We start from the raw sequence: 205280 nt of genomic DNA, 5'->3' as shown, positions 1-205280 counted from the left end.
CTTCTCAAACACGTTCATGACCCCACATCTCTTAGTTTTGGGACAAATGGTCTGAACACGGCTGTTGTGAAGAGAGAGAAGAAAAGAGCGGAGCAGAGCAGCGACTGTCAGCAGCACAGAGCAGGATTTCAGAATCTACATTCTGTGCAAATTCAGTTGTCAGTGCCCCCGCCAGGGTCGCAGCAGTGTTTGCGGTGCAGCCCATGAGAAGGCCTGTCTTTGCCCCCGTCAGATCTGAGGGGTTTGGCACAGCCCCAAGAGCAAGTCTTTTCCCATAATGCTCCAGTGACCATCCTGAGGTCAGAGGAGTTATGTGACCAATTCACCGACCAATTACTAAGAGATTTAATAGCAAAGGAAACAATAGAAGGATTAGGAATCTTTTGTTATCTGGCTTCCTTATTCAGCTCTGGTCCTGTGGCTGTTTCTGGGCTTATGTGAACTCATTTCAAGGTGGAACAACTCCGGGAAAAGCAAGCCAGAGGTTAGTAGGCTTGTGCTAGCTGGGAATTGTTTTTTCTCCTTGTCAGAGGATGATTTCTTTTGCCTGGAGGGATAGGCTAATTTAAGAAAGGATTTGAGAATCCCTTTGGTTTCCTTTCTAACCTAATATCTCCAGCTAGAACATCACAGTTCCCCCAGCATTGGACCTTTGGGGAGAAAACATCCCTAACTCCAATTTACAATGTCCCGGTGCACCATGACTTTGACAGCACAACTCCATGAAGCTATCAGGCTTGATATCTGGAAGATACTCCTGTCGGCATTCAGGAAATGAGGATATGTCAGAGGGGTTTTCTTTGAAACTTGTCTGAAGGCAATGGACCTTCAAAGGCTCCTTTAGTTCTGCCCGAGGTCCCAGAAATGCTGTCACGGACTTCGCAGCAGCATGTCACTGGGGACCTGTCTGGTGCTCCATCCATGCTGTACCATAGGAGCCTGGTGAAAAGTCCTTTCAGTGAAAAATCTCAAATAGCAAAGGCTGCAGTGAGACATGTGAGCTCAGGTTTCTGCATTTTTTTGCCAGGAAAAAAAAAAAAATCATCAGAGATGTTGGTTTGTTCATGTAGGGTTGTTTCAACATGAAGAATAATGAAATAATTCCATTGTTGAGATTCTCATACTGTCCAAACACCACTGAAAATTATACTAAATGTTCCCAAGAGCATATTTGCATTTACAAAGATGATGCACTGGAAAGAATGGAGGTTTAAGACAGAAAGTTTATTATTTTTGGAGGCTTAAGGCAGAAAGTTTATTACTTTTCTCTTTAAGAAGCTTATTTTTACAGATAAAGAACAGTAAGACAATAGTAAGACAGTGCTCTTATAGTAGGAAGACAGTTGTCATGTGTGGATACATTACCAGGTCTCCAATATGTCAAATATATTTTCTTTAAGATCTATGTAGCCTTTATTTCAGATTTAATTATGTTACAACAATAATGATTTTAATAATCTAGTACTCTACAAGATGCTCATGGCAACCTTGAAATTTCCTTTAGCAACACTGACATCAAATAGTGATTTGAAAAAAAATCTGCTTCTAGATATTTCCGTGAAACTTTTAAATAATGTCTGATCAAATTCATCTGATTTTGAATATTTATTTAATCTTACCCCGCAGTATCTATGCAAATGTGACAAACACCAAACTTTCAAAAGTTTGTTACTAGGTTCTTACAAGGAATTACAGATGGGAGTATTGTTAGAGATTCAAAGGCTTTAGAAATAAACTGTTCCTTGATTAAAACACTTAAATGCTCCTGCCTGCTTGCTCTCCCTCTCTTTTTTTTTTTCTTTTTTAGTAAGCCATAAGCATTTGTTCATACGTGGATCATAAAACCTTGAAGCCTTTCGCGCAGCACTGTGTGCAGTGCTGTTACTTTCTGACAGGTAAATAGCAGATTGCCAAAGAGTGGGATTTCATGGATGAGTTTTTCATACACTCATTTTTTAATTATTTTAAACTCCTCTGTCAGAAGCCATGGTGAAACTCTGTGCAAAGCTATGTTAGCTATCAGCACTGTGGGGATTGTTTGCAAGTAACATCTATTTAGAAATAAAATTCACGACTTGTAAAAAATGCATGTGGCAAATACTTTACAAAAATGATTATTCAGGAAAGTTTTGCTCAAAAAGAAATAATTTGGTTGCAAGTTGCCAGTCTGAGCAGTTAATGAATTAAAGGAAATTATTGAGAGAAATCCCTTTCTTACCTGCTCTCTGAAAGCCGATTCGCACTAGCTGCACCAGCAGCCATAAGTGGCTCCTGAGATCTTGTTTCCTCCTCGCAATTCACGGGGCAGCAATGATATTGCTGCCAAACTGGGGAATCACAAAAGTCCCTGGGAGGCTTGGTTCGACGGGACCTACCATTGTAATATGAAAGGCTATCAAATTTGCATTTGTAGGGCAAAGCTAATCTCATAGAGTTCATCCCACTGCAGCTTAGAAGGGTGAAGCTCTTCTGTCATGGGTTTAGCTGTTCCTCAAGAGACATTTGGTAAATGGGCGACACGAATATCTAGGATGTAGAATAAAAGCTTTATTCTCAATTGATCCTTGAAATAGCAGAATCAAGGAGTTATCTCCTCTTCTCAGGGTGTCTGCAGTGGAGCGGGAGCTGCTCTGAAGGTGCTCCGACTTGGTGTTTCCCCATGAGATGGTGCTGGGCACCCGGCAGCGTGGGACAGAGTTGGCTGGGGCTCTGGGGGCCTCGCTGGGCGATGCACCCCCTGTCTGCCTGGGCACCATGCGGAGGGTGAGGGACAGGGCCACAGGGATGTGCCCAGTGCTGCTGGCGTGGCCCTGGCTGCTGTCACTTAGGTCACCGCTTGGTCGAGGACTTGCTGGGCTCGAAGGTGAGAAGCAGAGGAGGAATGTGTTGCTATCACTCATGCCCAGCTTTTCCTTACAAGAAATTGTGTGTAAACTTTGCAGAAACCCTGAGAACCAGTTCATAAAGGGCATTAATTTCCTTAGTTCAGTTTGAGCCACTGGGCATCAAAGCCAGGTATGTCTAGGTGACAAGGCTCTGCAACAGGAGATTTCTGAAAGGTTAACGCTGCCTTGGTGCAGTCAATGTGAGGAGGAGCTCTGCACAGTCTGCCAGGGCCCTGTGGGGTGGTTCTTTTTCCTCCTATCAGGCTGTAAATAACACCACTAAACCCTGTAACTGATTAAGAGTCCAAAGCACTTTCTGAAGGAAAAATCCTTTCTAAAAGGACTATTCTGTACAAGTGTCTGCAATTCTGTCAAATAACAATCCCAGGGATGAAGTTAACTCTTCTCCAGGTGAATTTCAAAATCGCCTCTGCAGGGAAGATGAGCCTCATCTGGGGGCAGAGCTCCTGCAGCTGGAGCTGGAGCATCTGCTGAAAGCCGTGGTGCATAATCGCTGCTGGGGCTCCCAGTTTTGCAAGCATCCCCTCTTTATCTGCTCAATCCCTACTGAAACTCAGACCTAGATACCTCTGAATTTTATGTATATTCAAGTCCAAAGACTGGTCTAGATTTAAGAGTGGTGTTTTGCACTCCTCAGCAATCAAATGGTTAAGTGGGCAAGGAGGATGGTTAGGAAGGCAAATGCCGATGCAGTGAAGAGGCATTCTGGCTCGGTGCACATGGGAAAGCGTAGCACCTGCGGCATGAAGTAATACTGGATGCCCATGGATCCGGGGTGTGGTGAAAAGAGTTAATGTGAAGGTCAAGTGTTCAGGGACGTGCGTGGATCCTGTATACCTGCATTTCTTGCATTGCATTCTTTAGAAGGGCTTTTCCTTTCTGTGGCAAATGTACCCTGGCTGGGTTTTTCTGCGGCCAGGCAGGTGCTCAGTCTTATTGTGAGAGGAGCCCAAGGGAGTCCCTTGCCAGGGCCCCTCTGCAGAAGCACGGGGACCCATCAGCACATCTCCACCCACAGGCAGGTGCCCTGCAGGGTGTGCAGGTGCCTTGCTTATTCACCCTTCATGCATGCAGGCAGGCCATGCGGGTAAAAAATGCAGGTAGAGCCATTCTGGCTCAGCTCAAAGAGTCGGAGCAGATTCCCTTTCACATGCCTGGCTCCTTCCTTCCACAGCAGGAGATATTCCCTGCAGGGAGAGGAAAATCTGTGTCATCCCTTATGGTCTCCATCAGGAAAAATGGCTCCAGATTTCACCCAAGGTGCTCTGAGCAGTGGGGAAACAGCTGGTTCGTAATGTCACTGCATCAGTGTCACAGCCCTAGCAGTTCGTGGTCTGTGCAGTTCATGGCCTGGCTTTTAAGCTGTTGCATCTCGTTGCAGACTTCCCCCTGATGGCTGTGGTCTGACCAAAGCTAGCAACCCCAACACAACACTGAGTCTTTGCCCAAGGCAGGTCACGGTTGGTGTGGAGCAGAAGTTGAAGAGAGACAGGTAATGCTAAATATCCATGAAGAAGCAATAACAAGAGGGATCATCAGCATGTGAGTCCCCCTTGCGTCTTCGCAGAAGCAATGCTGAAGCTAAGGCAAAGGACTGCGACAGGGATCAAGTGGGACTAGGCTAGGAATGACTCAGTGTGGAGTGCTGCAGCTGGGCATCATTCTCATTGGGTGTTTTCCTCTTAGATTTCAATAAAACATAATTTGCTAAACTTTCACCAGGAATGTGTTGGGTTTTGTCCATTCTACTCTGAATGCAAAGTTAAACATGCAAATAAGGCTGAAATGTTCCATTTTTAAATGACAAGAATATAGCATTTCCATTTTTCCTTTCAAAATAATTTTTGCTATGAAAATTATCACTTGATGTAATAAATTACAATAAGAATATAAAAGAAGCCTGTCAAGATGACAACAGAGTATTTCAAGTAACTTTTAAAAACTTTTTAAACATTTCATTTTGTTCTGAATTTCTAAATATGACATTTCACTCTACATTGGACTGAAAACTGAGTTTCAAATCACAGAATTTCCTAGGAAACAGACATTTCAGTTTCCACGTAGGTGTAGTCTTAATGCACTAAACATTTCAAACCTTTAACTTTGATTGGGTAGCATTCAAAAACAATTTCTGAAATCTATAAAACCTAATGCATAGAGCATAAGATAGACATAGAGATGTTTTGTCAGTGTTGCTTTTAAAACTTTGAAAAATTTATGCCTGAAAAGAGGCGTGCAATTTGGTGGCAGAAGCACTTCAGGTCCCCAGCACAAGTCCCCGCTGACACTCCTCATCTGGGACTGCCGTCCCTGTCTCTTGCTCCTTGCACACCTGGCAGTGAAATTCAGTTTCACAACTTTGGTTCAAAGTAATTAACCTCCGGTAAGGTTTAAATTCATCGCTTCATCTATTAAAGGTAGGTGCATTATTAAAGTGCATTGGTAAAAGGCAAAGGGACTGGCTCTTCACTCCCTCTTTTCCAACAGCACTAGGAAATGGCGCAATGGCAAGCTCAGCTGCCGGCTCGGTGGGGGGCTGCTGCAGATCACCATGGACTAACTTGCCCTACATCAGGCCCTGAGCTCACTCCCAAGAATCAGCATCTAGACTTGGGGGTGAATTTCATTCTGAGACTGGCCTTGAGGCCACTTGCAGTGACGCAGGGATTTCTCCTGCAGGTCCCGGTGACCACCAGGCTGCCTACAAAGTGCTTTTGAGTGCTCCCAAGCACATGGTTCACTCCACCCTCAGCTACAGGGTTGCACTGGGAGTTGGAGTGTGATAGATTTTTTTGAGGTTTTGAAACCAGTAGTTGGAGGTTAGGGAATTACCTGAAATTGCTTGAAATAAGGATGTGCATGTGGAATTAATTTTATATGCCTTAATTGTTACGTCAGTAGCTAAACTGACATGTGGATAGCAGCAGCCTAGATTTACTGGGTTTGATATTACAGAAGCATTTCTGGATGTTTCCAAGAGAAAATGTGCTGGCAACTGAGAATGTCCAAAGTCCCAGTTTTGGCAGTGTATTAGAAGTACGAGCTCTGTCCCAAGAAATAATCTTGGAGTCTCCCATAGGACTGAGAATTTAGCAAAAACTTTTTAATATCCAAATGTGATGACTGGCATTCTCTATCTGCAAGTATATTTGGGAAGAGGAGGTAACTCATTTTTGAATCTCACTAAATACTTGGACACAGATTACTATATTGAATTAATGAGTTTCCAGATCAGAAATACTTCATCTGAGTTTTAATGGTGGTTGACATAAAAGGATTATTTGAATTTATATGAGTGCCTTATTCTGTTAGCAGTACAACACTAAGTACTTTGGAAAATCATTTTTTATTTTCCAATGCCATTCATTAGTGAATGAAATTCAGCTTTTTCCATTACTAATTTCTTATCTAAAGTTGGAATAGTCCAAGCCGTCTCTTCTTGTATGGAAATCTTCCAAGTCTCCAGCATTTCTTCTTGCACACTTTGAACTTGATTTATATATTCCAAATGAGGGAAACAGAACTGGAATGAACACACTGTTTAAGATGAGGAGGTATCATCACTTGTGTAATATATGGCACTATAATATTTTCATCATTGCATAAAATGTATATTTAAATATCATAATGTCTTAATGCTTTTCTGGTCAGAACACTTTGCTGAGCAGATGCTTCTTAATGAACTCTTTATAGTGACACCAAGGCCTTTTAGTTGATTTACAATGCATGAAGACCAGGAATAGTTCAGACTGTTTCTTCTCATATACATTGCATTGCACTGACTTTAATCTCTCATCCTATTGCCCAGCTGATCATTTTTTCTGTCCTTTCAAAGTTCCTCAAAATTCTTCCATATCTAGGCTTACTCAGAATTCTCTCATATCTAAATAATTTTCTCTAAGCCATAATTTTCTGACATCTACTGTGCACTCTTTTATAGATCTTCACTAAATATATGCAGTAATCCTGGCTATAGCACAAATTGTTAGGATATAAAGCTGTTAATCTCTTTCCATGCTGAAAGTTTGCATCTTATTCCTACAGTTTGCTTTTTCTCTCTTGGCAGACTTCTAATCAACGACATAACTTTTTGCTGCTGAGTTTTTTATCCACACAACTTGGATAGCACCACTTCACTCTTATCGGAGCAGCTTTGAGCTTCCACCTCCCGATCTGTGGTCCCTGGAATAAACCAGGGAGTTGGGATGGGCCCATGCAGATAGAGCCTGTTTGTATCCCCATGCAAAGGACTCAGCTTGTCGCTGTTATGCTGTGTTCTGCAGGATTCCTCCAGCACTTAGCAGTTTGTTTTGCAGGAGTGGAACGCAAAACCCAGTGAGCAGACAGGAGCAGAGGCCATGCTGCGTCCAGCTGGCTCTCGGGCTGGGGTCTGGCCCTTGCTGCTTCCAGCTGGGACTTGCCCAAGAACAAGAGCCGAGAGCCGCACAAGCACTGTGCCCACAGCTCTGTTTGATCAAGGCTAAGCTTTCTGTACCTTTGGTGTGGCTTCAGGGGAGAGGCTGGAGGCTGAAAGGCTCGTCTGTATACCCTTCATCCACTTGTTCCAGTGGTTTTGTTCTCAGGGACAGCTGCACAGCAGCTTCAGAAGAACCAGTGGTGACACAAGGCTCAGCATAGGAGCATTTTGTCTCTAGAAACCAAACATCTGATAAGAGTCGGGTTGTTAGCACAGTGCCTGAACCGCAAAGCAACAGGAGACTGACAGGAGACCGGACACGTGTGTGTAGGCTGAGGGTCAGGAATGAGACCCAGCAGGGCTCCGCAGTCCTGGGTCTGCTCCCAGAATGGGGCGGGAGGTACAAGAGGCCGTGCACGTACAGCGCATTTCCCAGTGACCCCAGTGAAAGCCATGCAGAGCAGCAGCGGATGGGAGACTGCCATCGTGCACAGACAGAAGCAGGATCCAGCGAGGACAGAAAAGCTTCAAGTGAGCAAGAACGGCAGGAAGAGGGAGTACAGGGGCTTCATCATTTGAATAACATAATCTTGCGATGACAAGATGAAGTGGACAAAGGGGCCTCTGACAAAATGCACATGGCAGCTGGGCGGAGTGTCCAGGGCTGTGAGCAGCCCTGATGGTGACTCTCCCACCCGCAGGACCCCCAGTCCACACCACGTCTGTTCCCACTCTGCACAACACCCTCTGGTGTCCAGGGTACTCTTTTTTTTTTTCCCTCATTAATATCAAACAGAGAGGATTTTCTTATCCAAAAAAGACCTACTGTTATATTGAAAAGTGAGAGCACAGCCTGAGTGAATTACCTCCTTGGACATGAGGATTGCCACCAGAGGACTGGCACAGCAGAAGGCTTCCAGTTTAGGTGGCATGAAAGATTTCAGCTTGCCCTAGTCTGAATAATTGAGCTGACGTGATTAGATCATCTTTTTGATGGTCTAATTGAATTATGTGTATTTCTAAGAGCTTTTCTCTGTGCTGCTGATGAATTTTGTCTTTGTACTGAGCCAAGCAGATGAGGGTGCTGATACAGGCAGCGCTGCAGGCTTTCTGTGTGCTTCCTGTAATGCCTCTAATCACAGCATGAGGTCAGTGAGGAATCTTTACACCTGTTAGCACAGGTTCTTCTCAGTTTCTCCCTTACTGGGAACTTGCTCAGTACCTTGCCCTGGTAGGTTTCTGTGTATTTGTCAGCTGCTGTGGGATGTTATTCATCAGGTCATTTCCTGAAGATACTGGACAACCAACAGGGAAGCCCTTTGGCCTTTCTGGACCTGAGCAAGTTTCTATCATCCCAAGGGGTTTGCGCCTAAGCCCTTGTAAATTGTCAGCTGTACATCGACCGTACGAGGATGGATGCCTTTTCACGCTTGCCTGACCTTCTCCTCATCTCGAGTACGGATTGCAGAAGAGGTGAGAGCAGGGCCAGCTGGCAGAAGGTGTGTGCAAAACAAGCTTGTTGCGTCACTGAGAGCACTGCCGTCTGCAAAAGGAACCAGGGTGCCAGCTTCAGCTTCGTCCTGGGCAGAACCAACAGTGTTGCAATGATTGCAGCAGACAGGAAGTTTGTTTATCCGGGGCTGTCATAGCACAGAGAGGAAGGCTTGGGAAATCCTGCGGTAACCCATGTTTGTGCTTGGATGAACTTGGTGTCTTCAGTCACTTTCGAATGCAGACTTACAGCTGCGGGAAGCTGGCACATGAGAGAGCAGCTCCAAGGCTTCTCCTCCACCTCACCCACTGCCCATCCATCCCCGCAGGCAGCAGTGCCTCTTGGCCACCCAGACCTCTGCTGAGAGCTGCTGCAAGCTGCCTGCAGTGGGACGGGTGGGAAAGGCGCAGCTGCCGCTGCTTCCCCACCTGCTCCTGCTTGGTCCTGCGCACACACCAGCTTTCATCTGCCCTGCTCTCGCTGTAGCTGCGCATTTGTCTGCCACACACCAAGCCAAACTGCTGCCTGGCCAGAATGCAAAAACTGCTCTTATCGAAGCAAGTGTTAGGGAAACTTCACTGCTACCAATCCTTTCTCCTCTTGTGCTTCCTGCAGTCTGGCAGCTGGAGCCAGCTGAGGCAAGGACCTGGCCAGCACCTGGACATCCCACTAGAGCAGGGTGCATTTGGGGCAGCAGTCCTGCACCCAGAGCTCTGCTACCTTTGAAGCATGAAATTCAGCTGGTGTTTTTAAAATATCCCTACCTCTCTCTTCTACTGGCAGGGTAATCAAGGCAGGATGCATTTCCTAACATGTCCCTACAATGCAGAGCCAAGAAGTTTTCTTTCTAGGAACAAAGTTGGTATGTGGAACACTTAATTTAAGTGCAAAAAGTCCAGATGGATTTTGACAACGCCCTTGATAGCTCTTGCAGTTTGTCATGGTTGTAATCTCAAGACAAGAATTTGATACTAGATCTGTGTGGAGTTTAACACCATAACAAATGACAAAACACATCTTCAGAAAATGGCACCCGAGGGTACATGTAATCATTTTCTTTCAGAAAAAAATAAAATAAAAAAGCCTGGGCAGAAAAGATGAACCCTATCAGCTTCTCCAACAGAAATCACAAAATTCTGATTAAATTTTCTTTTAAAACTGTACTGTGGTTTCACTCTAGCAAAGACATGACATGTCATTCCCAGGCACTCCATAATGATTAGCAACTTGATGTTAAGAAGCCAGCATGATTCTAGAGACCTAAGGATCAACACCCTGAATAAATAAAAGCAGACAAATTTATGCTCTCTGGAAATAGTATGTTCCTTGTTTTACAGTCACTTACTTTCATGTGTGCAGAGGACACATTGTCTTTACAAGGCAGTTCAGGTTTTTGCAGATTAACTGGTACAGGTTAATCAAAAGGGCATCCCTGTGTACCCAGCAGGCTGCTTGCGGCATGACCTCCTGCTGTGGGCTCGGCCAGGAAAACACGCCAAACCCCTGCTCATGTCCAGGGATGGGTGTAATGCAGTGGGGCTGGTCTGTTCGTTTTGTCCTCTGGAAGTCCTTTGGCTGAACTCATGTCCCAGTGTGCCCAGGGTTTCACAAACGTGGTCCCAGTATGCCGCTAAGCAGATGCTCGCCTGACTCCTTTTTACCTAAAAATGATGGTCACTCACTGCATGAGTTCCTGTCTTTTCACCTCCCTCAGGATCCCTCCAGCCTGGCTTTTATTCACTATTTCACTTATATTAAGGTTCCTAGCACCTTTTTCATGTGAAGCCTGTCCTGTGTTCCTCCTCCTAACACCAGTGCTCAGGCTTTCTTTAATGCCTGGTGTCCCTGCTCATATAACTCCCTCCTCTCTCATTCTTCTGCACATCTCTGCTTGCTGCCCCTGGGACTCCGCAGCTCTATGGGGCTCCTGTGCTCTGCCTCTCACCACCTGCTTTTCCCTCTGGAGCCGTTCTCCTACCCACGTCCTCAGAACATCACAGCAAGCAGCCAGTTGCCTCCAGGCCACATCAGTGATTTGGGAGTTACCACCATGTGGGACAACTTTCATCTCTCAAAGACTTTTGTCCTTGGAAAAAAGGCTGAGTGGAGCTGTTGGCACCAAGGCAGCGGAGTAGCCCTGTTTCATTTGCTGACTTGCCTCTCGCCCGGCCTTCCCCCAGGCTCTGAGCTTTCTGTTAGGGATGCAGCATGACAAAGGTGACAATGCAGGCAGCTTGCAGGCACACTCCTCCTCCATCAGCACTTTTATCAGCGGAGGTCACCTCTGCTCAGGGCTCTTGAAATCAGACGTGGTCGGCTCCATGTCCTTGGAGAGCCCTGCAGTAAGGCTGGCAGCTACGCGTACCTGGCCTCTGAGGCCACTGCTGGGCTGGGAGGAAAGTCTGCTGCACAGCCTTGCGCTGCACCACATCTCGCCAGGACACAAACATTGAAACCTCTTTGTGCTGCCCCCACAGCACATAGGGCTGGAGCAGTTGCCCCGGTTGTTCCCATGCCAGGTCCCACAGCTTTGGACACCTCTGCACAGGGGGCAAGCTCATTTCACCCTGCCATGGATGCACAGGTATCGCGTGGTGACCCAGCGCGATAGCCCCTCTGCAGATCCAGGCAGGTCCCTCCTGCACCGCCTCACCTTTTGGTCACCGTTCAGCTGCTGTGGGGCTGCCTGTCCTGCTGTCCTTCCTGGCTGTGCAGCACCCAGGCAGCCCTGGAGCCCCGCTTGTCACTGCCCTGCAATTTGTGCGGCCACGGCTGTCACTGGGACGCTGGGTGCCATGGCCAGGGCTTTGGTCTGCATCACCGTCAGCAGGTGGCACAAGGCTGCTGATGCTCAGCTCGCTGATGAGTGCAAGCCCCCTGCTTAGTAGGGCAGGTATCATCCAGCCTAAAGGACTGTCCTCTGCGGCAGCTGGAGCAGGCTGTCCTTACCCTGTCGTGCAGTAGGCAGCCCTGGGTCCCAACGAAGTCTTGCTGTTCCCTTAAATATTAATGATGATGCTCAGCTGAGCTGCCTCACTCCCGAGATTGCATACAGGGCAACATTCAGGCTTTTTTCCATCTTCATGTGCCATCTGCTCTTCCATCATGTAATATGGAAAGGAGAGGTCCTTGAATTCAGGAAAACCATTTGATAAATAAACACACCGATTTCCTGTGATACCTTTTACTGGGGTGTTAACTGCTCTAACTGTGAAAGATAAATAGGTTTAATTAGTGTTAAGACATTTCTTTTTTAACATTTACAAGAGTCTAATTATAATTCTCCTTGCACAGGGAGACTCAAATGGAAAGCATGGCATAGACTAATCTCCTGTGAGGCGTGCACTGTCAGGAGTGTCCTATGAATAATGTAAGGCGGCCTGGCCATACTGCGCTCACATGGAACACCGAACTTTGCTCACACCGTCTGAACTCCTGTACACGAAGGATCGGTTGTTTTCCCACGGGAGCTGACTGTTGGGAGCTGTGTGGCTCAGAGTGGAAGGAAGATGTCTTTTTTTCATCACTGTAGACAGCTTTTACAGCTCCTTGGAGGAGCAGATTCAGCTGAAATAGGGCAGAGCAGCACTCATTGATACAGTGACGTGCGCTCATCATACAGGGTCTGCGTCTCCAATAGCCCAAAGCCCAGTGTCCCTGACCTGTTATTTTGAGGAAGTGACTGAATATTAATTCACAAAGTACTGAGGACCAACAGACTCTCCTGGTCACTTTGCTGCTGCAGTGCTTGTTTTCTGGCCCCACCATGCAAACCTGAAGTGTGTGATGGGTGTATTAGAAGGACTGTCTGTTCTGGCTCCCTGCATTCCCACAGGGAACCAGGCAAGGAGCATCCAAAGCTACAAACAAATTTAGAGGCATGTTAGGAGAAAGCAAACTGGAAATAAACAATGTTCTATTAAAACCAGTTCTTGCCTCTTGTAATGGGCAGCACCAAGGGGCTACAGGAGATGGAGCCATCATGTTACCTGTAGAAGAACCTGTTCTTTGGGGTGGTTCTTCCTAAACCAGACTAATTAGAAATCAATTTTGTCCAGATGGTGGAACGTCCCACCCCAGGGAAGCGTGGGGTTTCTCATGGTCATCTCCCCAGTACCAGAAACGGTGATGGAGCTGAATGCAAACCCACATTCATCTCATGTTGGGAAGTCAGGGAGAGCAGTGATGCTTCTGAGGACACCACCAGCACTGGTCAGGACCAGGCCTGGTGGCAAGCGCTGGGCAGGATGGGTCTCCTTCACTCGGGAGCAGCTCACGATCCTCGGTGCTTCTCTGCAACTGTGATGATATCTGCTAGGGAGTAACTGACAGGGAGACTGGGGACGTGTTGCTGCTCCTAGGCAGCACCCGTAGGAGAGGTGTTATGAGGCTGTTTCTTAAAAAAGCCCTGATCTTAACCTAAGCTAAATGAGGATGGGTTTTAACCAAGACACAGAGGGGAAGAGCTGGCACCATCCCTGCGCTCCTGGAGCCCAAAGCAGCTCAGTGCTTGGTTGGGGCTTGGTTGGTGCTTGGTCAAGGGGACGCATCGCCTGCACAGGGGCTCAGTGCCCAGCCACTCCTCTGTGGGTAGGTGCCTGCCGTTATAAGGGCACCCTGACTCTAGGTTTGTGCTCAGAGTACACAGGCACGAGGCAGTTTTGCACGGGCAAACAGGCTCCTGGCTGGGTGCAAGGATGAGGGCAGGACCCTGACAGCACCGATCCCTGGAAGCAGGGCTGCCAGTCCCCAGAGTGGCTGAGCTGGGTGGGTAAGCAGTTTGTATTTCTAGGGCCACCAATCCATCCCGAAAAGTTGCTGGCAGCATATCTGATGGGCAGCTCAGAAATCAGTGGTTCCGCCTGGCTTCCCAGCACACTGAGGCGTCAGCATCCCTGGGCTCCTGGGGACCATTACCTCTGGATTTATTCCCTAAATATTAATCATACTGCTCCCTGTTGGGCATGTTGCCTAAAATAATAGCGATAAAACTCCCAACATAATTTCAAAACTATCACTATTAAAAGGACTGGATTCCTGCACTGACTGTAGCTAGATGTGATATTTAAGGGCCAGATTCTGCAAGATGCTGCATTCTCCGGCTGTGATCCAGCAGATAAATAAGCTGGTGTTTCAGCTCAAGCCAGTGAATCACCCCCATTAAAATCAATAGGACTAATGTCATTAATTGGGTAGATATAGTGCCTACCTCTGCATTCTCGTCACTGTCCTTCTGTGATTTAAAGCCTGGTTGAACCTTTTTAAAGTAATATCCCAGCCCCAAAAGGATAAGCAAAATTGACTAAAATCATATTTTCTCCCACATATCTGACTTATTGGCAGGAGGCTGTGAGGCAGCCTCCGAGTTCCCACTGAAGAGGCGAGCAGGAGGAGCTCTCCTGGCAGCATGCAACCCTTGCAGCCCGTGACAAGTGCTGCCTCCAGCATGCCCTCACCTGCTGCCGGGTTTGTAGACCCCACTGGGACTGCAGGAAATGGCCTCGCTGGAAAGGTTATAGCCAGGGAACAGAGCCGTAAGGTGACGGAGCAAGGGAAGGATGGCAGAGAGAGGAGGAGAAGAAAGGAAATCTCCCTGACAGTTCTGTCCTTAAAAGAATTTGAAGATGTGGTGGTCAGAACAGAGCTAAGCTTTGGAGGGAGCAAAAAAATCATTTTTTTGCAAGGAATGGAAAAGCAGGGAAAGGCATCCCTTCCCATGGCCATGCCCTCAAAAGCCCCACAGGCAGCTGGAAACAAAAGCACAATGCAGGTTTTCTTTCCAAAACAAACCAACACTTTATCAGCCTGCGGAGTCCTCCCATCAGCAGCCAGATCTCACCCAGCACACCCCAAGCCAGCTGCTGGGGACATCGGGAAAGATGAACTCGAGGAGCTTGCTGTGCCCACAGTGCTGTGCTTCTGCCACCACGAGATCTGTGCCTGGTCCTGCCATCGGCTGATGACAGCAGCCATGATTGACACCTTTCGTGTTGGTCACATAAATCAGGCAATATACTATCTCCTGCCTGGGCTCCTCCTTCTCAAGCCTTCAGACCCTCAGCGTTGCTGGCAGGAGTGCCTGTTACCTACGTTCCCACAGGCTCTGGCCAGGGGCTCCCACTCAGCTATTTCGTGTCCTTGCTGTTTCACGGGGAGGGCTGCGGGTCAGGTGCTGGGGTTTCACTGCCCAGCCCCGATCCTGCACACTTGAGAGCTTTCCAAAAGGGTTATTTTGCTAAGCCACAGAGAGCACACAACACTTCTATCTTCTGCTTTATTCCCTAATGAAAATCATCTCCTAGCTAAATTAAATTGGCCCTCACAATACACTCAGCCCTGAGGGCAATTAAAGAAACATAATGAATCCTGCTTTGATTTTATTTTTTTTAAGCAATTATCTTGAAGCAAATACAAAGGTGAACTGTGCAGCTTTTAGGAATAACATGACTCAGGGCTTTTGATGGGGAAAGCAATATCGCTTTGTAAGCCTCTTAGAAGTACTCGCACATGCAATTGCCCACGTGAAGAAGGGGTTGTGGCAAGAGATGAGAACTTGGGATCTGGGGGAACATTATTCAGCTCTTCTGATGAAGACATTTACAGTGGTCATATTTGCTGATTATTTGTATTTGCTGTACACATGCTAAGGGCATTAAAGTGCTGTTGAGAGCTAGGGCCAAAGGGCAGTTGTTTGGCACACAGGTTTGTGCAGAGAGGAGGAGGAGGAGACTGCAGCTGTGGTGAGCGTCAGCTGGGGGTCGTTGAAGCAGGAGGCAGCTGGAGGTTGGTTATAGCTCACGGAGAGGCTCCAGGTCTGTAAACAAGGTGTCTGTGATTTTCCACCCTTTTTGTGGTGGGTGGTATGGAGATGGTGCTTTGTTCCTCATGATCCAGTGGTTACTGGAGGTCAGATGGTCTCTTATCTCAGGATGGACACGTGGGATGCTGATCCCAGTGAAGCTCAGGCTGTCTCTGCATTGGTACAGCAGCAGACACACAGAGGCTGTAGTCTCCACATAGCAATCGCATCTCTGCTGCTTGCATCCACGCTGAAGTCCCTGGACAATGAGCCTGGGAGGGTTTCCATGCTGTGCACAGAAGGGAAAACCCCTTACATGCAACCCAAGCTTGGGAAAACCACTTCTTGCAAATGCCGCTTTTCCCTGGGGTGGGCACAGCAATAGGTTTTGGCTTGTGAATCTGCTGTGCCTACACAAAGTCATGGGAAGAGGTGCCAGGCAGAAATTAACCCCCCAAGTGAACGAAGCAGCTCTGCTCTTCAGTGGGGTCAGATCCTGGGAGGTGCGAAGGCAGCGTACAGAAAACTGTTTGGGTTTCCAGCTTTAACAGCTTGTTTTATCTACATGGCTAATTAGTGGAAACAAGACAAAAACACAGCTCCCCGTTTTTGCCCTGTGCAGAAATTGGATCTATCCCTGCAGATGCCTTCCACGTGTTTCCTCTAATTGAGCTGGCAGCCTCATTTGGGCTGGCTCCAGCCCGCGGCAGAGGGAGCAGCTCCGGTGCAGCTCGGAGGATGCTGCCAGGGGGCTCTGTGCTGGCAGCTGCAGATGCACGGGCACCGTCTGCCTTTGCCCCGGGCGGCACTGCCGCTCTCCCTGCAGCCCTCCGGCTCTGTCGCCAGCCCCGCTGCGCACTCCCCTGCCCCAGCACCTCCTCTTGCCCAGTGCCTTGTCCCAGCTGCTGCCCACAGCTGGGCTTGGCCAGGAGCTATCCTTGCTCTCACAGAACCCGAGCTGCTTCACCTTTGTGCTTTTCCATCAAGCCTGGCCACAGCAGCAGAGCGGAGATGTCCGGAGATAACAGCACATCCCCGAGGCACCAGCTGCTCCCACGACACCCTCCCAGCTGTGAACCCCATGTCCTGAGACAGGTGACTCCCAAACAGACGTGACTCCTAACTCTCCATGAAGAGCAGCAGGTGGTCACACTGGCTTTGAAAGACAACCCCTTGCAGGTGAACAGAGCTAGCACTTCTCATCCTCAAGAGCAGATCGATCCCACTGCATTTGGCTTTCTGAATGGAAAAGCGTGGACAGGGGTGCCGCACACGTGGCAGAAAACAGACCCATTCATGGAATAAACAGGAGCAGCAGGTACACCCACGGCAGCCACTACCCGGTCACAAGCACCTGCCAGCTGCGGGGTGAGCCTGAGCCATGAGAAGCCGTTCTCCTGGCACCCAGGTGCACTGGAGCCCATGGGAAGCAGGGCTGTTTCAGGGTGCAGGGCAGCGGGGCCAGGCCCCTGGCAGGGAGGTACCCAGGTCCCCCTCACTCAGGAAACCAGGGGGAAACTGCATGCCCCACGCTGCAGAGGCTACAGAAGAGCCTCCCAGCCTCCAGCCTCCTGCTTCCAGGCAGGGGCTCTGGCTGCAGCGTACTGTCTCATAGCAAGAGTGTGACCTTTCCAGCAGCAATTAGATGGGAAAGGAGGATGCAGCTAATGAGCGCACGAAGGGGCTTATCTCACCCAGCATGCATGGATGCTGACTATAAAATTCTTGGCAAAGACTTGAGGCTCAGTATTGATCTCGGGAAGGCCAGGTGTTCACTTGCATAAAAATCACAGGGAGAAACGCTCGTTGCTCCCGCCGCTGACTGGGGCCAGGTCTACGAGGCTGACGTCTCCCCTTGCCCAGCGTGGCAAAGGGCTGCTTTCTCACTGGGTGACATTTGTTGCACCCGAGAGGGGTGGCACTGAGCAATTGGCATCCCCTTGGTGGCCTTGCAGAGCCGGTGGGACCGGTGCTTGTAGGAGATGGCAGTGGGGGAAGCTGGGCACCTCTGGAAAAGGAAAGGCTGCGGGCAATTGCCAGGCGCTGCAGTGCAAGGCTGGGGAATGGGAGCAGTGCCCGGCTCTGGGCTGGTGCTAGAAGGGTCCGGGGGGGTCCCAGGCAGCAGCTGCTGCAGGGGCTGGGGGAGTTCCCTGCGGGCTCAGCCGGTTGCTTTTCTAATTCCACCCACTGGCAGCCAGGCATGGTTGGTGCTGCTGGAGCTGCTGAATGTGGGATTGAGAGCGGATAATGAGCCCCGAGCATTTCTGCTGCCTGTACCTGCAGGAGGCTAGGACAAAATTCTGAGTCAGACAAAAACAACATTTAGAAAATGTATCAAGCCCAAGCAGAATAATCAGCCACTGCTAACAATTATTTATCTCACCGCCTCGGCGATGTCTCCCACTGTAATGTCCTTGCTGCCCAGGGCAGGCTGTGCAGGAAGGAGCATCCTGCACACCCGAGGCACGGTGGGCAACGTTCTCCTTGCTGGAGAGATGCCTTGAAGAGATGTTGCTGAAACGTGGCAGAGGTGCAGCTCCACCGCTGAGCACCTTGGCTGGGCTGTGATGCCAGAATTGGTGTTTCCCTCCCTGCTTGGCCCCAGCAGCATGCCTGCCACCTTGCAATCCCCACCATAATCATTTTAAACAAAATTTTAATTTGTGATTCTGTCCAGGCTGATAATCCCCATGCTGGCACACCCAGAGGAAATGAGTCTTGTACCATGGCAGGCTGTAATAACGTATTGTAATATTTCTTCCCTCGGGAAATCCTGCCAAGGGCACCGGAGATGTCTTGTGAAGAAGGATGGATGAGGCCCTGTGATCCACCTGTGAAGCACAGCAGATTTCTTCTGATTTTGTAGACAAGGTAAGAGGCACACAAATGTTCCTGGGAGCTCAGGAAGGTCACAGACCAGGGAATAAAACCAAGGAGTCCTGGTCCCAATCTCCAGTGTTTAATTACTAAATACAGTGGATACGCAGTTTCAGTGAGCTGGCACTGAGGATTTGCCCCCATGCTTTCCCTGGAAGATGACAGAGGCAGTTGGGTAGAGCAACTACTGTGCAGTAGCTTAAGCACCAAAAGAAGAAGGAGAGAGGTTTACAGTGGCATGGCTTAGTTCACGTTTGCTTGTCAGCTTGGAGCGTGCACACATTCAGATATCAGAGCTCAGCTAACTGATAACTGCTCGTTTATTAATCTCCAGTAACTCTATCTGCCCTCTCAGCCCTGAGTACAGAGCAGAGGCAATGTCCTCAGGAGCTGGAGATCAATTTAAATTTTAAAGTCTTGGTCCCTGACTCACCCCATAGTGTCAGAGCTCCTTATAATAAATGTTTAGTGGATTTTCTATCATGTAACTGATCCCAGTTCGCTCTCTAGCAGCCCTGGCTGTCACGTATTCCTGTGCTGGAGAAAAAGCTTTTAATATCCATGCAGTGAGCATTGCAGAGGGCATGTACACGCCTGGAGAAGACCGAGATTTGGACTCTGGAAAGCTCTGCACCCACTTCATGCCAATGCTGACATCCTCTGGGTACCAGCACACTCACAGAGCATTGCCTGGAAAAGAACACAACTATGGGGCCCCTGAATCTTGCTTTTGCTCATATCTATTTGCACACTGTGCAGAGCTGCCTGGGAATCAGCACGTCCTGCGAAGGGCGTATCGTCTACTGGGGCTAAAGTGTTGGAGGAACAAAGTTGGAAGGTGGGAATCAAACCAAGATGATTAACTCCCTGCTTAATGGCCCCAACACAAAACCTGACTACTGCCAGCTTGGTGAGGTCTCATTGCAGGGACTCTGATGATGCCTGGCCAGGACCAGACCACCCAGTGCCACCCTGGGGGTCCCTGCTGGGAATTAAAAGCCTTGGAGGGATGGTGGCCACAGCCCAGCACTGCTGACCCAAGAGGCTGCTCTGCATTAACCCCAGAGCATTGCTGACCAGAGATGCTTTTATTCTTGCCTTACGAGTTCTGCTTCTCAATAAAAGCAAAACGCAATTTATGAGAGCACAGCCAGCAATGTGAAACTGTCTCAGCTGTGGCTGGTTACAAGCGGTTCGCGACTGAACCCTTGGGAATGGTGGGGAGTCACTGCTCCGGGGGAGCTGCTGCCTGCTGAAAGCAGAGGGAGGGTCCCCACCTGGGGAGGGTCCCCATCGCACATGAATGTCCCACCCCACAGCCACGGAGCAGGACAGCAGATGTGAAGCAGCTGCCACCATCACCACTCTCCCTTGCCCTGCAGCAGCTCATACCACGGGGCACAGGCAGCCTCCTGCTTCAGCCCATCGAGAGCCTGCTGCGGCTGGGAGATAAACGTCAGGAGCTGCAGAGACGGGGGAGGGGGGGGAACTGAGAGTGCTGGGGGGATGTGATGCATGTGGCTGGCACCAAAATGTCTTCTTGATACCAAGCTGCTGGGACAGCCAAGGAAAAAACAGAGGCATACTCATTGCTTGAGATGTTTTCACCTTTATTAGGCCACCATGCAGTTACGGACCTGCCGCCCGCTCTGCTTCCCAGCCTGCCCCAACCACCCCTGCCTCGTGGGGAGTGCTTCTGGTGCCTGGCCAAGGGCAATGCTACCCAGATGCTTTTCCTCCAGGTACAGTGACCCATCCACCGCCCTTGGGTCTGGGTCTGGCTGCCTGGCAGTCAATGTATTTGCAAAAAGTGCCTCTTTCCCAAGTCTTTAGGGATCCTCTGCTTCCTGAACAGCTTTGTAAGGTCAGTAGCGAGTAAAATGCAGAGGCTTGAGCTGCCGGGGGGCACGGGGCCTCTTGAGGAACCTCTGGAGCAAGTTCTTCCTGGGCTTCCCAGCAGGGAGCTCCAGGCTGGATCCCACCTCCAGGAAGCAAATCATCAGCCTCCTCTCTGTCTTCTTCGCCTCTTTGCCCTCCAGCACACCCCGCATGGCACATCTCTGGGGTGGAGGGAGCGCCTGGCTGCCTCCAGCATCCATGGGACCGGTGGCACTGGCACTCATCCGCTTGTGGTCTCTCTGACCTCCACCCGTGTGGGAGCACCCATCTCCAGCAGCCCCGGGCACCCCGAGGTGTCTGCAGTGCTCTGGCTCCTGCCAGGACCTGGGGTGTATCTCAGCAGCAGGAGCTCGAGGGTGACCTGCGTGGAAAAACAAAGCCTCTTCCCAGGTGACCTGAGGGCTCTGCCCCAGGGTGACAAAGCCGTACGGTGTGGTGACCTTGGGGAGATGGGGCAGGGACAGAGCTGCCCAAGCAAGACGGTCCGGGATAGCCTGCACGCCGGCAGCAAGCTCAGTGTTGGAGCAGAATGGGATGGAGCCAGGCACACCGTGCGTGTCCACCAGCACCAGCCCCGAGCTGCTGCCCAGCGCTGTCCCCGCCAGCGGCCCCACACACCGGCGCTTCTCCAGGATGTCCAGAGAGGGGATGGTAAACCGTGGGATGCGGTCGGGGGTCACCACGTGCTGGAAGATGCCCCTGTAGCTCTTGTCCTGGAGTGAGCGAGGACAGAGCATCACCTCCTGACACGGCACGGCGGGGCTGGCACCTGCTGGAGCAGCACCTCGTATTTATGCTCTGTGGGCAGCCCTGATTGCTCTGCGCACCGTGACGCCAGGTGACGCTGGCTGTCACATCCCTGCACCTGCTCTCATCAGAGCAGAGGCTGTTTGTCACCCGCTCGGGCACGGGGAGGCAGCTGGAGGGGACATGCAAGGAAAGGCTGGCCTCGCTCCCTTCCTTTCAGCTTTATTGACTCAAACAAACCCCAGACTCAGCTTCGCCGCAGTGCAGGAGTGATGGGAGGGTGCACACAGGGAGGAAACTCAGGGTACCCCTCCCTTAGGGCCATCAGGGGGCAGAGAGGGTCTGAATTTTGGCATCTCAGCACCCTCTGCCTTAGCTATTTGCACCAGCACAGACAGAAGGCAGACATCCCACCCCAGAGCCTTGGCTCTGCAAGCTACAACCCACACTGGGAGATGAGCACCCCAAATTGCAGAGGAAATTGAGAGCTATCACCCCCCCTTGAACAAGGCACCAGGCTGAGTGCTGACACCAAGGAGCCCCCAGAGGAGGGCACACAGGGCTGCCCCGCTGGTGAGTGGGGCCAGCAGCTCGTCAGCGCAATGGGGAGCAGCTGGTCCAGAAACTACAAGTAGCTGGGGGCTGGAGGCTGGGCTAAGCCAGGTTTGGGCAGCCTCATGCAGCAGCAATTTCAGCCACACAGCAGTCCAGTGTGGGCAGAGCTCCTCCAGGTACCTGGGGTGGGTTCTGCTGGGGCAGGGGTGAACCTGGAGTGCAGGATGGCTGACCTTTCTCTCTCGGTTTAGGGGAGGATGGTTGTCTGCAACAAGCCCTACTCCCTGCCTAGCAGGATCCTGTGCCAGGTGCTTCAGCTGGGCTTTGTCAAGAACCTGGTAGGTGATGCTCCTCTGCTGGAGGGGCTTGAGGGCAAGGGGATGGGGTGGTAAAATCTTGGGATTGGCAGTCGCTTGGCTTCTCTGCTCTATCATTCTCTCTGCTCTTTAAGTCTGTTCCCCCTGCTCTGCGCTCAGTGTGTGCTCATCCTCTGCTTTTCTCCCATTCCCATTTTATCCTATGTCTGATTTGGTCTTGTCTTACTCCCCTTCTGCTAATGGTTACTGCAGCATTTGTGTTTCTCTTCTCTGTACCAGAGGAGATGGGAGGTTTCTGGGGACAACGTACAACCTCAGTGGTCCCTGTTTACCTGACTGAAGTTGGTCCTAGTCATGCTGGGAGAGAGGTTGAGGGTTTCACTGAGGACTTGAAGTAGCTGGAAGGTCTCATGCTACCAAATGTAATTCTCTCTCGCTTGCAGCTGAAGATCCTTCAGAAAGTATCAGCCTGGGTTGGGCTTGTGGTCCCTGTAGAGACCATTATCAGCAAAGTCTGCCCCATGCAGTCTCCCACCAGACCTGGACGACTTGCCAAGAAGCGCCGTGGGAGGCTGATGCGTCTCCTCCTCTCCATCGTCCCCACCAGGATCCAGAACATCCTGGGCCAACTGCCAGCGGATTGGGGCCAGAGCAACATGCCCAAGGGTAAGAGCTGGGGCCTTCTGGAGCACCCAAAGGGCTTGCAGACCAGAAGCACAGAGCATGACATCCAAACACATTGGGTCTGAAGCTCCTGTGCTGGGTAGAAAGCTGGGAAATGCGTAGCTGTGTGTTTATTCTGTATGCACTCTGCCACCTGCGGATCCCTGCAGAGATCCGTGAGGCTCTGATCAACCCATCTAGTAAAGCAAACAAGAGGAAACGGGACGACGTCGCTCTGGAGGAGCAGGTGTCCTGGGTGGTGGTGCTGGAGAGGGACCTGCCAGAGGATGACCCTGAAGATGTCACATATGAGGTATGGTGTTCTGGTGGCCGAGCAGATCCTCTCCTCAGGGGAAAGCGAGTCAGGATTGCTTGGCCTCTGTCCTCCCGGTGGACTGGGAGCTTCACTGTGTAGGGCTGTGGAGGAGCCTGCGCAGAGAGCTGCAAAGAGGCTTCCTTTGTCATATGCCCTTTTGGGGCTGCAGGCTGTCCAAGGAGAACCTGAGCATCGTGTCTTCAGTGTCTGAAAGTGTGGGTGCCCTGCTTGCCCCATAACACCAAAATTCCCCTTCAGTTAGTGTCCCTGCAAGGCAGCACTATGGCCACCCATGGCTGCTTGGCTGCAGGGCTGGTGCCTCCCTCAGGGACTACCTCTTCCCTTCCCAGCCCTCGGATGTGGAAACAGACAGCGAGGAGTACAAGTCCCAGAATGACACTGAGACAGACCTGGAGTTTGAAGAGTGGGATGGGACTGTTGTGTTGAAGGAGTCATCAGCTCTCCAGGTGAGTGAGTGGGCCTGCTGCATACAGCTGCCAACTTGGTCCTGGGTAGGTTTTCATATACTGAGCTGGAAGGACGTGCTTCGGTCCTTCTTCCCTTGGCTACAGAAGGAGAGGTTTCTGGGGTGAATTCACAAGATCATTCATGGGTTTTCTGTGCCGCCTGTCCATGGAGCTGCAGCCTGACCCTGTCCATGTCTCTGCAGGTGGAAGATGTGCAGCCCACTGGGGATGGGGATACCCCAGAGCTGCCGGCTGTGAGCATGGAGCAGGGACTGAGGGACTCCACTGTGTCCAGCAGTGGGGAAGATGCTCCTGACACTGACAGTGGTGATGGTGTTGCCCAGAAGCCACCAGCTGGTGAGAGCAGTGGGGATGGCAGTGGCCAGGAGCAGGAGGTGGATCATGAGAACAGCAGTTTGTTGCAGTGTGAGGTGAGGACTCTTCTTGCATGAGTAATAGTCCCACCTGCCCTCCTTTATTAGGTGAGGTGTCATAAACTGTCTGTACTCAGAGGGGTTTCAGCTTGGGAAGATGCCCTCAGGCTCTGAGTTTTTGGGACAGCTCTCCCTTCCTTCTCTGCCATGTGAACCAGGCAAGGATTGTAGGGCTGTGGCTGTCCTTCCCGGCAAGGACACATCAGCCCCAGACATGCTGCTGAGGTGATGCTGGTTGTGCACAGAGCCCTGGGCACCTCCCTCCCCTGGGTGTGAGGGCTGCCAAAAGCTAGCTGAGCACCTTGTGCTGGTACCTAGGGCAGCTCCCTCTGACCCAGAATCTTCATGACACCATGACCCAGAGATCTTGCCCTGAAAACTGGGGAGGGTTTGTGGGAGAGTCTTCATCACTAGTAACTTTGCATGGGGTCCTTCACTGCTCTAGACCCATCTGTCCCCAAGGCACTGACCAATACCCTCCCACCTCCTATGAAGCTGATGCCCAGCTTGCAGAGGAATGGAGGGTGAGGAGGTGTGGGGTATGTTTTGTGCTCAGTGGCTCAACCCCCGTGCTGACTGGCTGCTGTGCTCAAGAACAAATCTCTCATCTTTTCTAGGGTAAGCAGGAACCCTGACCTGTGGGCCCAGACCTCTGCTGTGGCTGTGAAGTGCCTGTTTTTCTCTGGCTGCTGTGTCCTAGTGTAAGCTGACCAGTTAATGACATATTGATATTTTTGAACTTTATAATAAAATTACTGTATTTTTTCATGTGAATTGGGATTCATTTGGCTGTCAGTAGCTGGACCTGGCAGGCTCTCGGCCGGGTGGCATTGGCACACTGCTGCTGGGAGCACAGGGTTGCAAGTGGGACCTGTGCCCCAATCCCACCTGTGGAAAGGCTCTCCATGCCCCCCAGGGGGTTATGGCTTTGGGGATGCTGTGATGGGAAGGGGTACAGGTAGTGGAGCAGTGTTCCCATACAGCAGTGCCTGAGTGTGGCCATGCTGACTGGTACACAAATGTCCCTGTGCTGGCTGTCCCCTGATGTGCAGGATGGGCACCCCCACATACACATCACCAGAAATACAAGAGGCAGCAGGCCTCTCTTTGGGATAAACCAAACAGCTTCACATGGAATCCACATTGCTTACTGAGCCCTTGAGGGTCTTCAGTCTGCTGGGATATTTCTGCCTGGGGCCCTCTCTGAATGAATCCTACAGAAGGCCTCTGTTCAGTGCAAGGGGTGAGTCAGGGTCTGGAATGGGAGGCTGGGAACAGGATTTTCATGAACACAACCTGGAGTGACTTTAGGTTGGCTGACGCATCTGTTATATGGAACAAGTGACAGTAGCTGAAACTGAAAAGAGCAGTAAATCTTCCAAATATCAGTAAAATAAAAAGGACACAGCCCAGGGTGCTGAGCTTTTGCTCAGGGCCTGTCTGGAGGCTGTCTGATGGCACAACTGCCTCTAGCTGTTTTTGCATGTGCATCAGCTCAGACTAACAATGTTCCAGCTGATAAAAATAACTGGCAGCCTACAGTGGGGCTGTGCTGCTGAAGGAGCTGAGCCATCTAGCAGGTCCAGCCTGGATGAACCCTTCCAGCTGTGCTTGATCCCTGCCATGGGCAAAGCTTTTGAGAAGTGTCAATCCTTACCAGGGAGGGAGGTCCTGAGATACCCCCAGGTTTTGACTCTTTGTGTCCCAAAAAAAGTGGGAGTTCAAAATCCCACAGTTAAAGTCAGGATGGTGACAGGGATGGAGATATCACTGCTCCCAGCCCTGCTGTGATCAGGGGTGCTCATGTCTTCCTAATCACAGATCGTTTCAGCTGTCAGAAGCAGCTCTGGGTTGTGCTGTGCTCTCTGCAGCTTTTCCCCTTGGGCTAAAGTTGTCATGCTCTGGCCAGCAGCAAATGCTATAAAGGATGAAATGCTTCAGCTTGGAATTGGTCGGTACACCTGAGCTCGAGCTGCAGCCCGTGGAGCCCTCCCTGGGGCTCTGAAACTGGCCTTCCACGTGTGGCTCTGGCCAGAGACCTGCTGCAGCTCCACGTGGCCCTGCTTCAGTAGGGCATGGCTTGGGCTGGGCAGGGCGGATTTCCTCCCAGGTTGGATCAGTTATTTGTGCACCCCCAGTGTGCAGGACCGTCCTGAGTGTCAAAGCTCAGGTAGTCATGAGCTGCCCCTCATCCTTCCCTATGGCAGTGTCTCTTTAAGTGCAGGTATTCCTCTCACCTTGCATTATCTGCAGCCACAGCAGCAGGGGTTTCATTACTGCTGAATAATAGCAAGGTTTTACTTAAGGTTGATAAAGGAGCTGATATTGCAACTCACGGATATTATGTTGGGCTCTGCATTAAGTTAATTGCTCCTTGTTTGTTTTTTAATAGCCCTATTCTCTTCAGCCAGCATTTTCAAAGCAGAGAATGATAAAACATCATTTAGCGGCACACAGCTAGGTAAGGACATTTTCTGAAATCTGTGCAGGATTTTCCTGCTGGCTCCTGAGCTTCAGTAATGCTGGATGTGAAGATAGAGAGGGGGCTTTGTTCATTGTCTGAGTGCCAGACTGCAGAACCATTATGCCTCAAAATGTAGTGAGGAAGGGACTAGCACTAAACCTGGCTTTGAGCTCACCTGCAGATCAGTTTTGGGCCCACCTGTCTGCAATGAGGTGCATGCCCAAATCCTCCCTGAGTCTTGAGCCCTGATTTAGGGAGAAGAGACTTCCTCAGATGAATGTGAAGGCAGCAAATGGATCAGAGGAGGGAGAATGAGCTGCAGAGATGCTTTATCCTGAGTGTTCACCTTGGATCCGATCCAGGTATGTGCTGTGATTCTGTGGTCACCTGGGGGGGAGGGCAGGACAGGGGCCACCGCTGCTGGAGGGGACGGAGGAGTAACCCCCTGTTGGTTCCCAGGGCTGTGGATGGACTTCCCTGAATGCCTGCTTGTGCCTGGGGCTGGCAGCAGGGCAAGGCTCATACCTCGCACAAAGGTGGGTTTGTGGCTAGAAGGATGCTGAGGGCGGCTCGGTGGTGCTGTGGTGTCTCACCCGTGGGGCATTACAGGACCTGATGCTTCCTGGGGACTCAGCCCCTCCTTGTGCTACAGCTGGGTGGAGATGTGGGGACTAAGAGCGGGACATGGGGACGGGGGCATCTCCCTCCATTGAAAGGCGTAGCTCTTTGCTAAGCACCTCCAAGCATCTTTCCCTTTCCTCTCCTTTGTCCCTGTTCTTGATCTGTGATCTGGGAGCATCCTTCTGAGCAGGCAATGGGGGGACCCCTCGGGCTGTGCCCCTCCTGTCCTGCTCAGCCTCCAGCTGCTCAGAGGAGATCCAACCCCCCTGCCCCCCAGGTAGGTGCTCTCTCAGTGCTGTCATCTGCACGAGGCTCCTGCCCACGCCTCCCAGACAATAAATCCCACTTTATTGTGTGATATTGAGCTCCAGACGGTGCTGAGGGGCTGCACCAAAGGCCTGGCTGGTTCTGCTCCACAGCGCAGGCAGCTGCTCTCCGAGCGCTGCGGCTGCCCTGAACGCAGTGGTTTTACAACCGGTGCTGCAGCTGCACCTCGGTGTGGTCAGAGACCCTTCCAGGGAGCTGCCAGCACCAGCTTTCCACATGGGCTGGCTTCACCTCCCTCTACCGCAGGAGTTTATCTGAATGCAAGAGCCTAGGTTGCTTTGAGCAACTAAAAGAGTGTTTCAGCCCTGAGCTGGACACACAGAGATGGGGACAGCCAAAGGTGTGAGTAGTCCAGCCTCTTGCTGCAGCCAAAACTGAGCTCCCTTCAAGGGTGCTCCGTGCTGCCCATCTGCCCCCGGGGCACAGGTTGGTACGGGAGTGCTCCAGGCTGTGAGCAGCGCCACTGGAAGCAGACCCCTTACCTGAGGGGAGCACCGTTTCCAGGCCAAATACTTTTGGCTCATGTGTGCTCTGAAGACTTCTAGGGGCCAGGAGCCAATATCTGTGCTGCCAGCCTGGTTGTCGTCTCTTGTACCAGGGTCACAGCTGGGTGGCACTGGGAAAGCAGTGCTCTGCTGGAGGCTGAGGCTGCTCTCCAGCAGGAGGCCGGTGTCCAGAAGAGCTGAGGTCTGCAGACTTATTACATGTCACACTGTGAGCAAAGCAACTGAACAGTCATGAGATGCCATGGGCTAGGCCACTCCCTCGTTAATGGTGATGTCCAGCTGAGGTGGGGAATAAGTGGTGCCTCCCACGTGTGCGCCTTCCCAGCCAAACCCCCAGTGAAAGCTCTGGAAGACAAAGATGGAAGGAGAGCATGCTGCGAGCTTTCACATGCACATACATTAGGGAGGTGACTCATAAGAGAGTAATTTTCAGGTCCTATTAACTTCATCCATGCACTCTCCAAAACGTGCTCTATTTATTCGTATTCCATTTAAGATGCTGCAAATATTAGCTTAGAGAAGTGGGAGGTGGTGGGGAATGCTGAGAGCCAAGGTGTGCACCCACTCCAGCTCTGGTCTGGCTGTGCCCCTCGCTGTGGGTCACCCAAGGAGGTGAGCAGCCTTCTGGGACCTCTATGGCTCTTCCAGCCTTCTTAGTAGCTCCCGGGTTTGTTTCCAAAAATTATTTTTTTAGGAAGAGTCTGGAGCAAAGGGAACTTTATGCCCAGAACAGCTCAGAGCAGCTGAGGAACTGTCCTGGATCGCATCTTCTACTGTGTGCTCCAGCCAGCTCCCACCTCGGCTCCAGGGATGGTAACATGGAGGGGAGAGTTGAAAGACCACCTAGGTCATCACCATCGGAGGGTTCTGCCCCTTGGGTCACGCCTGGCTCTGCTCAAGGTTTTAATGCAGCTTTGCTAAAACAAACCCAGCCCTCCTGCAGCTCCGGGGCCAGAGGTGGCTCCTCTTGCTGCTCCTTGGCTGTAGCTCACCTGTGGATCAGAGGCCGGGGGCTCTCATCCTGGGGCTGAACGCCATGAGGGAGCTGCTGGCACTGGAGGCAGCCTCCCTGCATTCTCTTGCACGCAAGCAGCCCAAAGGCAGATGTCCTCCCAACAGCCATGCATCATTCATGCAAGAGTGCTCCCCATCTGATAAATCATATTAGAGAGACAAGACACAATGGGGCTTTTAATTATAGAAACAATTACCCGGGATTAATGATGGCAGAAGTGTGATGAATTATTGTTACTCCTAAAGTTTAATGCAGCTTTGGTAGCTTTAGTCAGAGGTAGAGAGTAATGAGACAACACTTCCTTGGGACTTTGCTTTAACTAGTTTCATCCTTCTCTTCCTCTTGTTTGTGCAGATGAGACACGCTTGGGGGCTTTCAGCAAATGCAGGGGCTCAGCTGGGTGAAGTTTTCTGAGGTTTGTTATGGAAGGGGCAGGGCATGAGGAGGAACAAGGGGAGCCGCTGTGCTGGAGCAGAGCCTGCAGGTGGGATGAGCCCTGCGAGGTGGAGCAGGGACCCCTGCATCAGCATTGCAGCCAGTGGCCCTCAGTGCATCCTGGTGAGCCTGGGGGGGGCTGCCCTGCCTGACTCTATCCTGCTTACAAGGCATTAACAGTGAAACCAGCTTGGGAAAACGCAGTAGCCAGCAACAGCTTCCCTGTGCCCAGAACCCTAATTCTGTCCTGTGAAGGACCTATGGTCCTTTGGGAACAACTGCCCCACTCCTGCCAATGCCTGAAGTGTGCAGGGCCAGTGGGCAGGCTGCCTTTGCAGCTGTGCCCAGTTGTGGGCATTCAGCTCATCTATTCGTTGGCATCCTCCTGGTATGGCACCTTTGGCCGGGAGGCGCGGGGCACCGGATGTCCCCAGCTCCCTGTGCCAGGCAGAGCCCTTGTTTCCAAACAGTTTTTCCTTCCGTGGAGGACGTGGGTGGATTTGTTGCCTGTGAGATGCTAATAACGCTGGCCCGGTGCCCAGTGCAGTCTCACCTCCGGTGCTGATGCTCTCCAAAACGTCTCTGCAGCCCCAGCGGGTGCAGGAGCACAGCCCCTCTCCCCTCCAGCCTGCTGGGTGCCGTGCCTGGCCTGGGCTGATGGCCACACGCACTCACCCGTGCACCTGTGTGCCCTCAGCAGCCCAACTGTGCCCAACTGGAAAAAGGGCTTCACGCATGGAGCCTCGGAGCATCGGGCAGCCTCAAAGCTTTGGGGCAGCCGGATGGCTCTGGGTCCCGGTCCCCATGCAGGCAGAATGGGTGAGGTCGGGGCTGCGTGGACACCTGTGCCTTATAAACCCAATGCACGTGCATGGGCTGCGATGGACTCTCAACAGCTGAATTCCCTGGGGAAGAAACTGCCCTCTTCAAGCTGGTGCTGGCTGATGCTCCTGGAGACCAACATGACGTCAAGGGATGATCCTCCTGGTAAATTTTAAGCCATTTCCTATTTAAAACCAATTTCCTAACCGTGACAGCCTCTCTGTCCTGCAGAATCCAAGCTCTTAGACAGTCATGGGAACAGCACTAAGCTGGAAAGTAATTACGTGTTCCTCAAAGAAAAGTTGAAGTTTCCCAAGTCTTCCTGGTTACTAAAGAAGTCATCATCTGTCTTTCATTCCAAATTAGACCTTGAAAACCCTCCTGGCTTATGAATCAGATCTACCGTCATTGCACACCAGCGTAATTTGCCTTGTCTTTCAACATAATGGCTCTCATCCCACTCAGAGGACGTGGAGTGAAGGCAGGGAGCTGAAAAAAAGCAGGACCCCAGGTTCCCAGTCGCGTGTGGTGGCAATGTGCCATCCTCAGTGCAGCTGGGGCAGCCTTTCCTTGGGGATTTTGGTGCTCAGAGTTAGCGTCTGCCCACAAAGTGGGAAATCTGGTGATGGCTGGGGATGCATTCCTGTGTGAGCTACATCAAAGTGCAGCTTTTCTCCTGAGATATCTTGTGAAGTGACAGATGGGTCAGAAATGCTGCAGAGTTGAGAGAGAGTGATTAGAAATAGATGAGGAGGGCTTCTCCTGGCTGGTAGCCCTGGCAGCTGCCTCGGTCCCGAGGCAGAGAGGTGAGCACCCAAGGAGCTCAGCAAGTGCACTGAACGGGCGCAGCGTTGGGTTCCTCTTGCCACTGGGTGGTGTGACCCAACAACCCCCCAGGGCCATTGGAGGCCATGACCACAGCTGGAGCTGATCAATTAAGGACAGAGGACCTGGTTTGCCTGCATGAAGCATGGGGGCAGCCGTAGGGCCACAGGGACAAGGGGCTGGGGATGCACCGGGGACAGTTTCTGTCTCACGGGTGCACGTGGCACATTTGCCATCCAGGCACTGCAGTGCCTGGAATCCTAATCGCCTGCAAAGCGGCTCTAATGATATTTGAAAACGAGCCTGGAGCTGCCGGGAGGGATTCGATGTCATGCTCAGATAAACACAGGCAGGGTTCTTGCGGGGGCGGGAGTGCCTTCTGCACACTGCAGCTGCGGGAAGGGGAACGTGGGCTGCATCGCATCGGGACGCATCCCGACGGGGATGGGGTGGGAGGCAGCGGGGCGGCCGCCCCCGGCTCTCCAGTGGCAGGGAGCAATGGGATGCGTGGGCACAGACCCTGCATGGGCTTGGTCAGGGCTGGAGCAGGGACATTGGACCCATCGAGCAGCCATCGGTGCCTCTGCTGAACCAGGGAGAGAGGGGGTGAAGCAGGCAGTGTCCTGCAGAAAGCTGCTGCACCAGCGCGGCTCATCACATCACCCTGCACCAGGAGGGCCAGGCTGCGCACGATGATGCCCAAGCGCACCCAGCCCAAGCCTCGGCTGGTTTTGTGTTGTCAGGTTCCCATGAGGACAGTGCCAGCCCCTTTGCCCCATCCCACGGGGTTTGCACCAGGCAGGGCAGTGACACTGGTGGGGGAATAGGAAGAGAAATTGTGTGTGGGAAGCACCAGTTTGCTCCCTGAGCACACTTGTTCTTGGTCCTGCCTGCACACTGCCTGAATCCACGGGCACATGTGGCACTGCCCAGCCCCAGGGCAGAGATTTGGAGCCATCTCACTCACCCCTTGGCATTCCCGGAGGAGCTGCTGCTCCTCCTGAGCCCCAGTTCCCCTGGGGCAGGTGTAGGGCTTATGAGTGTTATTGCTGCTGTTACCAAGCCGTGGCTGGTGCTTCGGGAAGGGACGTTCGCTCTGGTGCAGAATAACTACAGCGCCGAGCACCCAGTGGGGAGCTGCTGAGGGCACAGCTGCTGGAGCAAGGTGCAATTTGGGTTTGTTGGCAGGGCAAGACGGGTTTGGGGAAGAGGCTGCGGTGGCTGTCTGTGCTCAGAGCTGGATTTCAGAGGCTGATGTTCCTTGCATGGGGCAGCTCCTGGGGATTCTCCACCCCAGGCAGCCCGAGCCCCACAGTGTCACTGCCCTGACCCCACCACTCCAGGCTGCTCCGAGCCCCATCGTCAGTCAGAGCTGAGGTTACAGCAGGAAGGAGGAACCAGGGCACATCTGCTGGCAGCAATTTCTCCTATTAATTTGTCCTGGTGCCTGAAGCACCTCCCTGCATTTGCACGGCAAACAGACACCCCTTGGCTGCAGGGATGAGCAACGAGCTAGGCAGCACCAGTCTCCCTGCAGCAGTGTAAATCAGTGGCCTCAAGCTTAGGTGCTGGCAGCAATGGGGCCAAGGTCCTGTGCAGGCTCCTGCACTCACAAAGTGAGCGGCTACAGAAGCGATGTCCCTGCAATGGGGCCATGGCACCGGGTGGTAGCAGGGGCACGGCCCCGACGTGCGTCATCCCTCCTGGGCTAGGGCGACGGGCGCGCTGGCTCTGAGGGACATTGAGCACACAGAGCTCCTGCCAGAGGCAGCTGGCACCAGTGCTCAGCGGTTCTGCAAGAACTGGGACAAGGCCCTAAATAAAGGGAATGGGGGGAATCCTCCTTTTGTCACCTTAGGCTGGCTGGCTGCCCGGAGGGACATCTGAGTGCTTGATGTCCAGGGGCCCTAACACGGCCGGCAGAGAGCCAGGCACCAGATCGCTCCGTCCCTCTTCGCTGTCACACAAAGCCACAACAGCTGGAGGGGGAAAGGTCCCTTCTCCTTTCTGTGGGGATTAAGACCATTTGCCTGACCGTGCTGCTGCTGGGGACAGCTCAGAACAGCAGGTGTTTGGTGAAAGAAACTTTTATTTTAGTTACCAAATATTTATTAAAAGTAACGAGGATTAGTCATCAGCTCTTGCTGTGTTTGCGGAGCAGGTATGTCTGCCCGGTGCTTTGTAGGTAAATACAAGGTGAGATGTCTTCCCCCAGGGGTTCATGCTCTGAAGCAGATCAAAGCCACAGAAACAATGGGGTCAGGGCAGAGCTGCATGGAGCCGGGCTCTGTACAGGGAATGCCAGCAGCTCCATGCAGCAGAGGTCATGGACACTGCTTGCAGTCTGCGATGGGGTGGCGCTGGTGGTGGCATTGTCCCTGTCCTGTGCTCCCCAAATCCAGGAGCATGGGCACCATGCAGTGGGGGGAGGCTCCATTTTGGGGTGCAACCCCCAGCCCTGCACCGATGGGTACAGGTGCCTCTGTGCTTGGGGTGCTGGCTGGAGCGAGCCCATGGCATCTCGCAGCTGGGTGCTGCAGGGTCCCATCCTGCTCATCTGTGCCCGGCCCACACGGAGGGGATGCTCCATGATGCTCCTCCCGTCCTCCCAGCCCGAGAAGGGGACAACCACGGGCTGGTGTCCCCAGGGCACCCAGGGCCTTGCTGCCTCCGGCCATGCGGTGTCACTCTCCACTCACGATTGCGTCCCTGCAAAGCAGGCGACCAGCAATCCGGGGGCTGGGGATTAACCCCCTTCTGTGCCCCCCAACAGCAACTGGGCTCCCAGGGAAGGGCACTGGGGCACGGATGGGGCAGGGTTCAGCCAGGCATTGCCCGCCCTGGTGGGACAAGTCCTGGGGCCGCTGCTGTCCCCGGTCCCCATGGCCAGGGCTTTGGCTGCCGCTGCCCTGTCCTGGTGCAGGGGCCATGCCCTGGGGATGCTCCCCCCGGGTGCTCCCTCGCATGGCTCCAGCCTTCCCTCCCCCAGCGCCAAAGGGGATCCCAATGAACTCTCCCCCCCCTACACCCCGAGTTCTGCGGGGTCCAACAGAATCTGCTGTACCAGCCGTGGGGATCGCAGCTCCTTCTGTGAGTTCCTCGAGGTTTCATTAGGCACAATTAATGACCACCAAGAGCCCATAGACAGTACGTGGCTCCCACTGCATCCCTAAGGGGGGGGAAAAAAATCCCTGGCTGTCACCAGAGCTGGCAGTGCCGCTTGCTGCATCTGGGCTGGCAGGGGACCAGCTCACCCGATGGGGCTGGGGCTGCCAAGGGGCAGCAGCGGGCAGGGAGAGGCCCTGGCTCCATTGGGAAAGCTGCTCCGCTCCTCAGCAGGAGAGCAAAGTGCAGCAAAAGGCAGATTACTTCTGCTTATTGCTTTTTTTTTTTCTTTAGCACTTTTCAGCCAAAAGCTCTTCGGGATTTTGAGTGTGTGCTAGAGCAGCTGTGACTTTTTTCTGCCTCTCTCTCTTTTTATTATTTGTTTTTAATTTTAATCATTTTGCTGAGTCTGTGTGAAAATGACCCAGAAAGCACTATAACTTGTCAAGCTGCTCCCAGCGCTGGCTCAGAACAGAACCTCTGAAAAGAGACCCTCCCTGAGCCCTGCTCACCCCCTGCATTGCCCCGGGGACTCCCCCCTGGCCTGGCTGGTGCTGACATCTGTGGGCCCCTCTGCTCTCGGGGTCACACGTGCCAAGCGTCCCCCCCACCCGGCAGCAGTAGGGCAGCCGCCTCCATCAGCCAAAACCAGCTCAGTGCTTGTTCCCCACCACGCGGATGCTGCAATTCCTCCCATCCCTTGAATAAGAGTAAGGCAGGCCCAGAGAGCAAGTGCGGGGGGAAGGTGGTTTAATTGACTCTGTGTTTTTGAAACAGTGGCTTAATGAGTAGGTTCAAATTAGCCAGAATCACCTTTTCAGCCTGGGGAAGTGAAATGAAATGTGGGTTGCTCCAGAGCCGCCCACACCCTCCACACCAGCCTCTTACAAATGCATCTCCAACTAAAACAGGTGCATTTCTCATGCTTGGATTTTTCACCTTTTATTAGGCACATCAATTGTTATCATTTAAAACAGCAACGAGATGCCTTTGCACCTGTGTAAATCTGCTGGTTTTAACTGCAGATCCAGTGATGAGGCTGGGGATGAAACTCAAATGGGAAAGTCTGAGATGCCTGTGTCTGCAATGAAATTATAAATCCCCATCCCAGAGCAAATGAGCAGTAGGAGGCAGCTAGTAATCTCCATCAGCAGAAGCGCTGGGCTGCAGCACAGCAAGAAGGGTGGAAGTTGCAAGTGGCACTGATAAAACACCCAAGCTAGGAGAGCTGTTGGCATTTCTCCTGGCAGCACCCTGCACAAAAGGAGCAAATTCAGGCAAGAACATCTGACAAGGGAGCCCACAACACTAAATCAGCCTGGGTTTGAGATCTGTGCCTTGCTCCTTAACCCTGGTGTCTGTCCCTCAGTTTCCCCACCCGTAAAATGGAGGATGTGCTGCCAAACCCTGCCTGAAAACCACTGTCAGATGCAGAAAAATGTAACTGAAGAGCTCAGGTGATGCTTGTCCACTGTCACGCAACACATCAAGGGCACAGGGCTCTGCATTTCAGCAGTCATGCTCCCTAAGCACCGGGGCCAGAAAGGAGCAGCCTGGACCAAGCATCGATGGATATAGAGCAACCGCGATTCTGCGCTGGAAGGAAACCAGCCCCGAGGAGGCAACTGGCCTCTGTCATCCCCAAAGCCTAATTAACCAAACCATCCCCACTTGTGGGAGGCTTTAGTGGGATTGGAGAGGAGCAACCGAGGAGCTTGGGGGAGGAATGGCTGATGGTGAGTGCTGTCCCCACACGGGATGCGGGTGCTGGTGGGGTGCAGAGCTGAGCATCTTCCCGGCTCTACCAGGGCTGTCCATGAGCTCGGCACTGCTGCAAGGGATGGCAGAGCCCAACGCAGGGCTGTGAATGTGGGGGTCCTGTGCTCCTTCCTGGAGCCATCTACCCCCTGTTCACCCCAGTTTTCTTGTTGGATAGGGGGGGAAATGGCCTCGTTGGTTCGCAATCACCCGTGTGGATGAAGCCTCCAGTGCGGAGAGGGAGACAACGAGGTGGGCACCCAGGCGGGGTGACGAAGGGCGGGGGGAGGGTGTAAAGTTGGGGTTGGGGGGCGGGCACTGGGGGGCTCCTGGGGAAGGGGGGGGAACCCAGGCAGATGTGGGGCTGGGGGGGGACCCGCACCCCTCCTTGCCCTGCCAAAGGGGCGTGCACCCCGCTCTCGCCCCTGCGTTTTCGCAGCACAACCGGGGGCCGCGCATCCCCCCCTCCCCGCTGCCATCCCGTTATCCCCCCTTATCCCCCCCCTACCCCGCGCTCCCGGGGCGGCCCGGCCCGGCGGGGGGCTCGGGGGGCGGCTCCGCGCCGCGGGCAGGGGTGGGGGGAGAGGAGCCGAGCGCCGCCCCCTGGGGACGCGCCGGGGCCGGGCCGGGGTCCGGCCGGAGCCTCCGCTGCCTCCAGCGCCGCGCCGCCCCCGGGGCTGCGGCTCTGCCCGCGCCGCCGCTCCCGCGCCATGGGCAGCCGGGGAAGCGGAGCCGAGCGGTGAGTGCGGGTACCGGGGGGCTCGGGGGGGGGCGAGCCGAGCCGTGCCGGGGCAGGCAGAGCCCCGCGGGGAGCCGCACGTGGGTACCGGGGGCGGCCGCGCATCCCCCGGGGTCCTCCCGGCCGGTGCCCGCCTCTGCCCCCAACCCCACCCCGGGTCCCTTCGGGGCTGCGAGGCCCCCCCCGTAGGTGGCGGGGGGAGAGGGCTCGGCACGGAGCGGGTCGGCGGGTTGGGGGGGGGGGGGTCGCTTGGGTGCGGTGGTTTGAATGCCCTCGGATGCGCGGAGAGCTGCAGGTGCCGCTGGCAGCCTCCAGCCGGAACGTGCCTCCCTCCAGCCTCTGCCCTCGGCCCCTGCGCTCCTGAGGCTCCGGTCCCTGCAGCCTCCCCGCTGCCAGGGCTGGCGGGAGCCGCTCGCAGCCCCCCTCAGCCTTTCCCTGGCAGACCTCAGCAGACCTCCCGGCCTAAGGAAGGGTCGTCCCCACCTCCCGCTGCTCCTGTCTTCCCCCCACGTCCTCCTTGCCACCCCAGGGCCCTGCCTGTCTCCGCTCTCAGCATCCTCGATTTTAGGGCTAGGTGGATTCTCCTGTCAAAAATCCCAGGGTTGATTTAAACGCGAGTGTTACCGGGGTTGTGTTTCTCAGGGAAATGGAGCAGGCAGCAGTCACAGCATACGCGGCTCCTATCGTGTTCCAGAATAGCAGCCTGCCTCTTCCTGCTCTAGACCCAGAGTACTCTTGTGCCAGTTTCCTAATCCACTCACAAAGTGGATTGAGCTAAAACCTGACAAAAGGTGCTCTAATTCCCACAGCGTTCGCACAAGGGAGTGATTGCAGAAGAACAGCTGCTCCTTAAATTCATGCCCAGCCTGAACCGGAGATGGGTTTTGGGGAAGGAAAAGAGCAAACAGGAGGAGAGAGGATAACATGAGGAGAGAGGATAACAGAAGCAGGCAGAGCCACTGCAAAATATAGCCAGAGCGTATCGGCGTGTGGATCCACACCTGAATCTTTGGAGCAAAGAGGGGCTGGGGATGGGCTGGGGATGCTCGGGGGCCTGGCGAGGACCAGCCCAGGCCCTCCCAGGAGCTCCCATGTGCTGCTCGGCTTTGTGCCCAGTTCCCAGCTGGGGACGTGCTGCCTGCAGGTGTGAGGAGCAAACCGCCCCGGCGGGCGCTGCCTTCCCCAGCTCCAGGGGCCACGCCATGAGGAAGGCTGTATCCAGAGAGGGAAAGTTCCTCCAAATGTCTCTTGCGATCAAATCACCAGGAATTTTTTAAAAAGTCAACTGTAAAAGCAGAATGGCCCAGCAGCTCCCAGCAAGCCAAAGGGCCGCTCACTGCAATGTATCTGTGTGTGTCTGCCAGGGGCATGTGTCTGTGTGTGTCTGCCAGGGGCAGATCCTGCTGCTGGCCTTGAAAATGCAGAAGTGCAGGCGGTGAACCCTGCGACAACCCACGCACAAAGTGCTGCACCACCCAGCTCTGCCCCCGCTGAGCCCATTTGACCACCGTGACCAGCGGGGGGTGATACCAGCAGGGGGGGGTTTTGCCTTACAGCCCCATTGGCCATGGGGGGGCTCAGGGCTCTGCACCCCAAAGCTCTGCTTCAGCATCCCTTGCACTGCCAGATGGAGAAAGGGATGTTCAGGGGCATGGCAAGAGACGTGGAACATGTGCTTTAAACAGGAGAAAAATCAAAGATCTGATAGGGAGCTGCTAGTTTGACAGCCTGTGATTGATCTTGTTTAATTTGAGCTAATTTATTTATCATCGACGTTTCTTTGGTGCTTATTAAAGCAGGAGAGGAGGGAGCAGAGGCACAGCTGCTTGCTGGAGGGATGGCAGAGGTGGGAGAGGTGGCTCCCGATCCCCCAGGTTTCATGTGGGTTTCAGAGGTTGTAAAACTGTGGTTTGCATGGGATATCCTCGGCACAGCTGAGCTGAGGGGCGATGCTCTCCAGCACAAGAGGAGCAACTTGAGCGTAGGGAGCAGTCGTCTTCCCACCAGCTCAGGGAAACGGGAGGCGAAGCAGCTTCAAGCGAGAGTTATTTTTCGGCTTCAACATCAGCAGATTTTGCTTTTATTCTGGGAATAGTGAGCTGGAGGAAGAGAGAAAAGCCCTGAGTTATCTTTCCCCCCCTGGGGCTGTTCCCTGCTGATGGCCCAGGGTAGAAGGTAGGTTCACGTGCCAGGGTGGGCGAGGGACCTGTGGCAGTAGGGTCCAGCCACGTCCCCGGCATGGCCATGGGCACGGGGGTCCCGCACCACTGCTGCTATCTTGTCCCTTCTTGCAGGGCGTGCGTCTGCTGATGCCCTGCTGGAGCTAGCGGGGCTGTGGGCTTCCTTCTGCTTTATGTATGGAGCTCAGCAATGTCTACTTCTGTTAGCAGTGTCAAGGTTTGCACCACTTGCTAATGCATCTATTGCTCCAGGGTCCTAGCCTCATCACCGCGCTCTCCCCTCCAAACAGCATTTCAGGCCTGAATTAAGCATTTAATTTGGAGCCTGATTGTACGGAAGGACTAGAGCGCCTGGGTGTCTTTGCACTTGGCATTTAGAGGCTTGAAAGCGCTGCCGTTGGAGGCGATGGAGCCTTTTCAACTTCTGGTTGTTGGCTGGCTGCATTTTGCCCCTGCGCCTCCACTCAGCGGGGCAGGACATGGGGCTGCAGCCTGGTACCGGAGGAGCTGGGCTCCTCCGGCAAACATGAGCTGTGTCGCTGCTGCATTTGCATCCCTGGGACGGGAGCAAACCGTTGCCATAGCCCTGGAAATAACGCCAGGAACGTGAAGCACATGGATGGATGTGTTTTGTGTGGGCAGCGGTAATTCCCGCGCCGTCAGCTCACCGTGGCGTGGGCAGCCCAGGCGGGCACCATCACCAGCAGCATCTCCCCGAGCTCCAAATCCTGCCTCGCTGAGTGAAGGGGCAGTGGGGCTGAGCAAGGCCATCCTTGAGCTTGTTCCACACTGTGTTTACTCCCACTGTATGGGTGGTATGCAAGAAAAATACATATAATGTGCTCTGTGCCTCAGTTTCCCTGTCCATACGTGGATGTACTCTGGAGGTCTTGCTTTGTGATTTCATACGCTCTCACAGCCCACGTCCTGCTGCATGTCTGTGTCTGTCTTCAGCTGCAAAGCGATGATTTAATTCTCTGAGAAGGGCGTAGGGGGCAAGCAGCGTCTTTGCCATCCCTGAGCAGGGGCTGCAGAGTGGAGGTGAAAGGCACTGCCAAAAGACCTGCACCAGCCCCGATGCACAGGTGCTGCTTGAGCCCGAGGGGCCGCTTTGTGAGTCCTGGAAAAACACCAAAACGAACAGGCGAGGGCAGAAATGTTCCGAGCAGAGATTTGAGTAGAGATGAAGTAAAGCAATAAAACCCACGAGAGCATTTGGAAAAGATGACGAGAGCTGCTGTCTCACCAGCTGTGGTAGGAACATCGACTGGGCTCTGGGCGTTATCGGGAGGCTATTTTCAAAGTATTTATGTAGGGTTTACCTGCAGTGAGGGCTGGCTCCTGGGGCTGCCAGCACAGCCCCAGGAAAGCTGCAGCACCTCGGGCACGCCAGCTGGTGAGAGACGCGGCGGCCCCGTGGCACCTTTGGAAGGACGGAGCCGGCACTTGGCTCGTACGTGCGGCCAGTTTGGGCACGGGCTGCAGTGCATGGGAGGCTGCAGGGCTGGGGATGTGATACAGGGACGTGGTGAGGGGATGCAGGAACACAGCTTGGCTGTTGGTAGTGGGCACTGGGTAGCCATCAGCAATGGCATGGGCTGGTTCCTCCTGCTTCGGGTTCTTTTGCTTTAAGTCATGTTGCTTTGGGCCCTCTGGGCTGGCCCTGGGAAACCCAGGCTTGCAGCACGCTGCAGGATTTTAGAGGTGGATTTTGGGCAGACCAGGACATGGGGCCAGGGATGGTGTGGGCATTGGAGCAGGTTTCTGCAACCTGTTGGGGAAATGGACCCTCCGTCAGAGCTCAGAGTCCTCCCTGGCTGCTCCCAGCCCTGGCCAGGGACTGATTTTTCCCTCTTGTTAACTGAAAACAGGAAAATGACAAAAAGGAGCATGCTCACACCAGTGCAGTGGAGCAGTCAGGATGCGAGTGATGGGAAGGGCTCAGCCAGCAAAACCCTGCAGGTAGGAACCCCTGGTTTGGTGCCAGGAGCGGGCTCTCCCCATGATGCTGGGTTTTCATCCCTCCTCTTTCCTGAACTGGCTCTACCCAGGGCTCTCGTGTCCTGCCAGCCTTCATCCCCTGGAGTTTTTCATGCCCCCATGAGCTTGGCTGTGATGTGCAGGCCCCTGTGCCTGTCAGCCCTGTCCTTCTGTGCCATGCCCTCAGCATCCACAAATGCAGGCGCACTGGGACTCATCTGCTGCATCCAAACTGTGGTGAGAGTCTTTGCACCTGGGGTTCTTTCCATCCTATGTTGTATTTATTTTTTCTTTTTCTTTTTTTTAAGCCACATCTATTCTCTTTTGCTTAGGTCTTAACAGTTCAGGCATGTAGTGCCGGAGCTCCTTGTTCAGCTCCCAGTGTGTCAGCCAAAATAGCAGCGGCCGCATACCGTTGGGGAGAGGGACAAGTGTTGCTGAGAATTAAAATGACAGATCCCAGTATCAAGGTCTCGGAGGGTTTGTGCTTTATTAAGCAACAGTGAGTTCATGGGAAAGGACTTTCACCCGGAGCACTGGTTGTGTCTACAAGAAAAGAAAAGGGGGGCTATATTTAGGTTCAGCCGTGTGACAGGGAGGCGCTGCGGGGAGGTGAGCTGGGCATCCTTGTACCCCGCAGCATCCTCGTACACCCTGCAGCCTCCTTGTCCCTTTGGCACAAGGGGATCACAGCCCTGAGTGGGAGCTGATGCTTGCACCCAGCCGTGCACAGCTTAGAAACATCCTCTGAGAGAAGGAAATCCTGGTGCTCCCGTGGCAGGATGCTGGGCACATTGGGCAGGTAGCGGTGGGCTGTGGGCAGCGCATCCCTGCTCCACGGCTCCATTTCCTTGCTGGCTGTGGCTCTGCATGGTCGTGGTGCTTTGATTCCTGCCCATGGTCCCTCACGCGTTTCCCTCCCAGGTTTGATTTTTCCCTAAGATGAGGTTTCACGATGATGGGGTTTATTTTAATAGATTGCTGGTTTTTATCTCTGCCTTAGGATCTCCCTCTGCGTGCCACCCCCTTCTATTAAAAATTCGTAACTTCTCTCAGATACCATTGCTAGAGGGGGATAGGGAAGAATAAAGATGGTTCATGAGAAGGAGGGAAAAAAATTAATAGGAAGGGAATGTAAGAACACTTGAAACAAATATTGTCCCCATCCCTCTGCGCGGGGCCCGTGTGAGCCTGAGCACTGAGCCTATCACCGAAATGTGGACACCCCTTACCAGCCCCCAGGCAGGACAAGGGGGACATCATGCTGAGGTGCTGGACGTGGTGCTTGGTAAAGGGACAGACCCACGAATGCCTGTGGTGCGTGGGGACGTAGCTGCTCAGCTTCTTGTTCCCTGTGGCCATGTGTGTCTCCACACCTTGCTGTCCCGTTTGCATCCCTGCGCCTGCGGGGCCAGATCCAGAAGCGTGGACAGCCGGCTCTGACGCCCTCTTTCGCCCACCAGTCACCTGCTCTGCCTTTCCCCCTGCTCTGGCCACCTGGATGCCAACCCTTCGACAGAGCCAGAATGAACAATATTTTGTATTTTTCCACTTAAATGGCATTGGAAGGAAAGTCCATCTGGTTCCCTCCGTGCTGCCGGAGGGAAGAGGCCGGCCTCGGGTCAGCTTTTCACGGGGCATCTCCTCACAGGCAGCCCTGTCAGGGCTGCACAGCCAGGACCTCCACCTCTTCTCCCTTCCATCACAGCAGCGTGGAGAGGTAGATCAGGACCCCAGTAACTGAACTCTAATTAGGGCGGCAAAACGAGCAGGACCCCGCAATTGTAAACCACAGATGAAGTGACATAAATGAGATCTAAATTGTGACCTTTTTCCAGAAGCAGGAGTATTAACCAAGTGTGACAAAAGGAGGAAGAGAAAAAAAAAAAAAAAGACAGAACCATCCTGTCTTCATTAATCCCAGCTCCTGTACACGCAGCACTGTGGGGATGTCGCCTCGGGTCTGCTCGTGGGGTTGTGCAGCGGAGGGATGCTCGGGGCCAGGGGAGTGCACGCTGCTGGGGCTGGGTCCCCCTGGCTCTGTCTTGGCCTCACACAAACATCTGGCAACCTCTGGAAACCCAGGCCCAGGTTGTTTGTTGCGGTGATCATGATGGAGTCGTGATCCGACAGGAGTTTGTATTCGTCTTCTTGCTGGCTTGTGGCTTCTTGCGGCCCATGAGGTAAGGACGTGGCAGAGCCGTCCCCGGGATGCTGCGCTTTGCTCCTGCAGCACCGCCACCGTCCCCGGGGCTGGCTCCAGCATGACGATATGCCCCCGTCCCAAAACTCAGAACCGCGCTGCTCTCCCTCCACTTCCCACCTCTTCGGTTCTCTCCCTCCCATCACCCCAAGCCCATGAGCAAATGCTGGGCGCCGGCCAGGCTACTTCTTTGGATGGATGGAGCAGAGGTTTTTTTTTTCCTCCTCCCCGCGGTGGTTTTCCAAATTATCCCATTTTACTTTTGCAGCAGGCTCCTCTTTTGGGGGCACGTCACTAAGACAATTTCACTGATGCTTTCAAATGAGCAGCCCGCAACGTCGCCCCCGTGTTGAGTCGTTTTTGTTGTTCGCATCTCTTGAAGTAAAGGTCAGCCAGAAGCTTGGCCAGCTGGGAACTCTGACATTAATTACACTAATGAGGAAAGTCTTTGGCTTGCTGCAATGTGCTTTGTGGTCCTGGCTGCAGTGCTGTGGGGCAGCGGGGCCTGGTGAGCGGGGTCGTGCCTGGAGGAGGAGGACGGGGCTCCTGCAGCACCCCGAGGGCTCCGGGCCTGCTGCCTGGTGGTGTTTGCTGCAGGTTTGTGCGCTGCAGGCTCTGTCTGTGTGCTCCCGCACACTTCTGAACGTTCCTATGTGCTTCTGTGTGCCCCTGTGCGCTCCTGCCTCGGGCTGGGCAGCAGGACGAGACCCAGGGTGGATGGCAATGAGAGGCCAGGAGCTGCGGGTGCGTGGGAGACAGAGGACACTTTTAGGCCACCTCAGCAGCGTGCTCGTGGGTCCCATTTCACAGGGATTAAAATGGATTGGCAGACAAAAAACTGAAGTAACCTGAACCGGAGGTTGCTAAGTGACGTAAGAGTTACCAAAAATAAATGCCAAGAACATCAGTTGAGACCCTAATCTCTCAGATGTGTGGGAACGAGAGGCTCGCCTAACGAAGGTGGGGGTTTATTAAGCCAAGCCCGGTTGCTTTTTCTAATGCGAGTGTAGGGGCCACATCCGCGCCGGTGCAGGGCTGGAGGCAAAGCCGTGCAAGGAGAGCAGAGGCGGCTGGGGAGAGCCGGCTGCTGAGCAGGGTTTGGTCGCTGCCGGGTTCGCGGCAATTTGGTTTCAGCAGGATTGCAATAAATACAGGGGCACGTCCAACTTGCTGGAACTCTTTTCAGGATTTGCCTTATCAACCCCAGTTGCCAGAGGGCTGGCTCTCAGGAGCAGCGAGCCGAGCTGCTCTGTCGCCGTGCTTCACTTCTGCGCGGAAATGCCTCGCGCGTTGCGACAATGCAGAATGAAGGCAGCTTCCCTCCCAATTATCACATTACTTCGGCATTACAGGAGCCCCACCTGCTCCGCAGCTGCCAGCAACGTGTAGCAGAAACAGCTCTCTGTGCATCCACACTTCGGGAGGTTATAATCCCTCGAATCACATAAGATGGATTAATTCGCTCAACAAAATCCTCGCTGAGTTGCATCATCACGGCGTTGGTGCTGCAAACGTCCACCTGCTGGCGCTGAGGGCAGGGCAGGGTCTCCCTAGGTCATTTGGAGAGCTCTTGCCTTTATTTTAGGCACTGGCTGCTGCCCACCTGATGCCCCTGGGCATTCGCTAGCTGGGGGTTGAATGATTGAGCCCCTCCTCTGGGCTGCAGCGAAGGTGTGGGAGTGCTGCCAGCCCCTGCACCCCCCTGCTCATGCTGGGGCACATCTCGGAGCAGGGGGTGCTCCTTGCTGTTATTGCTAATGGGGGATTTTTTTAGTGCTGCTCCTTTCTTGCTAGCTGCTCTCGAGGCATGCATCCCCACCGGAGCCTTGTGCAAAGCACAGGTTTAATTTTATGCAGGTGCGTCCGTGCCGCTGAGTGCCAAAAGGAAAAGTGGGGGAGGATGAGGGGAGCTGCAAGCGTGTAACTGGGATAGCGTTGTCTTATGGCAGCTGGAAACATGGGCGCTCGTCCTCCCGGGGGACAGCTAGGCAAAGGTGGAACAGGGGTGAGCCGGGACCATCCCTGAGCAGCATCTCACACCACGGCACTCACCAGCTCACAGCTGGCTCCAGGAGGTGGCCGTGTCTTCTGCTCAATGGTAGCAATGCTTTCCTGGAGTGATTTTCGGTTTTCTGGCATGCTGTGTGCTCGGTCTTTCGGGGATCCCAAAAGAGGTGTTTTGTCTGTCCATGAGCAGTGTCCAGGTGGAGTTGGGGCTCGCAGGAGGCACCAGGGAGATGCAGAGGACAGCCCTGCCTCGCAGGCACCAGCCGCTGTCCTGGGCTCATCTCCCAGTGCCATCGGGGATGTCCCCAGGAGCACTTGTGGGTTCGAGCTGTGTGTGACTGGGTCTGGCCACCCCCTCGTTTCTCTGCTCTTTTCCTCTACATCCTGGGTTCTCGTGGGAGGGCGAAGTGGCAGCTGGGCTGTAAAGGCAGCGTCCCTGCGGGTGCAGTCAAATCAGACCTGAAGTCTGGGGCCGTTTGTGATCTGTTAACCAGAAGAAGCTATGTTTCCCCCAAAAGGGAGCCCTTAAATCCCCTCTTAATTTGATAGAGGCAAATTAAACTTTATGCAGGCAAAGCTGTAGCAAGGCATTTGTTCGGAGGTCAGTGTCCCATGTCAGCCGTTGGAGCTGGAAACACTTCTCTGCACCCCGAGAGGCAGGGACCCAGGACGGGGGTTTTTGCTTGTAAGTTTGGCTCAAATCTCCCTCAAAAGGGGACTCCTGGGCAGCTGCTGGCAGCAGCACTGCAGAGGTGCCATAGGCTGAGGTCCCCACATGCAGGGAGCATTGTGCATCCTCCCTGCTGCACCCCAGAGCTGGCCGCTCGGAAACTGTCCTGTTTGTAAAAGGGTGATTTATATGTGATTATATAAATACATTTAATTAGGGGAGGTGCAATGACCAGATCATACATCGGGGTGGAGCAAGGCTAAGGCTGCTTCCCCTGTCTGGGATGTGCCTGTGCTCTGTATCCATGGCCTTCGGGGCATTTATGTGGGGTTCTGGCCACTGTGGGGAGGGGATTTATGCTCTCCTCCTTGTGCTGTTTTACCCAGAGGAGCGGAGGGTGGCCGTGCCCGACACTTTGCCATGTAAACCTCCCCGGCCTCGCACACCGCAGCACAGACAGATGTCGGCACAGCCCCGGACCTGCAGAACGGTGAGTGAGGGGCACCGGGGGGTCCGGCTGGGGGGGCCGTGCCCAGGGTTCTCGTGGCCGTCCTGCTACAGGGCATTAATTCCCTGCTCCTCTCCTCAGCTCTAAGTGCTCGGTGCCACCACATTGAGGCCTCGATGTTTGCTCCATGTAATGGCAGAGAAAGCTCTGCCCATTGCTGCCGCCCCAAAATGAGCAAGAAGCGACTGGAGGGAAGGCGTAGCACTGGGCTTGGGGCTCGCAGGGATGCTGAGTGCTGGCAAGGGCTCTGGATTGCTGCACAGGCAGCTGCAGGGTCCCCAGTGCCACTCATGGCTTGAAGAAAGGCATTTTTGGAGTTGTGGCTGGAGCTTGGATGTCTGGATGGGCTTCATGGAGAGAGGGACAAGGGCTCAGGAGCTCACCAGCTCAGCCCCCATAGTCCTGGGTTGGGAGGTGCAGGCAGAGCTCTGGGGACTGGATTCCCCCAGCCTCCCCACCACAGAGAGCTCTGGCTTTCAGGAGCCTCTTTGGGGCTGCAGATGGGAACAGAGATGCTTTCACAGTCCCACAGCTGCAGCTGATGCCCTGAAGCTGCAGATCTGGGGACCAACGCCAGCATCTCGTGTTCCAAATGTCCCCGCTTACTGCAGCTTCCAGGCCGGAGGAGCCGTCGGGGTGGCGCAGCTGGAGCCCCCAGGCTGGGCAGCTCCTGGGTGCAGGGACATATCCTGTGCTTTCCCCCAGAAATGCAAATTTATACCGCTTCCTTCCCTAGTATGCTGCATCCATCCAGAGGCGGATGGTGGCAGGTGCCTGCCAGAGGCTTTGCTGCCCAGATTAGGGTGGATTTGGGAGCTGCTCTCCACAAGGCTCTGGCAGGGCTGGGACAAGGTCCCCTGTCCCCCTCCCCAGCCAAGAACTTAATAAAGTGCAGCTGGTTTGATCTTCCCCCTGCCTGGCAAGATGAGGGTATAGATTGCAATGTCAAGCGTTATTTCACCCTGTAACGGCATTTTGCTTTCTTTGCTCGCTGCTCCCATGATCGTAATTGGGATGGCAATAACATTTCAAATGCAGCAGCTGTAGACAGGTCTTAAAAAAGGCATTCAGCCCTGGACTGACGCTGAGCAGAGCTGAAAGGCGGAGGGAAAGCAGTCTGTGGCTGCTGCTCCCTGCGCCCCTTGCCGGGGATTTCTGCCCCGAGCGGGGTTTTCCAGGAGGTCGGAAGCTTTGCATCGGCAGCTGCCACCCCTCCGTGCCTGCCTGCTTGTTTTTCCATGGAGAGCAGAGCGATCCTTCTGGGCTCAGGCTGTTTTCCACCCATGGCTGCCTCTCCACCCTGTCCTCGGAGCGGACATCTGTCTGTCAGGCTGCCCTGTCAGTCTGTTCATCCTGCGCACGAATCCAGCCATCCAGTCCGATTAGAGCCTCAGCAATGATGCGGCTCCCTCCCAACACACGGTGCCCATGGGGGGCTATGGGGTGGGGGGGCAGCCAGCCCCATCCACCCTGCCCGGGGCTCGCAGCATCCCAGGGACCCTGTGCCAGGACCTTTCCCTCGGGTGCCAATTCCCTCGGGGAGGCTGGGGCAGAGCCTGTGGGCAGCAGCACACGCTCGGGCTGCCACAATATCCTCAGGAGTGGGGCCAGGCTGGACCCCACACCCGGCTAGGGTGAATGTGGGGGAGTCCAAACACCCCCGAGCAGTGCCATTAATCAGCACTCTGAAAGGTGGATAATTACAGCGTATGCTGTTCCTATGTGGTTATTAATCATCCTGCCCCTGTATTTCATTTATCATGGAGCTGCCTGCCTTAGAGGGAAGGTCCCCTCCCTGGGAGGGCGTGTGGCAAGGTAGCATGTTGGTTTGGGTGCTTGGGTGCTGTTTGGGTGCTGTGTCTGCAGGAGGTGGGTGCTCCCTACCTGGTGGCAGTGGGGTGTCCCTGTCACTGGCCTCAGCGCAGCCTCAGGATGCCCTGCTTGGCCGGGGTCTGGCGAGCTCCCTCCGTCCCTTCCATGGGGCTCCAGCTGAGCATGCCACGCTGGCTGCGGTGGGCACATGGTGTAGTTTTGGGGGAATAACCATGGAAAGCCCCAGGTACACGAGCTGTCAGGATGCGTTTGCTATCACCTGAGATGGTAAAAGGCTTCTGCAAATGCCAAGTTCTCATTACACAGCAAAAATGTGCTGGGCATCCTCCAAAAATAACCCTGGGGTCGCTGCCGGGGCCACCACTGTCACTGCCTGCAGCCAGAGTCACTCTCCTCGGGAAAGAAATGAAGATGCTGGGGGCATACCAACCACCTCCGCTGGGCCCCGCAGTGCTGCGTGGCTGCTGTGCTCCGTTCCCCGGTACCCGCAGCAGTGACCTTTCGGAAATGTTGTACTCTGTGGTCGTCTCTGAATGTCTTCTCTCTGGGGAGCATCTTGTGGAGATAGAGATTCAGACATGATGTCTATCAAGAAGAAGAGCAGATTGTGGCCAATCTGTGGCTGCCTGCAGAGTATTGCTTAAGCCACGTGCTTGACGATCATAAGGTTGTCTCTAAAAATAAGCGGTGGCTTCTTTCGGGTTGTCTCCTTGGCATTGCGGCTCATTCGGGAATCCTCAGTTCTGGGTCCTCACAGCAGTTACGAGGGCTGGGAGTTTCCATGTGGGAGGGAAGCGGCAAGTCCTGTGGCTGTGGAGGACTTGGGTGGGAGCACAGGGGGAAGGCAGCTCCAGGAAGACATCAGCCGTGGGTTTTGCTGGGCAGAAAGGGTAAATCCTGGCCCTGCCGGAGGTTTGGGCAGCCTAGCTGCTCCAGCATTGCCTTGGCCAGCCCTGAGACTTGAGGCCATTGAGCAGGGGGGGAGCCATAAGATGCAGCAGCTGCTAGTCACCAAAATCACTCCCATCTAAATAAGGGTCTTGTGGTTTTCCAGCGGCCCCTGTAAGCTGTGCTTTGGGGTATTTTCTGCAGTGACCCACAAGGAGCATGTCTTCTTGCAGACATCTCTCCTCCCATGTTTTCTCGCCCTATTTCTGCACGTTGTCAAAAAGATCTGATGTCTGAGCAGCCTCTGGTGGATCCCAATCCCATGAGCTGGGCATCACCAGGCTCTTCCCGCTGTCCCCAGCCCAGCTCTGGGGTGTTTACTGGCTCCTTCAGCTGCGGCTGCTCAGGACGGGGCTGGCACAGGCAGGATGGGGCCCTGGTGCCCACCACAAGTGATGCAGCAGCCAGCTCTGTGCTGGGCAGGCGAGCAGCGCCTGGAAATGAAGTGACCTAGAAAAACTGTCCGCGTGCGCCGGAGCGCAGAGCCGGGAGAGTTGGTTTCCCAGCCAGACTCTGATGGGATTAGGAATAACTCCGTTAGGTAATTCTCCACTGGGTCTGGTGATTGATTTTCTTGCTTTCTACACCCAGCTCTCTCCTCCTGTCTGTTTCAGCTGGATTATTCTCATTCTTGCTTTGCTAATTGCCTGATCACTAGAGCCTCGTCAGAACAACGTGCAGGGAGACCGCTGGCCTCCCATGACCCCCAAGTTCTCTGCCTCCTCATATCTCAGCTCTGATTTCCCCTCCTGCACTCCCCAGCATCAGCTGCACTGTTTCTGCAGCCCAAATTGGACAGAGGGCCCCTCTGGGAGCAGGGGACTGGTGGAAGGATGGGGGGTGGTTGGAGTATAAGGCTTGAGGTCCATGTGGAGGGACTGAAGCTGGCAGCAGGGAGGGTCTGCAGGCACCGTGCCGAAGCTGCGGGAGGGCAGGAGGCTCGCTCTGGGGCTCCAGGCTCCCATCACATCACAGCTTTTCCCCTGCACGTGCACAGATTCTCCAGCCTCCAGCACCAGGAAATCACACGGGGCCTCCTGGGCGTGTGATTAAGGACACAGCGCAGTCCCAACACTGTCGTTCTTCTCTGCAGCATCAGTGTTTTGGGGGACGAGCCTGCCCAAAGTGCCCACTGGCCCCAGCACTGCATCCTGCCCCATGTGCATCCATCCTGCAGGGGGGTCCTGCAGTGACTGCGCTGTGGGTGCTGCTAGACATAGGGCTGGTGACTCCCCTGGGTGCTGCCGGGTGCTGCTGCCCTCCCAGAGCCCAGCGGGGAATATCGTGTGCCTGGCCTCAAGCAGCAGTTTCTGAGGACAGCCCCAGCAGGACCATTTTGAATTCTGCGAGTAGATGCGAGAGTAAAACAAGACGTTGCTTTGGCTGAAGTGTTTGTACTTGCATGTCAAAGCAGGGGAACCTAGAAATGTCAAGCCCAGCTTCTTTTCTGGTCTTTATTCAGAGAAGGAGAGACCTGGGGGCTGAGGAGCAAGTGCTCTTGAAGGCTGGCAGCAGCCTTTCCACCTCCCCACCCTCTGCCCACCTTTGCTCCTCTGCCCGGCCTTTCCGGCCCTGCCCTGCAGCAGTGCCTGCGCCGTGCTGAGCCTGGGCTTCCCTGGCTCCACTCCCCAGCCTGGTGAGCAGCAGGCGTGTTATTTTTAAAAACAAATTAAATGCAAAGGGGAGCCTCTATCTAGGCCTTTGAGTTGAGTCTTAATTGGCCTTACTCCCTAGTGGCAAGGCAAGCCCCGGAGAACGTGGCAGTATCGCAGTAACGAGCTATTAATAAATGATAGTGACTTTTCCTGCAGGTTGTGTCTGGGTGCATCCTTCCCATGCAGCCCAGCAAGGGCAGGGAGTGAGCGCCTGTGCAGGTGCAAGGGTCAGGGAGGAGTGGAGCCACTTGGACCGAAAGGATAAAGTCAAGGCACGAGCGCGTGGTCATGGCACCAGCTCCGCATGCCTCCCGAAAGCTGCAGGGATGCATGGCTGGGATGTGGGGACGGCAGCAGAGACAGATTGCTCTGCAATCCCACCCCACAAGGGAACCCCGCTCGGCATCACCCAGCCCCACATTAATCCCCTCCCAGCCGCCTGCGGCTGTGAGGATGATGGTGATACTTTCCCTACTGGCTTGGAGAGACAGGGAAGTGTGACAAAATTAAGACACGCAAAAATAAGTCTTTAAAAGATAATCTCCTGCGGCTCCTAAATTGCATTGAGCAATGGGTTTATTGCCGGCGAATTGCTCAGATTGTATAATAGGATCAGAGCTGGAAATTATCCACGGAGATGGCATCCTTCCCCATGCTGTGGGCATAAGGAGGGTTGGGAAGCCCCCTGTGCACCCCGAGGCTGGCTCATGTAGCAGCCCAGAACCAGCCTACAGCACTCCAACCGAGCAGCCCTGCCGTTTAATTAGGTTAATGACAGCGCTTGGTTCAGGAGAGATGGCTGATGAGCTTTGCACCAATGCTGGGATGTGTCTGTGGCAGATTTGGGGCAAAGGAGGGAAAAGAGAGCAGGGAAGGGGAAAGCAGTGAAAAGGGAAATGGGTGATGAGGTCCTAATCCATCTGAAAGGAGGGCAGCAGCGGCTGAGCTGCGGCCGGTGCATCGCAAGCAGCAGATCAGCGGTAATCCGTCATCTGCCAAGATTCAGCCTGCAGCCTCCCCCAGCCCACTCTGGAGAACAGAGCAGGGGGACAGAGACAGGAGGACCAGCTCCTGCATGAGGCTCCAAGCATCCTCCATCCCGTGGGACTGAGGCCAAACGGCCACAGCAGGGCGGGACCCCAGGCAAGAACCCTCCGCTGCCACCACAGGGAGCAAGGAGGACGTGGTGTCCCACCTTGGCTGCATGCTGGTGTTTGCATAAGGCATGGTCCCCAGGCCACAAGCAGAGGTCTGTGGGATTCCCTATGGGGCTGGGACCTTGTCAAGGCCATGGACCATGGTTTGGGGCGCTCCAATGGAGGTATTTTCTGGTTGTAGCCCACAGACTGGTGATCTTGATAGGATTTGCTGCTGACATCACGTCTCTATTTCCCTTCCAGGCGCATGGGAGAATGGTAGAAAGCCCGTAAGACCATGCTCTACACCATGACATGTTGGCTCCCGGTCCTGATCCTCCACCTGGTCCTCCTGAGCCCCCCACGGGTGGCAGCTTGCCCTGCTCGCTGTGAGTGTGCCCCGCAGATCAAGTCAGTGGTGTGTCACCGCAAGCGGCTCACCACCATCCCTGAAGGCATCCCCACTGAGACCAAGATCCTGGAGCTCAACAAGAACCGCATCCGCTGTCTGAACCCAGGGGACCTCTCCCCGTACCCCTTGCTGGAGGAGCTGGACTTCAGCGAGAACATCATCACCAATGTGGAGCCGGGCGCCTTCAGCAACCTGTTCAACCTGCAGACCTTGCGGCTGCGGGGGAACCAGCTCAAGCTCATCCCCCCGGGGGTCTTCACCAAGCTGACCAACCTCACCCTGCTGGACATCAGCGAGAACAAGCTTGTCATCCTGCTGGACTACATGTTCCAGGACCTGCGAAACCTGAAGAGCCTGGAGGTGGGTGATAATGACTTGGTGTACATCTCCCAGCGAGCCTTCTCAGGGTTGCTCGGCCTGGAGCAGCTGACCATCGAGAAGTGCAACCTGACCTCCATCTCGGCCGAGTCGCTCTCCTACCTCCAGAACCTGGAGGTGCTGCGGCTCCGGCACCTCAGCATCTCCGCGCTGGAGGACCAAAACTTCAAGAAGCTCTACAACCTCCTGCAGCTGGAGATTGACAACTGGCCGCTGCTGGAAGACATCTCCCCCACCAGCTTCCAGGGCCTGAACCTCACCTCACTCTCCATCACCTACACCAACATCACAGCCGTGCCCACCGCTGCCTTGAGGAACCTGGTATACCTCCGGTACCTGAACCTGTCCTACAACCCCATTAGCACTGTGCTGAAGGGCTCCTTTAAAGACCTCATCCGGCTCCAGGAGCTCCACATTGTGGGCGCTCTCTTGGTGTCTGTGGAGCCGCAGGCCTTCTCCGGCCTGCGACAAATCCGGCTGCTCAACCTTTCCAGCAACTTTCTCTCCACGCTGGAGGAGAGCACCTTCCACTCCGTCAACACGCTGGAGACACTGCGGGTGGACAGGAACCCCCTGGCCTGCGACTGCCGCCTCCTCTGGATCCTGCAGCGACGGAAGACGCTCAACTTCGACGGGCAGCAGCCCATGTGCTCCACACCACCCGAAATCCAGGGCAACGCCCTGCGTGACTTCCCCGACTCTGTGCTCTTCGAGTACTTCACCTGCCAGAAGCCCAAGATCAGGGATCGAAAGCTGCAGCACGTCACGGCCCGCGAAGGCCAGTCTGTATCCTTCCTGTGCCGGGCAGATGGGGAGCCGGACCCCTCCATCGTCTGGGTGTCCCCCCAGCACCGCATGATCACCACGCGCAGCACAGGGCGGGCAACCGTGCTGCCGGGGGGCACCCTGGAGATCCGCTTTGCCCAGGTGCAGGACAGCGGCACCTACATCTGCATCGCCAGCAACGCAGGGGGCAACGACACCTACTTCGCCACCCTGACGGTCAAGGGGCACCTGGCCGATGGCTCCCCCTACGCCAACCGGACTTTGTACCTCAGCGAGTTCAACGACACCTACCACAATGACACCCAGGTCTTCCTGAAGTTTACGCTGGATCTCAAGACCATCCTGGTCTCCACAGCCATGGGCTGCATCACCTTCCTTGGCGTGGTCCTCTTCTGCTTCCTGCTCCTCTTCGTGTGGAGCCGGGGCCGGGGGCAGCACAAGAACAACTTCTCGGTGGAGTACTCCTTCCGGAAGGTGGATGGTCCCACAACCACCACGGGCCAAGGAGGAGCCAGGAAGTTCAACATGAAGATGATCTGAGCCTCTCCGGAGGAGAAATGTTGTCTGCCGCCTGGCCCCAGGCACGGGTACAGCAGGATGGAGCCAGGGGTGCGGGGGCACCGGAGACATCCTTGCTGCTCGGGGGCATCAGCAGGGCCAGCACCGCACGTACCCAGAGTCTGGGATCAAGGACCCAGATGGTCCCAGCCCCACGGTGACCCCACAGGGCACAAGTTGCCCAGTGGCCATCCCAGCTCCCGATGTAGCTGATGTTTTTGCTACCAACTATGCATTTCTTGATGAAATCAGCAGCATTTTGGCCTGGGAAAAAAAGAAAAAAAAACTGCTTCCTTTTTTTTTCCCTTTTCCCTTTTTTTTTTTTTTTTTAAAGAGACTTTCTGGAAAACTTTCTTGGTGTTGTTTATGGTTGTTCTCTTTTTTTTTTCTCCAACAATTTTTTAAAATGAATTTCCAAAAGAAAAGTCTTCCGGTGCGACGCAGGACTGGGGTGCCGTACCAGGGTGTTCCCAGCCCCCCCCCACCCCCACCGGCACAGCCAGACCCCAGGACAAGGCCATGCCATGGGACCTTCACCTGGGCAGCTCCAGCAAGGGGCAGCTGCAAAAATGGGTGCTGGGGATGCTCCTGCACAAGCAATAATGACCACCCGTCCCTCCTACCCCATGCAAGGCGGTGGGGAGTGTGAGCAGGAAACAAATGGGGAAAAAAAATAATGAGGCCACAGGCATTCAAATTACAATGAGCAGTCACACAGCAAGGCTAGGCCCCATTTTGTATGCATCCAAGCCGTTCTCCAGCCATGGCCTTGACAGGGATGTGAGGCTGAGACCGAGCTCTGGCAACCTGGCGGGGAGCAGAGACAGTGACACCAGGCAGCAGGATGGGGGTGAGGGCTGGGGTCCTGCTCCAGGGCTCCCAGGGTTGAGGTACAACGTGGTGTCTACGTTTCTGCTCCTGATCCAGGGTTGTCCCGTTGGCAGCTGCAGGGCTGACGGTGGGATGTCCTCAGACAGGTGCAAAAGGCGGCTTTGGGTGCAGGCAGGGCATTTTCTTTAGCTTGCAAAGTTGAATTCTACAGGACAGGAGCTCTGCGCCCTGCTCGCTGCCACAGGGACAGTCCCAGCTTTGTGTCCCTTGCCCCACTGGCTCTTCCACCCCTGTTTTACCTCGGGATGTATTTTTTTTGGGTGCAAGAAGGAGCAGCTGGAGAGAGAGCCTGGATGGGACCCAGCAGAGCCCACCACCACCACCCCTAGCTCATCTCCATGCTTGGGGCGCAGGTTGCAGCTTTCAGGTGGTTTTATCTTTTTCACCCCTTTTAAGTATCTTTTAAGTAGAGTAGCAGAAGCCCCAGCTCCTTGGGGGGGCTGCAGGAAGGGCTGTGCCCCCTTCCTCCTCCCTGTATTCACACAGGGGCTGTTCCTGTCCCCATTCCTGCAAGTCCCCTCTCTCTGGGCAGCCAGCGGTGTGCCCTAGCAGGGCTTATGGCACCCCCAGGCCTTTTAGGGATGAATTTTGGGCACAAGCTCCCAAAGGGCCAGGGGCTGGAGGGGACAGGGCTGTGGCCCCACAGCTTCGCTCTGTGGGACACAACTGTGTCATCCCCCGCACCCCATCTCGCTGCACCCCATTCTGCCATCGTGCCATGGGCACAGCGCACATTTGGCCTCCCCGGCCCCCAGCTTGGCCTCAGAGGGAGGGGGATGGCGGAGCTGATGACTACAGCATCCAAACAGTGCCCAGCCTCGTTCAATCCAGGCCCAGGCTGCTCCCCAGGCTGCTCCTGTGCCTTCCCCTGCCCACACTGGGGGGATCACAGGGTTGGGGAGACACCCATCACTCCCCATTATCCTCACCACAGGTCGCATGGCAGGTGCCCCTGCGCTCCCCGCGCTGTGCATGCCGTGTCGTGTCAGGGGTCCCACCCGCGTCACCCCACTCTGTCTGATTTATTTATTTATTCGTTTATTTATTTAATTTACCTTGGGGGTGTGTGGGAGGGGTCAGGCACAAAGCCTTGCAAAACCTCCAAGAACCTCCCACCATTTGCAAAGGAAGGTTCTGGCAGTGCAGGCAGTGCAGACCTGCACAGTTTTCTATGTCATGAGCGTGTGAAATTTATTTGCGGGGGAAAAAGGAAAAGAAAAACACTAAACTAGGATTTTGTGATTTTTTTTGTTGTTCGTTTGCTTTTTGTTTTTTTGCCTTTTCTTCCCCATGTGCCTCCAGTAAGACAGCAACCTGCACAGTTGGTCCCTTCTACACCGTATGCAGGATCCGTGCCGCAGCCTCCAGCAAGGCAGAAGGGTTCAGGCAGACCCCAAGCACCTGGAGCTCAATTCGGGACAGCTGTCTGCTCAGACTGGGCACTCACAAAGGGATGGAGGTCAGGGCAAAGCTGCAAACACGGTGCCAAAGGGATTAGGGCAGTGGGTGAGGACCCTGGCGGGGTCAGGAGTGGGGGGCTTTGGGCTTTCCCATCGATCACCTGTGAGCACCACTGCCAGCCCTGTAAAACCCTTAATAAATGATGCTAAAACAACTTTCAGAGGGTACTAAAGTTCATATTAATAACTAATAAATGATTAATGTGCATGTGTTAACAAGCTGCCACTGCTATTAATCTGTTATTAATTATTAATTGAGTGTTTATAAGTATGCTCTGAAGCTGATGGGTGCAAAGCCTTGCACCCACTCTCCTGCTTGCATGGAACTGGGGACTGGGGGGGGGGGGGGGGGGGAGGTTAAAGGGCTCCATAGACACAAGTGCACGCACGTGCACACACACACGCACACACACACACACACACACACACACACACACACACATATCCCACAGCTCCGCTCCCTCTGCTGCACAGTCCCCGGCTCAGCTTGCATCCCCAAGCACCGCTGGCATCCCCAGGGGCAGCGTGGAAGTACCAGAACACCCTAACGGCGTAGTTTTAGTTTTCACCAAATGCCTCCGATGAGGCTGGAATCCAGGCACCGGGGTCTGCACCACAGTTTGCTGGCTGGGGAAACTGAGGCACAGGTGGGTGCTGTGGCAGGGCTAAGGAGCTGGAGCCAGCAGCACTGGGGGGAACTGGGGACATTTCTGCTTCTGAGGAATACGTGGGGTCCCCTTCCCCATCCCATTGGCCCCAGGGGACACGCTGGCTCCGCACAAGGCCATCTCTGCCCTTGCGCAAGCTGCCACTGCTGTCCCCATGAGTCACTTGTCTGTCCCCAGTGTGCCTTGCCCAGGTGCAGACCTGTCCTTGTGTTCCCAGTAGTGCAATGTGAAGAGACTACTAAATATCCAGAAACACCCCATTTCCCTGCTCCCAGGCTTGGTGGCTGTCTTTCCTTTGGTCACCCCACAGCCCTGGCTCCCCTCAGTGTGGGACTGGGATGGTCACTGGGACAGGCACTGGGTGCTTGTGGGGTGGTGAAGCAAAGCAATGCCTCCATCTGCTGGAAGAGCGAGCCCTGGATGGCTACCTCCCCCTGCACCCCAAAACGCTGCACCCTGTGGAGATTCGGGGATGCTCCCAGGGTGCAACCAGCAACAAAGCAGCAGTAGTGCCAGTTGGAAAATGCCCCTTGGCCTCTGCAGCTGGGCAGGGCAGGAGCACACTGGGGCGTAAAAGAGGAAACTGGGGTTTTTCTTTTACTTCCTGCATGGGGAGAAAAAAAAAAAACACGCATGTTTCCAGAGAGCACGTCAGGCTCACTGTCAGGGTTGCCGTGCTGAAGAGTCTGGGTGCTCAGGGGACCCAGAGCTGAGCCCCGTGGTTCCTGCAGCAGCTCTAGGGGTGATGGAGTCGCCACGACCAAGGCTGCTGAGAAACCGGCTCTGACCCCAGACAAGAGAAACCAGACCAGAGACGGGCCTGAAAAGTCCCTGCAGCAACCAGGTATTAAGAATAAAAACCAAAAAAATGCCAAAAAAATAAAGGCAATTAGGAAGAAAGAAGCAATTTTCCAGCAGGTGCATTTAAAGATCTTATCCCCCGCTGGGATGAGAAACCAATTTCCTTACAAATTAGAAAGACTTCAGCTAAGTAGAAGTTCCCTGCCTCAGCTCCCAGGCCCCCCGGCTGCAGAGCGCAGGGGCACAAAGGGCTTTGTGGCGGTGACCTCTGCCAGCCCTGCCGGCACCAAAAGCTGCTGAGTGCTCGGCAACTTTGGCAGAAGGTGGTCAGCAAATTTTGTCAGCCAACAGTGCCTAAACCCCTCCTGCTGCCCCAAAAATCAGCTTCCTGAGACGCTCCACGGGGAAATCTCTTCCTCTCTCAGGCAGTGCCCTGCAATTGCTCTTTTCTAGCAATTGCTAGAATTGAGCGATTTGGGGAGAAAATAGCTTTGCGTGACTTTTTTTCTGTTTAGGGGGGAGATACACCCGCAATGTTTAGCAGCTGCTGGTGTGTTTTACCACCTTTAATTTGCCATTTGTGGTTGGAATTGACATGTTTGGCACAGAGCTGACGATTGGAGACTTAATTTTGCAATGTGGTTTAATGCTAGCCCCATTTACAGCCCGATTTCCCTTTTACCCAAAATACCAGTAACCATCCCCCTTCTTTCCCAGTAACAGTTTGGACGTGTTTACCTGAAGTCACAGGTCCGAACATCCAAAGTCCCTTCTCGCCCACCGTAGGGCTCCTCTGACTGATGCCTTCTCCCTGGCTTTGTAGGGGAACATTCATGTCACTAATGCTGTGCTTTTTATTCCTAATGGTCCCTGGTTTATCTTGAATGTAACATTATTTATTAAGGAGAAAAATTGATGTTCCTAGTAGATTTACGGTTGTTTAAAATGGTTTGTTGTACAGTCATTAGCATAAATGACTTACCAAGATGAGGGAAACGTACTGACCCCATTGCCAAACACCATCAATAAGCCCAGAATCCCGATGAATCTGAAATTCTCACCATTTCTATTCTTATTTTTACAACACTATAGTCCCGGGGGGAGCGGGGGGGGGGGGGTATTACAAAGCCAAGCTTCCTGCTCTGCAGTGCAAGCGGGAGCTGAGCCCACTGCATCCAGCAGGGAGAGCATCACGACCAGCACGGGAAGGAGGAAGCACATCCCAGATTCTTGCACATCCTCCTGAATCAGGGTTAAAATACAGCTCAGCCCCAGCACATGCTTTATTAGTTCTAATATATGGCCTGTGCTTGGTGAGCACTGCAGGCGAACAGACACAAACCTGGCGGGTTTCTTGGTGCTGTCTAGGAAATGCGAATTGCAAAATGCACCACAAGCCCCATCGGTGGGCTATCTGTGCCTCAGGCACCAGCTAAGCACCAGTTAAGCCCCAAAACCAGCCTGTCCCACCATCATTCCTGTGGACATCTGTCTTGTCCCAGCTCAAGCTTCAAAAATACAGATGATGTTGCCTTTTCTGTGTATAAAGCCACATCTCCTGAAGCCTGCTCATCCTCCAGCCTCGGGGCTCTCAGGCAAAATTCCCATGGTTTGCCTAAAGCTGGGACATGATTCAAGACAGCCCAAATTTCATTTTTTAGAGTGTTAAAAGAGCAACCTCGTCCTAGGGCTGACAGACACCAGAAGGGGAATTTCCTGATTTGTAACGGAAAAGCCCAGACAAAAAGAATAAATAAATAAATAAATAAATAAATAAATAAATAAATAAATAAATAAATAAATATTTCCACCGCTCTGGTACATGTGGTGTAAAGCCATTGGAGAGCAGGGAATTCAAAAGGGTTTTGGAAGGTTTTACAGCAGAAATCCCTCCTTGCAGCACCGCTGCCATCCAGAAAGCACCCAGGAGGAGGAGTGTGACGTGTGTGCAAGCAGCAGGGGTGAAGCAAACACATTGCAACAACCTGCAGCAGGTCACAGCACTCCCAACTGACAGTGGTGCAATTGGTGCTACCAGAGCACCCCAGGGTGACACGGGGACGGCTCGGGAGTGACACTGAGCCTTGGACTTGTTTTAAGCTTGCTAGACACTGAGGAATGTGTTTTGAAAGTACATCTTCCTGCAAGTAGAGGCTGTGGCCAGCACGGGGGATCCCAGAATGGGGCGCCGGAGCATCTGCTGAACACAGGGAGGCCCCAGCAACGCCGGGAGAAGGAGATGGAGCCCACCAGACCCCCACCGCTGCCGAGAAAATATCAGAGGTAACAACAAACTACTCTGCAAACATGTCCCAGAATGGCGCTTCCCAGCTGCACCCAGCAAGAATGCTCCAGCCCGAGGTTTTGCACCACTGCAAGACCCATGGGTGCAGCAGGGCAATAATGCATGGGGGGGAGATCTGTGCCAAAGCTTGTAGCTGTACAGGGATGCTGCCAGCAGAAAATGGTGGGTTTCAAGAAAGCCAACATGGCTTCAGTACCGCTCATAACAGCAGGGTCAGAGGCCAGGATGGAGAAGTGAAACCCCACGGCTGGTTCCTTCCCACTGCTCTGTGTCCCTGCTCAGTGCTCGTGGGCTCGCTGCACATCCCTCCTCATGCACAGACCTCTGGATCCCCTGAGCCCTGTCCCTGCTTTTCCTGCCCCAAAAGCTTTTCCTGCCCTCACCCCACACCTTTCCCTCATCGTTGCATCCACCTCATGGCCACCGACCGGGGACACCAGGGCAGATATGAAATGATGGCTGTAGCCATGCACCAGCACACGCAAAACCCCAGGCAGCCTCCACCCCACAGGAGCACCCCCAGTGCAGGGACTGGAGTCACTGGGAGACCAAACTCCCCGCCTTTCACCCCTAAACCTCACAGCCATGTCCGCCCCAGCTGCTGCTTCCCCTTTTTCTTTCTTCTTCCCCAGAGCTAGCAGTGAGAGGAGCGGAAGCCCCTGGGGGGTGGAGGGGGGGCAAGCACTGACTCCCAGCTCTGTGCAGGGCCGTGGCACAAGCGGGGGGCCAAGTGCGCGCCCGCTGTGCCAGCCTGGACCTGGGGGGCCGAGTACGCACCCGCTGTGCCAGCCTGGACCTGGGGGGTCCCGTACCGCCCGCCACCATGCCGGACACCCCAGGGGAACACCTGCCTCAGACCCCCGCCTCAGCCCTCATCTACAGCAACGTGGGTGAGTGACAACCACGCACCCCCACCCCCCCAACAACCATTCCCCCTCTGTGCATGGCTGTGGGGCTGGAGAGGTGCGGTGGTGTGAATAACAGCCCCCTGTTCCTCCCTCCCCAGGAGAGCTGCGCGCCCACCTCGTCCCCACCAAGGCCAGCCGAGGGGATGGAGCCAGGAGAGTCCCCCCCCAGCCCGGCCATGACCCCCTGCCTCCCCCCTTGCCGAAAAAGCAGCTGCAGCGAGCGGAGTCCCTCCCGGAGCAGGGCCCATCGCGGCCCCGCCACGGCGACGCCACGCCATGGCTTGGCAGCACCCTGCTGCCACACACGGAGGGGGGTCCCAGCTTCGGCCCCCCCCGGGCACCCAAGAAGCCCCTGGCCAAGTCCCAGAGCCTGGGGGAGGCCTGGAGCATTCCGGGGGAGGCCCTGACACCCAGCCCAGAGGAGCTGACCTTTGGGACAGGGGACGCAGAGCTGGGCCGGCTGCTGCGGGGCCTGGAGGGATGGGACGGGCTGTGTGCAGCCCTGGTGGGTTGCCAGGTGGCCAGCTTGGCCCGGCTGGTGGCCCAAGCCCAGGAGGGGCTGGTGGGACCCCCGGAGCGGCTGGGGGCAGAGCTGGCAGGGAAGGGCTGGGCAGCGCTCAGCATCCTGGAGCGGGAGCCGTGCTGCCAGAGCGGCGACGCCTGGTATTTCCGCGTGGGATTTGCTTTTAGGCAAGCCCAGCTGGTGCTTGCAGCCAAGGTGAGCGGGAAGTTCGGGCAGCAGGAGGGGGCTGCAGGCGAGTGTGACCCTGGGGTGGCCCACGTTAGCTGGGAGGTTCCCCTTTGGTGGCAACTTATTCATTTGCTAAATGAGCTGGCGCTGCTGACACTGCTGCTGAGGGCTCTCGTGGGTTCAAGGGACCAAACGTCCAAGGTACAAGGAGGATGGCATCGCTGCGGCAAGTGCCCTGGCACGAGGCTTTGAGGGGCCAGCGGGCAGGGAGTGGGGCTGGCTCCCTGGTAGTGCAGGATGAGACACAACAAAGCAGCTTTGCAGCTCAGCCAGGACTGACACCCCCCCCCTCTGTATGCCCCATTTCTTGCTTCAAGCTGTTTTGGTAGACACCAGAGGGTGCAGGGGAGCCCAGCACCACGCATGGGTAGGACTGGGGCTTGTGGCCCCAACCCAAGTGGTGGCCTGGCCCAGGACCCAGGCTCTCTCCTGGCACAGCTCTTCCTGCTCTTTCTCTCCTCACAGGTCCTCAAGCCGGGCTGCTGCAGTCTGGGTGTGGAGAGCTTCCTCGGGGCACACTGCAGCATCCAGCGCCTGATCGGACGTTTCACCGACCACGTCCCTGGGGAGCTGTTGCTCCCGGGCCACCCCAGTAAGCAGGGGCTGTCCCCTTCTGGAGAGGAGCCAGCCCCTCCTGCCACCCCCCGAGTCTTGCAGGTCCTCCTATCCCCAGACGTGCCCTACCAGACCCTGGCGGGGTTTGTGGAGGGCTCCCGGGCACTGCACAGGAGCAGCCCCGGGCACTATGAGCGCCTGGCGTGCTTCCTCCTCTTGCAGGTGTGCATGGGGCTGGAGCACCTCAGGGCACAGAATCTGGGGCAGGGTGATGTCTGCCCCGAGAACCTGCTGTTGGTGCAGTGCCCGTGTCCCCCTGGGAGCCAGCAGGACAAGGAGGCATCCATGGGGCTGTCCCTTCCAAGGTTGCTCATCAGCAACTTGTTCAAGCTTAAAGACAAGAGAAGACCTTGTTCCACCAGCCAAGAGCAGGACTGGACGGAGGGGTCTGCTGCTCCCCTCACCCCAATGGCAGATGAGCTGAATATAGGCATGCTGATCTATAAGATCTTGCACGTGGACATCTCTTTGGAAAATGCCTTGGACCTGAGAAGCAATCAGCTTCCTGAAATCCCCTCCCTGTCCATCTACTCCACGGGACTCAAGCGTTTGGCCTTGCTGCTTCTCCACCGAGACCCCTTCAAAAGGGTCTCCATCGAGCAGGCCAGGGGCGTCCTGCAGGTGCTGCTCTGGGGGCCTCGCCAGGAGCTCTTCGCCAAGAGCAAGAAGACACTGGACCTGCTCCGGAGCTGGGTGGAGATGAAGAGGGCACTGCTGCTGCTGAAGTTTGCTGAGAAGGGGGCTGGGGCCGGGGGGAGCCCGGGCCTGGAGGAGTGGCTGTGCTGCCAGTACTTTGCAGAGGTCACGGAGCACATGCTCTACCAGGTCACCCAGGTTCTCTACATGCCCTAAAGACAAGCCTGCCCAAAAGGCTCCCCAAAGACGGGAACCCATAGAGGTCTGGACAAATCCACCAGCTCTCAGCTCCCAACCAAGGCTGATCCTGGCTGCGGAAACTGTTTCCAAATCTGAAACTGATCCTGCACACTGCATGAACAATGGTCCTAAGTAAGCAGGGACCAAACTCCCACCATGGTACCTTGGCTCCCAGGATGCAGGATGTGCTTTTACACCTTTCACTGATTTTTGTTCAATGGTTTGAGTCCAGATTATTGGAGCATCTCGGAAAGACAGCTGGATGGAAGCCACAGGACGAAGCACCAGCTCAGCGGCTGATTATCCTGAGTAAGGTTAATGGACCTTAGACTTTTCACACACACACACACCAAAAAAAATAAAAAATAAAAATGAACCTCCTCCTGTACTGCTACTGCCACTGTTTTAAATAATGATACAAAGCCATACTTTACTGCTCACCTTAAGACACCATTATGGGAGAAGAAACACAATGCATCACACAGCCTTGCCCTTTTTAGGAACAGATTGTAGCATAGTCACAAATACCAATGACGTCTCAAAGGTGGAAATAAAGCAACCACACAGCTTCAATAAAACCCAGAGCTGAGCCTGTTAAATACTGGCCTTTTATGTGCTTTCTTACACCCTGACAATCCATCCAGGGAGGATCACAAAGCTGAATTTCACCACTCCACAGATGACTTGGAGCAGCAGACAGCTCGGGTGGGTTTGTGGCTGCTGCACACAGGGGCCAGACCGGATCGTCAGTCTGGCTGCGCCAAGGCAGGGCCATTGCATCTACGGGGAGGTGTGAGCTGCCCACGGGTCTGTCTCAGTCTCTGTTTAGGGTCTGTTAGGAGCCAGGAACCAGCACCTGGATGCCCCGTGTGGTGATCACTGTGCTGCGATCTGTGCCACGAAACCTCAAGGTGTCCTGCAAGGATGGGGCAAAGCCCGTGTGGGTAAGGCAGAAACTTGAGCCCAGGGTCATACGCAATCTCCAAAGGTCTGGCTGCAACACCTGGGGTCTGGCAAATTGGGGTTAGGATGTTGGGGACATGAGCCCATCACACACAGCCCCAGACCCTTTGGCACCTATTCTCGGCTGAGCCCCCGAGCCAAGTGTGCCCCCCGTGGTCCCACTCCTGGAACGGGACTTGCAGGGAAACGCCACCTGCTTGTGAGCAAGATCTGACTCACGTGGTGACTAAACTGAGAGCAGCTTGCAATAAATACATTTCCCCTGTAAAGAGACCCATAACCAGATGCACATGCCTGTCCCATGGCACTTGAGGGGACACGTCTCAAGGACACTTCGTGCAGGCGGTGGCTGCTCAGCACTGTGCAGGATCAGCACCTAGAGCCCCAAACCACGTGAGCATGGCAGCGGCACGGCTGTCTGCACAGGGGGTAGAGTGTCACACGAGACCCCGCTTGGGTAGTTGATATAATTATTAACTAAGTAATTATTAATCCACTCACAGCTATCACCTGACAGCAGACAGAGCAGCTGCTGTGGGCTGTGCACACAGTGAGATGGGCCCTGGGGGCTTCCCCGCAGAGGCGGGTCTGGTGTCCCATCGATGGAGACGGTGACACACTGGGCAGTCACTAGAGCCAGTGGCACAGCTGAGTCTGGGAAGGATCCTTCATGGCAGTCCCCAGACTTGAAAAAACCTTGGTAAACAGGAGCTGTGACCGTGGAGACAGAATCACAGAGAAAAATGCTCCCAGACAGTGGGTTTCTGCCTCCTGCCCTGCCCCAAAAACGTGCTGCTTTCCCAGGGCACTGCTTTCTTCCTGTCTGGCATGGCAGAAATGTGCTCCATCCCCAGCCTCACAGCCCAGGGCTGAGTCCCGCAGTGCAGGGGGGGCGTCAGCCTCGTTGCTTGGACTGCAGCGGGGCTCGCACCCAGCTGAGATCACAGCCCCTTTGTGTGAGGCTCTGCACGCAGTGGGGACCGTCCCTGCCTCGAGCATCTCCCAAACAGAGCTACGAGGGAGGTGGGACCAAGGGCGACCAGGTCCCACAGACAAGAAACAGGAAGGAGTGGGGTGGAAAAATCTCCCTGGCCACACAAATCTGCTCGGTACCCAAGCACGGCTGGTTCACAAAACCAGAGTCCCCCAGTAGGAGCTTTGGGGCCAGAACCGTGCAGGAGGCATTGCCCTGCATCCCCAGTGCTGCTCCTGTAGTATCATGCATGGCTACAAGATGGCAGTAAAAGCCCTGGCAGTAGCAGCAGCTCAGCAGCAGGGCCTGCTCGGGCACCTCACCCTAGGGGAATAAAAAAATACATATATATATATATTCCTGCAGGCCTACCTCAGCCCCTGGTGTCCCAGGGGCCAGGATGGCCAGATCCTCTGTCACTGCCACGACAGCAGCTCCAAGCACCACCTGCACCCCCAGCTCTGGTTTCCAACTGATCGTCACCATCGGTGACCCTCGCCCCTTCTGCTGGGGCAGCTTGGAGCACCGCGGCCAGCAAAGCCTGCAGGGGGCCACAGCTTTGGAGGCAGAACCATGTGGGCTCCACACTTGCTCATCCCCACAGAAGGCAGGCAGCAGCATCACTGCCACGACAGGTGAGAGGAAAACAAGTTTCTCAAGAGAATCCTCTTAGGAACTTGATGCTTTTGCCGACTTATTGGGAAAAGGCAGGAATACCCTCTCCCACCTCATGCCCCCCTCCTCCTCGACAGCTGTTGGCAAGTTCACAGCTTTCCAAAAAAAAAAAAAAAGCATGCACATGACTATAAGACCACAAGCAAGTGACAGTAGGAAGGAGCCTGCTTGCATTCACCTGGCTAAAGAGCAGCCAGGAGCCCGGGTCTATCGGGAACCGCTGTTGTGCCAGGTATACCAGGACCCAAGGAGCTGGGAGTGTGAAGGGTCCAGCCAGATGTTAGTAAAAGGCTTGGTAAGTGCCTGAAGCCAATTAATCAGACCATCAGTATTGCTCACTCACCAGGCTCTCTGGGATCACAGCACCACACCCGCAGGCCCCTTTGTGCTGCAGCAGGGGCAGTTACCACCACGGGACCTGCCCACCGCTGCTCGCTGCTCGGAGAGCAGAATTGTAGGGGTAGCAGCAGATTGACGTACTCACGCAATGCCTGCATTCCGCAGCCCAGAACAGCTGCCTAAGGATCACCCCACAGAGCAGCCCCCCAGGACTCATTTACACATTTAAGCATGTAGGTGAGTTGGATCCTAAAGCCAAGCTCTGGGGACATTAGGCTGGTAGCAGAGCACACGCTGGAATGAACGAGGATCATGTGCTTGAGCTTACACTGACTCAACAGCATGAACAATAGGGTGCTTGAAACCTGGTAGAATAACCTCGGAGCCAGCACTCAATCAACCCCAGGGATTCACTGCTATAAGCTTTATAGACGAAGTTCAATGGGATCCAATAGCACTAAACAAGCATATACAGCTGCAAATGTAAGCTAAAAAAACTGAAACATGTTTTAAAGCACAGCCCTCTGGAGACTTACCACTGTAGGTGACAGCTACACTTGCAAGCTCTGGAAAATCTAGTACTGGGTACATCCACATTTTTCCCTTCTGTTCGGTATCACAGATGTTGTCTGGGTGGCTGTGGCCCCCCCACACACACTGCTCAACTCCCTTCTCCTTGTACTTCAACCCCAATGTTTTGCCTGATTTGCAGCCCCCTTCTGGAGGCTGCCTTAGCTTCAGTGACAGTATTTAGCTATGCAAGTGCCACAAGCCTTTCTAGATCACAGCCAATAAGGCAGTGAGTCATCTTGCATGCCAGCACAGGACTCCACCGCTACCACTAACACTGATTTCAGATGCTAAAGTGCATTATTTGGTTCTCAAAGCTGCTTGAACCTCATAGCATGCGTGCACTGTGCTTCTCAGCATTTCACTCTAACCAACTCATACCCTGAATTATCTATCCTATGAAACATTGATATAGCAGGGATTTACATATATTTATATATATATAAAGCGCCTATCACCATATTGATAAACACTCTTTAGAACCACTCTGATGGCAGGGGTAAGAACAGGAGTTGGCCTGTTAGTACCTCAGCACTTCTGTTTCCAACCAATTTAAAAATAAAAAAGCCACAAGACTTTGCTGCCAGCCTGACTGGTGTTTAATACTGCTGCTCCATCATTGATCACAATGACCAGTAGGAACAGATAACCTACTATAGTTCTTTCACTAAAAGCAGGCTCTTCCAGGACTGCAAGTCCTGACAGATCGTATCACTTGATTGGAGCTCAAGGCTAAGTAACCCAAGCCTTTCCATACTTGCAACTTTAATGGTTGGGAGAGTTCCAGAGCCAGCTCTTCAGAGTGCAAGTCTTAAACATCTTAAACCAGCGATAAAAAGTAAAATATAAACTTTTATTTAGAATTAAAGCAAATACTTCAGTATCACAAACACAATATTAAACTTCAAGAAATATACTGCTAATTTGGAGGGAGCATTTATTTGCACAACCACAACATGCGCACAAATCCAGAAAAAGATGTGGAGTCTGAAATTTTCAACATCTCACCACCAGAGCAGTTGGTCACAACATCTCATACAAAGTTATATATACTGTAATAGATGTTGACAAAATTTCTACAGAATCATCTTTATAGACAACAAGAAAGCTCTAAAAGGCAAACATTGCAATCTATTCTTCTTCTGATGTCTCTCTCTCAAACGTGTAGGCCATGAAGCAAGCATCTGGTCTCTTGGGGACAAGGGGATGCCCTGGTCTCACAATCTCAAAGCCCAAAAAGCTGAAAGTACGGAGCAATGCAGCTAGAAGAAAAAAAAGAAAACATTTCATTCTCTTGGTATCAAATAACAGTTAAAAGTTTCCACCAAAACCAACTTCAAATATTGCATTAACATCTTTAGTGACAGTGCTAACACCTACCTCTATCATCTCTGTTCTTGTGGAAACAAATGAACACATGATCAACTCGAAGCTGTTCTTCAGCAAACTCCAGAAGAACTGCAAAACTACAAAACAAATGCAAGGCATTCAATGCACATGAGCAAGCGCTTCCTTCAGAGGTGGGTAGCAAGGCCCCACGAACCCACCTGCACACATTACAAGCACAAGTAGCAGGCATGGGTTGGAGACCCACACCAACGAGAAATCCCCAAGCCATAGCTATAACTTGAGACACAAATTTAAATCTTAATTACACAAAAAAATGTTTTTTTTGTTGCAGCTGAAGGGAGAACTGCAGTGACGGACTCAGAACCAGAATGGTATTTTCAGTGGATAAAAGCAACCACCGCTACCACGAATGCGATTTGAAATCAGATCTTTGCCCTTGATTTTGCCTGACAGAACAAGCAGATGAAGCTCTCAGATCAGGATCACTTAGTTGTAGTCTCTTACAAGAGAGCATCAAGCACCATGAGCAGACTGAAGAGAACATCAACAGTACAATGCTAGATCTTCAAGACAAATCAAACTCAAGTTGCATTTTATTCTACCCACCTGTCCTTGCTCCCTTCAGGCAGAGCACCACTGGGAATTTCTATATAGAGGTTGTTGTTGTTCAGCACTGCTCTCCAACTAATGTGTTTGGCATCTGTAAGCCTTGACTGGACATTCAGAATTCTTGTCCTGTTATTAGATGTTAGTTCTTCTGTTACATTCAGCCGATTATCCTGTAGCAGTAATACGTGCAACATTACTTCCAGTTCATTTTGGAGAAGATTTAACTCCCATTAAAAGGGCTGGGACAAGAAAAGTTTCCCACCTACCAGAGCAAGTTGCTTAACATTACTCATACTCACCGAGTAAAATAAATTAGCTGAAAGATTGTGATCCCTCTGACTATTCCCTCGCCCACCTGGGATCTTCAGGGGTGGGTGAGGGACATCAGGAGCACCACCGAGGCCCCGGACCCAGGTTACTACAGCAATTGAAGGGAACCCTGGAACTAGAAAAGAATCACAGTTAAAGGTAAACAAGCAGCAGTGTTAGAGCCCTGGGAATTCTAGGTTTTACAGGGATTAGAGGGCACAGTTTTGTAGACTGAGGGAACTCCTCCCACTGCAACCTAGTCAAGTAGCAAGACAAAAGAACATACAGGCCAAGCACGAGAACATCACCTAAAGCCCAGATCTGCAGGCATCAGAAAGCTACTACTGTACTATACTGAATGAAATACTAGCTTGGAGATGAAAATACTCTCAACTTGGTATGAAGTACACTTCTGTATCATGGCAGCTGTATGTTTGACCTGATCTCAAGAAAGGAACCATTTCACTACCACGTATGCAAAATCCCATTTTCTTCCCCACCCTGGAAATCGTTTTTCCCTGTGATATACAGCCTTAATTACATTAGATCTTTGCATCAGCTCTTTTGGCTTGAGGTCAGAAAATTACATTAAATAGCCTCGCAGAGGACACTATCTCAAATGTTATCAGGCAAAGCTCAGAAGCAAGCTCTCGAGTTTCAACTTAAAGACCACATCTGATGATTTGGAAATCTCCAAGTCTTTCTACTGACTGACTTTTGGAGCAATTATACCTTGCTTAGCCACATTCAGTGTTTAAGGTGAAGAATGTTATCTTCAGATATGAAACATTTCTTCTGTGTGTGCTGTTTCATCCCATCTCTAAGCCTGCTTGGCTGTGAATAAGCCTTCTACTGTAGGAACAGCAATCGCTGTGCCGCCTGGCCCCTCCCTCTGCACCATCCTTCACCCTGCAGGCTCACTCTTGAGTTGCGTCATCTCAGCAGATGCAGCAATCGAGGCCCTTAGGGAAATTTTCACAATCGTCCTGTCTGTGAGTGCCAGCAGCCATTTGCAAATCAGAATAAACATGTACAAAATAATCCACCATTTTGCACAGTTCATACGAGTTTAATTTTTAATGAGCTTGGAATCTGTGATGAATAATCCGTATTAGAAAGGCAATGAATAGCCATATAGGTCAAATATTAAATGCCAGAAGGCATCAGTAAGCACAGCGGCTATGAAGCTATTAAACTAAAAATTATAATATGCTCAATCTCAATTAAATGTGTTCAATCCATTATTTTAGACTCTCTGAAATGATTTTAATACTAGCATTACTTATTTTATTTCAGAATGATCGCAGATCTACGTATTCCTAATTAGCCTTACAAATAAGCCTTTGAACACCTTGTTCAGAACTGTGCAGTAGTAATCCTTTATGATTTCACCTTTCACCCAATGAAAAGCACTATATAATGAAGGCTGTCTACAGTTTATAACTGAGAATATATTTTCGTGATGTTTGGGTAATCTTACTCCTCTTGAAAAAAAAAATCACCTCTCTTTAACCTGCAGTTAAGTATAAAAACAGCTTTCTGTAGCATTCTAGGGCTGGTCTCACAATGCACACACCAGGTCTGCTCTTCACTCTCTTTATTCGGGGCAGACCCACGTCCTAAGCTTCCATCACTGCAGCCCCGTCACCCCGATCCAGATCTCTTTTCCCCAGCATCTGTTAGGATTGTTTAATCCTTCCGTTGGCTTTTAAATTGAGAGCTCCCGTAACAGCCTTACGTTCTGCTTTAGGCTCAGCACCTCGATTACTTCTCCAGAATATCTGCGCTTACGTAAGGGGCTAACAGCTTCCAGCCCTTTCCCCTCTCTGCCTAATCCTGCCTTTTCTCCCTCCCCCTGGGGGCCGTGCCTTTTGTCTTCAGGAGCCTTTTCCCCCCGTTACCCCGCCGGGGAGGGGGGGGTACGGCGGATCAGCCCCCCGAGGGGCCGGGGGTGCCCTGCCCCAGCCTTCCCCCCTCGGCTGAGCCCAGCGCGGGGCCGGGGCCTGCCGCTAACGTGGCACCGCGAGGGGGCTCGGGGGGCGCCTGCCCGGGCCCGGCTGTGTGTGAGGGGGGGGCTCGGACGTGTCCCCTGGCACGGCTATGGGCGTAACCGACCTTACGGCGCTGCCTTAGACGTTTGAAAATTAAGAAACAATAGTAATTTTTTTGTATTTTTTCCCCTCCCCCCCTCCCCCCCCTTCTTTTACGGGGGAGGAGGCCAGGCCGCAGGGTCCGCCCCCACCACGGAGCAGCCCTGCCCCCGGTCCAGGGGGGAGGAGGAGGAGGAGGAGGAAGAAAACCAGAGCCGGCGGGGGAGGAGGGGGGGGGGGGGGGGAGTGGAGGCAGCGGCGAACGCCCTGCGGTGCGAAGGCTGAGCGAGGCCCCAGCCCCTCACCTGCTCTGTCCGGTACTGAGGCTCAGCACGGCGGGCATGATGGTGCTTTTATTCCCCTCTTTCTCTCTAGCGAAGCAGTGACTGTTGAGTATCCGCTGCAGGGAGGATTTCACCATCCGGCCGCTCTGGTCCGAACCCCGAAACCCTCCGCTGCCTCCCGCCGGCCGCTCTCCAGGCGCTGCTACACAAAATGGCACCCCGGCCGCAGTGGGTCCTTATATACCCTCTGTGCGGCCACACCCCCCATGTGGTACCGCCCCCCCGAAGCAGACCACGCCCCCGAACAAGAGAGAGCTCCCGTGCGGGAACGGCCCAACTGTCACTTAGAAAGCCTCGCTTCCCATTGGCTGAAGGGAGCGCGGGGGCGGAACATCGAGCTCTTTCCCTATTGGCCGACAGCGCGAGGAGTTCGGCGCTGGTTGGAAAGGCGACGAGACTGGGAGTCACGGAGAGCTCCGATTGGCTACGCCTCCGCGGGTGGGCGGGATCTGACGGGGCGGGGCGGGGCTGGGCTGGGAGGCTTCGGTACGGTGTCGCAACCCTCGCTGATCGCAGGGACGCCGGTTCGAGCCCCACGTCCGGCGCCTCCGCCTGGCTGAGGTAAACTGCGGGAAAAGGGAGGGGCCGGGCCGCGCCTGGCGCATGCGCGGCGGGGGGGGAGGGGAGAGGCGGTGCCCCTGAGGGTTCCCTCAGCGGCCCGTAGGCTTGGGGCCCCAATAGGTCCTCCAAGGGGATGGCTCCTGCGGCTTCAGTCTTGCCCTGCATGGGCATCATAGAATTAATAGAATGATCAGGGTTGGAAAAGACCTCCAAGATGAAAATTCCCCTCCCACCACTATCGCCAACTGAACCGCGTCCCCAAGCACCACATCCAACTTCTCCTTAAACACCCCCAGGGACGGTGACTCCACCACCTCCCTGGGCAACCCGTCCCAACACCTGACTGCTCTTTCTGAGAAGTAATGCCTCCTAATTTCCAACCTCAACCTCCCCTGGTGCAACTTGAGGCCATTCTCTGTAGTCCTATAGGCTGGATGCTGAGAGAAACGTCAAAAAAAAATAATTAACCAGTCACCCAAGTACAGGGCGGGGAGTCCCAGGAGGAATAGGCCGGGAGTGTGACCTCTTTTTGGTGCGCCCATCCTTGGTTGATGCTAGAATCGCAACGTCGCGTTTACCTTCAGTTTGTGCTTTATTCTGGCCACTGTGCGGTGTATAATTTTCAAGTTGTCTGGGTAGTGACTCTTAGTAACCTGAACAGAAAAAAGCCTCGTGCTGTACCTTCAATGAGGAAGCAAATAAAGGCTGGTTATTTACATAGCAGACGCTAACCTGCTCCCCGAGCCCCGTGACAAACCGTAAAGCTCCCCTGATAACTTGCACGGCGCTTCTGATCTCCTGCAAGCGCTTTGGGAACCCGAGGCTTCGAGGCACAGCTGGGTCTTTGCACCCCACTGCGAGAGCAAGGTCTGGAGGAAAGGCTGAGTGTTTCAGACAGCCCAGATCTCTTCTGGACAATACAGGTGTAAACGCCTCCTTAAATTGAAAAGAAAGCAGCAGTCAAATGTGTACGAAAAGTAAATACATGAGAATTCCCTGGTCCAGTCTTTGACTCAGTCCGTTCTGAACATTTCAGCCTATTGCTTACTAGGTGATACCAGCCCCTTTCTAAAAACCAAGCCAGAAGCACATCGTGCAAGTCAGGACACATCCTAAGTGGTGGATGTTACTGTCCTACATTGAAAGAAAGCTAAAATAAAGGTTTACATGATGCTGAATTGAGTTTGTGGGCAGGTATGCCTTGTAAATGAAGTGGAAAAAAAGATTTTTATAGAGCCAAAGAAAACTACTAAAGATGCATTGTAATGATTTTTTAAAAAAAAATCATGGTTTTGTATAAAAATGTAAATGTCTGTATTCTTTTTTTTTTGTTCAACCCGGGCTACAACAAGCCTGTTTATTGCCTTCAGGTACTGTAGCTGCATCTGAGTATACATATATAATATTTTTATTGTGTTGTTTATATTTATTTGCTTTAAAATGTTCCCATCCAGGAGCTCTGAGCACATGGATAAACCATTGATTGGTTCCACTTTGAACGAGAATAAGTGTCTAAATCCCCACCCTCCTTCTGTGTCCTGAAACTGCTCTGATTGACTGTGATGGAACAAAGTGTATTGCCAAACGAAAACATTGTCTGTTCTCCTGCAGCTTAGATGACAAGCCTAGCCTGGCCAGCAGCCAGTGACTAGTCTGGGAGTCACGGTAAGTAAGAGGTACAAGAGAAAAAGCCTTTTCCTGCTGCAGGTGTCTGCACTTAGCTCCCAGAACACAAAATAAATGCGATGTTGGTGCTTTCATCGTACTCTCTACGTGTGGCTGTTGATTTATGGATGGGAAGCTGATTGCCATTTAATGCATTACCCAGAGACCAACTTGAAACAATAGGATAGCTGCAACTCAGGAATATTTGGACCAAATGAAGCACATCAGAGAAGATTTGGCAATTCATGTTTTGTGTGTTGTTTTAGAAAGGTTTTCCGGGGGGGAAGGGGGAAGATATATTTGTTGATGGAAGGACTGCCTTAGCATTTTGGTTTAGGTTTCATTATTTCTAATAATGACATTTATTATTTATGTGGTAATCTGGCTGTAATTCCTGATAATGGCACTGTGTCAAAGGACATCATCTTTGCAGCTGCTTTCCTCTTTACTGTGGCACTGGAAACAGCTTTGCTCATTGGATACCTGTCATCTCAGTGGGCCATCACTCCATTTTACACTTGAGTGACCTGGATAACACTGTGGTGTTCTGTAGTCTGCAAAAAGCCCAATCAACCTGTTTTCTTTTTGTGCATTAAATATTGTGTGGGATTAGTTCCAGCTGCAGTTTTGCTGAGATAGCCAGCCTCTTCCAGTTTAGCAGTGACAATGATTCATAAATCCTCACAGAGAAGACTCTGACTCAGACTGTCAGGATTAACAGCTGAGGCACTTTGAGATGTTGCCATCTCCAGCTGTTTTTTACCACTGTTTTGCCATGATTATCCTACCATAGCAGAGTATGCAGAAGTAACTGTGTGTCTGTGTCCCAATTGCTCCAGCTGCATTTTGTTTGGCATCTTTGGCCAACACTCAATCCCTGGTGTTATCTAATAACTGGGCAGTGAACCCTAACAGCTGACATGTGGGCTTCCATTCATATACACCCACATCTGCTATGGCACAGTAGCTTTCAACACAGAGGCAAGAGGGACAATTGCAAGTAGACATTCTCGTCCATCAAAGTCCTGAGGCTCTAGTTCATCCCAAGTCCTGTGCTGGTGTCCACAAACACGCTATCAAAGACCTGCTCATTCCACTTGCCCCCAACTACCATGTCTCCAGGACACATTTCAAAGGACCAGCATAGTCCCCAGAGCTGACGAGCAGCAGAGAGCCTGTGCCAGTAAGCTTCCAGCAGCTCTCTCCTGAACTGCTTACTGAACTCCTCAGAGGAGAGCGTGCAGCGAGTCCCAGAAGTTCTCTGTCTTACACAAACAGGTCATAGTAATTAGGCTGTATAATATCAGCTGGGAAAATATCTTGTGCAATTTGAGTTACTAAATAACCAGACCTGTTAACGGAGAAAGTACAGAAGAAGCAACACAGCCGAACTCCAGACTAGGAACCTAAGTTTTAATAGTTTCAGGTTGAGGAAAACAAGAGAGTTTTATTTTCCAGAACTTCATTTGCTTTTCTTTTTACCTTGTTTCAGCATGTCTTTCTGTCTCTTTTAACAAGAGACATCCCAAACATTAATCAGAATCACCAGTTAATGATTTTTGTCAAGTTTTTATAGTTTTTACTTTCTGAAGGGTGTTAGACTAGAAGCAGAGTTTATGACAGCACAGGAGTAAGTAAAATCAAGGTCAAGGTTGGTAGCTGATGTAAACAGATGCTCAAGGAAGAAATGGACAAGACCAGTAATGGAATGTCTTTCCTCTTCATTGTCTGCTTTCAGGTTTGCAGGAGTTTGTGATGACACAGAACTAGTGCTTAGGAAGATGTGCAGGATCCAAAACACTCTTAAGACTTGACCATCCTGAAATCCTGCAAGTTGATACTGTAGCTGTATCACTTCTTTTATTTCGAAAATGAAAGATAAGCTGTTCTGCTGTTTAGGTGATTAAAACAAGACTAAATAACACAACTGCAACCATTTAGTGTTTCTGTGTTTTTTTCTGCCACTGAGGATGCTACTGGGGAGTGGGCTGCCCAGGCTGCACTGCAGCAGTGCCCACTCGCATGTGCTAGAGCAGCAACAAAGCTTCAGTGAAGATGAGTGGAAAAGATTGGTAATGAACACGTAGCAGAAAGCCCAGTATATTTCCTGCTTAGCTGCATCGTGCTGTCATAGCTCTTCTTGGATGTGGAAAGAGGAGATGTTTATGACATTTAGCAGCATCATGGGAATTAATCTGCCTCTGATTTGCTGACTAGGCAAGTACAACAGAAAGAAAAACACAAGCTCTCTTTTAAAGTATGGACAGTCCTTACATAGCATTGCACACTTAGTATCTCCATAAAAGTAGTACAAACTATTTCAATAAATCAAGTAACCCAGACTATAAAATCAAGTTGTTCTGCTTGCCTATTCTCTTTCTTTCCATTCCAGGAAGACACTCATTGTTCTAACAGTTTTAAGAGTTATCTAGAGATGCAGCCAAGCACCAAAACAGAACAAAATATGACACAGAGATGTCTGTCATGACGTGTTTTCACATAAGTGATTGTGATGACTTCTCCACCCTGTAATTTAGCTGCTTCTTGTCCCAGGATAATTTAAATGTTCAGTTTGGTCAGTTCTGTGTGGAGACAAAGCTCAGCACAAGTTTATGAGGTCTTTATCAAAACACTGGACAGTGTTATTTCTAAACTTTGTAAGACCTAAATCTTCTAAAGTGGGGCTCCTAGATCTATCTGTCTCCTTTCTTCAAACTCCGGATTCATTGTCTTACAGGTAATAGTTAACTGTCAGTTACCTAATTTTAAATGCTCCCCCACTAACAACGCTCTTTGGTGAGTTAGAATCTATTCTGATCTTTGTGGGTCATGTAATTAGAACACTTTTTGTAGCTGGCAAACTCTCCTCATTTTCACTGACTTCCCTGCAAGAACGGTGTGATTTGAAGGTCAGGTTTTCTGCAGACCCCCTTGTGCTGGAAGGAAATTCTGCGTGCCACTGCAAAGTAAGGCTGGAATTCTTCAGTGTTTACCAGCACAGGGAAGAATTTATTTTCCAAGATCCTTGTGAGATATTAAACAAGAAGAAAGCAGTCGCTAGTACGTTGGGCCAACAAATGTCTGTGCTTCTTACCAAAGAAACTTTGGAACTCTGCTTTCTCACTTAAAAACAGCTGGTATGAAGAGGACTATATATTGAATGCAGATGAGGTAACAGATGCTTAAAATGCTTTAAAATTTCAGTATTGCTTTTAGGGGTGTAAACCAACGTAGTGCTGGTCACTAATAAGTGCCAAGTTGTCTTCTCTAAGTTTGCAGGAGCAGGCTTTTGAGGCGCTGCAGTTTGGTTTCCTTATAAAAATGATGCGGGGGTGAGAGGAGCAGCTTGAAGTGAGAACAGGAAACGTGGGCAGCGCCAGCCAGCAGCCGGAGACACAGGAGACCGTCAGGGGACGGCACCCTAACATTGTCGGGGAAAGAAGTGTGCGCCTGAGCAATTTGTCGTTACGGTTCTGTAATTTCAGAAAAAGTGCTTGATTTTTCTATTGATTTTTCTCCAGGTGCTGCTGCCAATTATGAGCAAACAGTCATGAGGAATTCAGAGGTAGTTGCAAAACAATGAAGCGTAAGCCATTGCAACATCCTCCCTTCCACGATCCATTTTCTGTTTCACTTACTTCGGGCCAGATGTAGCTCCCAGGGGTTGCCCTCTCCGTTCCTGTGTTAAATGAGTGGTGACAAGGTTCAGATTCCTGCAAAGTGTGCAGACCTACAGAGGGGAGTTTAATTTGGGGACCGGATCGAGCGCTTTCAATCCTGCTAGCAGGGGCAGAATAGAGGGGCACAGCACCTCGCAGAGCTGGTCCTGAGAAAACAAGCCCCTGTCCGATCATACGCAATCTGCGTTTTGGTGTGCAGAGGCTTTGTGGAATTCTTCCACAAGCGTTTTCTTTCTCTGCTGACCCCCTTGCCAAGCTGTTTGCTGGAGCCTTTGTGTACTGAATTTATTTACTTGTTTTTATTTTTATTTTATTTTATTTTATTTAGTTAGTTAGTTGGTTAGTTTTGGTGTAGCTTCCCTTTTCTCTTTCAGAGCAGTTCTGACGTTTCTTTTCAGGAGGGGCCATTTCTACACCCTCCGTGTCACGAGGGCGGGCGGGTGAGCTGGACAGGGTTGCTTATTTTCCTTCAGTTCTTGTTGTGCTTGGATCAGTCAACCTCAGGGACGAGGAAGTGCACAGTACAGCTTGGCTTTTGTAATTCGTAATTTCGTTTGGAAATGTTATCAAAACAAACAGATGCCAGCAGGATGAACGTTAAGACCTGTGCAGAATCTGCTCTGTTAGAAGCGCGTTCAGAGTCGGTTTTGCCTGCCTAAACATTTTGCCAACAGCTCATTAAAATGGATATATTCAAAGGAGACTACCCCCCCCCGATTAGATCGTTCCTGTGATAAGAGTATTAACGAGCATATTTTCCCATAAATAAAATGAACAAGCCCCGAGGGCAGGGAAGGTTATTTAGCCTGCAATGAGTTATGTGCCCTGCTCGTCCTTTTGAGAGTTGCTGGTGAGGGAATCACTTCGCCCCTTTGCTGCAGCTGGGAACAAGCCTGAGAATAGCCTCCGACCAGCAGAATTGGCAACGCAAGCTTTCGTCCAGCTGTATATGTGTGCTGCGTGCTGCTTTATTTCGGGTATAATCCCAGGGGACTTTGTGCTAAGCACAAGGCTGGCCAGAGCTCGCTGGAGCAGTGCTAGCAGCTGGAGCAGTGCTAGCAGCCAGCACAGCCCCTGGGTGACACAGGAGGGGACAGCGAGGGCCAGTCCTGGCCACCAGCCTGGTTATTTGAGCTTCATGCAGCCTTGTGCTTTAGCCCACGAGCTCTCTGTGTTTGAACCAATATTTACTCACGGTGCGTACAGAGATAGCCAGCGATCCCTCCGAGCCAGGGCGGAGCTGCAGCCGACCGCCAGCCAGCTTAGCAGGCTGCTAGCAGCTCGGGTTGTTTGTTTATGGTTTTTATAAAAAAAATCATGAGTTTAAGCCTGTGGAAGGTGGCAGCTTGGCAAGACATTGCCCATGCAGGTAGAGCCCTGACAGTGCACCCGCTGTACCGAGTCCCCAGGCTGTCATTGCACTTGGGAGTCAGAGCAGAGGCTTTCAAATGAAGGCACCTCTATTTCATTACCACAATTTTCCAGTTTTCCTTAAAGGTTTTTATTTATGAAGCCACCCTAGGTACAAATTAACTTACACTGCCTCCTGCTTGACATTAACTTCTGGAGGAAGCTGAGTTCTGCAGGGTCGATGCATCCCTGGCTGGAAGGCGGGATGCGGTGCAGGGAGCGTCGCGATGCCCGGCACCCAGCCTCCCAGATAACCCCCCCTTCGGGAGCTCTGTACTCGTGCAACCGTACTTGGATTTGCCACCTCAGCCCAGGGGGCTTCCTGCTACAGAAGCAGGGCAGCCGAACAGCTGAGAATGGGCCAGGCACCTGCGGGAAAGCTCCAGAACATGGCTGCCCTTTCCTCTGCCAAAGCACTCTTCCACCCATTGCTGAGCGCGTACTCGTAACTCCCAATAAATCCAAGGTGCTAGAAGATAAAGCAGTGGCATAAGGAAGGCAAGAAAACTGAAAATTACCGTTCTGGTTGGACTAATGACCCAATTTAGGCTGGTTTCCTGCTTACCGTGACTTTTACCAAGTACTTCAGAAGACAATCTGAAAACCTCCTGCTTCAGAAGTGCATGCAAGGAAAGGGAGCAGCTGTGCTTACAGAAAACAAGCTGTCTGTGTGGAGTTGAGAACTATTTCTGAAATTTGGTTTTGGGGTGTTTTAGCTCCTGAGGCTGTGGCTTTTGGTCCTATGGATGCCTAGCCTCCATGGGAATGTTTCTCTCCATCCTCCCTTGCGTCAGTGGGGTAATTTTGGTCTGGCTCCTGTGTACGTCCTTTTAAATGGCATGCAGACTGTGGTGGTCCCCTGCCCTTCTGGTACATCCCCGGATTTCAGTCATGCAGCAGGCAGCTTTCTTAGCGCCCGGTTCCTTGCTGCCGTGGCGTTTCCATGCAATGTATGTGCTTTGCGCAGACGTCTCCTCAAGCTCGGGCTGTGGCCTGAACGCAGTCCTCTGGGGCAGTCTCAGCCCATCCTCAGACTCACTGAGCTCATTAGGGAGGAAAATGTAATCAGCGCTGTTCTTCAAGGACCGGGACGTGACAGGAAGCAGCGAGAGCCAGCAGGGCAGTGCCACGGCTGCCAGAGCAGCGCACGCAGCGCAACGGCCCCGCAGTTCTGCTGCGCCACATCAGGGCTCCACGGGTGCAGCATGCACACAAAAACTGGCCTGGCACCGACCAGAGCGTGCCTCCAGCAGATCCTGCACCACCCCTGTGACCACCTGTACTGAGACAGCGAAAACAGAATTTGTGTTGTACGTATTTAAGTTGTCAGCGTTACCTCTAAGCAGCCCTCGGGCTCCCTTCGGAGGCTGTAACTTGCATTGTTGTGTCACTGTGGATGGGGAAGCTGAGGCACGGAGAAAGGACCAACTTTGGGCCATACAGAGGCAAAGCCCCTCCAACCGCAAATCGTTCAGAAAATGGACTGGGCTTTTGTTGTTCTGTTTTTTGTTTTTTTTTTAGGTCATTTTCAAAAGACGGTTGACCTCGCAGTACCTTCAGAATACGCAAAATGTTCTCTGGAGCCTAAATTATCTGTCCTTATCTTGTCTCAAACCTCATCAATAATCCTCTTTGCTACCTTTAAAAATATTTAGAGGAGATTATTCTTTGGCAGCGATAGTCATGTTTAGTTCTCTTTTATATTACACTGGGCTTTTCTTTCAATGGTTTCCTGATGTCTTGCTGCTCGGTATTGTTAGGTTTATGTATTGCGGTTTTAAGATTTTAAATGGGTTTAGAAATACGCTTGCTTGTGGTAACTGGATGGTTTTTCCCATGAAATATTGTGGAGACAGCTGCGAAATATCAATTTATGCAAAACTATATTTTTTAATTTTAATGTTGACATCGCCACTGCCCTGCACCTCTGAGCGGCTCTGCCTGCCGGTGGCGCAGCTTCTGCCTTTGTCCAGCAGCACCAGGGGGATGGCAACGAGACTCTGGTTACTTGCATCACCACCGCCTGTGTCCCTGGGACTTTTTAAACTCTTTGAATTTTAACTAGAAGGGAATTTACATCTGACATCTGACCCAAGTACTAAATTGAGTTTGATCAGTCAGTGAGGCAAAAAAACTGAATATTTGGGGCAGCAGCTACTTTCCTGAGCCTTGCATGCAAACCAATGCAAATTTCATGCTACACAAGGCCTGATTAAGCCCTCAGCATCCCAGTTCAGCCTGCTGGCACCCCAGCATGCCGACCTGCTGGAGGACACATTCACACTCTTTGCCTCAACCGCTTCTCACAGCCGTTCTGCTGAGACACTTTTTCCATGACCTCCAGGTATAACAGCTGTGACACATTTGTTTGGAGGAAGCTGCAAGATTAGGAAAAACAAGCTGGTCTTAATTTTCCTTCAAAATAAGCTATTGTTGTAGCTCTCCAAGATCCCTGCTCATTGTAGTACTTTAACAATCTCAAGGCGCACACAATCCAAGGGAAGTCAGCTTATGTAGCTGCTTTGATTTTTCATCTGGGAAGATTTCAGTAGCTCTTGGCATGGCTTTAAGGGGATGCTGAGCACTGGGACTTCCCCAAGGTGCAAGTTTCAGCCTCCCAGTTTTCCAGACTGAGGCATGGGATGTCTTTGTGGGGCCAGGAGAGACAAGAGACAAATCCCGACCCGCTGTCCACATGTAGACCTGGGATTCCCTTCAAAACGGTGCAGTGCTCCACCCTCTCAGCCTCCAGTGCATCCCCTGCAAGGCTCTTCCACAAGCTGAGCACTCTAAGAGTTGGGAAACACCTTCTTAATCCCACTTGCATTTATTTGCAGCCAGTTTTTACCCAGTTGGTTTCATGCCAACATTGTCCTTATGCTTAAATAAGCATCCCAGCCCTCTCACGGGTGCTTTTATGTGTAGCAATCATACCCCTCAGGCCTTTGTGGGCTGTTTTTTTGTTGTTGTTGTTGTCTTTGGCTAAGCAAACCAAGATCATCTTCTGTAATAGCTTCCTTTTGCCTTGTTTTGCTTATTGTCAAGGAAGAGTCTCAGCCACCCCAAATCTTTGCTGCACAAGCTATGGATGTAAAGCATCAATCCACGGCCATGCTAAGTGCCATCAGCTCCTAGGCAAAACCCAGCTGTTCATAAATGCATTTGCTGGCTGTTGCAATAGGAAGTGAAAAAGCACGTAGAGCAAGGAGCAAAAAGCTTGGCATGCACACCTGGGGGTCCTAAGGGAACCAAGGTGTTGGGGCTTTTGTGCAGGGCTGCTGGAGCTGCAGCACTGGCTCCTGTGATTCTCTGAGTCTTGTCTTTGATGTTCTGCTGAAAGCCCTCTTCAGTGGTCTGGCGAAGGGCCGTAAACCAGCTCTGGGCTGAGCCACTGGCTCAGTAGTACCTGGCTGGCTGGGAGGAGGCTGGCAAAATCTTACTCTGCGCCACAAAAATGTTGCTTAGAGATCTCCCACCAGTCTGGGCCTGAGTCTGCCTAGCTGCCACAATGCCAATCTTTGATGAGGAACTAAGAAAATATTTTTTGGTGAAAACCGGTTGCTTTTCATCTTTCTTCTCACCCGGAGCTAAAGGCAACCTTGACGTGGTTTGCACGCAGCGGGCGCTGCTGCCCTTCAGCCCCGTGTGCTCCCCATGAGCAGCACATTCCCAGGACGGTGGGTGTAGTCAGCATCACTTGGGGAAAAGCAGGAATAAGGCACCAAACGGGGCTCAGAAACAATGCCGGGGCTTGATGTGTAAGAGCAGAGACCTGCCAGCCCCAGCCTTGCTCCCTCCTGTCCCTCAGCTCCTGGAGATGGACATTTCAGAGCTCTTTTGGTTGCAGCCCGTGCAGCGCTGAGGATGCCAAAGCCTCGCTCCATGTTCCTGCAGCCACTCAGCACCAACGCAACACCGGCACCGTCCTCACGTCCCTCCCCAGCACCACAAGAGCTCTTCCCCCAGACCAAACCATCGTGTCGGTGTGCCCAAGCCTCCCCGGCTGACTCAGGCATCCCCGACATACCAAGGGAGCACGGCTGGAGCGAGCCCACGTCACCACGTCCGCGTCCCCCCCGTGCCTCCTCCCCGGCACCCCACACCTCGGCACCGCAGGGTGGAGCAAAGCTGAACCGGTCTCTGCATGCACATCTCCTTTGTCTGGCGTGGAGGAGCAGAAACTGCTGGAGGGAAGCGTTTTAACGACGAAAACCACGCGGGGCTCAATTGTTCCCTGCATCCATGGAAAATTACTCCTGCTCACTCTTCCCTTTGCTTGAGCAGCTCCAAAACACGCTTGGAGGAGGAGGGGAGTGTGTGTACGTGTGGGGTCAGAGCTGTTCCTTTTTTTTTCTCCTGCCTCGAAATGATTTATTCTGAAAGATTCTTGCCTTTGAGTCACTGGGAAAACACACAGCAGTCAGAAAGTGTTTGGGGGCCAGCCATTGAAACGTCACGGTGAGAACAGTACGAAAGGAGCCCCCGGCATCCAACGATGCCGCCCCAGCCCCCAGCACTCTGTCCCTGTCCCATCTGGCACAAGTGGGAACAGATGGGAGAGGTGGCGACGGTGGGCACGGGTCCTGCTGCCCCCTGGGCATTGCCCACTGCTGCCAGCCCCCAGCTCCCCGCCAGCAGCACGGGGCAGGGCAGGGGCACCAGGGGCACTGGGGACAGCGGGGACAGCAGGGACAGCAGGGACATGGAGCAGCTCCGTGACCAGGGCACCTCTCTGCACCTGCACTCACAGGAGAAGGAAACCTGGGTACAGGGGGACATGCTTACCGGTATCGTTCTCTCGGAGTGCTTTATGGCATCATAGCTAACTAAGGCCAATTCTCTAAAATTAGTGTCTGATACACACATTTGATTTCAGTTTGCAAATCCTTCTATGCCTGCCTGTAGTAGGGTTTTGAGGAGTGGCCACGCTGGGGTCCTTTACTCAGGTGCATCAGCATGAGCTGTGTGCTGGCGGGGGGAGCTCTCTGCCCCCCTGTGACCATTTGCCACCCCCACCCACGAGCCCACCCTGCAAGCCCAGGGGCCGCCTGCTCCCTGCCTGCTCTCAGGGCTGCCCAAGGGTCCTCCTGCCTGTTCCCCTTGCAGCTGCTTTTCTGCGGTGCTCCAGCTTCCCTTTTTCACCTCCCTATGCTTTTTCATACCTTTCTCCACCTCTTTCATACCTTTCTTCACCTCTCTATGCTTTTTCATAGCCTGCCTTTTTCTCTGAGTTTCTCGCTTGTCTGTCCACCCACATTCTTGCTTATTTTCCTACTCCCTTGCCTATTTACACCCTCCCTCTGGTCCCAGCTCTGCCCAGCTTTCCTCTCTACCTCTCACTCCCACTCTCATTTTCTTTATGTCCCAACTGCAAAGTCCTCAGGTGTAAGAAAAAAACAAATCGCAGTGCTGGGAGGCTTTGGCTACAGCCAAGGGCCAAGCAGGCTGCCTTCCCTGCTCTCCGCACAGCCCAGCCCATGCCTCTCCTTGCTCCCTGCGGGCCCTCTCCACCGCCTTCCCCGGGGGCCCCTGGTGCTGTGGGGCGCACCCCGGCCCTGCCAGCTGCACTCAGTTGTCTCTTTGCTTTTCTGTCTCCAAGCAGAAAGCATTTCTGCCCCGCACCACGTCGCCGATTGGCTGCTGTTGTCTTCGGAGGAAGCTGCAGGCGTGCACAGAGCAGCATCGCTGCGAGCATGCACAGAAAGCATCATTGCAAGCATGCACAGAGCAGCGTTACTGCAAGTACGCACAGAGCAGTGCTGCTGCAAGCTCTGCTCTGCTCTACCAGGACAGAGGTGGGAGGTTTCTGAGCAGAAACCTGCTGGGAGCTGCCTCTCTGCTGGGTTTGCCCCAGCACCAGGGGACGAGGCCGCAGGTTGTCTGAGCCGTCGCTGCCACTGCCGGCCACAAGCACTCAGCACCCACAGGAGGAAAGGAAGGAGAAGCAGCACTGGCAGTGTGTTGTGAAAGGGACCAAGCTAAACACATGGAAATTAGAGGCTGGGTGTCAGGGGTGATTTCTGACTGGGGGATGTGGCAAGCAGCGGGTCATGTCTGGAGAGGAGGAACAGAAAAAAATCTGTTGTTTGGACACAGAAAGCGGAACTGAAAAAAAGCTCTAGCAGATATCATAGAGGAGTTGGGGTTGGTGGATTTAGTGATAAACCTTGCAACAGAAATGACAAGCACTAAACTCCTTTAAGATTCTCTACAAGCTGAGTGAATTTATCTACCTTTCTGCAGTGTTAGAGCATGGCAAATATTATTCCCCCCGTTCACAGGAAGGGAAACTGAAGCCCAGCGGGGCCATGGGGCTGTTCCTGAGCACGTGCTCAGTCCCGGCAGTGAGCAGCTGCGCCTCCGTGTGCGACTTCGTGTGCTTCAGCCCCGTCCTGCTGCAGGACTGCTCCCATCCTGGCAGGCAGCTCCCCTCTCGCTGGCAGTGTGAGCTGGTGCTTACCTGCAAGCATTCCCCTTCCAGAGGTGTTCCTGGCATCTGCAGCCCTTTTTGCACCCAAAAGTCCTGGGTTGGGCTTTTTTTTTGCATATATTTTTGCTTTTCGATTTGCTTTCTTCTGCTCTGGAAGCTCGCTTGTGCACCTGGGAACCTGGTGGGAGCCGTTGTGCTGCGGAGGCGGGCTGGTGTTCACCCCGGCTCTTTGGGGCGGGAGGGTCTGTGGGAAACCTTGGGGTGTGACATGAGCCACCAGAACGTTGTGACAGCTCCTTCTGGTCTCTAGGACCCAAACTCAGGCCTGTTGCAAAATCCTCATCCGTGGAGGGAAGGAGGGGAGCTGGGGGCATCTCCCTGTATGACCAGGGAGCATCTGCTGTTGTTGTCCCCTATTTTTCACCACTTTTTCCCCAAGATCTTGGGCTGTTTCAGCTTCCTCTGCACTGCCCAGCCCCGGACGGGACAGCAGGGAGCGATATTTAAAGCGTTTGTGAAACTGCAGCCGAACCTGAGTAGCTCTGCAGTGCCCTCTTCTCCTTTCGTGGTTTTGAATTCCTCGCATCCCTCTTTTCCGTGTAAAAGGAGAGCAGCTCTATTTAGGGACTGGCGATTGCGCTGCTGAGGGTGCCTCCAGCAGCAGGTCTCGGTGGCTCTGAGCTCCCCATTCCCGGCTGGGCTCGTGGCTGCTCAAAAGGCTCCGGGTGGCATCGGGAGACAGGGCTAGAGCTGAGGTGTGGCACCCAGGCCGGTCCCTTTTGCAAGCAACTGCTCAGTTAGTGCCTTCCCCACAAGCCTGCCAGCCTCTCCCTTCTTGGTATTGGAAATTATTTCCCTCAGAAATCAAGAATCATGAAACTGAGGTCATGGGACCGGTTAGTTACACGAAGGGAAGCAATCCCACAGCATTTTTTCCATATGAATAATGCTGAGAATCCCTTTTTGGGCACACGCTGCGTCTCGTCGTGGGCACGGCCACACCAAGCGGCACGCACAGAGCCCCGGGGGTGAGCGGGAGCCGTCCCCTGGCAGGGGGCTGCAGGGGGCACAGGGCAGTGCAGGTAACGCTATCGCTTTCACTGGAGGTCGACCAGAATTTATGTCTGTGTCACTGGTACGGCAGCCTTGGCCGTTTGACATCTAGGGTTGGGACACGTGTAATTCAAGCCAACAAGGGATTTCATGGGTGTGTAAGACGGGTGACCTTCATGCCTGGAGGCAGAAAGCAGGGAGAAGCAAGAAGAGCAGCTGTAGCAGAGCATAGGCGGTCTTCCCATCCTGCGCTGCCCGTTAGGATGTTCGCTGTTTTCTTGCCTTCGCCTCATTTCGTTTGTCAGTCGCCCTCCCTTTGCACAGCTGTGGAATCCCAAATTGGCAAAAGTTACGTGACTTTACCGCTTATGCCATTTTCTGGCCTGTTTACGTCCCGTAAATTAAGTCAATGATGAGCTTGGCATGGGATCTGGAAGTGTTTCACAGCAGGATCGGTTTCTCCCCTTTAATTAAACATTACAGGTTCCTCGTGAATCATACCTCATGCTGTTAGCCTTTTATGAAAAGCCTTAACATGGTAATTTCTGGGAAATCTGTTTTGATGTGAAGGTTTGGGCCCTGCTTCTCACCTCGCGCATGACCCGCAGTGGCTGCTGAGTGCCCGGCAGTGCTGGACACGCACCCAGGCTCAGCCACCAGCGGGACCTGCCCCGGTTCTCGTCTCGCGGCCCCCCCGGACCAGCCCTCCAGGAACCTCCTTTAACCCCTTTCCAAAGCGTTTTTTTCCTGAGCCCCTACCAGGTCCCCTGACGATGAGGTCCGAGCTTCCACCACGTGTCCGTGCAGAAGCTCTCCCTTTGCTGGTTTTCGACCTATTGCTCCTTGCATCCGGGCTCCAGCTTTTGTGCTTTGTGAATTAGAGCAGCCGCTCCCTTTTGCTCTTTTCTGCACCATTCATGCTTTCGTAGATCTCTCAAGTTGTTTTTCTCTGCCATTTCACTCTGTTCAGCCTTTCCTCGTGTGGAAGCTCTGTCGTACGCCCGGTCCATTCCCGCACCCAGCCCGGCCCTTTTTTGCACATATCTGCATCTTTTCTGACACGAGGTGGCCAGCACTGCTGGCAGCATTCAAAGTGTGGGTGCACGGGGGGATTTCTGCAAACACATCATGGGTTTTTCTAGCGTCATCTCTGCACCATTTGCAGCAATTCCCTAGGATGCCTTTTGGCTGTTATAATCCCTGAGCTGACATTTGCAGTTACATCCACAGCGGCTCTAAGACATCTTTGTGGTGCTGGCTCATTTATAGCCTATTGCATATGGGTTCCTGGGGGTAGTAGTGCTTTATTTTAAAGAAACCAAGCGTAGGTGATCACCCTGTCACCCCACCCCTCTTTCTAATACCTGTAGAAAGCACTGACCAAGAGCTGCTGAAACGGGAAGGTGGCACAGATGTCACCGGGATGCTCAGGTGCCAGAGGGAGGTGTGGGTGAGAAGGTACATGTCCGGGCAGGCAGCAGAGCCCCGTACCCAGGACCTGCACCAGCAGACACAGTGGGATTTTGCCATCCCACCAGCTCATGCACAGAAACCGGGACCGGAGGGCCAGGGAGGGACACACAGAAGTGATAGGGATGGGGACAAGAAACTTCCCGTCTGCTATTCCCACTTGTTAGTCCTATTTATAGGGTGCCTTTCCATGGAGTATCTGGGCTTTTAGTTTTTATTCTTGGAAAATTATTCACTTCTTGGACCTGCCATGGAGCAGTTACTCACCAGCGCTCCTCCCCAGCATGACATTAAAAGAAATTCCCACGGGGCAGCGCAGGACTGCTCACTTCCCTGCGGCCAAACCAGGCTCTGCCCCGCGCTGCGATCTGCCTCATCTTGTCCTGTAATTCCCAGCCTGGCTGTGTTGCTCATTCACCTGCAAAAGTGGTTTGCTGCCTTTGATTTTTCTCCGATGAGATCATTCACCTTTGAGTACAAAACACACCGAGCAGTGTTTTGGCATGGGCTGACTGCTTCTGAAGGCGGACTCTTTCATTCTCTTGCTTATTACGTGCTGGGCCACCACGTCTGTTTCTTGTCCTGCTGACTGTAAAACAGTCCAGTGGTGGTAATGGAGCGGTCTGGGAGCAGTTGGTGCCCCAGCAGGGGACAGCTGCTGCATGTATTAAAGGTGGGAGCTGCAGCTCCCTGCTCAGCGTTCCTATAGCACCCGGCACCGCTTTATGTGGGTGCAGAGGCAGAAAGGATCGGCAGCCCAGTGGAGGCGTGCATTGTCACTTGGCTTTCAGGTGGCATCTTGCACTGCAAGAGACCAAGGGTGGGCCTGGGGAGGTGCTCACCCCACTCTCTGGAGGGACAGAGGTGATCAAAGGGAAGGTGCTGCGTGCTCATCTCACTCTTGCTGTTAAAATCCCTGAATTTCTAGACTAAGACATCAGTCGCGTGGTGGCAGAGACCTGAAGCTGCCCTGGAGGCTGAGCTCCGCCGAGTGCATCCTTCCCGGGATGCAGAGGCCCAAGGATGGCAAACGTAGTGCTCGGAGACGGGGACCACTGGTGCCCATGCTGCTGCGGCACTTCCTACGGAAAGAAAACCCTCACCATTTCAACTGGCTGATTTGGGAACTAACTTGGGGTTTGAGGAAGAAATTCTTTCAGGCTGTTGTTTGTATTTCACTGGAACAACAAGAACAACAACAACCAAAAACATCAAAAAGACTCAGCTGGGTGTGCTTTCAAGCCTCCCAGCAGGCTGGGCATGCGGGAGTGAGGAGGAGGGGCAGAAGTGATGGAGCAGGGGACAGCGGTTTTTGCACTTCTGACCTGCAGCTGTGTTGCAAGCGCACATCCTTTAACGGGCTTCATTTGTGGCCCTGAGACACCACTCGAGGGCAGCCACGCTTCAAAGGAAAGTGACTGCCCTGGAAAGGAGGAGGCAAATTCCACCTGCCCTGGTTGCACAGGGCCTCCGGCCCTTGAGCCCTGCTCTCCATCCAGAGCTGGGCCGAACGGGGCAGCTGCTGGGACCGGGGACTGTTTGGAAGTGCTGCTGGGGACCATCCAGCTGGGAAGGGTTCGATGCAGCCGTTCTCCTTGGCTTGGGACCTCGAGGTCCTGCCCCTGCCCAAACCCCCCTCCTGGGTGCTGTGCCTTGGGTTTTCTTCCTGGGATGGAGCCTGCAGCAGGATCCAGGTCCCCGCTCCTTTGGTTGGGAAGTGCAACAACGGGCACGGTGTCTCCAGTGGGCTCCTGCTGATTTGAGGAGTCCCTGGCCAAGGGGATGCCGAGCACCTCACTGCTGCGATGGGGCTGTGCGGGAGCTCGTCTCCTGCTGTTCTGCCCACTCACGCGGCTGTGTTGCCGTTTTTTAATCACTCCATCACCACTTTAAATAGCTGTTACTACTGCAGCCCGTGGGCTCCTGACTCACGTCCTCACTGGCTGCGCACCCAGGCAGATTCCGGTGTGCTGCCGTGCCCCGCGTGCCTCTGCTCCTGCCTGCCCCTCCCCGGGGCGCCACGCGGCGCTTGGTGCCTTTCTGCCCAGAAGCACCAGGCCGGCAGGGCAGGAGATCACGGGAACCAGCTCGGTCCGGGCTGAGCTCTGCTCCTGCTATCCAGAAAGCCCCAAAATAAAGCACGGGCTGCTGAAACGGGAGTGACGATGAGGTCGTTTGGCCTCTCCAGGGGAGAAAGGAGAAGGGTCAGTCAGAGTAAACCTTTCTAATCACGCCTCCGTGCTGTGTGGGTGAGAATCAGCACAGAAGCCAGTGCAGTGCTTCGAACCGACCGATCACCTCGCTCCGCAGCACTCGGCTGGAGGTGCTTGTCCAGGTCCCTTCAGAGACAGGCAGCCATATGGGCCAGAGCCTGCCTTCACTGAAGTCTCATTCTTGCATCTTCTGCTCCATCAATTCACAAAAATAATTCTTCTCAAGCTTGCATTAACCATGGCAAGTTTGCAATTGCAGCCTGGCTTTGCCAGGACTTTTGCCTTCCTCTGGTGATGGCAAGGAGTTGTGAATGAGCATCAGCCAGAAGGATGTGCCTTTTTGATCCTGAATTACAGCTCCATGATTTCCTTGTAAACTTAGCACGGCCCCACTGACTCAGAGAAGCTGCCTTGGACTTACACCAGCAGGACTCCTCCTGGCCTGCAAACCAAGGTCTCGACCCCAAAGCTGCTGCAGGCAGTGGGTGCCAGCGGTGAGCTGTGAGCAGGGCATCCCCGCGTGGGTGCCGAAGCAGAGCGATGCTGCGGGGAGGCTTCGGAGCTGGTGCTGTGGGGAAACTGCCATTCCTTGCTCAGCTGGTGGGCTCAGATCTCATTTTAAATACAAATCTCACTCTGAGCTGTTTAAACAGGACATGGTTTAGAAACAAAGGACCAGCAGGGGTATTATGGAAAAAGATTAGAAAACATTCAGTTCTGAGATCTGATGTTTTTTAATTCAGCCTAGGAGGGTGTGATCCGTACAGTGCTCCAAGCAAGGCATGATGCACACAGGTTTTTGTTTGCCTTGCTGCAGTGGCATTGCCTGCACCGGACAAATGATTCTAATGATGCTGGGCAAAAAGGAGAGAAAGCTGAATAATTAAGAATGCAGCTTTGGGAAAGGGAGTTTAATGCTATTTTAAGGCCCAGCTGGTTTGGTTCTTGCTTGTTTCTGTTACAGAATATATTTCACTGGCATTGCTTTGTACAAGTGAGGGGAGTGAAAGCCGAGAGCAGAAGGGAACTGCTCTCAGAAACCTTGTCCTGATGTCCCAGCCTTCTCTGCTTTGCTCGTAATTAACAGAGTAATTCAGAATCCAGCTGAACTTTGGAGAAGGAAAGCCATCATCAAAGTTTCCCAACCTCAGCGAGCTAACAAATGCACCCATGAGGGTCCCAGAAAGCTCCTTACAGAGCCAGAAAACACCCAAGTGGACAGCCCTGGTGATGTCAAGGGGGAATTTCTTTTTTAAGAAAGCAGATATTGAAGCTTTGAGCCTTCGTGTACTATCACTGAGAAACAAAGAAATATATGGTGAGACAGGAGAGCACAGGCAAGCCTTGTGTGTATGTTTTACATGTGATTCCTGCAGTCTGCTGAATTTTAACTTGGGAATTTGTTGCCTGATAATAGAGACATGGGGAGGTGTAGGGCAGGAGGTGCTGGGAAACATTCAGCCGAGGTCTGCTGGTGGTTAGGAAATTCCTACGATTTCTGGTGTCACTGCAGCACACTCTGCTGCCCTTTGGGGTGTAGTTGTCCCTGTACGACCCTCCTGCTGGAAGGCAGGACCGCTGGTGGGACGAGGCCTCCCGTGGGACCTTTCCCTATCCCCCAGCAGTACGGTTCTAAGGACGGTTTGTTTGCGATACCATGTTCGAACACAGCCACTTGCTTATGTTCTCCTCAGAGGTACTAATGGCTTTAAGCCTTAAAAGAGAATAATGATTAGCCCTAAGCAGCACTGGGCTGTGAGAAAATGTATAATGGAACAATTACTGAAAGCAGCTGAGACTAAAAGTAGCATTTAATGGGATCCAGCATCTTCTGTTCCAGCTGACCTGAATGCTGCTTGTTCTGCCAGGCAAAGAGAGTGAAAACCTCTGGGATTCGTAAATCAGGGTATTTAGGTCACACGTGGATTAGAGTGTGATCAGACTGGCTTTAATGCAGAGCTGCTCTGGGTGTGTATAGATCACACAGTATGCTGAGGAATCGATGCTTTCCAGGGCTTTGGGCGCGATCACAGGCTCGCTGTGAGCTGCTGCGGTGCATCAGGGCCCCCGTGCCCCTCAGTCGCTGTGGGCACTGCCTGTCCTTCGGCTCGGAGCAGAGACTGAGCGAACTCGGTTCGTTTGAGAGCACACCACCAGCAGCAGGGTGAGCGCTGGCCCCAGCGACCGTCCCCGTTCTGCCGGGCCAGCCAGCGGCCGGGCTCTTCCCTCCTATCCCGGTGGACAAAGCAGGGGAAGGCAACCCGTGACACCTTGCTGCCAGCAGGGTCTGTCCCCAGCACGATCCAGCCGTCACCACCAGGACTGGGACCGGAAGGCACCCAGGCTGCTGCTGCCGGCCACCGCACAGCACCACTTTGTCTCTGGGTGAGGGGCTGGCTGTAACTCGGTGCTGGAAGGACAGACATGCCGTGGAGAGGGTTTCTCTGGCTGACGTAGTCACCTTTGCTGTCCTCGGCTGGACCCGCATGCCCACAGGTGGTTCAGCCGGTGCACAGCCTGCAGCATCGTGCTGCAAGACCCCGCATGATGTGTCCTGGCCACCTCCACACGAAGCCCCCTCAGTTTCTGGCTCGCTGCCCCACCAGGCTCGCCCACAGCCAGAAGATGTGGGTAAGAGGAGGCCTCAGAGATGCTGCAAGCTGTGACTTTGCAAAGCAGGGGCTGGCCCGGGGCAGCGCTCATCCCACAGCACTCTGTCCTCTCCCCGTCCCGTTCCCCGACATCAGCAAAGCCTCGCCCCAAGAGAACAGACAGGGCCTTGGCTGGCCAAATCACTGCAACACCAAAACTAGGGGGCAGCTCCAGGTCCTTTCAGGACGTTCTGTCAGCTGTCAGCCAAGCAGACACAGCCTGTGACCCACAAGCAACCAGGGAGGGCATCACCAGGATGGAGGAGCCCATTCAGGTACCAGCCATGGGTAAAGGATGCTCCATTTCTCGCTGGATCCCTCCATGTCAGGAAGCGTTACCCAACCCCACGGTAATGCCTGATGGCACAAAGCCACAGGAACATCCAGCTTCCCAAATGCTCTAGGCTTTCAATTAACTGCACCAGCACAAGGAGGTTGCTCAGCGCAATGGATCTCAAATCTTCTATGATGAGAGAGCGGTGATTTGACAGGAGAAGCACAGCTGGCAGAGAGAAAATGTCTCTTCGCTTCCTGTAACTTCCAGAGTGCTCCTTAATAACGACAGTGCTCGGAAAGGTCTGTGGTTCCCGCAATCACCCGGAGGAATAATTTCCATGGCTGACGCTGCTGCGCTGCTACCTCAGGGCTGGGCGGCAGTGGCTGGGTTTCAGCTCACAGACGTTGCACAAGCCTTCAGGATGGCAAGAGCTGATGCGTGCTGCATCCAACCGAAAGAGGAATTTTAGGTCAACAGCATGTTTTTGTCAGCACTGGGATGTAGCCAGGTTGCCATGGGGACACCTGTGCCTGTAGGCTTTTGATGGTGTGAGGGATCAGGATGCTCTTTCACCTGATTTCCCCAAGAAACTGTGCTTCTGTGATCCTTCCCTCCATCTGCCAGCACCGCTCCGACCACTTCTGAGCCCAGCCACATCTAACGGAAGGGTGGAGAGCTCCAAGATGCCAAGCACCTGTGGCGAGCCCATGCAACACCTGGCCTGAGCACCACGTGCGTCTCCTGCGGTTTGTTTGGTGCCGGTGGCTGCGCAACACCCCCTGGCATCACCCCGCACCGCGGCTGCACACGGGGATGGTGCTGGGGCGATGCTGGCGTAGAGCTGGCTGGACTCACGGACCAGGCTGAGCACCGGCTTAGCAGACACGGTTGAAATTCCTGTCCTTAAACCCAGGTCAAGAGCCCAACCCTGCCTGTGTGAGGGGCTGGAGGCTGCGTGCTCCGAGGGCTGGAGGAACATTACAGATTGCCAGGCTGTGGGAATCCAGTCGGATGGGTCTGGTGCAGCCAGGGATGAAATCCAGCATGCAGCCAGTGGGGGAAGGACCTGCAGCGTGCCCAGGCTACAGTGTGGGGCAGCGGGGAACCCAGCTTGTGCCCGGCTGGAGCATCTCCTCCCCTGTGTGGGTGCAGGAGACAGGGCCAGGCTGGGGATGCTGCAGCAGCCAGGGCTTGGGAGAGCAGCTGAGCTGCGTGGAGGGCAGGAAAATCCACCAGCAGAACGAACCTGCACTGAAAATAAGCAGTGACTAACTCCACATCTTTACAACTGCCTTTTAACTGCAAGTTATTAAAGATGGGGAGAAAGAAGATTATGTCCCAGTGGGAGGATAAGGGAGTGTTGCCATAGAAGTACAGGGATGCTGCAGCACAGTTGGGTCCTGATGGACCACGAACCCTGGCGCTTGGGTGCCAGCCCTGAAGCCACATGGGAGAGACACTTTCTTCAGTCTCAGGACAAGAGAGAGGCCGAGATTTGGGAGAGGCCAAGGGATTAGGAAAGATTTTGCCTCTGGGAGTCTCCTTCCTCCATCTGCATGGGTTAGCTCCTGCAGTGGAGATGGAGGCTTTGCAGCTCAGCAGAGAACTGCTCAGAGCCAAACACGCAGGGGCAAAATCGCTCCTGGTCCCTTCCCACCTCAGGAAATGCTGAGAGGTCCCCAGAAGCACAGGGGAGTTCGCATCCCATGGCCCCACATGAGAACAAGTGGGAAGAAGCTTTGCTTGGGCTCTGTGTGTAATCCCTGCACACTCAGCCCCTTGCCTTCCCAGGGGGCATGAGCTCTCCGGCAGGAGATGCGAGCAAGCTGCCGGACCTGAAAGCACGACATGAAACGGGGTTAACTGGGAGCACAAGGGATTTTTATTTGGCCTGTTGATGATGTTCTGCTTTCATTATGTCCCTATAAAGCAAGCGTGCCTTGCCAGCTAACTGCCCTGACCTTATTGGAGTGGGAATAAAACTGAGAAAAATACCCTTGGCACGCGAGCCTGCAGCCCTGGCGCAGCGAGGAGGGCTTTGTTTACAGCTCCAGCTCTTCCTCCATCTGGGCTCAGCTTCTGCAGCATGTTATTTATACCGCAGCAGGGTTCACTGCATGCTCAGTCCTGCCTCTGCCAAAGAGGGGAAATCCCTGCCCTGGAAAGCAGACGGCTGCTCTCGAGCTCCTTTGCTGCGTGGTCCTAAAGCGGGACTGCGGTCTGGTGTCCTGCTGGCCAAGGGCGCAAGGGGCTCGGGCAGCCCGCGGGGTGCGGTTGAGCAGGAGGATGCCTGGGGTCCTGCTCAGGGCTTAGGAGGTTCCCTGCTGGAGGATGAGGAAGGTGAGCCTTTGTGCTGGGCTGTGAGGCCCTGGTGCTGTGCAGGTTCCCTCCGCATCCCAATGCCCTGGGATCTGTTTGTGAAACCCTGGGAGCCCTCCAAGCTTGGACACAGGCCAGCCGGTGCCATCCATCATCGAGGTGTCAGGAAAATAGGGCTGCGTCAAGCTGAAGTGATGTTAGGGGGAAAAAATGCTCTGTAACTTGTTTTTAATGCTGATAATAGGAAACAGACAGCACTGCTTGAAACTGGCTGCAGAGCCCAGGGGCAGTGAGTGGCCATTTTTGGTGATCAGCTGCCTTTAGCTCCCACTGCCCGCGGCCCTGTAGGAAAGCAAAGTCCCCTCTAGGACGCCAGTGCCTGCTTTATCCCTCCCTTGGATCCTGCAATGGATGAAATATCAAACCTGCGCTGAAGGCAAATGTCAGAGCTGCAAAAGCAATGTGTCACTGCTTCAGGTTGTCAGACCTAACGCCTCTCCGTAAGAGATGTCCCCGAAGCAGGACATGGCCGGGACGTGCTAGGCTGTGCCACCTGGCCGGGGACAGGACAGGCTCCTCCCCGAGGCTGCACCTGCCTGCAGAAACACAACCCCAGAGGCTGCCTTTCCTCTCCAACTCCCCAAAACCAGAAATACTTCATCCCCTCACCGCCCCACTGCCAGGATGCTCGCAGGGAGCGGAGCCACATCCTGGCCACCCCGTGGGGCTGCACCCCCGCAGCAGCCCCAATTTCGGGGGCAGCCTGGTGCCGCGCTGCCTTTTGTGGGGTGGGAGCTCGGGTGCTGCAGCTCCCGGTGATTGGGTGCTATTTTGCTCGGCGTGGCCGGCAGCTGTTGCTGTATATTACCCTGGCCAGTCCGCGCCAGCCCGCAGGCTGGAGGCGAGGCGGCCGCGCTTGAGCCTAAGGTACGGCTTTGTGTCGATTTTCACCCTTTTAATCGAACTGGGGGGCAGTTCGTGGCACAGACCGGGGAACGTGGTGCTGCAGCAGCAATTGGCACGCCAGGGGCCATGGGGCCTGTCCCGATGCGGCCATGCGAGCGTGCACAGAGAAGGGAGGGCAGGCAAGGGGCTATTTCTGGCAGTTTCTTTGATGTGAGTCAGCAGCGGAGGCAGCCTCAGGCTCCTGCAACCTGGGCTGGTTCAGGAAAAGTCCCAGAGACAGCAAAATGGAGCTGGTTTTCATTAGCATCCAAGGCTGCGTGCTTTTGTGGCCGGCCCTGCCGTGGGTGGCCGGCCCTTGCCTCGGTGCCCGTCCCTGCCATGCGGCCGTGCTTGGCAGCCGTGTGTGCTTGGTGCATCGGCCGTGGAGCTGGCCCGACAGGGAAACACCCACGAAAGCTGCTCCCGTGGGTGAGCAGCCCGTCCCGCCACCCCGAGGACCTGGCTGTCACCTCGCCATGGAGAAGCCAGGACAGCCAGGAGGGTGGGGAGGGACCCCCAAAATCCGAGACCTTGTGGTAGCTGCTCCACATCCCAGGGGAGATAGGACCAGGTTGTCATTGCTGGGGTAGCTAAAATGAAAACCAAAGACTTGGTTTGTTTCGTGTTGAATGCGAAGCTCTTTCAGGCCATTGTTCCCCAGCCAAAAGGTTTCCTTGTAGTTGTTTTTTTTTGCTTCCAATGTCGTGTTTTGGATTGCAGCCTGGGAATTGGTATTTTTTTCTCAGCATTCATTGTTCCACTGGGGAAAAATAAACTAAATCTGGCTCAGATGGGGCAGAAATTCCTCCTCCTGGTGAGGGCTTGTGCAGATGGGATGTGCAGATCCCAGTCGAGCAGGTGCTGAGCTCACAGATGCTGGGAGAGCTGAGCCCATGGCCTTGGGAGGGTGTTTTCAGGGTGTTCTTGTGCACCCTGGGCTGTTCGTCCCCATGTGTGCTGTGGCAGGGAGGTCACCGTCCCCCCTCAGCTTCAGCTTGCCCGGGACATGCGGAAAGGTGACACCTGGGGCCTCAGCAGCCCCAGACCCCATCCCCTGGGCACCGTTTTCACCCCGCTCTTACACTGCAGCCTCTCGAGCTGCTGCCGTGGTGCCGGTGGCTTCTGCCCGTCTTCTGAAACTGCAGGACAGGCAGTGGCCGTGCCGTGACCATGGGAAACACCACACGGTTCTGGGGTGCCAAACCTGGGCTTGCTCCGCTCCGCAGCACCCCACACGTCCCCCCCCTCACCCCTAACAGGCTGCGCTCTGCTTGTCTCTGCCAGGTGCTGGTGAGCAGCGGCGGGAAGAGCAGGAGATTCCCATGTGAGTGTGCTGGCGCCGATGGGTCTGTCATCGGGGCAGGGGATGCGGTGTCTCACGTCCTTCTTGCATGAGCTGGTGATAGAGGCTGTGGGGATTTCAGTGCTTAACCTCGCTGCAGGGCTGGGTTGGGCCCCAAGCACGCGTGGCTTCTACCTTGCAACCCAATGGGTTTGGGCAAGTGTTTGGACCCTTCCTTTCCAGGAAAGAGCTGGGACAGGGGCTCATGAGGGGTCCTGGGGGGTGGGTCCTGGGGAGTGGAGGGGAAAGGAGGACAGCACAGGCATGACTTTGTTCTCCCCTGCACCAGTGGAGGTGTGAAAACAGCCCCCAACCCGGGGATGAGGAGCCTGGACCCTGTGCCCAGTTAGGGCCGGGGTCTATGACCCGCGGTACGGTACAAACCAACCTGCCTGACACAGGAGCGTGTCTCCCTGCAGGGGATCCGGTTTTGTGTTGGCGGAGCAGGGGACTGGTGGCGGTGGTGGGCAGGGGGCCGCATCCTGCCCCGGTGCCTTTGGTTTCAGCCATGCTCAGGTGCAGCCCCGGGTGAGGTTTCCAGGTCAGGGGCAGAGGGCTCCCTCCCACCGCAGCATTCAGCCAGGAACAGGGTCTGGGGGGGGCTCTGTGGGGTTCACCCCACATCTGTCCCGGGGGGCCACAGCCCGGCTCGTTCAGCTGTTGCTGTCACTGAGCTGTGCCAGCGGGTAGCTCTCGCTCGTGGCATGAATCCAGCGCCGCTGACGCAGGCCAGGAGGCAGCCGGGCCACCAAACCCTGCCCCAGGACCGAGCCCAGAGCCCCCTGCAATGTGCCCGCAGCAGGGCCCCGTCCTAGCTGCTCCCACGAGCGGGGAGACCCAGGGCTGGGCTTGCTCAAAGGCAACCCAACACAGGAGCCGCACCCCAGCGCCCGCCTGCAGCACGGAGCCAGCTAGTGGCTGCATCAATCTTAGCAGATAAAAAAAAAAAAAAAAAAAATCCAGCGTGCTTTCTGATACAAACACAGGCACTGGGGAGTAGTTCCTGGAGGAGCCGGTGACGAGCCTGGTCAGTGCCTGAAGCAGCAGCTGCCCAGCCCTGTTAAACAGCAGGGCTCTGCCTGCCAGCTGCGAAGCCGCAGGGGACCAGGCTCCGTCTGCCCACCCTGGCATCCCCCCTGCATCCAGTGCCCCTTATCTGGGAGGGGGCGTGCAGCCGAGCCCCCGTCCCACCCGGCCATGCTGCGCCGTGATGCTCGCACACCCACGGTCTCTCCCCTCTGCGCAGGGCCTAGAGGAGGTGGGGACCCGGCCGGGTGTCCCTGAGCAGGATCCGGACGCGCCCGAGCCGAGCATGCCCGAGCCGGCGCCGCTCAGCGCGGACAAGAGAGCAGCGGAGAAGAAGCGTGCGGAGAAGGTGGGAGCGAAAGGCAGCGCCGCGGTGCCTGCAGGTAGGTGTGCATGGAAAAGCCTCATCTGCCCCAAAACGGCCACCCTGTCCTGCATCCCCTGCACTGTCTGGCCACAGGGCGGTGATGGGACCAGATCTGCTCGCCAAAACCCCTGGGAATTGTTTGGGATGGGATGCGGTGGGGTGGGGTGGGGTGGGGTGGCACAGCATGGCATGGCACAGCATGGCATGGGGCTTCCCCTCCACCTGCCACATCCCACCCCTGCTCCCTGTCCTTCTGGGATCTGTGGCCAGGGGGAGAGCAGCAGAACCAGGAGCACACAGAGGGCTCATCCCTGCTGGAGCCCTGGGGTGCTGCAAAGCTGTTGCAGTCCAAACATCTCTGGCTGACACCCCAAGACCCTCTTCCCCCACTTCCCTTCTACAGTGTGACCTCCGCCAGTGTTGTCTGGGGCAGGGCAGGGCTGGGGGGGGACTATGGGCCCTTTTGCCCCAGCATGGAGCCCTTTGGTGCCTCCCTACACCCCCAGTAACCCCGGTTCCCTTTGGGCTCCCCAGTTCCCAAGAGCCTCCCTGTGAAGACGAAGGTGGAGCCCCACAGCCTGGACCCCGTGGAGGAGCCGCTCATCTGGGAAGGGCTCACCCTCAACAAGTGCATCCTGGTGGCCTCCATCGTCGCCCTGCTCAGCGTCAGCTTCCAGGTGCTCCAAGGTGAGCTGGGGACCGGGCCCAGGTGCAGGGTCCCCCAGCGCCAGGGTGGCCAAACCCCAGCTTCATTACCTCCATCCTCCTGCCCTCTTCCCTCCTCTCCTCCAGCGCCGCCGTGCTCCAGGGACGGTGTCAGCAGCAGCAGGCAGGAGCCTCCAGCACCTCCCGTCCCCGGTGGGTTCAGAGCTGGGCGGGCACGGCGGGGCGGGTGCCGGGGGCCTCGCACGCCGGCTCATCCCTCTCCATCCCCAGAGGTCACCGTCACCAAGGAGGAGGCCCCAGAAGTGGAGGCTCCCCAGCCCATCCAGCCTGAAAGCAGCATGCTGGAGGACGATGACAGCGATGACGACGGTGATGATGACGACAACGATGCTGACAGCAACCTGGTATGGGGCTGAGGCGGGGGCAACAGCATCCCTGGGGTGGGATTCTCCTCCGGTGTGGAGGAGCACTTGTGGGAGGGCTGAGGAGGGGTCCCAGGCACGAGGGCTGGGCTGTGTGACACCTCCGTCCCCCAGGCCGAGCCCTGGATCTTCAAGAAGTGGTTTGGCCGCTCAGAGCCGAAGGATGAGGAGGAAGAGCCCGCAGAGGAACCTGAGGAGCCGCCAGCCAAGGTGGAGGTGAGGAAGGGACGGGAAAAGCCCCGAGTCCCGGAGAAGGAGGAGAAGGCCAAGGACAGCCGCGCAGCCCCAGCAGAGAGGAGCGGCCGGCAGGATCCGCGCCCCAAGGACAGGACCGCTGAGGACAAGCCCATCAGAGCCCCCAGGGCACCCAAGGAGCCGGAGCAGCAGCCGCACAAGAAGCGGGGCCGGGAGGGGAAGGAGAGCCGGCGGGAGCGGGACGAGCCCCGGAGGGACGGAGGCAAGAGCCGCCCCAGCAGGGCCGAGCGCCAGGAGGGCTCCCGACGAGACTGGCGGCAGCCACGGGGCGAGCAGAGGGGCAAGAAGCCCTGGGAGCAGGCGGGGAAGGATGGCACGGCCAGGCCCCGGGAGGGCAGGCGGCGCGACTGAGGCTGGGACAAGAGGGGCTCGGTGGCGCTGCCCCAGGGGGACCCGATCCTGCCACCACCCCCTGGCAAGGGCTGCGGATGCACGGACTCTGTCTGTCTGCCGAGCCCCTGCGGTCACAGCCCTGCTGTGGCTGGAGAGGAGCCGGGGGGCTGGTGCGGTCAGAGCATGGTTTGGGGACATCGGGGTCCTGCTGTGCCACCCGCCCATGCCATCTGGCCAAGCACAAGCCTTTGTGAGAACTTTGGACCCCCTTGGATGAGCTGCACAAAGGCAACCCGAAAAGGAGAAGGGAAACGAGCTCCCCTCCACCTGGGCTTCATGCCCTCGCTCCATCCCCAGCAGACAGCGCTCCTGCAGCTCGCCCGTGCTCCGCGCTGCAACTGCGGCACCTGCGGCGTGGGCACAGGGCAGCCGGCACAGCGATCCCAGCGAACAGAGGGTGTCTCCAGACCACTTAGCTCTTGAATTCAGTTACTGGTTTTATTGAAAGCAAATCAGAGAGAAGTGCGTTCTGGGTTAAAGAAGCCAGGCTGCTGCCAGCCTTGGAGGGACAACAGGGAACGGACACCCGGCCCCGCTGCACGGAGGCGCGAAGCTTGCCCGGAGCGAAACCCCACTGGCAGCGCCATCGCCGGGGCTCCCCTTGAACCTGCCTTCCCAGAGTCGCTTTTAGGAACAAAGTACAAGTGCAATATTATGCAGCGCTGTAGCAACTACAGGAGACGTTCACAGCCCCCAAACCACAGTGGGTTTGAGTATTTGCTAAACCAATAGAGGTTAAAATAAACTATTTTCATTTTTAATAAGGTATTAAATTGAATGTTAAAAAAGAAAAAAATCACAGTCCTGGATATGCTTGTGTTTTTTCAAAAGGAGAGGGAGAAAAAACAGCCCTGGGGCTGGGCCCCCTGTCCCAGCTGTCAGGGGCTCACCCAGGTCCCCACTGGTGCCAGGAGGCACCCACCAGCCCCTGGTTGGTGCGGGGACACTGCAGACCAGAGCCATCCCCTACGGTGGGAGTGAGCCCCAGCACTGCTTTTTGCGGGGCTCGGGCCCCACAGCAGCCCCCCAGTGCATCCCACAGGGCACCGGGCTCAGCTGCAAGATGACCCGGGGGGGGCCGGACTCCATGCACCACCACCAGCAAGGGCACGTGGCAGGTGCCTGGGCAGCCGCAGGGGAGGGGACGCGCTGCCAAGGGGCAGCTGTGGTTTGCACCCACTAAGGGCAGGACGTGTAATGGGATCGTCCCCACCCCAGAGCTTTCCCCTCCCTCTGCCATGCCCCAGGCAGCTGTGACAGCAGGGGCATGATGCTGGGGTCACCCGGCAGGGACCCCCACGCTGTGGCTGTTGCCACATCTGGAGATGGGTCCCCGGGGAAAGGCAGAGCTGAAGCTGGTGGGTATTGCTGCTTGTTTTGCCCCTGAGAGCACAGGGAGGGATGCGGGTCAGTGGTGGGCATGGGGTGGCTCAGAACAGCCAGGGGAGGCTGCAGGGAGGCTGCAGGGAGGCTGAGGGGCAGCAGCCACGGCAGCAGTGGATAAATAGATGCGGCCCCAACTGGACCAGGCTTGTCCTGCCTGTGATGCCCTGCATGTCCCGTACCCAGCCCAAACCCTGCTGAGGGTCAGAACCAGACCGCAGTCCGAGCCTCCGGGCACCTCGGACAACCCCAGCCTCCACAGATGGAGCAGGGAAGCACCAGGAGGCCAGCAGCCCTCCAAGGAGCAGCACGGCTGCAAACCCAGAACCAGAACAACACTAGCAAGGCAAACCAAGGGGAAAAGACGTGCGGAGGAGTGCTCACGTCTCGACGAGAAGCAAAGCCGCGAGGGTGCTCCAGGGCCGTGGGCAGGAGCCTCTACCGACAGCCGCACTCCTCTGCCACCATGTTGGGGAACTTGCGCACCTCCAGCCCCTGGCTGGACACGCTGATGATGAGCTGGTCTGAATAGCGGACGGGCACGCAGCAGGGAGCACGCTGCAGGGGTGAGCCCCGCTCCTGCATGCCCAGCAGCAGCACCGTGTGCGAGTAGTAGCTGGGGACGCGGGTGGAGAGGGGCAGCTTGCAGGGACCCTCGCAGTTGTTGGCCGCGTACACGGTGGGCATGACGATGAACTTGCGGTCGTGCAGGTCGATGGTCAGCTCCTGCAGCCGGCAGTGGGCCTGGTGCCGGGCGCTGCGGTTTTGCCGCAGGACTTTCCTCCGCTCCTGCCAGTGCGCCCGCACCGTCTGCAGCGCCTTCAGCAGCAGCAGCGCGTGCAGCTTCCCGGAGCCGGGCAGCTGCTCGCCCGCGCTGCCCGTGCCTGGCCCTGGCGGGTAGTAGCAGAAGCTCAGGAGGTGCTGGAAAAGCCCCGTGTTGGCTTGGAACGCCGGGATGTCCCTCAGCTCCTGGATCACCGCCTGCAGCTTGCCCATCAGCAGCTGCAGCACGGTCCCCTCCGGCTGCCAGTCCCCGAAATGCTGCTCCAGCCCGGCGCTGCCCTCCTGGGGGAAAAGCAGCACCGAGGGCTCCTCCGACTGCACCAGCCGCTCCAGCGCCGCCGTCTCGGACAGGTTGAGCAGCTGGTGAGGGAGCATCTCCATCATCTGGAAGTCCAGCCAGTGGTGGGAGCTGGGCTGGGTGGGCGGCTCGCTGGAGGGGCTCAGCACCCGGCGGATGAAGCGGGTCAGCATGCCCAGGAACTGCCCGCTGTCCCCGGGGGCCAGGGACGAGGCGTTGGCCTGGCTGGGGGCGGTGGAGGGCAGCAGTTCCACGGTCTCAGGCTGGGGTGGGCTGCTAAGAGAGCACAGGGAGGGTCACGGGGGCCCCTTGCACCCTTGGGGGTGATGGGCTGGGCCACAGCACCTCCACCCCACCCAGGTGTGCCCCGCATTTTCCCAGCCATGATCCCCACGGGTGGGACAGAGGGGCTTTTCCCCTTCCCCCCCCCCCCGTGTTTTTCCGTGGCAATGATGAAAGGCACAGACCTGAGCTGTGGGTAGGGAGCCACGTCCACCACCCCGTCGGCAGAGAGGTAGGAGGAAGGGGCCGAAGCATCGTGCCCCCGCCGTGACTTCGCCAGCAGGAGCAGCACGGGGGTCATCCTGGTGAAGCATTTGTCATCCGAGCCAAAGAGGAGCTGCTGGGTCTCCGTGGGGGGCAGGAGGGCACCTGTAGGGGGGAGGCGTGATGGGGACAGTGCTGCAGCCAGGTCCCCAGTGCCCGGCCAAGGCACAGGGGCCATCAGCACCGCTGTCCCCTGCTGCCACAGTCCCCACCTCCATCGCCGTGATGCCTGATGGCCAGGGACGCCTGGAAGCTGAGCTCCTCGCTGGTGCGGGTCACGGATGCTACCGAGGCTCCAAGGACCAGGTACTGGGTGTCCCTGGCGAGGCAGAGGCTCTGCAGGGAGGCAGAAGGCACAGGAGCCCCTGAGAACCTGGGGGAGGCATCCCGGGGGGGCGGCACTAACACGAGCCCCCGTTATGATCCCTGCTTTCTGGACGCCCGGTCCAAGGTATGGACTAAGGCGGCCCAGAGAGCATCCAGGGGAGCAGCGCGGGGTGGGCCCGCCTGACACCAGAGGATTTGCTGGCCCTAAAACCAGCCAGGCTGGAGAGTGCTGGGAGGGGAGGGAGCCGTGCATGGGGGGCCGCTGTGCACCCCAAGGTGCTGTCCCTTTGTCCCTGCCAGCAGCTTGGGGACAGGGTAACAGCACCATCTTCAGGCACGGCTCGGCCCCGCCAGCCCCAGCAGGAGGGTGGGGAAGGGAAGGGAAGGGAAGGGAAGGGAAGGGAAGGGAAGGGAAGGGAAGGGAAGGGAAGGGAAGGGAAGGGAAGGGAAGGGAAGGGAAGGGAAGGGAAGGGAAGGGAAGGGAAGGGAAGGGAAGGGAAGGGAAGGGAAGGGAAGGGAAGGGAAGGGAAGGGAAGGGAAGGGAAGGGAAGGGAAGGGAAGGGAAGGGAAGGGAAGGGAAGGGAAGGGAAGGGAAGGGAAGGGAAGGGAAGGGAAGGGAAGGGAAGGGAAGGGAAGGGAAGGGAAGGGAAGGGAAGGGAAGGGAAGGGAAGGGAAGGGAAGGGAAGGGAAGGGGGTGGCAGATGGTGAGGTGAGATGGGATGGAAAATGTGCTGGGAAGGAATGGGGAAAGCGCTGGGAGGGGATGGGGAAAGTGCGGGGAAGGTATGGGGAAGGCGCTGGGCCAGCAGAGCCAAGACACCCCCTCTCCCACCTTCCCTGCTGGCACCAGCCCCCGTGGGGCTCGGCGCGGCCACCCACCTGCTCCTGCACCAGCCCTGTGCCCGCAGCCAGCAGCTCCTCGTGGCTCCCGGCGCCTCTCCCCGCTCGGCTGCCTGGGTAGAAGAGCAGCAGGGCAAACCGCAGCTCACCCAGCGACCGCCCCACCTCCGCCTGGAAAGCCAGCTTAAACCACAGCCTCGCCTGGGCATCCCACTTCACTGCAAAGGAAAACAAAAAGGGGGTGAAACGCCCGGCACGCACGCAGTGCACTCGGGAGCAGGGCGAGGAAGGGGCTTCGGGGCCGGGCACTGCTCCTGCAGGGCACTCGGAGCACCAGGAGCAGGAGCAGAGTGGGTGGAAGGATGCTGCGAATCGCTTGTGCTTTAGATGACTGAGAGCAGCAAGGCCCCCTTGCTGTGGACCCTCCGAGGACCACTCAGGTCTACTTGTCTGTCTCTTCTCTTTTCCCCGGCAGACAGAATTGGTACTGGGTCTGAATCCCAACGATCAAGACAGAAAGAGAGAAACACTCCTATAGCCAAAACGACCACGAGCATTACAGCAACCGCCAATGCTGTGGCACTGGGGCATTAGTCACAGGTGAGGACTCACCGTCGCATACAAGCTGTCATCTCTATGAAAGACACAGCTTCTTAAATAGAATACAGAAAGACATCCTATTTTACTGCTTAACTAATTTTAAGGTGTATTCAACCCTGCAAATCTAATTCTCCATCGGCATCTCCGACTTAGGCCCAGAAGTAGCATTTGCCTGAGCACTGTCCCAGCCCGGGTTTGGCACCTACCTTCCTCCAGGTGCAAGACGAGGAACCGGTCCTGCCCCGGCTCCGCCAGGTGCTGCTGGATGCGCTGCAGGGGCCGGAGCGCAGCGCCCACATCCCCCGCCGGGCACAGCCCGAAGGTTGCGAGACCGCTCCGGTCCCAGCCGGCGTGCTGCCTCAGCAGCTTGATGAAGCCGCTTTCGTAGTGGGTGAGAACACCCACGACTTCCAGGTGACTTGGCGGGACCCCGTCCTGGTCCTGGTCCATCTTCATCCTGCACACCGGGCCCTCCAGCCCCCCCAGAGGCCAGGGGTGGAGGCTGGAGCCAGCCCAGCCGATGCCCCCATCCGCAGGCATCGCCTGCAGGCACCCTGCTCCTGGCTCTGTCTTGGAGAGGAGGCGAGTAGCAGCGGTCCTCTTCGATCTCGCCAATGAGCTGGGTCCCGCTCTGGCCTGCACGCTTGCATTTTCTCTTCTTCTCTCTTCTGCTTCAAGTCCCAGCTCCTCCGAGAGGCTCAGCTCCAGCGTGCCAGCAGGGGAGACCCTTTCCCCTGGGCTCCCTTTTCTCGGCAGCGCTGTGGAGGGGAGCAACAGGGCCAGGCACGGCAAAAGGACCCCAAGAGCAGGCTTCATGTTCCTGCTTCAGCTACGCCAAATGCCGTTGTTTGAGCTGCTCAAACGCATCTCCCAAAACATTTGCGCGGAAGGGGAGGACGGCATCTCCCTTTTAAAAACCGGTGGCCTTGAGTTGACAATGCACAACACACCTCCCTTGAGAAACTCAAACACTGTCATGCTGGAAAGGAGGGAGGGATGTTTCAAAGAAACTCTTCTGTTCTATTTTTGGGTTTGCATCCAGTATTGAAATTAAAAAAAAAAAAAATTAAAGCTGTTTCTCCTACTTGTAGGGATGCATGTCCTTGACTTCAGATGTTTTTTAAAGGAGGGTGGAAGTCTAGACTTGAATCTGCATGGGGACTGGCACATACTATTCCCGTTGGCAGCGAAACACCAGGAGGCAAGAATTGGCTAGACTTGGAGGAGGGGGATAAAGACAGATAATGGGCAGAAACTAAGTAAATGTATAGAAAGCTCCCTCTTTGCTGGAAAGCCTCCCTCTCGGCTGGCACCCCGTGCACCGTGGTGTAGAGGCCGCCTTACAGAGGCTCTTAACACATCCGAGCTCTGGGCTGCATCTCAAAGCTCTCAGGATGTGTGAGGGAGAATCTCACAGGGTGCAGCAGCAGCCCGATGAATTTTAATACTTCAGGCTTTAATAGATGAGGTCTTGGAAAGTCTCACAATGCCTGTGTTGTAAAGACTTCTGTTAGATACCAGTGCTCACTTGTAATTACTAATACCACCTACCTAACACACTCCAAATAAACCCCCGCCCTGCCAGAGGTTATCTCCTTGGTCTCAATGTACCTGCAAAACGTTCCCAACGCACAGTCAGACCTTTCTCTGGGCTCCCAGGACTTCTGCAGTTTGGAGCTTGGGATATGGCTCCAGCACATCATGAGTGGGCTGACCCTGACCCGACTGCACGCCCGAGCCAGACAGGGACAAGGGGCAACAGACCAAAGGCCTCGTGAGCACAGACCTCTCTTCTACGGGAGCAGAGGAACCTGGCAGAGAGAAGGCTCACACAAGTCGTCCCAGGCACTGGGCCAGCTCAGATTGAGAAAAAGTGCTCCCGGCGCTGCAATAAAGCAGGTGGGAGCTGGACGCGCTCTGCCTGGCTCTCACATCTGCAGGGCACACAGCAAGATCTGCGTCCAGCCAGCAGAAGAGGCGAAGACTCGGCCTCCTTCCACCCATCGGGCACGCAGCCGGAGCGGGACACAAGCTCAGCCTCCCCAGGCAGCCCGTGGAAAGAGACAGGCGCCAACACAGAGCCAACCCGAGCCTGGCGCTCCTTCCCTGCACCCACCGAGGCCCTGCGATCACCCACTCGCTGGAACGCCCGTCAGGGGAAGGGAATCCTGCAAAGGACAGGGAGGAGAAAGCTTAGAGCATTTTCTGTTTTTTAATCTGAACCAAATGATTGTTTGAAGGAAACATGTAATATAAACAAAACCACAGAGAAACTAAAAGCTTGCCAAAACTAATCTGCTAGTGGGAGGACATGCACAATAAAAAACTATTTAATGACAGCAGGTGCTTCACAATGATACAGACAGCATTTAGTGAATTACAGTAACGAACCTGGACTTAATATAACTGCAGTTTTGGTAATTTCTTCTGACTAAACATTCCCAGAGATCCTTTACCACTGTCAAAGACAAGAGCACCAATGCTTTGTTTGTGAACCCCCATTTGGCACAGACAGCCTAACAAGCAGGAGCTAGGCAGCTGCGCTTCGGGGAAGGATGATTGTCTTTTTTTAAATCATCAATGGAACCTTGTCTAGGGCTTCTCAAGGACTCCTGACAAGCAGTCCGAACTGATTTCCTTAGGAGAAATATTTCCGTGCTTCTAGCTGGCAACACCTGAGCTACTGTACAGTGCTCCAGTGCCGGGAGGAGAAATGAGGTTTCTGGACTCAGCATCAGCAACGCTCTTCCTCTTGTAACTGCAATTCGGCAGGAAGACAGAAAACTGCGTGTAGAAAATTCTGCTGGCCCTCCATTCTGCCCACCAACGGGATTACTGGCAACGCAGTAATAAAATCCTTTAAGTGTGTCTATGACAAGTCTCCCAATCACCAAATGAACTGCTTCATAAAGGACTTCAGTTGAATAGCAACTGATTAACTGGCGGTAATTTATGAGATACACATCAAGCAGTCTATGGTGGGGAAATGTGTTAAACTAGCACAGCTGAGCTGAGGTCGATGCAACTACTTCAGTCAGAAGTAGCTGACTGAAGGCGAGGTGCCTAGAGATTTCCAGCCCTTTGTCTCCTCTTTGGATAACTTCCAAAATATAACCAGACTGGGAACATTTTATACATTTAAGGGCTAAAGAAACTGAATACACAGCAACATTTTTAACCAATACACGGGAAGAAATAGAGAAAGGAAAATTGAAAATACTTTAATGAACCTACAGGATTTACTCAAAATCACAGGCATACAAAACAAAAGTTTATCTGAATCAGTTGTAACCTGCATATAAAAAGGGATGAGGCAGAGGAGTCCAGTGGGACCAAGTCCCAAAGGGGCTTCAGTTGGAGGGAGGTGGAGGCGGGATAGTGCCTGGCCCCTCCGTGGGAAGAGGAGGTCTCATCATGGGGGGCAGAGGAGCAGGGGGAGGTACACCGGGTGCTGGTGGCAACTGAGGTGGCACTGGAGGTGGTGGCACCGGTCCAGAGGGAGGCATAGGAGGCAGAGTCATGCCTCCCGGAGGAGGAGGTGGCATGGAGTCCGGCAGAGGTGGCCGTGGGGGCAAGCCGTTCATCAGCGGAGGCGGAGGTGGCCGCTTCACGGTCGGAGGGCCTGGAGGGAGGTTCGGAGGAGCTGGGGGCTTCTCCATTTTGAAGTGGAATTGAAGGAAGAACTGGGGAGGGGAAGGGAGAGGGAGAAAAGCAAAGAGAAGGGAACAATTAATCCTCAAGACAACGCTGCGCCATCACACAACGGCTGCTCTGTCCACGCTCACCGCCTCCAGGAGCAAAGCGCAGTTCTCTCCTGAACTGTAACCGTCCCGATCACGGCTGGCTTTCTACTCAACGTTCATGGACTTGCAGCAAACCTGCCCGGTATTTGAACTCCTACGAAACTTGTTGCGAGTGCTCAGCTTTATGTGACAGGGTCAGGATCCCCCAGCGTGCACTCGTCCCCTGTCCTGCCCCACAGCAGCTAGTGAGCACATCCATACCACCAGCTCATCGCAGACAACTGCGTGGGAAGCCTGCGCTGAGCAGCCCACATGGAGGACGCAGTGTTGTGTATTTAGGCACTGTTCTGCTGCTGCGGACAGCAAGTTTCATTCAGAACATTCTGCCTCTCTGATTAAACTTTCACAAAGAACACAGGAAGATCCTTCTGTCAGGAGGAGTCACCGCACAGTTGCACTGAAGGAGTGAAGATTTTAGCATCAAAGCCAAAGTGGACATAACTGATGCGTGCTCTCCCTGCACTGCCTGTCCCCACAGGCTGCTCAGCCCTCCTGCTCCCTCTTCAACCCTCAAGAAAGATGCTGCAATGCTCCAGCTACCTGTTTGGTTTCCCTGTTCCAGTGCGTCCAAAACTTTCCTTCTGCTTTGTCGATTTCTCTGCTTGGCACCTGCAACAAAAAAGAATAAGGAGCTATTATTAGCACCACCAGATTAGCTCAGTGGCCCTTTTTAGCTTTAGAGCGTGCAAGATAAGCACAGTTATTCCAGGCCTTGTGAGATGCGCTCGTCTCGGATGTTATTAGATAGAGATGGGGGCAGGAAAGAATTAAGTTACTTCCCTATCGGTCAAGGACAAGTATGCTGGCAAAAAACCCTCCCTTAACATCTGCACAAAGGATGAGAAGCGAAGCCCAGAAGGCTCCTTTCTGTGCCAGACACCAAGAATTCAACGGCTCCCCAGAGCTCAACACAGAACCGAGTTTTCATGCCAGAGTCCTCCACTAATTCTCAGCAGAGTTTAACAACTTCCAGCCATGTCTTCTTGACCCTCATTTCCACTCCATTAACCCCCCCAAAGGCCAGAACAGTACAAGTCTATAACGACAATCACCGGGAATTAATGTCTTGGAAAATGTGGGAAGGGAACTATAATCAGTCAATCCCAAATCTTACCTTGAAAGCTATGGTTTCGTAGGGCTCCGCTGCCATCAGAAGGTACTGCCAGCGTCTATCAGGAGGCTCAATCCTTTGTTCATATGCGGACATGAACCGATGGCGAGGCATGATGCTTTCTGCAATCTCCGGATAATCAATCTGTTGGGATGTTATTGCAGCATTTAGGAGAATATTCCCTTTTCACTACCCCATCACACAGAACAAAATCCTCAACTATAAAAGAAGTCTAGAGAGAAGCTCCAAAACAAACAAACAAAAAACATAAAAACAAACAAACAAACACCCACCCAACTTAGCGCTACCAAAAGAAACAGCTTGACAACTATGATCATGGATTCTTCCATTTACTTGACACAATCATCAGCAGAAGACTAGCAAGATAAAGATTTTTTATTTTATTTTTTTTTTATTGTCCTGCGAAGAACTGCTCATTTACCAGTGTTTTATTTGGGCAACCAAGAGACGAAGAATTTAGCAGTGACCTTACCTGGAAGAGCAGGCTTTGCTGGCCTGTTTCCGGATCTCTCTGTTTGGTGACTGTAAAGAAAATAAGAAAGCTCAGCACGTAACAGAAAAGGGTCAGAACAATATTACTTCTGCCCTAGGAAAGACACAAAGCTCCAAACAACAAATATTATGAGATTTTGTTTCCCATTTATCAAATAAAATGCCACAATGTCTTTAACCAAAGTTACTGTGTGTCTCTACTGAAATTCAGTTGCTGTGGGGCAAAGACACTGACACATTGTGCACTGCAGACAAAGCTGGGAGATAAAGCAGCCGAGTTTCACACTGAAGGCCAAAACAAAACAATGGGGAGTTCAGAGAAAAGACCTGAGCTATACATCCAATGAGTGACTTGTGAGCATTAGTGAAAGATGGCGCAGCACAACGAATGGAGAACAGAGACTGAAGCAGTGCCTTCATTTCCTGCACAAGTATTATAATAGCTGAAGACTGAGACATACCAATCTATTATTAAAATGGCTCTCACTCGACTGTCAGCAATAAAGAGATGTTCCATGGGTAATTTAAACAATAAAGGACATCATGAGATAAGCCCATATCTTATTTATGGACAGATCTACTAAAAAGACTAGTTAATAATTCATATCCATAGCACGGCACTTCAAGTAAGCTCCAGCAGGCATTAGGTATCTGCTGTGACAGGCATCACTGATGTACCTTTATAACCCGGTCGTCCAATTTTCACAAATTTCTTCACTTCCACTTTGACTTTTTCTGGTGCAGGCTGGGCAGGAGCTTCCTTAGCTTCCTTGGCAGCTCGACGGGCCCTGGATTCATTTGAAATTTGGAAAATTAAAAGGTTAGTAGCACTTGTTTCTGAAGGATAGGCTAGAAAAGCAGTGTGAATCCCATGCCACAGAATATTTTAGTACTTTACAGAAAGCATACTGGTGAAACTGCTGTTCCTCTTCCATGTGCACCACTGCAGGTCAGTTTTATCTATGCCTTCCCCTGACCAAAAGCTGTCATCTCAATTATCTTAACCACCCCTAGGATGACCTTTGTGCCCATCTCCAGATGGAGTTGAGACAACTTCTTGAAGTAAAAAAGGGAAAGAACTCCACAAACTAGTCATCTAAACCAGAGCTCTTCACTAGGAAACAAACAGTCAAAGAATATTCAAGCCCAACATGCTACTGAGTTCAAGATTTACAGGTGTTCACAATCATGATTTCAATGTGCCTAGGTAATGGAGAACAAAGCTACAACGGGGATTAACTTACAAATTGGTCTGATGCTTCTTCCCCTGGGTATGTGCTAAGTAGCTTCCCTAAAAAAAAAGACAGAAGAAAGTTAAATGAAGACAGGACTGCTCCTGAACCAAAAGATACTTGACGTGGATGAGAAGCTACATTTCACGTTGACAAGGATATTTTAATCCTTAGCATTGAGGAATCTTACTCAAAAATTGCAGATTGCTCACAACTACTGAACTGTCAGAAACTGTCATGCTGAACACACACAAGCCACTACCCACCCATCAACTCTTCAGCAATCAGTCATCAAGCACATCCCAAGTTCTAGCACTTGAAGCCAGTATTATTCTAAAATATCTGTTGCTGTGGAGATCAAGACAGGCAGCTGTTCAACTCACCTCATTGTTGTGTAGAGTCAGACAAAGCTTGCATTCATAAGAACCCAAGTGATTTTTCATAAAATAGGGGTCCTAGGAAGAGAATTATTAAAAAGTTACAAGCAAGATACATGCCAGAACAACAGAATAATAAAATATGTAAAACAGAACTTCTGCTGCACTGGAAGAACTGAGTTCACAGGTTTAAATTATTAGCACACCACTACTTTAGGACTATGAAAACAGAGAGAGACAACAGCAGTTTTGTTCATTGGTAACAGCACACCCAACCGCAGTCAAGAAACAACAAAATACGAACCAGTCCGGAGCAGACTGAAATAGCGTGACAACAGCTACCTGAATATGTGAGTGCTGGCTTCTCTCTGGTTAGCCCTTCCACAAATGTTTCTTGTTTAAATCCCACGTTAACAGAAACAGAAGTATTTGCTCCAATCCACAGCTCCCCACCGAACCTCTTGCCCTCCAAGCCTTCACTGAAGCAAAGCCCTGAACTGATCCACAGGCAGCTTTCAGGGCTGGCACAGCACGTCCTGCTTTTCCCGAGCACACAGAGGCCAAGGCTCACCTTGTTGATGTCAATAGTTTCCAAAGCCAGCTGCCGAAGCCTCTCCCTGCGGTCTCGGTTGCTTTCTGAGGCAGAGGCGACGCCTCCGCTTCCAGTTTTACCTCCAGGACGGTGCTGGAAATCCATGATGGGGACTTCTGTGCTTCAGCTACTTCAGGAGAAAGAAAGGGTCTGGAAAAATGAAAGAAAGCCAAGTGAGTGACAACTCACGCTTCCCCTAAGCTGGGCTCCGTCCCAAGACCCATCAGCGAGGCCCCAGGACACATACTAGCGGCGCTCCCCGCAGCCACCAGGCCGGGTGACACAGCCTCAGGCTGCGCAGGCCCTGCGCCGCCAACCCACCGGGCTGAGCAGCTGCAAAACCACCCAAAACCTGGACAAGCCCCCAGAGACTCCCCCCCAAAGTCTCCTCAGCTCTGGAAGGATCGATGAATTCCTCCCCAAAATGCTCCGCTGAGCCCACCGAGGCTCAGTGCCCCCCCTCAGAAGTTCACCCCCAGCACCCCCCATTTCCTCACCCAGGGTCACCCCCCCCACGCGAGGCTCAGAGCCCCCCCAGTGCCAAAGCTCCCCCAGCCCCTCAGCAATGCTCACAGCCCCCCCCGGCCATCCCCCATCCCCTCAGTAACGTTCAGCGCCCCCCAAACACCCCCAATTTCCCCAGCCATGCCCACAGCCCCCAAAGACACCCCCTGGTAAGTCTCTGAGCCCCCCAAACACCCCCTCTCTCCTCATCCGTGCTCACAAACCCAAAGACACCCCCCAGCGAAGCCCACAAACCCCCCCTCCCCAATCCCCTCAGCAAGGCTCAGGGCCCCCCAACCCCCCCACCCCCTCAGAGCCCCCCCCAAACTCCCCCAATCCCCTCACCCACCCCCAGCGAGGCTCAGAGCCCCCCCAGAAGCCCCCTGTCCCCTCACCCGTGCTCACAACCCCCACAGACACCCCCCAGCGAAGCCCACAAGCTGCCCCCATCCCCTCAGCGAGGCTCAGAGCCCCCCAAACCCCCCCAATCCCCTCAGAGTCCCCCAAACTCCCCCAATCCCCTCACCCACCCCCCCAGACACCCCCAGCGAGGCTCAGAGCCCCCCCCCAGAAGCCCCCCGTCCCCTCACCCACGCCCGCAGCCCCCCCAGACACCCCCAGCGAGGCTCAGAGCCCCCCCGCCCCCCCCATCCCCTCACACAGCCCCCCCACACACACACCCAGCCCCCCCCTCACCCCCCCCGCCCCCCCCCGTACCGGCGCGCGCAGCCCCGCTCCCCGCTCCCGCGCCGCGCACGCGCGCTGCCCCCTCCCCCTCCCTCCCTCCCTCCCTCCTCCCCACGACTTCCGGCTTCCGGCGCGGCGCTTCCGGGTCCGGGTCCGGGTGCGGGTCCGGGCGCGGCCGGGGCCCGCGGGCCCTCGCCATGCGCTACAACGAGCGGGAGCTGCTGAGCCTGGCCCGGCAGCCCGCCGAGAAGGCGGCCGAGGTCCTGATGCGGGTGCCCAAGAAGGGCAGCGGTGAGGGGCCGCGGCGCGCCCTGGGGGGGGAGCTGAGGCGGGGCTGGGGGGGCTGGGAGGGGGCGTGGGGGGGCTGGGGGTACTGGGATGGGGCTGGGGGGTACTGGGATGGGACTGGGAGGGGGTACTGGGGGTGCTGGGGGGCATTAGGTGAGGCTGGGATGGGGTTGGGGTTGCTGGGGGTACTGGGATGGGGGTGGGGGTTCTGGGGGGGCCACTGGTGGTGGGACTGGGGGCGCTGGGATGGGGCTGAGGAGCACTGGGGTAGTGCTGGGGGGCGTTAGGTGGGGCTGGGGGTACTTGGATGGGACAGGGAGGGGGCACTGGGGGTGCTGGGGGCATTAGGTGGGGCTGGGGGTACTGGGATGGGGCTGGGGGGTACTGGGATGGGACTGGGAGGGGGCACTGGGGGTGCTGGGGGGCATTAGGTGGGGCTGGGATGGGGCTGGGGAGTTCTGGGGATGCTGGGGGTACTGGTGGTGGGACTGGGGCCACTGGGATGGGGCTGAGGGATTCAGGGGGGGCACTGGGATGGGGCAGGGGGCGCTGGGGTGGGACTGGGAGGTGGTGCTGGGGGGCATTTGGTGAGGCTGGGGATGCTGGGGGTACTGGGATGGGACTGGGGGTGCTGGGATGGGGCTGGAGGGTTTTGAGGGGGCCACTGGTGGTGGGACTGGGGCTATTGGGATGGGGCTGGGGGTTCTGGGGGACCACTGGTGATGGGGCTGGGGTCGCTGGGGTGGGACTGGGAGGTGACACTGAGGGTGCTGGGGGCATTGGGTGGGGCTGGGGATGCTGGGAGGGGGCTGGGGATACTAGGATTGTACTGGGAGGTGGGGTTGGGGGGCTGGAGTGAGACTGGGGGTGGCACTGGAGGTGCTGGGATGGGGCTGAGGTTGGTACTGGGGTGCTGGGATGGGGCTGGGGGGGCATTGGTAGGGCTGGGATGGGATTGGGGGTGCTGGGATGGGGCTAGGGGTGGTACTGGAGGTGCTGGGGTGAGAGTGGGGGGTGGCACTGGGGGTGTTGGGATAGGGTTGGGGGTGCTGGATGGGGGGGCCTGGGGTAGGAGTCGGGGGGGGAGCAGAGTGGGGAAGCTGGGACTGCACGGGTAGGGCTGGGGAGGCTGAAGCAGGGTCCTGAGGTAGGTCTCGGGCAGGACTGGGTGGTACTGGGGATGAGAAGCGGGGCACTGGGAGACCTGGACCGGCAGAACTGGGGGTGCTGGCAGCAAGACTGGTGGTACGGCAGGAGCAGGATTTGGGAGCTGGGTAGGATTAGGGCAGGACTGGGAGCATGGGGTGGGCAGGACTGGGGGGACTGGGAGGCAGGACTGGGAGCAGACTGGGAGGAGTGGGAAGCGGGAGGGGAGGTGCTGGGGCTGGGGTGAAGCTGGGGACAGGGACAAGAGGAGGGGACAGAAGGACGCTGGCTGCAGGCAGGAGCAGAGGGAGGGTTTGGGGGGGGGGTTAGGTGTGAGGGCAGCAGGGAGGTGCATGCCCCCCTTCTTCTGCCCCCCCAGGCGTGCCTGGTAAAACGCAGCAGGAGTCCAAACCCCAAGGGAGCTTCCCCTTCAGTGTGGGGAACCGGCACGTTGCAGAGGTCACAGGTGCTTCCCTCTGCCCCGTGCCGCGGGCTCGCCGCCTCAACGCTCTTTTTTTCCCTTTGCAGTGTTAAAGAAACGCCTCGTGAAGCTCGTTGTCAACTTTCTCTTCTACTTCCGGACAGATGAAGCGGAGGTACGGAGCCCCTTTTCTTCACACACACACGCACACACACACACACACACCCCCTCTCTCTTTCTTTTTCTGTGAGCTGATGGCATGCGCTTTGTGAAACGGTACGGCAGCAGGCTGCCAAAACCGGGACGTGGCACCCTCGCTTCCTATCCCAGCGACACAGTGAAAGCTCTTAGGGGTGAGAAGGAGCGCTGCCAGCTACACCACACCCAGATGGCTCACGTGGGAGCTTGGAACGAGTCTTTCAAACATAACCATTGCCCCTCGACTGCCAAAGATGGACTCTGTAATGTTTATTTGTAGGCCTGCGCTTTATCATGTGGAACTGTGAGGCTTATATTGCTCTCCTGGGAAAAGAACTAGCATTATTTATTTGCTACACCAGGAATTTTTCTTGCAAGCGATGCTCGCTCTTAATGGGAAACCGTCGTGGCTATATTCTGTTGGTGTTGTTATTTCTGACATGCAGAGGCCTTGGTTAGGTCAAGAAAAAGAGAACGAGAGGGATGGGCTTAGGTTCTGTTTCTGGCTTTGCCACTGCTGAGATCCAGTCGTTTTTAATGAATCCCTCGGTAAGTGTTGCTAAAGATTCTCTCATTGGAAAATCAATCTGAAAGTAATCACTAGAATGGGTGCGAAGAAAGAAAGGTGCCGAGTGCCTGCTGACACAAGGTAGTGGAAAGCTTTTAGTGACGTTTTTAGACCTAGGCCACAATGAATATTTCACCCTGAAAAGCTCCTCTTTTAAGAAACACTCTTCTCTACTGAATTGCAGTCGCTCTTCGTTACTTCGCTGGAGTTGCAATCGCAGTTCTCTGGGTAGGGTCAAAAGCTGAGCAGTTGCTGTCCCGCAGAGATTCAGCTGCGACTCCCTGTTCGCGTGGTGAGACCCCGAGGGTGCTGCCCCGCAGCGCTCGGCTGCTCGCTGTCCTGAGGGTTGTTGCTCGTAAGCACTCGTGTGTTTCAGTGCGAGGGAGATGTTACCAAACACAGCAAAAATAGTTCCGCAGGTCTGTGGTGGGTGCAAGTATAAAGCTGTTGTGCCAGAAATACATACTAAAACAGACTTTTGAGTGTCTTGGTTGCTGCCTTATTTGCCTCTCGTATTTCCTTTAGTTTGGACAAAAGAATTCACTTGTGGGTTGCTTTTGTTTATGGCTTGTATCACCCGTTGGTTCTCGTGTCCTTGCTCAGTGTGCACTAGCTAGCAAACCGTACTTCCCATTTGTCTGTTTACCCTGAGCTGTTCTAGTTCATCGACACACTGTTCTTAACCTCCTGCAAAGCTGCGAGCCTGCCCTTACAAAGCGAAACGTTAGCCTTTCCCTGTGTCATCGTAAATATTTCGTCTTTGCTTGATTTATTGTGCAAGGAAGTAAACTTAATCGGTGTCTTTGGATGCTAAATGAAAAACAGAAATGAATACCAAAGCCCAGAGTGAACCTTAGCAAGTAGAAATCTTTAACCTCTGTCTAACGTGCACAGAGTGCTATGGGGAAGACTGGTCCAGCGAAGCGTGTCAGCAGACACAGAAAGAGCACTGAACGTTCATTCAGTTAGCCTGAATTACCTTAAAAGTACCATCAGCTTAAAAAGCTCACTTAAAAAACACTGGGAGAACTCTGGATTCAGAACGCCGCGGCGCTGCCAGGCAGCATGTGTTGAACCCCCTCTCTGGGTCTTTTCCAGCCCATTGGAGCTCTGCTGCTGGAGCACTGCAGGATCACCAAAGAAGAGGAGAACGTCTTCTCGATCAGTGAGTTCTACGCACGCGCTCCCTTCGTGGCCCCCTTATGGCAAGCCGTGCTTTGAAAAAGGAGATGCTTGGCTGCTTTGTTCCTGCTTTTGCCTCTTTCTCTGGTGACACCAGGCTTAGTGTTCCTCAGCCCCTCTCCTCCTCAGCTGCCAGTTGTTTCTGCGGAGCTGCCGTGCTCCAGGACCGCGGCGTTCCACTGCTGGCTGAAATCGCCTATGTGATTTGCACAGCTGCATGTGAGGAGAGAAGCAGTAAAAACAGACTGACCGTGGCTTAGTGCTTGTAGAAATCCCTCTCTAGGAAGGCTTGGTACTGACAGATTGCTGCTTCTGTGCTATTGCATTTTATCAAAAAAGTGAGCCTCAGATAAACCATCTGTCGGGCTAATCTAGCGCCAGTCCTCCCGCCACGCTGTTTGTCCTTGTGGCGATAGCTGCGGCTCCAGCTGGCTTGCGGTGTGTCGTCCTTTATAAGCAGCCTTTCATCCAACAACTAATCATTGTGAAAGAGGTATGTGGCAAAAATAACAGGATGTTTCTCCAAGGCCATCCCCATATCTTTTGGCCTGGCTGTCAGGCACAGCTGCTTTTCTGTGCGGAGTCTCGCCTCCTCATTCAGCTGGGAGAGACGGTGTGCTGGCGCCCAAGCAGCCTGAGCGTACCAGTGAGCGTCCCACTCTGAATTTCTGGGGCTTTAAGTTTGTCAGGAGCCCCGGTGACTGATGATTCCTGAGAAAGGTGTTGAAACTGATGGCACTTGGTATCAGGTTGTGTCCCCGTACAGCAGCCCTGAGGGGTTTGATGCAGCCTGACCCAGTTATTTCTCAGCAGCAGCCTAGATCTCTGTGAACTGTGTACTAAAGAGCAGAGCTCTGGGGACAATGTAATTAATTAGATGTCCTGATTCTGTCTTGGTGAAGAATTGGAGTTGCACAGGGGATTGCTTTCCACTGTGCACAGTACCAAATTCCCAAAAGCCTCGAGCAAAGACAGGTCAGTACCTTCTCTGAGTGCGATTTGATTCCTCAGATGGCTGCCCTCTACATATATCAAAATCACTTCCTCCAGGCCATTTTCCACTTTGATTACTAAATCTCCGGTGACTGCTTGCAAGGACTCAGGGTGTTTTAGTCCTGAGTCTGGTCATATTTGTCCAGTCTGAGCTGTCACTCTGAGAAGTTGCTTTCTCCTCTCTGAAGTCTTTGGCTGCTCTAAGCTGACGTTTGCTGTAGGCAGCTGTTCTTGGCCACCTGAGAAGTGCAGCAGAGAAGTGCCTCCAGAGCTCGTGTTGCTTTTGGAAGCACCTCTTTCAGTCAAGAGCAATGCGAAGGGCTTCTGAGCTGTATGAGGCACCTCTGGGTCACCATCACTCCCATGCTGCCTTAGCATAATTGTATGGGGAAAGGTGTTTAGGTATAAGGAGCCCAGCAGTGGAGGGACTGGGGCAGTTGAGGAGTAGCCTTAGCACCTTGTGTGCTTTTCCCAGTGCCTTTCTAACAGCAGCCTGCTTCCCGAGCTGGATTTCAAGTGTGTAGAGGCAAGCTTGGCTGGGCCATTGCTCTTAGCAAACAGGGAAAGAATGTGATCCCAAACCATCCAGGGTAAGATAAGAGGGGACAGAGGCCTGGCTTACCAGCCTGTTCACAGATCATCTTTGTTGAACAAAGGTACTAACTGCAGCCTGGCAGAGTCTGGTGGTTGCTGGGGAGGGAGACAGTGGAGCGCAGGCAGCTCTGCCAGGACCATACTTACGTCTTTTCTTACCCATGGCAGGTTTCATTGAGGAACCAGAGAGGAAATACTGCTTTGAATGTGACAGCGAAGAGCAGTGTCAGGAGTGGATTGAGGCACTCAAGCGAGCCAGGTAGGCTGAGGCACTAGAGCAAGGTCTGCACTGTGCTGTATGTACGCTGCAGCCCTGTGCTGTTTGTTTTCTGGGACTAGTTTGTGGTGAACCCAGGGCGGAAAGCAGTTCTCTCCTCCCAGGCAAGCTTCCTTTCAGCTCTAAATAGCACCCGAAACTTCCCCAGATCCTTTTCTGCTCAACCCGTTGCATGGTCTGTTCCTTTCTTACAGCTATGAGTTCATGAGGAGAAGCTTGATTTTCTACCGGAATGAGATCCAGAAAATGACAGGGAAGGTGAGTCCCTTGGGGTTGGCTTTTCAGGTGGTGACCCTCCGCATTTGGACTGGAGCAGGGTTTGGTGATCCCTGGCCTTGGTGCCAGCTGTCCTACGCAAGGCTGGTGGCTGCAGCGTGTATGACAGAGCCATATTAAGTCAGCTCCTGAAGCTGCGGGCTCAGCAGGCAGTCAGACCCAGTCACCCGAGAGTCTTCCTCTGCCAAGCAGCCTGCGTGCAGCTGGGGTGTGTGTGTGAGGCTGTTCCTGAGCGCAGTGCGTTACGAGCAGCACAGAGCAGCCTGGGGTCTGCAGCCAGACAGGCCGGGCCTGGGCTAACTCTGACTCCCCTGGTTCTGGAGGAGCAGCCCTGTCAAAATCAAGAGTGTCCGTGGGTTGAGACACTGCTCGCACCTCTACCAGGATACCTGGAGCATCCCTTCTGGAGGTAACAGAGGTAGCTGTGACTCACCCATGTGCTCCTGTGCCAGAGCAGACTGAATACAGCCCACGAACCTTGGTTATCCGCTGCATCCTCCCCATGGACTGTGACTTTCTGCCTACAGCCAGCAGCCATGGGCGGGACTGGGGTAAATCCAGCACGTACCTGGAATTGCCACCCAGCCCTGCTGCCTGCCAGACTGCGGGCTGGCAAAAGGAGGGTCCTGCTCGCCTCCCACCTTGTGTGTGTCTGACTGCTGCCTTCCTGTGCTCTTGCTGCAGGACCCCCTGGAGCAGTACGGGATCTCTGAGGAAGCCCGTTTCCAGCTGGCAACGCGCAAGCAATAAACCCCACGCTTGGGCTGAACTGGCTCTGGCCACAGGCTCTCGCTGGAGAGTCAAACCCGAGCTCCCCCAGGAGGAACAGCAACCCTTCCCTATAGTGGTGACCAACTGACTTTTTAATTTATTAGCCAAATATTTTTTTTATGATTTTTTTAAAGATAATTCATTGCACAATCCCACCTCTCCTGCTCTGCCCCAGCCATGCAGGCAGGCAGAGTCTAACTGCTCAGTGCGGACTGTGACCTTGGGCTGGCTGCTGCTGCAGTGCTGGAAGTAAAACCACCCTGGCTCCAAGCAGGAGCAGAGGGGGCAGGGACTGAACGGAGAGCTCGAGCACTTGCCTTCCTCCAGCAAGGGCTCACGTCTCTCTCACCAAGAGCTTCTGGAGCAGGCTCTGAGCCCTCTCTAGCCTCCTCCCTGTCCCTCTCCTGCGGGGAGCTACTCAGCTTTTCTGGCTCAGGATCTTCCCAGTGTCTCCAAAGCAGCCATCAGGAGTTGTTCATCCCTTTACCGTAACAGGATGCTCCAGCTGATTGCATTTCTGTGCTTGCAGGGTTAACCCTGCTATCCTTCTTCTGCTTGCTGCAAAGCCATTTCAGTTCAGCAAGGAGGGGGAAGCCTTCCATGTACACAGGGAGCAGCCCAGGCACAGCAACAGCTGATGGGGAAGGGGCATCCACCCCTCTGTGTCAAGGCAGCAGTGTCTGCAGGCACTAGCACCTGCCTCTTGGGGTTGGTTTCTTTTTGTCCTTTCTCCAGCCAGGTGGTGCTAATTCCTAGAGGATTGATGAAGCCCATGGTACAGACAATTAGCGTGCTCTCACAAATGAAGTGGAGAATGAAGCTGTAAAGCACAAGGGAGCAAAAACAGGGCTGAGAAATATCTGTTATGATCCTGCCTCCCTCTGCAGTACTGGGGGCTGGGCTAAGCTGTGCCATTTCTCAGCTTCCCAAAGAGGAAGGGCAGCTGGAGAGATCTGTAAAGACAGAAACTGCTATGTGCACTTTGGCTGCATGTTTGAGCTTCAGGGTATGTAGAAGGTAAGCCCAGGGAGCGTAGGACAGCTGTGCATCAGCACACCATTCCCTGACCCTCTGCTGCAGCTTTTCACCCCTTTGTGAGCTGCCAAAGGGAAAGATGTGAACAACTGCACCTGCCAAGGCCACAGCAAGCTGCCAGGGAGCAAGGGCTGCTGCTGCAGGGACTCCTGTAATGAAGGGATAAGCAGTAAAGAACATCTCTCCTCATGGCTCTGCACCTGCAGCCAGCACACTGCAAAAAGGAAAACCACAGCCAGAGGTGGAGGACAGAAGGCACTCACCACACATGCCCAGAGCTCCGAGACCTCTCTTTCTTCACACTCCACACTAAGATGTGGCTGCTGCAGCAGCTCCACTGGACAGTGCGGCAAGGAAAGGCCCCGTGGAAAGTCCCAGCAAGCGTTTTCAGATGGCTGATGACAGAAGGAACTTCACTCACCCCTGGGGCAGGTGAATGCAGGAAGAGGTTTCTGTTAGCACAGCAGAAGCACAAGGGATGTGCAGGTTTTGGCTTTTTTTCCACCTGGCTAGCAGGAAAGTTCTCTGCAATTAAACAGTATGTGGTAAATGAGGTGGAGATAGAGCAGCCTGTGCTCTGAGTGGGGTTTGGTAAGAAGGTTTGGGTCTCTTTGGGAATTAATGCAGAAACAAGAGCCAATACTAAAAGCTTTAGTGGCCTGGCCTTCCCTCTTTACCTCAAGCTGCTGGGTACCAGGAGAGCGACAGATGTCACTGATGCTTTATTTTTAACCTCAAGCCCAAGGTTTTTCCCTTCCCAGATATCCCCTTTCCCTGCACTGGTTCCAGGTGCTAGCTCCAGCAATTACCAAAAATATGCAGGGGGCAGCTGTCCTGCTCAGTAAGCTGAGGGCATGACAGGGTGGAAGCGAAAAATAGGGCAGGTTTGAAGACAGATGGTAACTCTCATGGAAGCAGCAGCGAGGGATTAAGAGCAGGAACAAGCTTCTGCTTTAGGGAATTAGTGTTCTCAGATGACTTTGACGTGCATTTTCATCCTCATGAGCCTACTCTGCTTTACCTCAGCACAGGGGCACACTGGTGGGGTACGCAGCAGCCTTACTTACTGTGATAGCAAAGACTCGTCCAGCTGGTTGCTCGCTACAGGCCACTGTACGCGCTGCAGTGGGTGCGCTGGAGCTGCACTGCAGCCTGGCGTCCCCTCTGCAGCTCTGGCTGAGCAGAGCAGAGGAGGTACCACAGCTCTCCGGCTTCAGCCTCAGGTCACCAGCAGTGACCCAGGCTGCAGGCAGGAGAGGTTTCCGAGCTTATTTCCCGCCCCCCCCCCCCCCCAGGTTCAGCATTAGTGAACGCTTCGATATGCAAAGTCAGCGCTCCTATAAACAAAAGCTGGGAATTCTGCCAACAGTCAGTCATTTACAGCAAACAATTCCAGTGCTACGGTGAGGTTCACTGTTCCTGCCTGCCACCCTCAGTAGCTAACATTTCTCTACCGTGTGCCTTCCAAGACTATCACTAGTTTCTTCTCCATGCCCCTTGCAGAAGGTAGATCTGACACCCACCATCTTCACTGTACATAAAAATGGGCATTTTATTTAGATGTTCTGGGGAACAGTTGGGTGCGCAAGTGATTATCCCAACCCTTATTTAAGAGGCAACAATGACATTTCCTAAGTGAATGTAAGACAAATGCTGTGAAGAGCTGCGAGGGCTTGCACAGGCCCCGTAACTTAATTAGCTAGATCAATGGTTAGAGTAGTGCTAGGACACTGGGTTAGATGTCAGGAGTAAGGGAAGATGGTACTTCTAGACACTTTAGAGATCTGCATCCGCTGCTCTTGATTTATAGACAACTGTTCATTTTTCATAATCTGTTCACTATGCTTTTTGTATTCCAGGGGCCTGGTCCACTGTTCATTGGGTACAGGCTCTTTGACAGTGTACTGAAGCTGTTTATCTGTTGTACAATGAACATTTCCAATAAAAACTTGTTTTAATCATTGTGGTAGTAAGAGCTGTGGCAAGGAACCCGAGCCCATGCTAGGGCAGGTGGCTACGGCGAGCTCCCGGGCTTTCTGCGCAGCCTGCCTGCGGGCGCAGGGCTCTCCCCCAGGAACAGGGGCTCAGAGCCCCGGCACCATCACTGCTGAGCTGGAGGAGGCGGCGGCAGCAGCAGCAGCGATCCTGGATGAAAGATCAGCAGGATGACGGTGCCTGCAGGCCCATCCCCAGGAACGGTGCGGTATTGCTGGTTGGCAGTGAGGGTGCCTGGTCCCAGGCCAGCTGCTAATGTCTCCACAACATGCTTTTTACATGCCTTCTGCTAACAGAGCCAGCCCCTCTGCAGTAGCTTCAGAGACAAACATACAAAAAAGATGAGCTTGCTCAGACCACTGCTGCAACCCCTTTTCAACATCTAGAAACTCATCTAGACCATTCCATTTAAACAGTGTCCATATTGCACAGACTGTGTTAGGGGAATCAGGGTCTTCATCTTATGTTAAAAATCCTACAGAAAATTAGCTCAGCCAGTTTTATGGCCGTCACTTCCAAAGTTTAAAAGCTGTTGCCAACCTAATTTCAGTTCCGTTACGTTAGTGAAATAACCGGATGAAAGGATGAAATGGGAATTTCACTACGATGGTTTTGCTACTAGGAATGTTACCAGTATGTTAAATCCTGAGAGCTTAACTGTCCTCGGCTTCAACAGAGCTGAGTGTGTTGCTCAGTTCGGGAGGAGCAGGGGTCTGACTGCCCTGCCCAGAGCCGCAGCCCAGGACACGGTGCTTCCCTTCCACTGACAAGCACCGACTGCCATCCCCTGCTCACATCTGCCCTGCTGAAGCAGTGAAACTCCACAACAGTACGGTGTATTAAAATACATACACTTTAATATAAAGACAAAACTTCAAAGCATTGTTTCAATTACAAATCAAGGTAAAGACACAAGAAATTAATTAAGTGAAGGGAGGGGAGAAAAAACTAACTCTTACATTGTGGAGAATTAGAAAGGCAGGATGGAAATATATATATTATACATACATATATACACACCAGAAGAATTCACACTAGTTCTATGGAAGAATGAAAGGAATGACAGGACAACTTACTGGTATAAAAAAAAAAAAAGATAAATTAGGGGAAGTTTGAATTTTAAATAATTCAGTTTAATAGGCTAAATTATATAAACTAGTTCCTATTCACTAGGAAACATCCCATATCACTGTTCTAAGAAAATGGGTTTTTTAAAAAAATCCATTGAAAAATGGATTTTTATTAGTAGTTAAAAGTTTACTAATCAATTCCTGAGCAACAGCAACCTCATAATCTACTGCTTTCCCCATCAAAGTCCCACTCAGCGAGGGCAGGCTCCCACTCCTAAAAAGTTTAAGTAGAACAGAGACCTAAGAAATCGTTTTTTAATTTGAGATTGATCGCTTAAAAGATTAATAGGTTAAAAAAGCCTAGCAGGATGGATCGACCCATTCCACCTTTTTCCCTCATTAACTCCAGAAACAAGACCTTTCTAAAGAATGATTTGACCGCACCAGAAAAAGCAACCAGATGTACCTTAAAAAATAATAAATCACAAACTTGAGAACTTCAGGGTTAGTACTGTAAAACCTTGAATTTTAGGAAGTTATTTCATTTTTGAACTGTAAGAACTTAAGAAACATCTGCAGAAAGATTACCACAAACAGCAAATACACTGGAGGAGTATTTCCAATTTTTTACCTTGGGTTTAAACCCTGAAGTTCACAATAATAGCATCTTTTACTGTGATATTCAGTCTAAATAGGTATTTATATATTTATAATGCATAAGGATAAATAAAATATGGCACAATAAAATTTTAAAAACTGGTAATCCATCTTTCAGTGAAAACCTGATATGCAAGCTATGGAAATGTTGGAGCAAATAAAGGAGGAAAAACCTTAACAGCCATAAAACTTCAAATCCTCGTACACTTACAAGACATCTGTGCTTCAAAAAAATCCAATTCTTGTGATTTTTCCTCAGTGCTGCAAAGATAGTTCACAAAAACACTGTCTAGTTTCTTCTCCCCAAACACTGTGATTTTGAAACACATTATTGTTGGTTTGCAGTCCACTGTACAACGTCCATTTCTTAACTGAAGAAATCACCATTGGGAGCTCCCAAAGCTCAGTCCTCCTAATGCATTTGGCTCAGGCAAAACAATAAAAGCAGAACTTCTCAACAAAACCACCTGGTGGATTGGGACAACTCCTTCTGAGAAAAAATATTTGTCAAGAATCTTTAGGTTTCCATACCCTGTATTAAAAGGACTGATACCAACACAAAAAGCAAACGGGTCACAATCAACCTTGCATCAGCACTGGGACAAACTACCAAGCCCTAAGGATCAGCACCGGCGGCCCTGGCGCGTCCCCGCTGGTGCTCGGAGGGGATCGGGACCAACGCAGGCCATGGGGGAGCCCAAAGCAGGCGGGCAGCTCGGGGCCGAGCTGCAGGGCTGGCAGCCTCCTCCTCCAGCAACGTGGCAAAACCTCGACTGTGGCAACTCTAGGGTGCAAGGCCTCTGAGCCATGAGGAGCCAATTCCACAGCTGCCCACAGCTACGGCGCGTTTGGGAAGGACTCGCGGCAGCAAGCCCCTGCTGCGGGAGCTGCTCGAGGGTCCCAGCACTGCCGGGCCAGGCCTGTGGACGTAGCCACGGGAGTCACAAAGAGGTGGGCCCCCTGCGCCAACTCGACAAGATGGAAGCTTGTGCTGGCCCTCAAACTGATCACAGCGACTCCACATCCCACAAAACAAACAAACACAAAAAAAGCAAACACATGGATGAAGCTACGCCTGTCCAGGGGTGGATGCCAGTCCCACATCCACTGACACTCTCCCTGCCCTGCTGTCACACAAGGGCACCGTTCCCAGTGGAAAAATAACAGGTTGGGGAGCAGATGCTGCCTTCTAAATACACAATCCCAGCAAGAATCAAACCACTCAGGCCCCCAGAGGCAGCCCCACGGCCCTGCCATGGCCTCGTTACTCTGGAGTACGAGACCTCCCACAGGGGGAAGCCCAGATCCCAGGTTCCTCTGCAGGAAGGGTGCTAGGACAGGTTGGGACGAGAGACGGGCCCTGAGCTCTGCCAGGAGCAAAGCCACCGTTGGGCACAGCAGCATCTCACAAACGCTGGTGCAGCCCCGCTGCTTCTGGCGTTTATCAGCACTGCAGTAACAGCCAGCGAGGCAGATCTGGATCGCACCCAGCTCGCTCCCCTCCTATTTGCTTTCTGCGGCAAAGCGACCGCCCCAGAGGCCTCTGGTCAGATGTCTGCAGTTACGGCAGCAAACGCCACCCCCAGAAGGAGAAGCTTGCCCCCCAGCAGGACAAACGCAGGCAGGGGCCGAGCACAGGCCCAGCCACGTAGCCACCCCGTGCAGCCCCAAAGCAACGCTCCTGTTTGAAGCATTTGAGCCAGAGATGCAAGGGAAGAGCCTAAAAGTCATCTGCGCAGCAGATTTCAAATGAAAATCACTCGCTCAAGTTTGATTAGAAAATAGTAAGAAAGAAAAAGAAAAGCTACTCAACACTTTGAGTTGGGTGAAGTTTGGGCTGAGCAGCAACAAGTCCTGGGGGTCTGCAAGCTCCCGATTCACCGCAGTGCCTCACCGAGACCCTCACAACCAGGCGCCGCGAGCTGCCCGCGGCACCTGAGCACCCGGAGCTGCGCTGGCAGACCCCACACACTCGCCTTCCTCCGCACCACGCCTGCCCGCCTCCAGCCACAGGCAGGACCCAGGGCCGAGCCCACGCTCAGAGTTCAGCCAAGCCCAGCCAACAGCAGTGAGCACAAACCGCGTGCTACGAGACAAGGCAGCTCTGGCCACTAGGAAGAAGGATACGAGACGGAAGCACAAGAAAAGATTTGAGTTTGTCTGGCCAAGGAGCCCCGAGTTCCTGCTATCGAAGAAACCAGCTGGAGACACTGCTCTAACATCTGCCTCTGAGTGTAATGAGCATCCAGGACACGATGTGCTCCCTGGTGTTGGCAGCTTCCCCTAAAGGCACGTTTCCCTTCACCTCTCCCCCACTGCATTTGCGACCTGAACTAAGAGGAGCTAAATCCCATCATTACGGTTGGCCAGACCGATCCACACCTTGCTAACGGAACGGCCCTGTCTGCACCCAAACAAGAGGCGATGCAGGGACAGCTCGACTCCCCCGTGATCCTGCCCACAAGCTTGGTTCCAGCAACCCAAGGCTCCACATCCTCCAGCAATGTTTTCCCACCTTTTCCGTCAGCTACAGGAAAAGCTGAGAAATCTGACAGCGGGTGCCCCACACACCCCTGGCTAATGGAAGAATTGTTGCTTGGTGACTAAATGTGCAGCAAAGACTTGAGTTTAGGTTTAATGCTCGTGGAGCCCCCCCAGCCTCACAGCACGGTGGGTCTCAGTGGGCTGGAACCAGCAAGCAGGAGCCAGAGGTAACAAATCACCAAAGGAAGAGCGCGTGAGGGTCGTTCTCCAAGCCTGACATTCAGCAGCAGGGCACAGGTTTCGCTCAGCACAAAGCTCAGGATATTTCTTTTTCTTTTTTTTTTTTTTTGGCAACATTATGTGCTGCAAGATGTATTTTGACTTCCTGATGAGTCCCTCACTGGCAGCAGCAGCGTGGAGGAGAAGGAACATTTGTGACAGCCATAAAACGGCTGGACCTGGGCAGGAAGTGGTAACACAGAAGGAATTCCTTTCTGGAACTGGCTGCTTGGCTTTGATGACTCAAAAGTATCTCCAATTATTGAAAACAGGTTTCAAGTCTCTGGCACAGCACTCATACATCAGGGTCACGAGGGTCTCATTCTCGTAGCCATATGGATCAGATCCCAACATCTCGAAGAGCTATTCCTCCAGCAGTCCTGCACGCAGGTAAATGCTCTCCCCGTTTTGCAGACAGAAGAGAAACAATCTGAACTTGCTCAAGGTTATGGCCAAGCAGCAAAAGATCAGGGAGTGGGGAAAAAGACAACAAATCCCGTAGCAACCTTGGTGACTTCTCCCAAATAAAGCAGCATTAAGGCATCAGCCCAAAACCTCCATTGTCTTGCACTGCTTCAAACATGCCATAGCTTATCCAGCACTCTCCTGGAAGCACGCCCTAGCAGGGATTATGACGAAGACTTAGACCAGACTGGGACACGAGGGAAACTCACTACAACCATGCAGCGCGTGACGAGGTGACGGTGCCAGCAGCACCAGGCGCAGGTGGAAGATGCTGGCAAGGCCAGGGCAGCTCTGGGCTCCTGCAGCATGGGCTGCTGAGATGGAAGTGTCAGGTCACGGAGAACGCCAGCACCGAGATGACCCAGAGGCAGATGAAGGCCTGGCCTCCACAGGCCCCTGGAGGCTGCCGTGGATGCTCAGCCGTCCAGCCTTTGTGCCTGGGTCTGGCCAGGGCGAGCTGTGCCCCTCTGGTTTCATCTTTCCCAGGTGATGGGAGCGAGCAGGCTCACGCTGCTGATTTCCAAAGAGTGCTTGCGAACGAGCCCTGCCACAGAGCACAGCGGGCCATCCAGAGCCAGAGCACCCAGCGCATCGCACACAGACCCAAGGGCAACCCGCTACGGGGAGCAACACTGATGGAAAGGGGGATTTTGGTTTTCCCCAACATGCACGGGAGAGCAGATGACAAACTCTGTGCCCAGACTTTGCTCTGGTTGCTCCCAGGCACAGATTTCTGAAACGCTGTGAACGCAAAGCACATCATTCCTGCAGCAAGCACCTGGCCAACCCTCTTCGGCTGCAGGAGAGTGTCAGGAGCCAGCTGGGCGACGCGTGCACCAAGCAGCTGTCCAGGGTTAAAAAGTACACCGGGGTGGGCAGACCACCGTGAGCCAGCTCCTTCTCCAAGTAGGCATCTCTGCCAGCGTCCTGCGAGCATCTCAGGTATGAACTGATGTGACGCCTCCCTGTTCTCTTGCTGGATGTCTTCGCTGGTTTGAGATGAAGGTGGGGGGGATAAGAGGCCTAAGGAACACTGGTTTGGTCCATTTTTGGAAAAGGATCTGACGAAAAGCAGATGGATTAAAACCTTCTTCTTGTATTTCCTCATCTCTCACATCTGGGATAAAAATTGGGGGGGGAGGTAATTAAGGCTACTGCCCCTCCAGCAATTGCTCGTGCACAACCCACCTTCCAAGACCGGAGCACCTTGCTGTTTGCCGGGAGGATGCTAAGGCAGCTCTGCAACTTTCAGTTAGCCACGGATCTGGATGAAGCTGGAGCTGCCCAACTCCCAGCTGCAAAACATCTGGGTTACATTGTCTTCCTGGATTCCAGGACATTAACTCTGTACAGCTTCTACTAGAAGCTACTGGATGTTTCTCAGCCATCGCCCTCTGAGCTTTCTTGCCCTTTTCCAGGTTCTCATCTTGCAGCTAATAACGCAGCAGGGCGCACCACTGTCAAGTCCTCCCACATGCAAAGCAGAAAACAGTTCCAAAACACCCCTCATTTCCAGGGCTACCGATCCCTTCCCTTTCCAATGAGTAAGACAACAAAATCAGCTCAACAGTTTCTGTGCACAAAGGCTGCCTATGAAAGACACACACAGGAAACAACAAAATAACCACGCTAAGAACTAAATCTCTACTAAGATTGCCAGGGATGAGGTACAGAGAAAAGGGTCAATCTGAAATCTGCAGAGGGCAGGAGCTGCTCGGTCACCTCTTCCCACCACTCCCTTGAGCATGGCCAGCACGGCATTCACAGATCAGACAGCAGGAGAGCACGCAAGGGCCGAGCTACCTCACCTCCTTCACACACAGAGGCAGGAGTTGGAAGGCAATGCACCCAGCCCAGCTTTTTGTGACCCCGGGACCCTCCGTCAGGTGCCTGCTGAGGCAGGCTCAAGTCTAAGGCAAATGCCCAATTGCTGGAGGCTGGAGACTCGTTAAGGAGCACCAGGGACCTAGAATGGATTTAAGGGTAGCGAGTGCCTCTCAAGCAGAGCAATCAATGCTGCCCCCAGAGCACCTGGGCAGGTGTTTCCCAATGCCTAAACGTGTTTTTCTTCTAGTCATTTTGCTGTTGCAATTCCCCTTCTGTTACTGTAGTTTCCTTTATTGGTGCTTGGTCCAGTCTGAACTACAGACCAGGGTGATGTCTATATAATGGATTATATTTCTCCTCATTTTGTGCACTTGAATAAATAAGTTTTTACAAGTTCACTGTGCACTGTACAGTCTAAAAATAAATGAAATAAAGTATATGAAATTTATAAATTTTCATCACATCTCTATAAAATACAACCGCTGCTCGGAGCGGCACTTTCTGTACACAGAACACCAAGTCACAATACAATTAAATGCACCAGTTTGATAGTGTGGCAGCACGGTAAGCTAGATTGTGGTGTTTTTGTGAACTACCATTTAGATCTACTTAAAGCAAAGAAATACAAAAGCAAAATGCACTTAGTCAGTAAATGTACACATCTAAGCCATTTCTGAATCAAGTATCAAAACTCTACTAACAAAATACATTGTACTTGGAACAAAAACAACAAGCTGAGATAATCTGCTACCTGCACCAGTACAGAAGCACTATGTTCAGTCTTCCCAATGTTATTAAAAAGGGCCTGACCAATACCAGTGATTATGCACCCTGTTCATATGCCAATGACATCCCAAAACAAGTTACCAGACTAGCTACCAAAATTCACAGTGACTTGAGTGCCACCAGCAACTGCAAATGGCCCAGTGAAGTAGTTTGAATGGGGCAGGACTTGAATTTCTTCTGTTCAAACTGTGCCTGCCTTGGCTGAGCTCACCTGGGCTGCCCCAGGTGATCTAGCTGCCACTCCAGAGGGGAGTAGTGAGTTCTCGTTTGTAATGAACACAATTAAAAACCACCCAGTTAACAGAGCGCCTGGCTCAGTTCACATTAGAGCAAAACACCAGATCAAAGACTGCCGTTTCTCTGTAGCTCACACTGCTGTAAACCAAGTGGATTTTGGTATATGAACAGAGTAAGTTGAATAAATAAAATGCAGACCTTTCTGAGAACTGGGTTTGGCATTGGTCAACCCTCCAAATTCAGCACCAAGGATTCAAACTAGAGGCACAGTTCTGACGGATGAAATAGCACCGAGAGGAGGCTCTTTACATCTCTGCTGGTGTGCCAGTCCTTAAGTATTCAGAGAATTTAATCGTAAGTTATATTTATGACTCTAGGTGGAATAAAATAAGTCAAAACTGTTTTCGCTTTAAAAAAAGATAAATACTTTACCTAAACTATCAACAATACAAACTGGAGCCTTAGGCATTTCTTTTGCCTTTTTTTTTTTTTTTCTTCCTTTTTTCTTTTTTACTCAGATTCACAGTAAATATTTTCTCTGTTGTTTAGGTCTTTTTAGGTTTTTGTTTTGTCCAGTAGTAAGAGAGTAGAAACCCCTGCACAGGCCAGGTGAGCACCTTTCAGTGGAAGCCGAGTGAAGTTGGTCCACGTTGTCCTTGCATAGGTCACATTGGGTTGAGGTAGAAATCCTAGTTACCTGCACAACAGGAGGAGAGGAAGAGACTCATCTAAATAAGTGACAAAATCTACAGTGTGTTAGATGCGTCAATCATTTCTACACTGCTCCGAGACCTCGTCAGCCAGTGAAGAAGGCACAATTCTTGTCTCGACCCAACCACAATCAGACAGACAAGACGCTTCCAACATTCAACCATGTTGAACTCTGTCCTTGTGTGACTGACCTCAACGAGTGAGGAAAAAAAGCGTTTGTTCTCCCCCTCGGGAGTTCACCTTTTTTAGCACACACTAATCCACTTTGTATTTGTTACTACCTTGGGGGAGAAATGTTAGGAGAAACAAAGCAGATTATTTTAGTCCCGTTCCAGATTTCAGCCTCAGTTCTGCAAAGACTTCGAGCACACGTGTTCAGATTAAGGCCAATGAAAACGCTCAAATATTTCACCTATGTCACCCGGAGCAGGACCCCAACTAAGATACATTTGTCTCACAAACCATTTCCTAGGAGCATTACTTCTGCCCCTCTGCTCCGCAGTCCAGTTTTAGACATCCAGCTGCCTTGCGCTGAACTTCACTTTTGTGCCTTGCCTATTTTGCTCCGAGACTTGCTGCGGCAGGACCCATCACATACGATGGCATGGAGTCCAGCCCAGCATGACCCCCACTCCAGGCAAGGCATCTGCTTCAGCAGACTTCCACACCGCTCTCCCGAGTCGCTCAGGTGTACAAAGCCCCACATCTAATCCTCCTCGGCCTTGGCCCCGAGCTTGTTTCTAACCAGGGTCTTCCAAGCCCACCCTGTGACCCCATCATCCTGTCACCCTGCAGGCACACAGGGACATCACTGAACTCCTCCTCGCCCTCACTTGTCGTATAGGGGATACTTACCTGCCTCACAAAAGCCTAACGAGACTAAGTTCGTGTCTGTGAAGCAATTACGTGATGAAGACACTATAAACAATGCACAGTCAAAAGAATCTCTCAGGGATACCGTAATTGAGGCATATGTTTTATAAGCAGCAAAAAGTATCCAACCATAGATTTTATGTAGCTTTGGTATCAGTGAACAGCAACAACATCAAAGACCTACAAGAAAAGCATGGAGCAAGCTCTGGGCCCTAACATACTGATTTAACTTTGCAGTCACGAGCTGTTACATCACGATGCCACAGAGTATTTTCATAACAACAGTACCCAACTCTGTGGTGGTACACTTTATCCTGGAGTTGCTCTAAAGGCATTTAAATACTGCTTCAGTAAAAACGCACACAGTCTCCAGAGACCCTCCTCTCTTCTGCAGCCCCAGCCCTTATGAAGCATGGACCGCAGTGAACCCTGCATGTTCCCTATCATCTCATTCACGTCTACCCAGAAAGTCAGTGATTGCCAAATGAGCATAAATACAGCATCTGATGGAGACTGTTACTGTTAGCCCTAGCAGTCAAGTCCAATAACGCTGCAGTGTGCAGATAACAAGGCCTTCTTGGTTTATTCTAATTCAGATTATAACGCTTTGCTACCTGTGATTGTGTTTTCCAGTGATGCAGGGGGCACACTGACTGCAGTGCAAGACCAGTGCATTTGCACTCCAAGACAAAGCTGCAGCTTGTAACCTGGAGATTTTTTTAACTTTATGACTGAGAGCAGCTGTTATTGACTGACAATGAAAACAAGACCACCACGTTGCCAGAGTCACAAAGCAGCAGCATCACGCATCCTAATGCTATGCGAACATGGACTTGTGGAAGAAGCAACAGTCTGTGTTGGAAGGCAAGAAGAGGACAAGGGGGAATCAAAGTAGGCAACAACCACTGCCAACAACTGTATAAAAACCTTACTTAAAAATAGGACTTCCTCCTGATAACTGATCTTCAGAAGTAAACATTTTCAAGAAATGATCCCAACCTGAACATAATCCTAATGTCAGATGAGACAGACCAGTTACCACTGTGAGCACTCCTTGTCGAGAAATCCTGACTCCCAGAACAGAGAGCATTAAGCCTCTTCACCCTCTGCCGTGACATTATTTGCTTCCCACATTTTAGAGGTTTGTTTCACAGAGCCCATCCCCACCCTATCTCTGAAAAGGAAGAAGCATCATTCAGCATCTTGCACAAAACTCCTGATTGTTTTGGTTTTGTTTTTTTCCTCTAGCCTTACCTTACAAAATAAGAACTGTTAGCTAAGCAAGCTCTTTATCGTGGCTTAACCCCAGAAAGGTGCGAAGCATAAGGAGACTGCATGCCAAGTGTAACCCACATAGCGGACGTGCCAGCTGTGTTGGACTGCGTGATCATGGGCGCGGACTGTGCCAGCGCCAAGCGGGGCAGAGGCGGGTGATGGACTGTAAAGGAGGGGCGGGAGGTTTTGTGCTGGAGAGAGGCTAGCTTAATAGACAAAGAAGCATTAGCAGATTGGACAGAAGCAGCAGAAGAGGATGGCAAAAAAGCATCGCCAGGTGGGAGAGATGGTAGGTTCTGCAGAAGCGCAGGCTCAGGGTTAGAAGCAAGTAATGGAGGAGGTGGGGGCAAGGAAACGTTAGGAGGCGGCGGGGGGGAATGGAAAACAGATTGCACTGGCGCTCTGTTGAGGTGCTGAGCAGATCTATTCTCACTAGATGTTACTAAATTAGAGGAGGGGGGTGGGAAGGATGAGGATGACGTGCTGGCAACAGCCTGCAGAGGGTTTAAGCTTAGCACTGTGCTGCTAGAGACAGCACTGCTGCTGAAACTGGCTCCAAATTGATGAGGAGAGGAGGCAGAAGGCACCGCATGGTTAAAAATACCTGCAAACAGGAGAGAAAAACTCAGCTTCAACAGATGGGCTTTGTACAGTCGCAAGTGACAAGAGAAACAAAAACAAAAAAAAGCAAAATTATAGTAGTTATGGCCCCATACAAAAATATGCAGCATGAGAAGGCAGCAAGCAATGAGAGATAATGGTGCAGGCCAGGAGGTACAAAAGGTTTCACTTACCTTTCCTACTGCCAACCTCTAAATGCCACGAGGACAAACGGTCAGACCCAAGAACTGTCAGTTCTATATCGCACAGGCAGACTTTTGATGAGATTACGTGGTCTCTAGAGTTGTTTATCTGAAGACTCAAACTGCTGCTCTTCCCTCCCCACCCTCCTGCTTTCCCACTTACAGGGCAGCAGAGGGGAGACTGCATTTCCAGCAAATCTACATGCTGAGAGATGTGAGAGTTAGGATTTCCCGACATGGTGCCTGAATGATTTTGGACAGGTAAGAAAAACTGCCTTTGACATTTAGTAATGGCAGGTTCAGACTATCTTCTAGTCCTGCCAGCTTGTCTCCAGTTTGGACCACAGAAGCCAAGCCTGTGCAGAATCCCAGAAGTGCAAGCTGCATATGGCATTGCCCTTCCTGGCAAAGAAATGCTCTTCATGTCCGTTCAAGAGCCAGAATGCTACGCAATTCCCAACACCATTTCCTCTGAAGAGACAGTGATGTTTTGCTCTTCCTGGATCATACTAAATCCATTCAAGGCCTAATCTCAACCTTCACTCAAGTTGACAAGTTAGAGATCCTTAGCTTGGTAACACAACCAGTTAAATCTTTTACCTGCAGGTGGACCTAAGTTGGTTCCAATACAGCAACATTTGAACAAGCATACATTATGAAATCACAAAGTCTGGGTGTATTCTTTCATTAAGGTGATACAACAAGATCATCTAGTAGACAAAGCTCATGGGATTTCACTGTGGGGAAATGAACTCATCCTAGCATTTCCGAGAGAGAAGAGAGAGGGGTTATGTGGGAGAGATTTGCTCCACATCCTGCAGAAGTGAAAGGGTCTCACCCCTGGAGAGGCAGTGTCAGACTTTCCTTTAGGCCCTGTCTTATACCAGAGAAAGAGTTCTGCCTACCTCCAACTGTTCCACCTGTAACCCCAGGAGAGAAGTTCCCCATAGTGTGAGAATTAGTCAGTCTGGTTGCAGCTGATGACACGTGGACCAGACTGGCAGCAGCTGGCATCGAGTTAAATAAGGACTGCAATACTGAGGAATTTGTCACCGAGTTGAGGTTTGCTTGCAAGGCCATGGGGCCAAGGGGGAACTGTGATCCAGTGGTCAAAGTGTTTAGGAAAGGATGGTGCGTCTGCACAGAAGATGCTGGGTTGCCTGCTGAAGAAACAGCAGTAGAAAGGCTTTTACCATTCAGAAGGCCACCAGACGAAACAGCAGCAGAAATGAAAAGGTTGTGGCCGTTTTTAAACTCCACATCTCGGTCCCTTCCTTTGCCGACCTTTCCGTTATGCTGCAAAGAGTTTTTTTCCGAAGAACCCCCAGTACGAATGCTTATTTCGCTCATCTCTTTGCTTTTGACCCCTGACCGATTTAAGTCTTCTCCTTTCGTGCCACTGAGGCCTTCAAGTTGCCTCTTGTTCAAAAATGGATTTGTTTCTGATATCCCCACATCTTTGCTTCGCTGCGACTGAAAACCCAGGGAGCAGTTGGAAGTCGTCACGTCTGAAGCCTTGTGCGGAAGAGAAGCACCATCAATAAAGCTGTGTAAACCAATGTCAGTTGACAGTCCACCATTGTACGCGAATCCGTTGGTGGAGTTTGTACTAGGGCTGAGCCCATCTGCCCCAGACGAGGGCATGGCAATGCTTTTCCTCGCATGTGCTGTGATCTTGGCGTCAATGGCTAGGCTGTCCTCAGAGGACGGCCTGAAGGCAAACAACGAATTCTGGCTCAGGGATGAAACCGACTGCAAGGGACTGTCTGTAGTTTTGGTCAGGTTGATGTCAGATATTGGTGAAAAAGTAGATTTCCATTTACTGCTGTTCATGTTCTCGTTGGTTTGTGCTTGTTTCCTCCCAGATAAGCTGCCACCTAGAAAGAAAGGTTTATAAATATCAAAAAGCAGCTTTCACTGAATCTGCTCAGTAAGAACAGTTTTGTTTTTTCCTTCAACACCCATATTTTTAATCAGTCTTTAATTCTTTCTGATCCAAAGGCAGAAATACTTGACAAGTCACCTAAAACCCCTTCAAATTTAGCTTAATGCTTTGAAAAAATTTTGAGAATGCTGATTTTCTCTTTCCTCAGCCTTTGCACTACAGATCCCTCCCCAAACCCTGACTTAGTGAAAAACAACCGGTCAAATCTTTCGTGACCCATGACTACCAAAAAGACTGACCCAAGATCTGTAATTATCAGCCACCTGTCTTAATTACTATGATGCAAAGCCCTGGCAGAACTGCACTCTGCTCAACAGCACAGAAAGGCCTGCTATTGATAACAATGTCAGTCAGTGGCAGCCACCCATTCCCAAGCCCAACCATTAAAACAACTAATTAACATTCCCTACACTTACCATTTTCAACAGTCTTCTGTGGAGATTTGCTTTCCAATGATATTGTTGCAATTTTCCTCTCAATTCTAGTGGGAAAATAAAAAGGTTATAGCACTCACTGCAATCTTTTTGTTGCACATTTACCCTTAAATATCTCCCTCAGGTTCATTTCTTAACAGTGGACTAAAGTATATAAAGCCAAGTCACCTAGAAAACTGCATGTTACTAAAGGGATTTAAAAGCACTAGAATAATCCACCAAGCACTAACTAGAAGCTATTACAGAATTTGTGCTCTTTGCCAAGATTAGTGCATGTTCAGAGAACTTCATTGTCGCTCTTTCACAACAAGACGTTGGCTGTTGCTCCCATTTCTACAGTGGTTGTTTTTCCAGCACCTCGAGCAAGAACAGAATCATTGCACCTCGCAGGCCAGCAAAGTGTGGCAAGTACTCCATTTTCAGAGTAACGCATTATCAGTTTGGGGTAGGAAGCGAAAAATTTTGAATCAAGCTGAAACTGGGAGTGAGAGGAAGACGGATTCTTAGTTAAAAATTACACACTTGGCCTCAGTACTCCTACAAGCAACACAGTAAAAAGAAATAGTTTCTACGATAATTCTTTCAGAGGCCAGGCTCTGTCAGCCTTGCAAACACAGCAAGAAGAACAGATTCCCACATTCAAGTGCTGCTGCCGAAAAACCTTCCCTATTCACAATTTCAGTCTCACAAGAGGCTTGGCATAATGGAATCAGTCTCCAAGCAAAGGGAACAAAGACAGCTTAACACACCTCTCCTGTTTATTGCACCTTTATCGGCTTCCTGAGAAATCTCATCCAGAAACCTATGCCTGCATATTCACCTGGTGCTATTGTGCTCATCTTCAGATCCCTGCTCTTCATCTGACGTTAGGGGAGAGTAATGAACGCCGTTGGTCTGAATGAGGGGCTTTTCCTTTTTCAATACTGGGGGCTGGTCATTGTCCTGGTAAGGAACAGGAGAGTTCTTCAGGGAGTTTTCAGGAGAGGAAATGGCTGTTATTTCTAAAGGCTGGTTAATGTTATTGACCTGGGCAAGAAGGAAAGAAAGCAGTTATGGATGAGAGTATCCCTTTAGAAAAAAGGCATCTTGTTAAGGATATCAAGAGCAGGCTTAACTTGCTCAGCTTTAGGATACGCCAACAGCTGCTTGTTTAGCGCTGCCATTGTTATACTCCAGCATCTTGCACTAGAGCGCCCTGGATGAAAGCTTTAATGTAACTTGGAAAAATATTATCATTATTTGATTTTATGTTTAAACACAGAAATGAAGACATGGGACAATCACATTTCTTTTCAAACTACCACTGCAGGATCACACGAACACAACTTGTATAGCTGGCTTATTAACGTGAGAATGCCATATGCTTCTGGCACTCAAGCTATTTAGTCAATCTTAGCTTAAACTATATTCAAAATATTTAATCTACAGACTAAAAAAAAAAAAACCAACTTCACTGCAAAAACAAGCTCTTTGTCAAAAGAGAATAAATTGTTTTTAATTTTTAATGCTCTGACAGAAAAAACTCTGAGGTGTTCTACCTATTCTAAAACAGTTCACGAGCTTTCAGCAATTCTCTTGCCTCCCAGATGGGCCATTTCCACAAGGGGTCTACACTCCAATTCTAGCTACTGGCACTGTGACAACCTGAGGGTATGCCAAATAATAAAGCAGTAGAAGCTTATTTCTAATTCAAAGAGATTTCCCAGGCCCTTCTCTTTTGCTTGAGCTCTTCATTTTTGCCCTTACCATGGAGTTGATATTGAGCGGTGAACCTGATGGTTGAGTAAAGAGTCCAGACATAGTGGGTAAGGATTTACGTTTAGGGGAGACCCCGGAGTTCCCGCTGAGATTCCCAGTAGAGGATCTCTTCCGCCGGCCTCGCTTCTTCCCATCCTGCGTGTGTGCTTGGCCGCAGTCCAGCCGAGCGCTCGCGGGCAGAGGACTGTGCTTGTTGGAAGGGGATTGTTTTACATGTCCTGTATTAGGAGAGATTGTAAAGATGATTCTTCTCTTGGCCTCGTTCTCAGGATCTGAAAACGCTGCATCAGACTGAAGATCCCCCTTTGTTCCTTCGGCAAACATCTTCTGAGCATCTGCATATTGCAATACCCCTACCAGGCTCTGGGAGGTGCCATTTAACCTGGGGCTTGTTGAGTGCTGGTGAGCAGGGGAGTTTTGCCCAGAGTTCCTTGACTGCATCATTAGCAAAGGATGTTGTGGAGTGGAACTCCGAGACCCTACTGAGTTAAACAGACTCCCAGAGTCGTCCAGAGCTGCCTGATCAACACTATGGTTAAGATGGGCTGGGCTGTTTGTAAGATTTCCATTGACTGCCACGGAGCCAGAAGAGTAAGAAAAACCTGTTGAAAGGGAAAGTATACATCATTGCTTCTGCTGAGTGATAGTTCACAGTGCTAGATTTCTGGGATGGCTGGGAGTAGATTCAGCTCTACCCGTGTTCGATCAGCCAGCAGCCGTGTACTACATGGGAAACTGCGCAGCTGCTTTTTACTTTGTGCAGTTGAGAAGATGGCTCTGTGTGCTGATGGTTCCAGGTAGGTGTTAATTATTTTCATTATTCTTTTCCCAATTCAGGAAAATTCATGTGTTATATGGAGATATCCTGTGCTCTATACGGTATTTAAATGGAACTTGTGAAAGTTTCTTTTGAATTTCTACACCTCCTGAAATCAGGGCTCCTCTACTCTCAACTCCTTCCTATCATCAAGGAAATAAGATCAGCAATTTCAGTCCATTTCTTCCTCAAAAAAAGAAGGGACTGTCATCTATATAGTCCACCTCCTACTCAAAATTAGACAAAAGGCTGTGGCTTAGGAAGTGACAGGGGATCTTCAAAGAAATTGTGGCAGAAGAATGCCACGTGGGAAGAAGCTTGGAAAGGGGATTAAGTATTTGTCATGGCATATCATAAATGGGTTTAGTGCTCTAGTAAGGTCTTGCCTCTGGGCTGCCTAAATGAAAGGGGTAGAAGGGAACACAGTATTGTTTTACTTTTTTTTTTTTAATTTTTTTTTTTTTTAACATTTATTTGGTTTTATAGAAAATTGCAGCCAAGCCCTTCTTTGCAAAACAGATGCTAGAAACAACAGAAGCCCCTCAAGGTGATAAACATTAAGAACAAATGCACTCTGATGAGGGATCAGCTGTAAAACAGCTTCTGTATACCAGAACCTACTTTTCTCGGTCCACAACATTTCCATATTCTGAACAGCTAAAAGCCACAATTTCAACAGATGAGTGAGTTCAGAAGCAATGACTGTACTTAAGGGTACCCCTACCCTCTCCCTTATTGACATTTCTTCCTACCCAGATACTTGTGCCTTTACAAATGCTCATGAGACACCAATGTGACTTGCTTAAATAAATTAATTCTGCTATTAAAAAAACTCCACCATCCTGCAAAATAGAATTTTTAAAGCCAGATCAGTTCATAGTATGGAAAACATTTTGCTGGTTTGCAACACTGTAGAGATAGGAATCTCTTAATCCACTTAGAAGAGTTTACAAAACCAACTACTTACTTAAACTGCAAGGTGCTGCAGTTCAGATAAAAACACGTCAAACTAATACTCTGTACTAAAATGTATCCAAGCTGTAGGCACAGTTTTGACAGTCTCAGAACATCACCACCTCTGATTCTTTGCTCTCATTACAAAACATACATTTACCTAGCACTCTACTGTTCTGAATGACCTGAGAAGCGCTCAGAAAACACTCAGACGCGTGCATTTGCGGGTGCTGTCGAGATGAGACAGCACACCTTCACATAGATGAGGCTGTTACCTGAGGTAGCCAAAGCCAGTGGCTTGTTTCCAGCAGCATTGCTTACACCATTATGAGAACTAGCACCAATCTGCTTTTCAAGTGTTGATGAGTCTCTGCTCTGATGAACTGGGCTAGGTGTGCTTCTCTGTGGGGACAGAAAGAAGAATATTAGTACAAGAAGTATACTCAAAAGTCACTAGTTAGAACAAAATTCACATGCCTTAGTAGATTAGAAATTAGTGGTTCTACTTCCTAAATGTCTTAGATTTATCTCGTTTTCAAAAAACATAGATCACCATAGGGGACAAAACTGAGTAGTGATTACACTGTGATAGTATCTAGCACGCACTTGATACCATCCAATTAGAGAACGGACTCATTGTTCCAGAAGGTTTAGATGCAGAACTACACTGTGATCAGAGAACAAATGCCTCAGCCCACTGTTTTACAAGCAGAAAGAAAACAAATGGTTGTATCACGTCCCCAAGCCTATATACACAAAGCTCTGAACTACCCCGAACTGAACATGAAACACATTAGACTATGTTCTCTGGTACAATGTCTGAGAGTGGTATTTTCCTGAAAGCAGGCACAACGGTTGTGAAATGATAGGCTGAATAAACAATTACAAACGTTTGTGAGAAACTGGACCAGTCATTTTGAAACTCCTCTGCCACTGAAAGTAGCAAGAGTTTATCAGGATTTCAAAGAGATGGCCCCAAAGGTTCTGTACTAAATACCTGAGAAGTCAGCTACAGAGCAGTCACTCTCACAGTGGCAATTACAACCTAAAGGTACTGTTCAGGTTCATCCCACACAGTTAGGACACAAAGATCAACAACTTATCAATGACCAAGCTGAGACAGAATTTGTCGCCCAGGGTAATGCAACAGAGCAAGGGCTAAGAACAAGTTGACATATGGGATCCTTGGCTCCCAGTGCCATAAACTCTCAGATGCTGCACCTTTTCCACCAAGCCAAACATTCAGACTATGACCTCTCGAGGCATGCACTTTATTTTCCTTCCTGGCTGAAACACCACCACAGACACAGGAGCAAAAATCTAGAGCACGACTAAGAGACAAGAGGATGCATCCCAACAGCAGCCTCCCCCGAAGCACTAGACATTCAAGGTTAGCAGCCCACTATGGATTCTGGTGCACAGCACCCCATTACTGCCCAATGTGATTTTAGTTAGGCATGGAAAGCATTGATGATCCCTTACTCACCACCTTCTCAACACGGCTAGGTAGGACTACGCTGGCCAGAGGGATACTAACAGGGAGTTTATTGGGCTGCACTGTGCTGAGAGGAATACTGATAGGTAGGCTGGTGATAGTTTCTCCATTACTCACAGAGGTTCTCTCTCTTAAACCCTGCAAATGCAAAAGAGAAAGTAACGTTCTCAACTGCAAGCTATTACTGAAAAGACATCCTAAACTAACGGTAACTTGCTCATTTAGATTTTGTCCTTTTTTATTCCCCCCTGTTCAGAATTACATGATTAAGAGTGACAACTATATAGCAAAGACAAGGCATGCACGGAGCAGCTTTGTTACCAACGTCAGTCTACTGGGACAGCAACATCCAACAGCACAGAAATACATAAATTAAAGCTACTACTGCCCCTAAGCATAAGGAAAAGGACGTCTGAGGTGAGCTCGTTTCCTAGTGTCTTTGTTACAACTCCGTGAAAAACACTCATCTAACAGAATTTGTATCTTGAGGTCCTCTGTACACAGAAGATGGAGTAGCCAGAAATTTTTCCATGGTAACCTCCCGTGGGAGGGCACCTGCTTGCTCTGAAATGAGCACCAATAGGATTCATGGCAGGACCAATGTGGACAACTTCATTTTTTTTAATACAACAGACAGTCTAGTTTTCAAGTCAAAGTACACTCACACCAGATCAAAAAGAAGTCCTACTGCATTACTGGCACAGTTCACATGCAAACCAGTGACTCAAAAGGTAAGCATGCCTTTCATGAGCACCGTATTCTCTCTTCCTCTAGCCAGTTCCTCTTTTTTATTGCACCACACCTACTGTAATTTATATTATTTTCCATGCCAAGCTGACCAAGCACGTCTGCTTCTCCTAGTCTGGCCAACTCTTTTTGTTCTACAAGGTGTAAAGTCTCTGAATTCAAGCAAAAGCAAATCTTTTACCTTCTCGCCTGCAATTGGTAAGGCCGCTGGGGAAGAGGGCCGAGTTTCCTGAGGACTCAGCTTTATGCCATTTGAAATACCAGGGCTTGGATACGTAAGGCCATTCTCTTTGACGTGGTCAGCTCTACAACAGAGATGTAAGATCATTAGAATACAAATCTAAGTACTTTTGTTTTGCCAGGAATTCCCATACCAAACTCCAGGTACCATACCACCTTGTTTACCTGATCAGCTAGCACTGCAGGTTTTGCTGAGAGAAAACTTTTAAGTACATAAAACTCCACTTTTAAAAATATTTTTCCACAATACAAATAAAACACGTATTAAAATAAACAAACCCCTCCATTCCCAACCTAGGAAATGATCACTCTCACCTCTGTATCTCATTAGTTGTTGCTTTTCCATTGACTGCATGGTCTTGATTCAAGTGTCTCCTTAGTGCTATTTTAGCTGGGGAAAACCTGGTATAGTCAGGTAAGGACAAGCTCGTCATCTTGTCTGCCTTCTGTCTGCTGCTGTGGTTTGGGGTACAAGGTACTATTTCTTGGTCCAGGTGAGAAGTCGTGTACTGAGGGGTGTTCTGCTTGGAGGACGGCCTGCTAAAAGTGTTATGGATTTCATAGGGAGTAGCATGGCCATTCATGGACAGTTCAGGGCTCATGCCATTCATGTGGGGCATCGGAAATTTAGAGCATTCAAGCTCCAGTTGGAACCTGCCGTGATCAGCCTCAGGATCACGGCTCAAATGGTTTTTATTGCGGTGCTGTACTGACAGTGACTCATCAGACGGCGTGTATGATTTCAGCTGCATTAGCTCCTGCTGTCTTTGACTTTTCTCAAGTTCCACAATGCTGATCTTTAAATGAAGAGGAGGACAATGATTAAAGACCACACTTAACAATTCTATCACATCATGGAGTTTTGCCTCGATATACTTATCAGAACAAGTGACCCCATTTCTGGTAATAATGCAAAACAAGTGACCCGCAATTTGAGGAACAAATTTCAATGTGCTATTACAAGTTTGAGACCAAAAGGTACAGAGAAGGGGAATGGCTCACACGCTTAGAAAACACCTTTTACATTTTGGAATAAAATGTAAAATATCCTCAATGTCTACAGAGAATACGGAGTAACTCAATATTGTCAGTCATTGAGGGAAAAGGTCACTCCCTGCCTAGGCATCCAGCAAAAAGGCTGGATTAGCTTTAAAACTAACTTCACAAGGAAGGAAAAGTTCTTCAGGTCACAGGAGTTTCATTTCTTTCACTGTGGTGTCATTCTGTGGGATATGATTCCTGAATTGAGACTTCAGAGCACACAGAAGACATTACCATGAAGCCACATATTATGTTAACAAGCAAGACTTTTTTTTAAAGCCAGTCATGCTTTTTAAATAACGTTTAATGATAAATCATGATTCCTTCTTCCACAGCATTACCAGGGAATCAGGTCATAGCACCTGCTTTGTTTAAAAGTCATCTACATTCTTATTCTTCAAGCTTACTAACAGACACTCCCCTCCCCCAACAAAAGGATTGATCTCCAGAAAAAACAACCACCCAGCTTATCCCTTAGTATCCTATTTAGTCAAGTATTCTGAAATGGCCCCTTGTCCAGGAGCTACCCTGCGTTGGTGACTCTGAGTTGTTTCTTGCTCTGTACCTGCAGTTCCAAACAGTGCTTTTGTTTCTCAGAAATCTGATTCTTCAGCGCCTGCTTCTCTTTCAGCAAGTTCTCCAGTGACAATGTTGACCAATCCAGCTTCAGTTCTTCACAGCGTGCTTTAAGCTGCAAAGACATGAGATAAACAGATCAAAAGACAACTTTCAACTTTTCACGCCACTCAAGGTACAAGGTGAAAGGCATGGACCTTTCGTCTGGATATCTGCAAGCAACCTCTTATCCTGTTGAAAACTCCTCTCAGCTTAAGCAAAATACCACCGCAAAAGGGTCCTGTAGTCCCTGTCTAATGGGGGAGGAGGTGGCCTGGCTCCTTCTTAATACACTGTTAGCACCCAGCCTAACAACTTCCATTCCCTTGCCTAACTTTACAGTTTGAGTTACTGAGATGAAAAACATAAGAGTTATGGGTACTACAAAGCAAGTGCTGTACACACTTTTTTTTTTGCCAGAGATCCAGATAAAGTGACAAGCCCACATACAGCTGTGCAACTGTTTAAGGGACACAAATGAGGCCAGCAAACTGCTACCTCAGCATCTGGTTACGAGTAAAAAAAAAAAAAAAGGTTTCCAAGAAGAAGTACCACCTGCGTTCTTTTCCAGTCATTCTTCTCGGTTACAGAGAAGCTATAGCAGCTGGAGGGTGTTTTTTTTTATTATTATTAGTATTCATTAAGATACCTAGAGAGGGGGGCAGCCCTCAGCTCATGATCCTTACACGGATGGGAGCATCACTCTGCTACTCAAATACAAGCACTGTACGCACCAGCTGTAAGCTCTGGTTCCTGAGTTCGCTGTTATCCTTCTCCAGCTGTTTCGTCTGTTCTTTCAGTTGCTGATTGTGAGCAGAGATTTCCTTCTGAGCCTGAATCAGGTCATTGTATGTCAGAGCCTTAACGCCCAACTACAACATGCAGGGTGAAAGGGAAAGAGATCATTCAGTAAGGTCTTGACACACTAATTCCAGACAACTGTCACATTCAAAAGTAAGACTGCAGAACTTCTGCAGCTTCCAGGAAGCCCCCCAGCATTCTCCAAAGCACTTCGTCATCACTAGGGGATAGGGAAAAAGGACAGAAGTACCTTATTTGGAGCTGCTGTTCCAGCAATTTAACTCTAAAACTGGCATTTAGTTTCTTGCCAGCCAGAACAACTCTATTTTTGTAGAGCTACCATGTTTCCTTCTATGCTTCCAAACTTGTATTTGTAATACAGAGTTTGTTCAACTAGCTGTGGGTGTATCCTTTACTAAAATACCACAGTGCTGTGATCTGTCACCCCCTTCCCTTGGATACAGTATCACACAACAATTTTAACAACGAAAATCAAACCTAATCAAATATTGGAAGATTCCATGTGATTTAACATGATCTAGTGCAAAAAGGAGACCACTTTGAGACTACTCTAGACGTGCTCATTTTTAATCAAAAGCATTTGCTTGCAGATGACGAACAAGCACACACTTCTACCAGACCAGGGTTGCTACCTCATCAAGTTTCTGTTGAAAAAGACGTTTGATTTCCTCTTTCTGTGCCTGGCAGTGGGTGAATAACTGCTGTGCTGTCCCCAGTAGCTGTGCATTCTTCTCCTGGAAGACGGAAGAGACAATATATACTCAGCATCAACTGCAGCACAATCCCTCTTGGTAAGATGTTTACATCTAGTTTGTACAGCAAGTTGGGTGTGACTGTGCTCAGAGTAGAAACCTATGAAAAAAATCCAGCTCTGTCTCAGACTTCTATGAGACTGTATTTATTAGTATTCAACACTTTGGTGAAGCTCAGTAGGTTGAAAAGAGCTTTGGGGTAGTTTCTTCTGCTATATGGTAAGATATAATCTGGACAGTCTTAAAATCATTCTTATCCTCCTAGTACATTGTAAAGAAGTAGTAATAATTACATCCTACAGAGCAGAAATGGAACTGGAAAAGATCATCTGTACGATATCTGTTACTAAAATGGGAACAGAATCTGAATCTCCAGAGCCCCAATTGAGAATTTTCCTACACAATACCCATGTCTCATGGAAGACTCTCAGTAATTGAAAATACACTGTGGGGGCCGTGGGAGGAAAGTCATAAATAAGCCAAACCACTTGTACTTCTAATGCCAAAATTACTTCGGCAGGCCACCCAACCCTTCCACTGGCAGAACATTTCCTGCCCATTACATTCCTTAACTAGATACTTGCTTACTCATTTCACGGTCACGCACCATGCAGGCGGCAAAGTGCAAGAACTGGACTGGCTGAGGAGTCTCAGTTTTTCAGTTCCAAACTGGAAGATGAGTGAAGGGAGAATAAAGAGTTCTGGAGATTACACTTTTCTCCAACTTTTGCTGCTGAAATCAAACAGGAATCATGCAGAAACTGAGCTGGCGCCCCAGAGAAAGCTGAGGACAAGGGCAAAATAAATGCGTTGATCTTCCAAGCAGTCCATTAATGAAGTGAAGCTGCAGTGCTGGCAGGTCCAGTACATGCGAAAAACACAGTGGCCCTGGCGCACAGCTCATATTGCCATTCACACCAATGACTTGGGAAAACAGTTGAGTCACTGCAAAGCTAAACTGCCTGCCACAGGTGATGCTGAAAAAGTGGTTTATGCTTTCAACACCAGCCATTTCATTCATCCTTTACAAGCGGTGGAGGAGCTGACAGCTCCACCTAAGGGTACTCGAAGTGAACTAGCAGCTCACAGCATCTTGTTTATTTTAAGACTGCATTATCAAAACGTTTTTATTGTACTTAAAAAAAACACCTCACATTAGAGGGAGTTATTAAATAGCATATACAACAGCACCTCATCCAGAAAAGTTCTGCTTCTGCTTTTGTGCAGTTTAACTAGCCTTGCTCAGTATAACACTCCACTAAAGAAAAATCTTTTCACGCTGAATTTCCCATTTCAATGTCAAGGTATGAAACAGCTGTCAGACACCAATATGAGGTGATTGCTTTTCCACGCTCAAGTTATGCTTCCAGCATACAGCACAAAATTTGTGCACCATCATTCCTCATTCTATTTTCTGTGCAAGAAGCTAAGTCAAATTTATGCTGACTTTTCTGACAACAAGCACAGAAGTAAAAAATATGTTACTTCAGGAAAAAAAAAGGAAATTCAAAGTGCTGTTTGACTATGAAAATAAATGGGAACAACCATAAGAAAAAAAGGCTGCATGAACAGCACACCAGCATCAGCCCATTCTCAGTAATGAATGAGGTAGAACAAGTTAAACTTTCTCATCTGGAAAAAGAGTTCCCATTATGGAAAATCCCACAAAATAAATCAGCTTTATGCTGGCACTTTCAGAAAACCCTCACAGGCAAGGAAATCTTCCATGGGAGCTACCAAAAGCAGGAATTGGCCTGATGTTAAAGGTTATAGTTGAGCTCTATGGGGAAATGTTCCTCCACACAAGTAGCAAGCATAGTCTCTTTCATCGTGACTAATTTATAAAGCAATTAAAACTGAGGTAAGGCAATACAAGAAGAAAAGGTGTTTAGGCAGTAAATCTCCTCCCTCTGCTGGAGAGATGGCTCCACAGCAAAGAAAAACACCACACACTTCACAGCTGCCGTATTTTCTTTGCCTTTCCATGTACTACAACTCACATTTTCGTAAATTTACACTTTGTCCACCCATGTAATCTTAGCATATTAAGACTATCAACACGGATAAATGGACTGAAGCATCCTTAAGTCATTTATACGACAGATTTATTTATTAATCCCATACTTCAATTTGTTGCAAGTTTAATGAACCATCTTGATGCTAGAGTATTCAGATTTTGTTTTAGGCTTTCCTATAGTGGGAAAAGACAAAGCTGTCAAAAACAAGAAAATTTAACTCCAGGTAATTAGTTTGTAGTTTTTCCCCCCTCCCCCCCTCTTTTTTTTTTTTTTTTAAGGTAGCCCTTATACAGAGCTGCTACAACCTTTAGCTAGATTAAGCACAATTGAATTATCTCGGAGCAGTTCTACTGGTAAATCACAGGATGCATCCACGCAGGAAAGCTCATCTAAGGAGAGGGCAGGAACGTATTCAGACAGTGCATACTGCTGGAAAAGTTGACCACCACCTCTTGTTCCTGTGACCCACGAGATATTTAAAGAAAAGCAGCTGCCAATCCCAAATAGGAGAAAAGGACAGGGTTCAAGACACCAGCTTCCTGCATTTATGCACACAGCTTCATGTCAAAATAGAAGAAAAAACAAAAACACTGAAGTGAGCCCTCTCAAGTGGGGGGCACCATAGGGAAGAGAGAGGGTACATTTTCCCAGTCTGCAGATAGGAAATTCAAGCACGTAAAGACTGACCAAGTTAGCAATAAAATCCCCACATACAGTCATTCAGTCTAATTATTACTTTGGTATAGTCTCTATAATTGGCCTGGTGCAGTACTGGTGTTCAAGTGTACACAATTCCAATCTCTGCCTTTTTTTTCCCCCCACAGCTAAGGTATCTGGTGGGCTGGCAATTTTGTTTAGGAACAACAAAAGACACCTACCTTTTCCTGCTCCAGTAACTGTTGCAGACTTGCTTTATACTGAGGAGTTTTCATGTATGCCATGAACTGCATGTACTGGATCTTAAAAGAGTCTGCGAAAGAAACAAGGAGATGATATTTCAAGTGAGAGAAAGTGCAATGCTCCTATTTAAGGCTGCTTGCTCCCTTGACCTCCCACCCTTGCTCTCACTTCCTTTTTGTTTGGATTCTCAGGCAGACCAAACTATTAAGGATCAATTTAAACCATGCTGAAAAACTGTCTTCTGGTGCAAGCTGAACTCTTGGATCCATTAGCTACCTTTAATAGGTAATCCAGTGAAAGTCATGACGCTGCACTCTAAAATGAGGAAGATGACAGGTGCTAATGCTGCGCTTGCACGATGAAAGAGGAGTTGAACAGTTTATAATGCACTGTCAGTAAAAGCAATACCAGACTAGCTGTAACAGCTGAAAGGGGCACTGAGCTCACAGCACTCGTTCTCCCAGCATCCTAAGACGGGGCTTGCTGTATTCCTCCTGCCCCCACAGAGATGACGAGCTCCATGCCCACGTTCGTTCTCTCTCCAGGGATTACTTGCTCCTCATCCTCACACTCCTTTTACTCTTATTATGCAACACCTTCTCTCTCCCCAACCCTCCTGGGGTCCTTTCGTCATGAAGCCAACCACATGACTAAGTCCAGTCTGCTGCAATCGCAGGCAACCAAAACATGCAACAGACATTACACAGACTGTTGCAGCAAGGTTTCCTCCAGACAAGTGTCATTCCCCCCACCGCTCCCCAGGAAACACCCAACTCACTCCTTTTCTCTCTCTTTCTCTACAATAGGAAGTCACTCACAACCATAACACACTACAGGAAGAGAGCAGAAGTTAAGGACATCACAGGTGCCTTAGGTCTGTACAACAGAAGGAAATATTACAGTAGAAAGGATCAAGGGGGAATGACACCCATGGTTTTCTTTAAATCAGCTCTTGTATATAGAAAATATTTTCCAATCACACCACCTTTGTGACCCAAAAACAAACTCAGACAGAATCTCATTACTGTTTGACTTTGCTGTGAGTTTCACAGGGAAAATGGAGTGTTGTTGTCCAAGACTGTATCACTTAAGAATAAAAGAATGGTTTCATTTAAAATGAAGTTATTTCTGACTAGCCATTTCCATTTAAAGTTATTTTGGATTCCTGCTAAATCCATTTCTTTCTATTTGTGCCAAATGAGAGCTAAATAACATCAAGAACAAACACAGACCAAGACAACTTCTGCAGCAAGTTGGCCCCCTGTCCTGTTCAATATTCAGCTTTCCACCATGGCTGTCTATTAACAGCCTCTCAGTTTAGCATATGCTTAGAAATGTCAAAGGAAAAATCCCCATCTCGAACACTGTGACGATATTACAGCCATACCTAGCAGCTTCTGTAGTGCAGGTGGGGTAGGTGTCACCAGTAGCTGGTTAGATGAATGCCGTTGCACTTTAGGAGGTAGTTGGTAATATGGACTATGAGGTGACTTGTATGCATCTGAAGAGAGACAAAAAGATAACCTTTCATTGTTTCTGGCACGGGCACAGAAGGCTTTACTATTCAAAGGCATGTCATTTACAATGAGAGATCCAGTAACTTCGCTAGAGAAACACACTGCAACAACTTGTGTTTGGACGGGCATCTTTGGAAGAGCAGCCACAGAGACAAGCTGTCAACCACAGCACAGCTCCAGCTCCTGGTCAAATACCTACAGACAGTTTCAATCACCATCCCCTCACAGAGGCACACCACCCCCCTCCAGGAGCACTTTGCTTTGGTGGTAAGGAAGAAGTTACAGCACAAAACCAAACTAAACCCAGCACTAAAGGAAGAATGACCTCTGTGCATTCATTCAGAGCCTCAGATCCTTATCTATGCTCACATGGCAGGGAAGGGCTTCTCTTAACGCCTGCTTTGAACTCACCCTGAGGAGAGGATGAAGATGTCTGTGAAACAGTTTGAGCATGCAGGAGTTCTAGTGCGGTTTGGTTCTTCTTAGTCTTGCGCTCTGTATTTGCAGTGTTCATTTTCTTGGGACGTCCTCGTTTCCTGCCTGCCATTTTCCTTCCTTTTTTACTTAGCTTCTTCTTCCGTGCTTTAGAGGGAGATGGCTTTTTAACAGAATTTGCCCCAGCTTTTTCTTCTTCAGCACCAGAATCCTAAGAGATTTTTTAAAAGCCAAAAGCCCTTTAGTCTTTTCTACCTACATACACAGCCTTCACTTTAAGCATGCACTTATAAAACTATTAAACAAAGTTATTAAAGTAAACCGATGCACTGCAGTTAAATAACTTGCCAATGAAATAGACTTGCTTGGGATTATAGTTGTCCTCAGCACCCAAGTTGTGCTAATTCCTTTCTGGACCTACTCATTACAGAGAAAGAAGTCTAACTGTTGTCTAAGAAAAGCTGATTATACCTTCTCTATTGACTATATTCTTCAACTAAATTTAATTAAAAAGTCCAAGTACATTCAATGCTTTATATTTTTGTGCATGAACAGTTGCTGCATCTCTAATAGTGTCATGCAACTGAAGGAGAAAGGAAGTAAGTCTTTGCAAGAGACTCAGCACTCTCTGAATTCCATTCAAGGGCTTATGACTCAGGGAAAGCTCTGCAAGCCAGTGCGAGGGTGGTCAACCAACTCTTCTATTCATCTTGCAATACCTTTTTTCCAGAATTATTGGTGCAATTCCCAAGTGTCACTCAATCATATTTTTGTCCACAGCAACAGCGATACCAGTTTATATACTCGGAACAAACACAGTCTTCCCACAGAATCAGGCTTTTCCTGACAGATTATGAATTCATTTAAAGCTCAAGAGAAAACACATTTACTCTACAAAAATGCTGGACAGTCACCTTGTTTTCTTGAACCTTCGTTGGAGTAGTTGTGTTGCTCTTATTTTCTCGTTGCTGACGACGTCTAGCTGCCTCTTGTTCCTCCTGAACAAACATTTTACACAATTAAAAATTTTGTTCTTCTATTTTGCACTAATACAGATCCCTGCGTTTCCTGATTTGATCTTCTAAGAGAGCTAGGTGTAAGTACTCATATCATACAAAGCCAAATTTAAAAAAAGAAAGACAACAACTTTGTTACCAGCTGGGGAAAAACGCTCACCCTGCTCCAGGCTACAGTCAGTGGGAAAAGGAAGGTAAGTGCAAGTCATCCTTTTGCATTGCATTACCTACTATAACGTGCTTCAAACATGTGGCCACAAAGGAAAGGATACTAAGCCCCAACCTCTTTCCTTATTCTGCCCCACCTCCCAAGTCTACCCCCCAAGATCATACACTAGTGTTTCAAGTTCCTTTTTTTAATAACACAAATTTTAAATATTACTATATCTTTACCTATACCCCCAATATTTCATGTATCACTTTTCAAGTCATATAAGTTTTTCAATGGCAAAGCCATTAATCATCATCTAATTCAACTTTAACCAAGTCCGCGGAATACAGCATAAAAGCAACTTTGAAGTTTCATTTTCTACAAGCCACCAAGGCCAGGATATTTCAAACAGCTCACTAAAAGCCTTTCTTGTACCTTCCAGGTGAGGTTAAACTTACACAAAAATTCAGACAACCCCAACACCTCTTCAATTTGAGAAATTTATCAACCAGACTGCATAAATGGCAGATTTAAACAGCCTCACCATTTAAAGCAGGGTAGTTCAAAAGTACATGGATGCCATTCTGTATTTAAGGTACCACTGGTCTGTTTTCAACACCTACTAAGCAAGTCAGTTTTAAGACTAATCTTCTCCTGAAGTTTTAAATTGCATGTCCTTGCTTCTCTCCATTACTGGGAATACCAGCACCATCGGTTATTTCACATGGATAAAGCCCAGTCTCAAAAATCATCTGGCATTTTAATTCCACATGTGATAGCACAGATTGCAGCAACTGACAACATATTTCACATCTCAAACAGCAAGTCCCAGAAGTTGAAGCTCAGAGTGCTCTTCAGCTTCATTTTCATGCAGCTGAACGCTGGGACAGATTCAAATTACCCTTTCCCTCTTAAACTTCAGTTCTTTAATGAACAAATAGCTCTTTAAAAGTCTCCAAGGCAAGGGAAAAACACCATGAGGCTGGCCCATTAATTACCTATTTCAAAGCTCTTAAACATTATTGTATTAGTGCTTGATGGCATATGATGCTTCGCTTCAATTAGCTCCATGCACATGTTCCTTATGTATCAAGAAAACTCAATTTGCTATGAATTCTGCACATTTAACAAGTGACTAAGATCCTCAGATTGGCTGCCCCATTATTTTGAATTTTATACAAAAAGTATCTGAAACTTACCCTGAGTTTTGGATTTTTGAGACTAGAAAAATAGTTTTCAAGCTGCAAATACAAAGATAGTCATTCTGTAAGTCATGACAGAAAAATACATAAGAATAAAATAATTTAAGACAAATGCAGAAATTATTTTTCTTCTGATAAGCTACATCAAGAAACCATTTATATTCATTCTTTTTAGAGACAAACACGTTTTGTAGCAGGACATAATCCAAGCCTCAACAAGGTTTTATCGTCTCCACCACAGCCTGTCTTTGGTTTAAAGCTTTGTGTAATATATCTCCACTCAGCAGAACGCTATTTTCAATGAAGCTACTTCGCTCCTGTACTCCACTAAAATATTTATCTGCACTCTAGTATATTCTTTAACAAAAGCACTATTGAACTAAAGCAGACTGAGAAAAAATACTGTATTATATTGCAAAAAAAAAAATCAGCATAGGAATAAAGTATTTTTCCACAAAAGTTTGTTTCTACAGGGTTGTTTTTGTTTTCTATAACTGAAAAGATAAAAACAAACAGCAAATGCATCAGCATTGTTACTGAGCTTTGGCTGGTTCTACATCAACTGAAAGATCAATTAAAATTGAGAATTATTACTACGGCAGTCTGTACACCACAAAGGAAAACAATGAATTAAAGACCCCCAGAGTCTTCACTTAATGTGTAAGCTATAGTACAAGACCACCACTATGCACAGCTGCTATCCTGGAACACGAGAAGGAATTATAGTTGTAAATTTATACACCTTCAGACTAACAGACTGCCATAGTACTGCCTGAAGTTTCCATGCTGATTCCAGAGTGGGTGAAGCAGCCAGAGATCAACTGGTCAGTAGTTATACTCACTATGGTTCGGTCAATAGTATGCAGGTAGTAAGAAACTGGTTTCCCGGTCCATGACACAGACCCTTTCAGTGGTGATAGCTCCACAACTCTCATTATAGTGCCAATATCTAAAGGAAGAAAGCCAAGTTAGGGAGCCTGAGCTTGCTCTGTTTGCCACTTAGTTCTATTCAGCTGAAAGTAGCCATGCAACGGTAAAAGCATGCTCACAACAAAACGCTAAGCTCCACATACAGACAGCAATGGCCTAAAAGAGCGCTGCAGTGAGTTTAAAAAGCAGTTCCTTGTTCTCTTGCTGATCTAGCTTTTATTTGCTCAGGGATAGCCATTCTAGAGTAAAATGATGTGCTAGTGCAACTTTTTAACCAACACGACGTTCCCATGTCTATTTTCATCTGTTGTAACAGGCAGGATTTAATTAGATAGGACCAGTTACAGAATGTTGTTAGATCCAGCCCATGTAAACTGTAACTGCACTAAATTTGGATTGAAGACAAATATGTTTTATATTTGCTTTCTTGCCTGTATTTGTTTTGTTCCCTAGAATTAATAGGTATGGGATGTGCCTAAGTATTTCCACAACCACTGAACACTAAAGAAGTGGCATGACTGTAGAAGAAATTATGGCACACTTCCAATTAAAGGGAAAATTACCCAGAGGAGTCAAAAAGCAAGGTTTAGGATTCAGCAACTTCAGTCGCTATTTTAACCACATTCTAATGCTTGCTTTGGTTTGTCCAACTCTTCCCACATTTCCATTTCTTTTTCCAGATAGTACTACTAAGACAAAATTGGTATATTGAGAAAAAAGGTTGACTCCTTTCTGAAGGGTTATCATTTCCACTATATGCTTAAATTTATTTAACTATTCATATTTTAGATCAAAACATGAGACAGACACTCAGGCACAAGAAAAAAAGACAAGCTGAATTAAAGTATTACAAAAAGCCTTCTAAGGCAGCAGCACAAAGGTAGCACAGCAGAGTCAATCACCTTCTCTGCATGTGACGGATATGCACATTTTATGCCACAAGCTCTAAGTGGATGACATTTCCCTGGAAGCATCATTTACAACAATCCATTAAGACTGGAACAAGCCCCAGGCCTAGAGCAGCCCACGCACATTCATTTGATATTGGTATTTCCCAAATACAGTACAGTCACAGAATGGGATTAGGATCTAAAACTGATTTCCATGATTTTCCCCCATTGTTTGTAACAGACAATGGTAATTTCTTTTCGGGACCTCTTATTTGAATCCTTGTAAGAGCTTCCTATTAGCAGAAGCTATTACCTATTCTTTTGCTAAGCAATCTGACACACCCAAACCTTATTTAGCTCTTTCTATATAATTTTAGTATCAATGTCCACATCAAGCATTAAATAACAGTATATAAAACTTCAGCATTCACAAAGGTTGAAACAGAGTAAGGAGCTGGCCCAACTGACAGTCATAGTCAGGCTGTTTATTAGGGTGGGGAAAAGTCCATTGGCCACTTAGCCTCCTCACTACTTTTTTAATAACTGCAGTCTGCCAAACCTAGAAAAGAGGGAGATAAGATGGTCGGAAGCCAGAAAAGAAAAGGCTTGAGAAGCCAATGAAAAAAAATTTATTTACATAGGCAGGTCTCCTAAGGGAAACCACCAAAGTACCTTCTCCTATTTCATCTAGTTCTAGTGCGCTATAAAAGAGGCAACAGGCTTTGCTTAGGTGCTCTTTGCCTTATTAGAAAAATGGCAGATGGATCTCAGCTCTCTGGAGGTTTGAGGACCTCCAGCAGCACACCTCTGCTGTGTTTTATTTTCATGTACATGTCTACAAAAGATTGGCAAGCAAGGATCAAACGGTTAGTAAGGTTCCAAACAACCAGATTGCACAGAAAAGATTATCGAACAGGAAGAAAATGGCAGTTTTGGGTGCCCAATGCTCAGGACATTCACAACAACTCAAGCTCAGTAAAAATAACTCACAATGGCACTATTTCAGTCAAATGCCTTAATGACAGTCTTCAAATTACTGTTCTTGAAAAGCAGTTTACCATAAGCATCAGGCCAAAAACAGAAAAGAGAACTTCAGAGTTGTAACTCCGTATGTTACTGGCCGTGTTTGTACAAGGAGGGGAATAAAGTGTTTTTGAAATCTGGGGAATGTTGTGCTCTGGACACAGTAAATGCACGTAAAACCCAGCTTGGATCATTCTACTGCTTGCAAAGCTTTCAACAGTAAAAACTGAAAAAAGGTCAGAAGCAAAACCAACAATACAGAGTGTTAGTAATCTCAAAACCTCATTAAATTGCAGTTCACATACTTGCAAAGGATAACATTGGCAAATATCAAGTCTACTATGTTCAGAAGGAAAGGAAAAACAAACTCTGTTGGCAGCAAAACAGCCACAGCAACTGGGCGTTTATGGGATGGGTCTGTTTGACCAGTTCACAGCGCAGAGGACGAGGCATTCCAAAGTTGAGCACTTCAGCATCTAAGCCTTTTAAATCACAACTGGTGGGATTTACCTGTCCAAATTTAGACAGCTATAATACAAGGAACTTGCATGCAAGCTAGTCACTGTAGCTCCTTGTATTAATGAAGAAATGAATCACACCCTCGAAACACCTTATTTCTCTTCAGCTGTAAAAGACAACTATGAAAGCCCAGGAAGAGGGGAAACACCAACATTAGAGACACCTAAAGCTATCAGGATGAACCTCATAAAATAGAGCTCTTCTTAAAAGACTTTTCGCTTTGGCACATGTACTATGATAATATACAGCATTTTTCTACTTAACTCTTTAAAAAGCAACAAAAACCCGCATGTTCAGGTAACGAATACGGCATAATTGTAGTGAACAATAATAAAAAGGGCATTCCTACCGCTCAAGTTTCGACTGTTAATTCTAAAATTTAGAGGTGCAAAAGGTTTTGAGGACACAATTCTCCCACCTAGAAAAAGAAAAAAAAAACAAAGTCAGTTTCTACTGTTTTTTTAAAAATGACCAGTTTTTAAATATAACTTAGTATAGAGTCCTAAAGACCAGCTCTACTAAAACTATCACTAGTGTATCATTACCAAAAAAAATGCTACTTAAAGCTCATACTGACAGCATCCAGAGAAGTCAATATGATAGTCCTGCTAGGTAGCCACGTCACTTAAAAGTGATAGATCTTAAAAACATTTTAAAAAAAGGAACACATTGTTTCTCAGTGGCAATCTACAGAAAGTTCAGTTAGGAACAATGTTATCTTATTCCAGTTATGGTCTGTAAAACCTAAGACTGAACACTTTTATTATTTATTTATTTTTTTCAGTCAAATGCACCAGGCTGAGCATGTTCTGAAACAGAACGAGGAAGAGGACTCGGGTTTCTAAGTTTTGCAACGAGATCTTGAACATTCCCCGCCTTGCCACTTCTCCCAAGCCACTACTACTTAACAAAAATTTAAAAGCCACTAAAGTTAAATAAGACATTAGGTTTCGGGGTTTTATGGTTTGCATCAGAGCCCAAAAGTCACATTATTTACTTCCGCACAAAGCTGTCCTATGGGAAGCCACAGCTTCTTTGTTCATTCCACCCTTTTTTTTTTTTTGAAGAAATATTTATTTTTGTAACTTCTGCCATAACCAAATACATTTGTTACTCATCCAAGTGGTTAAGAGGAAAGAAAAAGACACTAAACTACCTCAGGCAACTTAAGGGCTGCAGTGGCGTTACTGGACATCCCCGGTCACTGGTGCCTGCAAGGCAACTTCTCAAGAAGCACACAAGACATCACCAGTGACAGTGTCCCCATTTTAATACTAATTAGTTAATACCCAGTACTAAGTGTGACAATTTTAAATAGGAGAATCCAGTAATTGAATTCTGTACGCAATTATGGAAACTGGATGCACAAAGCCAAGCCCTTGTGGCTTTGCAGTCTCCATGGTTGGGTGTCCTCTTCCCCACCACCGATGCCAAGTGTCTGAACACAGGAGCCCCACAGCCAGGAGCTTTGCTGGTCCCCACAACAGATGAGCAAGGACCAGTCGCTCCTCCTGCCACACAGAGCACTGCGAAAGGTCTTCATGTGCAGAGCTATCTCCAGGGAATCACACAGATTGGTGGTTCATATGAAGACAGAACATAAAAAGCCCAAAAGATCACCATCACGGTGCAGACGTTCATCCGTACGGCACAAAAGGAAACCACCAACCTGGCTCCCAACGGCCGTAACTAAGCTGTTACTGCCACCAGCTCCCACAGCAGCAGGAAACCAAGGGAAAAAGGTTTGAAGTTCGATTTGTTACCTTCCTTCATGTTCGCAAATCGCTCCTTCAGTTGGTGATCCACCTCAGGACCAAAGGCAAAATTATTCACAAAAATAACACTGCAAGACAATGGTGTAGTTAATAAACAGGAACAGGCACATGGCATCCAAGCATACATGCACAGCTATCTCTCACCGCCTGCTATAAGCCACTGGCACTTACAGCATTTACAGGCACTTGTGAAACCAAAAAACACTGCATGTCCCTGACTATACAGCTACTTCCATCTAACAAAGTGTTTTCTCCTGGCATCATTACACAAAACAGTACCTAATCCTCAGCATCCACAGATACTGCCCAAATAGTTACATTTTAAAAAATGTAAAGGCAGCCTGCTCTGACAGTTCCTCTCAGCATACAGCTGGCTTTTGCACCACAATCTTATTAATTACATCAGCAAGTTTCAACAGAGAAACAATGTGCAAAATATTTTCACTCCTCTCCCATGGTGAGAGCAAACATCAACACAACTACCAGCACACTCACCACACATAGAAAACGATCCTCCAGCACAACAGATACACATTTCATCTTATTACTTACTCATATGCATTTAAAATATCACACTAAAACATCACAGCTCCTCTTCTAGCTCTAAATTCTCCCATAAAGCAAAGGGGAGGTTTACATCTCCCAGCGCAAATTTCCCTGCCCTAAACTCAGCACTTCACCCTAACCCCCAACAGAAGAGTTGCACCTTTGTGTCTGGGTTAAGAAATCCAATTTGTGTGTGTGTGAGTGTCTTCCTGAAAACATCACTCACATGGAAACACAGACACCTGCACGTAGGTAGAATCATACAAACAGCATTTGGGAAAGAAGCAGAACACATCACAAATTCAAAAAGAAAAAAAAGAAAAAAACACCTGATTTTTAAGAGCCACATAGCCTGGCTTTGGTCTAAATGTCCCTGGTACCTGTTCCCTACCAGCCTGCAGTAAGGGTCCTCAGCATCCCCCAGAAGCCATGAGCACCCTGCATGCGTACGCTGTGAAGGCCATGCTGGCATATTGTTCCAGCATGAAGAATCGATTTATTTGCAAGCGATCTGCTTGAAACCCTCCCGTCTTAGTGCCTCCACACATGAAACATGCTCACCAAGGACAATGAGTTTAAGAGCAGCAGCCAAAGTTATTAAAAACTGCAGATAAAAAAAAGTATATACTCATATATATGTGTATATATATATATATATGTATGTCCGATACACATATATTTCTTGCTCCTGGAAATTTGGGAAACCCTGCCTGGCAAGTCAAGGCTCACAGGGGTTTCTTCCTCCTCCTTCCCACCACATGCCAAAAAAGAGGCCTTGCAGAACAGCCAAGCATATTAACGTGACTAGAAAACATCCAGGAAAGGAAGGGAAAAAGAAAAAGTTTTCCAGTTATATTTCTTAGTGTTCATTCTGGCACAATGTTGTGCGTGCACATGACAGAACCACAGGAGGCCCCAGTCCACCTTGATTTCAGCCCTCTTTTCAGCACACACTGCTGAGTCCCAAGCAGTTATTTACAGGAACACTGAGCACTCACAGCAGTGCGGAGCTGGGCATCCTTCCCTCCAGAGCCCGGCCACTGGCTCACGGGAAGGGCGATCCTCAGCTCACCAAGATGGGCTGGCTCCGGCCTGAACGCGTCAGACAGTCTGCAGCCTCGTCAGAGAGCAGATGCTGAACAGTTGGCACTCCCGGAACAAACACAAACACCTAACGTTTGTGAGCAAAAAGCTACTTTTTGAATTTCTGTATCAGACAGCAAGGTGGCTGAGGATCAGTGTGCATACATTTAACTGCATACCAGGCAAAATAAACATCTACCAGCAGTTCCCTACACTTCAGCTAAAAATAAAGGAAAAAAGATTTTTTTCCAGGGAAAGTTGCACAGAGACCAGAGGAGCATGCATTTGGAGTAGCAAACAACAAAGGAAAACCACGCTGTGCTGCAAGGCTGGGACAAAGTCTGTCCACAAATTAAAAGGCAGCTCCAGAAGTTTAATGGAGGTACATAATAATGCAAAAGTCAGTCTGGCAGACGCCTTCTTGATGGAGCACTCTTAAAGCAGTGTCTTGGAAGCAATCCATAGATTGCCACAACCCTGAAGACTTTCAGAGAGCTGACAACTGCCTTCCATACCCCCACATAACAGGATGGCCTGGAAGGTCACGTTAAAACAAGACTTCTTTTTATCCATAAGGCTGAAAAGAATATAAAGCCTTTAAAAATTCCCTTTTCTTTACCAGCAAAAATGAGTTTAACTCTCCACGCATACCTTCACAGAAATAAATATTCAAGACAATCACGTTCAATGAATTCCCAATTTAAGCTGGAACAGACACACTTGGATTTTGTTGTTTTTTAATGGAAAGTGAACCTAGCTGTGTGTACCAACAGCCAAAATAACTAGTGTTTTGCCAGAATTCTTAACACAAACTTGAAGAGCATGCAAAACAAGCAGGGGTCTATTCTTCTTTGTACAACCAGAATTTATCTTGGATACACCCATGTATGCAATGTCATGGGACATGCATTTAAACCCATTCTTCAAGTCAGAAAACAGGATCCAAAGAGGCCAGTATAGGAGCTGGCAGATAGGCTTTTGGTATTTGCTATGGAAATTCTATATAAAAAGCTGGCCAGCCTCCCAATTTCCATTATCCAGACTCCCAAATATTCAGTTCATAAAGCGGCATTCAACTGCTGTACTGTACCTTGTGTTTGCAATTCTCTCTCTCCATTCTTCTGAGAGGAAGTCACCTCTTTCCAGCTTAAAAAAGACAGAAACACAAAAACCACACACACGAGAGTTAACATTGTTCCTTTCTGCTACACGTCCCTTTTTGGCCAAGCACGCACACTGCGTTAGCCCAGCGGCACTGCTGCAAGGCCTCACGAAGCCCAGCGGAGGCGCCAGGGAACGAAGTCCCTGCGGCCCCCTCTCCGCTCCCACCCTCCACTGGGGAAGGGTCCCCAGGCACCAGCGATGCCTCACAAGCGCTGTGCTCCATGTGGAGAAGGCAGCTAAACCCCGTGCTAGCAATGGCCAGCCAACGCCGTCTCCGATCCCCACGGATCGGGAGCAAGGGGGACCCGAAGCCAAGGCCGGGAACACTGACGCCAGCATCAGGCTCTTGCTGCAACTGGCACGCGAGCACCTGGCTCGTCGGGGTGCTCAGCATACACCTCGAATGCTTCCGACACATTCAAGTTGGAAATCAGATAATGTAAAGGCTGTATTTGAAAAGAACTATTGTTATCACTTCAGTGACGTACACGGTACCTCGCTGATGGAACCGCACCAAGTCCCAGGTTAATACCCACAGCTATAGGGGTTTTCTGCACGTTAACATTTTTGCGGCTGTACTTTCGAAACAAGAGAGGAATCTGATGGGCCATGCCACTCTGCTGTGCCACAAGTAAGGCAGAAGGAAGGTTGGGGGAAGAAGATAAGAGGGAGAGAGAAAAAGTAATATGCAGCTACATAATTAATGACTGTGACATACTTTGGAGGGGCAAGTAAGACGATGGCTTGTATCACAACCTCACAAACATCAAAGCAATGACAGCGACTGCTTAGCATCATTTCTCTGCACATACTCCTTTGTATGGAAAGAAGTGAGCATTTCGCTTATCGCTAAACTGGAATAAGATCTGGCATCTCACACAAAAGTGCCTGCACTGCAATGCAGGCTCACTCGAGCTGCTTCCAAGCCTTGCCAGCTAAGCCAGGGGACCCAGGTCAGTGAAGCACCCGAGCCTGCTGTCTTCCCTCCCCAGCAAAGCAATCTGACTCAGAGCCACAGAAACAATGACAAATGGAGGCAAACCTGTCAGACGCACTGCGAAGGAGAAAGCCGCCACTGCCAACAGGAGTGGGTCTGCTTCTCAAGAGGGAAGGAGGGGGAAAAAAGCCCCAGTGCCCTGCTGCTACGCACTGCGCCAGAGGGCCAGAGAAGTGCACATCAAGGGTTCTGGGGAAGGGATCAAGAACTCTGCAAAGAGCCTGAGGTCTTATAAACTGTACGAGCTGAAAACAACAGGCTAGAATAACCCTTTAGTCAGTCAGAATTATCTGTTCCACCCAACGGCTAGGCTGAAATAAGATTTTGAAAACAGAACGACTACCTGGCTACCCGCATCATCACACCTGCTTGAGGGGGAAATGCACTTTCTACTATCCCCACTATAGCGAAAGCAAAGCACGTGTTGGAGACTGAACTCAGAGATCCAACCTGCTACAAGCAGTAAAAGTGCTACTAGACATTTTCAAAATCTCAGGCAGAACCTCACTGCGATCTCAGAACAGTTCTGAAGAGTATTATTTTTCTCACCTAATATACTGAAACGTTACTTCTGGAGCTCTGTATGCCCTACTTGTAAATTAACACCATCTCTAGATTGCTTTTAATGGATAATTTTGTCTTAGAATCTTATCTGTTCTTGTAGTAGTTTCCTTGTTGAGCAACCAAGCCAGTAGCAAACCCACATGTGAGGTAACTATACTTTTTAACAATAATTTTTACAAGCCAGCTTCTACATTGCTGTCTTCCATGAAACAGTCAGTTTCTAACATCTACAAAAGATTTTCACACACTAAGAGGAGAAAGAAAAACACTTTAGAAATAACAAGGTGCAATTATAAAGCCACGGTCTAGCAAAGGAACAAAGAACCAGAGTAACACGAAACTATTTTGAAATACTAAGCTTCATATAAAGGTCTTGAAATCTAACCTAGGTGGCTGCAATACTTTATTTGGATCCAATTACACTATACATTTCTCTCACCTATGTGGTTTGGAAGGGAACAGTTGTAACCAAAATCTCCACACTTTAACTTGATAGAACACATATGGAAGCTGCTTTGCCCCTTCACTTTTGCAAAATACAGCCATGTTAAAATTCAAATGAACCACAGCCCTGTTTAAACCCATCTATTTTTGTACTGTAATGCTACCCTAACTCATACTTAGCCAACAGTTGAGGGAAAAACCTCACCAGGAAAAAATACTTGAGTACAGAAATAACCAGATGGTCAATTGTGGTTGGGAGAAAACTGGTTATTTTTCCCCTCTGGAAGCAAGACAGTGATTCCTGGGTCAGTGGTCTACTACATTCAAAACAGAGTACAAGAGCTATCTGACTCAGTACTCCTGACAACCAGTTTCTTTACTTACTGTACTTAGGAGGCAATGATCAACAAATGATGGCCTAAAAGGAAGAAACCAAGCCCCTTAGTATAAACTGATATAGGGAATCCAACAAAAATTCCCCCCAAAATCCCTTTCAACTCTGTGGCTTACAATAATTTTAAGAGTGAAACAAGAACTGGCAAGGAAATTCCAGCTAACTCACTCCTGACCAAGCGCAGCACTCGCTACGCTGGTGGAAGAATGGCCAGGTCCATTACGGTCCTGTAGAGGCAGGATGGCACGTTCATGCGACACAGCAGCGACAGCAACAGGGATGCGCTCAATCTCTTCCCACCAATGTCCCCACCCCCATCATGTTCCTCCTCTCTCTGAGAAACTTAATCTCCTTAGTGAATAATGAATGGAAGGGACCATCTGTAATGCAGATATTTTCATCTGATTAGACAATGCAGGAGACGTGCTTTATCTAAAAGGATAATTAGCTCACTGAAATCCGCTTCAGAGAGCTGCCAGCCTGCATTCTTTCTAAATTTAGAAGCCAAAACAGGTTTATATTCAGGTTTTTCAAATGGGTAAATTTGCTCTACAGAGGCTGCAGAAATACGTTCAACGGTGTCTGATTCCCGTAACTCAAAGACGAGCGGCAGGGCAGCGCGCCGGGAAGCACGCTCCAGCGGGCTCGTGTTCCCCGTGTAGCGGAGCAGCAGTTTATGGAGGTCAAGCCCTTCTTCCGTGGAGGAGGGCTTCGTTCTCACCCAGCACCAGGCCGGGAGTCTCTCCGGTAACGCTCCGACTGGCTACACAAAGCCATAAATTCACACACAGAACGCCTCATTCCAGCAGCCTCCGTGCAAACACTTGGCTCACAAAAAGCAGTCAATTCTGCCTGGAAAAGTACACATGGTTATTTTTAGGTTCCTGTTCTTTTCAAAAATAACTGGAGGCATGAATCCAAACCTCCAAAATGTGGCATCATTTCAAAGCCACAGGGGACGTTTGGAGGGCTTTTCAAATACCAAAACATCAAGTTTCCCGCTGAAATAGGGCATTCAAAAGCATCTGGGACAACCAGTTATCTTGCCTTCTCCTTAGCTGCAACACACTGCTAAGCAGTGGAATTTTTTAAGTCCAGGTGATGTGACTTATCCCCAGAAACCAGCAGCTGGTATCAGGCAACAAGAGACAATGCTACTCTTGCATAAATCACTCTGCTTTTGCTCAGAACAGAGACTTCCAAGCAGGACGGGGCACCCTGAACTCAACCAGAGAGAAGTTTGCAGATGCCAAGCTTCTACTCACTTATGCACAGCAAACATTACCTCTCATCCACAGGGCTGAACCACAGAGAACCTTCAGCATTAGGAGCTGCTGGGGTTTCCTCTCAGAGGGTCTCGGAGGTACCAATCTAACCAAATCCCAGCCTTTAGCAATGCTGACCCAGGTTTTCCGATGCTTATTTTGAAGACTCGTAGATGATCTCCTCCTCCTAACACAAGCTCTTGTGAAACAAGGGAAGGCATTCTGTTGTAACAACCCACAGTAAACAAAACCGAAGCAAGTCCTTGTCTTCAGCAGAAGGACGAGTCCACTGTGTGACTGCAGCTACCACCAGCTTCGCTTGCCCTAAGCTGCTCTGATAACCAGCAGAGCAGTGCAGTGGGCACTGAGGGACACAGATTGAAAACTTACTTCAAGGGTACCCTGGGAAGAACACTCTCTGCTACGCAGCAATCAGCATTGTGCCCCAGATACCTGGAGATGGCTCTGATTTTGGATCCACATGAGGATATTTACAGTTAGAAACCATGAAAACCCATCTGTCTCTTAATTGCACTACTGCTTTTTAATTTGATGACTGCACATGTGCACAAATTCCCCAAGACAGACTCTCTAATTATCTAGGCCTAATGACCTTAGAAAAATCTCCGGTTTCCTTCACACAACAGTTTTCTTGAAAAGAATGGGGTGAAGCTAATCTTGGAAACTTCTCAGTACCATGGGAAAAGAAACGAGAAGATAAGGGGAGCTGAAACACAGTGAGATGTGTTGGAAGTGGGACACTAGCATAATGCACGGAAGTATGACAAATTCCCTCCGAATATGACAGAAGAGACTAGCAAAGAATATTATTCCTAACTGATCAGGAATCAGACATCAGGAAAGCAGAGGAGCAACTGAAACTAAACAATAGCACCAGGATGCAAATATTTATAGCAAGTTGAAACATTTACAATGAATGAAGAAATAAAGAATCCTAGTAGAAAGTTACTCTAATGATTTTTTTTTCCCCAGTTAGAATCATGAGACTGAACAGCCTGTCATTTAAAATGAAATTCAGTGCATTTACTAACAGGATTATGAGCTATGATTACCTACACTAGCTGGAGATCAGGAGACTTCCCAAGTCAATGTATGACGAGCAATCTTTCCCCCACGCCTCCTGCCCAGGATAGATATTCACACACTAAAGCTGCAGTGATAACCTATTAATAGCAGCTGTAGCTCAGCAGGAGCCAACGTGCCTCAGGACACTTTGGCAGTAGCCAAGTTTAACATGCAATTATCATCTGAAAGTGATGATGCAAAACGTATTTATTTATTTATTTAACTCAACAGATCTGCATATATATGACTCTGCATATTGCACATCGGAAGACTCAAAAGAGACTTTTTTCTACCATCTGTTTACCATTGTGGACAAAATGCAATGGAGATATAGACAGACGATCAGGGTTTATTTTAAATATCGTCACTGGATCTTGCACATCAGAATTCATGCGTCCGAGCTCAAATTCCAAACAAGCATATTCCAGGAGGGAGGACAAGGAAGCGAATGCAATGGTTATAGATCTGATAAGGGCAACAAACCGTAGCCTCGCCAAAACAATGTTAGTTAGAAGACAACACTTAAGACAATCAACAGATCACTTTTCAGAGAGGAATCAAAGATCTATTTGCATTAGAAACCTAAAATAATCTAGCCTTTTGGCTGTTAAAAAAAAGCTACAGGCCCAAGTCCAGGATTTATTGCTGCCTTATGTACCACAATTTTTACTTTCACAGCAAGACAGCTGTTACATGCATGAAGTCAAAATCACCGTCCACATTATTCAGACAAAGCAGCAGGTGGGATCTGAGACTTCTTCCCATTGAACTTCTGCCAAGCTTCCCTCCTCCAAGCTTTATTCTTCTCTCTCTCTCTCTCTCTCTCTCTATATATATACATATATATTATATATATATATATATTTATGACTACCTAAAACACTAGAGTAGAATCCACAAGTTAAATGTTGCTGATCACAGACTATTTCAATCTGTGTTTATTCTGTCTCCTACATTTGGAATTTTGGGACACCACTAAACATTTAGCAGACGAAGTTGCTTTCTGGAAAAATCAAGATACCTGGCTTCTAATTCCATACCTCCTATTGTCTTCTATCTGCATTATGACACAAGTTTGTCCTTTGTTTAATAATAGTCTCCTATAGAAGATGCTGCCTAAGAACTGATTAAAAAAAACAACATACAGTTTGGCAAGAAAACACAAATGTAAACCTGAGATGTTTGACAAAATCTGTCTTTAAGCATCACTACGACAAAGTGATAGGAAACCAAATTTCATTAAGTCAGAAAGTGCTGCAAGTACTCAACACTTTCTTGAGTATGCAGTCTGCTTTTCTGGAAAGAGAAATTTTATTCTAAACACTTTTCAGAAAAGAGTTATAAGAGCCAAAGAACCTAGCAAAAAATAAATAGCTTTGTTTCCATATAGTACCAGATTCTGTCACTTGGAATGCACAATATGGAAATGCTTGCTGCCTAAGGCAATCAATATGCTTTCAATATTTTAGTCCAAGTTCCTCTCCTATTCTTTAAATTACACAGCTCATAAGCAGAGTATCTTCAGTAACAGTTCCTTTCATGTAATGCCAGCTGGGTGACACAATGGAAAAATGCCATATGGCCACTTCATGAAAAGTAAAGCATTCACTGTGTTTCCACAGCAGGAAAGAGTTAGCAGCCTGATATCAATCCTGCTACAAACTAGTCCCACAGCAAGCCCGGCATCCTTCTGAAGAAGCTCATGCTACACAGTGAAGGCTTTTCTGGAAGAAAGCTCGCTGAGGCAGATGGCACTGTCACCTTCACCAGCCTCCTTCCCAAGGTGAGAGTTGCAGCATCCTTCATCACACGACAAGCCCTTTAAAAAGGGCTCAGGATCCCAGCAGAGCCACAGAAGACTGTGAAATAAAGGCTTGCTCATCAACGACCTGCCACTTGATCACACTCTGCTGGAGCTCTGAAAGTCGTGTGGTTCAAACCGTTCCATTACCGGAATGCACAGCAATAATGGCTCTGCACAAAGGAAAATGGAGAAGTTGTTTCTCAAACGCACGCATGCACCTCAGCTGCAGTACACATTGCTAGCAGCAACTTCTGAGCAGGAAGGAGTGCCCCAATGTCTCTGGGCGATGGGGGAACAGCCCTGATCCATCCAGCCTCTTTCCTGAACATAGGGAAGCAGCAGGAGAAGCATATACACAAGTATTTTCAGAACTCCCAGTGGGCTACTATTGCAGTATGACATGTCCTCACAGGCAAGTGATCAGTTAGAGAGCAGTTTTTTAATGACAGGGAGAGAAAAGGAAAAAGGGAAGGAACGGCACAAAACAGTGTATGGTTCTACACAAGCTTAAAAGCGTAACTCCAGAGTGAAAAACACATCCACAATGATTAAGTATTATTCAGAGGAAGTGGAAAGCTGTTCCAGCATTTGTCCCCAGCCCAAGATAGACAGATGTGATGACCAGTTTACTCCTGCTCTATTTCCACCCTCAGAGCACTTCATCCCAATCTTTTCCAAGTCAGAACTGACCACTTGCCATCCTTCCTAAGACCACAAGCTCACCCCCTATCTCCAGCTACAAACCATCTGCCCTGTTAGTTGGGCATGGAGTTTTCTGCTGATATCCAGAATTTCAACCTCCTGCCACCCTCTCCATCTCCTGTCCCAGCTGACCACACCTTCACCTGCCTGTGAACCAAAGCTTCAGCTTTTGTTCCTTGCAGAAGATTTCAGAAACCCAAGCAGGGGGATGCCATTCCCAACAGTCTACCCAGAAGAAGACCCACACCATTAGGGAGGAAAAAAAAGAGGAGGAAAAAAAAGTAAAAGGTTTTAATACAAAGAAGACACATGGCAGCCTCACATCATGAGCAACAAAGTTCTGAAAGAATAAATCTTCCAAGAACTTATGAAAAGCCCTGAAAGTACTCCCAGTAACACCATACCAAGTGACAAGTGAGACAAAGAGAGGGCCCTGGGAGGATGTCTCAGAGAACACCGTCCTCAGAACCAAGACAAAAGCCAGGGAGCAGACATGACTCATACTGCTGCCTGGCTGGTGAAGGGCTGCAGAGGACTTTGTAAATTCTGTACATCAGCATGAAGCACAAAGTTTTTCAGTTGAATTTCACTCACTGTGTATTCTGCATGTTTTTTCCCATACCATTTCATCCACTTTCTGAACTCTCTGTCCATCGTCTAGAAGAGGGAGGAAAAACAAGGCCACCAATTAGGACATCTCATTATCTGTTTCATTGCAGCGAACAGAGATGCAGCTCTGACAGTGCTCATTAACCCCTTCCCCATTTTTTTCCATTAATACTCAAAGGATAGACAGACAGACATTTATTGCATTTTCCTTAAGAAAAAGATTTGCAACAGTGTCAAGTCCAAGCTGTCATTTTCTTCCTTCCCCCACCCTTTTCAGCAGCATTACGCATTTTAAGCAAGGCGATCTGAGTTGACACTGCTCACCACCAAAAATGGCACAACCTTAAGTAGCTACTGCGTTGTGGCACGTAATCCCACGCAGAGGAGGCAGTGAATGCATATCCGTCTAAGCACAGATAGCAAGGGAGCAAACGGGATAAAGAGAGGTCTGCTGGGGTGAACGAGGAAGCAGGAAGGGGCACGCAAGGCAACTGCACCAGCAAATAGAAGAAGCACTGCACTTGCCAGAACAACAAGGAGTGCTTCCAGCTACATGTAAACAGACTAGAGTTGCAGAGGATGGATGGCTACACTGCCCAGCAAGATAGCTGGCGCTGATTTTCCATTGGCACCATCAAAATGGCTTGGTGCCTTACAAATAAACATCTCCACGTGTACAAAATCTAGTCCCCACTGCGTAAGCTGACAAAAAGCAGCACAGGTGACTTCTTTATAGCAGCAGTGAGGGTCCAGCTAAACCTAGACAACACATTTGAAAATGTCACTCCAGTGTCTTGCAACACTCAGAAAACCTCCTGTATTTTTAGGAATTTGACTCCGCAAATGAAGGGCCCAAATTTGGAGGTAGCATTGAAAGGAGATAAGAAGAGGAGTGAGCAGTTCTCAGAGATGTGGAGACCTCCATCAGCAGGTCAGTCCAGTGTGTGTAACAGACATGTTTTAAAAATCTTTGCTTCAAGAGCACCCCAAAGCTTAATAGGGCAACTCACAAAAATTTTTTGTATGCTGTATGAACTTATTATGAACTTTCTTTTCAATGAAAACTCCACTAAAGCAAACCCATAAGACACTTCCTCTTTAGCTGAAGCTTTTCAAAGCCATCTGCATTCATTATCACAGCAGCCAGAGATGTGTTGCCACAGCCAATCTTAACTAGAAACTTAATTCAATCTCTTTCACAAATGTTTGTCAGAGCTGGGAAGACTGGTCCACTAGACACAGCACAAGGCAGATTAGCTGCACGCAGGCATCAGTTCTCTAGTTGTTAAATCTGACAGGTCATAACCTGTAACCAGAAGATTAATGCTGTACATTTTGTTCATCCAGCAAAATATGAAATACTGGTGCACTTCTGAAAGAGAAGGTAAGCCACTAGTTAATACTAATATTTAATTTGTGGGGTTTGTTTGTTTGTTTGCTAACCACTGTCACTAAGCCCTTATGTTTGCACAGCGATATGAAGGGGTATAAGTGCAAGTGAGAATTTGACTCTCCCTCTGTAACACTCACCTTTAAACTAAGCTTACTATTAAACACAGACAGGACTTCAGGCCTTGCAAGTTACTTTCTAGAAGTAAACAGAGGCTCGTGCAGAGGAACTGCAGAGTGCTCCAGTTGGAAATTTCCACTGGGTCACAGCAGGGGAAGCAAAACGGATTTTTAGATCATTGTTTGATCCACTTCACCACTCTGTTTATATGTTTTTGTGCTCACCAGTGAAAACAAGGATCAAGGATTTTTTTTTTCCTTCATAAGGTATAATTTTCTAGCTTGTACAGACTCAGTTAACTTATTTTAACAACATGGAAGGCTAAGTTGCTGTTGAGTCTACTGAAGAAAATAAACTTCTTGTGGTAAGGCATGACTAAACTCTATTATTTGCTTGTAGCTCATTTGCCTTCCAGGTCTGCCTTGGAATTGATTACCTTTGTGTGTCCCCATTGGCACAAAATTAAAGAAGTGTAAAGAAAACTGCTTGCCTGACTAAATATTACGGTCTTCTTGTAAGACTTCATCTGGGTGCCTACGAAGCGGTTATTAACCACACATCCAATACAAGCCTCATCAGTTAGCCTACAACAGTTCAATAACCAAGCTGAACTTCAGCTGTGGGATACCAGAAAGGGACAGCACTGCCATAAGCAGAAAGATAGCTTTTAAAAACTTTAAGGACCATTTGTTCACTCAGTTCATTCCCAGATTTGCTTAATGATATGGTTTCTGAAAGCCCTGTGTTAGAGCCATTTCTGACAGAGGACTGCAGGTGTTTCAGTGAAGCCTACACTGCATTTCCTTGTGAATTGGTCTTGTGCCATCACTGTTAAACAGCTTCATCTCCTGGTCCTGAAATCACTTCAGGAACATGGTAATATTCCTCCTGTGCACTCAGCAAGCGCTGCTAGGAAATGACTATGCCCACTCCTCTTTGCCCAAGCACGCTGTGCTCCAGGTCTTTATGACCTGAGAAGCAAAAGCATCTAGGACTGATGCTCTGTTTTTCTTCCTGTGAGCTCCCAGCACTTAGCAGTAATTCTGAACCAGTGAGGTAGCCTTCACATAGGCACATACCTGCTACTCACTTCGAACAACTCACCTCAGCATATTTGGCTGGAATATCAGCTTTCTCCACACCATAGTGATGTTTGCAGTTTGTGGCTGCAGCCACTTGAAGCACCACCTGACCCACACCTGCGGGAGAGAAAAAACAAACCTGAGAACAGGTTTCAATAGAAAACCACTGCAAAGGGAGACGATAAGAGCTTTTAGAGCAAAGGCCAAGTCAAAAAATGCAGGTATTCTATGGGACAAGGCTTCAGGGTACAGCCTCAGCTCCCAGTATCTATTCCTGAAATTTAAAGCAGACTCAAACCAGTGTGCATTACTGAAATTAAGTCCCATTTTCCTACAAGACATGTTACATACTGAGAACCCACTTTTTAGTAAAAAGAATTTACATCCTGGCTAGGAAGCGTGTGCTGCAATTTAACTTTTCTTATAGGAAAAAAAAAAAGAAAAAACTGGCATTACAGTTTTGACATTTACATTCTTCAGTACCTTTAGCACTTTTATAATAGCATAAGACTACAACATTTACAGTAATGCTGATAAACATTGATGGCTACTTCTATTAAATATAGAGGCTCATTTCTAGAAATTCACACAGGCTTATGAATAGCTGGATTTACAATTTTTGTCCACAAATTTTTTAATCAAATCTACAGATTTCTTAATTGTATTTCACTATTTAATTAATTGAACAGTTAGACAAACCCTACCTCATCCCAAAACATACTTGTTGGTCACATACCAAAGCTATTAATTTAAAGACTAACTAAAATGTTTGTCTAGCAATACTGTTATTAGCTTTCACCATGAAACGCAACACAAATTCTGAGAACATGTAGAGCTTATTTTTTATATGGGCTACTTTAGAATACTACTTTATAAAACATGATAGGGTTCAACACTCAAAACAATTTCAGAAGCAACCACTACACTGGCAAGACTCCATAATACTTAAAAATGCATGAACTTCCTACCCAAACTCTACTTGCACTACCAGCAGTAATTAGCTGCCATTTCTACACCTTAGTTGAATGCATTCCCCCTCCTCCACCCCAGCTTAGGTTAAAAAGGGAAAAGGGAAAAAAATCAGTTAGATTTCTGCCTGTACAAGTGAGATCCACATTTTGCACACACTAGAGCAACGCCATTCCATTTGTTAAAGTGCTCACTTAAAATATTCTGAAAACATCCAACATTCATCAATAGTACATTGACGCATCACATCTTGCCTATGACTAACACAAAACGCGTTCTTGTCTCACCAGTGCACTTAATCATTCCGTGGATGACCACATGGGAAACAAGAGTGAATCTAAGAGGATAGCCCATTTGCACAGAAAACATATTGCTGTTTTCCATTTCATTGGCTGCCGGCAGGAAGCGGCACTGGTAATTGAAGGGGTGGAACTCCTGCCTTTAAACCATTACCACTATAATGCTGTCTGGCACAATGAGAACTCTAATGCTGACAGGGTTTTTTGTTGTTTCACTTTTTTTTTTCCTTCCTAATTCCCATTTTGCATACACATGCAGATTTTATACACATGCAAATACGGATGTACAAATTTCTGCAGGGTATGGGCAGAACATGATCGGAGGAATAAACGTTTCCCTGTTTCTTATTTCCAAAGAGCAAGGAGGACAAAGACTGAAGGGAAGATCAAGAACACACTGTACTGATAGAAATCACAATACAGCATAACAAGTTACTAATCTTTTTTTTTTCCCCTCAAGAATTTAACTGTATTGTGACTTCCATTTGCCTAAAGATGATGCATACCTGCATAAATTCCTCCCGCTTCCACAAGTTTCTGGCATCACAAAGACAACAAAAATGGCCACAGCATCCTGGGGTCTAGCCCTGCTGTTTAGCCACTGCTGTATGCATATAACTATTGGAAGGACATTAACGTTTTTAATAGCAATAATATGCTATGACAATGTTCATATTTACACTACACTCAATACTGCATTGTTTACAATTTACAGAAGTTTACTGCCTTCAGTATAAACTCAGGAACGATGTTCTGTTTTCTATTGTTCAGTGCTCCAAACATTGGAATTCAAAGACTTCTGAATTTAAACCATATCTTTAATACATGACTCCCTATACCTTGAATTTTTACACTGTTGGTCAGCCTCCAAGATTAAAGTGGGGAGAAGGTTAGCAATAAATACCTGACTTCAATTCTGATGGTACTAGGTACAAGTATCCAGCATTTGAGCTTGATCACACACTTCATCTTGTTACACGATCAGCAGAACTGCAAGGTTTCAGATATCATCATCTTTAACCTTCCTGAACAAACAATGGCAACTTTTTTCTTCTTCCAGATGGAAAATAGTTTATCAGATCAGACACCTTTCTAAATGTCTCATCTGAACATAAGCCATCGAACCAGGAAATCTAATACATAAATTCCACATAGGGAGGAAGGGGTTGGGGGGACCCTTCCCTGATAGCCCTGACTGGAGACATAACTAAGTTGTGGGGAGGAGGATGGTAGTCCTGCTTGCTTGTGTTTAAATATAAATTAGATTTGTTTTTTAACAAAGTAAATACATTTAAAAAATATTTTTCCCCAGAAGCCCTCCATCATACCAGAAACAAAACCAAAACATATTTCATTTAAAACTTTACAACTTATCCAGTAAAAGGGAAAATTCTCATTACTCCTTTCCTGCTCTAAACCAGATTTTAGCAACAATAAGAAGAACATCATCTCCTTACTCAGTATATCTGTTCCACATGTGTTTGAGTCGTATCTGGTTTCTTTACCAGATAAAAACATCTATCTCCCTTTAAAACTCTAACCTAAACAACAAGATGCAGTTGCAGGTTACTCAGATTTTGTGGGGTCTCACAATGCAGCAGTTAAAGCTAACCATAAAGTCTTTTTTGACACACTGAAAAGTAAACCAGAGGGAAAAAGACTGCTTAATTTTCAAATTACATGCCAAGTGTCTCATGCTGTCATGGGAGAAGTTAGGAAATCATGTTTTCATATATGAATGGCATACACTGAATTCACAGAAAATGGATGAATCCCTAAAAATGAAACTGCTGGTATTATCTTTTAAGCATCGTTTTTAATATTGTTTCTTTTTTGTAAGTGTATTCACCAACAGCAACAGACACCAAGAGTTTTCTGTAATAAGGGTTTATTGCATTTGTAGGCTGACATTTCACCACAGGGAAGAACGTCTGGGATGTCTGCTTGGTCTACTTAATCCTGTCATAAAAAGCAGAAGCATCACTGGGGATTAACTAGCAAAGGTGCTTATTCTATAATGCAATCCTTAGTCCTGGTTTACTTTCCAAATGTGAGGTTTTGCCTTTTTTTTTTTCTCTGCTCCTAAGAAAGGAAACAACAGTGAGCAAAAAGAGGAAGAAAAAAACCCTTAAGTTATTGGTCACTCACCACTGCCCAGGTCAACAAACAAATCATCCTCAGTCATTTTAATTTCATCTATCATTTGGGCCACTAAGTCGAAGGAAGTTTCTCCATAAACCTCTGGGGAAAAGGGCTCATAGTTGTTGAGTTTCTCAGGATCAGTCACCGAGTGGTTATACACTTGCTGCAGGATGTGACGGAGAAGCCCGTTGGAGGGACGTGTGTTCAGCTTCATCGGTTGGGTGGTTCCCTTCCACTACACATAGAGAGCAAAAAGACATGAACCCAGCGTGAGGACAACAGAACATCACCAGAACAAGGCTGCATTTGCGTAACACAGAAATGAGAGAATTTCCCTCCCGTCCCCTCTCTCACTTGGTCCAATATGCTCTGTAAATACAAAAACGGTGAATGACACTAAAAAAATATGCAATCATGATTGCTTGGTTATTTGTCTCACCTCAACTAACAGGTAATTTAAAATATGTCTGATAGAAATAGGTGGTAAAGAGAAAATTAAAGGGATGTAAAAATCAACAGACAATGGAAAGCTTAATTCTGCACATATCTGGAGTAGGAGTGCAAGTTTGTTTACCCCTTTTTTACTTACTGATCACCACTGAATAGTACAGTCGCTGATGTTAACTGTACTGTCAATGTAAGAGCAGTTTTGTTTTCTATCAGGAATTGTAGGATGGGAGGGATCATATGTACACAAACAGGGAGTGGCAGGAAAGAGATGGCAATCAAGCTTTCTTTTTTCTTCATAAAGAACCCCCCCCTCCTAAACAAAGTTTTTAATTTAAAAAATGTTTACCTTTCACTTTGATAAGGGAAAACAAACAAAAAGGACAACTCCAGAACCCTGCCTAAATATTCCTGTATTTGAAATTCAGATGGCAAGAATAAATTTTTAGCAATTAAACAACATACGAATGAAGAAGCCTAAATCCAAACGAGCAGTTTTTAGGGAGTTATATGCCCATAAAGTGAAGGAACACCTGGCAGAAAAAGTCTTACTGCCTTGTGTGTTTCAAGTAATTCGTACAAACACACTTGAGAGGGAAAAAAATCCAGCCTTATTTTCAAAGTTAAATAAAATGCTAACATTAATTCATTACTCATGTTTTACTTCCTCCAATTCAACCTTTAAAAGGCGTAAGGAAAAAAAACACCTTGTTAAATTTGTCTGAACAGAGATTACATTCTAGCTTTCCCCATCGGAGTGATCCTGAAGAACAGAGCAACTGAACTGAATGGCAAGCAAGGAAATTCCTAAGCCATGGATCACTGCCACAATACACAGGAGGGTTCATATGGATTACTTAAGTACCCATAAGCCACAGATTTCCACATGCAAAAGTAAATCTGTATGATAAATCCTTGCGAAACATCTACAAGCTAAATACACAGAAACCTTCCCCCACGCACACCACCACCAAAGGTAACTCAGCTATTGCACAGTGCCAAAACAATGGAGCTAAACGTGTGCACAAAACATGATAGTTTATGAATCTACAGTTTGGGGAAAAATGTTACTACGTTTTTTCTTCCGATAAGAAATGCCCTCCAATACTAGCTCTTTGACTGCCCTAGTGTGATCAAGAAAGCAAGGTTTAATAAAAGATGTATTAACTCCCCCAAAAAAATGGAAGTGATGAAGTACCAGTGATGCAAACAGACTGAGACATGATCCAGCCCTAAACCGGTCACACCTTTCAGATATTTACTATATGTGAATTCAAACCAGCTAGATAAACATCGTGGCATAACAAAGGTAAATACATACCAACTGATGAATGCTATCAATGGCTCGGTTGTACTTGTCACAAAGCCTCTGCATGCTTTCAAAGCTACAGGGGAGAAAGAATGTGGGGTCAGTTAAATAGGGAACTTTAAAAGGCAGGTTTGAAGGTACAACCTTTAGCCTTTCTGTCTTTATAGAAACTAAGTAGATGGCTATTTAAGATTTGTTTCTTGCAGTACACGTAATTGCTTACGCAGCTTTAGGTCACTGCATAGTTTCCTTTAAAAAAATCCCAGTTGACCAGCAGTACATGATAAATAAGCAACAAGTTCTGCAATACAATACAACCTAGTTGTGTAGTGGAAGAAAAAAGGCACTTACATTTTCGAAGCTGAACATTAATATAATATTAGTTCCTTTAGTGAACAGGAAAATAACTTAAACTACGATTTATTAGGAAGTTTTCTAATCTCATAGTCCATTGCTTTCTTTTCATGTCCTCAGATGCACAGAAATTTAAGACATTTGTAAATTGTTCTCCTTTGCTCCATCAACCCTCCATGATAATCAGTCCTGGGGCCAGCAGAAATTAACTTTGTGCTGAAAACACAGACAGAACCAGCACACCCATCAGAAAAGCACAGTGATTGCTTCACGGGTTGGTCAGGATTACGGTCAGTTCAGCCAGATGCATTAATGACAGAAGCTGACAGGATTAAAAAAATTCATTTCAGGGAAGAAAAGATATTGCTAGGAACATCAGCCATTACATAAGCAGAGCCCACAAAGCAACAGGGGAAAAAATACAAGGAGTTACAGTGCAAGATATTTAAATCATGGCCATCCCCAAATCAAGAAGAGGGGGAACCAGGGGACAGGAGAAGGAGGTGGCCCTTCAGCCTCTCATGAGCCCCACGTTATCGGTGCGCTGGCTAAGGCACCCCACTGAGGAGCACTGCTGACTTCCACTTCAAGCTTTCAGCTGCACACCTTTAATTCAGTGTTAAGGCAAAGCAGGAGTATGAAATGAGTTTCTGTCCACACATTCCTATCATCCACCACTTTCTGTTCACATCCATTTGTCAGTCCATCTGCTACAAGTAATTTTTCCTGACAATTTTTTAAGAGAAGGAAATCGATTAAAACCATTACTGAAATTACAAGTTTATGACTTCCTTGAAAAGTTGCAGAAAGGTAAGCGAGGTGTGACGTGTGGGAACAGATGGGTTGTTTCTTTTATTCGGTATCGCTGCTGGCAACACAGACACCACCCAGTTAGACATGCCCAGCCAGGCCACCAGAACCACAGAAGTTGGCAAGGTGTGGATTGGGCTCTTCTCCCAAGCACCAAATGGTAAGACGAGGAGAAATGGCCTCAAGTCGCACCAAGGAAGACTTAGGTTGGATATTAGGGGAAATATCTTTACTGAAAGGGTTGTGCAGCACTGGAACAGGCTGCCCAGGGAAGTGGTTGAGCCACCATCCCTGGAGGTCTTCAAGAAACGTGGAGATGTAGAACCTAGCAGCGTGGTTTAGTGGTGGACTTGACAGTATTAGGTTAAAGGTTGGACTGAATGATCTTAGAGGTCTTCTCCATCCTCAATGATTCCGTGATTCTATGATTCTAAGTTACAGCACTGCAGTCTCTGTGCATAAATAATGGATTTAATGACGAGGGATGCTGGATCCTGATTTCTCCTTCTGAATTCACCAGGAAGAAGTGAGGAACTCATACATCTTGCAATGAAATAGTTAAAACGAAATGCAGAGAGGAGGAAACCATACCTTAGGCAGATCATGATAAAAGTACCTGCATGGGGCTCAGGACAATAGCCAGTGATAACTTAGAAAGGGATAGATTTTCATCTGTAATTCTCATTCTAAAAGTTTAGCCATGCTGTGGACTTGAACAAATTCAGTCTTTCCCATGAAAGTAATTAAGGTTGTTTTTGCAAGCTACAGCTTGAGGGTCATCTCTTTGTCCAGCCTCAGAACAAAAAAGTCACTGCACAGAACCTCAGGCTTCTCCAGAGACAATGCAGGGCCAGGGTCTGCCTCTCCCAGCCTCAAGGTGAATGCCACGTACTATACATTCATTTTCAGCTGTTTGTGGAATAGGCCTTCACATGTAGCCACAACCATCCTAAAATTACTTCTAACTGCCCAAAAGAGCAGTATGAATACTTTGCCTTTTAATTTATCCCCCACCCAAACAGCATCCTGCTTGCACTGCATGCTAAGCAGAGGAGGATCGGGAAGGTTAACCTCCCACAGGCATGGCAGGCGAAGGACACAGTGCTGACAGACAGTTCTGGCATGCAACTTTCTAAACAGGAATTCTTAGTTACTACAAAAGTAGAAACCTCAGTGCCATTCAGATTCCTAATGCTGGATGCAGTCCAACAGCACAGATACCGATCATTGTTTTGGAGTGAGTAATTCCAACGTACACACCACAGCTCAACTTTCTGCTGTGTGGAGTTTCCAATTATGTCCTTAATCCAACAGCCTTTGCCAATATTTCTGTTACACATTTCCTACCAAAATAACTCTGCAGAATCTGAAGCCAGTTCTAAAAGAAAACTTTGGTTCGTAGTGTCTAAGAATAACTAGTTACAAACCGATTCACTATGAACCGTGCTGGCCTGTCCTCCTGGTGGGAAAAAGTATTCCTCTCACCTTTTTGTGTCATAGTCAATTAAAACATAGTTTTCCATAGCAAGCTTGAGATCTGGGATTTCTTCACAGACCCACCTGGAAGGAGAAAAGAAATAGAATAAAAACAACATTTCCAATTACGTATAGCAAGACAGTCTCTGTCTCAATTCTAGACAGGCATTGCTATGTACTACAAGAGAATGCTGCAGCAGACATGAAAGCTCACAATATCGTCAGGAGTAAGGCAGACATCACAAAATGCTAATTGGAAAGCTGCAATAGTTCATCTTTGTGTTGAATAAACAGTAAGGTGCCCATAGACGTTGGCAGTAGTATGAAGCTCTTGAAGTGGCACAGCTTCAAAACGAGGTGATAAACGTACTCCATTTATCTAAAAATACTCAAAGCCATACATGATGCTAATCTAACATAAAATGTAATGCAGAAGTGCAGGATTTTGAAAGGATTTTTAACAAAACCGATACTGTAACAAGCTTGACAAAGCTGAATGTGGAGAAGACATTTCCTACAGCACCCCAGAACAACACTGCCAGCCATTCATTGCAAGGATATTCTCCTCTGTGTAGCACTCTAATCTGCTTTTACACTTTAGATGACCCAACCTGAAACAGATTTTCAACAGTAATTTTAATAAAAGACCCCTTTTTCATGCTGAATTAACAAAGCCCCGTATGTTGTTGCCATTGCTAATGGAAAGCTTGCACCCTCTTGCAGTGCGTCTGACAATGGTATCTCACAGGAGATCCTCACTCTTGAAAAACAGGAAGATTAATTCTTTTCAAAGACAACTTAAAAGCCGCATAGGCTTTGGGCACACTTTCTTCCACAAACGTCAAAACAGGAAAGCACTATCATCACCATCAAGAAACCTCCAAGCAAGGCATAGGATGAATTCCAACAGGAATGGCAGAGTTTCTTCTGCACGTACCTTGATGCATGCTTCAGTTTTAAAATGGTGAAAAATGACAAGAGATCGAACTGTTCTGGTTACTTCTGGCTGATTCACTCTTACTATATAAATAGATATATGCAAGTAAAAAAGAACTTTCACAACCATGGCTGACTCTCTTCTGGTGAATACCTATTATCCCCCTGAACATTTTATAACTTCGATCTTTGTGGTTTTTTCCTCTTAAATTAGGCAAATGGGCAGTCAACAGCTGCTTACCTCCATATCTTGAAGAGAGAAATACTTCTTTACGTTCTTCTACATCAGACTTACATAACCACATTGTGGTTACTTTGCACAAGGCAGGCAAAGGCAGTATGAAAGCCTGCTTTCACTGCAATCAGGTTTGAAACAAAGTTGTGAAACATTTCTTTGACCAAACTGCTTTCTAACACAACCTTCCTCTTGCTTTCAGGTAGCGTAGCACTGAAAACACCAGCTCAGATGACTGGCAACCATTTTCAGCAGCAGCTTCTCAGCACAAGTGAACTGGGAGCAGCAGCGGCAGGGCGTCTCGCACCAAGGTTTTGCAGTCAGAAGAAGATTTCTTTTAAAAATAACAAAGTCTCAGCTCTAGCCTCCAACACAGCCACTACGCATTCCCTCCTACCACAGCCCGTGGTAAAATATTTTGATTTAATCTATGTAAGTGGTATTATCAACACTGCTACTTAGCTCTCCCACTCACGCTGGGAGCAGCTTCCTGGGCCATCTGGGACTGGGCAGATTCCAAGCTCAGGTGGCTCAGAGACGCTGCTCTTTGCATTTTGTCGCTACCTGCACTATCCAGCCGTGAAAACCTGCTGCAGAAAACAGCCCTCAAACCCAGAAAGTCTGCACAGTAAAGCTCTCAAACAGTTAACGCGAGCAGTTTTTAAACAATCTGAAGTGGATAATACTGACCTCAGGTGTTTGGGGTGTTTGTGTCAGTGTTTAATAAAGGTGGCTCTGCAGCAAGTCACTTCCTAATCCTGCTGAAACAACAGCAAGCCATATCATAGCCACAGGTTGTATTGATCCTAATACTGTTTGGAAACACCCGGACTTCTTACTCTGTGTGTTTGACTTTCACCTTTATCCTCCCATTCTTCCCAGATATTGGTCCAACTCTACCAGCGGTCAAGAGGAATGCTAACAGGGACATCAATGCCAAAGGGATGCTGCACCATTCCAGCAACAAGGAGAGAAGGGAGAGGGTGGGGAAAAGGCTATGCTGTTGATTCTTCAGCAGGACCACAACTTTCAACACAAGCCAAAGATTTTTGTTGTGGTTGTTTGTTTTAACTTTTGTCTAAAGGTTGAACACAAACTGCCTTCACTGGTTACTGAAGCAGAGCTTCCTCAAAGCATTGCAGTCTTTGCTATAAGCAGCACCAAACGTTAAGTATCACTATTTATTTTTAATCCTGTTCAAGAGAATGGAACGTAGCAAGTTAAAACAAAGTTAAAGTTTGACAGGAAAAAGCTAGAGATTTTCGTTGCAGAAATATCAATTCAGCTCAGAAAATAATTTAAATCTAAGATGTAGTTCTGACTGCTGCCCTCCTTCATATCCCAAGATGCCCATCCACCGAGACACAGAAACACACAAGAAAGAGTTCCAGCAATGTCTGCATTGAACACTTACCGAATTGTCTCAATAATTTCATGAGCAGCATCATGGTGTTTGTCCTGAAATAAGAGGAAAAAACAGATGTTTTTAAAAAGACATTAGATGTGCTGTTCTTCAGAAGATTACAGGAATCACAGTCTTCTTCAGTATACAGGAGACAAGTGTACCAAGGAAGGAGTCTTTGACTGACACCCACACCATTAAACTAATCAAAATGAGACCTCTAAGAAAAAAAATAAGGCTTAAGGAAATATTTTTTTAAGTCCCTAGGAACTAGCATACACTTTACATGAAGGAACTATCATTCTACTTCTTTCTTTGTCATTTCCTGAAATCAGGAACTGCGTATCTGATACCGCTGAGGATTTTATTGGTACGCAGAAGGTACGTGACTGCAAGCTGCACAACGAACAGCTGATTTCATCGACCTAGTAGCTGGTACACCCTCACGTCTCCAGATGGACAGTCAGATGAACGCAAAGAGAATGGCTTTCTAAAATAAAGCATCAAATGAGCAGTAGGAGCGGTATCAGTGTAAAAATCTCCCAGCACAAAGAAGAGAGACCTGAATACACAGACCTCTTTATCAACTGAAAAACAAAACCCACCCACACAACACATTAAAACTTGCGCACTACAAGTATACACTAGACTGTGAGGCACAGATGTTTGTTGACATTAATTTGGGAGTTTACTCAGGAGCACAAGCGTGTTTAACAAGCCATTCCCAGCACACGCCCATAAAGCCCTTGTAGCTGCATGTATATGCACCATGCTACAAAAAAAAAAGTCTATTTTGGGGAAGTTACAGGTGTTCCTATATATATTGTTGTATCCATCAAGTGAAGACGTGGTTAACAGAGTCCATCTCCACAGTTTGGGTTATATTTAGACATTTGATCTTAAAGTGGCTTTGACCTTTTAATTAGGAGCCCAGTATCTAAGGGCATTTCAGAGTTAAAAGGCCATAAGCTAGTGCTCTCAAATAAATTCCTTGTCCCTCATCTTCTGCTGCAGAAGTGTAATTTCTATAGAGTTACCATGGGAAATGCTACAGCAAAGTGCAGGGCCAGGCAACAGAAAGCAAAGGACTGGAGGCAGGGGAGGGAGGCAGTGGAAGAAAAGAAACACTAACGGACAGATGACCCAAAAGCTGGGGATTATTTCTACTTCTTCAAGTCACACGCTGTAAGTTCAACAGAAGCTTTTCCCATCAGCATCGCAGCTTTCACATATGCAGGAGGGAACAGAATTCCCCCTTGTGTAACCAGTTCATACGCTCAGGACCAACCAGACCTGTACGAGTTCTCTTTCCAGAAACTCACATACATCCCTGTAAATATCCAGATAAAAACAATCTCCTGACCAAGAGGGGCAGAAATCAAGGCAAGCGTTTCTTAAGTCTGTTATGGTGAAGGTATAAAGTAATATTTTACAAGGAAAAGCTTTGATTTTCAGAACAGCAAAAATTAACTCCATTCATCGAGGGGTCACATGAGAAAAACGAAATGCTCCCGTTGCGCTATCAGAAAGGAGAGGCTGCCAACACAAGAGCAGTCAGGACATTTAGCCCAAACCAGCGGCACCGATAAACAAGGAACCAGCTTGGAGCGTCAGGAAATAATTCTACTGGTAAGCTTTGGCTTAGGAAACAGGGAGGTGGTTGAACAAGAATCCGCTCCCGACTCTCAGTGCACATACAAAGAAGAAAAGGCATACACAGGAGGAGGGCTCTCCTGTCTTTTTATTTGTTATCTGCAAAGTACGAAAATAACCCAAGACAGCCAGCTCATCCATAAACATCCCCTATAAATTTTCACCTTTCACTACACGCAGAATTATCACGCTGTAAACGCCCTGGGCTGACCTAGCTCTTCCAGTAAGCCGTGTTCCTGGATAGTAAGAATATGGTTTATCAACATAAGCACATTATACCGGAAAAGTGAATTCACACTTCGAGGGGCATAACCTTTTTCTCTGAAGAGGTTACATTCTTCACTGACGGCATTGCGCGCTTTCAGCACTAGCAGAACACAGTTAAAAACCCCTTGTCCTATAGGTCTTCATGACAATGCCCCTACAAATGACCAAAATTGCTTATTTAACAGATTCCTTTGTCTTGACTTAAAAAGTGAAAAATATATAAATACCACAATGCGTGTCGACAGCTACAGACCATCCAATTCAAGCAAGTGGTTTTACTCATGCAACCCCGTGCCTCAATGTGGAAACTCCTGCCAGAAGGGGCCTTTCGGAGCTCGGTTTGTCTCTTTATCTAGCAGCAACCGAGTTCAAAAAAGCTCCACGTTTACTGCAGCTAAACTTCTTGTGTTGCAACACTCACCATGTTTACTATTCTCTCCAATATGCTTTGTCCAGGTAGACAAGCTCCCAAGGTCTTTTGCAAGTCTTGCAGATGAAATCAAAGATGATCTAGTGTTTCTTCAAAGCACAAAAGGCCACGGAAAAGAGGAGCAAAGGAGGGAAAAAATAGATCTAAAGGAAATACCAATCAGCTTCTCTTTCTTTAGGGAGCACTTGTAGCTCTGTTTCAATGCTACAGTTATAAGATTTAACAAGGACAGACATTAGCCAGCCCCACTCATCCCGACTGCGTTCGTGACGCTGACCGAGCCTTCAGCGGCTCGCGGGGCTCCTGAATGGAAACCTCACCAAAGCAAAGCTGCAGCCTCCCTGGGCTCAGCATCGGTGGCTGCCTAGCCCCTTACAAGCAAATGGGCTGCTTTTGGCCAGACACACAACCGAGCTCGGTGCTGCAGTTTTAAGCTGCTCTTTCCACAAGCCCATCGGGAGGACGACGAAGCAGGCACCGGGAGGGACAGGCAGCGGCCAGCGGCCAATGCCGCACGTTTGGAGGCAGCCAGAAGCCTGTGCAACTCGGACACAAACTTGTTTTTTTCAACCTCCTTCCCTTTTCAGGCAACAGTGACCCACGACCAGCTACACCTCCAGCACGCTGCCAGTGCGTGACGCGCCACGCTCACACAACGTCGCCTGCGAGAGCACAGCCTCGCACCGTATCTGTTCTCCCAACGCTCTGTCAGTGAAACACGCTGGGTAAGGAGCCTCCTACAGACAGACCGGCCATCAATCACAGAAAACACTGTGCAGAAGCCTTCTGGACGAGCCTCAGGAAGCCTACCTGCTCTGTGGGCGGTCACGGGAGGACGCCTCGGCGCTGAGGCCAAGAGGGGGCCCGTTCATCCTGCGCCTCGGCCCCAAGCCCTCCGCCGGCCTCCTCGTGCAGCTCGAGAGGCCCCCAGAACCTCCTGGGCCACGCGAGCAGAAGCTGTTTCACGACAGGAGACTTTCACGCTTTAATGTGGCCTGGGCACATTAAAAAAGTTGCAGACTACAGGAACTGAGAATACCCGAAGCTACTCATAACAAGTGAAAAACAAAAACAAACACACACTGGTAGTTATTACAGCCAACTCTCTCTAACTGAAATTTATAATACAGCATTCTTATTTTCAAGCTAAACGTTCGATCTAAAACTGAAACATGATCTCTCAAAGAAAATTCAAGTTTTTGCCAAGACATTTCACAGGAAAAATGATGGAAAGAAAGCAGACGCTTTTTCAAAAATCACTTGCAAGAACCCAGTTTTGTACAGAAAGCAGCGGAGGAAAGTTTCGGGGAGCACAACTGGGCCAGATTTCCCCATCCACATTCCTACAACTCTAACGTCAGGAGTCTGAGGGCCGAGGCCAGAACCACATCCACTACTGCGACTTGGCACGCATCGGTGTCCAGACACCCTGCCGGCACACGTTCCTGCTCCTGCACGAGCCGGTCTGCCCTTTGGCACCCAGAGATTAGGCCATGGAGCAATTTTTTAATTATATATATTCATTACTAGTATTCTTATTGAAGAGCTTGATCTTTCTGTTTACCTCTTCCCTAAGAGTTACCCATCCTGATTTTTCCTAGTGAGGACTCTTTCCTGTAGCTTAGGCTCAGCTCTCTGATCACAGGAAAAAAATGACATAGGAAAGCTTCTGCAGGCTTCAATGCTGAAGTCAGCCAGCCCTCTTGCTACTAAAGACATTTTGTATCTTGCAGATGAGAAGCACTGCACGTGTTTTTAAAGGCCAAATAAGAGCGTCCAAAAGCTCTTGCCAAGTATGTATTTTCATGTAACCACTATTTTCTATAGTCACACACTTTTAACCCCAGTTAAAAAAACTCATCATTATGACTACAGCTTATACGTTTTGAGTAATTATCACAGCTATTAATGTAACATCTACAAAGAGAACAATCACACTACGCATCACACAAGCAGTGCCAAACCCATTTCAGTTCTAGATAACTTTGTTCTACGAAGCACCAACTTGTTCATAAAAAAGTAGTTTTTGCTAACCACCACAAGAGCAAGCAGGAGTGAAAATAACCATTTATTTTTGCCAGAACACAAGCTCACTCCTATGAAGGCTTCTAAGGTCACAAGGAACACAAAGCACTACCCACTCTTGCACAAGGTGTGCCTGTTTTGGTCACATTATTTTTCAAGTGAACATCATCCCTTAGCAGATCTCAGATGTTATTTTGATGTAATTCTGTAACCCAGTACAGTAACCCAGACTCTCAGGTGTGTTTGTAGAGGACTGGTTATCTCACAGTGCAACAACTCTGGCTCTAACCCGAATCCCTAACCTAAAGCAACAGATTTAAAGACTACGCATTTCTTTCCCAAACACACAGAATGTGTTCAATTACATCAGGCAGCTGGCATTGCCTGAAGCAACTAACAACATCCTAGTGCCCTTCCAATTTCACATTTTTCTATATTTAGGTCCTGCATATGAAACTATGCTTGTCCTGCTGGGGCCTGGGGGGTAAGCACTGTTATTCTGCACTTCATTTTCCCCACATGTGAAACGGGAGTCTGGTGAGATCTGATCAGCCTACACAGCGCCACACACTAAAGGCAGCAAACAGCCCAAACCTGGGAGGAGAACAAATGGTTTGAAATCCTGGGTGTGGTGTCGGGGAAATTTAAAAAAAAAAAAAAAAAAGAGCCTGTACCTTTTTATCAGTAGATCTCCAAGCACCATACAAAGGGCTTGAAGATTCCTCATCTGCATTTCACAGATAGGAACATACGGTGACTGCCCAAGACTGAACTGTCCTGCAGCAAAAGCAATTCTCACCTTTGCAGAACTGGTTCGGTGTCTGACTCACTCGACCACACTTCCTCCCCAAAAACAGGCTGGGTGGCCAAAGCAGCTCTTCAGAAGCGTGCAAGCAAGCTGCGGTCAAGCATTCGCAAAGCAGGGGGAAGAGATCTCCTGTGAGCTTTTCACTGCCCACCGGATGAATCCAAACAACTCAAACACCAAAACCTGACACAAGGGGTTAAAAATGCATCGAGAGCAAGACTCGTGTACTTTTTAATGACTAGATCCTGTCCTACTTCCCACACTTCAACCACGTCACAGTGGCTCCCAATTACCGAACGCTGACTCTGCTCATGTTCTCAGCAGAAGTCACTTGGATCACCAAATTCTGACCTACAGCCAAAGACGATCTTATTTAACCTGCATAACGCGGGAGGTCAGTCTTGCTAGCCTCAGGGTTTAAAACACAGCTTGGGTGCCTGTAGCAGCAGCGGTCCATAAATCTGAAGGAGAGGATGTTACAGCTGGAGACAAGATGGTTAGCAGAGATCAAAAAGACAGATTAGGAAAAGCCAATCAATCTTGCAGAAGACTAGCAGGACAAGCGCCTCTAATGGCCCCTGGTTCCCCTCCATCTGTGGAGGATGGATTTAGGTGCCGACAAAGGCTGAGGAAGGCCAGGCTGCTGCGGTGTCCCTGCTCTACGTGGCACCCAGACGCACTCTCAAAAGCGCCGTGCCTTCAGCAGAAGGTGCTTCTCCTCCAGGGCCTACCTTTATTTACGCCCTGTCTACGGAGGCTCACCAGCACAGCTTCAACATCCGCAGCACATCCACAGCCGACAGCGACTACAGGAGTCTGTGAAAAGCCAAAACCAAAGCGCTTCCAGCTGCTATGAACAGCAAGCTCTGCAATCCAGTCAGTGCCTTGAACCACTTCGCATTTTTAGGTCTTGCTTCACACTAAAACACCAGTTAAAGTTTGAGTAAGGAAAAGGGAAAGTATGGTCAATGCAATATTTCACATTGTATACATACTGTTTTTTTATATTATCAGATATTATCCCAAAGCATGATACTGTCATCCGGTTTCCACAGCAAAAACTGAAGTACAAATCTTCTTGCCAAGGGATATGAGGATCAGAAGTCTTTCCTGAAGCATCCAATTACTGTTGTCCCCTTATATCAAGGAAACTGAAGGACATTCACAAGTATACACATACATCAGTACGTACAGAAAGATACCTCCTGCTGCTAACAGGTTGTGTCCGTTCTCCTCCTCCCAGCCTCAGAGAAGCAGCAAGGGAAGCAAGAGCAACCACAACTGCGTTTTGAAACCCATCTCCCACACAGCAAGAGAGCAGCCAAGTTTGCTGCAGTTAATAAGTTTAGTTTTGTTAGATAATAAACAGAAAACACCACGGAAACCATGGAGTGCATTATGGCCTCCTTAAGGGCCAAGCTCCAGTATATACCGAAACTACCAAGTTGACGAAGGAAAAAGGGATTAGATAAGAAAATCCAAACTCATCTGGGTAATCCTTATAAACCACGAGTACCGGTGATCCAGTATTTACAGCTGTGGGTCTGGCTGCTACCAGGCACTCACACTTGACTTTCACTGCAGCTACCTAAACCACAATAAAACCGTTTTGCCTTTCGACATAGCAATTACAACTGTTGCTACGGACACTGCACAAATGCAAGAGGGAATCCTTCCCGTGATAGCATGTAGGAGGGGCTGTATAAATATATTAACATGCAATCGCTCTGCAGAAGCGTCTGTGGCAACATCCACGTGGGACAGTTACACCAGGATGACCCGCTGGCTTCAGGCGTCACGAGCCAGACATTGCCAAGAGCAGCTCTATTATGAAAGAAGATAAATTAGTTAAAAATTCCAAGACATTTATATCGGAGCGTACAAGGGAACGCAACTATTTTGGTAAAGCGGCACCTTGCACTGGCACATACTGCTGCCCTTTTGGTAACTGCAGTCATAGACTGTTCCCACAGTACGACAGCTGGAGGGAGCATGCTGATGCCTCAGCTCTTCCAGCAGCAGAGCAGCACCACGTGTACGTGCCGAGGAATCTGTTCGCTTATTCTGGGACAGAGCAGGCTGCTGGGCTTCCACTCAAGTCAACAACAAAGAAGGCCCCGCCAACATTTCACAAACACCTTAAGCCCACGCAGCTCGCCACTACCTCCTTGAAAGCCAGCTCCCGCTCTGGGTCAGCAGTGCCAGCACACAACGCCTCAAAGTCAGAGAAGGGTGAAGCTGAAGATGAACCTTTTCAGTGTTTTGACTGAGCTCCCTTCCAACCAGGCCACTTCACCGCACCAGCGTGCAAACACACCGCTGTAAGGGCGAGGGCAGCCTGGTCACAGCAGCAAGTGGACAGAGCCGGCAAGAGCTTCTGCAACTCGCAGAAGCACCAGTTCTGAGCTTCCCTGTGGCCAGCGCCCTCGTTAACGAAGAAATAACGATCCCATCCAGCAGTAACCGGAGAGGTGGGGGGAGCGGAAAAGAAAACAGCCATACGCATCCACACTGCCAGGAACTTAAACCTGCACGTAAAACCTAAGCAGAGTTATTGCTGGTAGAAATTAATACCGAGCCCCAGAGCTGCATTAAGTGCCTGAACTTTTCCAGCTCCAAGACAGATTGAAAATAACTCTCTTCCCCTGTTTTGAAGACTATCTTTAAAAACTACAGCTTCCCTACCCATTTTTTCCCATTAGTCACCTTTAATTAAGATGGCACAGAAGCCCCAGGAGAGGGATCAAGGCTTTGGGACCCTCCTGCTTCGCCCCACCAGCAACCATCCCTTTCTGACATCCCCCCCGGGGGGACTGGCAGCCAAGGCACCGAAGGAGACCCCCAACCGGTGACAAAGGCAAGCCCCCTCCTCGGATGAGCGAGAGGAAGAGTAGGAAAGTTGCTACCACCTTCCTCGATCCCGCCGACCTCCCACCTCCGCGGTGGAGGCGGGGGAGGCTGGGAGGAAGCTCAGGGCACAGCCTCGCTGCTGGGCCAGCAACGTGCTGTTTGCACAGCTGATCCCCATCTCCTGCGAGGAAAAGTGACAGGCCAAAAAGAAGCATCCTGCAGGCCACTGGCAGGACAAAGACGCCTTGAACAACCACCTCGCATCTCGTAAAGGTATTCCAATCTGGGACAGCTCGGGAATTCTACCCCTACTTACCAGGCATGAATACTACAACCTAAGTTAGCAATAAAACCTTGCATTCCTTCTGAAGCCCACTGAGTTTCTAAAGATGTATTGGGAGGTACAAAAGAAGAATACAAATAGTTATGGTTTCCCCCCAGTAAGCTTCAACTTGTGGATCAATGACACAAGCTACACCCAGTACAGATTTGGAACAGCACACATGAATTTCCAAGTGCCAACGATTCTCAAAAGCTTCAATTTTAAAGACTTGTAAATAGTTTAAACCCCACAATTTTGCAGTGTTTTCATCTCATGTTGCAAATTTCTGCTTCTTCACGTAAGCAGGAAGACCAAGCGCGACGAGCGGTGGCTCCAGCCCCCAGCTCCAGGGGCTGCCCGCGGACCCGCAAGCCGGAGGGGATCACCTGCACCACCACGGCATGCCAGCTGCGGCAAAGGAGGAATGAAAAAACTGGTTTTAAAGCCCGAAGCTTTCAGAATTCTAGAAGTAGCTACTACCGTTGTTGAGGTTTAAGAAGCAAATGACATAGTAATGCCAAAAACTCAGGAAGCTGCCCTTCACACCGAAAGTATCTGACAGGTTTTCAACTAAAGTAACAGTATTAGCCCTCCCCTTCCTTTTATCTTTATACACAAACTTATTCAGAATTTTCTGGAGGTTTTCTTGATTTTTTTTTTCCCCTGATAAACTTTCCAATGCTTCGTTTAGCTCCTCAGTATAAAAATCCTTCGACTTCTCACAGGGCACCAAGCAAATCTTTCAGCGAAGACTTTTCGGAAACTCTCATTCACTCGTTAGATAAACAAACCAAAATACTCAGCACAGAAACTTTTTCGTCATTCATAGATCCGTTCATATCTGTGAAGCCATCATTTCCTGCTGTAAAACATACTCACCTTCTTCCTATGCTCTAAAAATAGTACCTACTGAATGTGGTATCTACAGAAGCGCGTGGCAAGCATCGCACATTCAATTTTATTACTTGATCCCCTCTTCAGAGGAAGTTTTGTCTTATCTTTAATAATCACTACAAGAGTAAATATATCACGTTCCTAATGCGTTCAGACACCTAATATGAACTTCTCTCGCTTCTGTGGATCCTGTTAGAAGCAGAAAATAAATTGAGCAACAGTACTTTAAAGATGTTGAGGTACTTCAGGACTATCAATCCGTGATAATACACTGGGGGGGGGGAGGGTCCCTGTCTTGATCGTTACAGTGAAAAGCTTTAATCAGCCAGTCAAAGGTTAACTCAAAGCAGCCAGAAAAATAAAGGAGAGAGAGAGGCAGTATGAAAGAGCTAAAATAGAAAGAAAGAAGAGTACAGAAGTAGACATATGGATGTCTGGGGAGAAGGGTGATTAAATTTCCCATAAATCTTGCATACCAAGAGGTAAGACATTTTGCCTAAACTCCCAGGAGAAACACAATTCACTCACATAGCCGAGGCTTGAAAGGATAATCATCTCCATATATATTTAGGCTGCCATGAAGGACAAGAGTTGGAGTTGCATGTGGTGGCATGGATTTCCCTTGGCACACTGAAAGCTTTCAGTACCACGTCTGACCATAACCGACGGGTGCGTTTCAGGCAGATCAGTTTGAATCGCCAGAGCTGGAGCCCTGGCCGGGACAGGGACGTGAATCCTCACTCATCTGCCGTGAAGAAAAGCGCCACCCTTAACAGCTACTCGGTCTTTCAACAGTTACCTTTCAGATAACTGAGTTATATGAGACATAAGGAGTCCCGCGGTTTCAAGATGTGATACAAGAGAACGATTTTTACTTTCCATACAACAACATTAGGAGAAAAGCGTTTGTTAACCCAACTCGTGACTTTGTATTGCATCCAACGGGTCAGAGCCTTGAACAAAAGCCAGAGTGAAAACCAAGCGAGTACCGGGCGTCACTCCTGGCAACTTGCGCTCGGCGGGGCAGAGCCCAGAAGGCGGCTGCTGTTCGGCAACACCCGCGTGCCTGCGGTCCTCCCACCGGCGAGGCCACCTCGCGGCACGCCGCTGGGCTCTCGAGAGCAAAGTACCGAAAAATGAAACAGCTGTGCCAGCTCTGTCATTTGCTTCTGCTTATTCGCCGGGTAGCTGAGAAACCCAAGCGCTTTTGAAATGACTGAGTCAATTATTTGCCAGCTTTCTACCGCTCGCTCCCGCCACTCCAAATTCTTTGAGGACTGGGGAGGGCGCGAGGGTGTTGAGAAATAGGAAGCCTGCTAAAGTTTTCAAACCTTTTCTTCACTAGAGAAGTTTCTTTAATTAATGAGTCATCCCCACAAACACTTCCCAACAAGCTGCATCAACAGCATCTGTGAAATCAGAGAAAATCCCCTAACCCCTGCTGCCGCCGCCACCGAATTTCTGGGCGATTACTCAGGGCGCGGGGAGGCTCCGTGGGCAGAGGCAGCCCGACGGCCGCCCCCGGCCCGGCCGGGAGGCAGCGTGACTCACGGCACGGAGCAAGGGCGGAGGGGGCGGCCAGGAAAACGCTGGAACATTTTTTTGTGTGTGTAATTTTTTTTTTTCCAAGCCCAGATATTTTCAGCCCTCCAGCTCACAGCGAGGCCTGGCACTGCGCCGAGACACGGCCCCGTTGTGCCCCCCCCTGCCTCCAGCACAAAGTGATGCGAGGGGAAACTGCTCGCCATCGGCTCGTCCCGATGGAGTACAGGAGGACTGGGCAGGGAAGCAGCGAGAGCAAGCGTCTGGGGCTGGGGCTGGGGACAGGGGACCCCCAGGACCCTCCCGTGGCCCCCCCAGCCCAAGCACCATCGCCACTCCCGGCTTCAGCCTCTCCCACGCCTGCTTCAGCTCCCGAGAAGTCAAAGCCAGCCGTCAGAAAAACGACTGCCACTCAAGCTGAGCGGCACACTGAGGGGAAAAAAAAAAGGCAGGCATTCAATTCTTAAATAAGGTTTGCTGTTTGTCTCTACGGTTGATCTGCAATTTTCAAGGTGCGCTCCCCGCTGGGCAGTGATTTCCACTGTCCCGGGCTGCCCTTGAGCTTTCAGCGCGCAGCACATTCCTTCGGTGACGGGATGACAGCAGCTGTCCCCCCGGCCAGGTCGGGGGGCTGCGGAGAGGGTGGGAAAGCAGGGGTAAAATCCACACAGGAAAAGCACCATGTGCCCCCGCCACCTGTGCAAACACCACCCAGCGCCACCACGCTTGTATCCCGTTACTCCTCAGCATTGGGCACACGCACGCCTCTCCCACAGCCAGAGGCTGACGACACCGAAGCAGCCGGCGGTAATTTTTTGTGCCTTTACAGCCAAAAGTCAGCAGCGAAGAGGAGGAACGCAGACAAACCAATGAATTATTCAAGCCAGGCTTATCCTCACAGTTGCGGATGTGGAGGCACAAGCTTCAGGGGCTGACGGTGGAGGCACCTCACCCTCATAAGCCTTTGACGGTGGCACAGCTGGGACTGTCCCCTCCTGGGACAGAGCCGAGGCCCCAAGATTTCCAGGCTGGGAGTTGAGAACCAAAGCAGTCAGAGACACCCTGGGTGCAACACCAGCATGCAGACGGGGCCTGGGCCACCAGGGGGGCTCCCAGGCACCACAACACGGTCCCCCGCGAGCGCACGGGGAGGTGAGCGGTTAGCTTTTGGGGAACGCTATTCACAAGGAGAACAATGGGAAGGCCTGGAGATGAAAAGAGCCAGGCAAGACAGGCAGATGTCTAACTTGGGAGTCACAAGGATTTGCAGGCTGGTTTTTAGCAGGACAGGGCACGAGTCATCTGCAGCCATCAGGACGAAGGCTCAGTGCCACCAGGGCACCAACTCCCCCCACGTCACCCAGCTGCACCCCACCAGAGCACCAGGGCTTCCTGCGCCATGCCACGAACCAGCCCAGCGCCAGCGTGGAGGAGAGGAGATCAATGAGACGCTGCCCTCTGACCGGTGCGAGCGCTTGCTCGTACCCACAAACCTGTATGCCATGTTAGGGTGCAGCTTAACGACAATTTGGGTGACACAGAACAGCTTCAGCAGCTCCCAAGCCTCCTGTTGCTCAGCTCCATGAGCAAGTAACCTCTTGCTGGTGCCAGGGATAGTATGAGCGGGACTGCGCCAGATCAGATTGTGGCACTAAGCCGGATTTTTTCTAAAAACACACCTTTTTTCTCCCCTATGCACAACAGGCTGAGTCCGAGAGCAGGGCCGCTTGTGCAGAGGAGATGACAACTGCAGGCTCCTCACAGATCAGGCAGAGCCCATCACGGTACGGGAAATCTCCCCGTTCAAACCTAAGGAATACTCAGCTGTAACTACAGTAAAAGTCAGAGACAAATACAGGAGAATGAATGAGTTTAAGGACAGTTCTCTGGAATAAACCTAACCATCTGCAAGTCTTTGAATGACAAGGGGATTTCACCCCTTGTATCCATCAGATCTACCTCTAGGCAGTAAGTACCAAGTTGTGCATATCAATGCTCGAAGCTGCCTACAAATGCCACCCTCAGCCAGCATTAGCCTATTTAAGACCACCTAGATCCATTAATTCCGCTCAATCACCCAGCCAGGCAAATAGGAACTTCTTTTACCCAGACCTGTATCTCTTATGCTACCAAAACTATTGGGTTTTTTGTTGTGTTTTTTTTTTCTTTAAATACAATATCACTGGTCTTTGACAACCTAAAGCAAGCAACAAATGGGGCAGGTATGTGGGAGTCAAGGAGTTAAACCGCATACAAAAGAATAAACTCACTTCAGCTCTGATTAAGCAGGGCACTCATAAAAAACAGAGGTCAACATCAGAAAATATTTTGTGAGTCATGAGGAGAGATTACTCACCATGCACTATTCAACTTACTCATCACAGTGTGCTATGGACAGAACTGCTCACCATGTATTCATTAGGAAACCATGGCCTTTCCTTTGAGAAAAGCAGAAGGCGGGGGAAAGAGTCATACTTTCAGTTTTGTATGTAAGCCAGTGGGAGGCTGTATCTGCAACGCCAGTGCTCTCTCCTCCCACGGCCCTAATTAGACTTGTAGGGAAATACGTGTTTCACATCACCCTCCTCGGCTCTTTTAGCATCCCAACAAGCCCCAGTTTGTCAGCTGAGCTATTGTGCAAGCTCAGCAGTCTGAAGAGATCCCACTTTTCCTAACAGGCACGAAATAAGCAGCAGTCCTTAAATAAACAGGCATTTATCAATCCAGGCACCCGTTGATACGAGGGACTGGACCCTTAGCCCTGCACACAGAGCAATACTAATGCCGCTCCTTTCAGATGTGGTAAGAACACAGAAATAGCCAAGTTACTTAATGGGGGGGGTTACATCACACCGCGGTGCTCGGCAGGCTGCAGGTCTCAGCCACCTCCCAGACCCTGATGTCGGGGAGGACGATCCCTGCCACCCCTGCACCCTCGCCCCCAGTAATCAGCGGGGGCCACGAGCTTCCCCTTCCCCTTTTTCCCCAGCTCTCTTTGGGAAACGCACCTCATGTCGGGTAGCAGCAAGAAAGCTGCTAACCAAAACAACTGGAGGTACTTCTGCTCGTACCCAGGTATCCCACCTTGCTTCCTAGGAAGCCAGCAGCAGAAAGAGCGGTGAAACTAAGAAATGTTCTGCTTACGTCAAATGGAGCCGAGCTCTAAAACCACAACGGTACATATACCCCGCTGCCAACTGAAGGCTGAGCCAGCGAGGGAAAGAAAGTCTGCAGTTCAGCAGAGTACAATGTTAGCAGGCCAAACGCTGCCATGCACAAAGACCAGGATTTATTTCCAAAGCTCCAGAGTTCATCTGCTGCCGCAAAGGCCAGAGCCGCGAGCAGCGTGCGTGTGTGTATGCATGCGTACCCACGCACGCAAGCGTACACTCCCGTAATATGCAGCACGATCTTTTCAACAAAACTGCAGGACAGAACATTGATTGGCTCCAGATGAACCATCCACTTCTGAATTACCGTGGAAAAATCTGCAGTGCCAAGAGGCCGGTTTAACGGCAGGATGTTCGGGTTTTGCGGCATTTCTTAACATACGCAGATAGCACATGTGGATAAGCACCCTGCCCCCCGCATTTCTGATTAACTGGGAAAGAAAATCTATGCACGCTGCCATCTTCAGAACCTGCTGCTCAAGTTTTCCTAAATTAACTAAACCCTTGTTTCCCATGCGGAAAACAGCACTGAAATTCACACGGTGGAGGGAGCAGGTTTGAAGGTTTTGTGTTTAAAAAAAAAATTTAAAAAAAGGTAGCAAGTTCTGCAAATACACAAAAAACCGTTCCTTCCTTCCAGATTAATCCCTAACCTATGTAATCTTTAACCTACACTTCAATCAGACAGCCCAGAGCCGCAAGTTAATATTTGGCAGCACGACGAGCGAACTGGTCAGCATTATGCTTTCAGTTTCTGACAATTTAAGCAGAGCGCGCGCCCGCGCACACACACGAATGACAGAGCTGCCCAAACAGGAAAGGCTGCATTAACCAGCGCGTGCTGGAGGCTCCAGCTCCGGGAGCAGCCGATGAAAATAGCACGCCAGCATACATGGAGGATGTTTTGGAAACCACAGATACAGCGACAGCACCGAAAGGCAGCAGCAGATAGGAAGGCACAGCCATCTCCCCTGCCACAAGCCATGTATTTCTAATCATTCACACACAAGCACGTTGCGATTGCCAGGCGAGCGGTATCGGCGGCATCAGCTGCCCCAGCCTCTGCGTCCCAGCATGTTCTCCCTGCGAAGCAGCACACGTACAAGAGCAAGCCCTGAAACACAAGGAATAATCAACACGCAGGCCAAGCAGAAGAGCTATCTACACGCACAGGGGTTTCTCCTCTTACAAAACTGTCCTCAACGCCCAGACAAACGCTTGAGGCGAAAAATCGTTCAAGGATCGCCACAAGCGCTACAGACGGAAGAAAAACGCCGTCTCCAGCCTTTCGCCTCTCGTGAGGTGCTCGCTAACCGGGCACGGAGACGTTGTTATCAAGGTCACGCATCTCGGAAGGGGCAGGAAAGAGCCGGGCAAGTTGGAAAGACCGCGCCGCTCACGTCGCCACGCGGGGCCGAGTGACATTTTTATTTGAAAGCGTTCGGGTCGCAGCTGCCATCAACTGACAAACCCGACCGGGAGCCTCGGCACGAGCCGGGCTGCAAGGACAGGCGCTGGCGGCGGGGAAGCTGGGCGCGAAGCCCCTCGCCGGGCTCCTCCGGGCCCCCCCCGGCCCCCCCAGCTCCCGGCGCGGGCCAAAACCCCCCAAACCCCTCGGTTTCGCCCCGCTCGGAGCGGCTGCCGCCGTTAGCCGCTTCCACGAGCCGAGCTGGGGCAAAAGGCGAAAACTTTTCATTAAGCAGCCCTCCTCCTCCCCGCCCTGCAGTTCGGGCAGCCAATTATAGGCACAAACGGGGAATTTGACTGCCCGGGGAGCCGCGGCAGCCCCCGGGCCGCCCCTCGCCCGTCGCCCGGGGCGCTGCGCCCGAGCCGGGGGCCGGGGCCGGGCCGGGGCCGCTGCGGGCCGGGGGGGACCCGGGGGGAAAGGGGGGAAAGGGGGGAAAGGGGCGAGGGGCGGCGGGCGCTGACAGGGCGCGGGCAGGTGCGCGGCCGGGCCGTACTCACGTAGACGGGCAGCGGCCAGGGGTAGACGGCGGGCTCGGCTCCCACCGGCGACTTGAGCCGCAGCTCCAGCCTCTCGCCCATGTCGGCAGCCGGAGGAGCGGGCGGCGGCCCCGCACCATGCTAGGGGGGCCGGCCGGGGTGTGGCGGCCGGGCCCGGCCGGGGGCGGGAGCGAGGGGCGGCGGCGGCGGCCGGGGAAGGGGGGGGGGGGGGGGGGGGGCTCAGGAGGGCGGGGGGGGCGCCGCTCCCCTCGCCTCCCTCTATTGTCGGCGGCGGCTCGCGGGGCTCTCCGGCGCCGCCGCCATCTTGGGCCGGCGTGAAGCGGAGCACAATGAGGCGCCGGGGCCGGGCCGGGCCGGGCCCCACCGACGCGCCAGGCTCGGGGGCGGGGGCGGCCGCGCTCCCTCCCCCTGTCCTCAGCTGCCCTCCCCGCCGCGCGCCCCCGCCCGCTCCGCCCCGCCGTGCGCGCCCCCGCGCCGCTCGCCCCCCCTCCCCTCCCCTCCCCTCCCCTCCCGGCTTCGCGAGTGCGCGCGGCGTGCACGAGCGGGGGGAGGAGGGGGGGGACAGGGCAGAGGGGGGCACCGGGGGACACGCGCGGGGGGCGGCGGGACGGGGGGGGACAGTGCCGGGCTGGCACGGGGCGACCCAGCCGGGATGCGGCGGCCCTCGCGGAGGGAGGGGGGGTTACGGTGCCAGGCTGGCACAGGGTGACACTGATGAGCTGTAGAGGTACGGGGGGGGGGACAGTGCCAGGCTGGCACAGGGTGACACTGATGAGCTGCAGTGGCACACAGGGTGACAGTGCAAGGCTGGCCCGGCGCCGTCACGCGGTGGCACGCTGGGGGGGGACAGTGCAAGGCTGGCACGGCGTGATACTGCCAGGCTGTGGTGGCACTGCGGGGGGGGGGGGCAGTACAAGGCACGGTTGTGTGGGTGCAAGGTCCGCTCGTCGCACAGAGGTGACGCTGCGAGGCCAGCGTGTCACACTCACGGGAAGGTGCGTGGCTGGGTGGCCGTGCAGGGCTGGCACACTGCACTCAGGTGGCCGTGCGAGGCTGGCACACCGGGCGTGACGGCACAGCCCGCGTGCCGTGTGGCTGCTGGAGCAAAGTCCGCAGGCAGGTGACAGCGTGAGCTCTGCATGGCACCGGGAAGTCACCGTGCAAGGCGTGCACATCACACACAGGTGACATTGCACGAGGCTTCGCAATGCACGTGAGCGAGGGTGCCAGGGCTGCCAATGTCCGCTGGGGCAGGGGACAGGCGATGTCCGCTCCGACGGAGCTGCTGAGCTGCCAAAATGCTGCAGAAAGGACCTCGCTGGGGCCACCCGAGGCTTCCAGAGGGGTGGGAAACTCCCGGTGGCAGGAGGCTTTTGCTGTCCATCTCCTGGCTGCGTCCCCCCACCGGTTCATCTCCAGTGCATCCCAACGGGCGGCCAGGGAGGCTCAGGGGTGCTGGATGTGGAGCCGCTTTGTGCATCCCTGCTTGGTGCAGCACGCTGGGCAGGGTCGCTCATGCTCGCCAGGTGAGCTTCATTCACAAAATTGGTGAATAAATGGAGAAAAACGCACAAGGTCCAGAGGAAACGAGGAGAAGCTGCTCCTGAGGCTGCTCCTTTCCTGGCAGAGCCGTTCCCATACCCTGAGCTGAGCTCTCCGCCGGCTGGGGCACCTGCAAAGGCACCCAGGGTCCCACTCCCCTGTCGGGACACAGGGACATCGGCGATTTGGGCCGACAACCGGCATCACCACGGCCCTGGTGTGTCCAGCGTGGGGCAGGCAGGGGCTGCCATGTGCCTGCCAGGTGGCCGAGCCACCGTGTGTGCCTCAGCTGGGCATCGCCCGCCAGGCTCTGTGGTGTGGCGTTTGATGCCCGTGTTTCTCGGCAGGTCGCTGCCTTTTTGCTGAAGCCCGCGGGCATTTCTGGAGCCCGGTGCGCAGCGGGGACAGGACATGCTCTGCTCCCCATGTAGCAGTGGCTGCCTCAGCCAGAAACCACCATGGATGGCTCCAAGCTTCGCTCTTTGCACCCGCTTCTTCCCCTTAAATGTCCGTACGTGCACAAAGCTACATAACTAGGGACGTTTTTCTAAAGAAAACATTAAAATCATCAAGTCAGCAGTGCTTAAACTGCTCTGACTGCTTCTTAAATAATCAATTCATATTTAATTAGCTTACCACAAAAATTCCATTAAATTTAAATAAATAGACATGGCAGGAGTTCTCCAAGGCACAGCAGGCTTCGTTTAAAGAATTCTCTTTGAGTTCGTTAGGTCGGTCTTTAATCAGTTTGCAGCCAAAGTCCTTGTGTGGCCCAAGCAGGCTCCAAGGTAAGGGGTGCTGTAGGGGGGCCAGCGTGGGCCCATCCCTCTGGCAGGTGGAGAGGAGTGGGGAACTTCTGCAACACTGGCGCTAGCTATGGACCTTCAAAGGCATCAGGTGCCGACCCGCAGCATTGCCTGCTCCAGCCCTGCAGGCTCAGCCCTGAAATGGGAAGCTGCTGGATTTTGCTGCTGCAAAAGCAGATGCGCCAGGGAAGAGGTGTTTGTTTCCCTCCTCCCTGCCTTTGCTGGCCCTGCTGCATCTCCCAGTGGGTGCACCTCTTTGCTCCATGCTAGAGCAATCCAGACCTGCCTGTTTGTTTTTTTTTTTGTTTGTTTGTTTGTTTGTTTTTCGTCAATAGGTAGAACAGGTTGGACTTGGGGAGGAACCAGGAAGCACACTGCAGCTCCTTGCATGCACGTGCCCTGGGGCGTGGGGAAGGGAGGTTTCCATGCAGCCATTGAGCGCACAGGGAGGGCATCGATGCTCCAAGGACGTCTTGCACAAGCAATGCACAGAGCACGCCCTGCACGAGACACATGCAAAGCCTCATGTCCTGACTTAATTCCCAAGCTTTCACTGTTCCTCAGCTCAGGACTGCGGGATCAAGTCCCAGAGCCTCCCCAGATCCGTGCTTGTGTACACAGCGGGTGGGAGCTGGTGGGTGCAAGGGTTCAGGGAGGCTGGAGGTTTTCACCGCTATTGCCGCACATCAGCTCATCCAGAAACTTGGCTTTTCAGCAGCATCTCATCTAGAGTATTGACCCAATTTAGTCGACAATAACAAGTTAGATCACACAACAGGCTAATGCAGGCAAGTCTGTTCCCATCGGATTAAATATTCCTGTGTGGTTTACCCACAGGCAGGATGCCGGTGGGTGCAGCCCTGGGGCTGGCCTTGGTTCTTTTGCTGTGATGCCAACCCTGCGAGAGCATCCCCTTACTGCAGGTACCCACATCTGTAACTCCAGCTCCCCTGGATGCAGTCCCTGGTGCTGCTTACGCTGCTTCTGGTTTTCCTTCTCTCCCCTGAAATCTGGAGCGTGGCCGAGCTCTGTTCACCGTTTCATAGTAGGACCAATAAAACCCTGCCTCTGCAAATGGCTCCCGTTGCACAGTGTGCGTCACAGAGCAGTCAAGCTCTTTAACTCTAGCTGCAATTGCACATCCCAGTCCCCTGTTGGCCTTTCAACAGCCTTGTGAAACAGGCAGGACGCTGGACAATGTGAACGCAAACCCTGCTGCGCCAAGCTTCCCTTCCCCTCCTTGCAAAATGGGCCACGTGCAATTTTCCAAGCCCTGTTTTAATCACCCTGCATCGCTCTGAGGACTTCCCTTCCACATGAAGGAGCAGCATCTGTCCTTCCCATCTGTCCCAGCAGCTCCCTGGGCAAAGCCGCACTGGGGATGCTCCGGCTGCAGTTGCCACAACAACAAAATGAGGCAACAGTTTCCTCGGTGGATGCACAAGCAGCATCAGTGCCTCGTGGGCACAATGGGGACCAGGGCAGGCAAAAGGTGCCACAGCTGCGCTGGTGCTGGCGGCACATCCAGGTGGGATGAAGCCTTTTGCAGTCATGAGCATCCCCAGGACTTTCAATTCTACCACCCTGTTCCGTGGGCCAGCTGAAATGTGGGTACTCCCATCCCCTTCCCCTCAAAATCCAGTTTGTCTCTGCCCTTCTTGGCCCAAGGAGGTGCTCGATGTGTGCAGGGCTTACATGGGTGTCCGGGCGGACCCAGCACGGGGGGGGTGATACTGTGGCTAATGGAACACGATCCCTTTCCAGCTTTCCACACAGCAAACACCAAGTCCCATGAGGGCACTGGGGCAGCGTCGCAGAGCCCATCCCTCCCAGCTGCCCTTCCCTGCGGCGACCCCATCTCCAAACGTGTTCCCCCCCCGAAGGCTCCCCCGTCCCCGTCCCCTCAAGCAGCAGCAACCACGTCAAGCTTTTCCCTTTCTGCTGCTCCCGGGAGGAAGGCCTTGGCGGCTGCCCAGCAGCTCCGCAATCCTGCTCCATCGCGGGCTCGCTGCCAGCTTGGGCTGGGGGCCGGGAGGAGGGGGAGAACGGAAACCTCACCCCGGCACCCACGAACCCCCGTGGGCACTGCGCCTCCGCGTGGGAGGGCGCCGTGGGGCAAAGGGCGACGGCTGCCCACGTGCCAGTGAGTCACCGCGCGGCAGCACCCGGGAGCAAGGCGGATAAGGGCCGGCTGGGGAAAGCCCAAAGGTGGCTGGGCTCGGTTTGAAGCCCCAAAGGGATTTCCGTGCTACAGAGGGCAGCGAGCAGGCACAAGCTGGGGGCTGCCACTGGTTTGGGGCGCTCCGGCACGCACGGCCCCGACGCCCCCGGCAGCGGGGACACTGAGCGGCACGGCCCCACATCCCCAGCCCCACTCGGGGGTTTTCCAGCCGAGCTCTGCCAGGGCAAAGCAGCTCCAATTTCCTCATTTTTTAGGCGCTGCTGGAGTTTGAATCCGGCGCCGCGGCCTCCACGCCACCGCCGGGACTCGTGCAAGTGGACAGGGAGGACGAAGCACGGCCGCACCGACCCCCCTGCACGCGGGGCTTCTTGCGAGCCCTGAGGTGACCGCACGATTCTCGCTGGCCAGCCTGGGACCTGCCCCGGCTGGGAGCGGCGGCGGCCCCGGCCAGGCCCTGCCGCCCGCCTCGCCCGGCCCGGGGCTCCCAGCCCGGCCGCCCCCCTCAGCCCCGTCGCTCTCCCGCGCCGCCGGCGCCATCTTGCGGGCGGCTGCGCGGGAGGGAGCGGGGCCAAAATGGAGGCGGCGCCGGGCGAGCCGCGGGGCTGAGGGGAGCGGGGCCGGCGGCGGCCCTAAGGCGGGCAGAGCGGCTCCCCTGGCCCGGGGGCGCTGCTTGGGGGGCGTCGGGACCGCCCTCAGGGCCGTGCCCCCCTCAGCGGTGCGACACCAGCCTGGGCTCTTCCCCTTGGTGCGGCGTCTGCCCGCAGCCGGGAGGTTCCTTCACCGGCAAAGCCGCTGCGAAATTACAGCCAAACCCGGGAGGTGGCGGTGTTTGTTAAAGGAGAGAGCCCAGAGCTGCAGATGCCAGGGGTGGCGATGAGCTGGGAATTTTAAAGGCTTTAAATATTACCGATAGCAACGCTTAGGGTTAGAGACACGCGTTAAGGCTGCTTGTAATTGCAAGCCCTTCGTGGTTTGGAGTGTGGAAAATTTATTATTGGCCCAAATTTTTAAGGGTGAACTGACTTAAGCTTCTTGGCAGCATCTGGAGCAGGCAGAAAACCCCTTGGGGCGTCAGCGTGAGGAGATGGTGCTCTGTGCCCAGGTCTCTCTGAGCTGGGCTTTCCCACCAAGCTTGTCCCCAGCCTCCTGCTGAAGCAGGAGAAAGCAGAGGAGGTTGTGTCCTTTTGGCTTATTTCTGAAAAGCGTGTTAAAAGCAGGCCCCAAGGTCCCCTCTCAGCACTGGGAACACCCAGTGCACAGCCCCTTCCCCATCCCCACGTCCTACCAGCTGTGCCCCGGCCGTGCCTTGAGGTCTTTGTTGGGAGACCCAAGGGTAGGGGCTCACGTCTGTAGCTCTTTCTGAATAAAACAAAACCAAACCCATGGGCTCCGTTCTGCTGGGGCCAACAAAAGCCAGCTGTAAGTCAGAACCTGGAGGCAGACAACAAAGGAGAAAAGCAAACAGAAACCCCTGTCCTTCCCCAGGCATAATGCAGCTCGGAGGGCTGAGCAGGTCTCCTTCCCATTCGCTCTCCTTCCACGAACGCTGGAACCCCTTCTGGAGGTGCTGGTGGGCTGGAAGCGCTCCACGTTTTCTTTTCCCTCTCCATCCCCACGGCACGACCCATCCTCGGCAAGAAATGTCACCGTCTGGGCAGCCACGCATACAGCAAGCAGGCAGGTGCCTGGCACATGGGCACAGGGCAAGCTGGGCCTGGGCTGCCTGTGGGAAGGGTGCCCCGGCACACACAGGCGGGTGCCCCACTGGGCACCACGTCCCCCTGGGCGCTCTCGCCACCTGGGGTGCCTCTGAGCGCACTGGCACGGATCACCCGTGGAGCAGAGGCTGCAGAAGAAGCCACGAGTGTTAGTGACACCATGCTGCCACCCAGGGCAGGGCGGCGGTGGTGGCACCAGGCCGTGGAGCTGCACCCACGCGGCGGACAGGGCCGAAATGGGTCATTATGGGCTGCGCGCCCAACGGGGCGGG

The 205280-nt window shown here is 50.8% G+C and overlaps 9 protein-coding genes and 2 long non-coding RNA genes across 36 annotated transcripts; 6 read left to right on the top strand and 5 right to left on the bottom strand.

The window, feature by feature from the left end:
- Window positions 1-21739: 21739 nt before the first annotated feature.
- On the top strand, window positions 21740-24663 carry LOC308182241 (uncharacterized protein). The gene is made up of 7 exons (XM_080566503.1): window positions 21740-21868; window positions 21944-22030; window positions 22453-22675; window positions 22843-22985; window positions 23339-23455; window positions 23659-23886; window positions 24507-24663. The coding sequence occupies exons 1-7, from the start codon at window positions 21815-21817 to the stop codon at window positions 24522-24524; spliced, it is 870 nt and encodes a 289-aa protein (XP_080422629.1). The 5' UTR covers window positions 21740-21814; the 3' UTR covers window positions 24525-24663.
- A 1665-nt stretch (window positions 24664-26328) lies between these two features.
- On the top strand, window positions 26329-30595 carry LOC308182230. The gene is made up of 3 exons (XR_013941722.1): window positions 26329-26715; window positions 26813-26889; window positions 29177-30595. It is a non-coding gene; the product is annotated as an uncharacterized lncRNA (long non-coding RNA).
- A 2108-nt stretch (window positions 30596-32703) lies between these two features.
- LINGO3 (leucine rich repeat and Ig domain containing 3) lies at window positions 32704-56324 on the top strand. 8 transcript variants are annotated; one of them, XR_013941714.1, is made up of 5 exons: window positions 32704-35745; window positions 35946-36019; window positions 40558-40648; window positions 45933-46036; window positions 46136-51883. XR_013941714.1 is itself a non-coding variant. In XM_080566425.1 (5 exons), exon 5 carries the CDS (start codon window positions 51925-51927, stop codon window positions 53740-53742), a length of 1818 nt encoding a protein of 605 aa, XP_080422551.1. In that variant the 5' UTR covers window positions 34944-35745; window positions 35946-36019; window positions 40558-40648; window positions 45933-46036; window positions 51891-51924; the 3' UTR covers window positions 53743-56324. The 8 variants fall into 8 exon arrangements, 6 of the variants coding, with proteins under 6 accessions (XP_080422551.1, XP_080422554.1, XP_080422550.1 ...); XM_080566425.1 differs by lacking the exon at window positions 46136-51883 and adding an exon at window positions 51891-56324 and having other exon boundaries at window positions 34944-35745; XR_013941713.1 differs by lacking the exon at window positions 40558-40648.
- A 3195-nt stretch (window positions 56325-59519) lies between these two features.
- On the top strand, window positions 59520-63634 carry PEAK3 (PEAK family member 3). Of its 2 annotated transcripts, none has more exons than XM_080565663.1 (4): window positions 59520-59863; window positions 60591-60775; window positions 60892-61511; window positions 62010-63634. In XM_080565663.1, exons 1-4 carry the CDS (start codon window positions 59820-59822, stop codon window positions 63009-63011), a joined length of 1851 nt encoding a protein of 616 aa, XP_080421789.1. In that variant the 5' UTR covers window positions 59520-59819; the 3' UTR covers window positions 63012-63634. The 2 variants fall into 2 exon arrangements, with proteins under 2 accessions (XP_080421789.1, XP_080421790.1); XM_080565664.1 differs by having other exon boundaries at window positions 59521-59863; window positions 60518-60775.
- Window positions 63635-67387: 3753 nt separating this feature from the next.
- OAZ1 (ornithine decarboxylase antizyme 1) lies at window positions 67388-71422 on the bottom strand. The gene is given in 6 exon segments (XM_080565678.1): window positions 67388-67817; window positions 67936-68021; window positions 68512-68684; window positions 68814-68900; window positions 68902-68959; window positions 71219-71422. Coding segments are annotated over 6 exon segments (651 nt in total). The 5' UTR covers window positions 71335-71422; the 3' UTR covers window positions 67388-67686.
- Window positions 71423-71529: 107 nt separating this feature from the next.
- Window positions 71530-101198, top strand: JSRP1 (junctional sarcoplasmic reticulum protein 1). Of its 10 annotated transcripts, none has more exons than XM_080565668.1 (9): window positions 71530-71818; window positions 73273-73483; window positions 75222-76220; window positions 97216-97255; window positions 98520-98682; window positions 99201-99353; window positions 99459-99524; window positions 99603-99736; window positions 99869-101198. In XM_080565668.1, exons 5-9 carry the CDS (start codon window positions 98586-98588, stop codon window positions 100358-100360), a joined length of 942 nt encoding a protein of 313 aa, XP_080421794.1. In that variant the 5' UTR covers window positions 71530-71818; window positions 73273-73483; window positions 75222-76220; window positions 97216-97255; window positions 98520-98585; the 3' UTR covers window positions 100361-101198. The 10 variants fall into 10 exon arrangements, with proteins under 10 accessions (XP_080421794.1, XP_080421796.1, XP_080421795.1 ...); XM_080565669.1 differs by lacking the exon at window positions 71530-71818 and adding an exon at window positions 71857-73012; XM_080565670.1 differs by lacking the exon at window positions 97216-97255.
- LOC308181888 lies at window positions 77492-84722 on the bottom strand. Its single transcript, XR_013941607.1, has 2 exons — window positions 82601-84722; window positions 77492-79042 (listed from the first exon to the last, which is right to left on the bottom strand). It is a non-coding gene; the product is annotated as an uncharacterized lncRNA (long non-coding RNA).
- AMH (anti-Mullerian hormone) lies at window positions 100820-106145 on the bottom strand. Of its 2 annotated transcripts, none has more exons than XM_080565662.1 (5): window positions 105386-106145; window positions 104619-104797; window positions 103625-103748; window positions 103334-103517; window positions 100820-103139 (listed from the first exon to the last, which is right to left on the bottom strand). In XM_080565662.1, the coding sequence occupies exons 1-5, from the start codon at window positions 105993-105995 to the stop codon at window positions 102224-102226; spliced, it is 2013 nt and encodes a 670-aa protein (XP_080421788.1). In that variant the 5' UTR covers window positions 105996-106145; the 3' UTR covers window positions 100820-102223. The 2 variants fall into 2 exon arrangements, with proteins under 2 accessions (XP_080421788.1, XP_080421787.1); XM_080565661.1 differs by having other exon boundaries at window positions 100820-103142; window positions 105386-106144.
- A 2235-nt stretch (window positions 106146-108380) lies between these two features.
- On the bottom strand, window positions 108381-114111 carry SF3A2 (splicing factor 3a subunit 2). Of its 3 annotated transcripts, none has more exons than XM_080565675.1 (9): window positions 114029-114111; window positions 112787-112957; window positions 112222-112293; window positions 111851-111897; window positions 111285-111394; window positions 110587-110636; window positions 110097-110237; window positions 109523-109591; window positions 108381-108862 (listed from the first exon to the last, which is right to left on the bottom strand). In XM_080565675.1, exons 2-9 carry the CDS (start codon window positions 112910-112912, stop codon window positions 108530-108532), a joined length of 948 nt encoding a protein of 315 aa, XP_080421801.1. In that variant the 5' UTR covers window positions 112913-112957; window positions 114029-114111; the 3' UTR covers window positions 108381-108529. The 3 variants fall into 3 exon arrangements, with proteins under 3 accessions (XP_080421801.1, XP_080421802.1, XP_080421803.1); XM_080565676.1 differs by lacking the exon at window positions 114029-114111 and adding an exon at window positions 113055-113223; XM_080565677.1 differs by lacking the exons at window positions 112787-112957; window positions 114029-114111 and adding an exon at window positions 112558-112724.
- Window positions 114112-114116: 5 nt separating this feature from the next.
- On the top strand, window positions 114117-123710 carry PLEKHJ1 (pleckstrin homology domain containing J1). Its single transcript, XM_080565684.1, has 6 exons — window positions 114117-114289; window positions 115961-116028; window positions 117718-117784; window positions 119557-119647; window positions 119860-119923; window positions 120626-123710. The coding sequence occupies exons 1-6, from the start codon at window positions 114196-114198 to the stop codon at window positions 120689-120691; spliced, it is 450 nt and encodes a 149-aa protein (XP_080421810.1). The 5' UTR covers window positions 114117-114195; the 3' UTR covers window positions 120692-123710.
- Window positions 123030-199413, bottom strand: DOT1L (DOT1 like histone lysine methyltransferase). 6 transcript variants are annotated; one of them, XM_080565654.1, is made up of 28 exons: window positions 198761-199407; window positions 182847-182890; window positions 180271-180345; window positions 177634-177697; window positions 175872-176100; window positions 172478-172572; window positions 169849-169911; window positions 161925-161980; window positions 159194-159273; window positions 157780-157848; window positions 154911-155017; window positions 154066-154107; window positions 152614-152697; window positions 151676-151910; window positions 151135-151248; window positions 149726-149817; window positions 146710-146811; window positions 145990-146127; window positions 145206-145331; window positions 143915-144396; window positions 143541-143664; window positions 142604-142750; window positions 141393-141519; window positions 139335-139948; window positions 138409-138614; window positions 137571-137635; window positions 136115-137086; window positions 123030-132244 (listed from the first exon to the last, which is right to left on the bottom strand). In XM_080565654.1, exons 1-28 carry the CDS (start codon window positions 198839-198841, stop codon window positions 132237-132239), a joined length of 4641 nt encoding a protein of 1546 aa, XP_080421780.1. In that variant the 5' UTR covers window positions 198842-199407; the 3' UTR covers window positions 123030-132236. The 6 variants fall into 6 exon arrangements, with proteins under 6 accessions (XP_080421780.1, XP_080421783.1, XP_080421784.1 ...); XM_080565657.1 differs by having other exon boundaries at window positions 139335-139564; window positions 198761-199406; XM_080565658.1 differs by lacking the exon at window positions 123030-132244 and adding an exon at window positions 132251-135010 and having other exon boundaries at window positions 198761-199413.
- Window positions 199414-205280: the final 5867 nt, after the last annotated feature.

The sequence above is a fragment of the Anser brachyrhynchus genome (genome assembly GCF_964034855.1).
Source record: "Anser brachyrhynchus genome assembly, chromosome: 23".
In the NCBI taxonomy this organism is placed as follows: Eukaryota; Metazoa; Chordata; class Aves; order Anseriformes; family Anatidae; genus Anser; species Anser brachyrhynchus.
The sequence above is the reverse complement of the archived record's forward strand: the minus strand, read 5'-3'. Positions and strand labels throughout refer to the sequence as shown.

Bases quoted from the DNA above. Each gene is read 5' to 3' on its own strand.
- DOT1L (XM_080565658.1), bottom strand. From the start codon at position 198,841: ATGGGCGAGAGGCTGGAGCTGCGGCTCAAGTCGCCGGTGGGAGCCGAG. The intron at 182,891-198,760 runs GTGAGTACGGCC...CTCTTATTTCAG, and splicing joins CCTGGCCGCTGCCCGTCTAC to GACAAACACCATGATGCTGC. The intron at 141,520-142,603 runs GTGAGTAAGGGA...CTGTCCCCACAG, and splicing joins CTAGCCGTGTTGAGAAGGTG to AGAAGCACACCTAGCCCAGT.
- PEAK3 (XM_080565663.1), top strand. From the start codon at position 59,820: ATGGAGCCCACCAGACCCCCACCGCTGCCGAGAAAATATCAGAG. The intron at 59,864-60,590 runs GTAACAACAAAC...AGCTCTGTGCAG, and splicing joins CTGCCGAGAAAATATCAGAG to GGCCGTGGCACAAGCGGGGG. The intron at 61,512-62,009 runs GTGAGCGGGAAG...CTCTCCTCACAG, and splicing joins AGCTGGTGCTTGCAGCCAAG to GTCCTCAAGCCGGGCTGCTG.
- LINGO3 (XM_080566428.1), top strand. From the start codon at position 51,925: ATGCTCTACACCATGACATGTTGGCTCCCGGTCCTGATCCTCCACCTG.
- AMH (XM_080565661.1), bottom strand. From the start codon at position 105,995: ATGAAGCCTGCTCTTGGGGTCCTTTTGCCGTGCCTGGCCCTGTTGCTC. The intron at 103,749-104,618 runs GTGGGTGGCCGC...GCCTCCCTGCAG, and splicing joins CAGGGCTGGTGCAGGAGCAG to AGCCTCTGCCTCGCCAGGGA. The intron at 103,518-103,624 runs GTGGGGACTGTG...TCCCCCCTACAG, and splicing joins CAGGCATCACGGCGATGGAG to GTGCCCTCCTGCCCCCCACG.
- SF3A2 (XM_080565675.1), bottom strand. From the start codon at position 112,912: ATGGATTTCCAGCACCGTCCTGGAGGTAAAACTGGAAGCGGAGGCGTC. The intron at 109,592-110,096 runs GTAAGATTTGGG...TTTTTGTTGCAG, and splicing joins ACGAAACCATAGCTTTCAAG to GTGCCAAGCAGAGAAATCGA. The intron at 108,863-109,522 runs GTAGCTGGAGCA...TCCCCTCCCCAG, and splicing joins GGAACAGGGAAACCAAACAG to TTCTTCCTTCAATTCCACTT.
- LOC308182241 (XM_080566503.1), top strand. From the start codon at position 21,815: ATGCAGCAGCAATTTCAGCCACACAGCAGTCCAGTGTGGGCAGAGCTC. The intron at 22,031-22,452 runs GTAGGTGATGCT...TCTCGCTTGCAG, and splicing joins TGGGCTTTGTCAAGAACCTG to CTGAAGATCCTTCAGAAAGT. The intron at 23,456-23,658 runs GTGAGTGAGTGG...ATGTCTCTGCAG, and splicing joins AGGAGTCATCAGCTCTCCAG to GTGGAAGATGTGCAGCCCAC.
- JSRP1 (XM_080565665.1), top strand. From the start codon at position 98,484: ATGCTCGCACACCCACGGTCTCTCCCCTCTGCGCAGGGCCTAGAGGAG. The intron at 99,525-99,602 runs GTGGGTTCAGAG...CTCCATCCCCAG, and splicing joins TCCAGCACCTCCCGTCCCCG to AGGTCACCGTCACCAAGGAG. The intron at 99,737-99,868 runs GTATGGGGCTGA...TCCGTCCCCCAG, and splicing joins ACGATGCTGACAGCAACCTG to GCCGAGCCCTGGATCTTCAA.
- PLEKHJ1 (XM_080565684.1), top strand. From the start codon at position 114,196: ATGCGCTACAACGAGCGGGAGCTGCTGAGCCTGGCCCGGCAGCCCGCC. The intron at 116,029-117,717 runs GTACGGAGCCCC...GGTCTTTTCCAG, and splicing joins TCCGGACAGATGAAGCGGAG to CCCATTGGAGCTCTGCTGCT. The intron at 119,924-120,625 runs GTGAGTCCCTTG...CTCTTGCTGCAG, and splicing joins TCCAGAAAATGACAGGGAAG to GACCCCCTGGAGCAGTACGG.